Below are 244829 nucleotides of genomic sequence, written 5' to 3'. Positions count from 1 at the left end.
AGGTGTGGTTTAACAGGCATGCCTTAATGCAAATGGGTAAGTAATCAAAGCCAGCAGAATACACCAGTCGGCAGAAACGGAGTGACACAAGACAGAAAACCACAAAAACAGGTTCTCTGAAAGCCACTTGATTTTCCTTGCAGCAGGTTCTTGCATGAGGAAAACGGTAGCTGCAGTTCAAGTCCATAAGAAGCTGAGAGCAGCCAAAGGGGCCCATCCTGTTCTCTCAGTGGCCAGCCAGATGCCCCACTGGGAAGTGAGCCAAACAGCACTCTCCTGACTGGTGCTCCCTAGTGAACTGTACTCAGCACCACACCGTCCCCAACAGTGGAGGCAGAACATACCCATTGCCACTAGTAGTCACATCCTCCACGGATCTGTCTAATCCCCTTTTAAAGTAGCCCAAGTTGGTGGCCATCATTGCATCTTGTGGAGAATTCCACACTTTTCACTATGCACTTTGTGAATAAGTACCTGCTTTCATCTGTCCTCTCACACCTCACCGGATGACCCCATTGGGTTCTAGTGTTACGAGAGAGGCCTATCCACTCTCTCCACACCATGCATAATCTTATACACCTCTATCATGATTCCCACTCCAGCCTTACTCGCCTTTTTTCTAAACTAAGAAGCCCCAAATGTTGTAATTGTTTCTCACAGGGAGTTGCTACATCCTCCCATTGATCATTTTGGCTGCCTGAACCTTTTACCAGCTTCACAATATCCTTTTTGCAGCAAGGTGGCCAGAGCTGCACACAATATTCCAAGTATAGCATCCCCTTAGATTTGCATAACGGCATTGTGATGTTGGCACTATTATTTTCAAACCCTTTCCTAATAATCCCCAACATGGAATTCACTTTTTTCACAGCTGCTGGACACTGAGTCAAAATCCTGTTTTTCCTTGCGGAACTCATATTCTGGGTCACACTTTGTGACTCAAATTTGAGTGTGCTGAGAAGAGGATTTCTGCAAACTCAGAACTTGGGAGATTAATTTTTTGGAACAGGAAGTTTACTACATGCAGAATGAAACAACTTGGAAGAGTTATTTGTGACCAGTAAACAGTCAAACCACTCCTTGTCCATTATTATGCTAGCTTTCAACTCTAAGCATTCTTTGCAAGGATTTCCCTCTTTGGAGAAGCAGCAGTCAGATAATAAGCAAGCTTCCAAGTTCCCCAGAGCTCTTCTACAGCCTGAATGTTAAGCAGAATATGAGAACTTCAGCCAGAGGTGTGAAAAAAATGTTCCTAGGTATGGCAAAATCATCCCTGTCTGCTCTTTGAAAGAGAGAGAATGGAGATGTCATACAGTACAATCCTTACTTTCAGGTACCAGTCTTCCTACACTCACAGCCTTAATTAAGTTTAGGCTCTAACAAATGGCGAAGAGATTTCAGGTTGTGCCAAGAGCCACAGGACAGAGAAATATAAAAGCCGGTCGTTATTCTCAGGGGTGGCTCCATGTCAGTGGGGCAGTGGGATCTGCTCTGGGTTTCAGTACAAGCTTCCCACTGACGTGTAGCCACCAGCTACCGCTGGTTACTCTTATTAGCACTAGAGACAGATCCCCATCCAAACACACAGGCCCCCTGGGTGATGCAGGGAGCACAATGAAGTACAGCTCCTATATGAGCAACGCTAGGAATTAAGTTTGAGCTGGGGCACTTTTTTCTTAATTCTCCTCTCTGCCTCAACAGAGACCTGAAAGGTCTGAATAGCACTAGGGGCAGAATTTATTTTATTTATTAAATTTCTATTGTGCCCTTTCCTTAAAAAGGGAGCCCAGAGCGGCAATAACTGGAGGCATCTGTATTTTCAAAGAAGAGTCAGAGCATCTATTCTTTCTTCTAGTAGCCTTCAGGGCTATCTGAGATTGCTTTGCACCCAGCAGAGTTTAGCCCAACTAAGTCTGCCTGATGCATCTCCTTCACCCATCTTTTACAACTGTAAACTGAGACTTTTTTATGATCTTCAGGAACATTTTCTCCATCGCCCCCTCCCTTAGGTTTTTTTTTTTGCTTAATATTCTCTTTGCTAAGTGGCCCCAATGAGAGTTTGTTCACACCATGCAACAGCACTTTGAAGTGCTCTTCACTTTTTAAACCAATGTAGCCACACACCGTTCTAGTCCACTGGGAACTAGGTATCATTGCAATGTAAACAGAGTACCAGGCAGTGCAACAAGATGATTTTGCAACTAAACACTCAAAGCTGCAGGGCAGCCAGAATGATACAGCATTAGATAATTTAAACCTGAGTCTCTTTCAATGCACAACAAAAACAGTCACAGGATTCTGAAGGGCCTAAAGTGACCCACTGAAAATATAAAGCTGAATGCCCTGGGTTGGACTAACCAAGGGTCTCTATGCATGCGTTTCCATACATAAAATTTCAAGAAAGGGTGCCTGCTGGAAAGGCTGAGATTCTTTTCCTTCGAGTGGGAGAAGTTTATGCAGACAGGACCATGAAGGCCAACAAGTCACAATCTCCTTCCATGGTAACATCAGGTCGCCATCAGAATTGGCTGACTAGTGTCAACTGCGCCACTTTCTAGTCCTCCCCCTTTAAGTCAAACACAAACCAAGGGAGCCATAAACATTTGGGTGGCTGGTATACGTTTGCCAAAAAAGGGAGAGTGGAGTGTGGTTTTCAAAACACTCAATTCTAATGCAAAGTTCAACCCATGGGCTTGACGGTTGCCAGCCTGACTGCTCATCAACACGACAAGGTTAATTGCCCCCAGTACACAGCAGGGCATCAGGAACCCACCCAGCACAAAAGTCAAGCCTGCAAGCGTACCTACAGATCTACTTGGGCCTCTTTGAGACTCCCCTGAACCAGGTTAAGAGTCAGGGCATGCCAAAGGAGGTTCTCTCAGGTTGCTTCTGACACCTCCGCCCCAATGCAGAGTGAGGATGGTGGCATTCTTGGGGCAGTGGGGACCCTTCTGCCAGTGTCTTGGCAAACACACGAGCTCATCACCCCACTTTCTGGAGCTGGCCCTGGCTTGTACACCCCTCCGTGCAAAGCCTCACATGCCACACCCTTGTGCACACATGCTAGCTTCCACACTCCGCTGCAGATGTGGGAAACCTTTGGACCTCCAGATGTGGCCAAACTACAGCTCCCATCGCCCCTAGCCATTGGCCATGCTTACTGCAGGGGCTGGTGGGAATTGTACTTCAGCCACATCTGGAGGGCCAAAGGTTCCCCACACCTGATCTGCTGCGTGGCCCTAAGAATACAGCCTGCGTGCAGCATAAACGGCCAAGAGCAGAATTCTGCTCCTGTGCATTTCAGTGGGGTTTGCACAAGAGGAGGAAAATTTATCAATGTGATCACGTTCTACAGCTTCTGCTTTTTCACCTCTAAGCTTGCACCTTCTTCTAAAAACAGGTATTTAAATAAAGACTTTATTCCGTTATACATTGCCTTAATAATAGTAATAATAAAAAGCTATTGTGTTGATACATTACCAGTATTTTGCTTCTTTTAAAATGCCTAAATTCAACAAGGTAATTGAAGATACTTTGGCTGAAAATAAATGATTCCCCCCCCCTTTTCCTTTTTCTCTTAAGAAAAAAACGTACGGCTCAATCATCTAAGTAGGAAATTCTATGCAGTCAAGATAGAGACTCTTTTAAAATGAAGCACAGGCCCACGGGTCAGGCTGTCTCTCTGTCAAGGTTACGTAGGGACTACTATATTCTTGGCCAGCAAAATGAGGAGCGCAAGGTCTGCATTTCCACTGGCATGCCTCAATGCCTCACCAGCTTCCTGGGGCGTAAAGCCAGCCCCCACAATCTGATCAACGTCTGCAGCAGGAAAAACAGGGGGCCAGGGGGCTGTCACAACTGGGAAGGTCTCAGGCAGAGGCAGTGACAGCTCAGCCGATTCATTGGGTAGCCTTGGTGCATCTGCATCTGAGATGTCCGCTGTTCCAGTCTCTTCTGGGAAAGAAATAGAGCTCAAAGATGCATCTTGGCCTGTTATGGGGCTGGACTGGACAAGAGGATTGCCCTGATCCAAAGCTTCGCCACGTAGAACTTGGCCAGAGGATAAATGCAGAGGCAGAATTTCAGAGCGTTCACCACAGTGAAGCTGAGTGGGAGCTGCCGACTGGCTCAGGGAGAGGCAGCTGCTCAAAGTGGAAGAATCTTGAATCATTAGAGCCCCCTGCTCGGATGTCGCTGCTAATCTATGTGCCTCCTGCACTTCAATGGTCGTGGTCCCGGCCTCAAACAGCGTCATCCCCACACTTTCAGGAAAGGAGAGTTCCACATCCTGGCTGTCGAGATGTGTACATTCGTGTTCCACTTGAAAGGTCTCCTGATGTGCAGTTTGCTCTTCAGGGACAGCCGCTGGCTGGTTGACGTCTTCCTGCCAAGATACATTTAAGTCCCCTTTACAACTGACCGCCAGAAGCTGATGAAGCTCTTTTAAGGCAGAGGAGAGAGAGACACAGGGATCTTCTGTCTGGTCTGTTAACTGGCCACCAGAAAGGGGAGCAGAAATGCCCAGTGATTCAAAAGATGTACTTCTGGGCTCCGTCAAATCACTGGCAGAAGGAGAGCCAATACGCTTGGACCATTCCACCTCCATCATGGAGCAGTCTGAGTCTACAGCAGCCAGCCCAAGGCTTTGTTGATTTGAAGGGTCGATGGCAGCCTCCTCAGCAACTCCCATGTCAGGGTGCTTGCATGGCACACAGTCTGGCCTCCTTCCCTCCCCTTCTGAGGCTCTTGTTCCCCCAGAGAGGAAGTCATCACGGCTCTGCTCTCCATCTGCAAGAGATGGGGAAACTGCCATTGTACAGAGATGCTCCTGGTCATTTGGCTCCTTCTGTTCATCCAGAAGGACCTGTTCATTTCCAGATTTTTCGCATGCCATGAAATCTAAATGAAGCTCATGCATTTGTTCCCGTTCCAGCTGCTCTGAAGGGAAAGGTACATCCAGATCTTTTGTCCATCTACAAGCACAGGACAGGCCACTTCCTCCCACTACTTCGACAGGAGGAGGCAAGCCAAGGGTATAATCTTTAGCACTAGACTTCTGCAGACTGCTACAAGCAACTGGCTCTTCAAAGGTGTTCTGCGAACTAATAACTGGACTAGGACAGGATCCCGTTCGAGTTGCTTCAGCTGGAGAAGCATCGAAATTGGCAGTAGCAGCGTGATTTGGTGGGGACGGAGACGGCTCTTTGCTTTCTAAAGTTTTGGGGCATTCAAGAAGAGATTCCATGGGCTTTACCACTCTACGATTAAGAGTCTCAGCCTGACTGCCCTCAAGGGAGCAAGCTGAAGGCACAGAGACCGAGCGATCAAGTGATCGGCTTGTAAGGTCACTGGCCTCCGGACCGATCTCTGTAAAACGGACTGGACATTTCATTCCATCAGAAGTTGGTAACGATGACATTTCTAGTGAGGTAGTTTCTTTGTCACTATTCTCTGTACATGAGAGAGGAGAAAGACAGAGAAAGAGAAATGCTGTGAAATCCTGGATACATTCAAGGAGCATGTAAAATGTTTTGGGGGGTATACCCTATTCGCTGGACTTGATTTGGCTGATGTAAAGACTTAGGGTACCAGAGAGCAAGGCTCCTGTTTTTCACTGGCACACAAAGTCTAGTAACATCGAGGAGGGGGGGGCAAGGCAGCCCTCGTTCCTCCACTGGCACAAACGGCACGGGGGACCAGTTGGCTTCTCCCCACCAAGCAGCCCTCCCACCCAGTACAAAAGAACTGGCACCTGGATAGGCCTGATCTTCCTCTTCCCTCTTTGTCCCACCCCCAGCCCCACCCACCCCTCTTTTGGTAGGTAGCTGCCTTGAGAACTCTGGTGCATAAATGTGGTAAAAAAAGGTTGAGGGCTAAAACAAAGCTATCGGTTTCGCTTCTTTTTCTCCATTCCTTGTGAAATGCAAGATATAAAACAATACCTTAGTCCAGTGGTTCCAAAACGTTTCCCCCCACAAACCAACCAAAAATTGCTGGGGGTCTTGGCAGACCCCTTAATGGTTTTTCTGCCTGTTGTAGCACTTGCAATGAGCTCGCAGGCCGCTAGTGGGTCTACAGACCAGTTTGGGAACCTCCTGCTATAGCTAATATTTTAAGAATAGGCTATACGTATCTAAATGGGATATCTTCCCAGAAGGCAAAAGACAAAGGACTGAGTTGTCAAGCCGCTCGGCCATGTTTTAAAGATATCTGTTTCAGCAACTTGAAATGGTCTTTAAAAAGACTTGTGTAAAAGTAGCTTAACTGCTCAGCACCGGGCAACCGGTTAGCTCAAACCAAACCTTGCTAGTATGTTATGGCATCCTCACATGCATAATCTCAGCTCGTGAAGGTGCAAACCCTGCAGAACACAGCAGAGGCCAAATCTGGGTTTCTGCTCTCCGGTTAGTCAGCTTTGTGAGATTATAAACCCACAACAAGGAGTTAAAAGTTTGCTACGTATGCCATTAATAAGAAAAGGAGTGAAACTGCATTTTAGACTTGGATTATTCAGCAAACCAAGAGTGTTGAACAAGCAGCCAACCCAGAGGCCCACCTTGCATCTACTTGCCTGAGGAAACCCCAGGCAGACAAGACAAGACAACACTTGCAATCTGACTTCCTTCCCCCAGTTACTGCTCTGGGGTGAACATCCGACACAGAGGCAAGTCTAACCAGCGGTGCATTAACCCTCAGGGAGGGCTGTTGAGTGTCCAGCTCCAAGCACCAAACTGTTGTCCAGATTCCCTGAACTGAGCACGTCCACACAAATGCCCCCCTGCAGTTCGTTGTGCTCTCTTCTTCTGCAGATGTTTGACAAGGTATGCGCCTGCTTCACACTGATCCAGTGAGATGCCAGAGTAGGAAGGTGCTCCCTTAAATCCCCACCAACCCCCTTCAAGGAGACCAGAGGAAGAGCTCGGAGAATACCTGGTCTGTGGCCCACTCCAGCGGCAGCAAACCCCATACAACATGCATCAAGGCTTCTGGCGCTCTGTTTGGATTAGGAGACAAACACACCAAACTCGTGTTAGCACACACAGCACATGCGCACAGCTCCGGACTTGCAACCTCTTGCAGGTCAGAATCATCGCCCCCTTCCCCACCTCTGCCCCCACGGCGTGCAACTCAACACCTCCTCATGGCTGGGATTTCCTCCGTGAGTGGCTCTTGGCTATCTTAGTCTCACTCTGGGCACTGAAGGACTTTTGAAGCGTATCAGGAAGCTGCCGCTTGCTCTCTAGTCGAGGTCCGGCTTGTTCAGGCCCAATGCTCAAAGGCCGACGGGCACCGGTGAGGCTCCTGACTTCTATTCTCAACTAGCACTGAGTTCCACTGCTTTCTCTGCCTGCCCCCCCTGTGCTTTTTTTTTTTAAAAAAATCTTCATTCTGCCTCTTTCCTCCAGTTTGTCAAAACAGAATCATGGCCAACTCTCAATGAGACAACAGAGCACTTTGGCTTGAAGAGCTCAGACTTCAAGGCTCTCAGCTGCGCTACACAAACAAAGCAAAGCATTTGAACTGGGATGGCAGATGACGACGGGGCTGGGAGCGTACAGCCATCCTTGTCCGTGTGTCCCTAGTTCCACATCCAGGAAGCGCTGGCATGCCAGCCTGATACTAGACGCTCCTGGCACTTGTAAAAGGGCCCCAAGCGGACGCCAGCTACTAGCTAGCTGGCTTGGCCAAAGGTGGCTGCCTTGTCTCTTCTGTGCAGCTCTCTGGCCTGAGTCCTGTCTTCCTCGCTGCCTCCTTGCCATCCGGACCTTGCTGCTCTTTGAGAAAGAAGCTCTCCAGCTGCCCATTGAATGCAAGCTGCGTAAGACCTTGGGGAGAGCTCTGGCTGTTAGAAGAGGACACACGAGGGGCCCCTTCGGCGGAGAGGGTCTCCTGAACTCAGGCAGCGCTCTCTTCGCCTTGTCCGTTCTTCCAGGAGTCTGACTCCGCCATCTTGGGAAAATCCAACTGCCGCTAACATTTCCGAAGGGGAGGAGGTTGATGAAAGAGTCAATCAACGTTCTTCATTTTAACCGGCTAAGACAGCAAAGTTATTTGATGCCACATTTATTTCATTATTCAGTATGCATATGCACTGTTCTGCACGGCACCTGACCACCAATTGGAGCATGTCTAGTGTGGCTTTGGCCAACGGGGTGGGGTAGGACGTGGCTTCCAACAACTTCCAGCAGCAGCGGCCAGGACAGCACAGTGGGTAGAAAGGTGGCCTGAGACCCAGTGAGCGGCCTTGGGAAAGTCACAGTTTTTCAGCCTAGCCTACCTCACAGGGTTGTTGTACAGCTAAATAAACCACCACACCTTGGTAGGAGAAATTGCTCCTGAAAAAAAGGGGGGGTTCTGCAACTTTTAATTGATTAATTGGTTAACCTAATAAAGTTTTTAACTGATAAATCAAGAGCCAACAGCAGGCACCGTCTTAAAATGCCATCTCTAAGTGGGGCGCCTCTACTCTAGGCATGTTCATAAGCCAGGTTTTGCCAACCTGGTGCCCTCCAGATGCTTTGGACTAACACTGCCATCATTCCCAGCCAGCACAAAACGCCAACGAGTTCTGCAAAGGCCGGCTTAAGCAGTAGTGAAAATTGGGAGCCTCCTGTTGACGGGGGAGGAACTCCCAGCACTCCACCACGGGCATCTCCTCCCGGTCCCTGCCTCTTCCCTTTCAATACCTGATTCGTCGACAGACTTCTGTATGGCTTCTGCCAGCTCCTGGTCTGCAATCTCTTCGGGCCTCACGTCCTCCCGCCCAGCCCCATAAGCCAGCCTCGCACACTCGGGAAGCTCCCCCTCCGGCAGGAAGGTCGTCTGAGAGCCAGTGGTGCCAATCACCAGGACATTCTTCTTGAGATCTATAGAACACTGGGGAAGGGAGGGAGGAGCACAGAGATCCGTTCGCACATACTGGGGGAGCCTCGATTCCCATTGTCTGTGGGCAAAGTCCCACATCAGTCTGCTGGTATAACAGCTTCAAAGGTGCCTCAAAAATAACACAGGGCAGAAGTTGGTGGGCAAAGGCCACCACCTCAATTTGGTAGCCATTGGCCACTTCAGAGCAAGCCTCACCTGGTGCCTCTTCAACATATCCAGTCCTAGAAGCATATCCATGGGCTGCTCCTCCAGGATGGAGAACGAACAAGGCAGGAAATCCCCTTCAATCTGAACCTGAGCTAAAGCGGATGAGAGAACAAATGGCAGCCTCGGCCTCATCTCTGGCCCTGGAGGCAGGGAGCACACCTTCAAGGGTGCGGCCACGTACCCAGGTGGACTCTGCCAATGATCTTCTGGGTCCCCACGCCTTTCGCGATGCCTGCCCACCGCCGGTCCACCAGCCGCATGATGTTGCACCTCTCTGCGCACGCTTGGCTCATAATGGTCATCTGCGCACCTGACAGATACAGCAGCCATCATTTGAGAACATAAAAGACTTCTGCGCAGGGAAGAAAAGGGGGTCTGGCCCTTTCCTCTTTTCACACTTGACTCGGGAAAACATTGCGCCACAGGAAATTAGTGTTAAGCACACACAGTGAAGGCAAGGGGTTCTAGCCAACTAAATCCTGCTCAGAGTAGGACTAGCAAGAGCAGTAACTGCAGCTTTCATCCAGTCTTCAGGTTGTTGGGTAAAAAGAACCCAAATCTCTCCATTTCACAGGTCTCGTGGGAGTGAAACACATCTGACCACTGGCCCACCCAGCCGCCGGTATTGTTGTTGGCTCTTGATGCCCTGGACAGCTGCTGCCAGCCACACGGCTGTCCTCTTTAACTGCAGGTGCCAAAGCCTGAACCAGGGAACCTTCTGCAGGCCAACCAGGTGTTCTGCCTAATGCTCTGTGGTCCCTTCCTGTAAGAAGCTGCCTTTACATCAGCTCAACACTACCCAGCTCAGTGCGCCGCTTGCTCTGACCTGAGATGCTTTTAACCCACTCTGTGCCAGCCTGGTGCCCTCCAGATGTGTTGGACTACAAGTTGTATCAGCCGCTGTGGGCCCCTCCCAAAGGCACATGGCTGAGCAACATGCCACATGTCCAAGATCACCCTTTAGGGTTATGCAAGAAAAAAGAGGGAGCAGCAGGGGAAGGGGAGACCTTTAGCCCAGCAACCCTGGGGAAATGTACCTGAGTCAACAAAGGCTTTCACCGGGTGGCCGTTGACCTTGCAGTTGATATAAAGCATCACCACTTGCCCAAAGCTCTCGGGGGCCTCCTCCATAGCGATCGTCATGTTCTCTTCAATGTTTTGCTGCCTGGATCCAATATCAAAAGAAGACTGAAACACCAGCTTTCTCCAGCAAGAAGCCCTTCCCAGTTGGGGAAGGCTTGCCATGTGTTCTGTGCTGGAGCGAGAGGCAAGAGTATCACAAACAGCGGGATGAGCGGCCCACGTGGACTGACCCAGTACAACACGGACACGGCCTTGTGCAGGTGCCCAGTGATTGGCTGAGACAGTTTACAGTTCAGCTGAGGTATGTATGTGTATACGTGTGTGTGTGTGTGTGAGAGAGAGAGAGAGAGAGAGAGAGAGAGAGAGAGAGAGAGAGAGAGAGAGAGAGGCTTCACAGATGCGGCCTGAGAACCTCTCCCTCTGCCCTTGCCAGAAAGTAGGTATGGGTTTGAGGGACCCCATCCCCACATAGTCAGACAAATGATCTCACGTTTTTAGGCCATGAGGTGGCACGACAAAGTGGACCTCAAATGCACGCTGTCCACAGCTTACTCTTGTGTTCTCCACTCACCTCTCCAACGCATTTAGACTTTTTGAAGACACTAACTGCAGAACCGGGCCACCTCTCCCATTCTTCCCACCTACTCACACGCACACGCACCCACTTAAAGGCCAGCCCATCTTCGTGTAGGTTTGGCGGCGACCTTACCAGAGAAGGCTCAACACCAGGAAGCAGCAAAGCTGCCCTCATTTGCTCCAGGTTCAGGCCAGACTAGCAAATATGCACCCCCATCTCACTTCAAGGCCTTTTCCTCTTTGGGCTTATTTATTTATTTAGTCCATTTATATACTGCTTATATTTAAATAAAACTCTAAGCAGTGTACAACAAATCCAAACATCTTAAAACAACTACAAAAAACAATAAAATACAGTTAACTGAACAAAACAAAACATCCTCTTTAGCATCAACATAATACAAACATTGCATATCAAACTAAGTACAAGAAATACAAGAAAAAATCATAACAGACATAACAGACTAAACAGAGGAACAGCTTACTACCTTATGTCCTCCTCGATCTTGGCCTGAGCCTCAAGATCAAAAGGGTCGGCAGAGAACAGACGGATCCTTTCCTGCTCTCGGCGGGCTCGATCCTGCTGCTGCTCTACAAGCACCCGAGTAAACTTCTCTAAAGTAAGAAAACACAGTTGCAATAGTCGCCGTGAGCATTCATGTAGTGCCTCTTGACAGCTCAAAGTGATTTGCATGCATTATCCTGACATTGTCCAGCTCCGGTTTCCATTCACAGCTTACCCCCAAAACTCCTAGTCTGCCTGGAACGATTCAAAAACCAGAAAGCCACAGTGCTCCCTCCTAGGCCGAGCGCAACTACTGAATTAAAGTACACGTCCTGCCTGCCTGCGTTGCAGCCTCCGGACCCAGGTGTGCCTTCCAGCGAGTCACACTGGAGAATCCTAAGGTGGCTTCTTCTCCACCACAGGCCCCTCGCCAAAGGAAATACTCACCAAGATCTCCACTGAGCAGAGCCTCTGCCAGGGGTGGGTTACGCTCCTTCAGTAGGGAGAGCTCGTGTGGGTTGGCCATCAACATGTCCCGCAAGAGCGCCGGGTTATCCAAGCCCTGAGGGGAGGAGGGGAGGTCGGGAGGAGATGGGCGTGGGTGCTGTGCGGGCTGCTGTGGTGGTGGCAGCGGCGGCAACTGGGGAGTCTGGGCAGAAGTCCCAGGTACCGTGATGCTGCTGAAGTCTATCCTGGGCAAACCTGGGGGGAAGTTAACATAGCGGTCATCACCACCATTGTGATTTTATCCTGTGGAAAACCCTCTGACTCACAGCTGTGCCAAGCCTCCAGTCTCCACTTTGCATAACCAATTCAGATCAGCAAGTTATTCTTATACCCAGCTCACTGGATCACTTTTGGGATCCAACCTCTTCCACCTTCAAAGCACAAGAACTACTTGTCAATTCTGCCAGCGCTGGGCAGGGACAATGGGAAACTGGGGCTAGAAAAATCCCAAGCGCCAGGCTCTTGGATGGCTACTAAGAATGGAAGTCTCCCCTGTGCACTGCCAGCTCTCAGGAGTTTGAACCCTCCCTCCCCCTGCCCAGGGCTCAGCAGAGGAAAACAAGACTAGCCCTGAAGTCAAACAACAGAACCACTGGTCTACCAAGAGAAGGTGGCCTGATACTCGCAGACTGTGCTATTGTCTGCCGCTTGCAGAAGTTCTGTGGGCGACTCCCTTGCTGACACTGGCTGCTCCCGGTCCAAGCACACCAGCAGGATCAGCATCAAAGGGAAGATCAAGTGAAGAGACATAGCAATGGTAGCTCCAGACTCTGGGAGAAGAGTCCTCTGCTATGAGGCACGTTCCACTTCGCTTCCAGGTGACTTACAACTATACTGGGAAAGCTGGTGCCCAGGAGTGTCCTTACAGCCTCAGCATGTGCAGAGCCATACAAGGAAACAACAATCAAACATGGGACATTAGGAACGGCTTTGGCCAAAAGGGAGATGGGGCACCAGATGATTCCCAAAGCAGCAGCTGAGCCAGGGGAGGGAGGGGCGGAACAGCTCATCCTACAGTTCACTCCCTGCAGTCTGAAATTTAGCCAGAAACCTTTTACTCTTAACAATTGTTCAAGATGCCAAAGTTAAATGCTCAGAGGATCAATACACTTTTACACTCAGCGTGACCTTGGTCCTGTGGTCAACACGGACAACGGAGATGCCTCAGGATGGGACGCGTGAGGCTAAGAGGGAGCATTTCTCACCGGGAAACGGGACCGGAGGCTGGACGTCCGCATTCTCCACTTGCTGCAGTATCACCACGTCTCCGTCTTTCAAGCCGTAAGAAGCCAATGACCGGTCGTTGTCAGTCAAGGGCCGCTCTGCATAGACAATCTGGAGGACAAGGGGGGCTGGTTAAAAACACACATTTGTCCAGAAAGGAGTGGAACAAGAGAAATACCAAATAAGCCCAGCCACAGGGGAATGACAGGGGAATCCTGCCCAGACACATATAGGAAGGAAGATACTCCCCCACCCCACCCCGGGGACCTGCAAGCACCTGCTCAGGGCGGGTTTTAAAGGAGGCAGGCTCAGATTGCCTCAAGCACTTTTTTTGTTAGACAGGATGGTTCTTATTCAAGAAGCAATGAAGACTGAGGGCTTGCAGAGAAGGCTGGTTCAATGCAACATAACACCTGGCTTTGAAAAAGCTTTCCTTGGGCAATCAGACTCAAAATTACAGATAATGTTCCTCTTTATCTTACCTTCTCTCAAGCCAAAAATAAGTCATACAACTCTGAAATGATCATTGTTTTCTTTCATTAAGGGCGGCTAAGGGACAACACAGAGGGCCACCAGAAGGCCTTATGACAGCCGTGCATCTAAGCACTTGCCTGGCAGCCAGAGGTGGCCTTTTCATGTCAGCCAACCATTCGCTATTTGGAAACGGGTGCTCTCCCCAAAAGCCAATTTGCACAACTGGCTTTACTAGTGAAAGTTGCCGAGACCGGCAGAAAGAGTATACCTTCCAAAGGTGCCAACCATGAATTAATTTTACTGAAATGTAATATTCAACCCATTTTCCAAATGTGCAAATTAACGGAGGCCAGGCACTGTCTCCTGCTCCAGTGGGTTTTGCTTTCCAACTTGCCCTCCTAACAAGGAGGCCAACCCAGCCCTACAGCAACACAGCAATCGTACCACACCCAACAGCTTGCAGAGGAGGACAATTGGGGGCTCTTCTCTGGACCGATTCAGGATATGCAGGACACGTTTCCTACATAAGCCAGCCTGGCTCTCAGCGGAGAGCTCTTTGGCTTCCAGGAAGCCACTTCTCTGCCCACTCCCAGGACACCATTAAGATTTGGCAGAAGTCAAACACACACACGTACACTCACTTGCTTGCCCTAAGATCTGGTGCGTCATTAAGGTGTAAGATGGGAATACAAAAGCAGCTCTTCCAGATCCACCCACACATCTGAGCAATCTCGTCCAACTGGCACAGAGGATTGTAAGCAAGCCGGTTCCATCAGCATCAGAGCCCACTTCTGCTGAGGGAGAAGCCAGGAAATCCAGCAGGAAAGGCTGCTAGGAGGTCCCACCATTTCCGGCCACCTGGCCACTTCCCTGGGAGGTGACCAGTCAGCTGGCCATCTCAATGTTTCACCAGGGGAACTTCTCCTGTCGTCCCCTTCTATGTCACCCCACAAGCCATCAGCTCTGGCTTCCATCCATCACTCCTCCCACCCCATAAGGCGCACACCGAAGAGGACTTTCCACGGCTGACCACCCCCACCCCATAAACAGAAGTGGGACGGAACTAGGCCAGACACAGGGGAAGAGAGCCCAGTGAGCCAAGGCAGGGCAAGCACGGCGTCCGGGGGCTTTGTGCACCTGGAGCGTCCGGACGCCAGCCCGGCACCCACATTTTCCGATGGCACTGCCAGCGCAGCACCTTAAGGAAACAACAGCAAGCCAAGGGGTGGGGGCTCCCTCCTGAGAAAGGAGGAGCTGGGAGTCCACCTCTGAGCTGCTGACGCCTGCAGAAGGCCTCTTCCCATGATGTTTACTGTTCCCATGAAGGAGAAGGGAAAGAATTCACAGCTTCCCACAATCTTAAAATAGATGGTCATGATACTCTGGCGCAAGAGATGGGGAAGGACCTCATGCTGCCACCCGGAGAGGAGCTGGGCATTCGTCTCTCAGGGCCAAGTTGTTGCCTCATTCAGGAAGCTCCTGCTCACTGCGACGGGCTTCAATACAAAGATGAGGGTCCTTTCCCCTCAGGGAGGCCTCCCCCGCTTCCCTTGGGGCTGGCTGTATCCAACAAAGTCCTACTTAGAGAAGGCCCCCTAGGATGTGGGAATCTGCCTTGGACTGAACCAGGCCATTGGTCCTTCTAGCTCAGTATTACCTACACTGACTGGCAGTGGCTCTCCAGGGCTTCAGGCAGGGGGTCTCTCCCAGCCCCTCCCCATTGCGGATTGAACCTGGGACCTTCTGCATGCCAAACAGGGCCTCCAGCACTTGAGTTATGGTCCTTCCCCAACCTAGGTTGGTCATGTCCATTGATTTCAATAGGTCTACTGCAAGTAGGGCTGACGTTGGAAACAATCAACACAGGTCCAACAGGTGAGCGTTGCGATTTGCATATGTCCTCCCCCCCACACACACACCTGAGAATAATGAAGGTTCCCCCCTATGGGTGCTGCTTGCAAGATCTACTCAACACTGAAACATACACATATGTGCGCACTTGCAGTGTACCAGCCCAGGCCCCCGTCCAGCGCAGGATGCCCCAGGAGAGCTTGGCAGGGCCTCTCCCCTCCCAGCCTCCCTTTAAGAAACAGTAGACTGTGGAGCACACATACAGATACATAGGTACTACCCCGCCGCCTTTATTGCTCCCTGGGCTAGACCATCACTTGCCTTTACTGCCCCTGGCTACCTCCACCACTACTCTGCCTTCCTTTAATGCAGGGATGGGGGAACCTGGGGACGTTGGCTGGCTTTCAACTCCCACCATAGACCTTGACAACTGGCCATGCCAGCTGGACAGCTTAGAGTCGGGAGTCCAGCAATGTCTGGAAGGGCTTCAAGCTGGGCAAGGCTGCTCTAATGCAACTGGGAGACGTCTGCCCAGCGCTGGCTGGACATTGAAATCAATGGGATTAAACAACCTTGGCCCATTAGTTACAATGGGTTGCATCCAATGGTGTTCTGTTTGGAGAAGAAGTTAATGAACCTAAAGTACTCGTGTGCCCACTGTCTTCAATAGTTCTACTCTGAGTAAGACTAACACTGGATACAACCCAGTAGAGCCTACTCCCAAGTGCGGCTGGCTCACACTGGATGGATGCCGCCCCTTCAGCTGTCTCCAACATTGGCCCTACTCAGAGCGGACCCACTAGAAAGAATGGACCTTATTCAGTACTGTAGCAACAAATTCAGAAGTGCAGGGTCCCTTCATGATAGTCAAGCCACGCCCTCTCATTCACTTGCTGTCTGTCCTCATCTCCTTAGCCCTCCCCCTCCAGCACCTTCTCCCAGAACAACAGATGTCCTAGGAGCCAGTCAGCACGCAAGGGTAAGGGTGTGTTACCTTCTGAGAAGAGTCGCCTCCTTTCACTTTGATTGGCTCCAATCAGCAGGAAAGGACAAAGAACTGTAAGAAGACTGTTCTCAGTGGCTAACACGCATCCCTTGCATCCTGATTGGCTCACAGGACGCCAGAAACACAAGAGACCCTGTTCCCAAGAAAGTAAGGGGTCCAAGACCCCCCTGAGACCTTGGACCACTACACCCCTGGCACCTTATTTAGCCGTGCCCATCCATTTCAGCGAGTCTGCTGTGCGCAGGGCTGACAACCCTCGGTGGCCCAGGGCCAATCACGCAGCCTGTGCCCAGTGGTAGCCCCTACTCAGGAGCAGAGCCGCTGACATTAACGGGCAAGCCCTCAATGAGGAAGAGGGGGGCCCCAAGGGATGCAGCCCCTCTCTCTCTACCCCACTTATTATGGGCTAGCACAAAGCGCGCCCTCGCCCCCCCCCCCGCGTAGACGCGCACGCGCCGACCTGGCTCTCGGCGGCGGGGATGCCGGACTCGAGCTCGCAGAGGGCGCGGAAGTTCTGGAGCTCGAAGTCGGCGTCCACCTGGAGCGAGAAAGTGAGCTCGGTGCGGTCGCGCCGCAGGCAGAACACCGTCAGCAGCATCGCCCCGGCACGGGAAGGGACCGCGGAGCCGGACGGAGCGCCGCTCGACCGCCCGCCCTCGCCTCAGCGCTGCCTGCCGGAAAGCGCCGCCGCTTTACGGCACGCCCTCCGCCCCTCCCAGTCGCGAAAGAACGGGAACGTGGGTGCCCTACGCCGAAAACACGGCCACGCCCTCGCCGCCAACCCCGCCTCCTCCCGTCTGGGGGCGCCATAGAGATAAGAGCGGAAAGAAGAAGAGCAGGAGAGGGTGTGAGGCTGTTCACGGGACCATTGCAACTACCGGGTCGCTCCTCCTTCGGCGAAGGCTCTTGCCTTTTTTTCGCTAAGTTCGCTATAGAAAGTTAGAAGGGGGCTTTGCATGGGGGCGGCGATGGGTGGGCTCCTATACACAGCCAGCCTATGGGGGGCACCACAGGTATGGATTTCGGGCCACCCCAGACATCGTGCTGGCTTGTCCCTACATGTTCTGAAGCACGCCTTGAGATGTCTGCCCAGGGGGCTGCAGCCCAAGCTCACCAAGCTATTTGCCGTGCCTGTTCCATCAGGAAACATACACAAAGTTTTAAAAAAGTCCGTGCAAGGTGAAGCCACTTTATTTCAGAAAATAAAATTCAAGTACAGCAATCTTGTTAGGAGCCCAGAAACAATCACACTGGCAGCCAAAATGTTTGGGAAATGTCCATCACGGGACTGGCACATGCATTCCATAGAGTTCAGTGAAGGGCTGCTCACTCTTCCTCATTGAGGCATCTCGCTTCCCCCCCCCCCCCCGATCCCGGTCCCTTCATCCCGAGGACTTCAGTCACTCTGTTCTGTTGACTCTACGGCATCAGCGCCCGCTCCTCTCGGGGCCAATGCCTCAGAAGAGGCTTCCTGCTCCCTCGCGCCAGGAGAGGCTCAGTCCGATTTCTCCTTCTCTTTCATGTGCAGGAATACGATGCTGAAGAGGAAGAGGCCGACCATCATGGAGAAGGCGCTGGCATAGTACGGATAAGCTGAGGGGATGAAGCGCTCATACTGCGTGTGCTGGAGGGGGCGCACAGACACCTGGCAGAGAGGAGGGAATGCAAAGCGTGAGACTTCAGAGGAGCCCAGCGGCCATTCTGCACGGAGCCACACGCGGCCGGAAGGGGAATAGTTCTGTCCCCCACCTCACAGGCGCAAGCAACACGCACACTTTTTATTTATAAAATTGAGTCCATCATCATCTGAACAGCCACAGGTTCCCCACTCTGTTGTGGAGCATCTTACCTAATCTGGTGTACCTGAAGGTGTTTATAAAGGATAGTAAAGTAAAAATTTTTAAAACCCTCTTTTTAACCCTGGAATGTCTTAATTTAAAAAAAGGAGCATGGTTTTGTATCTTAGAGATTCTACTGATGCAATTCTAACAGGCTTCTGTATTTTTACTAATAGCTGGTTCAAGAGGTAAAGGACCAAGATATATAAAACACCCAAGGGGTTGCAAAAGTGGGTCTCCTCTTTCCAACAGGCACATGGTCTGAAGCCTCACAACTCTCCTGTCCAAATACTCTTCTGACCTGCGTAGAGGAGTACAGGTGTGTGTAGCCCAGCCGATTGTAATCCACTTTGAACTGGAAGACTCCATAGACGTCGGGCAGTTTGAACTGGACACTGTACTTGCCTCCTAGGAGCCAAACACATTTCAGGTTTTAGAGGGATTTAAGGCAAATGTGCAAGAAAAGTGAAGTTTGCTAGAGGGGTTGTTTCCCTCTGTCTGTTTTGACAAATGATGCTCAAAGCCAGAGTCTTTACAGGTTTGCAAACAGCCACTCGCATGAAGGAAAGAAATGACTCTTCTTAAATAGGAACAAAGATAGGCTGTTTTCCTTTCTAGATCACAGATGGGCCACGGGGGGGGGGGGGAACAGATGCAAGTCTAACATTGACAAGGGGCTAGTAGCTGGTGAACCTATTTACAAGGCTGAGATGGTGTAAACAGAAAGGTGAAGCAGCTCACCATTCCTCTTGAGGAAAGTCCTCACAAACGGGTCAATGCGGACAAATTCAAGCTGAATATCGTCACCGTCGAAGGGGACCCACTTCCCATCAGAGAGCTTTTCAATTACGATGCTGTACTCCTGTAACAGAGAGAGCCCTTGCCCGGTTGAAAGCACAGGTGCAGATTGGGAAGACAACTATAAGCTCTGTTGGTAAAGGACATGTTAAAATCTCACCACTAGGTCAGTGACGGTGTAGGCACTAGGCGGCGTTGTCTCACCCACACGGTGGTGAGACACCTCTCCCACACGCAGGACGCCCTCCTCCTTGAACACCCAACGGGACAAGGCCATGGCCAGCTCGTAGTTCCCAGTCTGGGAGTACCTGGGTCACACGAGAAGCAGACAGGGTGAGGAGCCAGGGAATGTTTCCTTTGCTCAAGGGACACTGAACAGCCACAGAAACTCAGAGAAAATCCAGCATATCTGCACTGCTGATCAAGCATGGCCTGTATCCGCCTTCCCCAACCTGGTGCCCTCCAGAGGTTTTGGACCGCAACTCTGCATCAGATTAGGGAAAGCTGGCCTACGCCATGCACTCAGTGAAGAATCCTCCTCTTAGGAGTCTGCCACCTGCTGGGAGGCTCTGTCTGCCTGGGACACGGGAGAGAGGCTTGTTCATGGTCACACTGAACCTCCCTGCCTTGGGAAGCTCCACTGACCCCTCCCGAATGGGTTTTTTGCACATAAAAGGCCTTCTTAATTCCAGCGGCGCTTAATGTTCTGGCTGACGATGCTTCCATGCTCTCAAGCTGCATGGACTTTTTCTCTGCTGTTTATTAATTTGTAAGAAGCTGTTAACTATTTCTAACAGTGTTTCAGTTATTTGAAGCATTACGTTCACTGTACTGAGCTCGCCTGCCTTGAATGTCTCTTCTGAGACAAAGCGTGGAGTGAAGATTTCTTTGGTCCGGGCTGAGGAACATCTGTGGTCCTCCAGAGGCAGGTGTGCTGCAACTCCCATGATTATCCCTGACCATTGGCTATGGTGGCTGTGGGAACTGGGAGTCCAACAACATCTGGAGGGCCACAGATGTTCCTCAGCCCTGGCCTCCATCAATGGCAACCAACTGGGCCAGAGGAGCTCCAAAGGGTTCCACTCCTCTCCATCCCCAGAACACTGGTCTTGTTTGGAACACCAGACGGGCTGAAACCCATCTACCTCTGGGAGCCAGGTGTTGTTTTCTGCACAGCAGAGTTGAAGAAGGCATCACTGAAGAAATCCAGGGAGCCGCTGAAGACAACGCGGGCGTTGTTCCGGGCCTGGAGACCAGCAATCAGGAGAGTGTTCTTCCCAACGGCATGAGGGTACTAAGGGGACAGGGCTGCTGTCAGTAAGAGACTGTGTGTGCGCGCTCATGCGTCACTTTTCTGAGATATCAATCATCACATTAGTTATTGTTTTTTTAGTTTTAAAGTAACAGATTAAGAACAAACTGCCTGCTCTTTCTGTGTTCCCAATATGTAAAATCAGAATAAATCACCTGCTTCACAACAGCTACTGTGTATGATGGTAAGAACTATGAAACGTGAAACCTGGGCTGAGGAAGTCAGGAGTGGAGGGAAAGACTCTGGCGTTAAGCAATCCTATTTGGGCCCAGTACTGCTTCTCCGCCAAGCCAAGGCAGCCCTAAATCAAAGGGGAGGCAGCTAGAGCCCAGCGTCAAGGTCCTTGCCTTCAGTTTTAAAAAAAGCAAGGTGCTCCCACATACCTGTGTAATGGGTTTGTCAGGAAAGAACGAATAAGAGGTTGAGGAGCCAGTCAGGATATCCAGAACCAGAGAGTTGTCTGGATCTGCCACCATCCTGCAGAGAAAATTTATCGTGAAGGGAAGCAGCAGGGAGATGTCCCGCAGCAGAGCAGAAGTGGCAAGCAGAAGTCTTCTTCTCAGTGTAAGATGCCCATGGGGCCCTATTTAATGAGATATGTCTGGAGAGCACTTGGTGCCAAGACCCAGCATCGACTTAAAGGAGCCCATTCTCTTTATGCTAAGAACTCAAAAATGAACGACTCATTTCCCAAACCAAGAAAAGATGAAAGAATCGAAGAACAGAAGAACAACCCTGAAGCTGGATCAGGTTAGTCCAGCATCCTGTTCTCACAGGGGCCAGCCCATTATGGGCAGCTCGCAAGCAAGACCTAAAAGCAATGGCATTCTCCTCTCTTGTGGTTTCCAGCAACTGGTATTCTGAAGCATAATGTCTCCACCAGTGCAGGAAGAGCATAGCCATCAGGATTAGTAGCTACTGATTGCCTTTTGCTCCATGAAAGGAAACTGTCAGCTGGAAGAACACCATTGGGCAAACCCACTGCCGTGTTGCAGAAGACTCACCCAACGCCCCGGAAGAGGATGGGGTTCAGTGGCCTCTTCCCCACAATAGTCGGGGCCTTCAGGAGATTCTCCGCATCCGCCACAATGAGGGTGTGCTGCAAGAGGGTGCAAAGAGAGAGCTGTTAATCCATTCAGGGGCAGCATACTCTGCAGGCAGTTTCAGTGAACCCTTTCTCACGAAACAGCCTGGCTAGTCCTTTGCCTTCAGGAGCAGCAACAGCAATCCACTGTGCCTGGCCATACCTAGTGGGGCAGCTGAGTCCCTCCATCTGTTTTTCTGCCCTCCCACTTTCTGTTCAATGCACAAACGGCTGTACTTGGACAATCATGTCTCAGCCTAATAAGCCAAGTGCAGTCCTTCACATGACCCACAATTAAGCCAAAAAGTCTCCATATAACTAGCCTCCCATTTAATCTGAGTTGGACACCCACAGTTACTAACTCTGGAACAATCCAGAATATTAAACCATGTCTTGAAGTTGATTTAGGATCCTGGCTTATTCTGAAGCCAGTAACCATAGTTTCCTGGTTCAGATGAAACGGGAAACTGTGGTTAACTGCAAGTGCCCGTATGTCATTCAGGCACATTGCAAAAGGAGGAGAGAAGAAGCTGCAGTCTCAGCCTGCTAAGCTGCGATATGATAGTCAGAACACAGCCAATGGCTGTTGCTTCTAGTTCCTACTGCCATCTTTCTTTATTAGAGCTGTTAGCCAATTATTCAAGTTAGTTTTGATCAATTGAATAACTGCATATGTCCTTTTTTTTAAATACGCATAGAGAGATCGTAGCAAGTACCATCTTACAAGCAGTTTTCCCTCCTGTGTGATGGTGAAGGGACAATTGCTTTTATAAGATGCTGGCTGCCACTTGCAAGTTCTGTAAGAGGTTAGAGTTAATGTAGGCAACTTTTTAAAAAAACAAAACAAATGTCCTGCCTAACTAAAATTAGGGATGATGCCATTTTAGTTGATTAGAAGGGGTTTTTTTTAGTAGATTGATCTGACTTCATGATGCTACTGCACCCATGTGCACAGAGGCAGTTTGATAAGGAAATAAAGCAACCAGGATTGCGGCACAGGCAGCCTTGTGAGGTGCAGAGGGATGGACAGAGTAACAGCTGCGAGGCTGGCCAGCCTGCATCAAATATTTGCGTCCTGCCAATTACCTGGCCAAGATCAGAAACATCATAGTTATGATGGTCAATGACAGCCGTCTTCTCCTCATCAAATTCTATCCCACATTCACTTCCCAGCTCTCGGAGGGGGTCACCTAAGAATTGAAAAAAGAGGGAAAAGGGCAACAGTTTATAATTAAAGACTAGGTGGCCTGGCATCTAACTAAATTTCTACCAACAAGATACTACACGCTCTCTCTATGCAAGGAAATAATCCATGCATAGCAGTGGTGGCTGGTAAGGTGGAAGGCAGGAAGATCAACAGTAGGTGGAGCCAGAGCCAATGACAGGCAGAGCTGCTCCCTGACTGGTTGTAAGAAAGAAGGCGGGCAAAAGGGGTCTGACTAAGGTTGGTGGAACAGGCCCCTGGTCGACCTAATGGACTAGCCTCCATGGATGATACCGAAGGGGGGGAAATCCACACAGAGCCCACTTCTGAAGGTGCAAATGTTTACTGTACTCAACTAAATGCCACAGCTTCCAAACAGGTGTAGGAGCAGGAAGATAAATATTCATGTCACCTTCAAAGATAACAATAGACAGTGATATACACACTTCTGTTCACCTTTTGAGATAATCTCTATGTAGGGAGCATACATGGAGGAACAATAGAGAAGTTAAGCACTCTTGTTGTTTTTTAAATCTATGCTTAAGCCTAGCTCAGGTGGAAGCTGGAACAACCTGGCCAGCCTTTGCCAACTTGGGGCATCTGGAGGGCACCAAGTAGGTAAAAGTTCCCCAACTGCATAGCCAACAGTTAACACATTTACAGTTTACAGCATTCGCACTTCAAGATGGTTAAAAAGAGCACTTTGTCTTGTAGCTCCCATTTAATTTGTGTTAGTACCCAGAATCCCAGGACTGCAGTAGCTAAAGGAAGTCTAAGCAGACGTGGTTCAGCTCAATGACAAAACAAAACTTTGTAATAAAAATTAGCAATTTCCTGCCCATGGTAGGGGCAGAATTAAATTCTCTTTCAAGCCAAAGACCCCCCGGTTAATAAAGTCTGTTTTACTGACCAATATCTGAGCTGGCGGCCACAAGGACGCTTCCACCCCCATCGATGAAAGCAGCGATAGTTTCCACATTGATGTTGCCTCCAAAATCTGAAAGAAAGCACCAAGGATGCTTAAACATACTAATGCAAAAGCAAGATCTACAAGAGAAGTTTGCAGAAGGCCTGTATCTGCAGTGCACACAGTGGTAGGTGAAACGATAGGACCTCAAGGTTTATTTATTTCCAATACCCCCAAAAAACTGACATATCTTTTTAAAAGAGCAATCTTTAGCCAAAAGAAACACATCCTCCCCCCCCCCCACAAGCTTGTCCTGGTGTGTCTCATGTTAAGAACACTTTCTACTCAACAGGCCAGACACATGTAGAGTTGTACTGTGCTTCCCGGTTTAAGAAACCAGAGCAAAAAACAAAGAATGACCCACAATTACTACATATACAGTAAGCATTGAGCAGTTCAAGGGAGCAAGTCCCAATTCACACAGTGGACATGACTTCGGAGTAAACAGGCACAAGGTACCACTGCATGTCTCTACATAGCTTTATTTCTGCAATGGTCATAACTAACCTTCTACAGATGGAGAAAATATGATCAGGTTGTCATACAGGAACTCTCCATATTTAATGAGAGACAAGCCAGGGTCATCAGCAGTCCTGAAGGTGAGATCAAAGCCCCTATCTATATTTGGGGGGAGGGGGGAGAGAGAGAAGCAGCAGCTCATTATAGTCACAAGCACATAGATAATACATGGAAAGTAAATCAGCTCAAGAGATACCTTGTTCACGCCGCCTGCTCACTGACAACTTGCACAATTTAACCTGATGACAGTCGGAGAATGCTAACTGGGGAAAAACACAAGTTCTGTTCCAGCTGATATCCTCCTCCCCAGTAAAAATCAACATCAAGAGCAGAGGATAAATATTCCTTGTGTGCGTTAAATGGGTGTCGGTGGAAGACCTCATGGGGGGCTGCTAGTCCACAATATTGAGCTATATGGATAAATAGCCTGACTCAGTAGAAGTCAGATTTGTATGAACCTCCTTCTTCTCCCATCTCAAGTGCTTTGTATATCAGCTGCTCTACACCAAAGCAGGCCATCGGTCCATCTAAGGTCCTGTGGTCTCAGTCTTTTGCCTAGTAATGGCTTTGAATGAAAAAAGTTTTAAATATGATCAGCTGAAGCTGCCACATAATGAATTTGACCCATCTAGCTGGGTACTGTCCACAGTACAGTATGGTCAGATGCACTGTCTCTGAATACCAGTTGCTGGGAATCATGAAAGGGACAGTTCTGTTGTGCTCAGGTCCTGCTTGTGGGCATCTGGTTGACCACAGATTGCTGGTCTAGATATGCATCTGGTCTGCCCCAGCAGGGCTCTAATTAAGTTCTTATGACACCACGTTTTGCACCAGGAGCAGGCTGCCTTCAACCTTGTGAGGTTTGCCTCCATTTAACTATCCAATGTGTGCTTTAAATTTACAAACCTAAGTGCAGAGACTTACGATAACTTCCATAGATCTCTAATGCACAACTAGTCATTTCAATGACCCTGTGTAGGCACGGTTGCTTTGCCAGATCTGACCACAGTCCACAGAGTTCAGCATTCTTTGGATGAAATTCAGGACTCTAAGGTAGTGAAATGGCTAAGAGACTGAACAGCAAGTCACAGAGTCCCAAGGTCCCATTTTGCCTCTGCTATGAACTTATTAGCTGGCCTTAAAGTTGCCGTTCTCTCTTCTTATTATTTACTTATTACATTTACACCCCGCCTTTCTTTTCATGATAGAAACCCAAGGCAGCTTACATATGGTTCCCAGGCGGTCTCCCATACAGGCACTGACCAGACCTGACCCTGCTTAGCTTCAGCAGGGAGCTGGCCTCATGTGCCTTCAAAACATAGCTTGGGACCAATCTTCCATTCACCTTGTCTGCAATATCAGCCTAATACTGGCCTAATGTTCAGGGTAGTTCAGATTATTTTTAAAAGGCATGTCTGAACCACTTAATATGCAAAAATATCTTCTGTGCTTCTTAGGTGAGCTGGAGAACTCTTCTGATGTTCTTACCTGGGGAAGCCAAGGATTGAATCTGCATGCAAATCACGTGCTCTGCCACTGAGCCCGACCAGCACCACCTTACACACACACCCCATCCACACATGCCTTCTACTGCAGACCCTCACGGGAACCTCAGGCGGGGGTAGGGGGGAAGAAGAATGCCACCTTCCCAGCCTCTCTGTCTTTGCACCTGGGACTCTCCCCACTCTACTCCCCTCATCTGCTTCTCACCCGATTCAATGTCTTTGCCTGGCTGGGATGTGCCCTTGAACTTTGCCCATAATGCCCCTGGCTTGCCTGGACAAAGACGGGGTTGTGAGCGTGTGCAAAGTGACAAATCGAACACAGAGAAAAATCCACCTTCCTTGCTGCGCCCACATTTGCATGCGACCCCCGGAAGGCTGCTCAGAAGACAACGCGGGCCCTCGGGCTGAAAGAGGCTCCCCACCCCCTGCCCTGAAGCTGCCCGCCCCCGCCAGCCCTTCCCTCCTCGTCCCTGGCCCAGACCTGCCAGGCTGCGCATGAAGAGCGAGTGGGTGTCCTTCAGGTTCATATTCTCCAGCAGCACCAGCGTCCGAGAACCGCCTCCCTCCGCCGCCGCGTCCCGGGCCAGGCCCAGAAGGGCCGCCGCCACCAGCAAAGCCGCCACCCTCCACCGGGACACCGGGACAGAGCCACACGCAGCCGCCATCTCCCTTCTCCTCTCGCAGAACGACTCGGAAGTGAACCTCAACGTAGCCACCAATCAGCGAGCGCCGTTCTCCTCGAGACGGCAGCCACGAAGCCTCTGCCCAGCCAACCAGGAGCAGGCGCCGCGACGATGTGCGTGCGCGTGGAAGAGGCACTCTCTTCCGCTGCCAGCCAATCAGAGACAGACAACTCTTGACACTTCTGATTTTTCTCTACAGGGCGCCGTAACCTTTCCTACCAGTCGCCACTCGCTCTGACGGCAGCCAATCGCTGCTCCGCTTTTTTCTCCCGACTGCCCAATCCGCGCAAGCGCCGCTAATGCGACCCAGAGCAGTGATTGTTACTATGGCAACGGAAGTGCCTAGGCCTCCGACGCTTTTAAAAGTATGGAATTAGAGACGTCTCCTCCACCTCCCATTTCCCAAACTAAACACAAATGACGACTAAAATAACTTATTTTGGATAACAAATATATTTTGCAGGACATCTATCTATAAACATATTTAAAAATAAGTTATGTATTTTCACCGTTCATATATATTATTTGTCTATATGCATGCTCACATAACATTTTTTTAAAGATCTATTTCAAAATAATCTCACAGCAGCAGGTACTTAAAACCCTCATAAGGAAACAATAAACCAGCAGTATTAGTGGAAATAAAGAGGATGTTGATTTAAGGGAAACACCTACTGCAAGAAATACATCATCTTGAGGACGTTTAAAAAACAACTACATCCCAGTGTAGTTTGCATCATATTTCATTTCTTCCCAAGCTCAAATTTAAAAATACATTTTTTTAAAAAGAAAACATTCATAACAGGAAAAATAATCTGAGGAAACAACACTCTAATTGAAGCCTCAAAGCCTCTTTTGGAGTTTTATCAGCAAAAGATGCCCCATTGCAGGTACTACAACAGGAACCGAAGAAGCTGCCTTAAACAGAATTGAGACTGTTGGTCCATCTAGCTCAGTGTTGTCTACACTGACTGGCAGCAACTTGCCAGGGCTTTGGGCCGGGGTTTCTCCTAACTCTACCTAGAAATGCCATTGGTGATTGAGCCTGGGGCCTTCTGCATACAATGCAGGCGCACTACTGCTGAGCTACGGCCTTCCACTAGTGGGATTGGGACAGACAGTGAAGTCCCAGGCACATCTACTCAGACGTAAGCCCCACTGAATTCAATGGGGCTTATGGGCTGATAAATGTGTATAGGACTGGAGCCTTAGGTATCAACTGCTGAAGAGAAATCTATCCCTGAATGACTATAACAAGGAAAAGGGGTTGGTTGGCCAGAGGTGTCAACACAATGGGCCCTTTGGCTAGAAAAGTGCTGTTCACATTGATATTCTACTGGGGGAGGGGGGGTTGGACCCATGTCATGGAGGCTAATCCCTACCCTATCAGTACGAGAAAGCTAGCCAAAGTGAGAAAGTGCAACATAGCTTGGACACCACAAAAAAAGTTAGCACAAGTCTATGTGACAGCAGGAAAACTAAACAAAGAATTCTTAGCCCAATTCCTGCTGCACAGCCAGAGATTTAGTGGTACCATGCAGCCATGATGACTGCCGGCGACTTCGCTCTTCCCTCCAAGCATCCTCTGCCATGCAGTCTTGCTCCTCATAACAGTGGTTGATCCGGCCTGCAGCCAGGGAGCAGAACAGCCCACCTTGGATCCCAGAGTAATGATCCAACAGGGCTTCCATACTGGGAAACTCCACATTCAAATGCTTTGAGAAGAGGAAAAAAGAAAAGACATAATAGACTGAAAGCTGTATGTTGCCTGCAAACAACCCCCGTCATTGTCTGGGCTTCTGTGACGTCACAAAATGTCTCCACTCAGCAATTAGAACAGTCGCTCATGAAACAAGTCAGCACAGGAGCTACTGTGACGTAAGGCAAAGATTTATTTATTCTATATTGTTTTAAATTTTTAAATTGTGTTTTACATTGTTTTTTAAAATATGTATTTTAAATTGTATTTGTTTTAGTTATTGTAAACCGCCCAGAGAGCTTCGGCTATGGGGCGGTATACAAGTTAAATAAATAAATAAATTTAAAGAAAAAAAATCTCAGTTTGGGCTTAGAGGGAGGGGAAAGGGAACCTTACATAAGGCTTTAGGGGCAGCTCGGGGCTAAGTTGTTCTTATTGCTATTCTTGCTTATTTCAGCCACAAAAGGCCCCCCAGGCAGCTCACAAAAGTTGGTGGGAAGGGTGGCAGGGAATGTTTATTATTTTAAATATTTCAATTAATGTTTTAATATTTTAATATTAAATATTTTAATGTTTAATTTGGTTGAACTCTGCACAAGGACTTAGTTGATTGGCAGACAAAATGGAGGATACAAATTAATCTCGTTACACCTGGCTCCTAGGAACTTGCTTATCCCTGGAACCAAAGCAATAGACTATGATCTAATATATTGGTCACATTGTATGGCAGGAGTTTAAACACAAAGTACACGCCTGCAATTCTGAATTAGCCACGGCTAGCCTGGATGGACAGAGGGCTGTCTTACTGCTTCCCTCAAGTCTCACCTCAACAGAATACTTCCCAAGCTGGCTCCTGTAGATCTGGTAAGGAATGATTCCGCACCGTGTCCTCACGGTAAGACACCACTGATTGACGGACCCTGGCTCAGCCCAGAGGAGGAAGGCTCCAATCACATCATTCCTGAGCAGCGCCATCCCAGCATCCCTGAAAACCAAAAGAGAGGACAGAATGGAGGACCTCGAAGAAGGAAGGCAGCCCCACTCTGGAAGTAGAAGGCCACAATCCTATGCACACTTACCATGGAGTAAGCTCCACTGAATACAGTGGGACTTCTTTCTGAGTGAGCATGATTAGGTTTGCACCACAAGTGCGGATAATGTTTGATTAGCTTCCTTGTGTAATTCAGCAACAACCAGTATTGATGACTGTTAGCTATTATGGCTGTGTTGTCTCTCCACTCTTGGAGGCAGCATGCCTCTAAATACCACTTGCTGGAAATCACAAGTGGAGAGGCTGCTCTCGCACTGCTTGCGGGCTCCCACTGGGCATCTGTTGGCCACTGTGAGAACAGGATGCTGGACTGGATCTGGGCCACTGGCCTGATCCAGCAAGGCTTTTCTCAGGTTCTTATCCATTTGGCATCAGTGATTATGAAACTGAAAAGGGAAATCCTAGCATTCTTGTTATCAAGCAGATGTGTTGTAAAGTCTACTTCAGTCTCCCAATCCACAGCCCACCGTTGGCTGAGCTCTCCTTCCCTGGGACACACAAGAGGAGACCTCTCCTCACCTGTCAATGCCTGCAAAGGACCATACGTTCTCCATCAAACTGCTGTCATTGTCCGGCAAGTAAACCAGGCTGCCTCTGCTGCCTTTGCTATCACAGCTGGTGTGAACTGAAGCCAAGGAGAAAACAGGGGAATGTTATACCAAAGAGGCTACTTAAATGGCCAGCCACCCAAATGAAGCCTCGAATGAAGGAGAATACCAAAGAGGTGCAAGTAATCCCCTGAAAAACAGAGCACTGTCCCCAGAGAACTCCAAATACCTAAAGGGACACACGTGGAAGTAAAGGTAAGCCCTTTACACCACTAAAAGTAACACGGATTACAAGGCAGCAAAGGATTTTTGTAACAGCAGGAGGCTGGTGTTTCCATCTCATCTTCCTTTTGTGAGCTCTCCATAGGAGGCTGGGCTAGATGGGTCTTTGACCTGATCCAATGGGGCAATACTCATCATGGAAGTCTGTTCATAGCCATCAGCAACAGCCGCTACAAAAAAAGAAGACACTGCCTTGTACAGTCTCTGTCTGACACTGAGGGCAGGCAGGAAGGGAAGGTGCCATTGCCTTCATGCCCTCCCTTGTGGGCCTCTGTTTGGCCACGGTGAGAAGCAAGATGCTAGACTAGATGAGCTTTTTTTGGTCTGATCTAGCAGGGCTCTTCTCCCTTTAATATTTTGGAAGCAATGCCCCAATCAAAAGGATTTTTCTTAAAAGCTTTTTTACTTTCAGGTACCGAGTGGCCTTCGTAGGCAGAGCTACAACAGAGGGAAGTGCATCCTGCCAGTTGCAAAACAGCAGTTGCCTATATGGGTTTGGGGCAACACTCTTACCTCAAGGCGGCTGGCATGTCCACAACCCCCTCAGCTGCCCCCCAATGCCTGCTTCTCAGCGGTGCGACAGCTTTGCTCAGCACCTCTGCTTGTGACAGCAACTGGTTGTGCAACCACTTCCTTCAGCATTCTCTGTCTCTCTCTCACGCATACCCCTCTCTGTCCACCAATGCCTTCTGCCTTCCCCAAGTACTCACACATTTCCTGGGCACATTGCTGCAACTGAGCCTCAAAGGTGCAGCCCCGATAGGCTCCGGAGCGAAGGATCTTGCTGCGGATGGCTTTCTTGCGCACCAGAATTGGGGAGCAGTATGGATTCCCAGGGCGAGAGCTAGCCAGGCTGCTCCTTTCCTCCAAATCCAGCCTCTCTCTCTAAGGACACAAGTTGAAACAGGCACTTAGCAGGAGAAGCAGAGAGGCTCAGCACAGAAGCTCTGGAGCTGGAGATCAGTTTTGTGGAAGGCCCTTGCTGGATGACTTGGTGCTGCTCCCCAACACAGGCCACCTTTGGGAAATTCAGCAGGAGTCTCTCTTCCTGGTTCTCTGGACGGGACAGACAGCCACCTCTGGGGTTCGGAAGGTAGTTCTATCCTGACCCAGGCACTGATGTTATACCAAGTCAGACCACTGGCCATCTAGGTCCACGTTGTCCACACTGACCAGAAGTGGCTCTCCGGGGTTTCACAAGGAGAGTTCCCCAGCCCTGCCTGGAGATGCTGCCGGGGACCAAACCTGGGACCTTCTGCCTGCAAAGCAGGGGCTCTGCCCTGAGCCACAGCTTTTGCCTCAAGGGACGAGTCAACATCTGGGTCCAACTAGCTCCATATTGTGGACAGTAACTGGCAGCGACTCTCCAACGTTGCAGGTAGGGACATTCACAGCCCTGTGGGACATACTGCTGGGGGCTGGATCTAGGATCTGCTGCCGGCTACACAGGGGCTCTGCCCCTGAGCTACAGCTTGTCCTGACCAGCCTGATGCCCGAAAATTTAGGGCCTGCGTCAATTGGCATCCAATGATTGTTTACGTATATTGTACTATGTGCATTGAATTACTTTTCCCATTAACTATTGGCATCTTCTTCTGCCTCCTTCCTGCCCATCATGGCCCAGAAGAGGCGGCCATGTGCAAAGATCCACAGGCACATTGTAGTTTTTTGTGTAGACTCTAATTATAAGTCATGCTAAGAGCCAACCTTGGCAGGAAAGCATGATATAAATATAATGAAATGGGGAGGATCAGGGGACCAGCTTCCTCTGCAAGGTGCAGTTTGGCTCACTTGCCCAAGTTATGCAAAGGGGAGGCTCGGAGAAAAACTCGCTTACCACACTGAGGGAGGGGCCGAAGTCAGCAGGACATGGAAGCCTCCTGAATGACACCAGCGCGTTGACATTTTGGGAAACCTCCTCTGGATTCAGGGACTCCCAGGTTGCCTGGTTATCCAGAGAGGCTCCAAGCGTTCTTCCAGGCTCCTGCTGAGTGGAGCCGCTGGGGGGCCAGTCTTGGTCCTCGGGGTGCGTCAGGAGGTAGCAGAGCTGGAAGGAGCGGCAGAGCAGGAAGTGCAGCATCTGGACCTGGAGAGCAGGAAAGGCAGAAAGCACATGAACCACCCACTCCCGGGTCCCCCTCTGTTGTCCTGGGAAGCCGAGGGCCGGTGCATAACTCAGGCAAGAGCTGAAAACATCCTCCCTCTTGAGTGACAGATCCCTGTCAGGAGACAGGCAGACACTCAGCATCTTCCCCCACTGGGCAGCAGAATTAGGTCCCTCCAAGTCTTCAGTGTGGCCGGCGGTGCTTGCTACGTGGGGACAAGAGACAGGACCTTCTTGGTGGTAGCGCCCCTGATTCAGGAAGTCTCTTCCTCTAGTGGGTTAGACAAATTCATGGAGAAGGAGAAGGTGATCAACAGCTGCTAGCCCCGATGACCATGTTCTACCTCCCCTGTCAGAGGCAGAAAGCTCTGAATGCCAGTTGCTGGGAATTACAAGTTGCTGTTGTGCTCAGGTCCTGCTTGTGTGTGGGCTTCCCTTTGGGGGCATCCAGAACAGGATGCTGGGCTGGATGAGCCCATTGACCTGGTCAAGTAGGACTCTTCTTCTTACCTTTTTTGTCCTTAGGATGTCTTTCTGATGTTTTGGGACAGGCGTGTGGAACCTCAGACATGGGGGCCAAATGCAGCCCTCCAGGCTTCTCTACCTGGCCCTCAGGACTCCCCACAGGCCACGCCCCCTCTCTCTGGGCCAAACCTCTCACTGGCCTGTACTTTGCACCCTGACTGGTTTTGCCTGCCTGAAATGTGTCTTTGAACGCTGAGAACGCCTCTTGCTTAGCTGGCTGAAGAGTCAAAAGGGACGTGTGTAGAAAGGTAAAATTTACATTCATTGCCCTGCTTGCTTTTGCCTCTGTTCCCCCCACCCCCCGGCATGTGGCCCCTGGAAGGTTGCCCAGAAGGAAATGTGGCCCTTGGGATGAAAAGATTCCAAGAGCGCAAATGGGGCAGCTTGACCCTGTTACTTTTCCCACAGAGAGGCCAGCTGAGAAAGAGCCGCGGGGAAGCGGCTCCTCCTGCCACCCCCCCCACAGCCCCATCCCTCACCCTCCTACCTCGCTGGGCTGGCTGCCCACAAACAAGTGGCAGAAGAGGCTGCTGCGGGGGCTGCGGGGGTTGCGGGCCACAAAGGCAAACTGGCAGTCGGTGGGCCTCCAAGTGCTGCACAGGACGCGCTTCAGGGCATGGGCCATGAGGAGAGCCTGAGGGTGAGGCAGACATGGCAATGACAGCGGGCCAAGGGCACCCTAGTCCCTCGGCTACCAACAGCTGAGCTGCCTCATCCAAGTACAGCAGGCACCCCCAGCCTGTCCCAGGACTCGAGACACAGTTGTTCTCACATTATCCTCACAGCAGCCCAGAAAGGTAGGCCACCTGGAATACAAAGAGAGGCACATGCCCTGCCCCGGGATTCGCCTCCAGTTAATTCCTCTTTGCTCTAGGGGGCCATCTTTGATAAAGCCCCGGACAACTTTCCATTCTTGTGTGCGACAAGGATTAGTGTCCCCCCCCACCTACCTCCCCCTCCGCGCTGTACATCTTCAGACCCTGCAGGCAAAACTTGAGGACGACAGATCGCCGTCTAGGACAGTCCTGTGTCCAGAGAAGGGTGGAGAAGAAAGACGGAAAGTGGGACAAAGATGACACACCAACAGCATTCACCCTGTGCTGAAGGGGGTCCTCCAAGTGAGGTGCACAAGGATCCAGAGCCGGGAGAAGACCCTTTTTGCCCTCCAGAATGCTGCGGCTTCATAGGGTGCACATCCCTGAGGCTCAGTGCTGGAGCTGCTTTTGGTACCAGAGCCCCCCCCCAAAGAGACAGATAAACATGTCTCTGGGCATGTGCAAAGGACCCATGTGGCCACAGAAAGTCCAAGAGCTTACCTTCAGGTGCTGAAGCTGCTGATGGATCACCTGAACTTGCTGCTGAAGTTCCATGTCTTTAACGATAAAGGAGCCCACATACTGTTGGCAAGGGAAGGAAGAGGTGAGCATGACAGACGACACCCCAGGAGAACACTCTTCTCAAAATCCACATTAATGCCAACTAGGCATACAGACTGGCATACAGCTGGTATAGCACAGTGGGGAGGAGAGCCTGGCTGGGAGTCCAGAGCCTGTGAGTTCAAATCCCCGCTCGTGTCTCCTGGGCGTCAAGGGCCAGCTAAAGATCACCCCACAGGGAGTGGCTCAGGGGTTATGTGCCCTGCCAGCTGTGCTGCTGTGGGCAAGCGGCATAGTCCCAAGGAGCCCAGTTGTGGACAAGGAAGGGGTTGGCTTGTGCAGCTGTGGCAAACTGAGCAGGCCCTGGCCAGCTGGGGAGGACTAGCCTCAGAGGGAGGCAATGGGAAACCCCCTCTGAATACTGCTTACCATGAACACCCTAATTCATAGGGTAGCCATAAGTCAGGATCGACTTGAAGGCAGGCCAATTCCATTTTTTCCCCATTTTTCAGGGCCAAGGCACCCCCCCCCAGCATCTGGCAAACTCTTTCCTCAAACTGCAACATCAGGTTTTGGCTAAACACTGTCCAACCCTCTATAGGATGAAGACAGAACTGTCTCTTTTAAAAAACTGGAACCTGGGAGGTTGCTTTCTACAGAGTCTGCTTCACTCATGATTGTCTGCACACTGACTGGCAGCGGCACTCGAGGCTCCGGGCAGAGGGTGTTTCCAGCACTCCCTGGAGATGCCTGGAAGTGCATCGAGGCCCTTCTGCACGCAAACCAAGGACTCTGCCCCTGAGCTAGAGGCCTGGTTGGTTTTTGCCATATACTGGATCATTTTTGGTATTTCTCACACGGTACCTTGATTGTTAGCAGGAAGGAGACATGTAAGCCTTAAACAAATAAGAATGTCACATAAATCTCTTCCTCTTCCTGTGCATACGGTAGTGACAGGTGGTCAGTCCCAGCTCAGCAGCTGCTGATTTGGGGAGATGCTTCGTCTTGAATCCTTTGCAAGGCCTCCAGGGAAGCAGCTTCAGGAGGAAAGTGGCTCCTGCCCAGGCTCCATCGGCACAGCTGCCGCCTGCAAAGCCGGGCAAGGCTCCCTCCACGCCAGAGGCTTTAGGGAAGGCCCAGCAGCAGCGGTGGAGGCAGCGCAGTCCTGCTGAGCTTCCAGCTCTTTGGCGGGGATGGGGCCGAAGCGGCCAAGAGCTGGACCAGCCCCTGCCCGCCCAGGAGCAGCTGCCCAAGCAGCCCACCGCGCTCACCTGGGCCAGCTTGGCGATGACCCTGCCGCTGCCGGCGCCTCGCTGCTGCTGCTGCTGCGGGTGCAAAGCGGCCGGCTCCGTCCCCCTCTCGTTCGCGGCGTGCTGCTTCCTCATGGCGCCTCCTGCTGCTGCTGCTGCTGGGGGGTCGGTGGGTGGCAGAGAAGCACGGAGGAAGAGAGGCAGATGAGCAACCAGCGCTTGGGTCTGCTTCTCCCTGAACAGGTGCCGAGACTAGTGATGGCAGATTGGGGGTGGGAGGGAGCAGCCGGGCGGGAGGCAGATGGGGCGGCAGGGATGGGGAAAGGGCCAGCCCGCCTGGCCCGGCCCCCCAGCTCTCGTCCCTCGCTATTCCACACTCACAAGGGCCGGGAGCAGCAGCCAAATCTGCCCCGGAAGCCTCTGGGAAATGGCGGGGGGGCAGGACTGGGGTCTCCCCACCCCACTGGGAGGCGCTCCTCGGTTGGCCCTGCGGCCCCTCGAGAACGAGGCCGCTGGAGGGCCAGGGGCCGCCCGCTGGAGGCGCTCTGCACGTGCCCAGAAGCCCCCTCCTTCCGCACACGCGCCAGGGCGCTCCATCCTGCCGCAGCAGCAGGAGGAAGAGGAGGAAGCAGCTGAAGAAGTCAGAGGGAGCCCCCTCCCCCCGCGCATCCTTCACCTGGTACCCGCAGAGGCGATGCTTCTCCGCCGCGCCGAGCCGCTCCACTCTCAGCAGCATCTTCCCGGCGTCACGCCCGTCTCCCGCACAGCCGCGCCCCCCCCGGGGCTCCCATGCGTGCGCCGCCGCCGCAACAGACCCCAAAATCCCGGCCGGCCAATCCGCTGCCAGGAAGGCTAGGCCACGCCTCCCGGCTGCGGAGATCGGGGGTGGAGGTCGTGGAGCTCGCAGCGCCCCGTCCCCAGCGCCCTGCCTGCTGCGCGAAGCCGCGACGGCCCCGCCGCGCTGCCCCCGGTCCTTCCCGCGCTTGGGCTCAGGTCTGGCCGGCCACGGTGAGGAGAGGAGGCCCCTTTGGCTGGCCCAGCTGCTGCAGGGCGCTTCTTAGGCGGTTATGTTTTAAGGCAGCCCATTCGGGCAGCAGGATGGTGCACGCACTCCTGTGGAGCTATAGCCAGAGGATATATGCTCCCCCGCGCCCCTTCAGAGGCAAATACATAGCCCAGGAGGGGTAACCCGGCCTTCCAAGGCCAGCCCAGTCCATCTAGCTGGAAGGAACGTCTCCTTGTCTGAAACCCTGGACAGCTGCTGCCAGTCAGTGCAGACAACACTGTGCCAGGTGGACCAATGGTCTGAGTCAGAACAAGGCTTCCTATGTTGCTATGGTGACAAAGGGATGCTCAGCACCAGCTGCTCCCCCCCTCTGCTGGGGTAACATCTAGTTCTCAGTCCCAGGAGGCCTCATTCTGAGCACTGAAAAATCAAAGTCCTCCCTTGCCATGAATCTACATAGGCAGAGAGATGATTTTAACCTGACACACACCAGGGAAAAAACCCAAGAAGTGAGGGACACTAAGGCAGAATTATTTCTGCAGACACAGAGGCCAATTTAGTCAGAAAGAGGCTGGAATGGAGCCACCTTGCCGGAAAGAATTAAGGGACCAGGTTTGGGCCAAGGGAAAAGGGACAGATGGTTCTTGGGTGCAAAAAGAAAAGAGGGGGAGGCAGAAGAGGAGCAGGAAGTGGGGGACGTGGAAAGGAGGAGCTGGGGATGAACATCTCCAGCAGCTCACCTAGTGAAGGTCAAGATTACACAGCAAGACGCTGTGGATGCTGCAAGCCAGCCTGGAAAGATGTGGGCAGTGAGTGGCGGCTGGTGCCAAGTGCGGCTGGCCGGGAGGGAGACCCACAGCAAGGGAAGCTGACAGCTGAGGCCACCTCCTAGCGGCTTGGGGGAAACGGGGTCATTTGCCCTGATGGAGCGCCCTCCACGGTCAGAGGCAGTGTGCCTTTGAATGCCAGTTGCTGGGAATCACAGGGGGGGGGAGTGTTCCTGTTGCCCACAGGTCCTTCTCCTGAGCTTCCCCCATGGGGGCAGCTGGTTGGCCACTGTGAGAACAGAATACTGGACTAGAAGGGCCCACTTTGGCCTGGTCCCGGCGTAGAACTATTCGTATGAAGCTCCTCAGATTTGTTTGTAGCTGAAAAGGAATGCCTTCTGGAGAAGTAAGCCTCTCTCACCATAATCCTTGTCTTAAAGCAAGGATGGGGAGCCTCTGGCCCTGCGTATGTTGATGGGCCCAAGCTCCCATCAGCTCCAGCTAGGATAGTGAATGGTCTGGGATGAGATGTGAGTTGGAGTCCAACATCCAGATGACTTACAGTGAGGCTTGGAATGGCGGCCCTGTTGGGCTGGTGACCAGTAGGCATTACTGTCTCTAGTAGTTTTCCATGAAGCCTGCAAGTGTAAAGACGTAACTGTGGTTAAGGGGGAGTTATGTCTATGCTCTGTCTGGGAACGGACTGCCAGGGTCGTTGCTATGGTAGCCATCTGATAGTGACTGGGAAAGTTCTAACAGAGTCTATGTGTTGTGCTCTTCTGAATTATGCCTCTGAGCTGAGAGGCTGTGTTTTGTGTTTATCTATGGAGAGAGATGTACCAGAAGGGGGGTGACTGAAGAATCTCTACATGTATTTACTCTTAAGCCTCTGGCCTTAATGTCTTTCAATAAAAAGACTCTTAACATGCTCTGAAGAAGTTTCTTGCTCAACTTAACTCCAACGTAATGTATGCTGTTTCACACAACAACGCACACAAGCCAACAGTGGTAGCAGAGGATGGTTACGCTCCACAGTGCATTACACCGGAGTAAGTTGCTGGTCTGAACGGCAGACGGAGTTCCAGAGAGGGCAGCTTGATTGACTGAACCAGACGGAGGTGAGCAACATGGCTGTAAACCTGTCTGGGGGAGGCTTGCCGATGGAACGACTTAATGAGAAGAATTTTGCCAGCTGGAAGCCGAGGATGAGGGCTTTGCTGATAACAGAGGATTTATGGGACGTGATTGAGGAAAAAACCCCGGCGGTACCGACCGCGGCCTGGAAGCGTCGAGACCAGAGGGCGCAGGCGTTTATAATCTTGGCTCTATCGGATTCTCTACTTATGTGTGTGAGAGATGAGCCGTCGGCTAAACAGATCTGGGACACGTTGCAGGAATTGTCCCAGGAATGGCAGCGGAGGCAGGAGGCGCAGAGAGCCCAGCCGGTGGAAGCTGTCAGAAGCAAGGAGGAGAAATATGCCGAACCGGAGCAGGCTGCCGAAAGCAGACAGGAAAACAAGCGGGAGCAGCAGCGGCTGAAGTCTTGTTTTGCCTGTGGGGCCCGTGGGCATCTCCGTAAAGATTGTGCAATCAAGCGAAACTCCAGGGACGGAGGCTTGAAGCAGGGAAGTGTGAACTTTGTTTGTAAACAGAAGTCTAAAGACTTGGAACAAATTAACTTTATTGTCGACAGCGGGGCAAGCCATATATTAATCAAAGACAGGAGTCTGTTTTACACGTCTACAGATGAGCAGGACTTTGTTTTACTTGCTGATGGATCACAGAAATCCGTAAAAGCACGTGGTCTGGTGAAATTTGACAAGCTTGGCATTATGACAGACTGTTTGTTTGTTCCGGGATTGGCTCATAATATTTTATCTGTGAGAAAACTGGTGAGTTGTCAATTTTCAGTCTGGTTTGATAAAGGAAAATGTTGGGTGCAAAGAGGAGAAAATGTTGTCTGTCAGGGTTTCATGACACAAGGGCAGTTTAAAATGACCGTGGGTGTGAAGTGTGCTGATGCCTTGAGTTTAATGGGGCGGAAAGGGAATGACCGCCAGAGCTGTAAGAAGACAGCTGTTAAAAGCACACAGCCACAGTATTCATGTAATGCAGTCAGGCTGATGCCTGAAAGAGTGCATCGCAGCCGAGTTTACAAGCCACAGGGTAAGAGACGTGGCAAACGTGCACCTAGAGCACAAGAGAATGCATATTTCAAAGTTTGGTGTCCAGAAACACAGCAGTTAATTCTGAGCAGAAGCATTAAAGTCTCAGAAAAGCCTTGGGATCAAAGGGAGACAGTCCTTCTTACAGGAACAAATGACACACAAACACGAACACAATTTAAGCCAGATGTTAACGTTAAAGTGGAAGGTACACAAATACCTCTCAGAGATGCTTTGAATGAGCTCATTTCTGGAAAACGCAGATCAAAGAAACGAAAAGCTGAGGAAATGGAAGCTCCTGCGCAGGTTGTGCCAAGCACAAGCACAAATGGGGGGGCAGAGAGAGCCGAGGCTCTGGTTCCTTTAAGACGCTCCACGAGAGCGAATTTAGGCAAACCGCCTGACAGATTTACTGTGGGATTAATAACAAGTCCTGGAATGAATAAAGTTGTAGACATGGATCCTGAGACACTTTATTTGACGTGTTGAACCAAAGTTTGAGTGAATAAAGTTTTAAACTGTACTGAGATGTAAGTTTGAACTGTACTGAACTGAAAATGCAATGTACTGAAATGTATTGCAAGAGGTATTGTAGAAGTGTATGACTGTATGACTATGTATTATGGAGATGTATTTCATGTGTATTTTGCAGTCTTAATGGAAAAAAGGGGGGCTGTTGGGCTGGTGACAGCAGGCATTACTGTCTCTAGTAGTTTTCCATGAAGCCTGCAAGTGTAAAGACGTAACTGTGGTTAAGGGGGAGTTATGTCTATGCTCTGTCTGGGAACGGACTGCCAGGGTCGTTGCTATGGTAGCCATCTGATAGCGACTGGGAAAGTTCTAACAGAGTCTATGTGTTGTGCTCTTCTGAACTATGCCTCTGAGCTGAGAGGCTGTGTTTTGTGTTTATCTATGGAGAGAGATGTACCAGAAGGGGGGTGACTGAAGAATCTCTACATGTATTTACTCTTAAGCCTCTGGCCTTAATGTCTTTCAATAAAAAGACTCTTAACATGCTCTGAAGAAGTTTCTTGCTCAACTTAACTCCAACGTAATGTATGCTGTTTCACACAACAACGCACACAAGCCAACAGGCCCCTGGACCCTTTTGTGTCCCTGGTACCTTGGCTTGCTTGTGGCCTGCATCTGTCTATGGGATGTGCTTAATCGAGGCAGAGTTAGCAGAGCTTCTGCTGCCCAGAAGACAAGGCTGGTAAATGGCCAGAGGTTCTGAACAACAACAGAAAGGCAAAGAACTTGGGATGCGGCTCAAGGGAACCCAACCTCCAAAGGAGAATGCCCTTGTTGGAAGAGGAGGGGGGAGATGAACACAGAGTACATCCAGCCAAACATCTGGAGCACCTTGGATGGACAGCGCACCATCCTCTGCCTCACCTACTTCAAAACAACTCCAGGAGCAGCTCGCTGGGGGATAGGGGGGGTCATCTCTCCAGCATCCCACTCTACCCTGACAGCCGGCCTAGCAGCATCTCAAATGAATGGGATATATTGACTGATATTTCCTCTCTGGTCTGAAGCTGTTGTCTGCATCAGTTTTGTATTGGCAAAATCCTTGATAGCTGCAGATGTTTGTGTACTTTTAAACTATATTCCTGTAACATGGGGATTAAGGGTGAGATAAAAAAACTGCATGATTTCCAAGAGACTTAGAGCAGATCCACACCAAACATTTAAAGCACATGATGTCTCCCAAAGAATTCTGGGAACTGTGGTTTCCCCTCCACAAATTCCCAGCACCCCTCACAAGCTTCATTTTTACATGTTCAAATCCAGTATTAAGAATGAATCCCAGCCGTGCTTCCAACCCACAGAAGCAAGGGGCATGAGGGAATGTGGCGGGCGAGAAGTGAAGCCTGGCATTTCTGACATGGGAGGGGCCCTGCTGCCACCTCATCATTTGGTGATCCAGCAGTTGCCTGAATCGTCATCAACGCTGTCCCCTCATTCACAACTCTGGGCCAACCACGTGGGCACCTGGGAGTTGTAGCTGCGTGGCAGAGAGCCTGCCTTGCATGCAGAAGGCCCCACAGTCAATCCCCAGTAGCATCTCCGGGTAGGGCTGAGAGAGATGCTGCAGAGTTGCTGCCAGTCAGTGTAGACAACAGAGCTAGGTGCCTCAACGGCCTGGCTCAGTACAGGAACAGCTTCCTAGGGTCCTATGAACTTTGTGGATCTGAGGAAGTGGATGTCCCAGTAAACAGGAGTGATGCAACTGGGTGCCATCGACCACCCAGAAAGCAGAGGAGCCCAACGGCAGAGTCTGAATGATTCTCATGTCCTCTGTCAGTGGCTGCTTCTCAGCACTGTGGCCTGGGCCACAAATAGGAAGTTCGTGAGTTGCAACCCCACCGTGGCTCTTGAAAGGTATGCAGCTGCACTGCCTGCCTGCCTGCCCGCCCGCCCTCCCTCTGGTGAACACAGTGTGATCTTGCCACCCTCCGGAGACTGCCCAGGCCGCTGTTGCACCCTCACAGGCGAAGGTGCTGGGATGGCTCAGATCCTCCTTGCTCATTCCGGCACCAGGCCTCACACCTTCAGGGTGTCAGCAAAAGACTTGCACCCAAGACAGGCATCAAGAGTCTAGTTTTTATTTTAGCAAACAGCATGTTCCTCATTTAATGGCTCTACACATTAACAATCAGATCATTCTTTGACATTTTCTTTCTTTAAAAAAGGGGAGGGGGACAAGTGACAAAATCTCCGGTTCATTTCTTTTCTTTAAAGAACAAGTTTCAAAAGTTGAATTCAAGAAGACCTTTAAAGTAAGCTTGGTTTTCAGGAGGCCAGAAAGACACTGTGGGGGAAAACTAAGCTAAAAAAATCCCAAACAAAACACATCGAGGCAACGAAGAAGGCATCTGAGGGGACCTCACCTGCTCCCTCCCCCACAATAACCTGGCATCCACCCTTTTCTGAGAAGACCTGCCTGCCCAGGGGACACCCCAGAAGGATAGAAAAGAAGGAGCCTCATTCAGAAAGCCGTTCCCAATGTCCCAGGGATCCGTTTCCACTTTCCAAAAATAGAAGAATCGTCTTTGCAACCTGTTTCAAAAGCCAAAAATGCCAAGCCAAGATAACCCTGTACAGATTAACTTCTTCTTTTTTAAGGAACAGTCCTATGTTACTGATGATTAGTTTTAGAGGGAAAAGAGTCAGGGAGAAAGACAGGGAGGGGGTGAGAAGGCACAGGGAACAGAACCTAGATCTAACGGAAAACGCTTGGCTTGTTAAGTTACACTTTGATTTTCTGGTTTTCCCCAATGCTTGAGAAGGAGGGGAAAGGAGGGGGAGGAGCCATGTTTAAGCATCAGAGCTACGCTATGAATTTGTGTGGTACTTTTAAAACAAGCACGTGGGATTCCCAGAGGCCCCTGGCCGCCCCCCAGCCGCCCCCCAGCCCACCGCCTGGGAGGGGGATGTTACTTTTTGGCTCTCAGGGACTTCCGCACGGTGGGCTTGCTCTTCTTGGCAGAGAGCTTCAGGTCCTTCCTTGCGCTCCTGGCTGAGGAGGGCTTCTTGGGGGCAGGGCTGTTGCCAGAGAGGTTCTTGACGGCCACGCGGGGGAGGGCCACTGGCTTGGATTTCTTGGCAGGGGCTCTGACCTTGGGAGGGGGCTTCGCATTTCCACGGTGTGCCACGGGGGCCTTGCGGGGCTTGGGCTTGGCCTCCCGCCGCTTCACCAGCGGAGGTGCCCTGTTCCGGGCCTTCGGTGGGGGCCGCTGCTGCACCCTGCCAAAGGAAGCACACAGACCTCAGGACAGGTGCTGCTGAGCCTGGCGCCCCCAGCTACCCTCAGGAGGCGGAGGGGGCTGCTGCCGCTGCCGCTGCTGTGGGGAAGACCCTCTGGCCCGCTCCCATCGATACCTTTTCTTTGGAGGTGGTGCTTCCTCTTCAGACTCCTCCTCCTCGGATTCCTCCTCCTCTTCCTCAGACTCCTCTTCCTCAGACTCCTCTTCCTCAGACTCCTCTTCCTCTTTCTGTTTCTCTGGGAACAGGACTCCGGGGCTGTGGGGGTGGGGTGGGGTGAATGTGTTTAAGTAAGTAAGTAAGTAAGTAAACTTTTATTTCTGAGTCGCCTATTTAACAAGAAAGAACCCCTCAGCCTCTGGGGTGGGGAAGAGAAGAGGGGCTCAATGGCAGCAGATCCCTGGCCTGGTAGGGTCAGAGTGTTCCCCGCTCCCCTAGAGGTCCGGGGCCCCCTGCTCCCAAGCGTTCAGAGCACTCCACACACTCACGCCAAGCCAGGCAGCGCCTTGCCATCGAGGGGGGGAGGGGGCTGCATACAGAAGAGGGGGGCTGCTCCTCCTCACCTGGGATAATAGGGGAAGCAGAGCTGGAAGGTGCCACTGAACCCCTTCCCAGAAATCTGCTCCATCCAGCCATACTTCTCACACTTCTGCAGGGTCCTCTTCAGCAGATGGACTTGGAGGGGGGAGAGAAAGGGGGCATCGTCATCAGGAGGGCTGGAGGGAAGAAGGGTTGGCTCTCCCCATTCAAGGGCACTGACGGCTCAAATCTCCCCCCCCCAACAGTCTCTTTTGCAAGCCTGTTTCTTGAGATTCTGACAAGCGCCCGCCTGGGGGTTGGGGGTTTCCAAGTCACCTCAGTGCTCACAGAACAAGGCGGTGGTGGCAGGGGTGAGGTTCTAGAGGGCAGGGCAGGCCAAACACTCCCAGGACTGGACCTCTGAGCACTCCAGTTCCTTCACCCCCCCAAGCTTCCTGAGAAGCTCATGGTCTCTTCCTCCTCCCCCACCCCTCCTGGGCACCCTGCTCCAGGGCTGAACTGCTGCAATATCATCTGGACGGTTCCCAAATCTACCTTCCAACAGTTCATGTTAAATGCCTCCCCCAACTCATCCCCTTTTCTGCCTTGGCCCGAACTTGCACCTGCTACCCTCTCCCTCCTCTCTAGACAAATAGGGAAACAATCTCTTTCAGCAAAGCAACTGGCTGGGGGCGGCGGAGTGGCATGGTGCCCTCTCTCTCTCTCTCTGACACTCTCAGTCTTCTTCCGAGTGTCGAGGGGGGGGCTGCTTCAAGAATTGCTCCCCTCCTAAAATGGCAGTGCAGAGTGAACGATCCTGCTTTGTTATTTAAGGAAAAAACCATCCAAGCACAGGCTGTGATCTAAGCAGCCCATGGACCTCTTGTGGCGGATGGAACAGGCCTCATTTAAATGATATCTAGAAGGGAACCCATGTGGATAATTGGGAGGTTTGGCTTCCATGAAGCCCTTAGTTCTTGCCCAGGCTTGGCCTCCTTTTCAAGAGCAGGATTTCTCTTGCACACACACAGAGGCCTGCACACAGTTTTTCTCAGCAGGGCCACTGCAAATATCACCATCAGCCTATTTTAAAATCAAAGAACTGGGAGGTGTAACCTGAGCTACAAGGACAACGTAATCATGGGGGGGGGGGAGAGAGTTGTGCAGGCATCTCCCTTGCTGCCTCTCTGCTTCTGCAGGGCAATCCCTGTCCTAGTTGCTCTTCCAAGCCACAACCTGAACCAGCTTTACCCCCAAGCCCTCCTCCCTGGAGGTCCACGGCCATGCAGTAGTCGAAAGAGGGGCAGAGGCCACGGCCTGGCAGGCCATGCCAAAGGGCTGCTTTGCTCTGCGCCAGAGATGGAGAACCTCTGACCCGTGGGCTTAATCCGGCCCACCAGACTTCTCCATTTAGCCCCCACACCTACCTGCGCTACACCCAGAGCCACATAGGGTGTCAGGTGCAGGGGGCCAGTAAAGGCAGGCCTTGGCTGAAAGGGGCTCTCTTGTGCCGTGGCACACAAGCGCTTCCCAACCAACACATCCTACCCTGGAAACTGGAGTTTGTCCCTGGGTGCTTCTCCAAGACGTATTTCTTCAGAGCAGTGGTGGAGCAGGTTTTGGGCTCGTTCATGGCCGCAATGGCGGAAAGGATGGCATCTTCCATCAGACTCCCACCCAGCAGGGGCTTTTCCCCAGATTTTTTCAGCTTTTAAGAAAACAAAAACAAAAACAAACAGGAAGTCAACAGGAGGAGGAGGAAGGAGGTCCCTCCAAGCGAGGCTTGGCCCCACCCTGCCCCCAAAGTCCTTCCCTCTCCTCAGCAGGCCAAAGGAAGGAGGAGGATATGGGGCAGCAAAGAAAGCTTGGCTCCCCACCTGGAATGTCCCAGAAGCTCCTTTGCCTGTGATCTGCTCCAGCTGGCCCTTTTCCACCGCTCTCTGCAGAGCGTTCTTCAGCAGCTGGGGTCTACAGGAGGGAAGCAATGAGGTTAAGACCAAGCGTGGATGGATCAACCTGCAGAGGAAGCAGGCCGAGGAGACACAGCGCCAGCCTCCCAGCTGCAGGAAGGAGAGAGCCTTATGCCCCTCACAGCCTGCCAAGAACACGGATGAAGATCTCAACGGAGGGATATCTATGGAAACAGCCTCTCTCCAAAAGAAGAGCGAGGCATCTTGCCTGGGCGTCTGGCTGATGCAGAGCTCTGGATGGCTCTTTGTTTAGAAAATCCTGCTCCATCTTGGGAAGGAAAAATGGGCCGGCTTGTCCAGAATCTACAGGTGAGCAGACCCTGAAGCTGAGCACAGACCCCCTGAGGATAACCTCTAGATCTAGACCACAAGTGGTCTCTAACTGGTCCCTGAAGTTTTTAAGTGCAGGTGCTGGGGGTTGAACCTGGGACTTACTGCAGGCAGAGCACCTGCCCTGCCACCGAGTTTATGGTCCCTTCCCTGAGTTTCAAAGCAGCTGTGGGGAATCTTTGGCCCTCTGGGTGTTCCTGAACTACATTTTCCACCAGCTCCAGCAAGCATGCCCAATGGCCAAGGATGATGGGAGTTGCAGTTCAGCAACATCTGGAGAGCCAAAGGTCCCCCACACCTGCTTTAAGGAAAGCTCACTTTTGCGTTTTTAAAGCCTGTTCCTCTATTCTGGCTGCAATGACAGGCCACTCTGCACATGCTCAGAAACAAACCCCAACGTACCAGTTCATATGAGTTATACCCAATGCTGCTCCTACTCCAAGTAGACCCACTGAAAATAATAGGCATGACTAACTTTGATCTGTTGATTTCAGTGTCTACTCTGAGTAGGACTTAGCTGGATACAAGCCATACCTCAGAGAGGGAGCCATTCTTTGGTGCGGATGCCGTCCCCTGGGCCAGGGCTGCCGATCAGTGGCAGAGCACCTGCTTGGCACGCAGGAGGTCCCACGGTCAATCTCGAATGGCATCTCCAGGCAGGGCTGGGAGAGAACCCTGCCTGAAATCCTGGAGAGCCACTGCCAGTCAGTGTGGGCGATACTGAGCTTGATGGGTCTGCCTCAGTCTAAGGGCTCCTGGCTGTGAGCAGGCTGGGCAGCCCTGCTCTTCCATCTTCTCCCCGTACCTGACATCCACCTTCAGCTTTGGGTAATACTGAGAGACGTATTTCTTGATCAGGCTGTAGGAAGCCTCTTTTGGCTCACAGAGGCGGGTGAAGGCCAGCGGGAGGATGTCTTCCAGCTTCAGCTGCTGCTCTGGGCCGGATGCCGACGAACTCCTCTGCAGAAGAGAGTGCAGAAGCGCTGGCTGAGAGACCCTCCACCTCCTGGGGCATTCCTCCAGGCAGGTGGAGGGAGGAGAGATGCGGCGAGGGGGTGTCTGGGAACAAACCTTTGCCAGAGTGAATATTTGTTTATCCCAATACATTTCTATCCCGGTTTCCTATACATTCTTCTCAAAGTGGCTGTAAATGCTAATAGCCACACCCACACCAAACATATAAAGTTTACGCTCCCACTCCCAAGAATCCTGGGAACTGTAGTCCCCCCCCCGAGCCACTATTCCCAGCACCCTTAGCAAACTGCAGTTTCACGGCTCTCCTTGTAAGGTCCTTCAGAGAATGGGACCGTCATGAGCAGATCAGGCTGCCCTTCCTGCCCCTTCCTTGGCTCTCTTGACACCTCAGGGAAGTAAAGTTTTATGGCTTCTTGGCATGGGCACATCGAAGTAAGAAGAGACCACAACAGGTTTACGAAATAAGATCCAAATAAAGGCACTGGTCTGTTTGCTTCGAACTGCCGCATCCTCAGGCTGATCTGATAGCAGCTGCCCAGGGTTGTCCCAGACAGGGTGGGGTGGGGAGAGAGGGGCCTTTCCTTCATCCCGCTGCCAGAGAGCCTTTCAACTGGAGCTACCGTGGAGGATTTGAACTTGGGACACAAAGTATGAGTTTTGCTACCTGAGCCCTACGTCTCTCCAAGCCCATCAGCCTTACCTTCCGATCCCTGGATTTGGAGGCCGTTTTCCCTGAGTTTGGAGCCACCACAAAGCTCCCAGAAGCTCCTTTTCCTTTCACCTAGCGCAGAGAAAGGGGGGAAAGGCACTTCAGGCCTTGGGGAAATGTTCCTAAAAGGAAAGGCAGTGCACAGAAAGAGCACCCCTGCTCTCCTCAGGCACCTGCCTCTCCCAAAGTGGTTGTGATGGTACACTTCATGCCTTGCATCCCTGTCCCGAGTCCTTGCGACTGGGTGGGCTCCAGAGAAATAAAAAAACGCTCCGCGCTGCAACTGGCAACGCCTCCTGAAATGCCCACAGCCGGTTTCGAACCGACAGGCGCCATCTGCCTCTCTTCACTTGGCCTGCAAGCTGCTGTCTGCAACCAGCTTCCAGGTGAAGCCATCTCCTGCCAATCTTATGGCCCGGAGCCCTCATCCTGCTACCGCTCTGCTCACCTGCCGAATGACTCCTCGCTCCAGCTCCCTCTTGAGAGCCTGCTTGAGGAGGTAGCCTCTCCTCTCCAGCTCCAGCGAAGGGTACTTGTTGATGATGTACTTCCGGATGGCGACGACCGATGCCCCGCCTTTCTGATAGCACGCCTAGAAGAGAACCCGCCCATTACCAGACTCCCAGTACACCTGCCTCTGAATATCAGTCGCTGGGCATCCCAAGTGCAGAGAGGGCTGCTGCTCTCGTGCTGAGGGCCTGCTGGTGGGCTTCTGCCTGGCCACTGTGAGAACAGGAGGCTGGACTAGAGGGGCCTAAGCAGCATCTTTCCAGGGTTTCAGATGGGGTTTTCACAGCCCTGCCTGGAGATACTGGAGGCTGAACCTGGCTCCTGCATGTCAAACATGTGCTCTTACCACAAACCTATGGCCCTTCCCTAAAAATAAAAAGATTCCAGTCTTGATGGTTCTGAAGAAAAAGGCCAATTTAAATGGGAAGCTGCCATATGTGGAGTCAGCTCAGCATCATCTACGGAGACACACAGTGGCTCTCCAGGGTTTCAGGCCCAGGAATTTAGAATCCTAGAATCATAGAGCGAGAAGGGGCCTATAAGGCCATCCAGTCCAACCCCCTGCTCAGCGCAGGAATCCAAATTAAAGCATCCCAACAGGTAGCTGTCCAGCTGCCTCTTGAAGGCCTCCAGTGTTGGAGAGCCCACTACCTCTCTAGGTAATTGGTTCCATTGTTGTACCGCTCTAACAGGAAGTTTTTCCTGATGTTCAGTTGAAATCTGGCTTCCTGCAACTTGAGCTCATTATTCCGTGTCCTGCACTCTGGGACGATCGAGAAGAGATCCCGGCCTTCCTCTGTGTGACAACCTTTCACGTACCTGAAGAGTGCTTTCATATCTCCCCTCAGTCTTCTCTTCTCCAGGCTAAACATGCCTAGTTCTTTCAGTCTCTCCTCATAGGACTTTGTTTCCAGTCCCCTGATTATTTCCCAGCCTTACTTGCAGAACCCTGGCTACTTATGACATGAGAGGTTGTAATGGCAGCAGTTGGCAATGGTAGAATGCAAGAATGAAGGGTCAGGATGAGTCCCCACTCTTCGTGACTCAAACTGGGATGTTCCACATGCTGCCTTCCTGAAGAGTGTGTGTATCAGTGTGGCACAGCCCATTGTGCTTCTGACAGTGTCCCAAATAAAGCCCTCTACAAAGAGTTTCTAAGGCTGCGTACACCATACATTTCAAGCACCTGACTTCCCTCAAAGAATCCTGGGAACTGTAGTCCCCCCCCAACAGAGCTACAATTCCTAGCATCCTTAACAAATTACAGTTCCCAGACTACAAACTTCTTTCGGGGAAATAATATGCTTTAAATGTATAGGGTGTACACAGCCTGTCTGAAGGACCTTCATTTAGGACATGAACAGACCCAATGGACAGGCGTCCAGGCGATAACCTGGCCCAAAGGCTGACTACTGATGGACTGCGGCCTTTTAGCTGAAGCATTTTTGCTGGTGTCAATTGACAGAACTAGCTGCATAACTGGGACTCTACTCCTGGGAAGTCAGAGAAAAAAGGCAAAGACAGGGACACACTGGGGGAGGGAGGGAGGGAGGGAGGAAAGCAGCAAACCACACACACACACTGCTTACCTTGATTGCCTCAATCAAAATGGCATCCATCTTGGGACGGGAGGAAGCGGCCATGTGTGTTTGCTTCTGTGCTCTGGCTAGCTGGCTGGCTGACAGGGTCGCCCAGGCAGGAATGGTCTTCTTGACTTTCTTCTCCTTTTCTTTAACGTGATCCTTCTCACTTTACGAAAAAGGGAAAAGGGAGAGATGCAGAACTCCAGCAGGAACCACAGAAGGCCAAAGACGTTCTGTGTGACTCAGGGGAGCTCTCAGGAGACTGGATTTCAGACAGATGGAACCAGGACACCAGAGGCTGCCTTACACAGAGCCACTCAGTTGCTCCACTCAACCCATTATTAATGTCACTCTTCTCCATCCTGTGGGTGGCAACTTGTGCTCAGTTGGCACCAAGGAGTGGTCCCTCCAGATGTTGCTGGACTGCAACTCCCATCATCACCCCTCATCTCCGTAACACTAGCACTTGTGGACATCCAATGAAGCTGAATGGTGGATGATTCAAGACACAGAAGAGGGTACTTCTTCACCCATTGCAGAGTTAAACTATGGAATTTGCTCCCACAAGTTCTTGCAATAGCCACCAATTTGTAATGTCCTTAAAAGAGGCAAATTCATGGCTATGCTCTCCCTCCGCTGTTGAAGGAAGTATGCCTCTGAGTGCCAGTTGCTGGAAACCGCAGAACAGTGCTCTTGCACTCAGGTCCTGGTTGGGGGCTTCCCTTTGGGGGCATCTGGCTGGCCACTGGGAGAACAGGAGGCTGGACTAGATGGCCCACGACATCAGGGCTCTTCTCACGTCCTTCTGCTATCCCTGGCCACTGGCCACGTTGGCTGGGGCTGATGGGAGCCGGAGGCCGATAGCTTTTGGAGAGCCACAGGTTAGCCAGCCCCAATCCAGAGCAACGCAAGTCCCTACTCATTCTCACCAAAGCACCTTTCACATCTGCCCCTGAGCACACCCACCCACCCCTCGCCCTGGACCTTACTCCTTCTTGGCTTCCTCGGCAGGCTTTGCGCCTCCCTTCTCCTCAGCTTCAGGCTCCTTTGGCGGATCTGCCTCGCTGGACGTGGCTGGCGGAGTCTCATTTTCTTGCTCCTCTACGGTGGAAGCGGATTCCTCTGAACTGACATCAGGATCTGAGAGGGAAGGGGGATGAAAAAGAAGGAGGCAGCCGCATGCAAGTTGCAGGAAAAGAAGAAAACACCCCGTTGCGGGGAAGAGTTTTGCACAAGAAGGGAGGGAGAGCAGGGGGAGATCTGCACAAGCAGCCTGGAAGACTCCTGCCCCAAGAAATGCCGCTCTGGTGATGTCGACATCCAGCCCAATGGACCACAAACCAGTGAGAAGACCTCCCCCCGATAGCCAGGGAAAGGGTGTCTGTACCTGGCTTGGCCTCCTCACTTTCAGCAGGCTTGCTTTTGGGAGGAGTTTCCCGAGAGGAAGAGTTCACAGCCCGGCGGATGGGCATGGTGCCGTCCTCAACTGTCTGGAAGGGAAACGGGGGAGAGAGCATCACAAGAAGCGGCTGGAGGGTGGGAAGGGCATGGGAGGGAGGGAGGGTGGGGAGAGAAGAGGCTCTCGAGGGGCCTCAAAGCCACGGAACCAGAGGAGACACCCGCAAAGCAGCCGCCATCATCCCACCGCATATATGTATTTCTTTTAACACCAGCCCATCTGAAGCAACTGTGCTCAGGCTCATTAGAGGAGGCTGCTGGCTCCGACTTCCTGCTTCCATTGAATTGTGCAGAGACACAGGATATATATACATTTTATATATATATATATATATATATATATATATATATATATATATATATATATATATATATATATATATATAGACTGCTGCTGTTAAGAAGGGGGGGAGCAAAGGGTCCCAGCAAGGGAGGGGAGGGGGTGTTGGACAGAGCCCCAGCTGAGATTCCTAGAAGCAGGATGGGGGTGAGGGAGGGACAGTAGAGCAGCCCTTGCGAAAGGCCAGTCCAAGGGCAAGCGTGGGGAAGGGCCAGCCCCTACCTCACTCAACTTGTCCAGGGGGGCTCCCGTTAAGAGTGGAAGCGCATTACGGTGGTGTGCGGGATCAGCTCCAGACAGATCGGTCGCCATTTAAATTAATGTCTAGCCCCAACGTGAGGGTAACCCTTTGGAGCCCCAGGTTTTAACCTCAAGGGGGGAGAGGACTTCCTAACAGAGACAACCTGAAGTGCAGAAAAGATTTGGTGGGAAGAAGGTTAACAAAAAACAAAACAAAACAAACGTCAGCTACATCCCTACCATTCTATGGAGTTAAAACAAAAGAAAAACACAAATTAACTAGTTACAGAGGTGGGGGGCCAGTGAAAGCCCATTTTGGTGGTCCAATGGAAAAGCTGAAAGCGCCTGACAGGTGCCCCCCCAGGCCAGAAGAGGACAATGCAAGGGAATGGGACCCCCCTCCACCAGCTGTCGTCCGAGACCCCTCACCCAGCACCCTACTGCCCAAGGATGGAAATGGGGGCCCAGGCAGAGCAACCCGTGCCCCCTGCAGAATGCCACCGGCTGGCATGTTGTGGAAGGGCAGCTACCTGAAGGCCCTCCGGACCATGGACAAACCCTTCCCCAATCCCCAAAACTTATTCTACGCAGAATGTTTAAAACATCTTCCATGTGAACTTGCAATGTTCACCCCTTGAGGCTTGAGGAGCCCAGAGTCTTGAGTGATCCCTAAATATGCCAATGGCCTACAGCAGGGTTTCCATTTTTACTGCAAAGCGCTTGTCCTCGTCTTCATCAAGCCATTTTAAGTGTCATGAACCTGCCATACCTTACCTTTCTTTGCTTCAGGTGGCTGAGGGCTCTCTTTGAAAACAAGCCCATCTGCCCGCCTGGCTTGACTCTCCCCCCCCTCCCAAAAAAAGAACACCTTCACAAAAAAGCAGTGGTAGAACCAGACAAGCTTTGCTCAGTTTCAGGGTGGGCAAGGAAAAAAACTGTTTGGAGTTTCAGCCATGCGCCCCCAAATCTCATTTCTTAAAGCAGATGAAATACGACACTCAGGGAGCCTAAGGTAAGATGCCTCCCCCCTGGCTAGCAGAGCCCCCTCTCCACCTGTAATAAAGCTGAAAACAGGGAATCCTCATTTTTCAGAATTATGACTTTTGGGGTAGGGTTAGGAGAGCAGCTCCCACAATTTGTAGTGTGGATGTGTGTGCAATGAGGGCAAGGCCCACAAGAGAATAAAAAGCAGCCAGGCTAAATGCAGGAAATGAAAAGCACAGATGTTCTAGGCCCACAACAGGGCAAAATCCCTACATTCTTTCTGGCCTCAGGCACCGATGGATGGAGGCTCAGGGTAATTTTACATCCCCTCAGGAGGGAGGTGAGGCAGCCTTTATGGAGCGATTGTGTTCCCAACAGAAGAAAGACAAACGGCCTTTCTGAAGAGGGTTCTAGCCAGGTGCTACTCAAGGCAAACGTAGGAAGACTATTTCAAATTTACTTCCCAACAGACATGGCGTCCTGCTGACTTTTCTAGATGCTTATTTCTGCCAGCAGAGAACAGAAAGGGATCTGGGAGGCTGAGGTGCTCCTTTGGCTCAGAGACTTTAGATGGGAGCTCAGGAGCACAGAGTCCCTTTGCTGGTATCATCAATGTGTGTGGATTTGCAAACCATACCTTCCCTCTTCCAAAAGCCGCCTTGGGTTTCTATCATGAAAAGAAATGTAATAAACAAATAAAAGAGTCAAGACCCAGAAAACTTTTTATTTAAAAATATTGTTGTTGTTGCCTCAGATAGGAATAACTGTGAATTACTATACCAAAGGTGCTCAACTGCTTAGGTGATTATGCAGTACTGCACTAAGATACGTTTTTATCAAATTTTGGACCATCTGTTTTAAAAATATGGGATGTAGACTTGAATCTGAGTCTGTATACACACCATACATTTGAAACACATTTTCCTCCCCAATGAATCCTGGAAACTGTAGCTTGTTAAAGGTACTGGGAACTGTAGCTCTGTGAGGGGTAAACTACAGTTCCCAATATTCTTTTGTGTGTATGGGGGAGGGAACAATGTGCTTTAAATGTCTGGTGTGTATACGTCCTTTCCTTAAACTGATGTTTTAAAAAATAAAGAAAAGCCAATGGAGCAGCTGGACGGAACTCAATTCTTGGTACACAACCATCTTTTCCTTCCCCCTGGCACGTGGAAACATACACCGCATTCTGCTTCGGGGTGAGACTCAAAATCTTGCACACTTTATTTTAAACCTTCTTTTATCCAAGTGGAAGTCTGCCCCTTAGCCTGCCTACTTTCCTAACCGGAAGTGAACATTTACATAAAATGTTCTGTAGCCTTTTGCATAAGTTGATGATACTACTGAGGCTCTGCTCTTGCTAATGCACCCATACACTATTTTTTTTAAAAAAGGAATGCTGCCCCTACAGAGAGCGTGCATAGAATCATAGAATAGTAGAGTTGGAAGGGGCCTATAGGCCCATCAAGTCCAACCCCCTGCTCAATGCAGGAATCCATGTTTGAATCTTGTCATGTAAGGCAATCCTGCAAGATACATTGTGCTGACTATCAACTGTGATGTTTTGCTGATATCTCCACAAAGCAGATTTGAAATCACAGAAGTTACTAACAAAGTTTCCCTGGGAGATTAAAACCTCTGCCACACATACACCCTCCCCACAAAGCAAGTGATATATACTATCCTTGGGGGAAAAATGGACCCCTGCTACTTGCAGTCTGAAAGCACTTTGTTCTGCTGACAGCAAGCCCACTCAGAAGCAAGCTCCACTGGGTTCAACTAGCATGCACAGTCAAGTGAAGTATGCAAGGACTCCAGCACTACACAGCTTTCTTAATCTGTCAAATTGTGGAACAGGCTAAATACATTGTGGTGTTGTAGTCAAGAGTCAGCTTATGATCAGGAAGACCCAGGTTCAAATCCCCACTCAGCCACTTGGGAAAACTATAGCCAGTTACATAACTCTCTTTCTAACCAACCTCACAGAGCTGTTGTGAGGATAACACTGGTGGTGGCGGTGGTGGTAAGAGACCAAGTGTAAGGGCCCTGAGCTCCTTGAAGGATAAAAACGCAATAAAAATAAATGGTAAAACTTGGATCTGCTCTTTCTGATATTGAACATCAGGCCCCTCTGACATCTTCCATGGCAAAGAGAAACCTGCACGGAGTAATTTAAGCACAGAAGTGAGTCAGCCTGCTCTTCAAATAAAGTTATACTTATGAATTCTTGCTGCACCATGAAGGCAATGGGTTATTTCATTAATGCATTTTTGGGCAGCAAAATGTTTGGAAAACAGCTATGAAAAACCAGTAATGAAAAGAATGCCATGAGCCCCAGTCTCCAAACTCAGTACTGGTGGTGGTGTGTGTTCTTCCTTGCCGATTGTCTCAGAGACGACTACCCTAAAGCAGCAATACACGGAGCACATGGACAGGATCATCATCTAGATGAGTTTCAAGCCACAAGCAAAAAAACTAGTATCATACAGAACATCCCAAAGACCCAAATCATCACCACGTTTGGCTAGAAGCTTTTACATGGAAAGATACGTGGAATATTTATAATGCAAAAGCTTCCAATCAAAACCAAGTGGCAAAGCAGCCATTGTTTCGGGAGCCTTTCACAGCAACAATAATAATGCAACCCAGCCTTTCCCCAACCTGGTGCCCTCCAAAAGTTTTGGGTTGGAGCTGGGGCTGATGGGAGTCGCAGTTTAAACCACCTGGAGGACACTAGGCTGAATTATGCCCTTGTCTTCCTTGCAACAAATGACAGCGTATATTTACAGGGTTAGCCAATGTGGTGCTTTCCAGATACTGCTGCACTCCCTGCTCCCGTTAGCCCCCGCCAGCCTGGCCAGCGATGCTGGGAGGTGCAGCCCAACCGCTGGAGCCCCACCAGCCTTCTTACTTACAGTCAGCTTGCCAGGTCCCTCCTCCTCAGTCTCAGCTTTACCCTTGCAGGGGAGAGGGGCAAACCCAGGATGAGTTGGCGGCTCCATCTGTCATGGTCTCTAGCTCCACCTACTGTTGGCCTCACTACCAGTCCCAACGGGCACCACTGTGGGCTGCCCTGGGATTATAAGCATCTCTGGTTAGGGAAGACCCACCTCTTTCTATAATGTGCTACAAGCACTGATTGGACTAAGGCTGCAGGTGCACCATGCATTTAATGCACATTTTGTTCCCTGGGAACTAAGATTGTATCCCATGCTCGCCCTACTCAGAGAAGACCCAATGCAGTTAATGGGCATGACTAACTAGGGCTTACTTGGATTTAATCCTGTCATTTGTTAAGTGTGCTGGGAATTGTATCTCTCTGTGTGTGCGTGTAAACTACGATTGCCAGGATGGGGGGGATCGTGGGGGGGGTCTCAAACGTGGTGCCTTGTAAGTGAATGGCATGGAGGGAGCAGCCCGCGATTTCTCAGCCGAGGAGGCTCATCTTCTGCATCCAGCTTGGAAGTCACTGGTCGGCCTTCGCTTTTCCTGTTGTTTCTGTCCGCAGGAGGGGGGGAGGTGTGTGTGTGAGAGAGAGAAGGGGTGGGGGCCGCTGCAAGGGTAGAGACACGCCCCCCTCGCCTGCCTTCCCTCTTTTACCCACCGGGGTGCAAGGAGCCCGAGGGTGCAGGGACTGTCGCGACGACAACGGCACTACCGCCTGCGGCGCATGGGAAGGCGCCCGGGCCCAGGCCGGAGGCTTGGCTTGGCCGGACGACGCAGCCCTCAAGGCCCCTCCGGGGAGGCGGGAGCAGCTGGGGCTCCCCCGTATTTGCATGCGATTAACATACGCAACTTTACTATGCAAACAGCCACACGCGACGTTATGTAAATCAGCGCACAGGCCCGTCGTCGTACCTCCCCCTCGCATGACCTTTGACCCCTCCTCCTCGCCGTGGCCCCGCCCGTCCGTCACTCACCGGCTCAGGGCCTCCTCTCCCCACCCACCTCTCGGAGCGCGAGACACAAAGTAGCGGCGGGCGGCGACGGGCCCCCCAACAGCGGCGGCGGCAACAGCACCGGCGGCGGCAGCGACGACGACGGCGGAACCGGAGGGAAAGCTGGGGCTCGGCGGAGGGCAGGAAAAGGCGGGTCTTGCACCGGCGGAGCACCAATGGCCAGCCGCGGGCGCCTTTCGAACGCGCGGCGGCGGCCAACCGGTGCCCCGGACGCGCGCATGCGCCAAGTAGCCTTGTGTTTTCTTCCCCCTCCCTCCGCAAAAATAAATAAATAAACCACACACCTCAGCTTCGAACAAAAACAAAAGCAGCGGCGGTGCTTGCGCATGCGCACCTAGTTGCAGGGGGAAGGGCCTGTTGTAGCAAGCCTCGTTGGGCGGGAAAGAAAAGATCGTGAGGCGATTTGTGGGGCGAGGGCGCGAGCGCTGTGGGATTTTACCTCAGGCGACGGGTGCCTCTCCCCCCCTCCCTCAGCTGGCCACGCCCCCTTCCCTTGCCCGAGAAGTGGGGAAGGTGGCGCCCCAGAAGGACTTTTTGTACATGATCAGGAGCCGCACACACGAGTGACGTAGCTCAAGGGCTGAACTAAACGAAGCTCGATGTTCAGAGGTGCCGACCAGGCTACCCCCTCAGAGCAGTGTGAAGCCGATGACAATAAAAAATGACAATAAAACAATACAACGATGCCAATAACACAGCCACCCCCCTTCATGGAGTTCCTGTGTACATCCTCAGAAGACATGTTTTACCTCTCCCACACGGAGCAAGGCCATAATAATAAATAATAATTCATTCAATGTATTCATAAAGCACCCAGGAACAGAGAAAGCAAGGTTTTTGGGGGGGGAAAGGTGACTCTCTGTACATGCTCAGGAGATAAAGGCAAGACAAAGATGCTGCGACGAGGGGGCCCCCCTTCCCCTCAAAAACAAACAAACACGGGCCTCTTGAACCCATAATGATAAGATAAACCTTACTCACCAAAACAGGATCTCTAAAGATTCTGGGAGATAAGAGTTTAAATGGTGCAGGAACTTCAGGCAAAAGGGGGGGAAAGGAGGCAGGCTCGTTTTTTACTTGATACTTAAAGGGCCTAGACCTGTTATTGGCAAGCAGGGAGGAGGAAAAAAGGTTCTGGGGCTGAAGTTTTGAGGCTTCCTGTAAGCCTCAAAGAGACACCTGCCACACCAGGCACAGGATTGTGCAATAAATAGTAAAAAACCAAACGAGCACACTTAAAAATAGTCCATGTACTTCAACCTCCATCATGTGGTTCTTGTTTTATATTAGTAAAAGCAAACCCATGAATTAATGCCTCTTACTCAACCACCCTTACAACAGCCCTGTAAAGCAGACCACTGTCAGCACCATCACAGGCTACGAGAGAATGGTTCTCACTATTCCTTCCCCTGCCCAGAAATAGAGAGCAGGACACAGTCTTGGTCCTGCAAAAGTTATACAAAGGAATAACACCCACCCCAATGTCCCTGAACATATGCAGAGTTTTTAAAGAAACATACTAAGCCAGTAGAGTGCCTCTTGCCAACGTGAGGCAGACAAGTCACAACTGCACCTGCGACAGGCCTGACTGATGTGATGGGGTGAGAAAGCCTTGGATGAAAGTCTCAAAAGGTTACGTATTATTTTTACATCAAGATGACAGCAGGCACTAAAAATATAAACCGTCCTCCTTTGGGGATGAGATCAAAACCCCACCAAAACCACCTTTTTGTTTCCTTCCCACGGTGGCCAACCAGAGGCCTAGACCCATTGAAATCAATGCCCGTCAACTTCAATGAGTCTGTTCTGTGTTGGCCTAGCATTGGATACAATCCAAACAGGACACAAAGGCAGCCGTCCTCCCTCCTTAGGTGAGATCATCGAGGCCTCCACCACCACAGACGCCACCGCCACTGGACAAGGCAGAATACTCAGCATCAGGTAGTAAGGTACACTGCATCTGAACATGGAGGCTGTATTTGTGGCTCAGCTTCTGGTGGAGCCATCTAAGAACACAGGAACTACTGTGCTGGGCCAGACCAGCACCTTGTCTCTGGGACTGGGGTCAGCCAGTTATAACACAGGAAACCCAGAAGCAGGGGGTGATAGAGAAGATACCTGAATATGCAAATAGCACCATCTTGCAAAGCAGGAAGCCAGTTCGCCACCGCGTTTGCAACAGAGATGACTGCGCCTTAACTCCCACCACACACCGACATTTAGTATCGTTCTTTTAACATTTCTAGCCTACTAGCTCTGCTCCCAAAGACGCAACATGGGTTTCAAAAACCACCTAACAGGCCATTGAATTCTACTCTAGTCTGCTTACTGACCCATCAATGACCATTAAAAGCAAACCCTTCCGCACCCAAATGAGTCAAACTTAGCAATGACCTCTTCCTTATGTTGTTTTACTTGCCGTGCGTTGGCCTCCTTTTTAGAGTTTGGCCAGCTTTGTCACTGTTAACATTTTTATGACTTGTTTTTTTACTTTTCAATGCTTGTAAGCCACACTCAAGCACTCTTCACAGTGCAAGGGCAAAATGCACACGTTACAATGTTAGTAAGGACATGAGACCTGCTGGATCAGTCCGAAGATCCATTCCAGCCTCCTGTTCCCACCGCAGCCAACCAGATGCCCCAAAGGGAAGCCCGCCAACAGGACCTGAGTGCAAGAGCAACTCTTCCCACTTGGGATTCCCAGCAACTGATATTCAGACGCATGCTGTCACTGACTTTGGAGGCAGAACATAGTCATTGTGGCTAGTAGCCATTGCTAACCGCCGCCTCCTCCTTGAATTTGTCTAATCCTCTTTTAAAGCCATCCAAGTCGGTGGCCACCGCCACATCTTGAGGGAGCAAAAAGTACCAGTTCCAGTTTTCTGGATTCTGCTATTACAAGGCAAAAAAACTCTCTCTATCCACTTTCTTCACCACATGCCTAATTTTATACACCTCCTTAATTTCCCTCATACGTCATTTTTCTAAACAAAATAGCCCAAAATGTAGCTTTCCTTCCTAGGCGAGTTGGTCCAGCCACCCTGATCCTTTTGGCTGTCCATTTCTGCATCTTCTGCAGAATAGATAAATAAATCTGCATTAAAAAGGCTCCCCCAAAAATACAAAATCTCCAACTTCTGCTCAAGATGGCACCTGTCACTGTCACCCTTGCTTCAGCCAAGGCAGGAAATGTAAACACACATCATGGGAAAAGCCTAGCCAGATATCCTGCGAACATGGAGAAGTATCCAGTGCTAATAATACTCAAGAGTATACCCATTTAAATTAATGAGCACAACCAAATTAGGTCTAAATGAGTTCAATGTGTCTGGTCTAAGTAAACTTATGACAACCTGTGATTTTGTTAGCCAAAAAGGAATGCCCAACTTTTCTCATTACTACTTCTCCATAGTGCTAGTTTTGCTAAAACTCTGCAAACGCTTTGGATCATTCCCCCTTCCGTACATGTAGAAATGCCGTCTGACTCCTTCATAAAATCTGTGGCCCTCCCAAAGTTGCTGAACTGCACCTCCTATCATCCTGACCTTTGGAGAATGCTGGCTGGGCCTGCTGGGGGTTGGGAGTTCACATCATCGGGCAAGCCAAAAGGTTTCTCATCGCGGTTCAGTGCACAAGATCAGCTCTGCCTGTTTCCAGCAAGATTTGTAAAGGAAGCAGCTTCTGCTTTCATCTTCATAGTAATGAAGGCACCTTCTGTTTTAACTTTTAAATGCCTGCTGAAAACCGCCAAGCTTATGCAGGTAAATTAAGAGTATGTCTTTTTGCAAGTTGACCTTTTGTTTCCTTTGTATTTTTAATGTTTTTATTGTATGGTTGTTGCTTTTCTTAACTTGTAAACCTCTTTGAAGTGTTTTAACGAAATAGCGGTATACAAATGTATTTATAAATAAATTATAAAAATGAAGAGTTAGTCCAGAATGCTAGGCACAGTGGGATTTCTTTGGGGGCGGGGGATAAGGCCCAGATGTTCATGATGGTCCTGTTGACTTCCGTGCCATTGGGTCAAACAAGTTTCTTGCAGAACCATTAAAAAAAGGAAACCCAGGAACCTTACTGACCCCAAAGCCCCCTCCCCAGGTCATTTTTGCTAAGCCAAACCTCAGAAATGCAGGCTTTAGCCAGCCAGTGTTGGTAGCATTTGGCCTGCAATTCTATATACTCTGTTCAGTTCCCTCTCTCAATTCTTGTTTCCTCCAGACCAGCTTTCCTTTGGCCTGAAAACGCTTAAAACAAAATGGTGGGAGGTATGTTAAGTCACTGCCATGTCAACTAAGTCAACTCTGTCAACTTCTAAAACACCCCTAAATGAACAGCTGTAAGTGTTTGAACGTAGCTGTGGCTTACTTAAATCCTATCACAGCAAGAACCGCAGGCACCATTTCTAGCTTCTCGTTTATACATGAATAGCCACATGCCTGTAATACTCTTTTGCATGCGAGGAAGCTGCCTTGGCCAGTCAAGCCAGGGTCCTGAAGCAAGCCTGACCATGTGGGAAACCAACCGCTTTAGCTGCACTGACACCACTGAGGGCCTTGCAAGTCTTGAACCAGAAATGCAATTGCTTCGGAAACATGAAGTTCTAAATATGGAACATGGGAATCTGCCTTATGCTACAGAAAAGGCCCTTGCTCTACCTAGCTCAGTATTGCCTAGCCTACCCTACACTGACTGGCAGTCGCTCTGGGGTTTCAGAGAGAGGGTGTTGCTCAATCCTACCTGGAGATGCTGCCAGGGAATAAAGCTGGGGCCCTTTGTACACAACGCAGGTGCTCTGCTGTTGAGCTGCATCTCTTCCCCAGGTGCAGAGTCAACTTTGGGATCGACTGAACAGCACAGGAGTGTACTTAACATCACAGACTATCAAATGACATCGTTTTGGGGTCCAGATTGCTTGATCAGTCCTGGGAGTCTTTCACTGGAAGCAGGCAGACAAGGCTTACCGCTTATGAAGCAGAACCCCCTCCTCCCCAAAAACACGCACGTTAGTTTCAACTAAGGCTTATTTCTGTACGCAGGCCTTGCCTTGTGCATCTATGGAATGGGTTTAGAACTAGGGCGTAGTAGCTCCTCGGACATACAGCCATAGATTTCTAGTAAAATGAAATTTTGCCTGTAATATCCAAGCAACATGCTTACAAGCGAATTGTTTCCAAATCTACTGATGGGGAAAATGAATGCCACATAATATACAGAATTACAAGCAAAGGCTAACTGTTCACAGTCATGCTGGGTCTGAGTGGAGCATCTCTTCCAACAAAAAGGAACATTTATCTCAGTTCACTTTGTATACAATTTCCTGAGCCATGCTCCCCAACTCTTAGCCAGTGGGCACAATTCTGTAGTCTTGGAATGCAGCACAGAACAGCAGTCCGTAACAGAGTACCTTTGCAGTTGGAATGTAAAAAAACCCCCTCAACCAAAGATGTGTATGAAATAATACTACTGAGATTATCATGGCTTCAAAGCTCTAGCAAGATCAGAAACTACATATAACTCTCAGGATAATTACCTTGTCATACTTAGTAATTAATACTTCTCTAAAAAAATCAGTACACTGCTGAACTGACTTAAATAAATATTTTGCAATGATTGTTGCAAGCTTTTAGCTGGATATTATTCCAATTGCTGATGTAGCTTCCTAACAGGGATATTTCAACCCAAGAAAGTAACTAAGTTCTGCACAGCCTGAGAGACAGCACTCTATTCCAGACGCTGTTGTTGCTCTGGAGTCTCCTCTGGGCTATGCTGACCAGGAGCTCCCTTGAATAGTAACAGGTTAAACAATTATGCCTTTCAGAGTAAGAGTGTCTAGTTCCTCTTACCTCCATTGACTTTACCATGAGAACACCTGCCAATGTCAGGCAGTACATGGTTGCCAGATTTACTGGAACAGTAAGTGTGGGAGTGAGGCAGGCACCTGTTCGCTCTCTAACAACGCTGTGAATATTAAAGGGAGCTTGATGATGTTACCGGTGAAAACATTCCTTTTCAGTTACTACTAGTTTCAACAACAATCAATTTGAATTATACTCATTGTCCATATGAAAGATCTAGTAATGTTTCTTTATGCTGCTGCAATAGGATTTTCATCCTATGGAAAGGCAGGCACCCTTGGCATGGTGACTACACCTTGCATGAAGGTGGGGCCAGAAACATTCAACATTCTTGCACCAAATGGTTTAAAAGACAAACAGGGAAAAACATATATATAATGAGAGAAGACCCTCTGTAGTCACCCAACACAGAATTCTCCTGAAACCCATTCCCCTCAGCCAGACTTGCTTTGAGGCATGTTCTGGGTAAGCCTGCCCTTGCAGACGAGGAGGGAATTGCCCTGATCACCCTCTCCAGCCCAATCTATGCTAAGGCACAGTTCCAGTTCTCAGTGATCGCATGCAAACACAGCAACCCCTTAACAAGCTAAGTAAAACGAGTGTTATTTTGCCATTTTTGCTTGGAATCACAGCGTACAACCATCCAGTCTTCAATGAAGCCATTGCAAAATGCATCCTGATGGGTAGATCATTAAGAGCAGATGAGCCATCCCAGTGAGAGCCAGCAGGTGGTTATCCCTGGGAGCTGAGAGAGATGGCGCACCACCTCACGCAGAACTGTCTCCATATGGCAGTGCTTCATGGAGGTGTCTTGGGATGCGCAGACAACAGCACCCTCCCCACAACTGGGTAAAACTCTTGCGTACAGATTCTGGTGCTATGAACCATTGACTGCGTACATACATTACTGTCACCTCTGAAGAGGAAAATAAAAAAGCAAGGCACAGAGTGGCGGTACTCCCGGGGGAGGCGTAAGAGAATTAACAAGCCACTGAAAAGGACAATGCTCGCAAATAACCTGCATGCATAGTGACCCCTCTTTAAGCACACCTTAGCAGACTACTGACAGGATGGAAAGAGCAGTGAAATGCACCACTGCCTGCTTATATACAGGAAATTCAACTGCAACAGAATCTTCCTCAGAGTGTCCGACCTCCTCTTTATTTACCTCTGTAACTCTACCCCCTCACCCCCTCTAGACAGATACATTTGGGACGCACAAGCTGAACAGAGAGGTCAGATCTGGAACTTTAATCTCCCTCTCTCCAAGGGAGGCAGCCCACTGCTTGAGGGGCCGGGCACATTCAAGTTGCCGTCAAAAGAGAAGCCACTTTTCTGTGCTTTTTAAACTTGCAAGGTTTGTCTTTATTTTGTTCTTTATATTTTGAAAGTGAAAAGAAATAGTATCGAGTCAATTTCTTTTTTTAAATATTTGTTCTATGTATTTACAAGCCTTAAAGTTGCTCTAAAGGTTCTGAAAGTATCACTAGTACTTTTTCTTTTTCTTCCAGGATAGCACTGTTTGCTTTGAACGAGTCATTTCCCAAGCAGTCTGGTCCACAGCCATTTTCTCAAACGCGGTTCCTTCGGTTACACTTTGTTGCTTTGTGGTGGTGTTTGAATTTTGGAAGCAAGCTGAGAGGCAGGCAGAAAAATCTGGTGGACTTCTCCTAAAAGTTCATCTCCCTCATCTAGGTCATTCCCAACTCCTTTTAAAATTTAATACACAGCTATCGTACTTTGAAACAAAACTGAGGTGATCTGAAAGGTAGGGAAATTTATTTCTCTGCTTTTTTTGTCTATTATACAATTTGTTACAGAAACTGCAAATTTAAAAATTACACTGCCATTTGCAGTTCTTAAAATAATAAATTAAGTTCTCACTTTTTTGTCAAAACAGATTTGTTTCTTTCTAAAGTAGGAGTCCTTGTTTAAAAAGGAAAAACATTAAAACAAAATATTTTCTATAAATAGCTGTATTTTGGTTTAGTGCTCCTGCCCTCAGGTTTGAAGTGGACTTGAATTTTCCAAGTACTTTTTGTCCTCCATGATCGCCTTTGCGTTTATATTTATTTTTTCCTCTCCCACTCGTGCACATGTGGGGTAAGGGGGGGTTTCTGCGCGAGAATTGGCCTTGCTGCACTGTGATTGGCGAAGACGTGAAACTTTTTTTAAAAAAAATAGTTATTTTTTTAAGGTTTTTTTTAGGGCTTTTTTTTGTAATCAGTTTTAATTATCCTCTGACTCTTCTTCGGCTTCTCGTAGCCACGTAAAGAATGCCGTGACTGATTTTAATGCTACGCCTTTCCCGTTCTGTTCTGCTGGGTCTTTGCTGCCTTCCCACTTGTAGAAGGCATCCTCTGATATCACCTCCTCATCGTACAGGCAATCAAAAAACATCCGTAACAAATCTGCAGGGGAGAGGAAAGGAAGCGATGAACAACCCTTAGACAGCATTTCACCACCGGGAGTCAAAGCAGAAAGAGGCACGACCAAAGAGTTCTGCTGAAAATGGGAATTGCAGCATGCAAAACCTCAACCGCACTCCTTCACTTAAATTTCATAAAAGTTACTCAGGTTGACCTTTCAGTGCTTCCCCATCAGGGGAGTCAACAAAGCACAAGTATCATTGCCACCTACGGCCGAGAGAGCTCTCTGGAGGCTCTTCCAGGTGAGACAGCGGCTGTCTAGGGGCTACATTCAGCAGCCCACTTTTACTCAGAGAAGACCTAAGTTAGTCATCATACCGAGCAGAACCAAAGTGCTGCCAACAAAGGAATCCTGTTCTGAATTGGCTTTTGGGTACACATATGGCCGCCATAATGCCCTGTACAGCTCCAAGGCATCTTCTGCCCCATTTCCCACAAGTCCAATTCAAGAGGCCAAACACTTAAGACAACCCAGACCCACAGAACATGCAAGACACTTACTAGGAGGCTGATCAAGTTTTACTATTGATGCTTGTAGTGCGTAAAGTGCTTGTAGTTCCTTCTCTGTGTCCGAGTCTAGGTACTTAACTAAGATCGGCACTCTCTGCTTGATAACAGCAGTGTCCACTCGCAAGCTAGAACTGTCCGCTATTAAAGAGAAGAAACTCAAGATTAGTATTTGGTTAAAGGCTAGGCAAGCAAGAGGAAAGCAGGCAAGTTTTGTCTATACCTTGTCTGCATGTAGACAAAAGATCAATTTAGGAAGAAAATGGTAGCAGAAGAAATGGAACACTCTTTAAAGTATGGGCTTCTTATGCAATTGAAAAGGCGTATTTCAGCAGCTCATCTTACAGAAATTAGAAAGAGCTTTGAGAGAAAGATAGTCCTCTCTTCCTGCTCCCCTGCAATTTTCAGCATGAAAAAAAATAGGAGCAGGAATACATATCTAAATGCTCCTGGATCTAAAAAATGTAGGCTTGACCCTCACTGGGCTGCACCTCTTTAGACTGCTGGAGTGGGGCTCTCATCATGGAATGCTCCCTCATTCCCCCCCCCGCAGTATCTCTGCATACAGAAAGCTAGCAATGCAGAATGAAAGCAAAGCTAGAACCCTTCTCCTTGACATGGTAGTTTTCTATATGCAGGGAATTTACATTTGATGGAGGAGCCCTGAAGACTTTGAAGGGGCACAGGCCAAACCCAAGCCTAAGATGTAATCCTTACAGAGAGGTTCATGTGTATTAGAAGTTCTCTTCTCTCCTTGCAGCTTTATTCAGCTTCTGAAATGGCCACAAGCATGTTGTTTACCCAACTAAATAAATCTCCATTCAGCTACACAGTGATGCCAGCTTCACCAAGAGATTTCATTCACAGAAAGTGGAAAGCAAGAAAGGCAACACTCTCACCACTATAGCCCCTCCCCCCTCCCCAAAACCCATGCAACCATAGGCTGAAATCCCACGGTCTCTCTGCACTCCCATCAAAACCAAGAACTGCTATTAGAAAAATCAGCACGATGTTTTCCACCAAAACAAATCAGGATATATAGAACGACTGGTAAAAATGGTTAGATGGCAGGAGATTTCCCCCTCCTCCACCCATAATACGATTCAAAATGAGATGGACTGGACCCAAAGAAAAATAGATCTCTGGGATGGAAGGAAGTTCTTCCTCCACTAATGTGGCCTGTTCCAACTGCTCTATATCTGTGCCATTGTTATTTGGGAACCATTCACATTCAGGAGACAGATTTCATCCACAGGGAAAGCTTGAAAAGAGACCGTAGGAAGGAATTCAAATCCACGTAAAAAACCTAGAGCAGTTACACAAATGCTTCATGCCTAAAAATCTTGAATGCATGTTACTCACCTATAATAGCGGCTTTACAAACTGCTGTCATTAAAGCTCTAAGGAATGTAGGTGAACTCATCTGGCTTTCGTCTAGATTTGCCTGAAATCAAGAGCATTTGCAGGAAGTCAAAGGCACACTGACTGCACAACTGCACCTTAGTCGAAGAGCTCACTCATTAAACTGCTTCCCACCAGGATCAGCTCTCTCAAAGAGCTGCCAGGAGCAGGAGAAGTTGTTCATGCTCGTGACCTCTAGATTGGATTACTGTAATGCACTCTACGTGGGGCTGCTCTTGAAGACGGTTCGGAAGCTGCAGCTAGTGCAAAACGCAGCAGCCAGATTACTGACGAGGACCAATCGGTCCTCACATATTACACCTGTTCTGGCCCGTTTGCACTGGCTGCCGATTTGTTTCCGGGCCAGATTCAAGGTGCTGGTATTCACCTATAAAGCCTTACATGGTGTGGGCCCGCAATACCTGATGGAACGCCTCTCCCACTATGAACCTACCCGTACACTTTGTTCAACATCTAAGGCCCTCCTCCGAGTACCGAGTCATCAAGAAGCTCGGAGGGTAATGACAAGATCCAGGGCCTTTTCTGTGGTGGCCCCCGAATTGTGGAACAGTCTCCCCGAGGAGCTACGCCTGGCGCCTACGTTGTTATCCTTTCGGCGCCAGGCTAAAACCTTTCTATTCTCCCAGACATTTTAATACATTTTAATATACTTTTATGTATTTTAATGCTCTAATGTCTTAGTTATCTTAAATATTATTTAGTGCATTTGTATTTTATATCTAGTGATTTTTGCTGACTTATTGTATTATTGTATGTTGTACACCGCCCAGGGAGCCACTGGCTATGGGCGGTTTATAAAAGAAATTAAATAAAAATAAAATAAATAAATAAATAATATATAACCCCCTGCTTTCCACTGCACTGTTTATGCAACAGGAGTGGAGTCTGCTATTGGAGAGTCACACAAAAAAGGTATTCTGGGACGGCACTCGGTGCAATGGATCAAAACACTCACTCTGCAGCTGTAAAAGCAAGGATTTCTCTCTCTAGCCCTACAACTCATCCTCTCCCCACCCTCCAGGCCATGCTCAAGCTCGCAAACAGCTTATGCTCAAGTTAGCAAAATGTTGTCCTGGTGACAAGAGGCAATCCCCAGGGGCTAAACCAGACTCTGTTGAAAGCAGACAACGTGAGGGTCAGGAGAGCAACGCGGAGAGAGGTGACTGTGGTGAAAACACACCCAGCGCTGCGATTCTGGAAGAATGGAGAGCCATGTAAGAGCCCACTCCTAACAGATGCTCTTCCAAGGCCGCAGTTCACAGTAACGGGGAGGTTGCAGGAACTGTGACACATGGGATGAATAAATGTGTTGACTTATAGTGCACTGGCAAAAGTTGGCATGGACTTTATACCTCTACCCAATCAAAAATCTGCTCGTCGTTCGCCTTGTCCTCAATAATGAGTTTTTCCAACTGTTTGTTCAAATCTTCAGCAGAGTGTTCTTTCTTTGAAAGTGCTTCTGAGGAACTGGAGCTATCCGTCTCTGTGAAGTCCAACTTCTGAAGCGTTACAAGGAAAGAAGCAATGGCTTAATCCTTTTTTTTACTTAAATGAGACTCTGAGAAATTCCAACATGACATGAAAGGAATGAGTCCCCCCCCCCCCAAAGAACACCATGAAGGGGAGATTGGTCCAAATACACAGCCCTGCTCTGGCCCCCAACTCACCTGTTCCATGAGAAAGGTGTGGACATCCTCCTCTTCAGGTAAGAAGTCTTTCCAACTGAGGCCAGCCTCCCTCCATAAGGCTGCCACTTTCTTATGGCTCTAGAACACAAAAGTAATTTGGAATGTCAAAGGGAGACCCGAACAAGCTGCAGCAGTGATGCTTGAAGCAACCTCTGATCCCATCGTGATAGTTCTTTGGAGGAAAAAAAAAATTCTGGCTGGGTGCGAATTATTACAGCCAATGAATGCAACATTTTCACAGGATGGCTCGATACAACAATGCCATGGAATCAATCGATGGGATTGAGCACAATCCGTGGGGCTGAAAAAGTGTCACCCTCTCTTAAGTCAAGGGTCTTTGGTCCAAACCTGCTTGCTGAAGGCCGAGAAAACACATTTTGGAGACTCGCTCAGGTTCAAACATTAACCGGGAACGCATCTGAATTCCAAGCTCCTTCAGAACAGGCTGCCCTGTGGGGTTCCTGTTCGGGGTCAACCCAGGCAGACTTCAAAAGTGCTTGGGGCAAAACATTAATGCAACTCACTGACCTGGAGGTCCTGGGCACAGAAGGCAGGCTTCCGGACCTTTCCCATTATACCACAGATACCTTTTACACATGCGCAAGCTCGCACATGCTTCACGCACGCACGCACACACAGAAAAAGAGAGATAGATCTGCAAATGGCCTGCCACACTTACCATTTGTTTGCATAGAAGGTGCAAGATTTCGGAAAGCAAGACGCCAGCTCTTCCCCCAGGAAGTAAGGGTTTGCTAAATTCTCTGCAACAGGAGAGAAACAAGTGTAAACTTTGCTACCTCCCAGGCAACTGGCACATTTGTGGAGGACCACCATGGAAGTGGTGAGGCCCTGGACTTCGCTAAGCACCACCTGAATCTTCTGCCACATAAAAAAAACTTGCTACCAGGGCTGCAGAGAGTAAAAGGCAGGTGAGGTTTGGGAGCTGCCCTCCTCTTCCCAGTTCAGTCCTTAAGGCAGGGGTGGGGAGCCTCCGGCCTGCCAGCCATTCAATCCGATCCACCCAGCTCCTCCTGGCCAACTATGCTTACCTGCTCCTCACCTGAGATCATACGTTATGTCAGGTGTGGGGCCAGTACTAGCATGGCTCCAAAGGAACAATTGGGCTGTTAAAATGAACTCCATGCATCCCTTTGCTACAGCAAGGCACATTCTGCTCCCCGTGCCCAACAGCTGGGCTGGGGGCACGCACCTTGCTCCAGGTCAACAAAGGGGTTTGCACTGAAACCCCTTCTAAGATGGAGAGGAAAGAACTCAGTTTCAGGAGATTAAACGCTAATCCTTTCATGATTCTGGAGTGCGCTTCTGGGGAAGCTCATCCCCTGAAGTCTTTGTGATTGAAAGATGGTGAACCACGCCCACCTCTCATATTTGGACTGCAAGGGGTTGGGCGGATCTAGATCTGGCCCATGGCAGAAAAAGGTTCCCCATCCCTGGCCTAATGGCAGGAACATTAAGACAGCTTGCAAGGAAGAGCAGGCCTGCCACAGACCCCTGCAGCAGACTGTGGCTCTCTTGAATCATCGACTGAAGGAGTTCCAACAGCAGCTAGTACAAGCATCACCCCACAGCTGATGGAGAAAGAGTGCTGCTTACGTAAGAAGTTCTCTCATAGAGATTCCTCCTTCTTTCAATATGGGTGTCACCAATTCAGCCAGGTATAACCAGATGTGAGGGATATCAATAGCCATATCGTCTGCCATCTCCAAGGTATCTGCAAATCTAAGGAAGAAAGCAAGTCGTTCAAAGCGCATCCCATCTGGGAGACGGTTGGGCACTGTCTGTATTCAGCCCAAATGTTAAGAGTCTGTTATTAGCACCCATGAAAGAAAGAAAAAATACCCAGAGATCTTGCGTCTTTCCCTGGCAGACTACCAACCCCTTGAAGAAGTCCTGCTTGCTTAGTGTCTCCGACTGCACCAGCTGATATAGCAACTGGCCCATGTGGTCTCTGGTGATCTGACTCCTCTCAAGGGTGGATTCCACTCCCACTTGCACAAACACAGGCAGCATCCCCGGAACGCTCAACTCCTCCACGCACTGCATCGCTTCCTGTTCAGACAACACAAAGAGGAGGAGTGTACCAGTGTTGGGTTGTCTGTTGTCTGTGCATACAGCGCTAGGGCAAAGAGACAGATTTTCCGTGCAAAACCTCCCCAGCTAACCTCCAGCAAGCTGCACTTAGGAAAGGCCTTTCTTGCTCTCTGTGCTGATACCGCAAGATCTGGTATATCTGCCACAAAGCCAGACCTCAGAGAAGGTGGAGTTCAAACACTTCGACCCCAGAGGGAAAATGGCAACACTCATCTGCACAATGGGCGGCAGCTCTCCTTACCTTATAATCGTTAATGTGCAAAAATTCATCAATGATAGATTTGCACTTTCTCTCTATTTCTTCTTCTGACAACGCAGGCTTTTCTTGGGCAGGGGATGTGGAAATTTCAGACTTGGCTGTTAAGACAGTTGAAAGGGGGAGGGCAGAGACAGAAACAGACAGGAGTCATAGAAGCTTTCTCCATTGCATTGGGGTATGAATGATCACCTGAGTCTCCCCCAAGCCAGAAAGGCTTTCTTGCCTACACAATTCCACTTTTGTTGTGCCCTGCCATCATTTGTAAGCCCAACAAGCAGCTAGGCACACTTGAATGCTGGGGTGCTCTATTCCAAGGAGAACATCCTACGCTGGAACACCAGCGTTTTGCCTCACAAGAGGCAACTCAGATGAATGGGGGTGAAATGATGCACAGGAGCTACGAGCTCCAAAGGGCACAAACCAGCGCCAAACAAGCCACCCATAAAATGTTTCTGCGCAGCCAGCAGCAAGGGCGCCCCAGAGCTCACAAGCCCTGGCTTGGAGGGGGGGAAAAGCTCACCTGTTTCCTTGGCTTTGTTCCTCTCTGCCTCAGTGCTGGTTCGGTCAGCTTCCAGGCCCCCTGTTAACTGCTTGACGGCCTCCAGCATCTCCCTCCGCTGATCCTCCTGTGCTTGGTTGTCCAAGAGCTGCTCTTTGCTGCTGCTGACCCGCAAGAAGATGTTTGGACGGGAAGCCGAAGAGGGGAGCAGCTTGTCGTTCTTCTCCCGGCCTGTGCTGCCCCGACTGCGGGAGGAAAGACACTTCACAGCAATATTTCTCACTCTCTCACATCCCCCGCTCAGCTCTATGCCAATTAGCATGAGCATGTGTACACACACACTGCTGAGTTTCCAAGTGACAGAAAACACAGGTACCAAGTGCTACAAACAGAAAGAGCTTTATCAGAAAGGCAATTAGCTCCTTGCTCTTAACACTACACAATTACATCACATGGATGGTCCCCAAGCGCTTGAGCTGGTAACTCATACGTATACGCAGGCACTGAGGATCCACAAATTTAGCTTAATCAGTCGGGAAGGTTAAGACCACTCATTGAGCACCTCCTGTGAGGCAATTAATTAAAAAAAAAACACACACACATGCAAATGGGGGAAGCAGCAGCAGTGGGCTGCCCAAGATTTACCTAGTTAAGGCCCTGCGAGAGTCCAACTCTGTGGATGTGGCTGAGGCAGACACGGACGATACGGGAGGCTGCAGTGCAGAGAATCGGTTCAAACTAGTGGCACTTGGTCGTAAGGAATCTGCAAGAGGATGTTGGGGAGAGTGACAGCTGTCTCAAGAGTTCCAGGAAATGCACCTGTCAGAGCCCAAAAATGCTACGTAACCGTGGTGAGCAGATGCCATTCTGGCAGGTGGGAATCTTTCATCCTTCAGAACAGACAAAGTTTATATTGAGCCTGAGTTTTGGAGACATGGTCAGAGCTACAAAAGCCCTTAATGGCCTGGGTGTCTCAAGGATCACCTCCTTCTCTTTGCTCTGAGATCTTATCCCAGGCACCACTACTGAATGAAGGCTTTCCAGTAGCGGTGCCAGAGTTGTTATGCACTCCTGAGACAGTTTCACCAAGCCCTGACACTGCGCTATTTCAAGCTCCAAACAATTGGCTAGCTGGATTCTGCATTCTTAGATCTTGATCTGTTCCTGGCTGTAGTGTGGTCTGTTGTAGACCACTGTGGCTTTTTTCTCCTTCTAAGAAGCAGCTTGTATTTTTATTTTCTTGCTGCTGTTGTGTATTTTGCATTTATTCACCACTTTTTAGTGTTTTTATTTTTTAAATTTATAAACAAATTTGAATTATCCGTGATAAATAGAAAGTAAGATAGAAGTAATTTTAAAAAATGTAAAAACACAAACTCTTGGGAGTCTGCCATGAGAGACATAAAGCCAGGAAGAGTGCCAACAAGTGCACTTAAATCAAGCAAGACTGCAAGAGTGCCGCATGTACTCCACAATCCCAAGCAAGTACAGAACGTGGCGTTAAGTGCAGAATCCAGCTGTGCAGGAATCTCAAAAATAAAAAAGCGAGGGCATGGGCAACATCTGGCGGTATCTCAGAAGACAGAAGGAAGGATGAATCAAATTTTCAGTTTGGGGGGTGCTTTAAGTGCCTTCCCGGTTTCACTGCAGAAGCAGAAATGTATGCAAGAAAAAAAAATACATTCAAATCTACCCAGATCACAGAATCCCATCCAACCCTGGTTTGATCCATAATCTGAATTCCTCTGGTGGAAGACGCTGACTTTTTTTTCCTTTTAAAGAGCATGGAACTTGCATGGGAAGTAACCCAAGACTACGAATTCCACAAAAGGAGAGGTGACCCAGGAGACACCCTCCCGGAGTGGCAGCAGCCAGAACTTCACACTTACCAATCTCGCTGGCCTTGGCTCCACCACTGCTGCCTTTCCCCCAGCTGCCCAACTGGGCTTTAGGCACAAGCTGGATCTTCTCATCTATGGTGGACTGCAAGACACACAGGAGCACAAATCGTGGGAGAACCTGGTGACTGAAGCCACTCTTTCCTTCGCACAGAAGAGCGCCCCCCACCCCAATTTTGCCACCCTCGCTCTCTCAGCTCCCAGTGCCAAACCCCCAGAGTCACTGAGGGACAAGTAGGCCTCCTTGGAGGGTGAGGGAGTCGGAGAAACTAAGATGCAAAATAAAGTATGTAGAGTAGCTTTCCCCAAGCTGGTGCCCTCCAGCTGTTTGGACTACAACTCCCATCAGCCCCAGCCGTCTTGGTCTTATGATGCTGGAGCTGATGGGAGTTGTAGTGCAAAGCATTGGGGAAGGATGATGGTGCAGAAGGTGAAGCACATGGCAGGGGACAAACCAACTCAAATGAAGGAAGCATTTTGCTCTCGGACAAGCTGCCAGCCACTCACATACCTTGGTGATTTTAAGGAACTTGGTGGGGTCCAGCACACGACTATTTTTTGCCCCCTGCACCGTGTTCCAGCCGCCCTCCTCCACCCTCTGGACACCTGCAAAATAAAGAACAAGTCATCTTTTATCATCTGTGATACGACAGCTAAAACGTTCTGGAAGTTTTTAGGTGTGAACCTAAGCCTGACAGCCTTTCGTTACTGAGGCTGCTGTGTTGTGTCCCCCCCCCTCTACCTTGGGGTGACTTTCAATGTGCATTTCTGCCCTTCAGCAGCTATTCTTTCGAAAAATGCATTTGCGCAACATCACCTCCTGCCTATTTTGTGCAGTGATCCACATATCCATAGATGTTATCATGTACAAAAAGACCCGAGTGGCGCACACGGCTGGAGGTGGCTCCCTGCTACACCTGCCGGTGCTCAACAAGGTGCGCTGAGGCACACAGAGAGAAACAGGCCTCCAACCTGGAAAGCGCACTCTAGAACCCAGACACAGCAGGCGAGGCTCCCCAGACCCTCCAGGAACAATGGGCCCCACAGATGCTGCTTCCCCTCGCACCCTTTGCTCAGGGGACTCACCGGGCCGTCTCTTCTCTTTGGTCATCAGTTGCTGGACTTTCCGCTGCTCCTCCTGCTCCTCGATTTTTGCTTCTTTATGAATCTGCTCTATCGTCTTGGGGCCTTGGTCTGCCCTCCGTGAGACCCAATTACACTGCAGAGGACAAGGAAGGATGAGGCAGCCCCCCTTCTCTTCCAGCCCCACAGGCACTGTGGAGTAACCATGGCCAGGCAGAGGAAATGGGCACAAGCCAAGTACAAGACAGGAACCCATAAATACAGGAGGGAGCCGGCAACTACACGGCCCTTTTAAAAAGCAAGAGCCGCTTTCAAGGCAAGACTAAGAGCCAGAGTCAGGCCCACCCTTCTCTTGCCACCACTTTACTTTGCCTCCCTCACCAGACACGTACCTGCCTAAGATCTATGACATCTTGAAGCATGAACCGGATTCTAGAAGAGGTTTTTCTCTCTTTTACTATCTTCTCCATTTGATTGAAATACTGGTCCATGCGAGGCTGAAGGAAACACAGAGGCTCTCACCATCTTTCAGAGGAAGCTGCCTTACGGCGGGGTGGGGTGACCCCTTTCCAGCCTCTCCTGGGGAGCCTTTCAGGGGCCACGTGCCAGTGGGGCCAGAGCCAAAGGCAGCTGGAGCAGCAAGTCTGACTCTGATCTTCACGTAGTCGGCTCATTCTAGCTGTGCCAAAGTCAGCAGTTCCCCCCCACAGACACACACACCTCCATCAACACAGTTTAAGGACAAATCCATCATCAAGGAGGGTATGAAGCACGGCCAGTAAGGGGTGTGGGCTTGGAGAGTCCCAAGGGCTGGATCAGAATGCCTGGAGAGCTGCCGTCAGCCCCTGCACTTGAGGTTTCCCAGCCCGGCCTTATCATAGACTGACCATCTAGCTCAGCTTTGTCTATTCTGAGTAGTAAACAGCTCTCCAGGGTTTCACAGAAGAGTTTCATGGTAGCTCAACTGAGAGTTGTCTGGGATTGAGCCCGGGAGTTTCTGCATGGAAAGCAGGCACACGGCCCTCCCTAAAAGGCAACCCCTTTCAGTCAGAACGGAATGGCAGGCCAAATGCCCACTAGCCAGTATCCTGCTATCTACAGTGACCAGCCAGGTGATTCTTGCTCATAAGCAGGACGTGAATGCAGCGTCACTGCTGGTCACTAGCCATTTTTTCAGGGGTACACTGCCGCTAAATATGGAGGCTCCATTTAGTGATCATGGCTAGTAGCCGCACACTTTCTCACAGGTGTACAGACCAAGGACACAGCTTCCCATCTTCAGTGGATTGGTGCAGATCAGCCGAGGAGGGGAGACTACTGCCCCTCTCTACTCCTCAAACCGCCCCTCTGATGACCATGGGAGGAATTACTTGCATCCCCATAAGGGCAATGGGCTCCTCCCGCCCAGGTGCTGTGTCTATTTTCATTTTTTACTTTGCTGCTGCCCAAATCAATGAGTCCTTCAGGAACCAGAAACATTGGCTGGGGGGCTGAATCTGAATCCAGAATGAGGGGTTAGCAACCTGTGGTCTAAAATAAAAAAGGCCCAAACATTTGGGACCAGGAGGCTCTAAACCTCCCTCTGATCATTCTGATGCCCTTTCCTTAACTCTGTCCTGGACTACAAATCCTTTTTTGAGATAGGGCAACCAGAATGGAATGTGGCCGCACCCTAGAATTATATACAAGACATTCCCATTGTAAGTTTTATTTCCAGCTGCTTTCCCTAATAACACCCCCCCCCGCTGCCCCCCAGCGTGGGATTTTTCACTGCCACTGCGCATCATGCCGATGTCTTCACTGGGGTTTCTGCCATGATGCCCCCCTCTTTCCCAGATCTCTTTGCTGACTAATCACAGGTGGTTCTGATACGGCTGGGGCTGATACAGGAGGTCAAACTCAATGATTTACTTTCAGAACACTCGCACTCCTTTCACAACAAAATTAATTGGGTGCTCGCTCTTCATCAACGACATAGGGGGCAAAGCAACACACACTTCCACAAAACAAGCCTGTTTTATGGGGGAAAGCCTGGAGGCAACTTAGCAGCCCACAGAAAAGTCTGCAGCAAAAAGCTTCAGTGTAGGTGCCAGGTTCTCTAACCTTGGCTTTCTCAAAGTCCAAGTCTTTTCCGATGGTGGTCAGCAGGCGGCACAGGCACTCCAAGGACTCCTCGTCATGGTTCTTCAAGAGCTTCACCACGCAGTCGTGCATGATGGCCTCCGTCAACATCTTCAGCTTGAAGAGCTCCCCAATGAACTTGATGTTCCCGATTGACCGCCGCCGGGCCTTGTCCTTGGCCTCCTCCAGCTCATCGTGAAGCCGGGTCCTCTCCTCCGGCTGGAATGCAAAGAAGGGAATGTGAGGGAGGATGGGCCCGAGGAAGCCTCCACAACCACCCCCTCTCCACCCAGCGGCACCAGCACCAAACACCCCCGGGGCCTCTCCACATCCCATGGCCGTGGCCTCAGCTCCCAGAACTCTCCACTCCCAGGAGCAGGCACGGAGAGGCCGCTCAGACAGGAGCTCTCCTGGAAACTCACCGTGGTGGCGGCTTCCAGTTCTTTCTGTTTCTTCTCAAAGACGTCATCGTCAGCTTTGTCCTTCTCAAATTCCTTCTGGCAACGGTTCAGGAGCAGCTTCCGGAAGTTGACAGTGCTTCCGGGCTTATCTGCCATGGGCACTTTCAGCTGCGTACGACACGAGCCAAAAAGCACAAGGGGGAGGAAGGTGAACACAACACATACAGAACAGGGCGCTCTTATCACTCAACTGTAATCTGCATTTGCACCATTTTCAACCTCCCTCAACAAAACCCCTTTTCACCCTGGCCTCAAAATCTGCTCCTGGCGAAAAGGCAGCAGGTGACAAGCTGGTCTATTGCCAGTCACTCAGATTCTTTTGCAAGGGACAGACGAGACATTCAAACTCATTGCATTATTTTTTTCTAGCTCTCTCTGAACAGTGTCCTTTTTCAGTAAATTGTTTTGTATTCTTAAGATTCTGGAATTACGACTCACCTGCTGATTTGAACAGTGCAAAGGGCCCCACGAACCACACAGCTGTCATTTACCAGTTCCCTTGAGACCAATAACTCTGTGCAAGAGGACTTCAGTCCTACCCACTTGGCCCTCATCTTTCATGGACCAACTGCAGGAGTACTGGAGAGACCTGGATTCTAATCCCACACCACCCGGCTACTGGACAGCTGCGGGACAAGGTACTCTTTTGACCTTAACTCCTCAGTCTGTAAAATGGGGCAACAATCAGCTGTCTCACAGGCTTGTTGCGAGGGAAAACAGAGTTTGCGAAGCATGATGGGCCTTAACTATCAAGTGCTGGGTAAGTGAACACATCAAGCTTTCTGATCAGCTTTCTGATCTGATCAATGATCAGAAGAATATGTCTCAATTAAGACAAAGTATTTCCCACAATTTTTTTCATGTCTTTAGGCTTCCAACACCCAAGTTTTATTTTACTATACAAGAATTCCCCTTCTCAATTTTATTTACTACTCATTTTAGGGGATAAGTAGAGCTGCTTCTGAAATAATTTCAATGGCTACCCGTTGTTCCATTTTTCACTCAATTCTGTTGCCTCTGCCCTTAATCTTCGTGCTTTGGGACCTAGCCTGAATGCATCTGGATCCAAGATTCAAGTGGTTATATATGTGTGCAAGATTAGCAAAGAGTCCTTCAGAATCCTACTGCTACGGTTTGATGCCTACAACAACATTAAACATTGCATTCAAGGACAGAAATGCTCCTAGGCAATTTGACTTTACTTCCCCCCCCCCAATATTACTTCTTCAAATTCTACCCTGGTCTTTCTTCCAGCCAAGAGATCGTGACACCTGCTTAATTTCAGCAAAGCTGCAGGTGCTTCCAGACCACTCACTGCACCTTAGGCCGATTTGGGTACATAATTCTTTATACAGCATTGTCAAGGGTTCGTGCAAAACTGCTGCCAACAACCACCAGGTAATACACAGGGAAGACCAAAAGCTGCCTTAGACCAGAACAGACTCTCTGTCTAATCTAGCACAGCACTGCCTACTCTAACTGGCAAGCACCTCTCCTGGATCTCAGGTAGAGCAGATCAAACTTGGGATGTGCTACATGCAAAACAGAAGCTCCACCATGAGGAGCTACCGCAAGCCTTACCGTGACAAGACATCTGCACATGTTTGCATAGGCCACAGAGAAGCTGGGTTCATCAATGGCTTTCTCAAACACCAGATCAATGACACCTTTCAACCTCTCTTCCGTGTCCACAGTTAGATCGGTCACTTGCTTCATTAGCTGATTGAACATCTGTGGCGTCAACTTGTTTAAGATGCTTCGAACCTTGCGGAACAGCTCCTGCAGCGGAGGAGAAAAGCAAACGTAAGGCGCAAACCCCGAATGCACAAAGACTTGGAGAGCAAAATGGTGAAAGTGCATAAACAGACCAAGACGGCTTCTTTTGACTTGTGCTTTAGACTGCTGCAGACAAGTGGCCCGCTCTCAATCGTGCAGTATGTCCAAACCACCCAAGGCCAGCGTGGACAGCTCAAGCCATGTAAGTAGCCATTCCAGGATAGAAGGCAGGACAGGCAGGCAGGCAAAGTTCAGACATAGCAGTGTTGAAACAAGTGGACTCCAGAGCAGCAGAAGCTGGGAGACACCCCCTCCCCTCCCCTCCCCTGCACAGCAGCAGCAGCTCAGAACACAAACATATTCTTCAGAGGAAGCCTGTGCATACTCTGTGGAATCCCCACCTACTTTTCAAGTAACAACAGAAATCATCAAGTGAAGAACACAGAGAAAAAATGCTTGTCCAAGGAGGTAGTAGGTTGTCTGGTATCCTCCTGAGCCATGCAAATTATGCTTCAGCAAAGGGTGGGCTTTAAAAAGGCCAGAAGGGCCGGCATCTGGGCTGGCCAGCCAAGGGGCCTCTCTTCTGGCCTCACCTGGGTCTTGATGTTCTCGGGGTCCTCTGCTTGCGTCTCACGCTTTAGGCTTGGCCTCCAGGCATTCTCAGCTTTTTTCAGGTGGACGTCCTCTTTGACGCAAACCGTGATGATCTTCCTGGGCTCTCGCCTCTGGCCTGGCTGCGATCTCCGTGGTCCAACGTTCAACAGCTAAGACAAAAATTAGCCCCACCCCCAAATATTACATCCCCTCTAGCACTAAGAGGCTGCAACGACACATACTCCAGCAGTAAGCTAGGAACCCGGAAATATCGCCCGGTGAACACCAGTATCTACTTGGCATATATTTACCTCCAGAAACTCCCAAGACAGAACGATTCTGGCACATGGAGATTGCCAGCCCAAAGCAGCCTTTCTGCTGCCTGAGGCTAGGCCTTCAAGACCATAATTCATTCTGGCTACAATAGACAATTTCCATTTTTCAGGCTAGTGTATGTTTTATGGCACAAGAGCACCAGCTGTTTTTGAATGTCAGGGAAGAGGAGAAAAATAGAGGGCTTTCTATGGTTTTACTTCTGTAATTTGAAGGGGACCACCTTGCTCTCTGTTAAGTTGTGCATTTTTTTTGGAGGGGGTGTAGTTACATTTTAAAAATATTGTAGCCTGCCACTGATTTGTGTGTGTGTGAGCAAAAGAGCACCATAAAATTGCAGGAAAAGGGTTGTATCCAATGTCACAAGTAGACTCATTGAAATTAATGAACACGACAAACTGAGGTCCTTCAATTTCAATAGGTTTTCTCTGAGTAGGACTTAGTTGGATACAACCCCCCTCCTTCCCCCCCCCAAAAAAACAGCTGCCAGTGTGGTGTGCCATTCAGTCCCCTGGGAAAGAAGAGACACCAACATGTGAGTTCCACCCACAAAGGCCAGCCAACTTCAACCATTGTCCCTCCTGCCCACCAAGGGGAACCTCATACCTGAAGGAGGCAAGACTTGTTTATATTAGTCCATTTCATTGTACGCCACTGTCTCAAAGCCCCCAGGCGAGACAGTGGTGGACGCTAAACGAGGATGGAGGTCAAACAGCCTCTTTGCACCAAGGTTTACTGGGGAAGCAGAGTTTTAGGAGCGGCCTCTAAACTGCAGCCAAGTCCATCAAGGCTCTGGGCCCGTGGCAGGCCACACCCCTTTCATGGCCAAAGCCACATATGAGACAGTGCATAACATGGCAGGCCTGGAGAGAGCACTCCCCCTGCTGCCAGCAAGTGACCAGCCCAAATCCTGCCACATGGTGTAGACATCCAAGCTAATCATCAGCATTTGGCCCGAGGCACACTAGAACACCAGCCCAAGGCAATCCGAACACGGCTTGCGGAGACAGACTGGTGGAACAGAGCAGCAAGCCAGCAGCTGACCCTTCCTGAGGTTTGATCATTCGTACACGCTCTATACCAACACAAGACTTGCAACCTGACACCACCACTGTTTGCTTTGTCAAGAATCCAGCCCTTCACAAGCTACTCTTCCCCAACAGGGACAAGGCACTTAAAAAAGGCCATGAGGGGCTTCTCTGCATGCTTCTGCGGCAGCAGCACCTGCTGCTATTGTTCCTTTTGACAAAACGTGGGGGAAGCAGGAGGCGTTATGGGATGCCCTAACAGTCAGCAAGATGTGTATTAATTTGGGAACTTCGGACCTGTTTCGCGGAGCGCTTGCTGCTTAACGGCCTCTGCTGAAGGGCCCATGGTGCTGCCTCAGGAGCCAGGGCGATGCCACTTCTTGCCCAGACGCAGCAACCACGGCACTGCCTTGAGACCAGCAACTTATTTCTCACAGGCTGATGCAGATTCTCCTGAAGTTCAGGATGCTGAGCCAGATCGGGCCTGATGCAGACCCGAGACTTCCCGTCTCGCTCCCTTTACAGTCAACCAGTACCAAAGCATTTTCAGTGTTTTGCAGTCAGGACACAAAGGGCTTAAGAATCACCCTGCGATATTGTGGCAGCCTTCAGCCAGCACTCACCTACAGACACGACTGCGGTTAACAATTCAGTTCTATTTTTCGGGCACCTTCAGCAACAAAACCTCCCCTGCTACATATAGCAACTATATGAGCCACTTAAAAACCAATTCAATGGCAACCGCAACCCAAAGCTGCAGCGTTGGGATAAAATCAACGGCTACTTAACCTCCCAACAAAATGAGCCCTCTTTTTTGAGCTCTCTCACACGGGCACAGCAAACTTTCCGAGTGGACAGTCAGCCACCTCAAGACCCTTCCCACTAGAAAACTAACTAGCCCACTAGTTAAGCCTGGCTGTTTGTTCTGCAAAAAGGCCCTTCCTCCGGGCCCACCTGAAGTGGCTTTTACAGCACAGCACAGCACCTGGCTGTGGCAAGCACCCATTTCTCTGAATGTACACAGTGGCTTCTTTGCCTCATCTGAATCCTTTTGACGATGATGGTAATACTTGAGCTTGTTACCCTGTTCATTGTACCACCTGGTATCAAAGTTAGTGGAAAGCTGGGGGGGGGGGGGGAGCTGCCATTCGGCAGGGCAAAGATCGAACGTGGACTGGGTACTAAATGCTCCGAGCCAAAATGAAAACGAAAACAGGCCAACCACTGGGACTTACCTGCTCTCCCCCTCGGCACAGGACTGCACAGAGCAGCCCCAGGGCGGATCCAGCTCAGGCCAAAGTCCCAGCATGCCCTCTGCTGGTGACGTCCCACCCACCACTGAAGAGGCAGCCTAGAGAGGAGCACAAAGCAAGGCTGGTGCCATTTCCATTGAAGGTCTGCTTGCTTGCCCCTCTCTCAACGTGAGGGTGGGGTGAGGAGCTTTCACAAAAAGATGCTCCCCGTTAGGGAGGGAGGAGTGGGGGGGAGGTTGGCTTACCCCTATTGCCAGGTTCCTCAGCTGTGGGTGAGACGAGACCAATAAAGGGCATGCTGGGGGGCCACACCGAGCAAGAGGCTGGAGCCCAGGAGGGGGCTGCACTTTGCAGGCCTGGAAAAAGAAAGAGGGGAGGGGAGGGGGCTTTACCCACAGGCTGACCCAGGCAGACGCGCAACCTGACATTCCTAGGCAGGCCGTAACTGCAGCTGATGGGCGGTAGGATCATGCCTTTAGGAGAAAGGGCTGTCACCTTTGGCACAAAGGACAAGTTCAAGTCCACCAAAGCCAGTCTCGGGGTATCACATTTTAGACCCCCTCCAACTTGTTGATCTCCAATTTAAAGCCCCCAGCTGGATGGCTATTTCGCAAGCCATGAAGCAGACACTAATTGCAAAGCCCCTCCTCCGCTTGACTCCCTGTTATTCCAAGAAGAAGTCTCCCCCTCCTTGCCCAAAATCTTTCCTGCCCCCTCCCATTCTCATGCCACTATCATCCAGAGACTGAAGGAACTTCAGGAAGGCAAACTTCAGCAGGATACGGAGCTGGCCGAGACATGCTGCCTTAGAGACTTCCTTCGGTAAGAGCAGCTTGTATCGACATAACTGGGGAAGGGCCGCAGCTCAGTGGCGAGCATCTGCCTTGCATGCAGAAGGCCCCAAGTTCAATCTCCAGGTAGGGCAGGACAGCCTCCCTGCCTCAAATCCTGGAGAGCTGCTGCCAGTCAGTGTAGACAACACTGGGCTAGATGGACCAAGGGTCTGACTCAGAAGCAGGCAGCTCCCTTTGTCCCCAGCAGACGTGGACTGGTTCCTGGGAGACAAAAACGCCATTTCCTAGCCAAGTAGTGCCAAGGAAGCAAAGGAGGAGTTTTACAGATTACAGGAAGACACGAGAACCGAATAGCGTTTGGGAGAAAAACCGCAACGCAGAAAGGTGCCAACCAAGGGGGAAAAGGGAAGAAGAGGAAGTACAGACAGTGGAAGAGAAAATGGCAGACGATGGCAACTGTAACCACAGAAGAGCCCCAAACTGGGAGTAGGGTGGGCAGGAGGTGCTCCAGATTCCCATGCTTGTCTGAAGGGAAGCGCAGGCCGTTTCTAACACTGCAAGCTTAGAATAACTCACACTCCCAGGCGCTCCCCGCCCACCAGGGATCTGTCTTCCAAAGTCTGCAAACGCCGGTGTGAAATCTGGACCCCGTGCCAATACCCGAGGGTCCAAAGTTCGAAGAGGCAGTTTTGGCTGATTGATCTGTATTGGCAGAAAAGCAGAAAGTTAAGGTTAGCCACACGGCAACTGTTCAAGCAGACAGACGCACTTCTGTCGATGCTCCCAAGCAGGGTCAATAACTGCAATTAAAAACAAAACACACCGCCGATGGTCGACCCTGCCCACTAAGATCCATTTCCTTTATAAGAGCCTGACCTCTGAGAGGACACTAGCTAAGGCAGAGCAAATGGGAGGATGACGGGTCACTGTCATCAGGAACAAAAGCTGCTTTGTGTGTACTGGCAGTAAGAAGCTCAGGGAAAGGGAATCTCCCCTTCTATTTCGTCTGCTCCCTGAGGCTGAAAGGGCATTTGGTGAGGATGCACACGTATGGGCTTGCCCAATTTCCCGTCATCTTAATCAAGCCACACAGCAGCCTCCCGTCTTAAGCCTTATGTGGCCCATGACACAAAGCCACACAAAGTGCAGGCTCTTCTTTTAAAAGATGAGACTCAGCGTTCTCCTGACCTGCAGCAATCCCTGCCCCTCCCTTCATCTCCACAGCAGCCTCTCACCTTGTCAAGGACCACATCGCTGATGGGCGGCAGCCCCTCTGGCTTCTGGACGCAAGCAGGCATGAACTGGAAGTCGAGCAAGAAGTCCCGGTCGTACTGCTTCTTCCCTTCAGAGTCCAGGGGCTTCCACTGTTCTGTAACGACACAAGTGGCCTCAGGACATGGGCTCTCCATCATGCTGTTTTATTTTGCTGATGTCCTGCTAGTCTTAACATGGTTCCTATAAAAACATGCACCCTCCAACTGGAACTGCGGATAGTTCTGGGGTCTCTCCCCTTCACTGCACCCACCCACTCACCCACCCCCATTCTGGGGCAAAATCATGGCGCTGGAGAAGCTAGCAAGGAAAAGAGTGCGTGGTTGTGTGGGAAAGAGTGATGACCTTTGGCGAGGAAGGCCCAGGGACACATCTCCACTCAGCCACAGGAAGGGTGGGGGCAGGAGAGCCTCTCTTGAGCAGATTCCCAACTGAGGCTCTGTTTGGGCTCACAACCCACCCGTGGGGTTGCACAGGGAAGAAGAAAAGGATTTGATACCGGAGGGGAAGAAGGAGGACAGTGCAAAGGAGGATAAATACAAGACATTTCCCCACACAAACTACCCACGTTTCCATTTGTTGGGACAAAAGAACTTAAATTATGACAGCCCACGAGCACAGTCACAGATGCATCACCCTCCTAGCGCCATGTTCTGTGCAGACCATGCAACAACCCGCTCCCTGGATGCACCTTCAGGCTCAGAGAGCACAGGGCGCCCTCTGGTCACTTGCTTTGCCACACAGATGGGCAGAAATTCTGGGGTGGGGGGGGAGAGAGCGGACTCTATGTCCAGCAGACATTTGCTGAAGAATGTATACGTTTCAATCTTTCAAGGAGTCGATGTCAGGAATTAATCATCACTGAAGTGCTCTTTAAAGAGAGTAAACATCTGGAGCCACAAGTTCTACATATCAGAAACAAGAGCTCTGGCACCAAATAAAAAATTAAAGACCTGAAATGGAATCAAGAGGCGTAAGTGTAGCAACTGCTGCCAGCCTGGGCTCAGCCACCCACCCCACTGGAGAATTCGGCCTAGATTCAAAGGCAGAAACTGAAGTAGAAGAGGCAGCCAAGGACAAAGGCATACCCAGGGGCATTTTCCAGGTCCAAAAAGGATAACCTAATGATTCATTGCAGATACAGCCATTTCTCTCAACATACATATACCGGGAAGTCACAGCCATTTAATTTGCAGTTTGTGCATACACAAGAAATAAGACACATGTGCCAAATATATGAAGCAGCCTGGAGATCCAACGCAAAGCTGGCGCTGAGTCCTATACGCAGGTCTGGCAGGATGCCTCTGCTGGAAGCCTGTCCCTTTTAGGGACAACGTATCCTTGCTGGTTACACAGGAAGCTGCCCTATACTGAGTCAGGCCACTAGCCCACCTGGCTCACCACTGCCTACACTAACAGGCAAGAGGCTCTCCGGGGCTTCGGACAGGGAGTCTCGCCCAGCCCTACCTGGAGATGCTGCCATTGGGGATTACACCTGGGACCTTCTGCATGCCAAGCAGGTGCCCTACCAGTGAGCCAGGGCCCTTCCCCATCGGTTCCTCTCAATCCTTTGCTAGGAAGAATGCATATTTCCCCAAGGGGCAGCTCAGCAACAGCCCATGCCATGGCAAGGCCACCCTGGCCGAGAAAACCCCATTTCCTCGGCAGGGCTTACCTGCTTTATGCTGGCAGGCTGGGGCTTCGCTGGGACTCTCTGCGCAGCCTGAATTCCCATTGCCTCCTTCTCCCTCAGAAACACTCTCGGCGCCATTACGAATGGGCTCCCCTTCCTGCTCGCCGTTTTCTTCCACAGCTTTTGCTATTTTAGGGTCAGCGGGGCAGTCCCTCCTGGGACAAGGCTTCTGACTCATTGCCTCTTGTTCCGATTCAAGTATTTGGTCACCTCCAGGTTCCGTTTCTGCTTTAGGCTGAAAGCACAAGCAAGCCCAGGATTAACATCCCTTCCTCTGGCCAAGTACTCAACGAACAAAGCCGCACAACAGCCTCTATCTGAGGCCCGGATGGAGACTCCCAGGCCTGGGAGTCAAATGCGGCTCTCCAGGCCCGACACCTCCCCAACTCACACACACACTGGCTGGAATGGTCCTTCAGCAGCGGCAATACTCCTTGCTTGCCTAGATGGGGAGCAGTTGCAACCTCTGACTTCTGTGCAACTGTGCAAAGGGAACAAGTCACATCTGTTGCCCCGCCCATTTTCCTGCCTCTGGCCCACCCACCACTAGCTAGTGGCCCCTGGAAGGTCACCCATGAGGGAACATGGTCCTCAGGCTGGAAAAGGCTCCTGATCTAGGGAACCCCTAGCAAAATAAAATTTTATGGTATTAAAACCATGCAGGTCTCTGGTTTCTATCACTTCAGAATGATTTCCAAAGCAGCGGCAGCATCTATGCAGCTGACCCCATCAATACAGAGTCAGTTCTAATAAATTAAAAGCCCCATTAGAAAATCATACGCCAGCCTTCACCAACCCAGTGCCCTCCAGGATGTTCTGGACTGTATCAGGCTGGCAGGTGTTGTAATCCAAAACATCTGGAGGGCACCAGGTTGGTGAAGGCTGCTGTACACTTAATGTTCTCTACAAGGTGGAGGCGGCTTGAGGTGGCTGGATCTAAAAGAAGGCAAAGTTCTGGGCACCGCCTGACTAAGCGGGCTCACCTCGAAGGCCAGATAACCCACGGAACCCTTGCCACATGGATGACAACCAGTGGCTGCCTACCGCCGCTTGTGATTCTCTCCCTCTTCCCACCCCCCCTGCATTTCTTGTCCTTACCTCGGGCTCAGCCTCCACCCCCTCCTCGGTGGCCTGGCTCTGCTCTTTTGGTTTCTTCCACGTCTTTGGTGCAGTTACAGCTGTCTGGGCTACAAGACAAGTTCAGATGGGTTATTTGCCAAATTCAGAGAATGCCTGGAACAGAACAGCCTTGAGCACGGCTCTACTTTTCAGCAGGCTCTTTCCTTCTCACTACAGAGGGAGAAACAGCAACCTGTCGCAGCCTCATGAAAGCTGCTTTAAGACAAGAGGGAATGGATTGTATTTCACTGCTTCAGTTTCCATCTGCAACAAGGGAAGGAATTAAAAGACATTCTAGTGCTGCCACTGGGTTTCTGCCCCTCTTCAAAGGTTTTGACAACATACGCAAGGATTGGCTGACCCTCTGTTGCCTCTTCCTTGGTCCAAGACAACACACAGCAATTGGGAGAAATCAACATGGCCTATGCAAGTCCTCTTATGAGGCCTGTGATATCGGCTCAGGTGTTGCAAAAAAAACCTTTGCAGAATGAACTCACACTGAGAGCAAAGGATACAGCAACTGCAGCTTAAAAAAAACTCCTTGAAAAGTTAACTCAAGTGTGGTTGTGACCTGAAAGAGAAGAACCCCCCCCCCAGTATCTCTTTCTCTCACAGACACACCTATCAGAGTCAAAGCACAGTGAAACGGTGTAATTCTGTATCTCTAACACAAGAGGGCAAACATCCGTAGTGCATATGCTGAGAGGAGGCTTTGGCAACTCAGAAGTGCAAGTCCTTCTTTGCTCAATATTGTTTCTGTTGGCAACTAGAGCAAAAACAGGCCATGCTTCAAACACCTTGAAATGTGCTGAGAGGTTAGCAGCTTGTTAACAGTGCATTGGCTTGAAGGACCCAGTGGACCCAGAGAGTGGTGCTCAAGGTCTGGGTTCGAGAGCCTAGCCGAGGGTGATGCAAGGAAAGGAACAGAAGTGTGTGTGTGTGGGCACTGTGGGGTGTGACCCACAGGCAAGAGTGACGCAAGCTGGTCAAGGCGGCATCCCTCAAGAACCTAAGAGCAGCCCTGCAGGTGGATCAGACCCAAGTGGGCCCACACCCCACACAGGCCACCCCCGTGGCTCCCGGAAGCCCATGAGAGGAGGAGTGGACCTCTCTCGTGTGACTGGTATTCAGAGGGATGGTGCCTCTGAGAAGCAAAAGCCAGGGTGACCTGACTGGCCTCATCTTCCATGAATTAGTGTGTGTGGGGAGTGCATTTTAGCTGGCAAAAAAAAAATCAGTCATACCCAAGCCTCTTTCTGCACCAGTACAAATAACCCCCACACAAACCCATCCAGGAAGACCTAACCACAACTACAGTTGCTGGAACATGTGCAAAGCGTCTGCAGAAAAACATACAAAGGATCAGGGTAATGAATGACTTGTAGGTGTTATATGAAAATGTTAATGTTTTATATGCATTTTTTCTCTTTGGTATAATGTGTGTTTGTTTTTAAACGTAAGTGACTTGGAAACCTATTAGGAAACAAGCAACTAATAAGCTGAATCATCATCAACAACAATAATAGTAGAATGTCATTTCAACAGCCAGCTTCTAACCCACTTCTAACCACGAATGGCCAAACAAAGCCACGAAGCAAGTATAGCGCCTGTGGGCACACGCACGCTGGGTTGCCCACTGAATTGGAACAGGCTTAACTACCCTAACCCCAACTATCTCCCTGCTTCCAATCACAAAGTTTAGCCTTGACAAAGCAGGCGGCAGCAGCAGCAGGGAGAGGCCTTTGGGGCAGGCGTCTTCCTATGTCAGCAAAGAAAGGAGCGGAGGAAGAATCAAGCCCCCCGTGATGTGCCTTGGCTGTGAACGCACCTTCTCAAACCAACACACAACACACCCCAGGCTAACAGTTCAGCAGTTCAGAGGCAGCCTCAGTATAAGTCACTGCTATTAAAACGTTTCCAAGAGGCTTTTAATTACTGACAGCCATAAAGCCCAAACCAGTATCTCTTGGCTCCCTCCAGGCACCTCCAATTAACTGCAGAATTTGGGAATGAAGACGGCTGCACCACATCCAGGGGGCTGTACAGAAGACAAACAACACCCCTTAGAAATGCTAAGGATTAAGCAGTATATGTAAACTCCTTCAATAAACACATAAAAATAAAATAAAACCCATGCAAGGGAGGCAACACACGTGGGATTCTTCCACCAGAACAGGAACCAAAAATCCTGGGTCCTTCTGCAAACCAGCTAGCACTGCCCACCAATGATCAGGGGACAGGTAGGAAAGGACTGAAAGGAAGGTTTATGGATGAAACCTGAGGCTTCACTGGGGCAGAGCACTGTTGCCATCTTTTCATGATGCGATGGCAGAAGACTATGACATATAGACATGTCAGGGCTCAAGGGAACCCCCCCCCCCGGGGAGTGCAAGCCTGACCCATATGGACAGTCAGGGCTTCAGGCACAGGTCAAGGGCCTGGGCAAGAGGGAGGTGTGGGAAGGAGCGACACTCTCCCACCCCGAACTGCCTTCTCATATCTCTTCCATCAGTGGTGGCAGCAGCAGGAGAGAGGAAGCTGCCTCACAGAGTCAGACCCTTGGTCCATCTAGCTCTGTATTGTCTGCACTGACTGGCAGCAGTGGCTCTCCCGGGTTTCAAGCAGGAAATCCTTCCCAGCCCCACCTGGAGATCTGAATCAGGGGCCCTTCTGCATGCAAAGCAGGGGCTCTGCTGCTGAGCTCCTGTGACCCTTCCCAACGTTTCCAGCCCAAGTGGAGAGTACAGGGTCATCTGTAGGCAGACCAGAGAGCCCCCGAACAGGAGGGAGCATCTGTACTTGCCGAGGGGCCAGGAACTGCACCAACATCCTCATTTGATTGGGAACGGCAGTTGCAGCAACGGAGAGCCCAGAGCTATGTCCCAACGCTGTGAGCATCTCCTTCTGGCAAAGAGGCTCAACAGCCACACAAAGGCCAATACTCCCCTTGCAGCACAACAGCTGCTGGCTTTGCAAATCTCCACCTCAGCGCCTGCCTAGGAGGGGAACTGCACGCTCAAAGCAGAACACAGATGGGAGGAAAAGCTTCACAACCTTACTTGGATCAATGGATTGCTGGTTGGTTTGTTGTTTCTTTTTGGTAGGATGGAATCAATCAACTTTTATTTTAACGGGGACACTTTTCTACCGGCTAGCCCAACTTTCACAATATGATTTGTAAAGGAAATGCAGAAAGGAGGGTGTCCTCTCCAGGTATGCCACCCCTACAGACACAAACCCAGCCTGCTGGTTTCATCAAATAGTACCAGAGGTCCAACAAACACCGAACACCAGTCCTGTGGCAACGTATGGGGCCCTTGAGCACCTGCCAGGAGACCGTAAAGGAGAGCGAAAGGCAGCACCAGTGAGCAGCAGAGGAACTGCCAAAAAGCAGGTCACACACCAGAGTCAACATGTTGAAGGGAAGGAGTCGCCCCTGACGGTCCCTCGAGGCCAGCAATGCTAACGGCACTGCCTGAGCCCTGAGCCTCCAGGCAGTGCAAGGGAGGCTGGGGGCAAAACAGAAGGCACTTGGAGGAGGAGAGGGGAAGAGCCATTCTGCTGCTGGATGCGGACACTGACAGCTCTGGCAGGCTCTGCAGACGGTCTGCTCCAAAGCCAGCCGGCTCAGTGCTTTGCAATCAGCTCCCTTCAAAGTCTCCCGTCCCCCCTGCTGCTCCCACATTCCTCTCCACCCTCCTGACTCTGCACTCCAACCCTCCACACGCCTCTCTCTCTGAATCCAGCACAGGCATAGAAAGCCGCCCCCCACCCTTCCAGCCTGCCTTCTATGGAGCTGACACAGAGCCGGCACCACCTGTGACCTGCCTAGTCAGACGCAGCCCAGCAGCCACGTAGATGGGGCTCAGAAATCCCCCTGGGTCTGTGAAAATGGGGTGAGAGTAGGAGATGGGGGGTGTCATGTCCTCGGCAGGTCACCGTACACTCAGCGCAGCGCCCACCCACTTCTCCCCATCCCCACAAATCATACTGAAGAAGAGAGATTCTGGCTCACTGGCTGCTCCCAGATGCGGCTGGGAGGACGGCAGGCAGGCGCTTTGCGGCATGCCACGTTCTCTACAAAACACCAGTGTCGTTGGAGCCACTGGCTGCCTCCCGCAACGTTTGTTACGTAGGGAGGAAGCAGAGGTGAAGCTACTCATTCATGCCATTTGGCTTTAGTGAGTCCTGATTGGAGGACGGCCTCTGGATGCTGCAGGGGGAAGCTTTCTCTATCGTGGGGCTCACTGACCTTCCCAAGGTCCTTTCAACACCCAGGAAGGAGAACTGAGGGAGAATCCCAGCCCGCCCCCCAGCACAGCTTTCCACTTTGACAGTTTGGGCACAAAGGTGCCAGCCTTGACGGACAGGCATGGACAACATCTAGTTTGTCTCCAGTAAATGGTTCACACCAGCCTTTGTCTGCCTGGCACCCTCCAGATGCTGGTAGGGGCTAATGGGAGTCACTGTCCAAAATGCAGGAGGCACTGGGCTGGCAAAGGCTGACTTGAACAGGGGATGAGCGAACGCAGAGCTCCAATGAGCAAAGCCCTTCCGCCCACAGGCCGTGGGAGAGAGCACCACACATGAAGGCGAGTCTCTTCTGAAGGACAAGGGAACACAGAAGGCAGTGGCTTAAACTGGTGCGCAAGCTTTACGGAAACTCTCTCCTTCCCTCTATTTATCCACCAAGGAGATTAAACAGACACGTTCATGAAGTGCCCGAGTCTGAAACCCAAAGGCACCCCTGTGACCTGGGCTGGCCGCTTCCACTCAGAATCAGATTTGATGCCAAGACATGACACAGACATAACTTCTAGTCCAGATCTATTTGCTTCCCACTGCCTCACCTTCCCTAAATCCTCACAAGCCACCAACATCCCAGAATTTGTTTCTATATGTGGGAAGAGGTAAAAGAGAGAGATCTTTAGGACTGTGCAGCTACAGAAAACTAAAAAACGGGTGGGGGTGGGCGGAGGGAACCCACCTCAAACTGAAGAGGTGCCCTCTCTGATAAAACACGCAGTTAAAACGCCAGACATATTTCTCAAGAGACACACTGAAACTTTCAAGATGAAATGGAGAGTTGGCAGAGTTGTGGCAGCTGATGACCTGTACAGCCAACAACCCAACCCCCCCCCAAGCTGTCCAGGCTCCCAATTAGCCTATGAGGTTCAGCGTCTGCATGCTCTCTTTTAAGAGAACATCGCAACTCGCTGTGAATCCGCTCACCTGCTGCAGGGCCCTTCTTGGGATTCAAGCCCTGAGACTCCAGGGCGTCTTCCTCTGGCCGACTGTCCACCTCCACCTCTTCTTCCTCCGGCGTTTCTTCCATGTCTTCGCTAAGGGTAGTTCTTGCGGTCTCCTCTCCTTCTACATCCCCCTGAAGAGCAGGGAGGGCACCAGGTAGCGGAAGAGGAGGAGTGGTAGTGCTGGCAGCAGCAGCAGCAGCAAAAAGGGGAGGGCTGGGAGGCATTGGGGGCGGAGACGGGGGAGGAGACGGGATGGTGGGAAGAGTAACAACGGAAGCAGAAGATGGCACACTTTCCCCTTCGGCCAGTGGTGCTTCCGGGCTCTCCAGCTCCACAGCCAAGGGCACAACCACCTCCGGTTCATCTAGTTCTACGACGCTGTCAGTCGCATTTACCCTTTCACTAACTCCATTCAGTTCATTAATTAAAGTAGTACTAGCAGTCACTTGGAGATCGTTAGGGACTATTCTAGGGGGCTCCCTGCCTACATCAGCGGTGGCTTCTTCGGTCGGGAGGCAGGCGGGTACTTCCACGCAGGGCGCAGCGCTAGGAAGAGGGGGAGCCTCTTGCTTCAGTGAAGCGAGTTCGCATCCATCCTCTGAGTCTGCCACAAACATTGGCTTAGGAAGAAGAAGAGGGGTGGCAGCAGCAGATGCGGTGGCAGCAGCAGCAACGACTGCAACAGGGGAGGGCAAAGCCATGAGAGGAGGCTCTGAGGAGGTCTCCGAGGAGGCAGGGGTCTCCGCTGTCAGGCCCGTTTGATCTTTTCTCTCTCCACTAGGCTCTGGTCTGAGGGCAGGGGAAGGAGATTTTAATACTGGATCTGCTTTAGGCTTCTCTTCTGGGGAAAAGGAAAAAGGAAGAGTTAAAAAGACCACTAGCCTCATCAAATCAGACTGAGCTCGCATAAGCAATCAAGGGTTCCCTCTTACCAAGAGAACTTTTAGGGGGGAAACCTACAGAAATCCCCACTCATTTACCTGCCTCACCAAGTCCTTCATTCCCAACACTCCAGGTGACTACAGGAGAAAACAGGGACTAGGCAAGAAATGGGCCGCTGTTTTCTGTTGTGGGACAGACAGGGCCAAGCTTGCTTGCTACCTGTTCTGCTAAAGACACACCTCTTTCCCCTGGCCTCTGGCACCTGCATGTTTTCACTACCTACCCTGTTCTGTGATTGTAATTTGTTTTAAATACTGAATTTTAAATTGTTGTAACCCACCCTGGGGCCTGCCGGTGAAGGGCAGGCAATAATAGTAATAATAATCCTCTAGGATGCACACCTTAATGTGGTGAGGGGGTTTGAGAGTATCGAAGAAGGTGAGAGCAATCCATCATGAGTCTAGACTCCTAGCAGGGGCACCCAAGGTGGAATGGTCAAAGCTGAGACCTCAGACTAAGATGCATCCAAACTCAGAGGAAGGCACTGGTAAACCACCTCTGAATAGCTCTGACCACGAAACAGAGTATGAACAGAGTATCCAAAATGCAACACGAGATAGTGCTGGAAGATGAGACCCCCAGGTCAGATGGCACTCAGCGAGCTACTGGGGAAGAACAACGGACAAGTACGAGTAGAGCTGTGACTAATGACGCCACTGGGTCAAAGCCGAAAGGAAGCCCAGAGTCTGATGTGCACAGATGTGAAAGGAGAGTCTGGAGTTGTATGATGTACACAACAGGAACATGGAATGTGAGAAGCACGAACCAGGGAAAGTTAGAAATTGTCAAGAAAGAAATGGAACTCATCAACATCACAATACTTGGCGTGAGTGAATTAAAATGGTTGGGAATGGGACACTTTCAATCAGGCAACTACAAAATATTTTATGCAGGCAAAGAGAAATTAAGAAGAAACGGGGTTGCTTTAATAGTGCGAAGTGATGTAGCAAAAGCAATTATGTTTATTTTTCTTTGTAAGCCGCCTTGGGGGCCTTTGGCCAAAAGGTGGGACATAAATAAATTTATAATAATAATAATAATAATAATAATAAGGAACTATAATGCAGAGTCTGAGTGAGTGATATCCCTGAGATTAAACAGGAAACCTATTACTGTAACCTTCATCTAAGTCTACGCTCCAACGGCAAACACAGAAGAGGAGGAATTGGGGAGATTTTACACGGAAGTATAGGAAGAAATTGATCACACACCAAAATAAGATGTTCTGATAACCATGGGGGACTGGAAGAACTACAAATTGTGGGGAAATGGGGCTTAGGAGATAGAAATGAAGCAGGAGACTTATTGAATTCTGGAAGCCAATAATTTGTTTCTTGCAGACACATTTTTTTAGGCAAACAAAAAGACGACTGTACACACGGACATCACCAAATGGTCAATATAGTAATCAAATTGATTATATAATTGGTATCAGAAGATGGAGAAGTTCCATACTTTCTGTGAAAACAAGACCAGGAGCAGACTGTGGTACAGATCATGAACTGGTCATATTGAAAATCAGAGTAAAGCTAAAGAACAACAACAAAGCAATCATAATGCCAAAATACAATTTAAATAACATACCAGAAGAATATAAAGATCAAATAAGGAACAGATTTGAGGCTTTAAACTTAGTAGATAGAGAACCAGAAGAACTATGGACTGAAGTCAGAGACATCATCAGGGAAAAATGCAAAAAGACAATACTTCTATTTAAAAAGAGAGAAAGACCTCAATGGATAACTGAAGAAACTCTTCAAATGGTTAAAGAGAGAAGGAAAGCAAAAGCAAAAGGAGATAGAAACACAGTCAGAACCCTAAATGCAACAACACAGCGACTAGTACGTAGGGACAAAGAGAACTATTACAATAGTTACTGTATAGAAGTGGAAGAGGACAACAAAAAGGGAAGAACAAGAGCCCTATTCCAAAAGATTAGAGAAATGAAAGGGAAATTTAAACCACGAGTAGGGATGTTGAATAATCAACAGGGGAACACACTGACTGACCGAGATGAAATAAAAGGAAGTTGGAAGCAATACACTGAAGAACTCTATAAAAGAGATGCCAGGATGACAGATTCATTCATGGAGGAACCATATGATGCAGAACCAGAAATTTTAGAATGTGAGGTGAAAGCTGCTCTTAAAATACTTGGAAGAAACAAATCACCAGGAACAGATGGCATACCAATAGAGTTGCTACAAGCTACTGAGACTGAATCTGTCCAAATTTTGACAAAAAATTGTCAAGAAATATGGAAAATAAAACAATGGCCCACAGACTGGAAGCATTCAATATATATCTCAATTCCAAAGAAAGGGGATCCCAGCGAATGCAGTAATTATCGAACTATTGCCTTAATATCCCATGCAAGTAAAGTAATGCTCAAGATTCTGGGAGTCTATTTATTTAAACTATATGCAGAACATATCATAAGGAAAGCGGGATTGGACCAAGATGAAGGAGGTGTGAAAACTGGAGGGAGAAATATCAATAACTTAAGATATGCAGACAATACCATACTACTAGCAGAAACCAGTAATGATTTGAAACAAATGCTGATGAAAGTTAAAGAGGAAAGCACAAAAGCAAGACTACAGCTGAACGTCAAGAAGACTAAAGTAATGACAACAGATTTATGTAACTTTACAGTTGACAATGAGGACATTGAACTTGTCAAGGATTATCAACACCTCGGCACAGTCGTTAACCAAAATGGAGACAATAGTCAAGAAATCAGAAGAAGGCTAGGACTGGGGAGGGCAGCTATGAGAGAACTAGAAAAGGTCCTCAAATGCAAAGATATATCACTGAACACTAAAGTCAGGGTCATTCAGACCACGGTATTCCTGATCTCTGTGTATGGATGTGAAAGTTGGACAGTGAAAAAAGTGGACAAGAGAAAAATCAACTCATTTGAAATCGGGGGTGGGCGCAATCCACGAAACTCCTAATTGACTACTACAATTTAGCATCTAATGATCTTAAATTATTCACCCCAAGAGAGCTGACCAACTGGGTCCTTAATTTCGATGAGTCGCAAGATAGATCTCGATTAGTGAGTTCCCAGTTTTCGACCTGGTTCCCCCTTTTCAAAACAAATCACTCCGCCGCCACCTACTTCTCTACCTTTTGCTGTCCACAGAAACGCACAGCATTTACAGAAATAAGGTTTCAGACAATGCCCACAGTAGTCTTAGAGGGAAGGTATAAGGGAGTACCAAGAAATCAACGATTCTGCATCTGTGGGAACAAGCAGATCGAGGACCTTCCCCATTACATGCTCTATTGTCCTCTGTATAATTCCCGGAGACAAAAATTTCTAGACTCCTTCCTAAAACCTAGGGAGGGTTTACCCCAAGAATTTATACTTGTGGACCTATTGGCAGATAATTACAAGGAGGTGACCATTGCAGTTACAAACTTTGCCATGGCAGCGAAGCGAGTAAGAGCCCAAACCGTGAAAGACAACATCAACAAACCCTGAAAATCCATGCCTATTCCATAATAGAACAAAATGTGTTTTATTGTAAAATTGTATTATTGTGTTTTAAAATGTTTTGCAATGGCCAATGGCTAGAAGCAATAAAGATTTCTATTTCTTTCTAACTCATTTGAAATGTGGTGTTGGAGGAGAGCTTTGTGGATACCATGGACTGCGAAAAAGACAAATAATTGGGTGTTAGAACAAATTAAACCAGAACTGTCACTACAAGCTAAAATGATGAAACTGAGGTTAGCATACTTTGGACACATCATGAGAAGACCTGATTCACTGGAAAAGATAATAATGCTGGGAAAAGCAGAAGGAAGTAGAAAAAGAGGAAGGCCAAACAAGAGATGGATTGATTCCATGAAGGAAGCCACAGACCTGAACTTACAAGATCTGAACAGGGTGGATCACGACAGATGCTCTTGGAGGTCACTGATTCATAGGGTCGCCATAAGTCATAGTCGACTTGAAGGCACATAACAAATAATAATAGTAATAATAATAATAATCCAAGACCAAAAAGTGGGATGCAAAAATGGAAGTCTGATGTCAAGTCTGTAAAGGCAGGCTTGCCAAAGGCCACGTGCCTTGGCACGAAGAATCGCCTCCCCACAGGAGCGGGGACCTTTCTGAACTGCAACTAACCTACATCGTGTAGCATTAGCAGTGGGAAGGCAAATTCTAGGCGCTTTTGTCATTCTTTGCCAAGACTGCTCTGAAGATGCTTATTAATGAAATGGTTATGTATTTACAAGTTGGTCAAAGGACCATTTTTAAGCTCTAAAAGCTGTGTTAGAGCTCCCTCCCACCCCCATATTTACAATTTAATTATGCATCTGGCAGACCAGGGCATGAGGGATGGAGATGCAAGGCATCTCGGTGGGAATCTTGGGATGCAAGCCCGATTCAGCAGCCAAAGCAAAGAGCGGGCCACACATCCACACACTCCTGTTGGGGGATCAACTCAGCTTCCCCTTTGGACACTCTCAGTTTAGGCAGAAAAAGAGGCAGCATCCACACGAAGCATGAATCCTGCTCTTAGATATACTCAGGCTTAAATTGCAAAAAAGAAAAGTGTATTTTAAGAGCAATTACGGTCTCAACTTTTTCATAACTCATAACCATCAGAAACGGAGCCGCCTCTGAAAGACAAGCAGCAGCCTACCATGCGCCATTATTAATAACCATTATTCTTTATTAAATTAATAAACCAACTACCTGCCCTCTTCCCAACCAGACACATTTCCTACAGCCGTCTCTGCTTGGCAAACAGAGTCAGAAGCCCAGCAGTGATTCCACCCCAGCCCCTAAAATACGAGTATCAACTTCAGTGTCCTCTTCCTCAGCTGCCCCACAGAACCGCACACCAGCTGCCGCCACCACAGTCCACAACCAGAGATTCTCTCTGCAGAGGTGTCACGTATGGGCAGCAGCAGAAGAGAGATGCCGGGTTCTCACTAGCCCTCATATGGGAGCCCATGTTGAAGGACCTGCTGGTCCTCAGAAAGCAGGCCAGTGGGGTTAACCTGTGGATGACAACTGATGCTCCGGGGTGCTATGAAAGGGGCTTCCTCTTCACCTAACGGGCACTCAAAGGATTCACAGGCCATTTATGCCCCAGCTTAATCCTTCTGAGGCTCCCCTTCACCAAAAGGGTGCTTTCCAGATGTTTTTGACGACAAGTCCCACCAGCCTTCGATGGCTGTGCTGGCTGAGGCTGATCGGAGTTGTAGTCCAAAACATCTGGAAGGCACCAGATGGGCAGAGGCTGCACTGAGGCACGAGTGCTAGGTGGACCTGGCAGATTAAAAGGTTCTATCTGTGAGAGGTCACTTGCGATAGTGTTTGCCCTAGTCTGTCTTTGCCAAACTTGAGAAACTTTGTTCCCAAATCCAGAAGATTTGCTGGGGATAGCTGTCAGTAGTCCTCAATAGACTGCTTCTGAATGCCCAAAGCACTTCATTATCATCTCAGCAAGGTCAGTCGGTACCAAACTTGTAGAAGGGAACCTGAGGCTGAGAGGTGGCAGTTTGCAGAAGGCCATCTAGCAAGAGCCGAAAACCAAAAGCGATTCACCACTCGGCCTCTTCTCTGCCACAATTCACCAGTTCTCTGAGGCCCCTCGCAAACAACTGGAACAGGGAGAGAACGCGCCTCTCAACACAGTCGCAACAGCTCTATCAACCAACCTTGTTTCGGGTCGCTAGTCACAGTGATGGGGGTGCTGGCAGCAAGGTGAGCGCTCTCCACAGTCCCGTACACCACAGGGCTGTGCTCCGGGACCTGGCTGGACAGCTGCTGGGATTTGAAGTACAAAAAAGGGTGATAATGAGCGTGCGGACATAAAAACTAGCAACATGGAACACAAGCAAGCAAGGCAGAAAGGTAGTCGGATTGGCAAAAAAAATTAAAAATAAAAACCAAGAAAAAGAAACAAGATCCACAGTCAAAAGAAGCACATGGGGACGGAGGAAGGAGAAAAGCAGGAGGAGAAAGACAGTTACTATTCACAGTAGCGAGGAAGGGCAGCACAAGCACAGCTGTCAATATCAACATCGCCTCTCCATGTAACGAGACCTGACTCAAACGTTTGGAGGAACAACCAGAAATTAGTTCTTCCACCCACCCACCCACCCCAATAATTTAAACATTACAACTGAATCCGTTTCATCTGAAATCTGCCTAAAACACTTTGTTAGAAAACACAAGACCTGAACAACAGTAACCCCACCAAGCTAAAACTGTGACACATTGCGCAGAGACGAATGCAAGGACTAGATCTGCGAGTCCCGGTAGATCCTCCTGTCTAAAGGAACTGAGGCCCTTCCCCGTGGTCCCCCACCACTGGAAGTTAGGCCCAAGACTGAAACTCTCTGGAAAGAAGCCTTTTTTAAAATGACTACTGCATTTGCCTTGCAGCTGATAAGCAGGAGAGAGACAGAGAGGAGGAGGACAAATGCCACCGGAGCACAAAGGCTACACAAGGGGCCATAGCAGAGAGCCAGGCCATCTCCAGGCGGTTACCTGGGGAGGTGTGGGTGTAGACGAGGGCCTGACTGTGGGAGGCGTGGGGTTTCTGCTTCCTCCGCCAGACATAATTTCTTCTGTTATGTCTTTGCCCCCTTGGTTGGGGTCCCGGATGCGAATCTGGAAAGAATGGAACAAACACCTGCTCAGATCACAAAAAGGGGCCAACATGCTGTGCTTAAACTGGACTCAGGCCGACCTACACCGCTTGCTCGCAGGCACTTCGGGGCACAGTGGTGTATGATCACAAGAGGAGCTTCCTTTGCAAGGCTGCCCGTGCCGAGGTGTTGCCACAGCCTCCTGGAGGGTTGACCTCCCTGGTTTCCAGAGTCTCCCTTTCGACATGCAGGCCTCAGATCCTCACTGCTAGGGCCCTCTTACCGTTTTCTTCTCACGCTTGGCTGGTGGGAGCGGCTGCTGTTGCTGCGTAGGCACTATGATGGGTGCTGACTGATACACCGGCTGGCTTGGATAGAAAGGGGCTCCTGCAGTGGAAAAAAGAAGAACCATGAGGCTCGCTCCTTTGGCTGCCTGGCTGTGGCAGAACACGCACGAGCACGTCATGCTTTTGAGGCACTGGTGAGCGTGCCTTCCGTTTTCTTCCTCCAAAGGCAAGGGATCTGCAGGCTTTGGTCCGCTCCCTACTTAGGATGCCTTAAGGGGTTAGCGTGGAAGGATGGGGCCACCTCCTCCTCAAGTCTATTGCTTGAGCAAAAACCTTATATGGCCACCAGTGGGGATGAAGTGATTTGTGAACTACATCCCTGCCGAAGAAAACCACTTATTACCGTAGGCATTGGGGAACTCTCCAGGCCCCGGTCCTGGGTAAAATGGTCCAGGCCCCGGTGGCTGAACAGGATATTGTTGTGGAGGCCCAACATACGGAGGGCCGCTGTGACGATACTGTGGGAGAAATGGCACAAGAAGGTCAGAAAATGGCAATGCACTTTGTAAGCAAGAGAAGTAAAAGTGCCACCCTCTTAAGGGCACACTTAATGAAGCTGCCTGTCACCTGGGAAAGTGACAACTGCGTACAATAAGGCAGGCATGTGGGGGTCATCCTGTCTCCCCTCAAATGTCAGCTCCTGGCCTAGTGGAAAGCGCCAAACAGCTTGTGAGAGACACACTGCCCAGCTGGTCCCTTGCAATGTCTTGGAAGCCAGGACTAAGACTGCAATCAATATGGTTCTAGAGTACTCCCTGGCTATGCTCCCCACCCACACTCACCCCAGACAGAGCGGGGAGGGGAAAGAGGCAGCGGGGGAAGCCAAACCAAAGGGTTATTGTGAAGTTTTAAAATGGGGGAGAGAAGAACATTGTGGGTTGCATCCAACATTAGGCCTATGCAGAGTAGACCCACTGAAATTAAGACTTGGCTAACTTAGGTCCATGAATTTTAATGAGTCTACTTGAATAAAATCCCATCTAATGCCACTCTGAGCACCTCCAAGGAATGATGGAGGCTAAATCGCAATAAATAAATAAATTTCAAATGCCACAGGGGAAGGACCACTGTGGTCCCAGAAGGCCCTTGGCGCATATCTGGCTGGGAAAAGACTCCCACACCTGCCCTGCCTCTCCTGCCAACCAAGAATTAAAAACTCAGCTCCCGGAATATGGAGACAAGAAGAGAACCGGAACCAGGCATTATGTTGAGGGCTTGTTTGTACCAGCTGAGTCACAGGAGAGCTGGCTTTGGTTACAATTCACGGGCAGCTGCAAATACATCACCGTCATCTCAGTCAGTGGCCAAATTTAAAAAAACAGCACCACTCACGTGCCTTCCGCCACTCCCAGCCTTATTCTACCCAGCAACCCACCAAAGCTTTAGATGCTTACCTGTGGTATACAGTATTGGGGGCCCTGAGGCATTGGATACGGCATAGGAAGGTGGTTCACCATCATGATGTGTTGATTGGTCTGATAGACTGCTGTTGGCGTTTGTGCACCAGGACGGAGGGGAGGGCTGCTGTTCTGGATCGCTGCTCTAGGAGGCTGTATTTGAGGCCTCTGGAAAAACTTGGGGGGGGGGAGGGAAGGAAGGAGCCTGATATTTTAACCAACCATTTCCTAATGGAGCAGCCTGTCACAGCCGCAGGAGCAGCGACGATGCCTTTGCCCGAGAAGGGCTCACCATGCACCTGATCATCACAACTAGATGGCCCACTTTAATCAGGGTCTCCTGGCTTACACGCCCTGTTTCCCCAGAGCAACGGTTGGAGGTGCTGAAAGGTGAGCAATTCAGCTGAGGTTGTCTTTGCACCTAGAGAGTCTTGCTCTGGAAGCGAGAGGGCTGGGCAGGAAGGGACTTTTGAAAATAAATTTAAAATAAGATGGGTTTCAGCAGGCCACTTCGATAAAGGGGTTGCCAAGACAAACACCATTACTGCATTTACATTCAAAGCAGGGTACAGGCTCGGGCCAACCCCGCACTTACCTGTTGCTTGGTTTGTTGCCTGTTAGCCATTTTGTGCGGGCTTCAAACAGGTGGCAAACCCTTTTCAGTTTTAAAATCATGCCTCCCACCACACAAGGGCCGCCCAGAAAACGAGGGCTGTGTGGTGACCTCCCCAAGACACTCAAAGGCCCCCAACCTCAACATTCAATGTGCAAAATGGTGCATCAGGCACTAAAACATCCAATCGTGAATGACATGTGATCAAGAGGCAGTGAGGCCATGCAGAACCAGTAGTGAAAGTTACCTGGATGGGTCTGAATCCTCCCTTCAACAACGAAGCAAGGAAGCGGCAGGAAACAGAAAGAAAGCCAATGGGACAGCTGACAGGTCAGTAACAGGAGGGGGGCAGGGTCCAGCATGCAACCTAAGGGCCTCCTCCTGCCACTCTCATTCCTAGCCAGTTGCTAGGGTGAGTGTCGAGGACTCCTCCCTGGCACGGCTCACCATCATGCGACAGTTCCGTGCTTTCTAAGATTATGTTTCCACTGAGGAGCAACAGCATTAGGTTTGTTCAAAAATAGACAAGTCAATTAAACGTCATCAAAAAAAGAAAGAAAACAAACCTGAAAATGACTATGATGAAAAACTGTCTGGTATTCTAACTCATCTCTGTACCCTTCCTGAGGGGCCCCTTCTCTCCAGCAGAAGAAGCCCAATGGACCCTCCACTGGAATTCTGCTGCCGTTCTCCAATTTTCCATTAAGGGGAAACAAGTTCTAAGCTTAGTGGTTAAGCACCAACTCACAATCACAAACTATCTGCAGAAAAGTGAAGGACGCAACCTGCCTGAAGATACACAAGGAGCAGAAGAGAGGTTGATGGCCACAAACAAGAACAGCCTCTCTGGCTGGTGGTTCTTTATTTAGACCATCATTAAGCCATCCTCTTCCACCCAACTTCTGTACAGAAATGGGGACACAGAGCCGGCCACTGAAGCTTTCCATCCAGTTCTCTTAAGGAGTCTAAGCACAGCTGTTCAGTGCAGCGGGATCTGGGTTTCGGGTTTGGCCTCTGCCTCAACCTCAGTTCCCCCTCTTGGAAAAGCAGGCTTCCTAACACAGTGAGACTGAATAAGATACCAACTGTGAAGCCCTCCAGACATCTGAAACTGGTACTGATGGGATTCAAAGGACTGCAAGAGAAGATTCTGCAATGGTCTAGGCCACCCCTCAAAAGAACCAACTTATTTATCTGATGGCAAAACAGAGCGGTTGAAGACAAACTTTGACCTACTGGGACAGTTTTGGGGTGAGGAAGGAGAAAAGTGGTGCTTTGTTAGTTTTCCACTTTGTTTGCTATTTGGAGACCAGAACTGGCCCAGATGCCTCTTATGGACTCAACTAGCCAAAATGTCTTGATGATCTAGCAAACACATCTAATTGCCTGACCAGTGTCAAGAGCTGCAAAAAGATACCAACATGACTGGGAACAAGATTCCCACGACTCTTACCCGCCTTCCAAATCCCAATCCTAACATCACATGCAATAGCAACAGACAGGTGAACAAATTCAGAGTACTAGGCAAATACGGCACACTATGCAGGGTCCCGTTTCAGAGATAATTGTTGTTTCTTTCTCCATTTTATCATAGCCATCAAACTATTTGCAATACTGGAGCCAGTTCCAAATCCCATCTGAAGAGCAGATTACGCCACATCAGGAATGCAAAGGCCAAGGCCAACCCTATGCAGCTGGGCATCTTACCTTGCCCTCAGCCCCCAAGGATGTTGTGGTTGAGGAGCATCCCTCCGGATGGCCCACAGGTGTGGTCATCAGTGGCATGGGCTGGAGCAATATCTCAAAATAAACCGTATCCTCTAGCAGGAGACAGGGCCCATCTGGGAAGTCAGGAGTTGTCCTGCCCAGTAGTACAATAAGACATTCCCCCCCCCGCCCCTCAGACTTCCACCAGGGACTACCAAATGCTAGAGAAAAAAGCTGGCCACAAGCATTCTTGCTCGGCAGTCCCCAAAATGAAGGGGTTTAACAGAATTCCCTGCATCTGTCCAGCTAGAACCATAGAAAGTCAAGATCTTAATAGAAAAAAATAGATTCACCAATCTTACAGGAATCAAAGGCTGCTGAGAAAAAAATCTTTCCAGTCTATGGCAAACATCCTTGCTAGTAAGCAAAGTGTTTTCACATCTCCCTCCTTTTCTCAACAATATTCACTGTTCCTCCACAACAGGGGAGTTCACAGTTGTTTCCGAAGAGCTTCATGTTGTACATCTCTGTGCAAAACACTCATGCTAATTACATCTGGAGGATTTAAGAATGAAACTGGCTCAGAGAAACTATGGTGGATCTCGTCAAAGGCAGAGTGCAGGAGCAAGAAGGACCACAGAAAGAGTTAACAATTCTCTCCCAGAAGAAGAGGCCTCCACAGCTCCCTCCATCTTCAAAGAGCAGTTAACAAGTTCAATGAGCCTCATCAAGCATCATAGTGACTGGGCCACAGTAGTTTCCAGTTAATAGCAGAAGCACACAAGTCATGCTGACCTGAACATTTTATGACACAGTAATTGCAGGAAACAGCACTCAAGAATGCTCTGCATCGTACCAACAGAGCCAGGGATGGGAAGGAATCTTAAGTTAAAACATCACCTGGCCACCAGGAAAAATGAAAATGGAAATGGACTGCCTTCAAGTCGATCCCGACTTATGGCGACCCTGTGAATAGGGATTTCATGGTAAGCGGTATTCAGAGGGGGTTTCCCCTTGCCTCCCTCTGCGGCTAGTCCTCCCCAGCTGGCCAGGGCCTGCTCAGTTTGCCACAGCTGCACAAGCCAGCCCCTTCCTTGTCCGCAACTGGGGGGCCACTGGGCTCCTTGGGACTATGCCGCTTGCGCACGGCTGCACAGGTGGCAGGGCACGTCACCCCTGAGCCACTCGCTGTGGGGTAATCTTTAGCTGGCCCTTGACGCCCAGGAGACACGAGCGGGGATTGGAACTCACACGCTCTGGACTCCCAGCCAGGCTCTCCTCCCCACCAGGAAACCCTCCACTATTCTCTATCCGTCCCGCTGCCAGGGAAATGAAAACAGAACAACAGTATGCCACACAGGTTTAAAGCGTGCTACAACCCTTTCCAAAACCATATCTAAATATAACATTAAATGTAACTTGTGAAGCTCTCAAAACGGAAAACCAAAAACATAATTAAGAATCTAACCTCACCTCAGTCCTAGCAGAGTTGGGAGTTCCTAACACACCCACATTGCATGATATGCCCCTTGCTCTCTACGACACCAGCTCAGCAACCTGCACAGCCCCCAGCGTGTTACGATGGATCAGCTTCAGCCCCCCCCCTCAAACTACTACTGCTATGGACCCTTTAGCAATAACACCACACACGGAATGATGAGATCTGGGATCTTCAGCACATGGAAATGAGGCAGCCACGGCAGTCCCACTTCAACCAAACACTGCACCCCAACAAGCCACACACCCCTCCGACTCAGCAGGCTCAAGAGTAACTCAGACGTGGGACAAGGGAGGGGAGGGGGACGACTTCCCTGAAGACATACAGCTGCATGTGGAAGACCCCAGCCCCATGATGACCCCTTGGCGTGAACTGTTTTACAGGCTGTCTGTGGGTCTACCTTTACACCATCCCAGCACACTCTGAGCCCAGGTGAAACGAAAATGCTACTCCAGGCCATAAGTGCTGTGGAAGTATGGCAGACTCGTCTGCCCATTCAGAATGGCCAAGCTCAGATATTTAAAAAAATCTCCTAAATGCTGCCCTGGAGGTGGAATGAAAGGTGTGCAGGGCCAGCCCGACCAGATAAGGGCAGGGTAGGGGGGGTCCAAAACAGAGAACATGATTTCATTACTCGGTTTTTCATTCTTGGTTCCAAATTAGCTCTACCTGCGAAAGATGTTCAAGATTTTTTAAAAAGTTGGATTCCTGCACTGGGCAGGAGGTTGGACTCCATGGCCTTATAGGCCCCTTCCAACTCTATGATTCAAAGAAATCAAGCAGCCTTTCAACTGTAGCATACATATGAAGCATTCTATCATACGGAATATCATACGTTCGCTCTTGGAAGACAAAGTGCTTGAAAGTAACCAGATAACTAAACTGGGCACCCCCTCTCCAAATGGATCTAGTAAACATCAACGTTTCCAGACCCCCAGCAGTCAGAAACCTTTGTGGCAGCAGCAGAAGATGCCAGGGAGTGCCATTAGCGAGGTTGTTAATAAATGCACGAGAATTAATAGCCATTAGAAGCTGAAGCTGGACTGCGGCATGATTGCTAGGTGACTTTCTGACAGGGGTACGAGAGAGCAAGGCACAGAAGGCAGCCCAAGGACTTAGCAGAGAGCCTGCCGGCCAAGCCAACCTCCCGCATTCCCAACCAGTTAGCAGCAAAAGGGGATAACAAAGGGAGGGGGCAAGGAGGGTACTGTACCTGATGATGATGGGCAGGTCGAGGCCCCGCTGCAAACTGAGGAGAAGCGGGAGAAACAAAGACACAAAAAGGAAAGGCACAGAGAGTCAGAAACACCACAACAAAAGGCAAAAATGTCACGCTGTATGCAAAATAAACCCACAAGGGGAAAAACCCAACAACACACACAAAAACAGTCACAGTCAAAGCTTTGCTGCAGGACAAGACACGTGCCGAGACCCCAGAGGGTCACTCTGCTGCCCGGAGGGTGCACTGCTCAAGAAGCAGGAGCCGGGGAGGGGCAGGGGAAGCAGTGGCCAAAAGTGTTATGTTAGGCAACCAAAAGGAACCTTGATGCCAGCGGGGGGGGGGGGGGGAGGATCTGCCAGAAAACCCACCGCTAGGTTATTCCAAGAACAAAGCATGACAGGCTGGCCCTTTTTGATGCACATGGAAGTGGGGTGCGGGATGGAAGTCCCTCTCTGAAGCACGGCCACATCCTGAAAGGCAAACCATCAGCATCGGGGCTATGTTGGTATGTGTCAAGCGCTCTTCTCTTTGAGAGCCCTCTAAGTGCACCTGTAGAAACCTCTGAAAACTTCACTGGGAACTGCCTCCTCTGGGGGAAAATGAGCACCATGCTGTGGCATATTCAGAGCATGGGGTGGGGGGCTGCCATTCCCCTACCAGATCTCTCCCTATTCTCTCCCTGGTACATGCCAGAAAAGCCATACTCACTATAATAGTTTTCTGAACATTAACAGAAAATCTGCTACAAACAAGAAAGCAACGGAGGAGTCTGAAAATGAGTTTACAAAAAGGAACAGACAAGCTGCGTGTCAGCAAGCATCAAGGGATGTAGCAGTGCCTTCGGATCTATTGCCATTGCCTTCTGGAAGCATCCGGAGTGAACAGGCTCTCTCTGAGCACCCCTATGTAGTTACCGTCCTCGCAAAATAGCTCCTTAAGTACCCTACTTTCACTACCAAATAAAATATTCAGAAACAGAAACAGCAGACAGCCTCTCTTTCTAGCATACAGGCCTATAGAACAGACTGGAGCTGAATCCATGCAGAAAGAGCTTGTTCCTTTTCCATAAAAATGTACAACATAAAATGTCATTCCCCTTTCAGAACCTCCACATTCCATTTAAAACCTCTGACACGGTTGAACAAACCATTTCAGACCCCTTTTATCAAGCCTCTGCAATTCTACTGACCCTTCAACTGGTGAGAAAAGGGCAAATTAAGAGCAAAGGGAAGTTGGCTGCTAACTTCTCAGGCTTAATTTTGGCACAGAAATATGGGTTAAAATTTTCTCTGCCTCTCACTGAAAGGGGGGTGGGGGTAAATAGTTGATATGAGAAGGATAAAGCATTAATGTATACTTCTGGTGCAGCAGGCTATGGGATAAAAGGTTTAGGGTTATCTACCAAGAAAACCAGCATCAACAGCCCAAAGAACAACACGGCAGGACAAGTCGTGCCCACCTGTCCAAGAGCAAGAGTACCTGTCTCCTCACTGTTCCACAGGAAGTATGATTTCTAACAGCTCAGAAACAGGAGCCAGATGTTTGCCAACTTAATAAAATTAGAGAAATACTGACAGTCCAGTAAACAAAAGTTATATGAAAATAAATAAAATCTCAACATTAGTGAAAAAAGTACCCTAGTCTATTTTGCACTTGCCACCATTGGCTAATGGCTGCATAATTCCTGTTGACAGTATTCTCTCTTTTTATTAGGTAACTGTAAGCAACAGAACAAACTGTAGTCACTGCTAGCTGATCAAGAATCAGTTTCTTCCCCCTAGAGGCACAATTCCTGCCCACCAGATACTGCCCTTGCTCCCAATTCCTTCCATGCAATTAGGCAGGGGGCCCTTGTGCCACAGGTTGGAGCTAAACTGTGGGCACCCTTGCTTTGGAAATTTAAAACAGCCACTAGCTCTTCTGTTCTGCACTTCAGCAGTTTCACTATGCTGGCCAAGCTGATTTAAAATGGGGGGGGGGAGAGAACCCTGCTGGGAATTAGAATCAAAGGAAGGTGCAAATTGACTGAAAAGTTGTGAGTCTTCCCCAACTGGAATACCCTGTTATCAGAAGCCATGCCTGGGAACGAGGAGAAGCCACTTGGATCGCAAAGGAGGCTGCATCCGGGCCCAGCCTGTGCAACGGCCAATGGCCCCTGAATGCAGAAACAGAATGGAGTAAGCCCGGGGGGGGGGGGGGGCTGGGAAGCAGCAGCACTACAATCCCTTCGTCAGCAAGCGCAGAAACCAATCAAGGCCAGCCAACGGCCTGAGCAGGGACTCTTGTGCCTTGGCTGGCTTCCTCCCTTGTTTACCCTCCGCCAAGCCTCCCCTCAGCACCACGAAGGGCAGGGGGAGAAGAATAAACCAATGAAGCCAAACCCAGAACAAAACGCAAAGGAGCTGCTCCGAAGTTTGCATTCGTTTTGGACTTGCGAGGGGAGGAGGAGGAGGAAGGGGAAATGAAATGTTATGTGAGCAATTTTTAGTCATGGGGTGGTAATGATCACGAAACGCAACGGATGGCAAAATATTGCACGCAGGGTAAGATTTTAGAAAAAAATTGTTCATGACCACAGAAAAATGGCTGACGGCTTACAGACAGCTTTTGTCCTGACATTTCTGCAGTAATTGGGCAAAATCCCTGCCATTTTGAGAATACTCTGCCAATTTCCCTTCAGCAATGGATCCAATTAAATGCAAGTCCCAAACCAGGGCTGGAAAATCGTTCAGACCCCCAGAAAAAAAAGACTTAGCCGTGTTTTTGGCCACTGGGTTTTGTCTGTTTTGCTTTTGGCAGCCCTGCCTCGATTTCTCCCTGCCTCCACCCTGAATGGCCTGACCCTCCCAAACGGCCTTGGACCACTCTAGGCGGCAGGACCCCAAGATGCAGCGGCTTCCTTGCCAAAGCAGAGATTGGATCAGTGCTTTTCTGTAGATCAGTCAACAATGTGATTTTAAAAAAAAAACACTAAAAACCAAAAGGGTAACAGAACTGAAACGGTGCCGTGGGCACAACTGCCTGCAAGAGGGAGTACAGTTTGTTATATTGCTTACAATGCAGTATTTTATCCAGCCTCTTTCCGCCAAGGACCTGTAAACCGGGCTCTGTTCCAAAACCTTCCTCCGCTTCCAGTTGTCTGTGCAATGTATTGGCACTGCTCTGCTGGGCTGTCAAGAAAACTGGTTTAGAGATGCAGCTCTTGAGTCAAACTCGCCTCTCGTTCGCACCACGAACATTTACTCTCGCTCTGTTCGCATCCTAACAGGAAAGACCATGCCTAGCTAGTGTGCTGCTGGGGGAGGGGGTCCCTTCTGCTGCTCGACACCAGCTCATCATGGAGCAGAATGTTGGAGTAAAGAGGAAATGAGCTGGAGGTCCTTTTCTAGATTAAAAATCACAGAGCGCACAGCTGGAACCAGCACGCTATCTGGGCACACAACCAAATCTCTCCCCCACCCCCAACAAACCCTCTAAAGGAGGGAATTCCAAAAAGGGGAGAGGGTGTACATGCATCTATCACACAGCAGCTACCACCAGAATACACTCTTGAAAGGCACAGGTTTTATCACTCAAACTTAGGATGCAAGGTGGTGTGGATCAACACAACAGATTAAAGCAAGGTCCAGGCAGAGTGGACTCAAAACACAGCCTGCAGCCACTGCTGAGGGGTCAGGGCACGTCACAGGCCCTCTGGCAGCAGACCACCACCACTAGCAATGTCCAAAATGCAATGGCAGAAGTGTCCAGTAGTTGACATTTACAGGCTTCTGGAGAAGAGGTGGACAACTCAAATGGATTTGGCTCTCAATCTTTGTTCTATCTATCACTTTATCAAGTATTTCCCCCGCAGCGGATGAGCAGGGAACCCCGAGGGCTGCAACCCTAGGTCAACTGTGCTGTCTGGAAGGAGAGGAGAGTCCGTCAGCCGCCGCCTTCTCCGGTAAGCTACGTGCAAAGGGTTAGGAAGTGCAATGCAACAGCTTCGCTAGAAGGCTAGGCAGGGCATGTGCAGCGAGTGCGACACGCGAGCAAAGAAGGGCTCCCTTACCGGCGAGCGTGTCTGCGGCTGTGTGCTCATCGTCTGAGGGGCCTGCGGATAGACCAGTGTGGTTGGTGCTGCATTCTGTCCAGAGGGGTAAGGGGCCTGCCACAGAAGAAAGGAGAGGCGGTTAAGGCATCAGCAGAGCAATGGCAACCATTATGGAAAGTGGTTTCCCACCTTTCTCTCACCTTGCACCAACTGACATGTCGCTGATGCAAAAGGACTGACCCAGGAACTAACCTTGATTTCAGGTTCCTAACAATTCAGGGGATAGACAAGGTCTCACTTGAAAGCAAACAGAAAGGAAAAACGAAGGAGGAAAGGGACTTAATTACATTTGCCACAGTGGGTCAGAGCAAGCGTCTGTCCAGCCCAATGGTTCAGCTCCTGAACAATGCTTGGCCAGGAGGGGCACAGCAAATCACAGGGGAGATAACTGCCCTCTGTGGCTGCTTTGGCCTCAGCAGTGGCTGTAAGCTAAAGAATTCGCTTCGGAGCACAGACATATTTCAGCGGGGCCTTCCTGGCCTCAGAACATCCCATACTCCCACCCGGGGGGCTCATTTCCCTTGCTGTTACCTCCCTAGCATAACCTGTGCTGGCTGAGTGTGAGAGGAAGGTAGAGAGTCCCAGACACCCCGTCCTCACCCCCCCCCCCGGATGTCCTTATGCAGTTCATTTACACTCTCAGGGGCACCAGCATTTTGCCTAATTTATGCAAAGAAGAAAAGAAGCCGAACATTCAGCCGCATACAATATTCATCAGCAGTGTATTCAGACCAGAATAAACATTTCTGAATTTATGTCAGAACAATGCGCCCGTGGCTTGACACCTCTTTATAATGCAGGTGCCAGCTTGCACAACTGGCACCTACACACAGTTTCAGAAGATCTTCCAAACAAAAGAAGCAGCAACTCTATTGTTGTCCTTGCTTCTATTTGACCAGCAGCTAAATGTCCCTTCCTTCCCTCTATTTCTAACAGTCCAAGCCTCCTTGTAACATATTACAGCAAACAGCTCCATTCCCAGGGCACTTGGCTGCTCCGGGGTCCTGCAGGCGGAGGAGGAGGAGGAGACAAGGCCCCTTGAGGGCCATTCATCCCTGTAAAAGGCAGCAATGCAGGTAAACAGAAGCTTCCGTAAAAACCTCCTGCAACCATTTAGGGGTGGAGTGACACCACCTCCAAGTGCAGCTTACAAAGCAAACAGTGGCTTCTCTCAAGCCTGTGAGGCTTGGGCAGCTCATTGGTAGGAGGCCTGCCCATCAAATTAGGATTCCCAATTCCTACTGGAGGACCCATTAGCACAAGCATGTCAACACACAGCTCTTCAACTGAGGCAGCTCACTTATGCCTTCAACAGAGGGTTATGCACCCATGTGAGGACCAGCCACGAGAGCCCACCACAAGCTATCCGTCCTCTACAACTGGCACATACGTGCAGGCAAAATAAAAATGTCTTCCACCAAGCAGACTGGTTGAGGTGGCCAGAGGGATGCATTCTGCATTTCCTTCCTGGTGATGAAGAGATTTGGGGTTGTATCCAAAGAAGTCCTACTCAGAGTACAGCCACTGAAGTTAACAGACATGATTAGCTTAGGGAGGTGAACACTTAGTTAGATACAACCCTGGCCTTCCACTGCCGCTAGAACAGGAACCAGATCTGCCTCTCCTCTCCAAGCCTGCTCACTCGCCTGCTGGAATTCTGGCTTCCTTCTGGCTACCAGGCTAGTGCTTAAATACAAGGCTGGTACAAAGGCTGAACCAATTATGATTTTAGGTCAGCTGCTTGTGCTTGCCAGGGTCCACCCACACCTGGGCCATGGGTGTTCAAACAGCTGCACAACTGTAGACAGATTCATGCTGCACTTTCATCAGGGCTCTCCAATGCACCCACAGACACCTCCACCAGCCCTTGCTCCACTCTGCCCCTTCTTCAAGGTTCTCACTGAAACATGCGACACTTGCCTTTCTTCCATCCCAGCTGAACAGGATAATTATCTTGCCTGCTGATCTCTGCTTAGCAGAGAAAGATGATGTGCATGAGAATTTTAATCAGCTTCTTTGTCTGAAAAGTGGCAGATCGCAATTTGCCTGCCAGATGCAATTAGCGAGCAAGGGGTGTGTATCATTTCAAAAAAACGGAGAGAAGATATTGCCTTATGTATGTATGTATGTATGCAAGGAGTGCGTTTATGTGCAAGGAGGGGTCCCCCCCCAAGAGTCACTTATCACCAGATACATGTGGCCAGGCTACAAACACTCCAAACGTGGCACTAGGCCAGCTCATATCTAGTGCACAATTTCAAAATGGACAAGGCTAGATTTCAAAGTTATCTACTCAAAACTGTGGTACCGGGGACCTCAGAGTGCACAGCTAGTCCAAGGGATCAGCAGCAGAAATGAAGTGCCTGTGAGGCACGTGCAAAATGCAAATTAAAAAATTATCTGAGCGCAAATAGGAAGAGGACATTAAAATTGCCCTGCAAGGTCCTAGTGGAGTCGGGACAGCCTGACCTAAGGCAAGCTGCAACAGCAGTTCTACCACCATATCAATATATGATAATGATGATGATGAAGAAGAAGAAGAAGAAGAAGAAAAGGGGGTCCCCAGATGCAAGTCTGAGCCAAGGGTAAGCCCTAGATCTGAAAAGGTTGAAGACTGCTGCTAAAAAGGGTATGTGACAATAAATCATACTGCCTTCCCCTTATTATAGTCAATAGATTAACTTTCTGAGACCCTCCTGAGTTCAGTCCCTCCTCAGCCTTGGACAAAAGCCACATTTGCTGGAAACAGCATCAGACCCTGGAAGAGACTTAATCAAACCTGCTTCTCAATGAGCATCCTTTGAAAGAAAAGTTATTGCAGGGCACACACTGATACTCTGAAGCGGTTTGCTGATTAAAACATGCTAGAAAAACAATTACTACTGTTGGATCCAGCTGGGGAATGCAACATCCAAAGCAGGCATCCTCAAAAGCTTCGCGGGGGGGGGGGAGGCAGCACTCTTAAGGGGCAGCCACATCAGCCTGAAGCAGCAAAAGAGCATTTTTCAGGAGCTGTCCAGTTTTGTGACACTGGTGATGTCCAGATGTCTGAAGACTAAATCTATCTATTTTGTCAGGCAGAGTAAAAACAAAAAAGCCAACTGTGACAATGATGCAGCAACGTCACATAGGAAGCAAAATTCAGCTCTCAATCACTTGAGGCACACCTAACCTTCGCCAGCCTCAGTGCATCACATCCACTGCAATGACTAAAAAGGCAATCTCTTCTCCCATTCACTGTCTTTGTCTTCAGTACATTAGCAAATCCCAATTAGCAGCCACGTCCCTGAGCCCAATTATCTGGTCCAGAAGGCTGTATATATTAGGAAGTTTCAAAGTAAACTGGGGAGCCAATCAGGGCCTGGCCAGGGGGTGCGTGGGATGGGAATGGGGAGGGAGAAGCAGTCCTTCAAACAGACTCTCTTAACTGGCGATTATGGGACCTTGCACAAAACATTATCTTGCATGCAGCATAAGAGGTACAGAGGAAGCTGCCAAACAGCGTCAGATCCTGGTCCATCTAGCTCAGTACTGTCCACACTGACTGGAAGCAGTTCTCCAGGCTTTCTGGCAGGAGCTTTCCCTAGCCTTACCTGGAGGTACCGCTGGGGAATGAACCAGGGCCTTCTGCGTGCAAAACTGATGCTCTGCCCCTGAGCTCCAGCCCCTTCCCCAAAGGATCCCTTATCAAAGGATCCTCTCAGCACAGACCCTCCTCTCAACCCACTCTTGTCCTGCTAGCTGAAATAAGCAAACAACAAGGGAGGAATTATTTTTATCTGCATTTCAGAAGTACTTAGACCCGCTGTGCAACGATCTCTCTCCTCCTCTCCCCTCCCCGCCTGCCACCCTGTACTAACTGTGCCAGGAATAAACAGGCAAAAGGCACTCTCAGTCACGTCACTGGTTAGAAAATGCTGAGTCACACACGGCTCTTTCGCTTCCTGCACTGAAGAGCGGTGGAAATGTTTGCCTCGGCACTCTTAATTCTCCAGGTAAGGCTGCTGCTGCTGCTCTCACAACACTCTGCAAGCTCTGAGTGCCCACAGAAGCCGCCCGCTGGATAAATGCTGGATGCTTCCAAAGGCCCACGGGAAAAGACATTGCAAACCCTGCCAAACACCTTACGCTCTTTATGCTCTGAAACCAGTCGTGGCAAGGTTACACAACCCTTGCACAACTGACCCAGCACAGGGTAAGAATGTCTCAGCCTTGACCCTACAGATAAGGACAGGCCTGAAATCCCTGCGGGAGAAGGGTACCCCAGCTTAAGGCTGACTGGGTCAGGCCAGACATTTGATAAGCAGGCTGGACCCGTGCAAGGGATTGTCCGACTCATGCTTCATTCACATCTTGGGCAACTGAAGTCTGCTGCTAGCTGCATGCAACAGCGGCCCTGAGTATGTCTTGCTTTTCTTCGAAAACTAGCCATGGACCAGTACCATGCAAAATAACTGTGTTGAATTTCAAAAGGTCTTTGTAAAATTGTTCCTAAAACAGCTCGCTAGAAAAGCATCCCTAACCCATAAAAAGCTTCAGTCACTTCAAAGGTCCTTAAAGCTACATGTTTCTCATCCTGCTGTGTGAAGTCCCATCGAGTCTACAGCTGAAGAGCCCTCTTGCTACAGTGGCTATTTATAAAAAATGAAATATCATTCTTTAGTGCTCAAAATATACCTATCAATTCTAAAAGCCAAATTTAAACTAGCACCAATAAATGCTTTATTTAAGGTGCTCAAAACAGGGATTTTTCTGGAGGGGGAGGTGGGAAGAGAGTTGACCACATATCAAAACATCAACCTAACTGCAAGGTGCAATTCTGCAACTGCAACCCTGCCAAGACCTTTTCAAGATAGTTCCTCAGACATTCCTGATGACCAAGGGCAAAACGAAAGCAGACCTACACTTCCCCACAAGAGGGCTTGGTTGACATCTCTGCGCATTCACATCCACAGAGCTTCCTCCTAAATGCAGTGGGCTTTTGAGTCATATTATGAATTAAAGCAAGCCACTTTCTCTTCCCACTAGATTGCTGAATTGCTGCAAGCAGGCACAAAAATGAAAGCTTTGGGGCACCAGGGAGAAAGGGATAACAGTCGACATGGTTTCTTCTTAAGAGCCCACATTCAAGCTGACATCCCACATGGCTGATTTTCATGAGGGAACACACAGATGGCCGTGTATTAGATAATGCAGCATTTATATGTGATATGGATCCAAGACAACAGTGCTTGATAAACATAGGGCCTGTCATCAGGTAGTGGCGTGGAAGGCGAGGCGACATGAATTGTACGGGAACATCACCTGCTGGGGCAAGGAGGGAGCCACATCTCCACACAGAGGAGGCAACACTTGAGATTCCAGCTACGGAGCACTCTTGCAATCCCTTGCAGTTACCGAGACCAGATAAAGGCACCACCTAGAAGAACGCTCCCTGTAGAATTACTAAAGCTGTTCCCCCTACTCCTACACTTTACTCAGTCACATGAGGCAGGACTGGGGGACTGCACCAGACAGAGTAAGCCGCTTGGGGAAGGGAGCCTAGACCACAAAACTCGTCAGTCTGACTGAGACCACAGAACTTGTGAAATTCAACATTACTGAATTTCAGAAGGTGAATGCTGGATGCTTCGTCTGAATATAAAGCAAGTTTTAAACTACATTGTTGGGCGTTCCAAGAACAAACATCCTCTTCATAAAGCTTAGAAAAATCCTTCCAAGAAGTGCGTTAAAACATTCTTCTTCCAGAAAAGTATCATCTAGCTGGGGGATGTTTTGTTCCTTGCTGGTCAGCCCAGCCGCTGGCCTAAGATGCTCTAATCCAGGGGTGCATGGCTCAAGCCTCTCAAGAGGGACACACCTTTCCATCCCTAAGAACACAACAGGGCAGTAATGCTACGTTAACCACAAAAAAAGTTCCGTTACGGAGTTTAATTCAATGTGTTCTTTAAGGCATTCTCTGTTAACCCCCTCCCCCACAGCACCTTCTCTCTAGTCTCCCTGTGCACTGCCAGGACTCTCTCTGAACCTCTGCACCATTCACAGGCTGCGTCATGTGCTTCTGAGTCCAGGAAAACAGGAGGAGCCACACTGACACTGGGCGGCAAGCAGTCTCCTATCCCCACCCCTGCTGGTGGACTTTGGGCAGACCCCTGCAGTTCCCACAGGCTAGCATCCGCCCTGCCAGAGGTCTGCTCTAAGGTAAAATGATCTGGAAGGAAAAGTAAACTTTTGTTATTACCCTCCTTCCTCTAAAGGAAACATTTTGAACCTGAGCAAAGAGTGAGTGCCAAACCGAGAACAAGACAGTTTTCGACATAAAACCAGCCCTCCCTCCCATCCCCTGTAGAAGGCCTTTCCGACCTCTTCATGGGCAAAATCCTTTCAGCAACCCTGAATAAATGATCTAAAGGAGGAAACGGAATCCCTGCTGTTCAAGTGGCAACCCACAAGAGTTAGAGGGAGCCATCCAAAAGCAGTTGTACTCAGAGCAGACCCACTGAAGTTAATGGGCACGAAGGTTCATCTATTTCAACTGGTCTACTGTGAGTAGGACTTGGCTGGATACAGGCCAGAGAGTTTTGGGCAGCAGCCATGGGCCAACCAGTGCAATTCCTGCCAATGGCTAGGAACACAGGTGGGCCTTTAAGATGCTAAACAATCCTCAGGAGGCCTGGAGCCAAAGCCAAGACTCTCTCATTTTGCACATCTATACCTGCTCTGAATTTAAAAGTTGCCTTAGAATTTAAACCCTTTCCAAGACTGAGCAACAGCTGCGAAGTGAAAAGGACAAGAGAAGATGCCTCCCCGGCAAAGCACTGACTGCTCTCCTCCACACACCTCAGGCCTCCCATGGACCTTCAAGGCTACACAGAGTCATTCTGCCCTGAGCCGTCCACACCGGGCGGGAGAGAGGCCTCCCCTGCTGAGCCACGGCCCCACCCTAAAGCAAGACCTCCACCCGTCAGAAAACAAGAGCCAGGCTTTTCTGGCGGGGCATCACTTAACCTTTTTTGCCTCTTGTCACTCACCATCCCACATCCCAGAATCCTTTGCACCAGTTCCCTTGGATCTTCAAAAAGACTGCTGGCTCTTGGGTGGGGTGGAAAGCTTCTGTCCCTCCTCCCTCCTGGCTGCTGGAGCGAGAGTGAAAGAGAGCGACAGAGTAAGAGAGAAAGAAAGGGAGCGACAGAGAGAGGGGGGCGGGTGGGAGGGAGGGAGGAGGAAGACAGGGGAGGGGGGCTAATGGGAGAGGAGGGGCTGCATTCCCTCGGCTCACCTGGACACCAGAGACCTCCCCCCCTCCCCCCCCAATTGCACTGGGCTGAATGGACACAAACATTCCAGGGACGTTTCTACCCCTTTCTTCCCTCTAGCCCTGGGGACTTTTCTTTGGCAGAGCCTCTTGCTCTAGATAAAAGGGGGAGGGGGGAACCCGCTGATGGCCTGATGCAATTGGCGCAGCTTCAGCAACCAAAAGAAGGGCTGCGCAGGACGCTCTGCTTGTCTCAAGGCTGCAGGGGGAAAGGTCTGCACCCCCGAACCCCAGTGGCGGCCCTCCATCCTCAACGTCCCCTCTGCAGGGGTCAAGCAGCTCACTTGCCTGACCCCCTCCCCCAAGACGCTTCTCCCAGAATCGTATTCCGGCTCTGAACCAGGGGGCTGGTGGGGCAACGGAATGGATCCGTGCAGGCAACCCTTGTTACAGTACACCCTGCCAACCGCTACGTGCCTCAGCAAGACGGCCTGTCCAGGGAAAAATCAGTCCTCAGAGGCAGGTGGCAGATAAACATTCCTATAATCAACACACTACACTTGTGACAGCATCCCCAAATTGACAAGGCGTACCACTGACTTTGTATGTTCTTATGCCCTTTTTAAAAAACGTGAATTTCTTTAGTAAGTTTAGCACTGTGCCCTAGAAGAAACCAAACCTGACTGTAACAACTGAGGATACTGACAAAATATGGGTTACCACCACCGCCCCCCAAACTGCTTGGCAAGCAGCAATTGCCTTAGGCCATGAGCCGAAGAATGGTAGATCCCCTCCCTTGTTTTTGAAAAGTGGGGGAGAAAGATGAAGGCAGTATTCAAAATCATTTGGACCAATCAGAAATAATGCTACAACAAATGAACAAGAACGACCTTGCATGGCAAGGACACAATTGGCTTTTCTTTAGAATCCAACTGAGCTCAGGAGACTCGCAGACTGAGCTCCCTGCATGGCCAACAGCCACAGCCAGACCTGACTAACTGGACTGTTATTTACGTTCAGGTTAGAAATCAAGAGAAGGACGTTATATAATTTGAGATGCAAAATTCTAGAATGATCTCCATGGATGAACCTCTCTTGATTCAAGACACAGTTGATAAATTTATATTGCCTTTTTTTTTTTTGGCCTGGTGGCTAAGTTGGGGGATGGAGGTGGGAAAAGGTCACCCTGGAGTTGGGGGCTGTGGAGATGCAGCCAGGCCGTTCCTGGTGCCACAGCAGTAACTACAGTAGCCATGCCGTAGATTTCTCAGCAGGCTCTACCTGTTTTGGCTGGGCTCTTAACACACACAAGACTAAACAAAAGCCTTTTATTTCTTCCCCCCCCCCCAAAATCAATAAACCTGGCAGCGAGCTATACGCTAAACTAGTGGGGTGTCATGCCCATTGCCACATGATGCGCACGTCAACCCCACTGGACAAAGGGCAGCCACCAGAGTGACTCATGCACATATCAGTTCTCGAGTCCCCATTTTGCCTGTGTAAAACAAGCTCAACCTCTCCTCACCCCCAACCCCTCCTTTACTGAGGAACCAAAAAGGGCCCAGCATCGTGCTTGGGAGTCTGGAAGGTATTGTGGGAATTAAAGAGGCTAAACTCAAGCAGCTAAACGTGTTCCAAATGTGATCTCCATCTGTCTCGGAGCCACGACTTCTAGCCTCACACAGGCGTTTTCAGAAACCAAGAGAAGCCAAAGCCTCCCCATCCTCCGCATGCTTCTGAAAGCTTCTACACTCTGCCTCCACATTAAGTTCCCAAAGAGGACTGCGTGCTCAGCAAGTTCCCTGCCTCAGGCCTCCACCCATCTCCACGCTGCCTAGCCTTGGCCAGCGGTTTATCCACCCCTTTGCTAACTAGACAGACTCCGCTTCCTCTCCTTCACTTCTTCATTCCTTGTCTCTTGGAAGCAAGAGACAGCGATTGTTTAGCTTAAGCTATTCAGGACAAAATACCGTTTTCCATGGTCTACAATTTCTCATTTGTGTATATTATTATTGTTATCATTTCCCCCTCTTTTGTGTTTTATTGCATTTGCAATGAGTTCTGGTAGGAAAAGAAAAACTACCTGCCTGAAGGCATCCTATCAAAACCACCACCGCTTAGCAATTAAAAAAGAGGAAATTTTCACCTGGTAAAAGGGGTCGGAAATGCCCTAAAGGGGATCCCTCCGTCATTGCCATCCAGAGGAAGAGCGGTTCAAAGGAGAGCAGGTGGGCGTCAGCACTGCACTAAGCTAGCATCTTCCTTCCCCGCTGCTGCCCCATTAGCTCAGACCTGAGATCTCTGACCGAAGGATGGACAGGGACAGGGACGGCAGGCACCAGATCTTACCTGGGTGAGGCCAGGGGAGGATGCATGTCCTGGCGGCGTTGCAGCAAGGGCTGGGTGCCCCTTGCTTATTTCATGTGCAGCGTAAGGGGAGGGGGCAGGAGGGCCAGGCTGTCTTGCAACTTGTGTGACCTGTGAGGAGATGAACTGTTAGTAAAACCAAAGATTAGTAAAGCTCCCTCCATGGAAGGTCACATATACATTTTGGCTATAGCTCTGAGGAGGGGGAAACTTTCTGCTTTGCCTTTTTGCTAACAGTTGTACCACTGAAGTGTACAATTTATACCCTCCCTCTCTCTCTGATCCAACTGCAAAAGGGCAAACTTCTCCCCCAATCAGTTGCGCACTGCCTTTGAGAAACCCTTAGTGCTTTAGTCACTAAAATGGGCTTTGCTTTCATTGTAAAACTTCATTTATTCCCCAACGGGTTCCCATTCACGGGTCTAGAATCCTTGCCACATTCTCAGTCCATTTCAAGCATCTGACAGAAATAGGTGTCTGGGAATTTTTTTAATTCCTATGTTTCACTTTTCTGTCCCAAGACACACTCAAAGTGGCTTTCAAACAATCAACACAATAAAGCTGTATTGAAGGAGAACTGAAAATCACAGTAAAAACATCCATCACAAGACACGTGGCAGCCTTTCTAAGCTCGAAAGACTCAATCAATGGGCACAGAAGCCACTCAACAACTGGCAAAGGAGAAATGTTTTCGTTACCTAAAGACTGCAAGCAGGCCTAGTGAATTTCTCCTAAGAGGAGGTTCCAGGACGCTGTCTCTGCAGATGAAGAAACTCATCTCTTGACAGAGCACAGAGCTGGCACTGTAACAGGAGCTCTCCCCATCTGATCTTAACCCATGAACTAGGGAACACTGGGCACAAGGCTCTCCTCAAGAGATTCCCAGGCCAGGGCTGTGCAGGGCTTTGTTGCTCCAAACGGGTGGAATGACTCAACATCAAGACAATGTTTAGGACTTCAAATCACCAAGAAAAGAGAGCTAATTTTCAATCACCCAGTTCAACCAAGTTCCCCAATTTATATTTTATTGTTATTATGTTATTACTGATGAGACATGTTTATTATTAGAGCTGTTTAAAATTTATTAGACTCCAATAAACTTTTAGCATATTTAAAAGCATTGAAAAATGGAAATGGACTGCCACTAAAACAAAACCCTCCCACAACAACAACAGAAAGCTTTGGCAGCACACTAACAGAATTTGTAAATCGTGCATTTCCTGAACAAGGGCATGTATCACTCAATGTCTGTAAACGAGCCCTCACCGCCCTTGTGATCTTTTGGACTACAACTCCCATCAGCCCCACCTGGGGCTCATGGGAATTGCAATCCAAATCTTCCTGGGGGGCACCAGGTTGGCAAAGGTTACTATAAACAAATTAACACATGATGGTTTACAACTAAGTGAAGCTTTTGGACTACCTAGCAGTATACATGAAGGAAGACCTCCAATTATACAGTTGATAACTGTTTAGAAACAATTGGGGGGGGGAATGTAAATGTACTGTCTTCAAGTTCATTCCGACTTATGGCAACCCTCTGAATAGGGTTTTCATGAGGCTGAGAGGCAGTGACTGGCCCAAGGCCACCCAGTGAGCTTCATGGCTGTGTGGGGATTCGAACCCTGGTCTCCCAGGTCGTAGTCCAGCACCTTAACCACTACGCCACACTGGCTCTCGGGCGGGGGGGGAAGGACTGCAAAAATAATGGGTTTCTGTTTGTCTCTCTGTACACATGCAAAGATGCTAAGCAAGAGCACTTAAAGACAAAGGCCGCAATTCAGTGGAACGAGATGTACTGGACTGAGGACCAAAGGCCCAGGACTGCCCAGGAGTAAGGCTGGTAATTATGGGGCAAAAAAGTTTCTTTCCATGGTGTTTGGCTGCTACAGACAGTCATAAAGATTCATGAATTTGCTGTAATAATACATGACTTATTGAATCATAATACTTGGCCTGAGAAGTCAAAATATTTCCCCCCATTGGCCTTTCCTTTTACACAGAAAAACAGGCTTTAATTCAGAGTACATGAGAGAGGCTCATGGGCTCCATTTTAAGAGGGTTAGTGTAGAATTTAACCCTCAAGTCTTTAAGCCTCCAGAAGGAGGAAGGGCTGAGAAAAGAAAACGCACCTGGCCATAGACATCACCTGCAGGTCTAAGATCGGCACCAGATTCAGAAGCACACCAAACCTGTGAGAGCCTGTCTCTGAAGGGGGAGCACAACCCCATCAAGATAGGCCTATTCTCCATATCAAGATCAGTGGGCCACCTTGTCTGGGTTCAGTTTCTGCAAATGAACACTGAAAACTCATTCAAAACACTGCTATAAATTAAGGGTATACAGGCATACCCCGCTTCAACATACGCAATGGGACCGGAGCGTGTATGTAAAGTGAAAATGTACTTAAAGTGAAGCAATTATCTATGCATGTACTGCACCACAATCGCCACTAGATGGCAGCGGCGCCATGCCATTAAGTGTCCGTAATTGCGAAGCACGCGTACGTATGGAGCATGTACGTTACAGCGAGGCGACGTTAAGCGGGGTACGCCTGTACTTTTCATAGTAACATACAAGTGCAGCGGATAAGTTTTTTATGGTAAGAATTTGCAAATAATTAAATAAAGTAATGAAGTAATTATTGTGCTTGTCTTTGTGTAATACAGGAGTTCTGTCCATTGGAACATACTTGAAATTAATTTCAGAATAGAAGAGCAGATGCATCAAAGCATCAGGAGGCCAGAAGGAGGCATCATCTTGAATGTCACACTGCATTACTTAACGGATCTCCCTTTGATCTCTCCCTCTTTCAGCATTTTCTCTTAGGAAAAGACCCCGCCCACCCACCCAGCAACTTCTACTCAAAAGGGAAAGCAGATTTGATATGAATAATAATTAAAAAGGCAGAATAACTCTGCTGAGAGTTTTCCAAATGCCACTTTTATCCGTAAATTCCACACCATTTGCCAGGAAGAAACAAGCCTTTCCCCACTAGGGGAAGGCTGCAAATCTTTAAGTGGGATCTCAGACTTGCAGCTTTGCAGGGGCCAAGCCAAACTGGGCTCACTTTCCTGCTGCCCAGAGCCCTTTGTTATCTTCCAGCGTGGCTGCCTGTGGGAGGAATACGCAAACTGGGCCAAAGAAACAGTGTGCAGAGTCTGTCGCTCTTGAGTCCATCACAAAGTGGGAGAGATTTTCCACCTTAAGGTCGCTTCTGCATTATAATCTGAAGCCTCTTTCAACAGCCCTTTAAACGTTGAAAACATCTAATTTGGAAAATAAACAGCAGAGAGAGGAGGGGGAAGTACCAACATAGCCCCAAAAGGGAGACATCGCCTGTCTCACGGTTCTGCAGCCCAGCGAGAAACAGGCATGGCTAACAGCTGTATTTCCCCAGGTATCACAGGCGCATGGCCTGGAAATGGTCCCAGGAGCTTGGGGGGGGGGCTATGCTGACAATACATGGGGGGACAAGGAAAAAGACACACAAATCAGGAGTCCCTGATGGAGCTCCAGCTATCTAGGCCCTTTGGAGCCTATTTAGATTCTTTACATCATCCTGACTGTTTTCTCTGCACAGTCAAAGAACAACTGCATGGAACTGACTGGCCACTGATTCATAAGAGCCAAGAGCTTCTTTTGGGAAATAACACTGCACCGTATTGTACTTGAACTATGTTGTATACTGTTTTTGAGATTCCTTTACGTTGCAGCTGATTTCTGTGTTTCATATGGTACATCGATTTGAAGATTCCCCCTTTTTTCACTATTTATATTTGATTTCTATTCTGTAGATGGTTTTGATGTTCTGTATGTCGCTGGACTCCTATTTTGTACATACGCTTTGAAATTCTGATCTACTGTATTTGATTTTTATTTTCTGTACATTGCTTTGATATTTTTGAATCTAACGCCATTAAGAAATTTTCTAAATAAAAGCCGCTGCCCAGTTACTAGCAAGGCTGTCGCAATAGCTGAGGAGGTATACGAAAGCACAGATGTGCTCTTTGGGAAGAAACTGCAATGAGAAGGCGTTCTCTCTCTCTCTCCCTCTCTGCTTGCTCATCCCTCTTGCCTATTTCAGCTGAGTCAAGGTAGTCAATCAAAAACCAAGACAAGACAGGAGGCAGAAACTTTTTCCCAACAGACAAGCCAATTAATGCATCTGCTTCAGAGGCTGCCTCGCTCGATTCCTTTTGAAGAGGGTTGCTAAAAGGAACGTGCCCCAAGTGTGAGCACCTAACACGTGTGCCTCTTTGATCAGAAATTATACACCCTTGGCAGTTTTGAAGCAGGCCTAGAAGCCACCCAATCAGCATGCAGATTGACCCTTGCTAGCTTACAGCACAATGTTGCAGTTCAGCAGCAGATAAAGGTCTTCTCAGTTCTGCCTCCTCTTCATCCGCTGCCAGGTAGCGAGAGTGGCTTAGATCCAACAGACCACATTCTAGAGACTCGCTCCTTTGTTTAGCTAGAGGCTGGGATTCCTTTTGCTCAATTCTGCAGGGGAGTGCAAACTAGATGGCCGGAGTACTTCCTTTACCAGGAACCTTTTAAAGCAGGGAAAGGTGGGCGGGGTCAGATGGTGGCAATGGGCAGCCCTAAGTGCAAAGTGGGCAGGGCCAAAGCATATGCACACACATTCTTTCTTTCCCCTCTCCCTTTCTCCATGGGCGGCAGCAGCTGGGCTCAGCCACGCCCTCTCTTTCCAGCTCCTGAGCTTTTTTGCTACCAATCAGCTGAGCAGCAGAGGGGCAGATTATGGGGAAGTCATGTCAGTCATGTCTATTAATTTCCAACAGGTTTACTCTGACCAGGACTAGGGTTGGATGCAATCCATGTTCTCCAGAGACTCACCTCAAATGGAAACTCAATTTCTATCCTTCACAAAACCAATTAAAAACTATTATGAAAGCAAGTCCTAATGTTGGATTTTAAAATTACCCTGGCTGTCCCACTGATTCTGACTCTTGTTTTACATTCTGTTGTATTCTTAATCTGTAAACTCCCTTGAGCTTCTCAATAAAGCAGAATAACTAATAATTAAACATTATTTAAACATGTATTCCAAAGGATCAGATTAAAAAAAAAAGGTAAATTGTTCTGCCCACCAAGATTAAACCAAGCTTCATTAAGGGTGTCAGTGGAATACAGTCAACATTTTCTCACTATGCACATTTTGGTTATGGCTAAGAGACAATGCAGGGTAGATAAAATTGATTACTTTAAAAATCTTGGATTTAAAAAAACCCAATTAAAATAAGTTTGTTTTTTTAAAAATAACCTGGTTTAAAATCTAAATACAATACAAACATTGTATTATTTTGTGTAAAAACAACAACTCACCATTGTAGGAATATATCAGTCGGTAACTTTATTGCACAGTTTGGAAAAAGTGTCTTGACTTTTCAGGCTAAGCATTTAACCAATACATATACAAGTCATTGGTTACCTTTAGTATTATGGGCTTCCCACTGGACCCAGGGACTGACAAGCTGCCAGAGACGCAAGCAATCAGGGGATGTCATCCTGTATTTCGCCAGGATTATCCATGGCGCCTATATGGGTGATCATGTACGCCTAAATTATGCCCTCCACCTACCAGAGCTCTGCAGTCTGTTCAGTTCTCAAATTATGAATGTTTATCATTCTATCAACCACACAGCAGGAACACTTACTTTCCACCTCACAAGAAGAAAGAATCACAATTTTTCCCAGTAACAAGTACCCCTGCTCCTTGTTACAGCCCAAACCCATGCACATGTTCTCAGAAATATGTTCCATTTTGTTTAGTGGACGTAGATAGTATCTAACAAAGTTCAGTTCAGAATAGACCCATTGAAATTAATGAAGCAAACTGGTCATGCCCATTAATTTCAATGGGTCTACTCTGAGCAGGACTAGCACTGGACATAATCCTTGCTTTCAAAAAGGTGGATCGAAGGGACTGCAGCCTTAACCTTCAAGTTAGTGGTCATAGTATCCTTGTACACAGTCAAACAGAAATCTACCAAAGACTTTGGATTATTTACTTAATGATTTATATCTGTCTTTTTTTTCTTGGCAATTTAAATTGCCTTTCTTAAACCAATCCACCCTAAATCAATGGCCCATGAGAATGCAGTTCAGTTCACATCCACACCATACATTAAATCCACATTTAAAGTGCATGGCTTCCCCCAAAGAATCCTGGGAACTGTAGTTTACTCCTCACAGAGCTACAATTCCCAGGATTCTGTGGGGGAAGTCATGTGCTGTAAATGTGTGGCTGTGGATATGACCTTAGTAATGGAAAACAAATTGTGTTGGTGGCACTCAGGCTGCATTTGGCAATGGGCCTCACTGCCCTGACGCTCAGACATGGCTTTTTCTTGAAGGCAGCATTTTTCCTCGTAAGGCCTTGGCCACAGCCATACAGCAAAATGGATCAGCCTCCTGACCCACAACTCTAGTTTAAATGCAGAATGGCTGGAGAAGCTAATCCATCATAATATCTTTTCTGAAAGATTCACTTCACTGCCTGCTGCCCACACAGAAGCCATGCACAGAACTGCCCTTGGGTGTGAAATTCCTCAGTGGCCACCCATGACGGGCACATAATGGAGCTAAACACACCGAGAACCCCAAAGCCGCCATTTGAGGAACAGCCTTTAGCTGGGGTCCAGTGCTACACAACACTGAAATGTGGTAGTCTTTTCCGTTCCTGTCTGCAGTAAGAATCCATTCGTATTTTCATGAAACTACAGCTACTGTACTAAAGAAAGATTGCAGGAACTTTTGCAGTTCATACCGATGTGAGATGTGATTTCTTGATTGCAGCCGCACAGCAAACATGCTATCTGAATCAGGCCTCACTTGCCCAAGATATTGAGCGAAGAGGCCTAAATGAGGGCACTGGGCTCTATCCAGCGCTCCTCCTACTCAGAGCAGACTCACTGAAATTCATGGACATGACTAACTTAGGTCCAGCAATTTCAATGAGTTTACTCTGAGAAGGACTTAGCTGCACACAACCCATTGTTCCAAAGTCTTTAATTTCTTTTAAATTAAACAGGTGATTTTAAAACAGAGCTGATTTTCTTACACTGTCTTCTAAGTGAAGGAAATTATACACCCAGCCCCAGAAGTGCTATGGCGGGAGGTGGCTACACACTGCCACCCATCTATACAGCCACTTGAGACTCTAGGCCAGCCTTTCCCAACTAGTGGGCCACCAGATGTTGCTGGACTACAACTCCCATCAGCCTCAGCCAGCATTGCCAATGGTCAGGAAAGATGGGAATTGCGGTCCAACAACATCGGGTGGCCCACTAGTTGGGAAAGGCTGCTCTAGGAGCTCGTACAGGATGAAGCTACTTGATTAGCTGCAGAAGGGGAAAGTGGCATTACTTGAGGCAAACCAGAACTACACAGAAACCAAAGAACTGTGGCAAAAGTGCCTTCCTGCGGGTACTTACAGTGCTGTACACAGCTGAGACCGCCGGAGTGAAGATCCGATCCTCCAGGGGCTGCTGCAGAGGTCCCCGAGGGATTCTACAAAGTGGCAAATTAAGGAAAACGTGAAAGACCGAAGGAAAGCGTGTCTGGCAGGAAAGGAACAGGTAACATCTTCTGGTAAACTTTTGTTTCTCTGCCAGCACAGGCAAACACCAGGAACCACCACCACAAAAATGTGCTCACGTTCAACAGCCCAGCTGGAATAATTTCTACTGCAGACAACTAGCTTCCAAGAAGGTGTAACAAGGTACAGCAAGGCAGGTCAATAAACTTGACTAAATGAGCGATATGCGCTGAGAGTTGCAAGAGAGAGAAGCGAGACAACCACATTTTATTTTCAGTATAAAATGGCCACCCTCCTTCTCAGTCACCCAGGAAAACAGCTTGTCAGCACAAGGTCTTCTGATGGAGGCCTGGCCTGCGCCACCTCCGAGAGCGAGAGCGAGAGAGAGAATGCACTTCTGACTGCTGGCATTTTACGCTATTAATCCTTTTCCCCACTTAAAAGCAGTTCTGGGAACTAGAATTCACTTCTTAACAGGCTGACAATTTTGTAGCTTAAAGGAAAGCCACCGTCGATCGGCTGCTCCACGTCCACAATTAAAAGTGCTGCAATAATCTAGAATATCTGCCTTTTAAGCTTCAAATAAAAGTGTGGCAAAAAGGTTTTTCAATGCCACAGAAGGAAATTGAGAAGGGTTTTTTAAAAAACAAACAAACGGGATTCAACTATTAGAATCCTAGTGAATCCTCTGTAACAGGATTAGGCTCTCTCATAAACTACTGGTTTCGTTCTTAAAGCAACGTGGGCAATTGCTAACAGGCTCAGAGGATGAATTTCAACAGCTTATGAAGAACATATCATCACAATATAATTAGAGACGAATGCACAGAAGAGAAAAAGAAAAATGTGTTGTCCCAAAAATTGCCCAAGCTTAATTTTAGCTGCACCAGAGCCAGAGATCCTGAACAGTAAATACCAACTTGGAGATTCTCATTCCTTTGAAAAACACCAAAAGGAAGCTTCCTACCCAAATGCAAAAGGCCAAAACAGTCTCCAAAACAGTCCCTGTGCAGTTATGCTGCTTCTGCGCACATCCTAATTCTATCAAACCACAGCAAGCAGAACATACATAGGACATTTCAAGAGGCCTGGCTGCAGAAGCAGTTGACCTAACGCAACCAGAACGGGCATCCTTTGCACTCAGACAGCTGAAAGAGGAAGAGACAAAACTGATTTCTACATGTCATCCCTAGGAGAGAAAAAACCTGAAGAGAAGGAATTCTGTGGCACCTTGACAGCTAATGATTTATCACTGTGGCTTCCATCCACAAGAGCCTGGAGCTGAGGAGGTGAACAGATTGACACAGCAGAGAGAGAAAAAGACCACACCTACAACTCTTCTGGAAGCAGTTAACAGTGAGGAGTCCAGATTACGGGAGTGTAAAGAACACACCCTGAGGGATAATAGCATGAAGGCTTGGCAGACAATTGCTCTTCATAGTTGCCAATGAACTTTCATGCCACAGCAAACAAATCAGTCTTCAAGTGGAAATGCCACAGGACTCACTGCCTTTTGCTGCAAACTCTGTGGCGGTTCTCTCTCCCGCCCCAGTAGAGGGATTAAAACTCTTATCATTCAAAAACTATGAACATGCAACATCTTCACAAAAGAACCATCGCAATTCCAGCCTCAGCTGGGGCAAGGGGCCAGAATTTCCCTTTTGGCACCTCTGCACGCTGACTTGGACTAACAAAATACGTCCCTGAGACCTTGATGGTGTCAAGCCAAAATCTGCCCTGGCTTGTTTACACAGCTGCAGGCACCATCCCAGCATCACAGGGGAATCTGCAAAGCAAGTCAGAAGCCTCACCTAGCCAGCCAACAGAGCCCTTCCAAATTCTGCTCGGATGTGGGCCCTTTATCCGACGGCAGATCCCAGGAAAGTCGCAGGAAGACCCTGGCAGGGATGGCTGTTACCAACGCAGAGCATGGATGTGCCACACACCACGGAGGGAGGAGAGCAACGTGGCCATTTTCCAGCACAAAGCACCTCCCAGCTCAGCTGGAATAGCGGCTCCACCCCTTTCATGCCATCCATTTAGATGCCTGAAGCCGCCCAAGAATGAAGAGCGTGAACCCCACACTTTCCACATTTACAGACAAAGCAGAAGATGATCATCAAAGGGAAGCCGGCTGAACAAAGTAATGAAGCAGCCCTCCCCAACCTGCTGCCTTCCAGTGGTAAACTCACCTAACACACATTGCCTTGGGCAACAGTAAGGTCTGGAGAAATCCAGAGAGGAACAGAAGCCCGCCTCACTTCACAAGCGCTCCTTCGCCAGGGCGACCCCACACAACGGCTGGTCGGTTGAGAGGCGTCCCCTGTCAGCCACCGGCCCTTGTAAATGAGTCACTTCTGACTGAGCGACGGCTGCCTTCTGAACGTCAAGAAACGGTACGTGAGCCAACATAACAGGCACATGCCTTAAAAATAAGGAGGTCGCCATGTGACGCATCGCTTCGCAGAAAGGGGGCCACGGCGGAGCAGAGCACGTGTCCTCTGTATTTTGAAATACAGGCAACATGATCCTCACTTAAAGCATGCTGTTTATTACCAAGTCGAGAAACGGGCTAAACACAACAGCAACTTTCCCCTTCCACCAGGGGTTGCATACAGGCACACGCAAAGGAACCAGGACACCGGCCAGCTTCCCTCATCCTCCACTTCCTGGAGCAATGTCTAGGCTACAAACACTGGCTAGGCTCATAATTAAAGCCATTCCAACTATAAAGACAAAAAGGGGGTGCCTCCACTGAGCAATTCAGAATACATTTAGCAAGCTGCCAAAGAAAGAGGAACTCAGGTACCCACTTACAATGCAGCAGCTTGGGAGCAGCCCTTCTGTGGGGTCCAGGCCCAGCAGGCCTACAAGCATGGGGGGTCCCTTGTTGCCAGATGGTCACCCTTCATCTGACCAGGGGGCAAGGACTCCAGCTGCTACAACCACCCACCTGCCTGCGGGTCTTTAAAGCAGCACCACAGGATGTGTTGGAGCATCAGCAAAAAGAGAGCAAGCCAGAGGGAGGGGGTGAGCTACTTGTCTGGGAAGCGCTTGCCCCGTGCTTCTCCACTGGTTCTCTTTTCCCTTCCTTTTTTCTCCTCTGTTAAATTTAGAAAAGAAAAAGAAAACAAGCACAGACCAAGTCCACAACTCAGCACAGAGTGCACGCCTCAAGCCTTGCTACCTTCATCAGGATTTTAGATTTGAGGCCCAAGGTTTAAATTCTGGCAGCATCTTAACGATTTAAATGGGTGTACGCTGTTGCTGCACATTCCAACACACTTTAATCACCATGTATATCACACAGAAAGAGAGAGACCCTCAAAACCCAGTGGAATTAGAATGTACGGCCTTGCCCTTTCCAGAAAGGATGGGATGAGAGCCAGCGCGGTGTAGAGGTTGCGTGCCGGACTAGGAGCTGGAAGGCCAGGCTTCAAATTCCCACTCGGCTACATGAAGCTCACTGGGTGACCTTGGACCACTTGTCTCTTCGCCTCACCTACCTCACAGGGTTTTGTGAAGATAAAATCGGGAGGGGGGAAATCATGTATGCCACCTTGAGCTCCTTGAAGGAAAGGTGGGATGTAATGATAAATATAAATAAATAACTAAAGCAACAAGCCTGGCCCTTGTAATACAGAGGCATCAGGAGACCAAGACATAGATGAATTCACAAACAGTTATGATTAATTGCCAAAGTATTAGTCTTAGCAAGCTGCATCAGAAGTTCTGGATGTCGTACCAGCGTTGAAAGTATAGAAAATTCTTTCAAACTAACGTGAAATGCTCCAACCTAAAACAGTGACTGCAAAGCTGCGTCTGCACAACAGCGGTCAAATGCTTTGCAGGCTGGCTGCTGAACCGAAATGCTGATCCACAAGGAGTTGCAAACAGGTTTCTATCTGTACTGTTTAAATTAACCTGTGTGGATCTCACTGCCAGAGAACTACAATAGGCTCCTGAAGAGTCTTCTCAATTCATTTCACAGGGCATGTTAACATCTGAACCATCTCATGAGAGGAAAACAATGGACCATTTTAGCTACACATGCCCAAGGGTTAGCTGAAAAGGGCAGCTCATGCCTGACTCTGCTCTGCCCCAATCCGCTGAGCCCTGAATCAGTTGCACATTTTGATCCTGCCTCATTACTGGCTGGCAAGTGTCTGGGAGAGCAGGAATCAGAATCAGTAGGCACTCTTAAGAGACGCATGCACACATGGCTAGCGGGGCAGTCAGCTCCAACCTGCAGAGGGACAGGCAAACGCTGTGGGTCTTAAGCTACTTTTTCAAACAGCATCTTCCCTCCACCCATCAGATGTTACTTTTCAGATGGGACTAGGGAGCTGCTGCTTAAGGCAGGCACATGCATGTATAACAGGACTTGCCTTGCCAGGAATGTCACATGAATAAACTTTCAGTGGCTTAGAGTCACTCTGCTGAAGGGTCAGTAAGACTGTCACCCCACTTCTCAAATGTGGAATTGGGCACAAGAGCTTTCATTTCTATCCCAGGGAATTCAAAAAGGGGCAGCACTACACAGTAGGCAGGTGCTTTCCCTCAGAGCAATCATTCCTAGTCACTGAACACCTGGCTACCATAAAAGATGAAACCGCATTCTGGTTCTATTTATTAATTAGAAGCAAAAAAAAATCATTATGAAAGAGATGGATGGTGCCATCACTCTTGCCCTTGCATTCTTTGATACTTGCTACCTCACCAGAAATCTGTTGCTTGCAGACAAAGAAGGGGGGGGGAGTAGCAAAATGGCAAACTGCACACGCGGGAATTCAACGCACACAGAAATTGTGTTGATATTGATCAGAATGTCAGCTACAAAACCACCTTGGTTACACCATCCTAGGTGTGGATCTCTCTTGCTGCAAGAGGGCTCTTAAATAAACAGTACAAGGAGCAGACACATCAGAATGAGCTAGAAGATGCTGTCACTGCTTGTGGAGATGTTTGCCATTCAAGGAGAAGTTTGGCAGGTTGGTTCCTTTCTATTAAAAAGGTTCGGAGGAGTGTCACCCTCAGCTAACTACCCTGAGGCCCTGGGATGGGGTCAGCTTCTTTAAACTCACGAAAATAAAGATGAAGATTTTCCAGCCCACAACAAACATATTATGACAGTGAAGGCAAGTCACTTAAATCAGCACCATGGAGGGGTTCACCGCTGACCGCGGCAGGACCTGGTATATTCAAGATTATGGCAAAATCAGCCAAAGATCCATTTAGAAGCACTCTTTCCTTCTTCAGAAGCAAGCAGGAATGTGAATGGAACATACCCCTGACTTTTGCTACAACTGTGCAACATTCATTAACAATCAGAGGAGGGAGCAGGGAAGAGAAACTGTGAGTATTAACAAAAGCTCAGGGCCTGAAAGAACTCTTTGTTTCCCTGGTCAATGCCAGTCTTTTGACTGGCTGAGCACAGAGAGCAGAAAAGAGAGCGAGGGCGGAAGGGAAGGAGTCCAACAGGGCTGGCTCTTCAGGGGACATCTCCTCAGCTGCAAGGCAGGAAAGGGCTCTTGTACGAGCAACACACAGCCCTCCAAGCAGCCAGAAACACAGGCATTGTCCGTTCACAAGCACAGCCCAAAAGAGCCAACACATTTTGCTCTCGTTCCACTAAGAAATTTAAATTCCAGGAACAGAACACCCCATCCCATCCTGCAACAAGCCACCAAGTGCAAGGTAAGGAAAGCAGCTGACTAGAAATGTACCATCCTGACTAGTTAACCATTTCTTCACACCTGGAAAACATTTTCTTCTGACTCCTTCTGGAGTAACTGATTAAACATTCTCTGCCAAATACACAATGCAAGTGCCCAAGAGTTAAGCACCATTTAGAAGCTAACTGCAGCGTAAACACAGACTAAGTCTGACCATAAGACTGTAAACAACAAAACATTAAGAGTGTTAGGGGGCGTCTCCACATAAACATAATTCTTTCCAGCTAAAAGAAAAGGCCTCAAAATAGATGTCAAAAGGCAACACGGAAGCCCCAATTTCTTCTGATTCATGCCCAAGGGCACCATTTTAAAAACCAGGGCCCTGCAGTTATCTGACTGCATTCCAAACACTCAACTCACAGCCAGGAGATGCTTAACTCCACCCCATCCGACGTGAAAAGAGACCAAGGTTATGAATACACTGCAATTTCCCTTCATTCTCTCACCACTAATACTGTCAGTTAACAGCAACAAGGAAACTTAAAATAACAAGGCCCTCATTGTCCTGAGGAACATCCTATGCAAAGCCCGTTACCAATGGGAGCCACGGCTGAGCACTTGAAGCAGCAGTTTCTGTGTGCCACATTTGGCCACCATTCTGAACTACAGTTCAGTGACCCTCATGTTCTGCTCCTCCCCCCCTTTGCATACCTTTCACTCCCGTTTTTGATTATCTATGATATGTTGCTTTGTCCAAACTGTGCTTAATGTTAACTATGGTTTGTTTCAAGCAAGCCAACTTGAAATGGCAAAGCCCAGTGAAGCTTCTGAACGCCACCTCCAGGCTCCGCAGACAGGAGGAGGAGGAGACAGGAGCACATGGGCCTGAGGCTTGCTGCAGCTCATTCACATCACACTAAACTATGGTCCAACGCAACCTGCTGCCTCTCCAGGTATTGCTGAACTTCAACTCCTGTTGTCCCTGACCACAGGCACGCAGACTGGAGATCTCGGGACCTGGAGGACGGCAATACCTGAAGGGTAGCAGGCTGAGGATGGATGGTTTAGCATGACAGCCACATGCAGCCTTTGTGCCAGGTTTTCAAAGTTCATCAGTCCAGAATTATTGTTGTTTAGATTTCTTACCCACCCTTCCTCATGAGATTCCAAGGCTGGTGACAACAATTTAAAAATACAATATTAAAAACAGTCAAAACTAACTATAGCAAAGAGAACAGAGTGGGTCCTAAAGTAAGTATCTCAGTTATCAAAGGCCAAGGTAAAGAGTGGTACGTCTTCCGCATACGACAAAGCTCCACAATGAGGGCACCAGGCACACCTTGGTGGGGAGGGAATTCCACTGCTTAGAGGCTGCCACAAAGAATGACCTCTTGGGCTGTCAGAGTGATGGAACTACCACCCGCCCCCACGCTGGTCTTAACATCCAAAAAGAGTCTGCAGGGAAGGAGGTGGTCTTCAGATACAGTACTTGGGACGTAAACTGTTTAGGGCTTGGGCTTTATAAATACCAGTGTGTGCATCTTGAATTGGGCCCCGAAATGGTAATATCTGCCTATCACATAGTATGCACCTTGGCATTCTGAGCATAGCCAGAATCACAGCATGGAACAGCAATCTTGGGATCTGGCAATTTCAGGTATAATACGTGATCTTGGCTGATAAATGCCACATATTTATTTTATTTATATACAACATTTACATACATTTATATAAGCTGTTTACAAAAAAACATTAAAATAACCAATAAAACAGCTAAAAACAGGTAATTGAACACATAAATAAAACCAGTAAAACAGTTACTAACGAAAAAGGTTAAAACAGATCAACATCTATATGTCGGGAAAGGCTTTCCCAAACAGAAGAGTTTTAAGCAGGCACCGAAAGGAATACAGCAAAGGCACCCGCCTGATGTCAAAAGGCAGGGAGTTCCCAAGTGTAGTAGGTGCTGCCACACTAACGGAACAATTACTGACAAGTGCAAAACTGGTTTTATGTGGCACCTGTAACAGTGCCTGTTCCACAGAGCGAAGTGCTCAAATGGACACATTTGGGGTAAAGCGGTCCCGCAAGTAAACTGGTCCCAAGCTGTCAAGTGTTTTATATTAATGGCTTGCATCAAACTGTACTGGATATTATTTTGGAACACTTGGCCTCCTTTCAATCAACCCTTTTTAAAGAACCCACTTTCTCATTTGCAGGCTGTACTCAAGTCCTCCATGATGCTTTTGCTATATTCCTCGTCACAAAAGAAAATTAAATTCTAAAAAGCTTTTCTCATTTCTTACAGAAAAAAAGGGGGGGGACAAAAGAAAAAAACCCTGAAGACAAAGGGTGTTCCTCTGATAAGCAAGCCTAGTTCCCTAACCGTCTCATTGCTGATACTAACCTAACCCTAAGATTTAGATTACAGTTGAAACCTCTCTTTTCCCTCTTGTCTATTCTATAGGCACTTTTCCAAATCCTGAAGGGTGTGAGGATGGTCAAGGAACAGTCAGGAGGAAGCAAATCAGGACTGCTGCACAGGGTGTCACCTTGAGGGATGAGCACTCGCTTCCAAGACCAGTCCTAAGGCTCTATTGATGCAATAGCAAGAAGCATGGCTTTCTCCAGCACAGTCCCCAATTCTGTGGAACTCCCACCCAAAAGGGACTCGCCAGAGTCCAGCATCAGAGTCATTCAGAAAAAGGGAGGACTCATTCCAATAGGTTTCCAAGGGCATGTTATGATTTTGAAAATACTATGGGCAGTTTTATTAGTTTGCATTAACTTTTTTTTTTTAAGGATTTAAAATTACGCTTAGATTAGCAGCCTTGGATTTTTTTGAATGGATCCTTGGGCTAATTAGAAAGACGAGCAATTGTCTGAGATGCTTTTGGAAACAAACGTAGGCTCCAACTGTTTCAAAGAACGCAAAGGGCAACAGACACTCTTCCAGAACACCAGGGTGGGGAGAGAGAAACAACAGCAACAACAGGTAAGGCACGCAAACACTGAGTAAAACCATTAACAGTGAGCTGTGGTCAAAGGAGGTGCATGCTTGATCTTGAAAGAAAAAAATTTTCAAAATGAAAACACCAAGCCTATGCCAAGCTTCTCACTGAAATCTGTCTGTTGTGGCTCATGTCTTAAACTGGTTTAACACAAATAATTATCCAGGTATTTTGCAACTCCTCAGTATGACCATAAGGCACTGCAGGAGGACAAAAAAGTAACAACAATCCCTGTGTGGTTTCATCGCTCCAGTTACGGGTATCTAAGGTCCCTTATAAGCAGGGCTGTGGAGTCGGAAGCAATTTTGGGTGGAGTTGGAGTCGGTAGAAATGTACCAGCTCCGACTCCTTCATAAATGGCAAATGTATATTAACTAGTAATAACAAATTTACTGTAGTAAAATGGTAGCACAAGGCATTTCATCACCACCACGTGAATCCAGAGCTTGGAAAAGTTTCTTTTTTAAACTACAACTGCCATCAGCCCCAGTCTCTCTCTTTTTCTATGTCCTCATTTTTATAAGTGGACTATGTGCTCCTAAAGGTGAGAAGACTTTACCTATATTTTCATTCACAAGTCAAATCAAATCTACCCGCTTCACAACATTAAGGCAGAAAGATCCTAAACCTCAGAAGCTCCAAAGTGGAGAAACAAGGCCAAGCGCGCAGCTAATCCTAGAAGGAATGGGAGTGTAATGACTTGCTCCTGCAAGGGACTACCACACTCCCGACTGCAAAAACAAAATTAGACAGCCGAACTCGGATGACTGCCAAGTTCCAAGCCACGTTCATACAGCTTTCGTCTTCAAAGTATGCAGCACCTGAAGATGCACAGCTAGATTTCAAAGGGGGAAAAATGTGCGGCATCAAAGTAAATGGACACGGGTGCTGCATGTAGTGCAAGTGAAATTCAGAATTAAGGCACATCATCAGCTGAAGTTAAACCATGCAGAACCAGGTTCTTTCAGTCCCCAAACATTGTAGCAGTTCTCCCTCCTCTCTTTTAATGCATTTGTTCTTAAAGATCCAATTACACTATTGCACATGCAAGAAATTTCTTTACATGAACCTTCCACCCATTTACGCCACTACAAAGGGACCCAGACTCCTGATGACACACACAAGGAGGGTCCAAGTGAGCTAAGGGCAGGGGAGGGGGGGGGAGAGAGAAGGAACTACCGTAAGTGAAGGCATTTTCCAGTAAAGTATATCCCAGCTTCCCAAGTCACAATAAGGTAACATTCACCAACGTTGGAACATTAAAATACACTTTTAGGACTTACTACAAGAGCACAGTCATTAGAAAGTTTAGCATGCTCACTCATCATCCCCAGAGCCAACAAAGCAGGAGCCAACTAACCAGTGCGCAGAAAGGTGTTTCATTCCAGCCAAAAAGTGTGTTCAGAAAATCCAGGAGAAATTGGACAGAAACAACCCAGTATACACTTCAAATGTGTGAGACAGGCAAAAATCCCAACCGTAATCCTTGGCAACAAACTCAAACTAAGAAACATGTCCTAATTTAACTCCCACCAGCCACTCTTAAGGCAAGAACTAGCCTACATAGCCTTTTAAAGAAGTCTCTATGCATTGCAATTTAGCCAGAAATACCAGAGAACAGGTAAAACCACATCTATACCAGAGAAGGATCTGAGTAGCTCCGTGAATTAAAATAAGAATGATGATAATCGGCACTGTCCTCAGTCACAAGTTCAGTCAAGCAAGCCGACAGATTTGACATGCCAACCTCAACTAGCAGCAGATCAGCCACACGGAGCTGCAAAGAGAAGTAAAGGTCTATGTAAATATCTCACAGCTGTTACAGTTTGTCCCTACAATAAAGAGAAATTCTACTTTCGTTATGAACCGTCAGCTGACCTCGCTGACAAAGCAAAACCAGCACTTCTGGACACTGTCCACAGGCATCAATCCAGAGGATGAGGTTTTTTCTAATTCACCAAATATTCTGATATTCCCAGTGATGTCTCCTCCCTGGTTGTCTACAGAAACATCTTCACCTTCGCATACACAAAAATCCGTCCATGCAGAGGCTGACACACTGTTCCTAACTCACCTCATTTATACACCACATTTCAACTGATCCCTGCAGTATTTACCTCTTTAGACTCCTGATCCAGCAGCAAAGGTTAAACACACGTTATATAAGAATGCCCTCTTTCCTTATGGTGGCCATTTCGGTGGATGTATTTCATACAAATCTATCAACTCCACCATCCAACCGGAAACAGTTTCTACAGAGAGTACCTAAAGCAGCATTTTTATCAGAGCTCCACATTTGCCATCAAAGAACAAAATCGACAAGTTAAAGTCATAGTTTACATCAAATTCTAGCTTTCTTTCAACTCAATATATATTTAACAGACTTTTAACGCAACCCTATACACGTCTACTCCAAAGCAAATCCTACTAAATTCCATGGGACTGTGGCCTTAATCTTGGCATAAATGAACCGGGGGGGGGGGGGGACGACGACACATCATTTACAGTTACACCAAAGAGCTTTTTTTTTGCAACAACAACATGCCCTCTACAAATTAAAAAAAAGGTGGCCCTGAAAAAAGTACCTGTCAAAATAAACTTGTGCCACCTCCGAGTTAAAAAAGAACACCGCACCACAAACACGGAAGCACCGACCCTAACTCTGGGCAGGTGGACTCCCCTTCCCATCACTACCTGTTGTGAAGCTAGACAGAAAAGACCCTCCTCCCTACACACTCACTGCCTTTCCACAAAAGCAAAATGGGGGGGGGGAGTTATACACAACAACACTTCCCCCCCTCCAAGCCTTGCCCCTTCGGTCCTCTTTTGGAGGCAAAGCCATGCACAACTGGCCTTTCCTAGGCCCAGAGCCTTCCTTGCCTTGCAAAGCGAAAGAGAAAGTGTGGCACATAAATGACATCTTTTTTGGGGGGGGGGGTGTCTACATACATCCTTTCATGGGAAGGATCAGCCAAACACAGATGTGTGGGAGAGGACCCTCCCTTCAGACAGAGTAAGTGGGGTGTGAATGTGTGATGTCACCCCCCACTCCACGTATTTCATTCAGCTAGGAACTCAGGAACACAGCGCAAGTTCCTCCCTCTGGGGAGAGGTCTGGCCTCCCCCCTATATGAAGTTGCCACCCCACTCTTTCACAAGCACACACACGTGTCCCTCTCTGGTCCACCCATTCATGGGCACCCAAGCCTGGGTGAAAAGCCCCATCCTTCCCGCCCCCCCATACACACAGTTCTTCTCCAGGCTGCCTTTCAACCTCCCCCACCCCACACCAATCTCTCTAGGGGGGCCCTTTCTGTTCTCCACATTCATCCGTCTCCATGGGAAGCGGATAGGCCCCTATAGGCTCTGCTTGGGGGGACCCTTTTCTTTCTGTGCTCACCCACCTCCATGGGAGAAGATCCGACCTCCCCAGAAATGACATATCCATAGGTACACAAGGAAACACGCACATGCATATCCCCTTCCCCTCTGCAAATCCACATGTCCCATATGGGGGATGCATGCAGCTAGGAGAAATATGTGGATTTGTAGACGCATCTCTCCCCCCCCCCAAAAAAAGGCACAAATCGACGCGTTCCTCCTGGCGACACACATCCCCCTCTATTCTGGGGGGGAGGAAGGGCCGTGCAAGACACCCCCCGCCGCACCCTCCCCTCTTCTCGTGCGTGCCCGCGCGCGCTGATGGCGACGGAGCCCCCCTCTTCCCCTTCCTTGGGGGCCAAAGGATACTGCTGGGGCGGATGTGCCTGGAGAGCCCGGAGGCTGGCGGGGTGAGGAGGAGGAGGAGGAGGAGGAGGCGCCGCCGGCGCCGGCACTACGGCTGGTGTCGGCGGGGCAGGCGCAGGAGACGACGGAGAGGGCGGAGGGGGCGCCCCGGTTACTGCCCCTGCTGCTCCTGGAGCCGGAGCCGCCGGGGCAGGAGAGGGCTGCGGCTGTCCACCCGCTCCCACGCCGCCGCCACTGGGGGGCCCCGCCGCCGCCGCTCCTCCTGCTCCGCCCGCCGCTGCCGCCGCCACCGCCGCCGCCGCCGCCGCTCCGGGCTTGAGGGCCGCCTTCTGCGGTAAGCTCATGGCCAAGCGGAGCCACCACCAGGCCGGCGGCGGGGCGGCCGCAGGGGGCGGCGGCGAGCGGCGGGGTGGCGGAGGGGGCAGCCCGGCGGGCCAGCACCCCCGGCCGGTCTCCGTGACAACGCGGCCGGCCTGCTCCGCCTCCTCCTCCTCCGCCTCCTCCTCTCTGGTGTCGGCGGCGGCGGCTCCCGGCGGGCCGGCCCGCCGGCCGGCTCCTCTTGCGAGCGGGCGGGGGCCGCTCAGGCCGCGCCGCCGTTCATGAGGCGGCCGCCCCCGACGGGTCTCGGCGCCCTTGGGCCGGGCGAAGCGGCTCCCCGATGTCTGGCGGCAGTCGGGCGGGCGATGCCGGCGGATTCTCCTCACGGACGGAGCGGAGCATCCAACATGGCGCTGGCGGCCGCCTCCAGCAGTCCGGCAGGACGACGACGACGGCGGCGAAGGAGGGCGCTCGGACGCTCGGCTCTTCGGGAATGTCCGGAAGCGCTCCTCGGCGTCATCGGAGGAGGAGGGGGGCGCTCGTCTCCTTCGCAGCTCGGGTCTCCTCGGCAGCGGCGCCCGGGGAAGCCGCCTCGCCCACCCGCACCGAGCCGCTTCGGCTGTTCGGTAGGATTCGGAAACCCATCCTCCTTGCAGGCTGACGGGGGGGGGGGGTGTCGCAAACCTCCCAGTGGTGCCGTCAAGGGAGGACTTTGGGGACAAAAGTCCACACGCACACAAATACACAGGCTTACCACTAGGAATATAGGAAGCTGCCTCATATTAAGTCAGATCCTTGGTCCGTCTAGAATTGCCTACACTGACTGGCAGCAGCTCTGCAGGGTTTCAGAGGGTCTCCATGTCAGTGGAGCTATGGAATCCACTCCAGGTTTTAGTCCAAACTCTGAAAGTCCTTGAAAGCACCTTGGACAGCTCCTTGAAACTTTGGACTAAAACCTGGAGTGGATTCTATGGCCCCGCTGACATCGAGCCACCAGCGCCACTGTCTCCTAGCCCTAGCCAGAGATGCTGCCAGGGACTGAACCCAGAACCCTCCGCATGCAAAGCAGCTGCTCTGCCACAGAGTCATGCCCCCTTCCCCATCATTATGCTAATACCCCCATTAAGACACCTGCCCATCTTCCCATCAGATTTTGGAGCAGAGACCTGTCTTGTCACACTGCACCGACCCAAGCTACTGGCATCAAATAAACATCTGGGATTCTCTTAACTGGACCGTCTAAAACAGGGTTTCCCAAACTGATGAGCTGTCATCAACCCCAACACCAATTCTTAGGAGCGTAAATGAAATACAGTCAAGGAATATCAATACATAATCAACACTTATTAATCAACCATGCTTAGGAGTGATAAAATGGAAAAATAAAAAAATAAAAAAATAAAGTACTTCTGTATTGCGGAATCTTATGAAATACAAAGGTTCCACACTGGCAAAGGGAGGTATGCTCTGCACATGCCCTGTTGCCAATTAACATTGTCACACTATGCCTCGTGAATGTCTTTTGCAGCCCTAGGCCCTTTTCAATACCCAGGTCTGCGAGGCAAGGATTCGCTGCCCCCCATTACAAGCCCATCCAGATTACATGAGGAGTAGCCAGTCTTGGCTACTGCAATCTGTTAGCATCAGGGTGACTGACGGGCACATGGTGGGCAGCTTCTGCAATAATTACCAACAAGGAGCACAGATATACTTGTAAGTGGGAGAAACTTGCCTGTGTGGAGGGTTTCCTTGCTTGCCCTGACCTCTAGTGTTGGCTGCTGGAAATACAACGGGGGAGCCGCTGAAAGGACGCAAGACCTCCCGCCTGCAGTTTTTCCCCTTCTTTTTGCAGGCGTCTTTTCCAAATTTGTCACTGACACAGTAATAGTATTTTAGGGATGGATTTATGCTGGACCATCCACACATCACTTTGTTTTATTAGTTGTTCTGGCATGCTGTCCTGGTGCTCTTGCATTATTGCCATGTTGGAGGGGAGAAGTGTAGTCGTCCAGTGCATGGGGTGTGTGTGTCTTAGACCCCTTATGTTTTGGGGGGCTACATCCCAAGCAAGGTCCCTAGAATTCCAGTATCCTACGAACCAATCAGCACAAAAGGGCAGCGTGTGAGCCAGTGAGAAGAGTATTAACGAATGTCAGTTGCAAGGAAGTCTTTATTAGTTCCTAGTGAGAATTCTTTAACTGCAAAAGAGACAGTGAATCCTGAGGATAGCATACCATCTACATCATCAAGCATTTTGGTAGCAGCAGGAGTCAGACATGCAGGTGCTGAATTCAGCAATTCAATAATTATTTTTTACAGTGAGAAAGGACAGTCAAATGGTGACAGTAACAGAGAAGCAAAAAGCAGTATTCAAGCCTGGGCAGATTATACAACCTTCTAAAATTATAGAATAACCTCAGGAGAGGGCATGGCTGTGATTATTATAAAGGAACCCTGCCCTTCCCAATTTGCAGCTCACTACACTACTGTTGGAGGGACACTCTGCCGCCACAGAGCATAAGCAGGACAAAAAAAAATAAACTAGAACATTTGGGTTATAAACAGCTATAGTATTTCAGCAGGCAGCTCAGGGACTTGCACTGATTGGAAAGGAAGCGAAAGGTCTACCCTGAAACTCCTGAAGGTACAAAGAGTATTGTACGCAGATGCCATAATGAGCAGAAATCATCACAAATAATGCACAATCAGTAGGACACCTGGAGGGACCCTTATAGTTGCAGAGGCAATATTTACAACAGGAGATATAGCTCCTCACCCAAAGATCTGGGCTCCCTCTTCTCAAATACATGGCTACAACAACAAGGGATTGTATCCACGGGCAGGACTAATTTACCCCATCCATTACAATGAGTCTACTCTTAGAAAAACTAAGTTGGATAGAACCCAAGGCAAGCATCCTCTGCGTTCACACAGAGGCACTCTTCTTCCATCTCTTGATCCATTCAGCTTGGCAAGTTCTTAAAGTATGGCAAAGGAAAAACACCTTCATCCCACAATTGTCTTGCATGTGGGAACCTGCCTCACTTTTTGTGTTTGACGACTAGGAGCTACTGGAAGATTGAATTCCTGCTCCGAGTTCCCATCCATGTTCTTGACTACAGAGATATAAAACATTTCACCTTTATGGCTGGGTGTGGAAGAGCCTAAGCCTTTTCAAGGCATCAGGCAGTAAGGCCTTTCGGGGGACTGAAAAAAAGTCACCATCAAGCAGCTACAATTAACCAGCAAAGTTCCAACAAGCCACAGCTCTCTCAGGCTTTTTAGGGTGGGGGAAAGGGTTAATGCTGGTCTGTTTCCTTTGAAATTTCTGTCCCCTCCCTACATTGTTTGCTAAACTCCATTAACCTCAGCAAAGATAGTTGTGTTCATTTGCCCTCGCATGGGCCAATTTAATATGCCAATAACCACAAAACCCAAGAACGTAAGAGCCTGCTGGATCAGGCCAATGGCCCACCTAGTGCAACACCTTTTTGTCACCCTGGTCAATTGATGGCCTCTTCTTTGACTAACCAACCTCAAATATCCCCCCCCCCCCAAAAAATAACATGGCCTGCATCAAGGTTTGAAGACTTGGACTTTAAGCTGCCTTAGAATTGTGTTTTGCTTTTCTTAATTAACTACCATTACTTTGCTTTTGCTTTTATCTTTTAATTGCTGCAGGCTGCCTTGCCCTTCCAAGATAAGGACTAAGTTATAAATTCTTCATAGCTACAGAAGAGAAATCTTAGACCTAACGCTGTTTTAAAAGGTTACAATTCACCACATTAAAGTTAGGGCTGTTTCACAGAAGAGACAAACAGACTGGTTTCCAAAACTAAACTAGCAAAACACTAAAAACCACTGGATTGAAGTATCTCTTTTCTTATTCTAGTAAAAAGATTACGATTTTTAAATATGCTTGAGTGCTATTTAAACCATCTTCTCTTAACCTGGACATCTGGTTAGGAAAGGAGTCAAACGCCCAGCCTTTTAGGCAGTGCCATTTGCCACATTCAGAGTTGCTTTGGACACAAAAAAACAAGGCCAGTAGGCCACCGCTAGGCCGTGCTGGCAGTAGTGTGGTTGCCATGGCAATACTGCCCCGGAAAGCCTTTGAAGAGGCCTGGATGCCTGCCCCGGCCTCCTTCTCACTTCCCTCAAGCAAGTCTGTCTCAGAAATGCCAGAAGCCCCCAAGGGCTCAATTCCCAACTACTCTCCTCCACTCCGCGCTTGCCGACAAAAGTTTAAAACCTCTCCTGGAAAGGAAGCAAAGCAGGCCCCATCTATGGGTAGCAGCCACGACTCAGGAGTAGATCCACTGAAGTTACCAGACATGGCTAACGTAGGTCTATTCGTTTCAATGGGCCTCCTCCGAGTAAACATTGTATATGGTTTTATCATGCATTGATATACATCGTAAACAGCTTTGTGTTTTTTTAATGAATAGGGTCACTATAAGTCAGAATGGACTTGAAGGCAGGACATTTACATTTAGTGGTATATGTATTTATTTTTATAAAACATAAAAATTCAGTTGGATACAGCCTGTTTTGCTTTTCAACACCTACTGAAGACCTTTCTTTTTTCTCAACAAGCCACCTTCGTCCCAGTCTGCCTCTGCACTGGAACTGTTTTTAACTGCCTTTATAAGTGGAATTGTTTTCAAATGGTGGTATTGTTGCAGCCATTTTTATTTGCTTTATAATTGTATATTTCATTGTTGTAACCCGCCTTGACCTTACGGTAATGGGCAAGTAAGAAATGTAATAAAACTAGTAAAACAGACAGATATAAAAGGCTCGCAGGGTGGCATATAAATCATTAATAAAACGCCATAAACCAACAGCAGGCAAAGCTATTCATTGCCTGATGAAAAACATTAATACCCAAACTGTTTGTGCATCAAGCTGCTGTCCAATGCACCACTCCGGCAAACCTGTTTTTGGCACAGAAATAAATTATGGAAGGAGAGTGTGTCTTTAGATAAGCAGACCTGGGTTCAAGTCACTGTCCAGCTGCGGAAAGTGTGGCCGGCTGGCTGGCCGGCCTCCCTCAGCACTGACCTACCTGGGCAGATTGCTGTTGCAAGGATGAAGATTTCATGGATGAAGAATAGTGAAGAATTTCACTTATGCTGGAGAAGAAGAAAAAACAAGCAGGGCTTTAAAATGTGAAACTCGGTACTCTTTAGCTTGCTTTCCACCTGAACCAAGACAATTAAAAATTGGCTAAAATTATTACATAGGCAAAACAGACAGTGCTTTACGATAGTGCAGCTTTTAGGTTTTTGTTTTGTCATTGTAAATGGCTCCAAACTTTTTTTAAAAAGCGGTATAAATATTTTAACGAACAAATAATCAAGGTTATGGGGAGAGAAGGAAAGCAAAGGAACCTTGAAGGAACAGACCCCGATTTTTAAAACCCAATAAAAAAACTTTTATTTCAACATTACAGTAACCCCAAGATGCAGGGAGATGACAATAAGGACCAAACAGGCCAAACCTTATATTCTTCTGACCACCACCCCCCCTCCATATACAAATATCACATTTCTTCTAGACCTTCCCCTAAGTCTGAGATAAGGCAGGCCTTGCCTGGTGGAAAGAACACCTTTTCCAAACCGTTCCTTTTTCAGTGGCTTGTTGAGAAAGCCCCCTTAGGGTATCACAAGCCCCAAATATAGGGGGTTTGGGAGCCGGCTGGCATTCCTTCTTTCCACTTGGAGGGGGGTGCCCTACAAAGTCTCTCCCCTCCCTCCCTCCCTTATAAGCCTGAGCCCTCTTAAAAATTCAGCAGCACCATCTTGAAGTGATCAACACATGTTCTTCTTGGGTCCGATTACTCAAAGCAGATTGCATAGTTGGAACCAATTTGGCTCCATTCAGGAGGAACACGATAGCAAAATTAAAAAGGAGCAGGGGAGAAAGCAATCCCAAAATTGTAAGCACGGCTAACAGCTAGGAGATGTCTTCAGCAGTGGGCCTCTGCATTGACACACAAAGTGGGGCATTCTAAGCTCTGGGGTGCAACTCTGAGATGGTTTGCCTACTTCACTCTCGCTCTGGACAGGGTCCTAAACGACACATCGCAGCTTCAGTGCTGGTAGGGCACTGGAATAAAACAGCAACAAGGGGTCAGTGCTTGTCCCAAGCAACAGAAGAGGCCCCCTTCTGGCTCCCCAAATGTATTGGAAAAGATCTCCAGGAAGAGAGGAAATCAGAGAAAGCAGCCTAGAGTGACCAAGGGCACCACGTTAATAGCCAAAAGATGGCAAGAGGTTACCAGTTGCTGGAAATTGCAGGAGGGGAGAGTGCTGTTGCCCTCAGACCCAGCTTGTGGGCATCTGGCTGGCCACTGTGAGAACAGGATGCTGGACTAAGTGGGCCATTGGCCTGATCCAGCAGTCAGGCTCTTCTTACGTTCTCACACATTGTAATCAACACAATCTCTGCCCACACACCCAGATCTTTGTAACTGTGTGTTTGCAAGGTTCTCTTTTCAGTAAAACCAAGGCTAGGGTTCAACCCAGGAAGCACATGTTTTGCTGCTCCAACACTGTTAAGACACTGGAAGGATTCTCACCCATGTTGAGAGTCAGACATCTCCCAGACACACATAAAAACACACCATGTTCTTCAGCACTGCAGTGACAGTTCAGATGAAGTCCCCACTACAGATCTGCAAGGCCATCTCAAGACTGGGGAAAGAAAGCCTGAGGAACACCACTCAGCTCAAAGCCCGCCCTGCCCAGCATTCCAAAGTCCAGTGGCTATCCCCCGTGCACTCAGGCACTACTGGAGTCGTGGAGCCAAATGAAGAGAGATCTGCTTCCACAGAAGATGGAGAACTCTACAACCCCGAGTTTACTAGGCTGCATCTGAACAGATCCGTTTCATCCATCCCCTGTGCAGGAGGCAAAAGACACACAAGACCCTCCACCCCTCAACACAAGATGGCCATTTGCAAGAGAAGATAAAGAGAAATCACTAAACATGGCACAAATGCAGTCTTCCTGGTTCTTTGGAATGAAGGCTTCTCACTTCTAGCAGAGCCAGAGAGACTTGGATAGCACCTGTAACACCACAGCCCTACCCTTCTCTTTTTAATTCAAGGCATAAAAGCTTGCCTAGGAACAATGGCATAACAAATCTGCTGCCCCTTCTAAACAGGACCACATCAAATGAAGTTCAGCATACAAATGGTATCACAAGGGATCCCACACGGTGCTGCATAGAGGCTGGAAGAGGAAAAGAGCCAGCACTATTTCTTCAAGGAAGTTTGTTTTTGCAAGTGCAGGAGCATCACTGTCTGGTTCTGCCAACCAGAGTTTCTGATACTGAACCTGTATTTCAACACAATTAAAATGGCTTTGTCAATGGGCAGTCTTCATGCCTGGCAAGAGCTTCAAGCTCTAGGTTTGGTGTCTTTTTTTTTTACTCTTGGGGCTTGAGAGGCCACATAGGTGGAGTGCGCTGCTAAGGCAGTAATAGAGTTAGACGCCTGAAAGAGTTTGACAGCAGTTGAGCTAGGTTAGCAGCTTGCCCATTTAAAAACTTACTAACCCTTACTTAAGTTCTTAAGGCCACTAGAGCGAGAATGTCAGCAGCAGGTACGTGGGGCCTACCCAGCATTTTGCACTAGGGGCTATGCGTACCAAAATGTCTGGAAGCAATTGGTTGAAAATACTGTTGCATTCCCTGGTTGAGCAAAAACAGATGGTACTTCAAGGAGATCTTCAAGGACAGGTGGCACTGACATTGTCCACATTACACAAGGACATCCTTCAACAGAAGACGTCCAGCTAGCAGCAGCATTGACCCTCAAGTCTGAGATGGGTGTGGGGTTTTTTGCAGGACAGCTTGTCTTCCTAGCGCAAACGGTGGCAGGCATCACAAGATATCTCGGCACAGTGTGCAAAAGACAGCTTGGTAGTTATGGCATATTTATGTCACACGGGGAAATTTACCAAATTTAGCTTGGTAAGTGAAAGGTTGAGGTCCAAAGCCCGCAAGGCAGCATTTGTAGAGAATGCCGCCTGGTCCACACATAGAGTTAGGCAGAGTGATCCAGGATTCCAATGGGAAGAGAGGACAGTAGTGCCTGAAAGGAAAAGCTTAGAATTGTCAGGCCTCAGAATTTTTCTCTAGCAAAAGGAGGACTTGTGTATAACTAGGAGTTCCATGTGAATTACTCTCTGGTAGAACACCTTCCCTAAGAAGAGATGGGGGCCTTTTAGTTTACTGGGGGGGGGAAGAGGAAGGGAAGAGGAAGATGAGCCATGAGAGAGGTTACACCCTGCCTCTCCGATTTAAGCAGAATGTCCTTTGCCTATTGTTACACACACACAAAGTAATAAATATACCAATCTGTTCACTTTATATAAAAACTTGAGTACATTTTCCCTGAAATTTCCAGTGTTCTGCAGGATTAAAAAAATAATTTCCCCCAAAATATCATAAGTTTCATCACGTGTACGTGTGCCCACAGACATTTATGCATGTGCATATATATATATATATATATATATATATGCATGCACATGTGTATGTCTGTCTATGGAGAGGCTGGCGTTTGTTAGATGCGACCAAAACAGGTTCTCTTATTTATTTATTTTTTGGTGGTTCTCCCTTTTGGAAAAAAAAAATTATGACATAAGAGCTTTCAAGCCTGTGCTGGGTAAGAGCCCGTTTTCCCTGCATGTAGAAAAAGCACACACACATACAAAAATCAGTCAGTGCATTTGAAACACAGACAGGAGCATGACTCTGCACCCTCAGCAGGGTGAGATTCAAAGAAGACAGCCAACTCCGTCAGTTCAAGAGTCACAAAGGAGACTTCTTCACAGTGGGTCCAACTGGGTCGTGCTTTGAAGCGAGAACCCCCAGTGTGTGTGGGGGTAAGCCTTCCCAGCCAAGGCAGAACAATAAAAATGACTCCTCGATAGTCCCAGGATCACAGTTCGCCCCTGAAATGGAGGAAGGCTAAAGCAACCTTCTCTTGGTTTTGGGCTGCCCTCCAATTCCCCCAGGTCCTTTCCGCCTTGGTTTTCAGAAACATTCACCAGACTTCACACTTCCGCAGTGGATTCATAGGAGAGCCTGGTCGACACTGGAAGTGCTCAGAGAACTCCCTGGAATTGGAGAGGGTCCCAATGACCCGGAAGCGGGATGGGCTGTGAGAATCAGTGACCAGTCCTTCGTGCGAGCTCTCTGGGGTACGGACAGAACACCAGACCTGGGGAGGGGGGAAAACAGAGAGAGGGGGTGTAGCCAACAGAAAGCACCCTGTCAGTGCAAAGATTTGTTTGCTTGAGCAATGGGATTCCCTTGTGTGTGTCCCCAAATCTGCCCTAGGGGTTCCCCCAATCCTCCAGAGCAGATCTGGGGCTGAAGGAAAGGGGGAAGTTCCGCTGCACAAGAACAAATCCTTGCACTGGTGGGACAAGATAACTGAATACCACCTTATCAGAGGCAGCTGGTGGCCCCATGTCAGTGGGGCAGCGGAATCCGCTCCAGGTTTTAGTCTAAACTTACAAGGAGCTGCCCAAGGTGCCAATGCATCCCCATCACCCGCAGGTTTATGCAAATCAGGCACTCAATATGGATCAACTGGCAAGAGAGCTACCTGGGCAAATCCCACGAAGAAGAGCTGGTAATTGGTGAGGCCAAGCGTTGGCAAGGTCTTCTCAACTCCATTTTTTCTCAACCAGTTCTGATAGGCCTGAAAGACAACAAGGGCAAAGTGAGTCAAAAACAGTAACTGTACATCAGGAAAAGGTTCAGAAAAGGGCAACCAAAATCATCAAGCGGTTGGAGCAACTCCCCAAGGAAGAAAGGTTGCAGCATTTGGGGCTATTTGGTTTAGAGAAATGGCGAGAGGGTCAGAGGACATGATCGAGGTGTATAAGATTATGCACAGCATGGAGAAAATAGTATCTCATAAAACCTGAACCCAGCTGGGGTCATCCAATGAAGCTGGAAGATTCAGGAGACGCAAAAGGAAGGACTTCTCCACGCAGTGCATAGTGAAACTGTGAGATTTGTTCCTACAAGGAATAGTGACGGCCATCAGGTTAGATGGCTTTAAAAGAAGAATTAGACACGTTTATGGAGGAGGAGAAGGAGTCAGCTATCAATGGCACCGGCCACGATGGCTATGCTCTGCCTCCAAGGTCTGAGGGAGTATCCCGCTGAATACCAGTCACTAGGACATCTCATGCGGGGAGAGAGCAGCTGCTGCTGCTGCTGCGCTCAGGCCCCGCTTGCGGACTTTCTGGCTTGCCACGGTGAGAACAGGATGCTGGACCAGATGGGACACTGGCCTCATCTATCAGGGCTTTGTGCCTACTTATGACTCGCCCCTGGGATTACAGAAAGAGCCACGTTCACTTTAGGTAAACTTGGGGATAGGACTCTAAGTAGCTTTGGCCCATTCCCTCTATGGCTTGGGACTCACATAGCTGGGGGGGGAGGGAGGGGAGAGGAGGGGAAGCAACTGCTTCCCTTGGCAACATCCCACCCTTTCCCCTTCACCTGTCACCCTCTGCAGCTCCACAACAGCTGGTCAAGAGACAGATGCAGATCAAAGGGACCCTCACCCGGTAGGCAGCTTTGAGCCCCCCGTTGTCAGCAATGTTCTCCCCCAGCGTGTGCTTGCCGTTGATGGCTTCGCCATTGACTGTGTAGTTGCCATATTGTTCCACCATGCATTCGGTCTGCTGCTTAAAGGCCTCCACGGACGAATTCTTCCACCAGGGACGGAGGTTGCCATCTTTGTCATACTCCCGGCCTGCGCTGGGACAGAGGAAGCCGCTGTACACCCGGTCAAACGATAGGTCCATCTAGCTCAGTACTGTCCACACTGACCAGCAGCTGCTCTCCAGGGCTTCAGGCAGGGAGTCTCACCCAGCCCTGCCTGGAGATGCTGCCACTGAGGATGGCACCTGGGACCTTCTGCATGTAAGGCGGATGCTCTACTACTGTGCTATGGCCCTTCCCCCAAGGGGGGGCTACATCCTCATCGCTGACCATTGGCCATCCTGGCTGCTGGGAATTATCAGCACCGTGTGTGTTATCTCGGCTGATAAACTGCCAGGAAAACAACCCCCGCCCCACCGCCAAAAATATACAAGTCTCAACTTCACCCAGAACTTAAGTACTGTATAGGATATTTCGCAGAGTCCGCAAGGTGGCATATAGAAATAAGGGGGTGGGGAGAGAGAATCTCAGCAATACCAGCAGCAATAGCCAAACATCCTGTTAACCACACACCAGTGAATTGTAGGTTAATTGGTCCTGGCTGGGGTCTGGCTACATTCTGCATTCATTAAGTCTATATCTGAATTGTGTGCCCTTTCTCCACATCCCCCCACCCTCTGTCCACAGAAAGATTAATTCCGGAAGCTGAACAATAGTCGCTGAGACAAGCAGCCCTCACCTTGATCATCAAAGGCATGAGTCAATTCGTGGCCCACCACAACGCCAATCCCACCAAAGTTGAGTGCCCTGTTTTTTAAAAAAGTGAATAGTCAAAGATCTTTGCCAGCTGGGCACCACAGAGGGCATGGCCCCCGTCCATTGGCTCCAGGGGAACTGGAGCAAGCAATGCTGGTTCAGTGCTTGTATGAAGATACGGTTCATACAACAGAAGCTTCAGAATCAACTGTAGCTGGCCATCACTTGAGCTCCAATAACTCACTGGCCGAGGTGCTTTGACGTCACGGGACGTTCACCAACATTCCGCCACTTGCAATGGGGAGGGCTCAGTAATGGAATTTAGCAGAACCAAAACAGCAGCTGCAACCCAAGCTTGGTTTGGCAAGAGAAGAGACCTCACAGAGGGACTACGAAGGGGCTTGTGGCCCGCTAGAATCTGGTAAATTGATTTGCACAGAGGCCTGATGGGAAAAGTAACCTTACTTTACAGAAGCAAGAGGGGTTTGCACTCTAAAGATATTTTGGTCCTCATCTTTAAGACAGTGTACATTATTATTATTTCCAGGGTCTCTTGGCCCTACAGCTAAGACAGGACACACTAAAAAAAGGTATTAGTCATGCTTCCCATATCCCATCTCTCTCCAGGAGGCTCCCTTGAACCCCCAAATAGCAAGACTGAATTAGAAAGGGGGGTATTAACATCTCCTCCTTTGCTCAACACTGAGTGTCTGATGGTGGCAGAGAGAGAAAGAGAATCATGTGTACTTGGGGGAACTCCGGGTGTAGAAAGGAGCCTGCAGAATCCCAGCCGGGAAGACGATTTCATTCTTGGTGGGGGAGTAATAAGCGTTCACCGTCGGAGGTGTCATGTTCCACCTGTAAGAGAAGAAAGGAAGATCTGCTCTCAAGGAAAGGTGTTCCAAAGGTGGAGCAGGGCCAGGCCAGGCTCTCTTGGGCTTGAGCTGGCAACGCTACTTGGATGGCATGGGGACAACTTACTGGTCACGGTTTGAAGGCTTCCGGAGCTGCTCAGCTGCGACTCGGGCAGAGAAGTTGAAGAACTGCATGACATTCTCGTAGTAGAGGTCGGGCACGGCGTCGTACTGCCAAGAAGCAAAACTGATCACAACAGGGCGGGGGACGAGGCGAGACCAGGAGAGCCACACCCCCCGTCCCACCACCTGGCCTTAAGAGCTCCTGCAGCATCAGAAACTCACATCCTTGAACACTTTGTCCAGCTCTTTGGGGTCCATGATGAACTTCGGGTAGCCGATCATGTCATAGATGGCATCAGCCTTCTCTTTCGCAGATCTTCTTGTCTCTTCATCCATCCATTGAAGGTTCGCCAAGCTCTCTTCGAACGCCATCTTGATCTCCTTAATCATTTCCTCGGCCTAGTGGACAGAAGTGAGGTTAGGCAGAGGCCCTACAGGCCCACCTCTTTTGCAGGAAACAGGGGCCTGGCAAATGATCAGGCACGGGTGTGCAGGCAGAGTTTTTGCAGGACATGTTGGGACAGAAATTCACCACCTCAGCTACACAGAGCCCAGAAAGCAATTGATAATCCAGTGGAAAATGTTGTAGCATTTTTGGAACGGGTTGAGTCTAGCCACAGTCCAGGAGGGTTTGTACCTGGTTGCCAGTGAGGGAGGGCAGGGAGTTTCCTAGCACCTTATTTTTCTGTGGAAAAATTTCCATTTCATATCTTCAATATTTATTTTGTCAATTTATATATCGCTTAATCACAATCATCTCTAAATAGCATACAAGAATCGAGTTAACGCTATAAAATCAGAATTCAGTTAAAATGCCCAATGGAATAAAACCACACCTGATAGGTGGCAAAAATTCGGTGGGGTGGGGCGGGGCCATCTGACCTCAACTGGGAGGGAGTTCCATAAAACAGGACCCACCATATTCAACGCACACTGATCCGAACGCTGCATCTGAGCCACAGGGCACCACTGGGTAGTAACCATGGATTGATACTAACTGCAAATATGACATTAGACAAAGTTGGGCTGTTTCAGGTGGTTGGGGGGGGGAGGTTGCTAAACACAAGTGAAAATAACATGCCAAATTAGATCACAACCGAGGGCCTCACAAGTTTTCCCAATGCAAACTGAAAATTGTCTGATGCAAATTCACCCGATTTGCATGTGAACATTTTCCAGGGCAAAGTTTTACAGGAAACCCACAGCACTATCTGATTGCACAGAGACATCCTGCCAAAAGAAAGGGAGGGGGGAGAAGCAGCTGCTTCACATCTGGAATGATGCTGGGAGGAGGCTGCTCCTTCGAGACTCTGCTCTGTCGTTGATGGCGTTATGCCCGTTGCTCCAGGCTAGGCCAAACAGTCTTTGAGTGGACACAGGGAAACTGAGGGGAAAAGGCAGGGAGATAAGGCAAGTGTTTGAGCTGCACCCAACTCTCGCAGCCAGCAAAAATTTAAAACAAACAAAAAGATCATCCAGGTGCATTTTGGTCCCAAAGTGACGACCAACCATATATGTCTACCCGTTTCCCTGGACTGTCCTTTTAATTCTGTTTAGTACACCGTTCAGTTTCACCCTTGATTAATAGTTCTGTAGGTCGTTGGGTTGTGTGTGTTTTTTTAACTTGGTTTTTGGGAAATTTTATTGAATGTTATTGCCTGCACTTTTTACTTACTTATAAAAGGACTCCTGCACTGCCAGCCTTTTTATGATTGATATCATAAAATATCAGTATTAAAACATAAAACACCACTTAAGAAAAAACGAAAATGCAGACAATCATCGTTGGGCATAAGATGATGTTCACGGAGCCACCTGAGAGTCAGCAGAGGGGAGGAGGGTGCCTGCCAAATCTCCCTCGTGGAAAAGCGTTCCACAGCATGGGACTGCCGACGCTAAATGCCAGGCTTGTAGTTAAGGCCAGTTCAGCCCTCAGCATTGCTCATTGGTTATGTAACCTGCTTAGAGATTATTAGGTAGTGAAATTTAAAAATAATAATAAAGGGGTCTGTTAGGCAGGGGAAAGAGATGACAAAGGAAGGGACCTACTATGGCCTTGCTGTCTTCAGCGAAGGAGGCTTTGACGAACATGGCGGCAAGGGCAAAGCCCAGGTTGTTGTCCGTGTCACTGATGCAGTATTTCCAGCGGGGCAAGCAGGTCTGCGGGGGCAAGAGACATGCTCTCCGTAAGCACAGACCCATGCAACCCAGGTGCAAGGCTGCAGCTCAACGGCAGGGCCCCATCAGCACCACTGTTCCATCCCCTGCCTCTCCACCTCTCAGGAAGCAGGAGATGGGGATGGTCCCTCTCTGCTCAGGACCCTGGAGAGCAACTGCTGGTCAGGTGCACTCAACACTGGGCCAGGCAGACCCAGGTAGCTTCACGTCTCTCATCCTCTGACCTGCACAGCTGCCCAATTTGGGGGGTATTTGTTGGAGGGCAGCTGTGATAAGGAAAAGGATCCGCCTTGTAGCAAGCGAGACCACTGGCCTGTCTTGAGCAGACTGGCCTGCCCCACCTCAAAGGAGCGGCTCCCCATGGTTTTTCTGGCCCTGCTTTCGGAGACTGAACCTAGGGTCACCTGCAAGGCTCCCCACACCAGCGAGCTCTGGACCTCTCTGCGTCGTGCACACCCTTCCCCTCCTGCTCTCTCCTGAGTTCCCTACTCGCCTTCTTTGACCCGTACATGACCTCCATGAACTTCTCCTCTGCGTCTTGAAAGCGCTGGTCCAGAAAACCTGCTCCTTTTCTTACCAGATGCCAGATCATGTAATTGTGCAAGATGCTGGAACAGAAAAGGGGGGAGAATGAAGAAGAAAAAGGTGAAAGCTTCTCCACCCTCGCCTGGAACTAGACTGGCTAGCAGAGGGTGGGCAAGCACCAAGAAAAAGCTGCCCCCCCAATCTCAATTCCAAACTGCAAGAGAGTGAGAGAACAAGGACAGCAGCCAGATGCGGTCTGCAAAGGGCGCTTTGTCGCAGAGTTTGGCTCCTCAGGTGTCCAAGTGCCCAGCTCTCAACAAGGGGAGAGAAAGAAGCTTTGACGTGACCGGCCTGCCCTCAGCTGCAGTCGCACTCACCGCTTGTCAGTGTTGAGGATGAGGTAGGAGACTTGCTCAAGGTATTCTTTAGCATAGACCACTACCGGCTCCGACTCATTGATCTCCACCGGGTAGAAGACACCGTTGAGGAGGGGCATCCAGTCAACGGCAGGAGCCAGGTTCTTTGGGGGGGGGGCAGTGGGGAAAGAGAGGAAGATGACCAGAAAAGGATGAAAAAAATTAGCTCTTCTCTCACACAGACCGGGAGGGGGGGAGGGGGGAAGAGTGCCGCTAACAGAATGGGACACACAACTGGGAGGGTGGTGGGCGTGGGGGAGACCCCCCTCAAAAAAACCTCCAAATCATAGAGCTGTAGGGACACATCCTGAAGAATTGGGAAGACCCTGCCCCAACCCCTCCTATTAAAATAAAGATTCTTCTACTCCGTATGTACGCGCTCACTCCGCTCCCTTTGAATGATCTTCAACGGGGGGAAAACACACAGTAATTATAACAACGGCTTAGGTATTTTACATGGGTTCACATTTTACATTTCTCAAACTCCACTCCAAAAATGCCTTATTTTGTTCCCGGATATACTTCTCCACTGACAGGCAAGACTTCAACACGTTTGGAAATATAATTGTGCAGCAGTCATTGCCCTGTTTGCCAGAAAGGCTTATAACATTTTGCCACACAATGCCGCTGCACTGCGCAGTTCAAAAGACGTACCCCAGAATGCTGGGTACAATCTCCTGCGTCTGTCTCTCTTTCTCACACACAAATACACAGTCCAAGTCTCAGAGAAGTCAAGTTCCAAAACTCAAAAGATGCCACCTGTGTTTTATTTCTAACAGGCCGCATGCAACTATGTTTTACTCAGAGTAGACCCATTGAAATAATGGAACTAAATTAGTCATGTCCATAAACTGCAACAGGTCAGTTCTGAGTAGGACTATACCTCCGCTGTCGGAGGCAGTGTGTCTCTGAGAGCCAGTTGCTGGGAATCGCCAGTGGAGAGCGCTGTCCTGCACAAGGGCTTCCCTCGGGTCATCTATGAGGACAGGATGCGGGGCCGGGTGGGCCCGTTGGCCTGCTCCTGCTCCAGGGCTCCTCTGAGGTCCTGATAGGGTGCAACCCTGTGTTTAGGAGCTTCTCCATAACAATGTCCTCCGAGAGACAAACAAATAAAAGAGCACAACAAATCCCTAGAATGCATGCAACCCCCAAAAGGCAACAAAGGAGCAGCAAAACACCGCTCTAAAAGGTATCCAAATGCAGCACGCCGGATGGTTGGCCCTCGGCCCCCGAGTCGTTGCCTCACCTTAAGCTCCCCGGCGGGTATTTTGTGGTAGATCAGCTCCTCATCACGCCGCTTCTCCTGGGGGATGGTGATGTTGGCCAGAGTGGTCTCAAAGTCCAGGATCTCCTCCATCTGCCGCTGGGTACTGGCCTCATCCTGCCCTCCGAGGAGCATGCCCAGCTGGACCATGTAGTTCAGATACCCTGCAAGCACCTGGTTAGCCAGGCAGAAGGTGGAAAGACGAGCATTAAGTCGAGAGGAAGGGCGCTGTGGGGGATCAAGAGGGCAAAACAGCCAACCCCGGATGAGTAGCACACCAAATGAACTCCAGCAACACGAGACAGACCTTGCAACTTTTTTCTTGGGGGCTCCTCTGGAAATGAGCAAGGCTGCAGCTGGGTGACAGAGCTTCTGCTCTGCACACAGACGGTCTCAGTGTCAGTCCCTAGCAGCATCTCCAGGTAGGGCTGCGAACGTCCCCTGCTTGCAGCCCTGGAGAGCCACTGCCAGTCAGAGTATCCGGCACTGAGCTAGACAGACCAGCAGACTGACTCGGTACAAGGCAGCGCTTCCAATGTTCCTATGTGGCTTGCACTGCAAATGTGCAGCTTCAACCACATGCGAGTCACAAGGGCAGCTGTGAACAATTTGGGACTGGGACAACACACACGCAAGTTGTTTGATCTTGGAAGGACCGATTTACCTTAGGGGAAAAAAGCTAATACCTAAAGGATCACCTTTATGTACCCAGTTGATCACTGGGCTCTGTTAGAGAGGGCCTTATACCATCTTCTCAGGAGTTCCGTTCCACACAACATAGGAATCGGGCCTTTAGTGTGGTGGCACCTACTCTGTGGAATTCCCTCCCCTTAAATATTAGGCAGGGGCCGTCTCTGTTGTCCTTTCTGTGCACACTGAAGATCTTCCTCTTCCAGCAAGCCTTTTAAGTAGAGACCTTTATTCCCGGTATGCATCTTTATAAGAATTGCTTTCAAGATGTTTAAAATATTTTATTGTTGTTCATAGCCCAGAGCTCTTTTAGGAGGAAGGGCGAGATACACATTTAATAAATAATTAAATAAAGCTGCCCAGGCAAGGGAGGGAGGAGACCCACACGCACAGAGCCCAAGCATATCCCTCGATGACCTGCAGGCAAATGTGTGAATGGCCACCACTAACTCTACTAGAGCTGCTCTGTCGCCCGTGCCGTTAAGATCCTACCATCGCTCGTTGACCACTGCCAGTCACCTCTTGATGGGGTTCTCTCTGGAGTGGTGGAAGATGCATGTGTGAATTGTCACAGAGGTGGAGGAGGCGCCGGCTGCATTCTCAGAGCAGCAGGATCCCCATCTGAAGCTAGGACCGTAGGGAGGCCTGATACTCACCTTCTCATTCTGCGTTTTGTTGAGATAGTAATCTCTGGAAGGCAGCATCAGTCCTGTCTGGTCAACCTGGAGGGGAGAGACGGAACAGGAGTGAAGATGCTACGGAGGCACAGATGTGAGACCCATTTAAAACACAGGAAGCCGCCTTGAACCCAGCCAGAGCATCAGGGTCTAACTAGCTCACTGCTGTCTGCACTGGCAGGGGCTCTCCAGGGTTTCAGGCAGGGAGTCCTTTCCCAGCCCTACCGGGAGATGCTGCCAGGGACTGAACCGGGGACCTTCTGCACGCAAAGCAGATGCTCTGCCCCTGAGCTGTGGCCCTTCCCCCATCCACACGGCAGGACATCAAGCAAGGCATTGTGGGCTGGAGCAAAGGCCCATCCAGCCCAGAATCCTGCGTCCCACTGTGGCCAAAGAGATGCCCCCATGGGAAGGAAGCTGACTCCAGAGCTGCTAAACGTCAAGAGGTGGGCAACGTCAGGCACAGGGCCCAAATGGCCCTCCTGCAGCCTCTCTAACTGCCCATGGGACACTATCCAGGCCCCTCAACAGCTTGGCTCCATGCCCCTGAGTGCTTCTGCCTGGCTGCAACAAGGCCCATTTCTTGCTTGGGTGGAGGCTGGAGTGATGTGCATTTGTACAAAAACCTCAGACTTCTGCATGGCCAGAATGCAGCCTCCCTGTACAAGGTCCCACTCACTTTTTGCCTCGGCCCCACTGAGCACTGGCATGCGGCACCCAGGGGGTTGGCTGCAAGGGAATGTGGCCCTTCCTGGCTCTTGGCCGGCCCACCTGGATGACGTTGCTGTTGGAATTCTTGGAGTCGGCGTTGACGTAGATGGAGAAGAAAGGGGCAATGTGATGTTGGGCAGTCAGCTCGAGCAGGGTCTGGTTGAAGGTCTCCGCCTCCCTCTCCCAGGGTCTGCTGATATTCCAGCCACCAAGCTGAGGTACCGGGGATGGGGGGAGGGAGAGAAAAGAGGGAGAGGGGTTCCCCCAAATTGAGGCAAGAGGAATCAGCAGCTCAAAGACATCTCAGAAACAACAACAACCAACGCCAGTAAGTCAAAGCAGCCCAAGAGAAGGACGCGGACGGAAGACCGACCATCAGGGGGAACTTCAGTAGGAGGAGGACGTCCTTTTATTCATCAGTGAAAGAAAGAAAAAGCACTGCACTAATAATGCTTTTTCAATGGCGTTATGTTTAAAATATTCATCAGTAGATTTGTGAAACATATTAAGCTTTACAAACAAAAAAAGACGGCTTGGCCGGCTTTTGGGACGGGGTTCTCAGTTATGCAAGAAGCGCTTCTGGGCTAAGCTGACGATTCTCAAGGCTGGAGAGAGTCAAACCTAGGAGACCCTCATAGAAATCCTACCTTCGGCCACAGACTCAAATGGGGAACAGTGGCCAACTTCACAGTGGTTACCACTTCTGGCCGCTCTTGCAATTTTAAGTAAGCCAAAAGTGTGAGAAGAAGAGAACGCCTCCTTGCCTGCTCCTCACACCAGGCTGGCTCCTGGCCTCTTACCCTCTTGATTCGCTCCATCAGCGGGGCAGCCTGCAGCTCCTCGATCTTCGTCTCATTCATGCAGGACTGGTAGTAGCGCTGCACTTTACGTTCAGCCTCGCTTGACACTCTGGCTGTGGTGTTCTCTGAAGAGAGACATGCTACTGTCAGCAAGGCCATTTCGGCACCCTTGGCTGCATGCAATGCAGCACCCAGTCAGTTGGTCCCATCAGCGCAAGGGCCGGTGCTTATGCGGTGGAACTCCCCCCCTTCCTCCCCCCACAGCACACCCCCTAAATCTGTTCTGGGGTCCCTCAACCCTCCAAAGCAGATTTGGGAAGGGCACAGGGAAGGAGACGGGAGAAGGAAGTTCCACTGCACAAGGGCAAATGCTTGCAATGATGCAACACATGGACTGGATGTTGTCTCAATGTTCAGAGGACCACCCGCCCACCTTCCGCTAGTGAGCTTCTCCCGGCCCTCACACAAAGGGAGCAGGGGGCTCAGTGGAGCATAGATAAGAGGGAAACAAACAGTGCTCAGTCTCTCCCTCCAGGGAGCCTTCCTTCCTTTCTCCCGACATGAAATCCCAAAAGCTCAACACACACTCCCGGAAAGTGAAAACGATCCCATTTCCTGCTTCCACAGGAGCCAAGTGGAAACCCTCCAGGGGCTTTGGGGGCAGTCACCACCCAGGGCATCCTCCCCCTCCTCTGGGGACTCCACAGGAAGAGGCGGAAGGGGGAAACACTCCTGCCCAGGGCCCCAAGGTGGCCACAGCCCTGCTTCTGCCCACTCACCCAGAAGGTGCTTGAGGATCGCCTGGTTGTGCTCCCAGAGTTTGTTGAAGGTCCCCCAGCGGGAGTGTCCGTCAGGGATGGGGTTGGTCTTGATCCAGCCACCGCAGGCGTAGCTGAAGAAGTCCTCACAGGGGTCCACCGTCCGGTCCAGCGAGCTCAGGATGGAGCTGGTCACCAAGATGCACGATTCCGTCAGACACGGCTCTAGAGGGTCAGCGGGAAGGGTTGGTCAGGATCACAAAAGGAAGGCTGCGGGAAAGGACTACTGTACTCAGGCAGTCTGTTGTTGTTATTATTATTAATAATGTCATTTATGAATCGCTTCCCATGAGGCACCCTGAAGTGATTTACGAAATGCCATATATAAATCTGTGTGCTTGGGTGTCTATACACACACACATACATAAGTGTGTCTATATACATAGACACACACACAATTGAATGAATAAAAACAATTTAAAAAACAGCATATACATAAAATCAATCCAAATCCAAGACGGATACCACTGGGGATCAAGATCTGAGAAGGGTTTGTTGAAAAAGGAGCGTGTTTAGCAGGTGCTTGAAGAGGCAATTCAGAGCCTGCTCTTCAGTAAAAACCACCCCAGAAAGGGATATAAAAACAAAGCACGGGACTGTATCCAGTGCTAGTCCTACTCAGAGTAGACCCATTGATTTCAGTGGGTCTACTGTTTGAGTAGGGCTTAAGTGGAAACAGAAGACAAAAGTCAACTGTATAAAACAAGTCAGTCCAACCCCAACTAACAGGAATCAACTGAAGATCCTGAGGGGGTGCACTGCCGTCTTCACACCCTCAGCTGGGGAGATGCGGGGCCACAGAGCTGAGCAGCAGAGCCCCTGCTTTGCATGCAGAAGGTCCCGGGTTCAATCCCCAGCAGCCTCACCAGGGAAGCTGCTGCCTGTTGCTATAGAGAACAAAGAGCTGAACAGCAGGAAGCAGCTTCCTGGGTTCCTGCTTCAAGCCGGCCCTTTCCTCAGAGCCAGGAGGCCAGGATTCTTTAGGAGAAGGGCTGAAGCTCAGCGAGAGAGCATCTGCCTTGCATGCAGGAAGTCTCCCAGTACAGCTGGCAGAGGCCTCTGCCTGAGATCCTGCACGGCCTCTGCCATTCAGAGCAGGCCATGCTGAGCTAGACAGACAAATCGCTTGACCAGGTATAAGGCAATGTCTAACAGTAGCTCAGCCTAAAAAGAGGCAAGAAAACGGATGGCACAGGAGAGGCTATAACGGCCTCCCCCAAACCTGGCACCCTCCACATATTTTGGACCACAACTCTCATCAGCCCCAGTACCATGCAGCCATGCTACGGCCCAAAACGCCTGGAGGACGCCAGCTTGGGGAAGCCAGAAAGTGTTCCATGGACTCACTCGTTCGGTACTGGAGCAGCAGGGCGAGGATGCAGGCCAGGAGGCTGACCAAGAGGGCCGCTGTCAGAGCCAGGAGGCGCTTCTTGGCATGTGTCCGCTCGGTCCAGCAGCCCTTGCCAGCCCCTGGCCCCCGAAAATTCACCTGCAAGGGGAGGGGAGAGAGGAAGGATAAAGACATAGAGCAAGGAAAAGCCTGAAGTTCCCACTCAGCAAGAGAGCCCGGGGGGGGGGCAGTGAGGCTGTAGAAACGCACAAGGCAGGTTTACAAACCCAGTGCCTTGCTGAGCTGTCCCAAGCTCTACGAATGGATGTGAAAGTTCGACAGTGAAAAAAGGGGTAAGAGAAAAATCATCTCCTCTGAAATGTGGTGCTGGAGGAGAGCTTTGTGCATACCATGACTGCGAGAAAGACCAATAATAGGACAAATTAACCCAGAACTGTCACTAGAAGCTAAAATGATGAAACTGAGGTTAGCATACTTTGGACACATAATGAGAAGACAGGATTCACTAGGAAAGACAACAATGCTGGGAAAAACGGAAGGGAGTAGAAAAAGAGGAAGGCCAAACAAGAGATGGATTGATTTCATAAAGGAAGCCACAGACTTGAACTTACAAGATCTGAACAGGGTGGTTCATGACTGATGCTCTTGGAGGTCGCTGATTCATAGGGTTGCCATAAGTCGAAATCGACTTGAAGGCACATAACAACAGCTGAGCTCTGTGGCCAAGGCTGCACCCACCCCTCACATTTAGAGGACATTTCCCACCACCTACCCCAATAATCCCGGGAACTGTAACTTGCATCTCCAGGTTGGGCTGGGTAAAGATGTCTTTGTCTGAAACCTTGGGAGAGTTACTGCCAGTCAGTGCAGACAGTACTGAGCTAGATGGCCCAAGGGTCTGACTTGGCATAAGCAGCTTCCTATGAACAAACTGGAGGGCAGCAGGTTAGGGAAGGCTGCTTCAGAGGATCCAAACTGGAGGGGGGAAAGGGGCCCTGGTTATAACTCCCTGTGCCTATCGATGTTAGAAGACAAAGCAAATGGAAAGGCAGCCAGCAGCCCCGGCAGGCAGGAACAATTAGAGGAAGCAGATCCAGAAGGGCTGGAAGTAAGTCTCCCTCAGGACAGCTGCATTGCCAGAAACAAAGGAAGGAGAGTTTGGCTGCTCCCGGCTGGCCAGTTTGGGGACAGCTTTCAGTCGCCGGCCAGTCGAAACACAGGTCCTCAAAGCCTCCGGGCTGAGCTGACGAGTGCTTCAAGCCAGAAGCTAACTGTCAGGAGCCACACTGTCCCCAACCCACAGCACAAGTGCTCTTGTAGGAGTTTCGGCCTAGAGCCACAGGACGGGCCGCCAATGTGGCCCTTGACAAGTCACGAGTGGACAGTTAGTGGGGTGCATCAACAGTGCAACTCTATCTGCAAGACAGATGCACATGGCAGAGATTGTATCCGCTGGCCTACAAGATTCCAGAATGATTCCCTCCCTATCTTCTCAGGGGCAGCACAGACCTCCGAACCAACAGAGGGTGGACATGGGGCGGCGGCAGAGGAAAGATCTGTGGTTCGGGTTCCAAATCTTTAGTTTAGACGTCAGAGGTGACATGAGAGAAGTGTATAAACATGGCCTGGCATGGAGAAAGTGGATAGAGACCAGTGTTTCCCCCCCCCTCCCTCCCTCCCTCTCTCCTTCTCTCTCTCATAGCACTAGAAGCTGAATGTTGGAAGATTCAGGACAGACAGAAGAAAGGACTTCCTCACACAGCACATGGTTAAACTATGGAATTTGCTCCTACGAGAGGCAGAGATGGCCACCAACTTGGAGAGCTTTGAAAGAGGATTAGACAAATCCATGGAGGATGAGGCTTTCAGCGGGTACTAGCCAAGACAGCTACACTCTGCCTCCATGGCTGGAGACAGTTTGCTTCTGAATACCAGTTTCTGCAAATTGCAGACAGGGAGAGTGCTGCTGCGTCGAGGTCCTGCTTTCAGGGTTCCCCGTGGGTGGCCACTGTGGCAATAGGGTGCTGGACTAGATGGGCCACTGGCCAGATCCATCTTCAGGACACTTCTTACACTCTTACAATGACCATTGTCCTTGAGGCCAACAGACCATGATCCCAGAATAAACAATGCCTCCCCCACCCGAGCACATTCATTCGACCAGATAGCACGGTTTGGCTCATTCACTCGAGCCACCTAAAGTCACTCAGTTCTGAAGCACTGGTTCGGCAGGATGGTGGGAGTGGGGTGGGGTGGGAAGCACTAAGCTCAGCTCTTGGGCAGGAAAGTGTTGGGCTCTTCATTATTATTATTTTTAAAACCCCTTCATGGAAACAGTGGCACAAGACAGGCAGGGCTTGGGTATGAGATGTCTAGGAAGGCCATGCAAATGTGCCAACGGCCTTCAAGCACATCTTCGATGCCAACAATGCACCAGCATGACCTCACGTGTGGACTACCGCAATGCACTCTGCATGGGGCTTCCCTTGCGGCTGGTCCGGAGGCTGCAACTGGTGCAGAATGTCGCAGGCTGGAGGGGAGGGGTGCTCCTTATCAGGCACATGGCATGCCAGCGTTAAGAGATCTGCCCTGGCTGCTTATCAGCCACTGAGCCAGTTTTAATGTCCTGCTATGTACATATAAAGCCCTGAACAACTCTGGACCAGGTCACCTGAAAAACTGCCTTCCTTTCTGCTGCCCAGTAACAACAGTAAGGTCAGCAAATGTTTTGCCACAGCCCGTGGAGCATCGGCTGATGGTAACATGGAGGCAGGCTTTTTCACTGGTGGCACTAGTGCGGTGGAATGCCATTCCTGCTAAAATACGAGGGGCCCCATCCATTTTGGTGGTCCGCTGGCTTTTGACGACACACCTGCTTAGGCAAGCATTCCTCCAGACATGAACTTCCAGATCCAAATCTTTTAATTGCTCTTTTAACTGTTTTGATTGTTTTGCTTTTCAACGGGCTTGTTTTCTCATATATATTAAATATGGGTCTTTTTAATGTTTTGAGGGACTTGGCTTATTGTGAATTTTAATAAAATATGGATTTTATGCTTGTAAACCGCTTAGAAGTCATTCTGGCATGTAAGCCATATATTTATTTATTCATTAATAGGAAGAGGGCTCCTCAGTGGATTAGCATCATTCCTAAATCACAGTTTTTATCAGGCAAGAGCAAGCTTTCAAAAAACCCCTGGTTGCTGCCTAGGTGTCCCTCTGCCATTGGCTGGAGCTGCCATGACATCACAGAAGCGTCACAAGCATACTGGCTGCCTAAGGGAATGATCAGTCACAGAACTCCAAAGAGACAATGCAGCCAGTACAATGGACATGGACAGTTAGTTTGACAGCAGGGGAAAAGTAGAACTGACGAGTGGCCCATGGAGAGGGGCACCCAGGTGTTCGTTGGTAGGAAGGGCCAGGGTTGTTGGGGGGGGGGGGGGACAGGAATTAATTAACCCCCTTTGAGGTTTTTGTTCTTTTATGACAGGCAGAGGGGCAGCTGGAAAGGGAGGGCACCATCAGATGCAGCACAATCACCCTGCCTCTGCGTCAGCAGAACTGTGATCTACAGACTTTTGGCCATAGATGTAGTTAAAGTGGCTGGCTCTTGGGCTTCAAAGCGGCACTCACTTATCCTTCTAGTTTGGCTCCACCTGGATCCTGAGTTTATTCATGTTGCTTTTATCACGTCTGTCATTTTGGGTTTCCTTTCTTCCTTTAAAAAAAATTGTTTTCCATGATTGTTATGACTTTAACTGCCCTGGATTGGATAATTCACAAAATGTAAAGACAGGATGGATACACTATATAATAAAAAAGGATTTTGCAATCACCTTGGTAGCAGATTAGAAAGGAGCACAGAGGTCAATTCTAGTCTTGCAAACACCTGGAAAGGTTTCTGACTACCTACCAGCCTCTCCCCTTTTCCAAAAGGAGGTGTGATGGGTGTGGTGGGGGTTTTTGCACATTTGCTTGAAGAAGAACAAAGAGTTGAGTAATCCCCCCTTTTTCCATGGGGGGGTGTAAAGTTTTGGTTGCAAAAAGGGGGCTGGGCCAGAGCAAACGCACACGTTGGCAGCCAAGAGCAAGTTTTTCAAGCAAAAGCAAGTAGACAGTTTGGGGGGGGGGATGAGGCAGAATGCAGGGGGGGGAGAAAGAGGGAAGAAGCAGGCTATGATGGTGGGTGGATCAGGAGGAGGAGGACGACATCGCCAAGCCATCTTTATCCCGACTAATTTAATGCTATTTACCTTGGCATCAGTCCTCTGCTGTTTTATTGTTTTGTGTCACTCGGGCTGTTTATGTAACATCCTTATACATCCACACACGTGTCATTAAGACAGACCTCTGCTATCCTTTGGGAAAGGGCCACTGGCTCAATGGCGGGGGGGGCCCAGAGCCCAAGCGGGCAGGGCACCTGCCTTCCATGCCAAGCCCCCCCCATTCAGTCCCTGGCAGAATCTCCAGGCAGAGCTGTGAGGGAGCCCTTGCCTGAAACCCTGGGCGGCCACTGCCTGTCAGCGCTGGCAATACTGAGCTAGATGGACCAATGGTCTCACTCGGAATAAGGTGCTGCAAGTCCCTCCAGAGACCCTGAATATCGAACTTTGGGGACAGAAAAGCACAGGAAAAAATGTGTCCTCTTTCCTGCACGTGCCTTGCCAGGACTAAATGGGAAACGATTTGCAGCAAGGTGGGGCTTCTGTGGGTCTGGTGCCAACACCTGTGGGTGACCCACGCCCTCTTGGCAACAGGCTGGAAGGGTTTCCCCAGTTTAGCTGATGTGGATTCCTTGCCTCCACCCACCCCCATTAGCACACATTCCCAGCCATCCAGCTGGGTTGCAAGTCCTATCAAAAAGACTCCCTGCTTTCAGGAAAAAAGAAGATCCAGCTTTGGAAGAGGGAGGGAGGGAGGGAGGGAGGGGGTTCTGAAGATTTGTTAAAAAGACCCCACAGGTTTCTGCACTGCAGTTGTTCTCACTTTAAGAAATTGTAATACAGCTTAACAATTTTTTAAAAATCTACAATACAAACATTCAAAAAAATTTACCTAAAGAAGATAAAAACAGAGCTGTCTCTCACGAATAATACCAAGTGCTGTACAAAACAAATTAAGAAAACAGGAGAGTCAAGAGTCCAAGAAGGCTTGGGTACATATATTTATTATTTTTTAGATTTATATCCTGCCCTTCCTCCCAGTAGCAGACCAGAGCAGCATATAAAGGGGTGGTGGTGTTTAAAACACATTGCAGCCCTTCTCTGCCCCCCCAAAGGAACGGTCGATGGGAAACCTTCGGAAAGGGCCAGAGCTCAGTGGGAGAGCACCTGTTCTGCATGCAGAAGGCCCCTGGTTCAATCCGAGCAGCGTCTCCAGGCAGGCCTGGGAGGAAGCCTGTGGAGTTAGATGGAGGGAACCACATGAGGCCGGCCAAGCAAGCCTTTCCCCTGCCCAGTGTGGACTGTCCTGTCATGCCGTTCAGGTCCCTTTTGAATTGCATCTTGTGCTCATCCTACTCAGAGCAGACCCACTGAAGTTGGTGGACATGACCAGCTTAGGTTCATTAATTTCACTGGGCGAATTCTGAGGAGGCCTGAGCTGGAGGCGCCCCTGGGCTCCTGACCCTTCTCCTACCAGCTCCACCCATCTGCCAGGGCCTGCACGCAGCTGGCACACCTCCTGGCCCAGGTACCAAGATGCTGGGACGGTGGGCCAGGCCAGGCCGCTACCTCAGCTTAAGCATCTCCGCTTCTGCTTCCTGCCTGGCAAAAGCCCACACAGGCACACCGCCCAGCAATTCAAGGTGTTTGACGAATGCTATGTGGGGAGAAAGTGCGGCATGGCTCAAAGGTGGTGGCAGACTCCTCTGAAGGACCTTTCCTCCCCCCCCCCCCGGAACAGTTGATGGGAAGCCTTGGGGGAAGGGCCATAGCTCAGTAGGGCAGCCCCTGCTCTGCATACAGAAGGCCCAGGTTCAGTCCCCAGCAGCATCTCCAGGCAGGCCTGGGAGAGAAACCCTAGAGAGGCACTGCCAGTCAGTGTCGACAATAGTGAGCTGGAAGCACCAAGGTCTGACTTGTTATAAGTCCACTAAAGGTCACAAGAACATCAGAAGAGCCCTCCAGCGGCTGGATCAGGCCAAAGGGAGCCCATCTAGTTACAGAGGCCAACCAGATGCCCCAGCAGGAAGCCCACAAGCAGGACCTGAGCGCAACTCTCCTCTCCTGCAGTTCCCAGCAACGGCATTCAGAACATCCTGCCTCCAACAGTGGAGGCAGAGCACGGCTACAAGGACTCGTAGCCACCAATTGCCTCCTCCTCCTCTGTGAATTTGTCTAATCCTCTTTTAAAGCCATGCAAGCTGCTAGCCCTTACTGCCTCCTGTGGGAGGAAGCTCCACTCAGAACCTAAGAAGAGCCCTATAGCTGGGTCAGGCTCTCTTGTGCAGCCTTCTGTTCTCACTATGGCCAGCCAGATGCCCCGGCGAAGCTTTTTGCGTTCTGGCGATTCCAGTGGGGTTTAAGAAGGGCAGCGATGGAGCACAGGGTTTTTTTTAAAAAATCAGCAGGCAATTTAGGTTGAAATGTGGACTCCATTAGAGAATTAGAAATATGCTCAGGGGGACCTGCAAGAGCTGACAGTGACCATCGGGGACGTGGTGGGGTGTTGGGGCTCCAGAAGGAGAGACGGCAGTGCACAGAAAAGGAGGGATATAGGTGCGTGAGATGAGCCCGGCTGCAGCTGGATCAGGCCAAAGGGGGCCCATGTAGGCCACCATCCTGTCCTCGTAATGGCCAGCCAGATGCCCCAACAGGAAGCACCGACGTGCCAGCTTTTCCCTTGTTTCAACACCAACACTCAGATGCTTCAGATGAAAGCAGGACGTTCTGGAAGCACCAGGAGGGGATCAGAGCCCCAGGCGCTTCTACATTCCCCTTGCAAGCCAAGAACAACATTCCCAAGCAAGAAGAGCCCAGAAAGGGGGTGGAGAGTAACCAACCCACCTTTTGAAAAGAGACAGACAACAGACTTGGCACTGAATGTCAGGCCCTCAGGCCCAGGGGCAAGCACCTCAGAGGCAGGAAGCAGGTTGCGTTGGTGGCAGAAATTGGGGGGGCAGCCAGATGGCCCCCTCTGTGGTGCAAAGCCCCTCTTCCCATCAGTCCACACCACTCTCCCTTCTGCATGGCCCAGCTTCCCTGGAGGGCGCTCTTGAGCAAGGGGGAGGGGCCCCACAAGAGACCCTCTGCAGTTCTCTCCCTAACCTGGGTCTCATGGAGCCCAGCTTTCCATCACCAATGCCAGCAAGGAGAAACACATCCCTTCCTTCTGGAAAGAGAGAAAAGGGAACCCTGGAGGTGCAGGGGGGGACTTCCCCACCTCACTCACCCTCAGTCCTCCCAGCCTTGCTCACCGTTTGAAAGGGAAAGTCCCCCCCTTTCAGTCTCTCTCTCTCTCCCTCTTTAAAAAGAAGCTGCAAACAGTTATTCCCAAACACTATAACAAGACTGCATCTGTTCTAGGTCAGGGAGAGATGGATCATCAAGCACCAAATCACTGTCTTAACGCAAAGGAGCGGGTGAGAGCGGGCTACCTCAAGGCAGGCCCCAATGCAGATCTCTGGAGCTTGCCTGCCATGGCTGTGTTGCTCAGTGGCCAGCAGGCAGATCATTCACCCTACTAGTTTTGTGGCAAGTGCCCCCCCAAACACACACACACACACACACACAATTATCTCACGCTGCCTCTTTGCACACCCTGCTCTACATCCTTCCCACGATAAACATGCAACCCAGGAGATGTGACGATGACTTTCTGTGATCTTGCTTTGAATTAAAATTTGCCTCTGGAAGACCAGGTAGCGCCACAAGGAAGAATGCAGAGCTTAATGCTACAAACGATGAGGCAAAGGTGTTGCTGGACTCATCTCCCAGCTGCCAGCATGGCCAGTGGTGAAGGATGATCGGAGCATGTGAATTTGACAATAATAAAAAAAACGGAAGCCACCACAGTCGCATTAGGCAAGAACCCACAGTGTGGCTGCAACCCCTTGCCCCTCTTCTCAGGCCCCATCTTGCAAGGAGACCTTTGCTCAGTCCCATCTCTAAGAGCAAAGGTGCACGAGCACCCAGGGGAGCCTCCAGTAGGGGCAAAGGGGTGACTTCTAAGGAAGAGCCTCTCCTTGCTCATAACAGCCAGAGGGAGCAAACATACTCGAGGTTGCTTGAAGTAAGACCAGTCCCAACAGGGGACCCCCACCTGCTGCCCCACAGGGAAGAGGGGCACCCCCTTCTGAGCTCCACAGAAGGGCAGGGGAGGGGATCCTGCCCACTCTCCTCCCCCTTTTCAGGGCCAACCCTGCTCATTACAGAACACCAGGCCATCTGTCTGGTGCAAAACTCTTGCCCAAGACAGGCATCTAATGGGTGAAGCCAGGAAATTGCCAAGGGGTCTTCAGCTCCCCTCCCGGTCCAGATACACCTTGCCACCCCCCTCAACCCCCCCCCCAGCTCTTACCTGGATCCCATTGGGGTAGACTTCTCCCTCCATGGAGTCTACCAGGTCCTCCTCTTCCAGGGTGGCCCTCTTGTAGGTCGACATCTGAAAGGCCAAATGCAGAACAGATTCCCTGAGTGCTTCCATGCCACATGCCTCCTAGAGCTTGCCACTCCCCATGGGGCCACAAAGTGGTCAGCTCAGCCTCGAGGGGGCTAGGGCTCCGCTCTGTACAGCCCTGCGGTCATGCTGACAATAACTACGCTGGCCGTCCAAGCGCTACCAGATGAGCCTGCAGAGTCGGGACACCAGGGCTACCACCGCCAGGACCACTCCTCCCACTCAGGTCCCCACAGCCTCCTCCTCTTCCTCTGTGGAAGCCAGAGGGAGGGCATAAAGGGAGCAGATATCAGCCCCCCTGCCGTGGAGGGCACTTGTTCCACCAGGTTGCAAGTTCTCCCACGCCAGCAGAGTCCTAGTAGCTCCGTGATCTAAAGTTACTAAGCAATCATACACAAAGAACCGCCAAAGCCAGCCAAGCCAAGCCAACCGCCCACCCACCCCTCCTGCCCCAATGGAGCGAGTGCTGGGGGGGGGGAGAGGAAAGCTTATGCAACCGCTCCCTAGCCTGAAGCAAACTTTCCTTTTCAAACCACTGAAGATTCCCCCCTCCTTTTTTAATCCCCAGGGTACCAATGATTTTTCCTCCACCAGTACCACTGCAAACGTGAAGGCGACATTCACATTTCCAAACAGAAGGGACTGGCACGGCAGACGGAAAACAGGAAGCATGATAAGGACACCCGCCCAGGGTTTGCAAGGCCACATTCCTTGGCAGGACTGTCCCTCAGAAGGCCCGTCTCATCTTATCGCTTCTGGCTGTACTCTGCTCCACCCCAGACCCAGCCATCACCTGCCCACTCCCCTCCCTCTGCAAGCCTCTCTTTGCCAAAGTGAAAGGAATTTGCCAGCCAAGAGAATGCTTCTTCCAGAGACTGACGAATCGCCTGGCCTGTACAGAGCTACGTGGACGGCAAAGGCTTTCGTGGGAGCATAAGAAGCCTGCCTTACCCTGAAAGATGGGCCCACCGGTCCATGTAGCTGAGTATTGCCTACACTGACCAGCAGCAGCTGAGGCTGGTGACTACGGAGCCTACTGCTCTCCAAAATGGGCACTGAGATGAGGTCCCTGGGCACCTCATTTATGCCAGTCTGGAGTGCTCAGCAACAGGGCAAATTCATCCCCTCCTGGCCGGCATGGGATCCCCAGGGGTCTCTCCCCAAGAGTGTCTGAAGCCAAAAGGCCTCCGTCATGCCAAGTGGGAGCCACCTGAGGCTGCTTCCACTTCACACAAGAGCCTCTCCTGCCCCAGAAGAGCCATGCGCCTGGATCAGGCCAAAGGGCCCCCAGCTACTCCAGCATCCTCTTCTCCAGTGGCCAACCAGGTGCCTCTGACGGGAAGCCCGTAAGCAGGGCCTGAGCACAGCAGCAGCAGCAGCAACTCTCTCCACTTGCAATACCCAGCAGCTGGCATACAGAGGTTGTATGCAACTAAATGCTGCTCCTGAAATTAATGGACCTAAGTTAGTTATGTTCATTAACTTCAGTGGACCTGCTCTGATTAGGACTGGCATTGGCTACAACCCTGAAATCCTCCACTGCTCTCCTGTGGCGACAAATGTTGCTCAGCTCAGGTAGTCAGGGTGGCGGCGGCGGCGGCAGCAGCACAGGGAAACAGTGGCTGAACTGCATTTGCCCATAAAGGACGGCCACACCGCCATCTCTACTCCTTGGGCTCCAGGGAAAGCTCTATATAAACACAACAAGTGGGACTCTCCCGCCCCCCTTTCCAGGCGCGTCTTTCGGAGGCTGAGTCGCCGGCTCACATCCAAGGCGGCTTATCTGTCCCTTTCGGCTTCCTGCTCCGGGAATGGCATGAGCTGTGGGCTACTCGTCAGTCCTGCTCCCGAGATGCAAAGGAAACACACACACACACCCCTGGTTCCCACACATTTGCTTTTTCCTTCCAGCAACACAAATGCCAGAGAGCCAGTTGCAGAGACACAAACACCCTGCCACCATCTGGGACTGTGGCCAGAAGGGGCCAGGAACATGCACCAGGATTATCGGGAGGGTCATCGCCCAACTGCCCGTGCCAGAGGAGAAGGAGGACGGGCCCTCCCAACAGCTGAGATGGCTTTTAAAAAGGGGACAAGGCAGGTTCGGGGGAGGGGTGTAAAAGGTGCCTCCTGGTTCAGAGGTCAGCACACCTCTCAAAGCCAGCATTAGCAGGGGGGGGCACAAGAGAACCGAAGAGGAACACCAGGGAAGGTCCACTGCAGCATTCCCCGACCAGGCGCACCCCCCCCCCACCAATGATGCATGCTGGGCTACAACTCCCATCACCCCCTGGCCACTAGGAACACGAGGAAGCTGCCTTGTAGGAAAGACAAGCCAGCTCGATATACTGCCTGCTCTGGCAAGCGGCGGCAAGCAGCGGCTGGGCAGGGTCATTCCCAGCCCTACCTGAAAATGCCGTTGGAGAGTGAGCCTGGGACCTTCTGCATGCAGGGCATACGCCCCGACATTGAGCAATGGTCTTCCCCTTAGCAATAAAGTGAGAGCCTAGTCCTCGTGGCTCTGAAGAAAGGGCTGGTTTAAAAAGAAACACCGGAAGCCGCCTTAGACAGAGTCAAAACTTTGGCCCATTTAATGAAGGGTTGGTGACTCTACACCGACTGGCAGCAGCTCTCCAGGCAGGGCCTTCCCAGACCTACCTGGAGATGCCATGTGCTTATCCACTCATTTATCCATACTGCCTTTTTAACCACAGCACTGAAGGCTGTTCACTCTTTTAGAATAACGGCGCTCAGGACGGTCTTCCATGCAAAGCGTCAGCTCTGCCGCCGAGAGTCAGAGTCTGTCGCCTTCCTGCCTTGCTTGCACGCCCGCTCTGAGGCACCTGAAAAGGTGTTGGACTAGATCCCCCGCAGGGCCCTCCTGGTTAGTTCTCCCCTCCAAACCACAGAAGTGCAACCGCAAACCCAAGAGCAAGGCCTAAAGGGAACCAGGGCAGCCAAGCTGAGCCTGTTGGGAAGAGCCGCAGCTGAGGGGCAGAGCAGCTGCCTTGCATGCAGAAGGCCCCAGGCGCAGTCCCCAGCAGCAGCACCTCCAGGGAGGGCTGGGAAGATCCCCTGCCTGAAGCCCTGGAGAGCTGCCGGTCAGTGTAGCCAATGCCAAGGGTCTCATTCAGTGAGAAACAGCTCCTTATCTTCCTATGTCTCCCACCCCAAGTCCCCAAAATGGGAAGGGGCTACCGGCCAAAGCCAAGCAGCAGCAGCAGCTAGCTCCTGCAGAGGCAGCACCACACCAGGCACCCAGAGACACGCAAGACGCACCCACGCACACTCCCCCGTGCATCGCTGCCCTTCCTCTCCCGCTTGCCTCTTCCAGGCTCCACCCACTTGGCAGCATTATTTCTGGCAGCTCCCCTTACGGACTCTGCTGGGTTTCAAAACAAAGCCGCTTTCGAACTGGGAGGCCTGGATCCCTGCCGGCTGCTGACTCAGGGTGCAGCCGCAGCGCCAGCTGGCTGGCACAAGGAGGTTACCTGCTAAAGGCTCTCCCGGGGTGGTTGAGCGCAGGGTCAGTCGCCACAGATGGCGCTGGGCCTTGGGCACACGGCAGCCTTGCCCAGCCTGGGGCACTCCAGGTGTTGCCAAGACTCTAACTCCCATCAGCCCCAGCACGGCCAAGTGTCAAGGATGGCGAGGGGGGGGCACATCCCTGACCTGCAGGTCGCATCCTGAGGCTCAGGCACTGTCTCTGCGGAGGAAGAAGGCAGCCCAACAGCCGGATCATTTGGAAGCTGAGGGCACAGTCCAGCCTTGGGACTCTCCAGGTAGATCTGAAGCAGCCAGAGAGGAGAAGAGAGAGAAACTCGGCAAGACGTTGTTCGGGGACATTTAAAGCATTCTTATACCACTTTAAACAGTCCTGGATTCCCCAAAAGAATCCTGGGAACTGTATCTTGTTAAGGGTGCTGGGCACTATAGTTCTAACACTCTCAGCCCCCTTAATAAACTACAGTTCCCAGGATTCTTGGGGTGGGGGGAAGCCTACGACTGTTAAAGTGGTAGAAGAAGGTACCAGGTTGGCAAAAGTTGTCTTTATACCCTTTGCCAAAAAAAAAAATGGCCTGCCTTCAAGTCAATTCCAATGTATGGTGACTCCATGAATAGGGTTTTCATGGCAAGCAGTATTCAGAGGGGAGTCACCATTGCCTCCCTCTGAGGCTGAGAGGCAGTGACTGGCCCAAGGTCACCCAGGGAGCTTTGTGGCTGTGTGGGGATTCAAACCCTGGCCTCCCAGGTCGTACTCCGACACTCTAACCACTAGGCCACACTGGCTCTCTACCCTTTGCCAACATCACAAATATTGTTCCCTCTGTCTAACAGTCTCTCCCAGCCCTACCTGGAGATGCTGCCATTGGGGACCCAATCTAGGACCTTCTGCATGCAAAGCGGGTGCTCCGCCACAGAGCTATGGCCCTTCCCCAGGATACCTTTAGGGGTTTTTCCCCTTTGCCTGCCGATAAGGCCAAAGCAACATGCAGGTCACCCCGTCGCCAAGGAGCACTGCCACCATGTCTGCCCAGAGAACACCGGCTTCCACGCCAGCCTTGCAGAGCAGGACCCACAGCTGTGCTTGTTCTGGGCAACATCAAGCACCAGATGCCCCCAATGCTGATCAAAATGTGGATGCAGAACAGAACCGCCCAGAGCCTCCTCCTGGCACGAGAACTGATGGAATGCCACTCTCCCCCCCCCGACCCAGGACTCTCACCTGCATGGCAACATGCATTCAAGTCTCACATGGAGACACAGAGCAGCACCTGCCCGTCCTTCGCAACACGCTTCAGGCCTTCTGCAAAGGGAGCGCGGAGGAAGAGGGGAAGGTGCCGTCCCTTGTTGTACCTCAGCCAAAAGACATCAGAGAGAACGTAACAGTAGGACAGTAGCTTCACGATGATTATTTCCTTGCATCAATTAATAAGGAATAAAAAACCCTTTCCTGTTTTTGTTCCAGTTCTGCTGCATGCAGCGTGCACACGTGTGGAGGCACTGACCCACACAGCTTGGCTTCCTAAGCAAGAGGTGCCGAGGTTCACACTGGATTCAAAGCCACACTACCTAACCTGGAAGCCTCCGGTCCCAAATGTTTGGATTACTTGGGGACATTCTGCACCTCCACAGAGGTACTCTTGTCCTTGCTATTACTTCTGGCATCCCAGAGCTGAATTTCGGAATCCAAGGCATAATTTAGTACTGGGTCACAGTAAGCCCTGAGAGCCATGCCGGGTCCCTTTTGATAGCTGACACGTCCCAGACCCTCCACCCATCCTCAGAAACACTTCCCAAAGTGGGCTGATAAAGAGACGCTCCCCCCAACCCTATTTGGCTTCAATGACTCTTGAATGTTCTCCTCCTTGCTCCAACGAAACCTGCAAACCCTCTTCCTTTTTGCAAACCCTGTTTCTGAGCTTGAATAGGGGAGAACATTGCCCCCCCCAATTCCTGATCAGGTAGCAAGTCCTTCACAGTGCAAACAGCAACCAGGCATACAGCTTTGAAACAAATGCTACAAGCTTCTCCACGGGCCTAGAGGCTTCTCCAAGCTGTCTGATAGAGACTCCTGTCCCACCAACCCCTGCTCTGTTTAATCCTTCCTGCAGATGAAAGGTTTTGCTCCAGATTGTTGCACTGCTAGTAAGTACAAATATTTAATTTTTTTTTTAAAAAAAGGAAAACACCAACCACAGCCATTCCCAGCCTCAGTTAATTCTCTTTTCTACGCCTCTGCCAAATTCAAAGCCATCAAAACATCTCCAGGTACATAAAGCCTGAAAGCACAACGAATGCATTTCAGATATTGGATCTGAAAACACAAATTACAACTGGAATGAACACAGCCTGCCACCCAAAGCTCAGCAGGCAAGGAAGCTGAAGGCATCAGGCGAGGGAACAGGCACATGTGGAAACAAATGTCAACATCCAAAGGCTGAGAGCTGCACGCTGGAGCAAGCCACACGCTTTCCCAATCCTCTTGAGCTGAAAATAGACATTTTAAAAAGAATTCAGCACGGGTGCCAGCAGCAATGTCCTGAGATTCTCTTCCACTTAATCTTCATCATCAGGAAGAGTAACCACAGCTTTGCTTCTGGGCCTAAAAGTTGCTGCGCCATTTCAAATGCTGCTGGACTCCAATTCCCACCAGCTCCAGTGAGCATGGCCAGCAGTCAGGATGATGGGAGCTGTAGTCCACGAACATTTGCAGCTACCATCACCATGTTCCAGCACACTCTTCCCCAACCTGGTGGTCCCCAGAAGTTGTTGGACAAAGAGCCAGGGTGGTGTAGTGGTTAAAGTGTCAAGCTGGAACCTGGGAGAGACGACAGGTCAAATCCCCGCTCAGCCATGGAGCTCACTGGGTGCCCCTGGGCTGTCTCTCAGCCTAACCTATCTCACAGGGTTGTTGTCAGAATAAAATTGGGGGGGGAGAGAACCATGTTTGGATGCCACCTTGACCTCGTTGGAGGAACTGGTGCGATGTAAAAGCAATAATGACAATGAACAACAACTAAACTCCCATCAGCCCCCAGCCAGCATGGCCATATAATGCTGAGGGCTGATGGGAGTTGTAGTCCAAAAACATCTGCAGGACACTAGGTTGAAGAAGGCTGGCACAGAAGATCAACGCTTGATAAACCCAGTTTGGATTTTTGGATATCAACCTCAGAATGAAGAGGGGTAGCCCCCAAAAATGCCTGGCAATGGCACCCTTGGCCGGGGGTGGGGGCCTCTTATTGCTAATCCCAGATCTGTTCATCTGGTAGAAGAGTGGGGATGGGAAGCACTCTGCACATGCTTACAAAACACACACCATCCGCCATTGAGCCCTTCCTGGCATGCTGTTCTTACTACTTGAACCACTCTGAGCTCAACGTTGTTGGAAATGCAGGATACAAACAAATAAAAATAAAACCCCAAAGGAAAACCCGAAGACAAACCTAGAACTCCACCCCACTTCAGACCGTGCCACTCCTCTATTAATACCTCCTTAATCCAGGTGTCCGGATGTGCCATCCAGAACCCTTCAAACCATCAAACTCTGGGTGAGCGAGGCTGTGGTGGAAACATGCAGAGTTTTGCGCAGACACTCCTTGCACATGGAGAGGTGAACATTTCTTGCCTGGAAGATCCCTTGACATCTGGAGGAAGGGAGCAGATGGGGGTGTTGGGTTGCATGCTTAAAGCCAATCAGCACTACCGGCAGATCTTGTTACACGATAAACAAGCAAGGAATGTTGTCTGGGGGGAACCTTACAGGGAGAGAAACCAGCCACAAGAGGCAAATCTACCAAGGAGAGGCCTTCAGGGCACACCGCGACTGTTCTGGAGTCCAACAGCCCACATCAAACACACAAAAGGAAGTGAGCGGAACACGGTTGCACAGGGAAACGCCTAGTGCGCATCGAGCAGCAATGTGGGGGTGGGAAGTTTTTCCATCTCACAAAACACGTTAATCCATTCTTTTAAATTCTTTTTTTACAGTCAAATCTGTTAACTTAACAAACAGATAAAATCCTGGCCAGATTGTGCAGTCCCCTACTGTTGTAATTAACGTTGATTTCAAGTGACTACCTTAATAGCCATATCCACAAATACCATTTACTTACCTGCTCGTATTTATAAACCCGTCCCTCATCATCGTATTGCATATCTCATACATAAAGACACATACACCCTGAGTCAGGACCTTGGCCCATCTAGCTCAGTACTGTCTACACTGACCGGCAGTAGCTCTTCAGGGTTTCAGGCATTCCCTGTCCTGGAACTGTCTGAATGCAAAGCAGGTGCTCTGCCACTGAGCAACAGAACCACAGAATAGCAGAGGTCGAAGGGGCCTATAAGGCCATCAAGTCCAACCCCATGCTTAATACAAGAATCCAAATTAAAGCATACCCAACAGTTAGCTGTCCAGCTGCCTCTTGAATGCCTCCAGTGCTGGAGAGCCCATCACCTCCCTAGGTCATTGGTTCCACTGTTGTCCCACTCTAACAGTTAGGAAGTTTTTCCTGATCTTCAGCCGAAATCTGACTTCCTGTGAGCCCATTATTCTGTGTCCTGCACTCTGGGATGATCAAGAAGAGATCCCGGCCCTCCTCTGTGTGGCAACCTTTCAAGGACTTGAAGAGTGCTATCATATCTCTCCTCAGCCTTCTCTTCTCCAGGCTCAACATGCCCAGTTCTTTCAGTCTCTCCTCACAAGGCTTTGCTTCCAGTAGATCATCCTTGTTTGCCCTCCTCTGAACCCGTTCGTTTGTCTGCATCCTTCTTAAAGTGCAGTGTCCAGAACTGGACACAGTACTCAAGATGAGGCCTAACTAGTGCTGAATAGAGGGGAACTAACACTTCATGCGATTTGGAAACTATATTTCTGTTAATGCAGCCTAAAATAGCATTTGCCTTTTTTGCAGCCACATCACACTGTTGACTCATATTCAGCTTGTGATTAACAAGAGCTAAGGCTGGGGGAGAAATTCAATTCAGTTCACATTTAAAGGTGTCCTAATTCACATTTTCTGAAACAATACATCAACCAACACACAGCCCTTCTTTGGAATTTGCACTTCTCTGAATTTTGCAATGCAGTTCTTTACCCAAGGTCACCCAGTGAGCTTCAATGTGAGTTTCCCAGTGAGTGGGGATTTGTACCCTGGTCTCCCGGCTTATAGTCCAACACTGCAACTACTTCACCATATTAGTGAAAATGACACACAAAAATAAATTGTATTAGGGGAAATTGTTTTGAACATGTGTTTATTAAGTAAAATTGTATACAAAAATGTGTGTTAGAATTAGAAGAAATGCACTGATAATTTTTTATGAGGACTTTAAATTGCAAACTGAAGTGGAAATGTGGAACTTAAGATTGGAAACATGAGCAAGGGAGAGAGACAAATTGTCAGATTAGCCCAACCACACCTGCAGCCCTTCCTCCTTTCCAGGGAAGCTTCACAAATGCAGCCCTACTGCCACATTGCACCCCTGCTGTGGTGTACAAAAGCCAAGGAGAGACTCCTTCCTAGCACCAAGCAAGCAATACCAGAGCAGAGCTTGGAAAAGTTACTTTTTTAAACTACAACTTCTATCAGCCCAATCCAGTGGCCATGCAGGCTGGGGCTGATGGGAGCTGTAGTTCAAAAAAGTAACTTTTCCAAGCTCTGTACCGGAGCTCAGAAGAGGTGAGTCTTCCCCTTAGAAGACAGGCAACAAGCTGGGTGCGCCCAGGGATTCAAGACCAAGGCTCCAAAGTCATCCCGGGTAAACAGAAACCTATAAATGTTATGCTTGCCTCTTGGCGTTCAAAGTGTTCCCGAGCTCGGCACACAGGCCGGAATCACAGACTAGTAGAGCTGGAAAGGGCCTGCAAGGCCATCAAGTCCAATGCAGGAATCCAGCTTAAAGCATCCCCGACAGGTGGCTCTCCAGCTGCCTCCAGCATGCCTCCAGCGTTGGAGAGCCTGCCACCTCCCTAGATCACTGGCTCCACCGTTATACCGCTCCAAGTTAGGAAGTTTTTCCTGATGTTCGGATCAAACAGCAGAAGGGAAGGCGCTTCCCCCACAGCCTCAGGTCAATCAATTGCAGGAGGCTGAAGCTGCAAGCCAGCGGAGCGTGTGTTGATATGGCCAAAGAGCAGAAAGGGGAATGTGTGGTCACGTGCTTGCAAGCAACAGCAATCACTGGAGGAAGAATGAAGCCGTCGCCACCCCCTCCAGCCACGGAGGAGCGAAACCAGCTTCCACCACCCCCAGCCCATCAGGCGCTTCAAGTGGAGTTTACACAGCTGAAGCTGCCCTTCGCCCACACTTTCCCAGAAACAGGAAGGCAGACCAAAGGCCAAGCTGGGGAAGCCAGACTTCGGACAGGGAGATTTCATGGGGCTGCAAGGTCTGCCCAGGTGCTGATTTTCCTCCAAGACCCCCAGGGCAAGGGGAAGCGTCTTCACACCCAAGGAGTCCCCCCCAAAAGCCACTGTCAAGGGGCAAACGCTGCAGCACAAGGTCAGGCCAAGGGATATAAAGGTCATGCCACCCCCACCTCTCTCGCCCACCCGGGCCGCATCACCCCTCTGGGCACCACAGCTCCCCTGACCAAGAACAAAACAACCAGGACCTGCCAAGCACAGACCAAATGTCCCAATGCAGCCTCTGCACAGATGCTCTCACTCACCAGAAAGACCTCTTGCCCTCCAAACGGTGACATTTTCCTCGGGGACACAGTGGCCTGCATTCCTCCATATCTGCACAGGAACCTGAGCTTTTTCAGTGCTTTCTTGCCTGGTTACACACAGACAATTCTCACCCCTCTAAAAACAGACCAACCATTTACAACCAGCAGTCTGATTCCCAGTGTTGCTCAGAAATTCTAAGGAAAAAAACCAGTGCTGTGTTGAAAGGTTGAGTCCACCATGATGATTCAAAATGGCATCTGACTGCATCCAAACCCAGAGGAAACCCAGCTCCTTCAGCTCAGGAACCATCATGCAAACTTGGGTTATGATACCTGAAGAGGTGACCGGAATGCTGTTTGTGTGTTTCTTGGGAGACGCAGCAGGGCAATCAGCTAAAGCCAAAGGGAAAATGTCTGAATGCAGCAGCCTCGCCCAACTTGGTGCCCTCCTAATGTTTTAGACCATAGCCCCAGCACCATATAGCAGTGCTGGCAGAGATGGGAGGCATAGCCCAAATCAGGGACCCTGTCACCAACCACAGCTGGGATCCTTGGGAACTTTGCACCTTCACCAAAACAGGGACTTTGTTTAAAAAACAAAACCTGCTACTATTACCCAGGGCTCTTTTGGAAATACTGGAACTGGCTCAAAATGTAACAAAAAGCACAACAAGCACACTACACACTGTTGTAATCTGACGGCCAGCGCACACAAGACGATGCTTGAATGACCCTGGGATCCGTGTCCCCTTGTGACATAAACCCTCATGGAGAAGTCTGGCAGCATCCCCAAATCCAGTTCCAAAGTATTGCCAAGGAGTGCTGGGAAGGGCGACAAATCAAGCAGCCCACAACACAAACGCGTTTGGGAAAAAGAAGAGGTGCTTCTGTACAATGGGATTCTCTCTCACGCACACCTCTAATTCTCTTCTTACATTTGGAGGTCTCAAGGGTGTTCCCACAAACCTTCCAATAGCACAGTGGATTAACAACAAAAACACAGGAAGCTGGCTTGCACCAAGTCCACCAAGCTCAGTATTGTCTACACTGACTGGCAGGAGCTCTCTGAAGTTTCCCCCCAGCTCTCCCTGGGGATACCGAGAATTGAACCTGTCACCTCCTGCATGCAAAGGACCTGCTCTGCCACTGAGCTGCTGGTCCTCCCAAGCACCTGCACCACGCGGGCCACAACTTCCAAGAGGGCGGAAGTCAACGCTGTAAAACCCACTTCTTTGTTTACTTTAAAAGTTTTTAAAATAAAAACCACACACAGTATGTCGCTCCCTATTCCTAAGCCTTGGTGTGGGTAACAACCACCCAACGTAGGAGGGTTTACTGCCTTTTAGCAAGTCAGACCATTGGTCCATGTGGCTCAGTACTGTCTACACTGACTGCCAGCAGCTCTCCAGGGCTTCTCCCAGCCCTGCCTGAAGACGCTGCCGGGGACTGAACCCGGGGCCTTCTGCAGGCAACACAGGTGCTCTGCCACTCAGCTACTGGCCTTTCCCTAAAGCCGTGAAGTGAGCTGGCTGTGAAAGATAAGGGCAAAATAACATCTCCATCATGCCTTTGTTTGCACCTCCCCAGACAAGAGTTAAGTAGGCGTTAAAATGTTTTTTCTCCAGAAGCAATTAACCAGCAGGCTGGGCCTGGTTGTGTTCACTTCACAGCTCAGATTCTCAACCCTTCCCCTTCTTCTTCACCTCGGAAGACTCAGCAGGAGGAGAAGGAGGAGGAGGGTGGAAGAGTGGCGATAATGCTACATTCGCTGAAGCTGGCAGAAGCGCTGGTGCCTGCAGAGACACCACACACACTCCCACCACAAAGAAGCCCAAATACAAACATAACAGCTCCATCCAAGCAGGCAGAGAGCATAATAAAAGAGGAAACCCGGCCTGTTTGGTAGTTCAGTGATTTGGCAGAGGCCTCAGTCAGATATAGCAAGTTCAAACAAGCTTATCTGTTACTAACATCATCCTTTGCGAAGATAAATAAAATCCAGCTCTAAACACACTTTCTCCTTTCTACAAACCCATTCCAAATCTTTCCTCCCCACCCCACCCCAAACAAGGAAAACAGGAAATCCAACTAACCTCTTTTATCAGTCCAGCCAGTAAGAAGCAGGGGCAGGCAGGGAATTTGCAGGCACAGAAGACCTCAGGGGGCTTCTCTCTTGATCCTGCTCTACACCCACTCCCACCCAGACTCCAAGGCAGCTTGAAGGACCGAGACTCCCACACACAAACACACACACACACACACACTCTCACTCCATCAGAGCTCACACCCGGACAGAAACTGTGCAAAGAGGAGGAGGCAGCGGCGGCAACGCAGAGGCATTCCCCGGTCACTGAATCACTTCCCCTGACGGGGTTTCTCGATATTTGCTGGAAGAGTACAGCCCACCCAGTGCTGCAAGGCTTATTAATCTCTTCCTTTCTTGGCTGCCTGGCCCCCCACGCTCGCAGGCCATTTTCTGCAGAATACTTTGTGCAAAACAGCCTTTGCGCCAGGCGGAGAGGGCGGAGAAGGAGGCTGGCCAAAGGCACACATCAACCCAGGTGATTCATAACACTCCATCCCACGGAACCCCAAGCTGAAGGCACGTTTCGCAACTGCAGGTGGGTCTCCTGTTTGGGGAAGGATCATAGCTCAGCAGTGGAGCAGCTGCTTTGGGTACAGACGGGGACCCCGGCAGCATCTCCAGATACGTCAGGGACAGATTCCCTGCCTGAAACCCTGGAAAGAGCCACTGCCCAGCAGCTTCCAGACACATCAATGGAGCAAGTGAACTTGTACTCTACAGGAGGCAAATGCTGGCCTGGGAAGCTGCCAGCCTGCCTCTCAGCCTAGCCCCCCTCACAGGGCTGGTGGGAGGAGGTTTGTATTATATTGGTCACTGCGTACCTCCCCAAGGCACTGCAAAGATGTTAGACGGGGGGGGGGGGAGATATAAGATGGGGAACAATGTACACCATCTTCAGCTCCTTGGAGGAAAGGTGGGATATCAATGTAACACTCCCATGACAAAAAGCTGCCTTATAGCTGATCAGACCACTCGTCCCCTGAGCGTAATATAATCTATTCCGATTTAACTGAACATGGCCTCACCAGGGCAGGGGAAAGAGGAAATACAAATGCCCCTGCAAGCACGGAAGGAACAACTTGCACACCGAAGGGATACAGGAAGCCGCCTTGCACTGAGTCAGACTATTGGTCCATCCAGCTGAGCATTGTCTGCACTGACTGGCAGCAAGGGCTCTCCAAGGTTTCAGGCAGGGGATATTTCCCGGCCCTGCCTGGAGATGCTGCCAGGGAGGTTGGAAGGGAGACCTTCTGCCTGCAAAGGAGACGCTCTGCCAGTGAGCAATGGCCCTTCCCAGTCCTAAAGCTATGCGTCCCAAGAGCTGTCCCTTCCATCTCTGCCTGAACACACCCAACACATTTGCATGAATGCAGCCGCTTCACACTCAAATATGAAAACCCGCTGCCCAGCCGGAGCTGCCAGGAGCGCCTTCCTGGCCTCAAGCATCCCTGCCACCCGTTCTGATGAAAGCTCTGGAGGAGGAGCAGGGAGAACGCAAGGGCTCCCTCCCGACCCTCATCCCTCCCCACCACCTGGATCGGTGCCCCACAAGCCTGGCTCAGAGCGCAAGGCGCCTTGGCTCACGCAAAGTGCTTTTTGCCACCCGCTAGGCTCATTACACAGACTCACAGCCATGCACAGAGAGGCAGAGGCAAAGCCAACCCATCCCCTCCCTCCACACGCACTTAATCAGGTCCCAACCAGCCAGGCAACAAGATGCAGGCCTCTGGAGAAACAGCCAAGGCAAGCCTGGGCCGGCTGGGTGGCAAGGAGAGCCTCAGGTGGATGGAGTGAGAGACAATAAAGCGCTATGGTGCAGAGATGAGGAGTCTAGCGAAGCTCAAGCAGCCCGGCTCCTTGGCGACTTGTGGGCCACAGAGGGGGCTGCATCAATCCCACCTGTTTCTCCCCACCCCCTCCACCGATAACCACATCCCCACAGCAGCCTCCGCCAACCTGGTGCCTTCCAGATGCTTTGGAAGCTGGGGCTGATGGGAGTTGTAGTCCAAACCATAAGGAGGGCACCAGGTTAGGCATGGGTGGGATGGGGGAAGCTGGTGCCCTCCAGATGCTGCTGGAGCCCAACTCCCATCAGCCAATGGTCAGGGATGATGGGAGTTGTAGCCCAGGAACATCCGGAAGACCACAGGGGCTCCTCCACCCCCACCCCCCAGGATTGCCTTCTATGCACTCAGGCACACTTGCGAACAAAATGAGCAGCCAGGGCACAACACATTGCTGGCAGGACAGCAGTTGGAGAAGCAGGAAGAGGAAAGCGGGACAAGGCGCTACTAAATAGGGCTTGTGGATTTCATACAGGAGACAAGGAACCTCAAAATGTTCATGGAACAGAAAAAGCCGCCACCAAATGAAAGGGCCCGCGGTCTCCGTGCTAACTCACAAGCTAGGCACTTTCACAACAGACACAACAGGCACTCCTCCACTCCCTGTTCTGCCCATGTAATCTTAGATCCAAACTGTTTGCATTTTCCATTTGCCCAGGGCGGCAAACATAACAGCACAATTTAACAGCAACAAAAAGAAAAAGCATTCTAAAAGCAGTATGAAAACATCTAAACACACAGTTATGGTTTAGAAACCTCCTTCCATCCAGTGGTCTCCAGGATGCCTGGGCAGCCCCCTTCAGCCATCGAACGCCTGGGCAAAGAGGGACACTTTCAGCTTTCAAAATACAGAGTATGCAATAGCTTAAGAGTGGACGTGAAATGAAGCGAGTTAAAAAGAACGTTAAATGGCACAGGATAGGTTGGCAGCAAATGACGACGTAGTAAAAATAGTATACAGTACCAAAGTTGGGGAAACGAGCTATACATTTGCGGGAGGGGGGAAGAGATTACAGATAAGAAGGGATGTGCACGTGAGGGAAGATGATAAAGCAAGTTAGAGGCTTGAGATCAGTTCTTGTGATCAAGGTAGAGATAAAGTGGGACCCTCCACAAGAATGTTAGCAAGGAATCTTGAGTAAAGGCCTGTCAAAAGCCCAGATGCCAGCCTGTGAGATATACCCTCTTCACCAGAGGCAGCAGTGTCTCATCTGTAAACTGAAGGTTTACCCCTCACGGAGCTATAATTCACAGCACAACAAACAACCGTTCCCAGGACTCTGTTTTTGAGGAGGTTGTGTGCTTTAAACATATGGTGCATTTATAGCCGGAGGTGGGGGAGACAGTGTGTCATCTGAATGCCCCTGCAGCTGCCCCACTGCACAGCATTTGAGCATAACTGTTTTAAGGCTGCCTGGGAGGGAGGACTGAGAAAAAGACAAATAATTGGGTGTTAGAACAAATTAAACCAGAACTATAACTAGAAGCTAAAATGATGAAACTGAGGTTATCATACTTTGGACACATCGTGAGAAGACCTGATTCACTAGAAAAGACAATAATGCTGGGAAAAACAGCAGGGAGTAGAAAAAGAGGAAGGCCAAACAAGAGATGGATTGATTCCATCAAGGAAGCCACAGGCTTGAACTTACAAGATCTGAACAGGGTGGTTCATGACAGATGCTCCTGGAGGTCGCTGATTCATAGGATTACAGTAAGTCGTGATCGACTTGAAGGCAGATAACAACAACAACAGAAGGGAGGGGCAGCACACACTCCACATAGCTGGAAGGTACTTAAGGATTTCCCTACGGCTGCAGAGAGATGCTGCTCCTTAGCAAGGCCCTGATATTGCCAAATGTGGAAGACTGCAGTGAGGAAAGAATTGGCGGAGTAACTACCCCTCCCCACCCCTCAGGCTTGGGAAATCCATTGCGGAAACTGTCCTCTTTCTGGGCTTTCCAAGGGTTGGGAACAGCCTGTCCTTGCCTGCTTACACAGAGGAGGAACACAAGCCATTTGATCGCTAAACAGGGAGGGACGGCAGAACCCTCAAGCGCCTGTTATTTGTCAGCAGTTCAGCAGGCCTTGGTTGCTCGCCAGAGCCCTCCTGACAGCCAGATCCCTTCTCTTACTTTGGGGGAGGCTTCAACCGTGCAAGGGGCACTCTTTCTGCAGCAAAAGGATCCCCCCCCCAATGCAGGGCTATAGGGTTGTTGTCACCAACTACATTTTACTCAGAGTAGACCCAATATTCGCCAATTCGATTAACTGCAGTGTGTCTACTCTAAGCACGATATTGCTGGATACAGGACACAATCTCTAAGGAAACCCCACAAAGTTGCCAGTTGCTTGGAGCAACTAACATATAAACCTCTTTCTCCAGCAAAGGGAATTCCCTCACCTGCCCCCCCCCCCAAAAAAAGAGTGGCCAGGCCTTGCTCCTAGATTCCTGCTAGACATTCCACCACAGACACTCTGCCTTACAAGTCTTTAAAGCTGGCTTAAATCCAAGAGGGAGCAGAGCCAGAGGCTGGGATGTTTAATTTCCCCATGCCTAGAAGGCTGTTTCAAGTGTTACATCTAGACACCTCCTGCATGCACAGGGAGGACTTTGCACCTCAGCAGTGGCCCTGGCCCTCCCCGGCTCCTGTCTTTATGACACCCTCCAGAAGTTACAGTCTGACCCAGAAAGCCATCTCCTCCCACCCACTCACAGGAGTCTCCAACACCCCACAAAACAAGGGGTTGTACCCACTTTTAGTCCAACTACTCTAAACAGTAGACCGTTTTCAATTAATGGGTATGACTAACTTAAGAACAAAGGAAGTGGCCTTAGACTGAGTCAGACCATTGGTCCATCTAGCTCAGTATTGTCTACTCTGACTGGCAGTGCCTCTCCAGGATTTCAGACAGGGGACATTCCCAGCCCTACCTGGAGATGCTGCCAAGGACTAAACCTGGGACCTTCTGAATGCAAGGCAGGGGCTCTGCCACTGAAGGTACTTCTTAGGTCTATTAATGTCACTGAGTTTACTCCGATCAGGAATAGCTACTGCACAAACTGTGCAACTGCTGGGAACGGGGGCAGCGGCTCTTGAAGCTCAGAGAAGATGCCCACATTCTTGAAGGGCAAGGAGAGGCTGGCACAAGCCACTTACAGATGCCAACACACAGAAGCTGCAGAGGCCATCTTTGCAAACAGTGGCCCATTATCAACAATGCAAATGTGCCCAGATCCTGTGAATAGCTCATTATCCGAGGGAGAGAAATGTTACCCATTTTCTGCCTCTCCCCCCCTATCAACTTTATTTTGCTCCCTTTGTCATCCTTCCAAATGAAAGCCTCTGCAAACCCCGTAACTGCATTTTTCTAAGCTAAGCATGCACCTTGCCACTGTGAATACCTCGCAGCCTGTCTCCCTTGCACCGTTCCCTAAAGACAGGGTTTACACTGCAAGTGCAAATCCAGTTTGAATTCCGTTCTGCAGACACCTTCTGGCAAAGGACCTCGAAGCTCTGCGAGAAGGACCTGGGGTGTTCAGCCCCCTCTCCATTCCCTGAACTCCTTAGGAGCAAAAAAAATCACAACAGCAACACCAGTTTGAATAAGAGGTAGAGGCATACAGCTGTCTCTACCGTTAATCCTACTCAGAGTAGGCGCCTTGAAATTAATGGATGTTACTAACTTGGGTTTATTCATTTCAATGAGACTACTCTGAGCAGAACTCAATGGGCTGCAACCTCTTATCTTTCAGGGGGGAGGTCCTCAAAAGGTAAGCCACGTTTTCCTACCTTGGAAAAGGGTCAGTTCCCAGGGAACGGCAGAGAAACCCTAAAAGGCATTTTGTGCAGTTTGGGTGGCAAGCGCTGGATGGATGCTGTGCTAAGTGTGCTTGGAAGCAGCTGTGTAGGAGCAGCGTCAGAGGTCGGGGTTCCACCCGCCCACACTCCCCCCCCCCAGCACTACTGTCTTGTTGCTTCTTGGCACAATGCGCGCCTGCGTCAACCGACAGCGTCAGCAGCACTCAAGAGCTCGGGGCCTGGTGGTTTGCTGCTGCTGCTGCTCCTCCTCCTCCTCCTCCTCTCCCCACACGGCCCTCCCTGCTCCCCCCCACTTCTAAACTCATCCAACGTCATCCAGACAGATAACTCTCGGCAACACCAGCAGCTACAATGTACACACAGGGCCGGCCCCAAAGAGGCTGGACAACAACAAGGGCCATCTTGCGCCAGGCTCCCCTCCAGACTTCTGCCCGAGCAAAACAGCCTAGCCGGGAGCAAAGGTCACAAGGCAAGCAAGGAGGCAGAGGGATGATGGTCACCCTCAGGCACGTCTGGAAAGGCAGCTTTCTTTCTTTTACAACTGCCTTTGCTTCTCTCACTTTCCAATTTATTCCTCTCCCTTTTTTAAAAAGTTCTGTTCTTAAAATGTTGCAATGATAGGGGCGTACGCAGCCTTAGAATATTGTTGAGGCCTTCTTATTCCTGCCACTTGGGGTCTTCCTAGGTGAAGGTTAAAGAGATGAAACCATTCAGGGAATGTTGCGTATTTATGGAAACCTAACGCTAGAGATTCATTATTATATTCACATGATGAGAACTGTAGCCCAAAGCACCTGCAGTCCTCTGCAGGCATGTCTGTAACGCTCTGCACAAAGTTGTCAGAGACATATCAATGTATCACATCTATTTTAAAAAATGCAACACCATTAGTTTCTTCGCAAGAATTAATCCGATTTGTTTCAGGAACCAGGCTGAGGTTCAAATAATTTAGTGGCTACAAGTATTGTGTGTGTGTCCTAAGCAAAAAGTTAAATGCTTTAAAAATACTTTTACAAATGCAACATTGCAGCTTGGGGTTCCCAACATGGTGCCCATGGCCAACATGACATCGTCCCCAGCACTCCCCACCCCCACCACAAGTTCCCTGATCATCCCAAATTGTCAATTTTTGTTTACCAATTGAATTCTGTTTGGGGATGGGGGTGGGAAGTCTGTACTTTACCTGTTTAAGGGGGCATTTCTGAACATCACCAGTTTCTTCTTCTGTGAAATGGGTATTTTGCAGTGTGCATAACAGTCTTAGGTTTCCAAACATACCCCCAGGGTCCAAAACAGGTTGAGGATGCCTCTTTTCAGTATTCACACAAATATACATATGAAGGCCAACCTAACGCCAGAACTTCTGCCCTTCCTTTATACATAATTTACTTTGCAAGCAGGGCGGCCAGGGTCTGGTGCAAAGGGCAGGGCCAATGAGACCCAGCTCCCAACCACATTCATTTTCTCAGAGACCTAAATGTGCATCTAACCATATAAATTAGTACTGTATATGCCAAATTTATTCACTTTTTGGTCATAGTCCTATGCACCACTTCTTTTAAGTACCTCGCAACACCAGGAAACCCACAAGCAGGGGGTGAAGGCAGAAGACCTCCCTTGCTGCTGCTACCCCCCCCCGGAGCTGGCATTCAGAGGTAGACTGCCCCTGAACCCGTGGGCTCTATTTAAGCTACACCATCTAACGGCTCTTCTTGTTATTATGTGCCTCCAAGTCGACTACGACTTATGGCGACCCTATGAATCAGTGACCTCCAAGAGCATCTGTCATGAACCACCCTGTTCAGATCTTCAGGTCTGTGGCTTCCTTTATGGAATCAATCCATCTCTTGTTTGGCCTTCCTCTTTTTCTCCTTCCTTCTGGTTTTCCCAGCATTATTGTCTTTCCTAGTGAATCGTGTCTTCTCATTATGTGTCCAAAGTATGATAACCTCAGTTTCATCATTTTAGCTTCTAGTGACAGTTCTGGTTTAATTTGTTATAACACCCAATTATTTGTCTTTTTTGCAGTCCATGGTATCCGCAAAGCTCTTCTCCAACACCACATTTCAAATGCGTTGGTTTTTCTCTTATCAGCTTTTTTCACTGTCTAATAGCTCTTACTGGATCTCAACTAGCGGCTACTGCCCTGGCCCTGTGACAGTGAGTTCTACCAGGTTACGCAGTGAGAAAGGCAGACTCCCTTTGGTCCCATCTCCCTAAAGTAATAACGACCAAAACCACCTCAAGCCCTCTCTAGGTACTCTGTACGGTCGGCGCAGGACCTTCCAGCCACCAGCACCGGTGCCCACTGAGGACTAGCCGCATGGGTAGGCCTCTCGGACTGTGAAGCGACTGGTCTCCAACAGGGAAGTTCACCCCTCTCCCCCAGTAAGCAGGCCCAACCCGAAGGGCTAAGCCCGCACTTCGAGCAGCCTCAGGCTATTCTCAGGGAAAACGGTAAGGCGAGCCGCACTGAGGCAGCAAGAGATTCCCGAAGCCGCGGACGGGACGGGCGGAGGGAACTAAGCCGGCCTCGAACCGGGGAGGGGGACTTTCATGCGACCCCGAGCCCCCGCCAAAGACGGAGGCCCTCCCCGCGCGCACTGCCCCGCCCGGCATTCCCGGCCGCTGCGCCCCCCCGCCAAGGCTAGGGCGGGCAGGGAGAGGCTGCCCCGCGACAGGCGCGTCCGCAAGATTGGCAGGCGGAGCAGAGCAGAGCCCAGGCAGGCAGGCGGGCTGGGGGCCTCCAGGCGCCGGGCTGGGCTGCCTGCCCCCCTCCGGCTGCCTCGCCCCGGACGCTCTTCTCGCCGCGCCAAAACCGGAGGAGCGCCGGGGAGCCTCTGCGCCTTCTCCCGGGGCCCCTGTCCTTGCCGACTGGGGGGCTGACTCACCATGGCCGCCGCCGCCCGGCTCGTAGTCCGTCCCTTTCCTGCCTTCCCTCTGCCCGGCCCGGAGCAGCTGCGCGCAGAACGAGGCGAGCGCAAGTGAAGAGCGCAGCGGGTCGCCCCTGCCCAATGAGGGTCGGGCAGGAGGACGCACCTGGCCCCGCGCAGCCAATCCGCCCCTGGGAGGCGGAGTTTCCTCGGCTGGGCCTTAACCCTTTCCTCGTGCCCAGGTGCGCAAAGGAAAGAAGGCGCCCTCGCCCGTCTGCCCCGCCCCCAAAAACACCCAGGAGAGGATCGCCTTTGTAAGGGCGCAGAACCTCTGTGGGTCTCCCGACGTTGTTAGACTCCAACTCCCATCACCACCCCTTCAGCCCTACTGGCCAAGGCTGATGGGAACTGGAGTCCAGCAACATCTGGAGGGGCGAGGGATGCTCCAGGTCCCTGAGCCAGACCATCACTGGCCTTCAGCGCCCTTGGTAGTGCAAGGACGGGACGCCTGTGGCCTTGTCACCGGCACTGAACTTTACTCATGTTGGCTGGTACTGATGGGAGCTGGACTCCACCAACATCTGCAAGGCCACTGAGGTTCCCCGTCCCAGTTCTCCCCTTGAACCAGGGTGAAGTTGTCCAGGGCCTGGGGGGGCTGCCTTAGACCCCTTGCTTTTTTGGGAGGAGGGTCCCTGTGTCTCCAGCATCCTGAGAAGCCAGTTGGCATGAAAGGGGAGTGTGTTAGCCACTGAGAATAGTCTTCTAACATGCTTCCTTGTCCTTTGCTGCTGATTGGAGCCCATCAGAGGGAAAGGAGGTGAGTCAGCCACTGAGAAGACTCTTCTCAGTAGCAAACACTCTTCCCATTCATGCTTATTGGCTCCTAGGGACCTCTGCTGATGTGGGAGAAGGCATTAACAAGGCATCAACCCAAAAGCAAAAAAGGGGGAGGGGCATGGCTGCGACTATCATGAAGGGACCCTGCACTTCTGAACTACTGCCTTTAACTTGCTCCTCCTTTAAGTGCCCAGAATTGGGCCATGTTTTCCTTACAGGATTGTTGTTGCTGTGAGGACAGGGAGGGAAGGAAATCCTGAGCGCTTCTCCCATCCTGAGCCCTTTTGGAGCCACGATGCCTCTCATGACTTTGCCACAGTCAAAGCCTAGAGGATTAGCTTGGAAACGTTTGAAGAAACAAGTGTCATGGACGGTGTATTTTTGAAGATCTTCTCTTTCATTTGAATACATGTGTTGATTTTCAGTAATCTCTTTGGTGACTTTATTAAAAGGTAACGCGATGGAGGTGTCTAAAATTCTGCATGGTGTGGGGAAAGGGGGTGGGGATCCATTCCCCTCCCTCTCCCACATAATTCTAGAGCCCCGGTGGGGTCACCCAATGCAGCCGACCCGAGATTCTGGACAGTCACACGAGAGGTCTGCTCCCTGGTTCTGGAAACAGTGTCAAATGGCCACCACCTTGGATGAGACTAATTCACGGAGGAGAAGGAGACTAGTCTGCCTACCACCCACAATGGCTGTGTCCTCCATGGGTGGGGAGAGTGAGGCTGCACTCTGTGATCCAGCCTCCAGACCTCTGATCTGACAGGAACACCGGAACCTGCTTTCCACTGCCTTGGACCCACAGTCTATCTAGCTCATTAATGACTACACTGACTGGCAGCGTCTCTCCAGGATTTCAGACATGGGTCTCTCGCAGCTGTTTTTATGTTATTTTCCTAAGTATTCCTTTGGTATAACTTTTTCCTGTTAATAGTGATGTTGTTGCAAAACCCGTGCTAGTCATTTTACCTGCAGCGAGAAAACTTAACAGAAATAAAGGGAAGGGGAAATATTTTAGCAACTTAGAGTGCAATCCGATGCATGTCTACACAGAAGTAAGTCCCACTGAGTTAAATGGGGCTTATTCGCTGGTAAGTGAGTATAGGACTGCATCCTGGCTGGCTATTTTGATTTTGGAGTTGGCACAACATTGCCTTTAATTTATACAGAGAAAACTGAGACTCTCTCATGCTCATCCTCCCTTGCTTTGTGGTTACTGGTTTCTCTGGTAATCAGATCGGCACAGCTCAGATCTCTTTGTCATGTTTTGTGGGAAAAGTGAGCAGCCTCTTACAGAGAGCAGCTGGCTTGCGGCACCCCAAGCCGCTTTGTCAGTAGAATGGCCCTGCTAGAACTCTTGACTTCCTTCGTCCCCAGTTTCTTGGTTTGTGGATGCAAGAGCTTGGAAAAGTTACTTTTTAAAAACTACAACTCCCATCAGCACCAGACAGCATGGCCACTGGATTGGGCTGATGGGAGTTGTAGTTCAAAAAAAGTAACTTTTCCAAGCTGTGAGTTTGTTTCAATGTGTTGACAGGTAATTAAGTCCACACTGCTCCATTTACCCCCAGGAGTATCTCCTGTGCAAATCTAGTTGAAGCAAGAGGCTGTGCTTGGAAGCTTACACAGGCCCTCGAGTACATCACCCCTTCCTTTTGGTGGGGTGGGCCTGCATGGGACATATTCTTGGTAGACTATGCCTGCTAGGTTGGGTAAGAATTTTAATTCAGTTCGCATTTCAAGCAGAATTTATCAAATTCGCACTTTCTGAAACAATATCAGAACCGAAACACAGCTGTCCTTCGAAATTCACATTTATTAGGATTTTGGGATGCAGTTCGCCAGCTAAACAACATTTACAAAAATGCATATATTAGGCGACAGTGCATAAAAATGAATATATGAGTGAAAATAACATGCAAAAAGGCATCAAATGATGAGAAATAGCTTGCAAAAACGTGTTCTTTTGTCAAAACTGCCTACAAAAAAGTGTTTATTTGGAGAAATCACACTAATATGGTGGAGAATTTTAATGAGGATTTTTTTAAAAAAAAATGCAGATTGCTGCAGAAATACAGAGAACTGAATTTAACATTACAGAAGTGAGAACGTGAGAAGACTGGAATGGACAGATCTCTCCATCCCTCGTGCCCGCCCACCCCTGGCCTCCAGTTTGCAAGCCTCTCTAACGCCTTAAAAATAACTGTCAGCATTAAAATGGCTGACACAAGACATGCAAATGTATTAATGACTCAGTCGGCTTGCAAATGTAAATATGAATACTGCAATGGAATCAATAAGTGCTGACTGTGCTCCAGTGGAAGCAGAGAGGTCCCTCCTGCCCCTGTGCCCAGGGTGGGGCCTGGCTGGAATGTGAGGAAGTGCCAGGGAGGAAGGGAAGGGGCACTCTTTATCTTGTCTCAAGCCAGGGAAGGATTTGCAGATTTCCTGTACAACTCCACCAACCCTTTTGCCTGATTTTGACTTGGGTTTCTTCCTGTCCTACACAAGGGATTATTCTTCCCCCCAATGCTCCGTCAGTGGCGCATGAGAAGCAGCACTGATGCTCCCTCCAAAACGTGATGTTTGCTCACTCTCCCAGTTCCCTGAAGCCACGTGGGGCCAACCCACCACAAATTCTGGCCCTGGGGATGTGCGGAAGGTGGAGTCCATTGCTTTGCCTGAGCTCCTGCAGGGTGAGTGCAAAATAAGTTACCAAGGAGTTACCAAAGAATTTGCCTTTTTAAAAATGCTGTTCATACGCCCCTTGCTCCTCACCTCCCTCAGAGGACAGGCCCCTCAATGGCTATCGGTCATGCTCATAAGCAGTGACCGGATGGGACCACCAGGTTCAGAGGAAGCGCTGGGAGCAGGAGAGGCTGTTTCCTGTGGGCCTCCCAGAGGCATCTGGCCAGGTGCGACTGGCCACTGGCCACAGGACTAGATGGCCCTTTGGCACGATCCACCAGGGCTCTTCTTACGCTTTTAGGTGCCTGCTCTGCCTGGTCCTCCCCACCCCTTGCTCTGTAAAACACCAAACAAACTGGAGGCCAGCTTGTGCTGTTAATGATTTACTCTGCATTTCCTGGCTGAGTGAGTGTGAAGTGTCTGATTGCAGGAGATGAATCCATCCAGGCAACCTGTGCTGGAAAGACTCCCTGGCTGGAACTCTGGAGAGCTGCTGCCAGTCAGTGTAAACAAAATTAAGCAATATGGGCCAATGGTCTGACTCAGTATAAGGCAGCTTCCTATGTTTCTATTTAAAGCATCCCTTTATTCAGAACCATGAGGACTAGAGTGCTCTAGCATCTCCAGGTAGGGCTGAAAGAGAACTGTGTCTGAAACCCTGGAGAGCCTCTGCCAGCCAGTATAGTCAGCACTAAGCTAGGTGGGCCAATGGCCTGACTCTGTATAAGGCAGCTTCCAGAGTGAGAAGCCTCAAAGCCTGCAAGGGTTTTCATGCTGGGTGAAGGGATGGCTCATACCCTGGAGGGCAGAAACAAAATTCGAAGTGATCGTGGTAAGATGGAGCATTGGGCTGAAAACAACCAAATGAAATTTAACAGGGATAAGTGCAAAGTTCTACACCCAAGAAAAAGAAATCAAATGCACGGTTATAAGATGGGAGATACTTGGCTCAGCAATGCTACGTGAGAAAAGGATCTTGGGATTGTTGTTGATCACATGCTGAATATGAGCCAACAGTGTGATGTGGCTGCAAAAAAGGCAAATGTTATTTTAGGATACATTAACAGACGTATAGCTTCCAAATAGCATGAAGTCCTAGTTCCCCTCTATTCAGTAATGGTTAGGCCTCATCTTGAGTACTGCATCCATTCTGAACACCGCAGTTTAAGAAAGATGCAGACAAACTGGAATGGGTTTAGAGGAGGGCAACAAGGATGATCAGGGGACTGGAAACAAAGCACTGTGAGGAGTGACTGAAAGAACTGGTCCTGTTTAGCCTTGAGAAGAGAAGACTGAAGGCAGATATGATAGCACTCTTCAAGTACATGAAAGGTTGCCACACAGAGGAGGGCCAGGATCTCTTCTTGATCGTCCCAGAGTGCAGGACACGGAATAATGGGCTCAAGTTGCAGGAAGCCAGATTTCGGCTGAACATCAGGAAAAACTTCCTGTACGACAATGGAACCAATGACCTAGGGAAGTGGTGGGCTCTCCAACACTGGAGACATTCAAGAGGCAGCTGGACAGCCACCTGTCAGGCATGCTTTAAGCTGGACTCCTGCATTGAGCGGGAGGTTGGACTGAATGGCTTTATAGGCCCTTTCCAATTCTACTATTTTAAGATTCTGTTAACAGCACTGACCCCACAGGAACCACAAAACAGGCTCCAGTCTTTGTTGCAGCACTCTCTCTCTCCCCTTAATCAAAACCAGACCACCATCAAAAACAATGATGAATGCTGTTCCCCCCACCCCTCAGAACTAGAGAAGAAGGGCAATGTGAAGAACCACTGCAAAATGGGCTAGGGAGGAGAGATGAAAAGCCACAGAATTTAGCCATGGAAGATTAATCTGTCAATTCTGACACAAGTTTAAGAGTTGGTTGAAGTGCAAATGAAGCAATTTGTGTGTGTATCTGAAAGTCTCGATCACACAAGGGAGTTTGTCTAACTTCACTGATGTCAGAGTCCTTAGTAACTCTGAGAGCCTCTTCAAGGTTCTCATGGTGCAACTTTAAAACTGTCTGTACAGCTGACAGAACCAGCTTTGGAGCAGGAAGGAAGGGGGAGAGAGGGAGGATTTTATTTGTGCCAAGGTTCAGTTCCACAACACTTTCCATTTTTTTTAAAAAAGAGTCTGAACACAATCCTGGAACTTGTGAAGCAGTTAAAAAAAACAAGAGGGACTCTGAACATGTGCAGAGAACACCCAACTGAATAGCCGTAGCTCAGCCCTCAACACACAACTATGACCAGCATTGGGGGGCAGAGTGAAGGAGAATGGTAATTAATCCCCATGCACATGGCTCATGAAGTTAATTGACTTAATCGGTCAGTGTGGTATAGCAGCTACGAGTGTTGGGAGAGCAGGGTTGAAATCCCCACTCAGCCGTCAAGAAGATCACTGGGTGACCTCAGGCTGGATACAATCTCTCAGCCTACTTCACAGAGTTGTTGTGAGGATAAAATGGGAGAGGGGAGAGAACAGTGTACACTACCTTGAGCACCTTGGAGGAAAGGTGGGAGATCAATGTAATAATAATAATAGTAGCAGCTTACCAAGATTCAGTATTCCACGTAACTCATCCAGAAATCTTGGCACCCCAGGGCTCGTTGACTCTGATGGTGTCTTCAAAAGTGCAAATACAAGTCCTTAATCATCTAGGTAATCCTTATATCAAACCTAACACATCATTACTTAATAATTAACTTCCAAATTTGACCACACCCAATCAGAAAACAGAGGCAGGGCGCTTGCATCATTTACAAGCAACCCAATCACATTTTGGAGGATCCATAGTGTCCTGTCTCTGCATCCAATGAAGGATGTTGGTGGGGCATCCTGACAGCAGCTTCACTAGACTACCATCCTGGGAGAAGAGGCGCAGCTCAGTGGCAGAGCACCTGTTTGGCATGAAAAAGGGTCCAGGTTGGATCCCTGGCAGCATCTCCAGGTACGGCTGGCAAAGAGTCCTGCTGGACCCCCCTGGAAAGCCATTGCCAGTCAGTGTAGACAATACTGAGCTACTTGGCCCAGTGGTCTGCCTTGTGGAAAGGCAGCTTCTTACATTCCTAGTATACCTGCAACTCCCACGTGAGCAGCTGAAAATATTTGTAATGGTTTATTTGTATTTATCAGGGGTGCGTGGCAGGTCACTGCTGCAGCTGGCAGTTTATTAAAAGCAGGAAACAAAACTCTTGCCCTTTGGGGTTGAGACGTCCTTTGCAGGGTTTCGGCAGACCTCCAAATATGGAGGCTCCCTGAGCAAAGATCAGGGAGCGGGAGAGATAACGAGGGAGAAGTTAAAGGAAGAGGAAAAGAGAGATTTGCCAGAGAAGTCAATGTGTTCATTTGTGGCAGGGAGAAAAAAATATTTCACCCACAAAAGTTTCTGCCCCACTGTGTCTGTTGCAGCGTTCACCAACATGGTGCTCTCCAGCTGTGTTGGACGACATAAGCAGGGCCCTGCAGCAGGTGGCTCAGGCCAAAGGAAGCCCCTCTGGTCCAGGCTCCGATCCTCATAGGGGCCGAACAGATGCCCCCCTGGGAAGAGGCCCATGAGCAGGGCATGAGCAGAATGGCCCTCTCCCACTCTGTGGCAAGGCTGGCCAAAGACAGTTTGCTGATTGGCGGAAGGACAAGGAGGCACTCCCTTGCCCATTCCACTTAGAGAAGCTGACCTCAACACTGAGGGTGGGATAGCATCTCCCCCCCTGCACCTGAAGCAGCAGGTCAGTTTTGGGGGTCCAGGAGGGGCCACGTGGCAACAGCGGGGAATGTCTGAAGGGCTCAGGAAGAACAACTGGGGGCTGCTGCTCTTCCTGTCCCCCACCCCCAGCATCTAACACATGGGAAATTTGACTCACTCTGCCTAACAGTAAGGCTGGCTCTGCTCTGGGATCTGGAGAGCACAGGCCAGTCTTAGGCTGCAATGCACACCATACATTTAAAGCACATAAGCACCTTTAAAGCACAGGACTTCCCAGGATTCTTTGGGAGAAGCCATGTGCTTTAAATGTATGGTGTGCATGCAGCCTTAGTGTGCTGGGAATGGAGGAAAGACATTTTGGATGGGGTGGATAACTGGTGACCCTTCCAGATTCTGTGCTGTCATTTGCCCAGATGCCCCTGGGAGAGGCACATAAGCAGCAAGGACTAAGCAAACAGAGCCTGGATGTACGCAAATTCGACTGTGTGTATGTGTGTGTGACAGACAGAGAGAGAGTGAAAAAACCAGCTGTTCTGTCCTTCTTGAAGGCTAATGTTTAATCCACCAAGCTCATTTTCACAGCTGTGGGTCTGCCGGCTGGCATTTTATCCACTCCAGATTGGCAACTTTCAACAATAATTTCCTTGAAATCTGCAGGAGCTGTGTGTGCACGCATGTGCCTGAGGCCAAAGGAGCACGATTAGTCCTCACTTCCCAAGGACCTGCTCTAGCTCAATAGCATATGCGGATCCCTCCCATCCTTTTAAAATCTTCAGGAAATTAGCCCCTCCGCACCGCTGAAGTGTGGGGCCTCATTTGCATGTTGTTGTTGTTGTTGTGTGCCTTCAAGTCAATTTCAACTTATGGCGACCCTATGAATCAGTGACCTCCAGTAGCATCTGTCATGAACCACCCTGTTCAGATCTTGTACGTTCAGGTCTGTGGCTTCCTTTATGGAATCAATCCATCTCTTGTTTGGCCTTCCTCTTTTTCTACTCCCTTCTGTTTTTCCCAGCATTATTGTCTTTTCTACTGAATCATGTCTTCTCATGATGTGTCCAAAGTATGATAACCTCAGTTTCATCATTTTAGCTTCTAGTGACAGTTCTGGTTTAATTTGTTATAACACACAATTATTTGTCTTTTTTGCAGTCCATGGTATCAGCAAAGCTGTCCTCAAACACCACATTTCAAATGAGATTATTTTTCTCTTATCCGCTTTTTTCATTGTCCAACTTTCACATCCATACACAGAGATCGGGAATACCATGGTCTGAATGATTCTGACTTTAGTGTTCAGTGATACATCTTTGCATTTGAGGACCTTTTCTAGTTCTCTCAGAGCTGCCCTCTCCAGTCCTAGCCTTCTTTGGATTTCTTGATTATTATCTGCATTTTGGTTAATGACTGTGCCAAGGTATTGGTAGTCCTTAACAAGTTCAATGTCCTCTTTTGTCAACTTTAAAGTTACATAAATCTTCTCTTGTCATTACTTTAGTCTTCTTGACATTCAGCTGTAGTCCTGCTTTTGTGCTTTCCTCTTTAACTTTCATCAGCATTTGTGTCAAATCATTACTGGTTTCTGCTAGTAGTATGGTATCATCTGCATATCTTAAATTATTGATATTTCTCCCTCCAGTTTTCACACCTCCTTCATTTTGGTCCAATCCCGCTTTCCTTATGATATGTTCTGCATATAGATTAAACAAATAGGGTGATGAAATACACCCGTCTCACACCCTTTCCGATGGGGAACCAGTCGGTTTCTCCATATTCTGTCCTTATAGTCACCTCTTGTCCAGAGTTTGCCATATTATCTCTGGTGCCTCTTCCCTTTCTAAATCCAGCTTGCACACCTGGCATTTCTCACTCCATATACGGCAAGAGCCTTTGTTGTAGAATCTTGAGCATTACTTTAAGGCAATAGTTCGATAATTACTGCATTCCCTGGGATCCCCTCTCTTTGGAATTGGGATGTATATTGAATGCTTCCAGTCTGTGGGCCATTGTTTAGTTTTCCGTATTTGTTGACAAATTTTTCTCAAAATTTCGACAGATTCAGTCTCAGTAGCTTGTAGCAACTCTGTTGGTATGCCATCTGTTCCTGGTGATTTGTTTATTCCAAGTATTTTAAGAGCAGCGTTCACCTCACATACCCCCCCTTTTCCCTTGCAGGTACAGCAGCCGCACAAGTGCAGCCCTTTGAGAAGTGGCTGGCAATGCTAGACGGAGAGCATTCCTTTGCCAACACTGCAGCCTGCTGGCACTTTGATGGAACTGCAAGAGAGATCCAGAGCGATTAACAAAATGCTTTAAAACGCTGAAGGACAGCCATTGGCCATGCTTGCAGGGGCTGATGGGAGTTGTAGTTCGGCAACATCTGGAGGGCCAACAGTTCTCCAGCCTTGTGGTGCAGTGTCTGCTTTGCATGCAGAAGGTCCCTAGGTCAGTCCCTGGCAGCACCTCCAGTAGAGATGGAAGAACCCCCTGCCTGAAACCACCGAGAGCTGCTGCCAGTCAGTGTAGGCAATACTGAGCTAGATGGACCAATGGTTTGAATCAGTACAGTATAAGGCAGCTTCCTTTGTTCCTCGGAATCAGCAAATGTTGCTAATTATTATAATTCCCCCCCTGTGCCAGGCAGCTGTTCTGGGGGTTTCGCCGTGATACTAAAATGTCTTGAGCGGTCTAGCCGGCAGGGAGCAAACGATTCAATTTTATGGTGTCGTGTTCATCAGTTACTGAGTGGCAGTTTAAAAAAATTAATCTGTTCATTTCCCTTTTTTATTTACATTTGTTATATAAAATCATTTCTAATATATTCATGGCTAAGTGAATATGATTTAAGGTTTGATCCCTAATTCAGAATTTATGTCGGTGGATTCCTTTCATTATTATTTTATTAAAGGCAAGGATACCTTTGTTTTAAATACAGGTGATGTGGAATCCACTTTGGGGCACTCTCGGACCATGGCAGAGGCATGCGAAATGGATGGAGCGTCCACAGTTTGGGACACCCCAGCAGAGCTCTGATTTGACAACACCAGCACCAAGGTAACTCTTTGCCCTCCATTGAAGGAACTCCACGGAAGCCCAAATAATCCAGATTATGAGCAGCAAGTGGGCAACACAAGAGAGTTTTGCTGTGACTTTGGCAAAAGCTTCAACTTGGGGTGACAGAGCTCAGAGGGGGAGTTGTCGCACTCAGGTCCTGCTGGTGGGCTTCTGATTGGGGCATCTGGTTGGCCACTGTGAGAACAGGACATTGGACTAGATGGGCCACTGGCCTGACCCAGCAGGCTCTTCTGATGTTCTTATGGGGTGGGAGGGGGTGGTGCAGCGCCTGGGGGGGGGTCGCAGAGGCGAAGTGGCTACATGACGGGGGGGGAGAGAAAACCGGAAGCAACAGAGGTGAGGCGAAGAAACAGAGGAAGGGCCGTAGCTCAGTGGCAGCGCATCTCCTTGCAGGCACACGGCTGCGCGCCCGCCTGCAAACAACGTGCTTTGAAGTCTCGGTGCGGAGGCAGCATCGGCGGGCACGGCGGCGCCCTCTCCTCCCTCCGGCGGCGCCGAGGTGCCCTTTCGTGTCCGGCCGGCAGAGGGCAGCAGCGTCCCCGCCTGGCTCTTGGGGAGCTGCGGGCCGAGGAGGGGGGCAGAGCGGAGGGGCGAGCCGCTATTCTTTTTCCCACCCAGGAGGGAGGGATTGGGAGGGAGGGGGTGCCGGCGACTCTCCCTCCCTCCCTCTTTCTCCCCCTTTAAAAAGGCCCGCGGGGCGCTCTGGCCAAGCCTGCTGCAGGCAGTTGCTGCCGGCGCAGTGAAGGAGCCGGGCAGCGGCTGGCGGAGGAGGAAGAGGCGCGCTGCAGCAGGACAGGCGGGCGGGCAGGCACCGACTCCGGCCGGCAGCAGCGGCGGCAGCAGCCGAGGTGAGGCTCCCGGTCCGTCCGGGGAGCGGGACACCCACTCCTCTTCCCCTTCCTCTCTCGGACCCCTCTCGCTCTTTGCAAGCCACCGCCGGGAGCTGCTACGCGCGGACTTTTCTGTCTCGCCACCTTTTTAGCCGGCCTTCCCGGTGAGCCCCAGAGCCGCTTTTGTTGTGCCAACAACCCCTGCCCATGTGCAGAGGGCCTTTCGCAGAGCAGTCGCGTACACGCTCCTCCCAGGCGCCTGGGCAGGAGAGGGGCTTTGGGGAAGGGGCTTCCCAGCGAGTGGGACGCCCAGCCTTTGAAGCCCAGGGGAAGGGTGGGGGTGCCCGGGAGGGGTCCTGGGGGGCGGTGGTTGGCATTCAGCGCGGGTGCCAACAACCCCCTCTCCTTCCTCTTGCTGCCGGCTGGAGTGGAAGTTGCTTGAACTGATCGGAAAGAGGGAGGGCGCCAAGTGCTTGTGTGTGCGCGGGGGGGGGGCGCACAGCCCACTTCCCTGGCCAAAGGACGCGGTTGTCAGGGCGATCCAGAGCCCAGCACCGCTTCTCGCCCTGGAAAGCGACTTGCGCTCCAGGTGCCAGAGCAGAGACCGGCGCGCCCACGTGTGCAGGGAGCGGAGTCCCTCCCTCCTCCTCCTCCTCCTCCTGAGTCTGGCCTTTGCTCCCCTTGGCTGCAGCTCTCCCGAGGGTCCGGCAGAGATGGGCCCTTCCCCCGCCTCGCCTGCTGCCGGGGATTGGCCCTGGGCCCTTCTGCACGCCACGCAGGTGCGCTCGCCCTGCGCTAGGGAGCAACCCTTCAAGCCCCAGGAATGCAGGAAGCTGCCTTGGACTGAGTCAGAGCGGCGGGCCAGCTCGCTCAGTACCGGCGCCGCTGCCTGGTCGCAGATCTCCAGCGATTCAGGCAGGGACACCACTGAATGCGCAGGGAAAGGGGCCGCCCTGCCTCTGGGTTGCAGCCTTCACCCACCCCAAGGAGCAAACTCTCCGTGGGACGGGGAGCTTCCCGGATACTGACATGCTGCGTTTTGGCTCTAAAAAGCATCTTCCCCGGCCCCCGACCCGGCAGTTTACAACAATGGAAATGTTTTTACAAAGATACTTTGCTGTGGCAATTGCACAACCTCAATTTAAAACAAAAACAAAAACCCTGCTTGGAGCTCTATCAGATTACATATTAACACCGTCCAGCCTCCGCGGACAGGCTGAATCTGGCACCATACATTTAAAGCATATGACTGAGTCCCCCAAAGAATCGTGGGAGACTAGCTTGTTGAGAGTGCTGGGAATGGTAGCTTTGTGAGGGGTAAACTACAGTCCCCACAATTCACAGGGGGGAAGCCATGTGCTTGAAATGTGCTCTAAAGGAATGGTGTCTCACTAGAAGGTAAAGGAGATAAGGAATGTCAGAAACAGAAGAAATGCACACACACTAAAAGTAGCAATGCTGTATAAATGGATTAATATGGCAGGGTGTAAAATCAACTACCCCCCCCAAACAAAAGCCCAGGGTGTAACATCAGGGGTGAATCACTGGACAAATGAGGGATTCACAAAAGGGAAGCACATTCCTCAACATGCACAGAGGGCTTTCCCTCCCTTCAGTAATTACAGCCACAGCCCTCACACCCAGTACTCAGATGTAGCTTGTGGACAGGGCTGAATCCAAGGCCGGCCCTGTCCTTAGGCAGAGTAAGGCAGCTGCTGCAGGTGGCATATATGCCAGAGGTAGAACCAGCACCCGTTTCCCCTGCACAAGCCAGCTGCTGACCTCAGCTATGGCGGACAATGTTTATATTTTTGTTTATGTAGATAGCTTATATACGGCTTAAGTATAGCAGTCTCTAAGTAACGTACAAGGATTACAGTGCAATGAAAATAAAAATAGATTAAAGCAATAAAGTTGGAATTCAATTAAAATTGCCTGGTAGAATTTAAAAAAGTCTTCAGTAGGCACTGGAAATTCAACTGGGAGGGGGGCCTGTCTGACCTCAACCTGATGGGAGTTCCCTAAAATTGGGCCCACAATACTGAATGTGCACAGCTGCTGGTGGATCCGAGCCATGCACTGGAGCCATGGGAGGGGCACTAACAGTGACTCCCCCAAAGACATCAATGACCAGGTGGAGATATAAGGGATCAGGCGGCCCCTGAGGTATCCTGGCCCAAAGTTATTAGGGGCCTTGCAAATTAACACAAGGACCTTGAACCTGGCCAGGTAGTGCATGGGCAGCCAGTGTAAGCTTCTGAGCACCGGAGTTTTGTGCTGGCAGTGGTCTGTCCCCATCAACTGCAGCATTTTGCACCACCCATCATCTGTGCTGAAATAAGAATCTGCACCGTTGGTCAGATTCTGCATGTGGGATGGGGGGAGGGGGCACCCTCTTTGCCTCAGGTTGGCCCTGATTAGCCCACCATGTTAGAAAGTAGGGCTGCAATCCTAAGCGAACCACCAGCAAGCACAGCCAGGCTGTTTACTTCTGAGTAAACATATGTCGGGTTGCCCTGTAAAGGGCTGTTACTCAGCTCCAGGGATCAGTCGTATTGGGATCCCATCTGTGGAGCCAAATCCAGCAGAGAGGGGAGGGGTGAGGAAGAAAGGAGAGAGAGCAGGGGGAGGGCAGATTGGGGGCTGGGGGGGTGCATGAGCAGCCAATCAATGAATTGTAATTAAAATGCTAACGCAGAGATGTTGCTGATAGGGTAGCTTGTGGGCAGGAATGACCCAGACTGATCTCTGTCAGTCCTTTGCCTCCTCTTGCGTGTCCTACACGGGTGGGGTGAGGAGAGGGGGAGGTTCAGCCAGGCACCCTCCTCTGTACAATTTCTGCATCCCAAAAAGGGAGAGTGGACAGGTTCACAGAGGGCAGGTCTGTCTACAGCTTAATAGCCCCATGTTTAGAGGGAGTGTGCCTCTGAACAGCAGGTGCCAGGATGGAGAAGGGGCACGGGAACATGAACTCCTTTGTGCCCTGCTGGTGGGCATCCCAGGTGCATCTGCAGACAGGATGGTGTCTGACCCAGAAGGGCTTCTCGTAGTTTCTTTTATATCAATGGTTATTAGCCATGGATAGCTGTTACCTGTATTTAAACTTCCAGCTGCAAGAGCAGTCTACCTCTGAATGCAGAGAAGTAACAGCAGCAGAGGGACTCTACTGCCCTTATGCCATGCCTAGGGGGCTTCTCCTGTGGGAAAGAGGATGCTGGACCAGGCCATGATATAGGGCTTGTGCCTGAACCAGCTGCCAGGCCCTTGGGAATATTCCATAGCTCTTCTCATCTCTCATTTGGGGCTGTCAAAGGAGCTAGTCCAGTGGTTATAATATGAGACACAATGCTCCTTATTGCCTTGTCTATTCAGATAGGATGGCTCCTAAGCTCTTGACATACATTCTTTTGTCAATAACCATTATACCAAATCGCTAATTATTCTTATCATCTTCATCTATTGCAGATGGTAAGCCGGGAGGCTTGCCTGAGACTTGTACCAGGGGTCTCCCACCCTACCGCCTGTTTTCTTAACCGCATAGCACTATTTATTTTAAACATTATTTTGGAGAAGCCATATGCTGTCAGTGTGCTTTAACCTAAAAGGAAACACTGTCTTTCAGAAAGAATGATATCATGTATCTCTCTGTCCTTCCCATGATCATGAGCAACTTGCCAAATAATCATGAGTTTTCGCTGTCAATCTACGCCCTCCTGACAGGGCACAGCAGCCAGGTGAGTTCATTCAGAGTCCTTCTGGGTACCTGAGGGTGAGGCTGCCTCTCCTGGCTTTCCTGCTTCCTTCATGAGCTGTGCTGTGTACCTGGTACTGTTGTCACAAATGCCCGCAGAATGGGGGTTAGAGTTGGGCGGAGGGGAAATGCCCAAGCAAGAGGTGAGGCTCACGTCTTCCTTGGCGAACTGCCTGAACTCAGCACATTTAAAGGGCAGAAGCAACACCTGGGCAAGAATGGGGAAATTCTGGGCCACTAAATCCTCCTTTCCGGGGTTACCACCAAGGGACATGTTTGTGGTGAACTACTCAAGGAAGGGCTGCATCCCAGCAATGGAGAACCTGCCATGAGAGCCTTGGCATTTCCAGTTAAAGGACCTCCAGTCAGGGCACACCATGCATTTAAAGCACAATTATTTCCGCCCAAAGAATCCTTGCAACAGTCGTTTACCCCCTCACAGAGCTACAATCCCCAGCACCCTTGACAAACTATAGTTCCTAAGATTATTTTGGAGAAGCCATATGCTGTCAGTGTGCTTTAACCTAAGTTAGCCGTGCCCATTAACTTCAATGGGTCTGCTCCAAATAGGCCTAGGCCTAGATGCAGCCCATACATTCCAAGCTAAAATTACAGCTTAAAATACATGTTGACTTTAGTTGTCTGGGTAGGCTTGTCTAAACCGAAATGTTTTTAGCAGGTGCTGAAAAGGGGACAGAGAAGGCACCTACCCGATGACATTAGGCAGGCAGTTCCAAAGTGGAGGAGCTGCCACATTAGAAGATTGATTCATATGGCCATGCTGGCTGGGAGCTGTAATCCAAAACCTCTGGAGGGCACCAGCTTGGGAATGGCGTTGCTGTGGGGGTTGTTGTTTTTTTTGGAGGAGAGCTTCTGAGGGGCTGCTAGGGAACATGAGAGCCAGTGCAAGGAATAGCAATGGGCTCAGATGTGAGAGAGACACTGTTCCATGTCTCTGGCCCAGTCACTGTGGCACACATTCTGACCTGCTCCACAGGCTTGTTGTGAAGAAAATCAAATAATATTAGCCCACAGGGTGCCAAGCGCTAAGCTGCCTGGAGGAAGATAAGTTGGGATTTAAGGGTGAGAGGAATGAACTTTCCAGTCTGGTTCAGATATACTTTATTGGCTGAGAAAAAGGATTTTAGCTAAAGGAGAAAGGAAGGGAGAAAAGCAGTCCTAAGAATCTCCAAGGCAAAGCAGCAGCAGCAGCCGCATTTAGATGACGGGAGGCCATTCCGCCCATTTTACAGCCTCTCCTGAGGCAGCCAAGAAGAAACCGCGTTTAGGTGACGAAGGGGCCCTTCCGCCCATTTTACAGCCGCTGCTGAGGCAGCCAACAAAAGCAATTTTAAAATTGCCTGTGAAGCCAGGACTGAATGAGTGTCTGAGCTGTGTGTGTGCCAGTGTGTGCATTTACCTTAGAAGCAGGCTTTTACCCTGCATTTACATCACTGAGAGTTAAGACTTAGTAAAATAAGAAAAAGCTACTTTGTTTATAGAAATACATAGTAGATAGGAAGGGCATACCTAGTTTAACTAACTAACTAAGTTGGAGGTGCCATGCCCAGACGTGGGTCTTGCCCTCATGGCTCAGGAGAGAGAGCAAAGACAGAGATGTCGAAGAAGAAGACGAAGGAGGGAGGGGCAGGTCAGCTTCCCTGAGCATCTCAGTTTACAACGGGGGGAAGTTAGGTAGAGAAGAGCACAGGTGAAGGTAGGCCAGCCTAGCCAGCCGGAGGACCCTAAGTCCATCTTCCTTCTGGAATACACACAAAAGAACCCAAACAGGAGGTGCTCTTGCCCCACTCCCAACAGGTAAAGCTGGAGCAATAGTGTATCTATTAGAACAAGCTGCTTAAAAAAACCCCAGGAAATATAGTTTAAAAAATGTACAAAGGAAGAGATTTGACCTGAAAGTTTGCGTCCTGCATTTTAGTTCCAAATAAAAGTAGATTATTTTTATGTACTGTGGCTATCAAGACTTTATTTTTATTTATTTTTAAAAGTAGCACTGGTGCCAGAAGTCATTAGTCTCTCTGTGTGGTGTTTTTTTTTAATTGTTCAACTGGCAGTTGAGATTTTTCCTGCCCAGAGAACAATGCTGGGCCCTGAGCCTTCTAAAATATTTAACCTGCAGAGTGCAGGGGTGTGGGGCACCGGCTGCTGTTGCCAATATTAATAAGAAGAAGCCTTGTGCCATAATGAAGAGATTCCTCACCTCGTCTTCAGATCGTCACTTTTCTGCATGCATTAATTGACTGAAATACTTGCTAAAAAGCCTCTGGATTTGATGCGGGTGACATTTCATCGGTTGTTTTGTTTGGAATCCATCAAGGGAAAAGCAGGAGATACAATAAGAAGCAGCATGAGAACAGCCCTGCAAGTGTCAAGTCAGGCCAAAGGGTTCCCATCTAGTCCAGCATCCTGTTCTCACAGTGGGCAGCACAGGTGCCTCTTCTGGGGAACCCACAAGCGGGTCGTGAATCTCACAGCCCCCCCCCTCCTGCTGCTGCTGCTGCTGTTCTGTGGCAATTGATCTTCAGCGGCTGATGCTGCCTCTGATCATAGAGGGAGCCAATAAAGGGATTCTGCCATGACTGGAGATATGGGGAGCCATGTGATGCACAGAGCCGGCTGGGGTGTTCCAGGGACATTCCCAAAGCACTTGCAACTTCTGTTGGCGGCTTTCAACTACGCCACACAGGAAGATAGGAAGGGGCCTTATACAGACCGTTGGTCAATCTAGGTCAGTAGTGATAACGCTGACCAGCAGGAGCTGTCCAGCGTTTCAGACAGGGGGCTTTCCTGGCCCTTCCTGGAGTTGCTGTGAGGGACTGAATCTCGGACCTCCTGCAATGCAGGCGCTCTGCATGGGGCCCTTCCCCGAACTGTTCTGATCTGCACCATTTCCTTTATTTGCTTATCACACCTTGTTTTCTGAATTTTGTGCAAGACTTGAGCGGCACATTCCTGCAGCCTTGCTGCGGTGTGTGTGTGTAGTTGGGACAGCACAACCTCCCATCCTTGGCCTTCATGTGTGGAGGAGGCAGCAGGCGCTTGTCCATGCCACGTCTGCACCTGCTACACAATGGATTCATTGGGCACGGCCGGGGTGCTGCTGCCCAGTGTGCCAGGCTAGCCAAGGAAATCCGGCTCTTTCTCCCCCGCCGGCAGCCACCCAGTCGATTTGGCAGAGCTTCTTGCTGGCTGGGCCCCTGCCAACGCTCGGCACTTTTCTTAAGAACATTTGCTGGTATCACTTGCGCTCAGTAGGAGTAATCCCAGAGAATTAGCTATGGCAAGAGAGGCTTACCCTTAATGCTGCTGCGGAGAGGCAGTGCAGCATTTGGAGCCAGCTGTGGTGTTGTGGAGGGGGAAGGTGGCAACGGAGAGTCCTGAGGCCTGGAGATGCCCAAAGGCCCCTGCCATCCTAGGCCCTGTTTGCAGTGCACAGCAGCCCAACACTAAGTTGGTCCATGCAGTCAAGGCCACGTGTGGCAAAAGCAGAAGGCAGTGGAGGCACCAGGTGAGAAAACAGTTGTGAGCGACTCTTCTTGCTGAGATAAGCAACACACTCTGTGCTTCCTGACAGTTCTCAGAGATAACCTAAAAGATCATCTCACCCCTTGTACACCCCAGTGGTCACTGGGCTCTGTAGGAGAGGGTCTTATACCATCTTATCAGGAGGTCCGTTCCACACAATATAGGAATTGGGGCTTTAGTGTGGTGGCACCTACTCTGTGGAGTTCCTTCCAGTTAAATATTAGACAGGCACAGTCCTTTCAGTGCCTACTGAAGACCTTCCTCTTCCAATTAGCCTTTTAAGTGGAAATATTTCCTCATCTGCATCTATACTGGAATTCTTTTAAAGATGCTTTATCTTATCTTTAAGATGCTTTTATCACTTGTGTTTTTGCCACCCTGGGCTCCCGGGATATAAATTTAATAAGTGATTATAATAAATAACCTACCTCTTCTCAAATTAAAGGTCTCTGCTCCCTCCTTTTTTTTACGACGGATGCAATGTTTAATGAATAATTGATTGATTGATTAATTAGCTTTAACAGGCTGGAAATATTTACTCTTCATAAGAACATAAGAAGAGCCTGGCTGCTAGATCTGGCCAGAGGGGGGCATTTAGTCCACTCTCCTGTTTCCCACAGTGGACAACCAGATGCCCCAATGGGAAGCCCCAAAGCTGGACCTGAGTGCAACAGCAACTCTCCCTTCCTGCCGTTTCCAGCCACTGGAATTCAGAAGCATCCTGCGTCAGACTACGGTGGCAGAGCATAGCCAGCATGGCTAGTAGCCATCGATAGCCTTCTCCTCCATGAATTTGTCTAATCCACTTTTAAAGCCATCCAAGTTGGTGGCTATCCCTGCCTCTTGTGGGAGTGAATTCCATAGTTTATGCGTTGCATGAGGAAGTGCTTCCTTTTGTCTGTCCTGAACCTTCCAACATTCCGTTTCACTGAATGTCCGAGAGAAACGTTAAAACACAACTTGTGAAATCTCGAGAGGTTTGAGGAAGGGGATGTGTGGAATAGGGATGGGGGAAGAAATTTGATTTGGCTCACATTTAATGGTGATCTTACTTAATCTGCACTTTTTGAGTTCATAGGCAGACCACACACAGCCATTCTTTGAAATCTGCACATCTCTAAATTCTGCAGTGCAGTTTGCCAGCCAAGCATTGTGTGCAAAAATCCATGTACCTAAAGTGTACATAAAAATGCATGTATTAGCAGAAATAACATACAGAAATCTGCTACTTCAGGAAGCATTGCTTTGCAAAAATGTGTATATTAGGCAAAATCGCCTATTAGGAGAAATTCACTGAGAACTTTTTGCTGAGAAATTTCATGAGAACTTTTTTTAAAAAAAAACCATTGCAACTGATTGGAAATGTGGAGAACTGAACTTAAGATTAGAACAATAGAAACCAAAATGGATAGATTTGCCCATTCCTAGCAAAGAGGCATCTCTGGAACTCAGGAGACTGGGGGGGGGTGTCCAGTGCCTGCCATTGCTCCGTATCCATCTCTCTCCAACCCACCCCCGATGAGTAACATGAGGCATTGCAGGTATATTGTTTGACAATGGTTGTTCCTAGAACATTCCAGATACTTTCCCAGTATGAAGGTTCCCACGATGAACCACAAATAACTTGACAGACTTGCTGTTTTCCTCTTGCCCTTCTGCAGTGACAAAAGGTTCCCCCGGTGCAGTCCTTTTGTGCACAGACGCTACCCAGTCTGCACCCCCAGCTGAAGACGTTGTCGTCACTATGAGAGCACTCCTCTTCACCTTATTGATCAAAGCTTCTCTCTCCTCTTTGGTCCCAGGTAAGTCAGTTTGCACAGAAGCCGCTTCGTGAACTAGCGAGCTCTGCAAACTGAGCTCTAAGGCCCAAAGCACGTATGGGCATGGGCGGACCCAGGAGAAAGCTGTACAGAGCTCACAATGCCAAATTGCTGTTCCCATTACCAGATGCAACAGCTGCAATTCTCCAAGCAGTTTGGGAGTCTTCCTAAAGAGCCTCAAAAATGCTTGCTCCCTGCCTGCCTGCAAGCTGTGTCTCCTCCCACAGCGAATGATGTAAAGGAATGTTCATAAACACCCTTACTAGTGAGGAGGAAGGTGTCAGCAGTAAAATTCTGGCCTGTAGCTAATATCTGAAAATAGTATGTTGGAAGAGGCCCTAAAAGTATTTGTGAATGGAATGGTATAACCACAATTATAAGAATGCTGTTTTAAATAGCCCACACGTCAGCATGACTGTTATTTGTGCACAGTAATTTCATTATGTGTGGTTAGCTCACCACTTCATCCAGACAGATTAGGTAAGCGATAAGGAGAAAGTGGATAGAGAAAAGTTTTTCTTCCTCATGACACTAAAGCTCGTGGACATGCAAGGAAGCTGAATGTTGGAAGATTCAGGGCAGACAAAACAGCACATAGTAAACTATGGAACTGGCTCCCATAAACAGCAGTGATGGCTGTCAATCTGGATGGCTTTAAAAAGGACTAGACAGATTCATGGAGGATACTGCTATCCATGGCTACTAGCCATGATGATTATGTTATACCTCCACTGTCGGAGGCAGTATGCTTTGGAATATCAATTGCTGGGAATCACAAGTGGGGGCAGTTGCTGTTGCACTTGTGGGCTTCCCTTTGGAGGCATCTGTTTGGCCACTGTGAGAATAAGATGCTGGCCAGATGGGCCGTCTTTGGCCTGATCCAGCAGGCTCTTCTTAGGTTCTTTCTGTGACAAATTGTATGAAAAAATCATTTCTGGACCACCGAGGAAGACCCACAGGGTTGAAATATGTTTGGTCTTAGGCATGATTTATCGTTTGTCACATTAATTTGTTGATCAGGCATTCATTTTGATAGATTATTATATTTCATTATTGTATTAAAACATTTATATTCATTGTCTTATGTCATTTGAACATACTTTATCCATTGTGGCATTAATGTCTGTACATTCATCTCTTTACAATTTATTATCATAATCATGACCATTATTTATTACCTGCCCTTCACTCAAAGGTCCCATGGTGGGTTACAATAATTTTAAAAGACGTTAAAAATAATTTATAGAACAATCTAAAACTTTTAGTAGCAGAAGGTCCGCCCCCCAGTTTTTATTCCTACCCAACTTATTTTTCATAACTTCTATGAAGGATGTGAAAGGGCAATAACACAGACTGTGGTTGCGTGACCAATCCATTAGCAACACTGTGGAGTAGAGCTCTGGAAGCCAAGCGAGTGTATTGTGTTACTGAGTGAGTGATCCACCTTGGATTCTCACACATATCAGGGAGGCAAGCCATGAGGTGGGCAAGGCTGTGTACATGCCATGGAGGGGATGGCAAGGGTCCCTTGGCCTCTTCCCTCCCCCAAAAAACTGTCTCCTCTTCTGTTGTCCCAATTGCAGAGAGGGAGAAGGACCCCCAGTTTTGGAGACAGCAGGCCCAGGACACGCTGAAGAGGGCTCTGAGCTTGCAGGAGCTCAACACCAACGTGGCCAAGAATGTCATCCTTTTCCTTGGAGATGGTGAGATTTTTTTGGGGGGGGGGAGTCTGAGATAAGGAAGGGGAGATCTATCCAGAGGCAACAGAGGAGCTGCTTTTTGCTGCTAAATATTACAAAACAGAGGAGAGCAACAGGACTTGGGTTTGTCCCCAAGAGGTATGCCTTGCAGGAACCCGACATTTCCCCACAGTTGGAGGCAGTATGCCCCCTCTGAAGGCAAGTTGCTGGGAATCGCAAGTGGGGAGAGCGCTGCAGCCCTCGGGTCCTGCCTGTGAGCTTCCCAAGAGGCATCTGGATGGCCACTGTGAGAACATTATGTTGCACAAGACGAACCTTTGCCCTGATCCAGCCGCACAGCTGTCCTGATGACATAATTCTGCCTTTTCCAACGTGCGTTAATTGCCAACCCATGAGTCTGCCTTAAACCTTCCTGCAATTCTCTGGAATATTTCCTGAGCTTATGCTCGCTCGCTTGTCTCCCTGCTGCTCTTTCCCACCCAGCTATGGAGCTGGATGCTGAGCAAGAGCAGTGTTGGGGAGAAGTGTTCATCGCCAGTGGTCGGCTTTTCACCACCGCCCTGCTTTCACGCGTGAGCTGCCAGTGGCTGGATGTCTTCCCTAGGACTCACCACAAAGAGGATGAGAGAAAGATGGGTCTCTGGAGTTAGGAGGGCAGATGCTCTGAACAAGAACCCTGGGAAGAACGGTTTAAATCACATTTAAAGCACCCTTAAGGAATTCCCCAGGATTCGCTGGGGAAGCCACGTGCCTCAAATGTATAGTGGTGTGTACACAGCCGGCAGCTCTTTCCTCAACACCAGAAGAGCTGAATGGTTGGCTTTGCTTAAGATGAAACAGGAAGGATCCGGTTTCTTTCCTGAGGTCATTTCCCAAAGTAATACTTCTGGCCCGAAAGTAAATTGCAGGAATTAAACGGGTTGAGAAAACCTTGTCCTAAAGCATCAGGCTAAGCAGTCTATGGCCAAGTAAAGAAATGACGTGCTTTTTGCAGCTCAAACATGTAATCTCAGCCCTGCCTGAGTGTTGACCGTGGCACAGAACATTATTATGGGGTGTGTGGAAGTTGTGGATCGGTGTAGCCTACACTGTGGGGCAGGTCAAGCTGTCGTGCAGATTATAAGTCATCTTGGGCAAGGGCTTTGTTTCAGGTTCTGGAGAGCACCTGACACAACAGAAAAAAATTAATTAGAAATTAATCAGTGGCAGATCACAGGTTTTTTCATGCTGATGTTCCCATGCTCAGACCCCAATATTGCCAGTGAAAAGAGGCAGGGTGGCTGGACAGACCTCTACATTAAGTTTTGGAGAGCTGCTACCATAGCTGAATGCTAAATCATCTGCTTTGCAAGTAGAAGGCTCCAGGTTCAAGCCCAGACATCTCTAGGGTAGGGCTGGGAATCTCCCCTGCTGGAAACCCTTGGGAGTAGCCAACACTGACCTAGATGGACCAAGGGTTTTACTCTGCACAAGGCAGCTTCCTGTTCAAATCAACTGAAATCATGAGGGCTGGAAACTTGCTTTAATTTGAAGGGAAGGCTTATGGCTCAGTGGCAGAGCATCTGCTTTGCTTACAGAAAGCCCTCGCTTCAATCCCCAGCAGCATCTCTAGGTAGGGCTGGGAATGTCCCTTGCGTGAAACCCTGGAGAGCTGCTTCCAGACAGTATGAACAATCCTTACCTTCCTAGGTTACCGTCAGAGCAGGCAATGCCAGGAGAGGCGTGCCTGTACTCTGACTCAGTAGAAGGCTGTAAACACACTAGTCACAGAGCAAAGCATTTCCATTAGCCACACCTGGAGGGGGAACAGGTTGATCTGCCAATCAGTTCTTTGAAGCTGAATAAAACAAAAAATGCTCTCAAGCTGCTCCCACCCGATTTTACGGTAAAAAAGGGGTGGGGTTGGACCAGCGTCGTGTGTGCCCCCGTTTTCAGACGAGAGAGGTGAAGACACACTGGAACCGGCTGAACAGGGAGTGTGGGTCTCCGCCCTACGTCAGCGTCCTTGGCTGCTGTCTCTGTCCCTTTTGCTCCCAGATTGCTGCCACCAGCTGCTGGGACTTTGCCCTGCAGACGGCTCACAGTTGTCGCAAGATGCTTGCCGAGCAGGGATGGGTGAAGCTGCCAATTTTCATTTCTCTCAGTTTCTCACTTTCCAGTCTTTAGTTCAGTTCTCTACATTTCCACCATCAGTTTGCCTTTTTAGCAACAACGAAAATCTTCCTGAAAATTCATCAGCATTTTGGTGCGAATTTCTCCTTACAATAAGTAACAATTTTCCTTAATGTACACATTTTTTTGCAAAGCAATTTCCTCTAATACAATACACTTTTGTATGTTATTTTCAAAAATATACGCTTTGATGTGCACACACACATTTTTGTGCATACAACTTAGCTGGAAAAAGCAAAATTCAGAGAAGCGTGAATTTTGAAACATGGCTGCTGTTGTTTTGCAAAGCGCAATTTAGGGAGGTTCACCTTTAAATGCAAATTGAATTGAATTTCTCTCCCACCCTTACTTACAAATGGTTCTCTTTTTTGTAGCTTGGTATATATTGCCGCAGAGTGCAGAAAATACTAGTCTGTTGGTTGAAAGAATAAAGAAACTTAAGGTTTATTATTACTACTGGGAAATAATACATGTGGCCACTGTAGAGCCATGAAGCTTGCCATCACAGGCACCGTCTCTGACTAGAAAGGAAGAGGGAGGAAGTAAAGCCTGAGGAAAATAAGGAATCAAAGAAGAAATCAGTGAGGGAAGAATAGGTTGCTTTTCTGTCTATCAGGTTACTTGTTACAAGCATTGGTATACTCCCAACACTCTTCACTGCAGGCATGGGGGTCTCCACAGTGACTGCGGCACGCATCCTCAAGGGACAGCTGAGGAACAACAATGGGGAAGAAACTGTCCTGGAAATGGACCGGTTTCCATTCGTGGCTTTGTCCAAGGTAAGGACTCCGCCCACCGACCCCCATCCTCTGCTTTTGCTGTGTGTCAGGAAGGGTGTGGAGGGGCTGCTTCTCTTCCTGGGGTGGGATAAGCAGAGGGGCTGCCAGTAACCAGTGATACATAATTCTTAAGAAACCAAAACATTTGACACCTCACCCTTCAATTCCAACCATCTTCCTTGGAGACTTGCAGGTAAGAGATTAACACACATTGAATCTCTGCGTAGGCACTTGCTGCCAACTCCTCGGTTTCTGACGTTCAGTGCCGACAATGTTTAAGTTGCCAAAACGGCACCATCCAGAGCCAAGAGGGAGGCTTTAGCAAACTCAGGAGAACCCCAAGCTTTCCAGGAGAACAAAACATCTTCAAGGAGAAATACCCAAAATAGTGGATGGGGAAGACCTTCAGAACATCCCAGTGAAGACTGAATGTCCTCAGTGGCTATGAAATGCTGTCTGACTGCTGCAGGGTAAACTTATGTACTCCACAGGGGCATAGGAAACCGTCTTATACCGAGTCAGACCATTGGTCCCTTTGCCTCAGTATTTCCTGCACTGGCTGGTAGAGGCTCTCCAGGGTTTCAGGCAGGGAGTCTTTGCCTGGCTCTACCTGGAGATGCTGCCGGGGATTGAACCTGGGACCGTCTGCATGCAAAGCACATGCATCTCTATTGAATGCTGTAGGCGCCATATCTTTAAAGCACATGGCTTCCCCCCAAAGAATTCTGGGAGGTGTAGTTTGTTATGATTGCTGGGAATTGTAGCACAATGAGGGGTAAACTGTAGTTCCCAAGATTCTTTGGGGTGAAGCAAGGTGCTTTTAATGTATGGGGTGCGTGTACCAGGTAGGCTGAGGCTGACCTAAATGGCCGAGCAGGTTCATGTGAGGGAAAGCAGTCCTTTCTGAGAGATTCTGTTGCCAAGCAAACTGCTGCCTGGTATGCTGTAAACAAACCTAGTGCCCTCTGCAGGCTGGCAAGCTTGTACCCATGGCAGATTCATGTGGCAAGAACATACAGTGTAATAGGGCAGCTTCCCCCACCCCACCCCGAAACACATTTCACACAAGAAGGCTCAGCATGGAAACCAGGCAAGTCCTGGACAGCTGTTCTTCTGGATGGTATCTGGAAGCCATTTCCAGCTCTTTAAATGCCAAGCTGCAATAAAGTAAAGCTAGCAAATTCCTCTTGGCTCCAGCTTGGAATCTTACAAGTGGACACTCCAGCTGTTTACCAGCCAGACTGCCAGTAAAATCACTTTCTGTTTCAACTTACCTTTTCGTGGACGAATTCACACATTAGAAAGACCACTACCTCTGCCATGATAACTGGCCACGAATTCTTTCCCTTTTAAAGCAGAACAAAACCCAGAAGCAATTGCAGCATTGTGCACCTGCCTGCATTGGTGCTGTGCCAGCCTCCCCTTATGCGCTCAAGGTGATTTCTCAAGTAATTTGTGGAAGGGGCAGGAAAATAATCACTGCCATTCAGTGCAGGCAGCACTGAGCTAGATGAACCAAGATGCTGATTCCGTGTAAGGCAGCTTCCTCTGTTAAGCTATTAGTGCCAACAGCTGAACAGAGATACCCAATTTGCAATTCTAAACACACTTATTAGGGAGCAAGCCCCACTGAACACAGCGGGACTGACTTCTGAGTAACGTGCACAGGATGGCCTTGCGTTTTGTTTTTAACAGCCACCTGCCAGGGGCCGTCCACACTGCCTGCAGCAATGAGCCCCATAAGTAAGGTGTGGGTTACATAAGAAAACATTATGTTTGCATAGAACCAGAGTCAATATGTTTTCCTGGACAAACTGTGTTCCAGTGTTGTGAGACTGGATTGCATTCTTCTGCCTACATTCACCAATTGCTGCTTAATTTTTTAATCGTGATCAGTTCATCTTTTTTTGTTCCTGGTTTTTGCAAGCTTAAAAAGACCCAACTGCCTACACCTTCCTTCATAAGAAAGATGCCCTGTCCAGCTAACCATTTTTGTTATTCCTTGCCTGCTGAGGGCCAGGGTGGGGGAGTCAAAACTTTATATCAGTGCTGGGCAACCTCTTATTCTGTCAAGGGCTGCATTCACTTTGGAGGTAGCTTGTCAGGGGCCACCTGAAGACTGCGTGGGGCTGAAGTTAGTGATGGGCAGGGCCACAGTAAAAACCAGGTGGCACCACGGCTTCTCTCTCTCTCTCTCTGCCACACCTTTTCACTCTCTCCCCCTCCTCACTTAGTAGGGCTGTCTGAGGAGGGACACAGAGTGTTCTTGCCAGAAAGGTCTGGTTCAATTGCTTTCAGAGGAATTTTGATATTAGGCTGGCTGAGGGTTGCAAAAAATTAGCCCAAGAGCCACAAGCCTCCTTCAGGTGCTTTATACCATGAACATAATTTCCTCCACAGCCTATAGAGCTTGTCTAGAAGACCCCAAAATCAGCAGATTGGAAGTCTGGTATAGCAGGCTAGTCCAGTTTTATGTGCCAGGATTTTGCCACCGCAGACTGGGTTGTTTTAATTCCCCAAGTATTTTTAATTTGTGCTGGGACATTTTTAACTGGGCTGGCACTGGTGTAAGGATTAAAGAAACAAACATTGGATCCCATACTATTAAACAGTTTTTGTTCCTTTTTTAAAAAACAACAACTGCCTTTCTCCTAATAAGTTGGTCCTTGCCCTGTGCTGTGGAACTGTGGTCTTGCTGCTTATTGACATAAGCTCCAGGAGAGAGAATCACAGGGCTTTACTGCCGTGCAAGGAGGGGCCTGGCTGGCTGCTGGTGGTCAGTCAGGTCCCAGCAGCAGGGCTGAGCAAACGCTTCAGCCTTACACCCTCTAGTTCAGAGATTAAGACTGCAAGCACACAGCCGGCTTATAATACAGTGAGGTCGCTAGCATTTCAAACCACATTTGCATGCCATTATCTGCCTCGGCATGGTTCAATGTGTAGTGGTTGCTCACTGTAGGTCCACACGAGTGGGCTGAGATGTGGCAAGAATGTCTGTATCCAATGAGCAGTTCTCAGCTGAGATCAAAGCTGGTTTGGGTCAGGGGAAATGCACCAAAACGCAGCATTTAACAAGAAACTACAGCTAGATGTGGATTGTGGCTACTGTCGCATGTACACAGCTTTCCAAACCAGCAATGGAAGCTCACTAGATGCAGAGTAAAAGGGACTGTGTGTGTATAGCCTAGCTCACAACAGGGTGGGTGGGAGGGAGGTGAATGCTCCATAGCAAGTGTCCATTCTACTTGTCCAAACTCATTTTTTGCAAGAATAGCTTATTCCACTACTAGCTGGGGATCTTCTGCCTTCCCTTCCTGCAGCTCTGCTTTAAGCATCTCCTGTATTTGTCTCTGGCCATTTCCCTTTTTCACTGCAGGTTCCAAAGCACTGTGACTCTTGCTGATCTGATCTTGCTCAATCAAAGCGGAGCACTTTGAAGCAAAGCTGAGCTCTTTGGCAAGCTTTGTGGCTTGCCTGTACATTACAGGTAGCTTCTAGAGCAGCATTTCTCAACCAGGTGCCCTCTAGATGCTTTGGATTACAACTCCCATTAGCCTTGGGCAGCACAGCCACATGATGCTGGGGCTGATGGGAGCAGAGCTGGGCTGAAGTGTTGCAGAGATAGCACATATCTAATGTCTTGCAAGAAGACCTTGTAAGATTTGGTCTGAGCCATCTGAATTTGGGGCTTTTTAATTTAGCAGAAAGACAACCGAAGAGGACATGACAGAGGGAAGGGCCGTAGCTCAGTGGCAGAGCCCCTGCTTTGCATGCAGAAGGTCCCTGGTGCAATCCCCAGCAGCACCCCCAGGTAGGTCTAGGAAAGACCCCTGTCTGAAACCCTGGAGAGCCACTGCCAATCCGTGTAGACAGTACTGAGCTAGATGGATCAAAATATCTGACTCGGCAGAAGGCAGGTTCCTAGGTTATAGATGTAAAAAATGCAGGGTGTGGAAGAAGTGGAGAGATTTCCGTTTCAGATATAGGGTATAGAGAGAGAGGGAGAGAGAATCCGGGCTTACCAAATGAAATGGACGGTCAACGGATTCAGGATGGGCAAAAGAAAATGTGTTGTCTTCTAATGTTTTATTAGCATCATATTGGCAGAAGATGCAGCCACTGATTCTGACAGCTTTAAAAGGGGATTAGAAAAAAATAATAATCAAAGTGAGGACCACCAACGGCTGTTTAGCATGATGAGTAAGTGCAGCCTCCAGGGTCAGAGGCAGTCAACCTGTGAGTGCCATATGCAAGGTTGGGGGAGCTTGCGTGCTACACAGGAACATGTATCCATTGTGAGAAATAGGATGTTTGACTATGGCTGTGCAGAATCCTGGGAACTGTAGTTTACCCCTCACAGAGCTGCAATTCCCAGCTCCCCTTAACAAACTACAGTTCCCAGGATTGGTTGGGGGAGTAAGCCATGTGCTTTCAATGTGCTTTAAAGTTACGGTGTGTAGTAGGCAGCCTACTGTGGCCCTTGGGTCTGATCCAGAAGATCTCTTAGGTGGCTGCTCCTGTTCACTGCTGATTCTTTAGTTTGCTCCTTTCCCAACAAGCTCAGACTTTACGAACTGACAAATGCTTCCAGTTACAGTTTGGCTGTAATTTAACACTGGGCGCTGTGTGCCATAATTCATGTTTTGGGTTTTAAAAACACGTTGAGAATTGCATTTCCCCCTTGTCTCCACATTAGTTACGGGCGACCTCAAGACGAAGTGGAGGAATGTAAACACTCTCTTTTTGGATTGCTAGAGGTTGCTGCCAGTCCTGGGGGAAGCGGGTCCTGCCCTGATACCCACGTCACAACCCAGGACAGAAGGGCCGTAGCTCAAGTGGTAGTGACAGTTGCTTTGCATGCAGAAGGTTCCCGGTTCAATCCCTGGCAGCAGCTCCAGGCAGGGCTAGGAAAGACTTCTCTGCCAGAAACCCTAGAGAGCCCCTGCCAGTCAGTGTAGACAGACCAGCCTTCACCCACGTGGTGCCCCACAGTGTTCCAGACAACAACTCCCATCTGCGCCAACACCATATGGCAATGCAGCCGAGGCTGACGGAAGCTGGAGTCCAAATGATCCGGAGGGCACCAGGTTGGCAAAGGTTTTCCTTTCTCCCCTGAATTCCCCTGTAGTCTGGAGTGCACAGACTCCCACCTCCAGGAGAGAAGAGGACTTCCCATTGGTGTGAGAAGAGACCGCCAGGCATCTCATAGTGCCCCACAGACGGCTGGGGCCGATGGGAGTTGTACTCCAAAAACATTTCTTTAAAAAAACCCTTATCAAAATTTGTCAGTGCTGTAGTGCTAATTTCTCCCAATAAACACATTTTGTATGAAGGTTTGACAAATATACAATTTTTTGTGAGCAGTTTCCCATAATATAATGCATTTTTGTAACTTATTTTCACTGATATGCGCATGTAAATTCACATTTTACCCTGACATATGCATTTGTGTATACCTTGCTTGGCTGGAAATCTGCACTGCATAATTTGGAAACGTGCAAATTTGGACGGATGGCTGTGTTTCAGTTAACATATTGTTCTGGAAAGTATGAGTCAGGTTAAGTTTGCCTTTAAACATCAAACTGAACCAAATTTCTCCCTCATGCCTTCTTGCCTCTTTGTCATTCCTTCCCTCAGACGTACAATACCAACGCCCAGGTCCCAGATAGCGCTGGCACAGCCACAGCTTACCTTTGCGGGGTGAAGGCCAATGAGGGGACCGTGGGGGTCAGTGCGGCTGTGACGAGGTCCCAGTGCAACACCACGACAGGCAACCAGGTGACGTCCATCCTCAGGTGGGCAAAGGAAGCAGGTGAGTGGAGGGGTTCAGAGTCAGGGTGTGCAGTGGCTTGTTCCAATGAACAACCTCCTGCGGGGGAAAATTAATTCAAAAAAATACCTTACTTTTTGGAAGCAGCGTCTGTTAAGCATATATTTGTGTGCATCTGCCCTTTGGATGCAAATGTGAGAGTTAATTGCACTTCTCTAGGTGGCTCAGCCATAGAGCCCCTACTTTACATGCAGAAGGTCCTGGGGAGGTCCTTGACAGCTTTCTCTCAACAGGGAGAAAGCATCTTTGTTGTCATTTTGATTACAAGGAAGTGGGTTTTGCTTTCACTGTTGTGTGAAGATAGGTGGGATTCTTCACACCAAAGCAAGCCTGACCAGGGCAGAATTCTGGTGGCTGGAAATTCAGAGAAGGGCTCACTGAGAAAAGCAAGTACCAAAACTCCTTCACCAGGCTTACTCTTTGCAAAGTTTCCTCTTAAAACTTCACTTACTAAGAGATCATAGAAATCTTTAAGCCTGGACAAAGAAAGGATATTCTAAACATACTAACTGCATGGTCAACGTGGGTCAGGATGGAGTTGAACTTAGCACCGTTGTAATACTCAAATGAAAGTTACATTAAACAGCTGTTTGCTCTATGGTTTCCCTTGCACCTTGATCCAGAAACTGCAGTCAGTGCAGAATGCTGCAGCACAGTTACTGACAGGAGTCAGTCCCTGTCAGCATATAACACCTTTGCTCAGAGAACTGCACTGGCTGCCAATTTTGTTACTGAGCCAGATTCAAGGTGTTACTGTTTGGCATATAAGCCCTTCACAGCTTGGGACCAGTTTACTTGCGGGACCGCCTTACTAGCCCACTCGGCCACTTTGTTCTGCAGAACTGGCACCGTTCTGGGTGCCACACAGCACTCCTTCCACACGTGTGAGAAATTGTTCTTTCAGTGTGGCAGCAGCACCTACACCTGAGATGTCCAAAAATGGGAAGCGATTAATTGCATCGCTCAAGCCATCCTCTTTATCGTTGTTTAAAAGTTTTGCAGAAGTCAAAATCTGAGCTTCCTGTCATTTTTTTAAAAAAGTAAATGAACAGATAGAAAATACCATGAAAATGTGTTTTTTTAAAGCATTCTGTTGACACCAAAAATCACTCGCATTTTTGGAGGTGAGGTGAGACGAGGCGAATAAATCCATAGTTAAAAATGTCCAAAGGGGAGCCTATTTAATTGTTATCCTTTCACAAGCCTTGCTGAATTCAGAGGCCTCTGTGGTCATGCTGTGCTTTTCGGGCGGGGGGGGGAGAGGGTTGAATAAAATCAGATCAAAGCCTGACATTTCTAGGTGCCCACACTCGGGACATCTCTGCCCTTTTAAAAAAACACACAAGCAATGCCCAATATAGTGTCTCTTTCTTTGGATGAATTGAACCGGGAGTAAAATAAACCTTTGGATTTTCCCTTGAAGGAGCATGTGCCCCCAGCTCCAGTTACAAAGGACACTTGTGCTGGCTTCTCTCTATACATGGTCGCTTCCCCCCCCCCCCCGAGCTATGCAGACAGAAGTGGGGAAAGGAAGGAAGCAAGGAAAGCTGAAAGATGCTCAGGAAGAGAGACAGGGACACAGTTGTTTTTGATGGATGCTGAGGGACAGAGAAGAGGTATCAGCCAAATATGGCTCTCAGTAAGATGATTAACTTCGTAGAGTGGAACAACATTTAACTGGCTGGGTTGATAGATGGAATAATATGTTTGCAGCCTCACAATTTGACCCTGTTACGTGCCCAAGAGGCAAGACAGTCATTTAGCTGAGAAGGGAAAAGCTGGGGACATGGCGCCCAGAAGATTTCCACTTGGCTCTAAAGCGTCTCCCCAGACCCAAGTTGCTCTATCCATGGCGCAGGCTCTGTGACCCCTTAGCTGTGCCAGAGTTCACACTGCCAGCACCGAGTGTTGCCTCCCACTGCCACACACACACACCCTGATGGACCCCCATCTCTTTGCTTCCCTGGTCTCAGGCAAATCCGTGGGCGTCGTCACTACCACACGAGTGAACCACGCCACGCCGAGCGCAGCCTACGCGCATTCTGCTGACCGGGACTGGTACTCGGATAACGAGATGCCCCCTGAAGCCATCCAGCAGGGCTGCAAAGACATTGCCCATCAGCTGTTCGAAAACATCCCAGACATAGAGGTAAGCGGGGGGTGCGTAGGCCAGCCAAGAACAGCTGCAGGGCAATTTTAGTATATGATGAGGGGAGGAACGACTGAGGCCGGGCAAGGCAGCATTTAAAAAACACAAAACAAACGCGAGAATTGAATGAAATCACAGGATATTTTGGGTCAAGTTCAATCTGTTATCCATCTGTCCATCACTACTTTATCCTAAATCAGATAATTCAGGTGTGGGGAACCTCAGGCTCAAGGGACCAAGTGAAGCACTCCAGGCTTCAGTATCTCGGAACTCCCCACAGACCATACCCCCCACTGGTCTTGCTTCACACCCCAAATGTTTCTGCTAGGCCTGAATGCGTGTCCTGATCATGCCTCCTGCTTGCCTGGGTGAAGGATAGAGAGGAGTGTGGCCTAGGAATCATGTCCTAGAAGGGTCCCTATGGCCAGATAAAGTGGCCTGGAGGGCCATATTTGGCCTGTAGGCTGCAGTCCCTCCCCACCGGGTATTATGAGTAAGTTTCATTAAACTCAGGGAGGCTTCCTTCTGAGCAGAAAGGAGTAAGACTGCACTTTTAGGGGCCCAGGCCATTTAGTTTCAACAGCAAAACCAAGACATTAGTTTTCCCAGGAGGAGCTTGTTTCACGACGTAGTTGTTTTGTAATGGCATTATGTCAGTTACGTGGAACGTATTCTTGTTTTATTTGTTTTAGCTGGTGTGGCTCGTCAAGGGAGACACACAGATGGGTCTGTCGCTTGGTGGCAGCTCAAAGAAGGCCACTGTGTTTGCCTTCCTTCTCTCAAGAAGCTGTCTTGGCTCTCTAGCAAAGTGCAGCAAACAAAGCCTGCCTGCCTTTCTAGTTCTCTTGAGCTCTCCATGGGAGGGAGGGGGGCTGGCTCCTCTGTGTGGGCAGTTGCAGTGTTTCCCACCCAATGAATGGGGGCACTACTCTCTTGTGCCTTCCCCTGAGCCTATGGACTTTAGCTGTGTCCCCCAAGCTAGGGATGTGAAACAAAATTGGATTTTGTTTGCATTTTAATGAGAAACTACCTAATCCACACTTCTCAAACCAACACGCGAACCAGAAAATATAGACTGTAGCTCAGTAGCAAGGCACTGCTTGGCATGCAGAAGGTCCCAGGTTCAGCCCCTATTGGCATCTCCAGGTAGGGATGGAAGAGACTCCCTGTCTGGAACCCCGGAGAGCCACTGCCAGTCAGTGCAAACAGTCATGAGCTAGATGGATCAATGGTCTGATTCAGTAAGAGGCACCTTCCAGTGTTCCTTTCCTTTGAAATTCACACATCTCCAAATTTTGCCATGTAGTTTTCCAACCAAACAATGTTTGCAAAAATGCACATGTTTAGGGAAAATAAAATGCTAAAATGCATTATATTAGCGAAAACTGCTTGCAAAAATATGTGTGTATTAGTCAAAACTGTGTTCCAGAATGTGTTTATTAGGAGAAATTCATACTAAAATGCTGGCAAATTTTCATGAGGATTTAAAAAAAAAAACAACCTGCAAATTGCTGTTGAAATGAATATAAGACTGGAAGAATTATAAGACTGAAGATAAGATGGGAAGAATTAGAAACCCAGCAAACTGGAACTGGCAGACTCATCCCTACCCTCAGTTCCAGTCAGGTCTTTCTTGGGGGGGGGGGCTGGAGCTACTCCCTGCTGCGTTCTTCTTTGCAACCCTCCACGGTTCATAAAAAGCAAAACAAATGCATAACATAAAATTGCAGGAGGACTAGTATAGCAATAATAATATTCTTTTTTTTGAAGGAAACACACTAAATTAGAGGCTGAGAGATTAATTACCATCTAATAGCTTAGATGATTCTCTTGGGAGAAAAACAGCCCCCTCCTCTCTAGCAATGGGTTAAGAAAACTGCTAGTCGTTTAAAGATCTTATCTATCTATGGGGCCTGCCAGCCTGGCCTTTTATTCTGCAACATGTTCTGGACACAAGAATGGTGCCTTTATTTTTGCTTTTGTTAATTCTGTGATGCTTCCCCAGTGCTACTACATTATTGGTGTCTGGAGGGGCAATAGCGTGACAAAAGTGGGGCAAAAAGAAACCAGAACATTTATAGTTACAGGATTTCCACAAGAGGTTACAGGATGTGCACTGACTGAAAAGGGAGGAGTGTGGCCGCTCCAAGACTTTTGCAGGCACAAAGAGTATGGAAAGCAAGATTCTGTGTGACTGCTCCAACAGCGTCATGAGCACAAATAATCATGAATGTGCAATAAAAAGGATGCCTGGAGGGGCCCTTTGAACGAAGTGGAATCACACATCAAAAGGACTCCAACACCATTCACAGAAAGGTCTCTTGTTTCTTGCAAACTTGGCTCCCTTTTCTTCTTTTCTCTTACCATCTTTGGGCCTCGCACTGCAGTTTTGTCTTCAGCCTTGAGAGTTAATCTAAGAAGAAGTTTACTTCCTGCGATTTACAATGTTTCCTGAGTTATGTGTGAAGAATCCTGCACAAGCCATCCCTATGCCCTTGATCCCGGCACTCATTTAAAACAGCATCGCGGCTGTGCTTGTTTCATTCCTTTTATTGAAAAATAAAATTTCTAGCCCAGATGGCTGAACAGAGTGAAGAAAAGTAGGCTAATAAACAGCCCTGCTTTTTCAAACGTTTTCATCTGGAGTAGGAGTGGAAGAGAAATTAGGGATTGTACCCATTGCTGGTCCTATGCAGAGTAGACCTAATGAAGTTAATAGCCATTACTTCTTTAGGATCTTTAATTTCAGTTAGTCTACTCTGAGTAAGCCTAACATTGGATAACCCTGTTGGTTGAAATGTGCACTTCCCAAAAATGCAGCCATCCTTCAAAATTCAGACTTCTCCAAATTTTGTGATGCAGCCCTCCAGCCAAATAATGTCTACACAAAGGGTTATATTAAGGAAAAGTGTGCATTAAAATGCATATATTAGTGAAAATTATGTACAAAAATGTGTTATATTACAGAATATTGCTTGCAAACATTAGGCAAAATTTCATGGACAAAATACATGCATTGAAATTTGCATTAAGATAACCATAAAATTTCATGAGGACTTAAAAAACCCCTCAAAGTGATATGGAGAATTGAAGATTGGAAAAATGAGGATCTGAAAACGACAGATTTGGCCAGCCCTGAGCTGGAATGACATGCAGGCTCTTGGATGGCCTAAGAGAGTAGGAGGATGTTAGACCTAGCAACATATGCCAGAGCTTTTTTTTTTGCATTTTCTGAGCATGCTGATGTAAATAAGGTGATCAGCTCAAAGAAAGTGGCTCACACCAAATCCTTGTGGTAAAGTTGTAAGAATCAGCTGCTCTGAGGGAAGGAGGAGATGGTGCTCGGATTCCTGAGAAAGTACCCCAAGAACTCTTCTTTAGCCAGGCCTTTCCTCTCCTGTAGCCTGAGGCCCTGCGCTGCAGCTCTGAGGGCAGCTTCCTATTCTGAATCATGGCTGTGTGTCCCCTTGAGCTTTTCCACAGTACCTGTTTTTGTCCTCAGCCTCAAGACCAAGAGAGGAGGGGGAGAGACAGCGCATCACAGCCTCTTCCAGTTAACTTCCTGCACCTGCCACTCAGGAAATAAACCTTTTATGAGAGCCGTTAGGGCAGATGGTATGTATTGTAATTCAGGCGCAGTTTCTCAGGATCCAATGGGCAGTCTCCTCCACTCTGCCCATTTCCTAAAAAATGGAGGAAACTGGGAGGAGAGAGGTCCTGAGGGCCACAGAGCATCTTTGCAGATGCCTTCCGGGTTCAGGGTGAAGAGAGGCATGACAAATAGAGAGCGATGTGTGTTGATCTTTTATCTGGGCCATTGTAATAGAATGCAACGTCACTGCAGGGCATCTGATGCCAGCTGGCTTTAGTTTCCAAAAAGTACAATCAATGCTTATTGTCTAGCAGCGTGACAGAGGAGGCAGCTCCCCCTGCTGGTGGACTGCTGCTAACAGCGTCTTGAATGGACACACCTCCGTCTTACGGGCCAACTTCACACAGGACATGTTTGCAAGGAGCAACAGATGGCACCGGATGATGGCGGCTTGCAACTGGGTACCCTTTTTGTGCTTCATGTCTGGTCTGCAAACCTGCTCAGTATGCTCACTATTCCTCATTACATTTTGGGTGTTTTTTGTTTTAATTGCTTGGCTCCACTTTGAATGTAAATGAAGAGAGAAAGAAGGGAAGAAAGAGCGAGCCCCGATGGAGCAGATTCATGACCCATCTAGTCCAGAATCTTATCCTCACAGTGGCCGACCACAGAGCACAGCAGCAGCTCTCCTGCTCTTGGAATTCCTAGCAACGGGTACAGGGAGGCATACTGTCTCTGTCAGTGGAGGTAAAACTTTCTAGCCCCTGGCAGCCTTCTCCTCCATGAAGGTATCTAATCTTCTTTTACAGCCATCCAAGCTGGTGGCCAGCACTAACTTTTTTTGGAAGCAAATTCCACAGTTTAACTATGAGCTGCATGAACTACTTTCCTTTGTCTGTCCTGAATCTTCCAACTTTCAGCTTCCTTGGATGTCCACAAATTCTAGTGTTAAAAGAGAAGGAGAAAAACTTTCCTCTGTCTGCTTTCTCCACACCATGCATAACCCTATCTGCTTCTGTCTTGCACACCCTTGCTCACCTTTGGTCTAAATGTAAAAGCCTCCAAAGGAAGAAAGGAAGGAAGAAAGAAAGAAAGAAAAAAAGAAAGAAAGAAAGAAAGAAAGAAAGAAAGAAAGAAAGAAAGAAAGAAAGAAAGAAAGAAAGAATCAAACATACTTTCAAACTTTGGGAGAAGCCTTAAGACCTTGCGGGAGGGAGCCACACTTCATTGAGCATCTCTTACATTTCAAGGGAAGCCTTTGGTCCCATTGGCAACTTCTCTATACAAATATCAGCTTCAGAGACATGCTGGGATTGTGGCAGGGGAGAAAGAGTTTTTGTTCCCAATGGCCCATTCCTTCGTGTTCCAGGGGCTGCTCAGTTTTCCCATCTGCTGTAGTTTACATAACAAAAGGCATGCAGCACCCTCTAGTTTGGCGCTGACTTTCCTTGACTTCTCAGTCTTTAACAGCAGTCCATACACAATCAGGATATTCCTAGCCCGTAAATCTGACGGTGTAGCATTTTTTCAGATGAAGAAACATGAACTTTTGCATGCTCTTCAGAGGACATAATGAATGCAGAATGAAATATATAGCATAGGGCACAGAATTTCCATCTGGAGCAAGAGAGAGGCAAGGGCCTCTGTTTCAATTCATTGCTGGTTGCTTGCCATGCCATTCATTTTCCTGCTTGAAGAGGAGTTTTGGAGTGCACAGACCAAGAGGCCAGTTATTAGAGGCTTCTAACCATCAGCAAGCAAGCAAAGGCTCCTGGAACACTCAGACCAGTTTCCAGTAACATGAAGACTGAGCCAGAGATCCCAGGATCGCAGTTAGCTTCCATTTCCAAGTTTTGAAGCCTTGCCACAGAATTAGATTTCTCTTCTGATGAAACCGCTCTCTCCCCCATACAGGTTATGGAAGCCCTGGGTTCAGGGAGGCGGTGGAGACACAGCAGCAAAGTGTTAGAGTGAACTGTAGATGCTGCAATGTAGATTGGGGGGGGGACAGCTGAAGAGATGGGATGGGGGCCGGATGCCAGTCAGACCCTACCACAGGTCCCACAGAATGCCCCCTCCCCACCACAAGGGTCTGGCTAAGCTGTGCATGACCTTGCATTCCAGCTGCCTATGGGTGCCAGGAGTGCTGCTGAGTGTCCTCCAAACAGCGCCTGGCACAGCAGTGGCCGATGGTGCCAAGGGAAGATGGTTGGTTGGTTGGAGCAGCCGTGGCACTGCAAACAGCCTGCCACAATGGCCCCAGCCACTCCGTGGTTTGAGAGACGAAGGTCAGTCTCTGGCCTCCTTTCACTGTTCATGTCACCTGATGGAATCAGGCACCACATTTTTGTGGTTCAAATAAATAGGTCTCTCTCTCTCTATTTCCAATAAACCCAAAACAAAAAATCTGTTATTTAAGCTGCTTAATATGTCAATTTTTTATAATTTTAACTTTGTTCCTGGATAATTACATGTTGGTCTAGCCAATTCTGGTGGTATGTAATTAAATCCCCCCCCCCCGCCGCCACCCAGCACTGCCACATTATGATTCACCTTCTAAGACCTGAAATCCGAGGCGGAGTTTGGAGCACCAGCAGAAAGTAATTGTGGTCAAATAAATATGCTTTCCATCAAAGAGAGTCTCAGATGCTGGCCCAGCTGAATTAAGCTCCTCTTAGCCTGGGCAAAGAGCCTGCAGAGAGGACAGACCATGCAAGAGATGTCAGGGGCATCTCTTCAGCAAAGTTCACTTCACCTCAGGCTGGCTAAAGCTGTTTTGCACAGTGAATGCTTTATTGTCTGTAGCCCATCTCTGCTCATAAGAACTTTACAAAGAGCGCTGAAGCTGGATGAGGCCAAAGGCCCATCTAAGTCCAGCACTTTGTTCTTACAGCAGCCAACCAGATGGGAAGCCCATAAGCCAGACCTGGACGCAACAGCCCTCCCCTTACTTGCAATTCTCAGGAACTGGTGCAGAGGCAATGCACTTCTGACAGTAGAGGGCGAACGCAAGAAGAGCCATGCTGGATCAGACCAAAAGGGACTCATCTAGTCTAGCATCTTGTGCTCACAAGGGCCAGCCAGATGCTCCCATGGGAAGCCCACAAGCAGGACCTGAGGGGAAAAGCAACTCTCCCCACTTGTGAATTCCAGCAACTGGCAATTCAAGGGGGTTGCTGCAGCTGAACCATTCTCTCTGCCACACGTGAAGCACCATCCATCAGTTGCTTCTGGCATTTTGTAACAACTTGACCATTTTTTGACTGGGCTTTCCCTGACCCGTAAGACTGGACCTTGACTTACGTGTATTGAATCCCTCTGAATTTCTGTTTACTTGCTTTTATATTGCTTTGTAGGGTTTTAGGTTGTATTTTGTTTTAATGGATGATATTTTTATGTTGCACATGGCATTACACCTCTTAAGAGTTTTTAAAATATTAAGAGTCTTAGAAATACTTTTTAAATAAACAAACCAACCAACAAACCTGGAGGTTCCCCATTTTGCTGTTATGACTAATAGACACTGACAAGTCCACATATGGGAGTTTATGAAGCATGTTGTATAAACTTGCTAGACTTTTCCTTCCCTTTATAAATATGTTCCATGTGCAGCACTTACCCTCTCAGTTCACGTTTTATATTAACATTCCCTCGACTTCCACCCCCTTTGACTCTGTCTGGATTGCTACAAAAAGGAAACTGAACGGAGTGAGAAAGTCTCCTGCAAAACCTTGTCACGGGAATCATGCTTGGCCCTATAGTGTTTATCTGGGGCTTTTAACCACATTTGTTGCAGCTGTCTCCATGTCCCACAGAACTAGAGCGGAGTGACTCTCACTGCAGCTTTGCATTTAAAGCCAAAAGTGGCATTATACAGAACATTAGTCTCTGCTCGGGGGGGGGTTGGTTTACGTTAGAACAAACTGTTTCAAATCCTGTCCTGGTGGTTTCCGGCCTCTATCATAGGAGCCAATGTTCTGCTATAGCGGCTGTGTACACACCATACATTTAAAGCACAATCAGTGCACATTCAAAGCACATGGCTTCCCCCAAATAATACTGGGAACTGTAGTTTGTTAAGGGTACTGGGAACTATAGTGAGGGGTAAACTACAGTTCCCAGGATTCTTTGAGGGAAGTCATGTGCTTTAAATGTTTGGTGTGTATGCAACCAGCGTCAGAAGTGGACTGGACAAACACACAGGACCTGAGCAGAGTGCCTTAAGACTTGTTTGTTCATCTGGCCCAGGATTATCAACTCTGACTGGCAACAGGCTTTGTACAATCTGAGGCAGAAAAGGGTCGTTCTCATCAGAATCTGTCTTCCATTCCAACAGTAGTTTGTTTAGCACAGAGTGATGATGACTGAACATAGCCCAGAAGAGGTAGTGGTTATTTAGGTTGCATTCCATATTATTACGGCAGGGTGGGATATAAATACTCTTAAAAATAGTGGGGGGAAGTCTATGGCTTACCTGCCTGCCCACAGCCCTCACAGCTCTGAAAATACCCAGCGGTCTTAACACTGGCAGCACCCTGAGTGTGTGCCAAGTGCAGACAGGCTCCTTTCCTCCGTCTCCTGCTCAGGTGATTATGGGGGGAGGCCGGAAGTACATGTTCCCCAAGAACACCAGCGATGTGGAGTATCCAAACGAGGAGAAGTACCGGGGGACCCGGCTGGACGGCAGGAATCTCATTGACGTCTGGAGGAAGAAGAAGCCGGAAGATAAGGTACGGCGGTTCCGAACCGGGCAGTGAGCGGCTTCGTGTGCTTAGGAGGGGGACAGCTCAGGGCGAGGCCACGTGGCTTGCATCATGTTGCCAGATGATGACCTAAATAAGGTTCAGCCTCCGATATTTCCATTTAAAAAGTGTCGCTGCTAGGAGGGGCGTCTAGGGTGAAGTCTTGAGGGGCTGCTGTGGATCATCTGCCATGAGGCAGCTCTTAATATATATTAATCCTTGTGTAGGAACATAGGAAGCCATCTAAGGCTGCATGCAGATCATACATTTAAAGCATATGACTTTCCCCAAAGAATCCTGGGAATTGTAGTTTACCCCTCCCACAGCTACAGTTCCCGACACCCTTAACAGACTACAGCTTTCAGGGTCCTTGGTGGGGACCGATGTGCTTTTGGTGTATGGTGAGTACAAATCTAGCTCAATATCGGCTACACTGACTGGCAGCATCTCTCCAAGGCTGTCAGAAGGGATTTTCTTTCCCTGCCCTGACTGGAGATGCTGCTGGGGATTGAACCCGGGACCTTCTGCCTGCAAAGCAGGTGCTCTGCCATTGAGCTATGGCCAGTGGAGACTGGTGGCTCTGATGTCACTGGAGCAGTGAATTCCCTTTCAGCACCTTGGAGAGCTCCTCAAAAGTTCAGGCTAAAACCCGGAGCAGATTCCACTGCCCCACTGACATGGAGCCGCTGGCCGCCACTGGTCCATCCTCCTGGGTCTCTATGGCCTCTTTGCTTCTCACACTTCTCTGGAGGGGCAAAAACAAACCCAGTGGGGGTGATGAGAGGGATCCAGTCCATACGACCCTTTGGAAATGCCGCATTAGCACTCTAGCACAGGAGAAAGCGATGCCAGTTTAGTATGCCATCACCAGAGCCACTTGCTGCTTGACAGCACAGTGAGCTCTCCCTGTCTTTCTTCCCCAGAACGCCTTTTATGTGTGGAACCAGACAGAACTGATGAAACTTGATCTCAACAAAGTGGACTTTTTACTGGGTGAGTTGACGGTGGAAGATGTGCGAGTCTTGGAAGTGAGTATTTTGTGTGTTTTCTTGGGGAAACTGGGCTTCTTAAAGGTTCCTTTGGACGTTGCACCTAACACACTGCCCTGGCCTCCCGACAATTCAGAGACCTTCTGGAACTTTCCTCTGTGTACGAATACATGCTAAGCCAGGAAACCAATGAGCCTTGCTCTGTGGGTGCTCCCAGAGAGATGGGGTAGAAGCATGGCTAGGTAGAAATAGATGAGTGGAAAGGATGTTGTAAGCTCTGGAAAATAAATGGGGGAGCTGAAGGCGATGGCTGATATAGTACCACTCAGCCCTTCGAGGATCATTGCCACACACTCACCCAAGACATTTTGCTGATTGAGGCAAAGGACAAGATGGTTCCATGTACATAAGTCGGCTGGGATGTCAGTTGAATCTTCACTTCAGCACCAGTGATGGTTTCGGACGTCAAGGAATTCTGTCAAAAATGGAAAAGGAAGTAGAAACTTCTGCAGTTTGCTTGTTCATCTGTGATCAGGAATGGAAATCAGTCAAGTTGCAGGAAGCCAGATTTCCACTGGAAATAGAGCCATACGACAATGGAACCAATGACCTAGAGAAGTAGTGGGCTCTCCGACACTGGAGGCATTCAAGAGGCAGCTGGACAGCCATCTGTTGAGAATGCTTTGATTTGGATTCCTGCATTGAGCAGGGGGCTGGACTTGATGGCCTTAGAGGCCCCTTCCAACTCCACTATTCTATGATTCTAAGTGAATATGATTGATATTTTTTCACATAGTCACTGCTGCTGCTTTTAAGTCTGCAAACAGTGCATAATTAATGACTTTTTTACATTGTTTTGATATTTCCTTTACATTGAAATGAATGCAAGTTGCATAAGTTACTTATGTTAAATAGCAGACAGTGAGGTGAATAATGTAATATTTGGCAAAAACCAAACTGCAGCAGAATGGAAACAGTGCTGATTTTGACGAATCAGGTTGGAAAATTGAATTTGTTGCCTTTTTACAACACTAGTGATGGTGCAGCATCCAACACCATACCTAAGGGAAGCAGGCTAGCTTTGGGGGCACAGAGCAGGCCGCAGGGCAACAGTTCTATCCCCCTCCCTTTAGTATTTGCTGCCTAAGGCAGCCACCAGACTCTGCGTAATGGTAGAGCCAGTTCTGACTAGGTGGATGCATGTCTTTCAAGAGCTGTGGAGAAATGCAAATGTGTAATATATATCCACACATTCTTGAAGTGAGATCAGTGACTTGAATGGAGCAGGAATGTCAACTAGGCTGTAGTAACTCAGATCTCTGGTTTTCCTCCACAGGCCTCTTTGAGCCAGTCGACATGGTGTACGAACTGAACAGAAACAACGAAACAGATCCTTCCCTGACAAAAATGGTGGAGGTGGCCCTCAAAATCCTCCAGAGGAACCCTCTTGGGTTCTTCCTTCTAGTAGAAGGTGAGAGGAGGAGGAGGGGGAGGAGGGGTGTGTGTAGAAAAAAAGACTGCGTGTAGGAGGGATGACTGCTCCTTTGTGCCGATTCTGAGGCCAGCTGTTGTCAAACATATTGGACCAATGCAGCAGTTAGGGAAGAAGGACAGTGCAACTCTGGATCTGCCCTAGCTAAAAATAATGGCTACACACACAATCAAAACTCTACAGGAGTAAAGAAACTTGATGGCCTGGTTCATGCATACCCTACGCCATGATTTGTTTTAAGTCATGGTGTGTTTAATAAACTAGGAGTCGTCCCACAGATGATCAAACAAACCATGATTTGTTTCTCCCAAAGTGTGGTTTGTTTTTCCAGCTGCTCTTGCCTCATGCCTTTGTGGCTCAGTGCACATCTGGGAAGGGGTGGCCAAGCAAACCACGATTAAGGAAAAGTGATGGGTTTGCACAGAATGCAAAGCCTTAGTTGAAACAAACCATGGCTTCAGGTTGTGGCTTGTTGGCAGTAAACAATCCATGTGAAACTGGTTCAGAACTGGATTGCTGCTGAATTTCTATCATTTTGGTTCCTGATGTTTTCTTTCCTGTTTTATATTGCTGGTTGTATGGGTTGTTTTGTACCGGTTTGTATATTTCAATATATTGTTATGTAGTGCCCTGGGAACCTTCAGGCTGAAGGGCAAAATACAAATTCAATTTAATAACAATTATTCCTTTCCCAGGAGGCAGAATTGACCATGGACACCACGAAGGAAAAGCAAAGCAGGCGCTGCATGAGGCAGTGGAGATGGATCGGGCCATTGGCCTGGCTGATACCATGACCTCTTCAATGGATACCCTGACAGTGGTCACTGCTGACCACTCCCATGTATTCACTTTTGGAGGCTATACGCCCCGTGGCAATTCAATTTTTGGTAAGTTGAAACACAGACAAGCTGACACACAACACAGCTAGGGAGGTTAAATAGGCACTATGGTCTGTTTTGAAGGGCTACGTTGGAACCAGGTGGGCTCAAGACTTAGTGGGAAGCTTCCTGAACCAAGAGGGGTTGGGCCGGTCCCTACTGTGAGACAAATTGAAGCAGCTGCCTCAGACGGCAGATGATATGGGGTGGTGCCTTCATGTGCCTTGCAACCGCACACCTCTCCAAGCTAGTCTCCTGCCCACTGCGCAGTGGAGGAGGCAATGGGAGAGAAAGTAGATTCAATTTGCATTTAAAGGTAAACTTACCTAATTTGCACTTTCCAAAACAGTACGAGAACTAAAATACAGCCATCCTTCAAAATTCACATTTCTCCAGATTTTGCAATGCAGATCTCCAGACAAGTACAAAACTGCATATAGTGGGGTAAAGTGTACATAAAAATGTATATGTTAGTGAAAAAAACACACACAAAAACACATTATATTAGGAGAAACTTCTCTGTGAAAATGTGTCTATTAGGCAAAATAGCAAACAAAGGTGTGTATATTAGGAGAAATTCGCACTAATATGTTAATGAATTTTCATGAGGGTTTAGTTTTTAATTTTTTGCAAGCTGATATGGAAGCATAGAGAAGTTAACTTGTGATTTGAAAAATGAGAAGTACCTGACATTGACACGTTTGCCCATCCCTGGTGGAGGATGTTGGAGCATGATTCAGCTACCAATCTGGCCAGCTTCTGTACCTGGAACCAAGGGCGAGGGAGGGCACTAACCATCTTGACCTTTGCCTCAGGAGCCAAGATGTCCTGGGTTGGCCCTGAGCCGGGCTCTTAAAAGCGCTGAGCTCCAGATGCATCTCAAATTCCCTTTTGTTTTATCTCCACCTGTTGTCAACCACCCTCATCCTTGATGAGCACAGACTGAAGTGTATGTGTGGGACAGGTGTGTGTGTGTGTGTGTGTGTGTATGTGGGTTTGTCTACATATTCATATTCTGTGTAAAGATAATTGCAGCTACAGCCCTGTGGGTTCTCTGTAGTATCCTCCATGCTAATTTTCAAAGTAACATTTGCGGTTAACGTTTATAGTGTTTTGGAATATTTCCCAGAGCAGGGTTACAAAACTCCAGTGGGCAGACTGGCTATTTTGTATTTTTTTTTACAACTTTATGGGCACTTTAGATTCATTCCTCTGTCCTGCAACAGAGCATGCCACTGGAGGTAACTGTTGGGGAAAGGGCCGTCGCTCTGGGGTTAGAGCGCCTGCTTTGCATGCAGACGGTCGAGGTTCAATCGCTGGCAGCGTCTTCAGGAATGGCTGGGAAATGCTGCCTGCCTGAATCTCTGGAGAGGCACTGCCAGCCAGTGTAGACAGAGCTGAGCTAGAGGAAGCAAGGGCATGGCCTGGCATAAGAAGCTTCCTCTGTTCCTAGGAGAGCCTGAGGGGAGTAAAAACTGGCAGGACTTTGTTTTATCATCAATATCTCAGGAATTTCTTCCCAACCCTTCTCTCTTGAAATGCAGATGAAATTGTTATGTGGCTACAGTCTCTCATCACCTTTAAAAAAAGAAATGAGGAAGGTGCTCCTGTTAGGAGCTTCTTGGATGGTCCAGATGAATCCCTCCCTATTTATTTTAAGTATTCATATTTCCCCTATCTAATTAGTCAGCAGAGAGATGCAGCTGCAAAAAAGGCGAATGCAATTTTAGCCTGATTTAAGAGAACCATGCTTTCCAAGTCATGAGAAGTACTAGTTCCACTTTATTCTGCAGTACTCAGATCTCATCTGGAGTACTGTGTTTGGTTCAGGAGCTGCACTTTAAGAAGGATGTAGACAAACTGGAACACAGAGTTGTTATAACTGGAAATGGACTGCCTTCAAGTCGATCCCGACTTATGGCTACCCTATGAATAGGGTTTAAGGGTTTAATAAGTGGTATTCAGAGAGGGTTTACCACTGCCTCCCTCTGAGGCTAGTCCTCCCCAGCTGGCTAGGGCCTGCTCAGGTGGCCACAGCTGCACAAGCCAGCCCCTTCCTTGTCTGCAACTGCCAACTGGGGGGCAACTGGGCTCCTTGGGACTATGCCACTTGTCCCCAGCTGCACAGGTGGCAGGGCACGTCACCCCTGAGCCACTCACTGTGGGGTGATCTTTAGCTGGCCCTTGACACCCAGGAGATACGAGTGGGGATTTGAACTCACAGACTCTGGACTCCCAGCCAGGCTCTCCTCCCCACTGTCCCTTTTTATAACTACACATATTTATATAATCATTGTGTGAGCATGTAGTGGTCTTGTCTTGTGGTTAATTCATGCTTTTCCCTTGTCTTAGGATTGGCCCCAATGCAGAGTGACATGGATAAGAAACCTTTCACCTCCATCCTCTATGGAAATGGACCTGGGTACAGAGTGGTAGAAGGAGAAAGAGAAAATGTGTCCACTGTGAATTTCAGTGAGTCCCAGACCAATGGAAGACACACCCCTGCCCCCTGTCTACATCCCCCCTCCCCACAACTCCACTTCCTCCTCTGTTGCTTTCCTTGTGCCTGTGCTCAGGGGACCAGACTAGACATAATGTTAAATGGGTGTTGGCGTTTAATGTGCAGATTAAAAAACCACACACACACAAATAGCAGTCATTGCAAGGCAGGAGGGAGGGAGGGAGGGAGAGTCCTGACAATAACTATCAGGATCGCTGAAGGTGGCGAGGAGCCTATGCAGATATATCATTTCGTTACCTATATTTAAAAATAAAATAAAATCGATTTTATCTGTGGTTTAGGTATGATGGTGTTATGTATCTTTATTTCTAACTGGTTTATGGATTTTTTTTATAGCTGTGTTGTTATTCTGATTATATTTGTACACCGCATGGAGAGCTCTTTGATCAAGTGGGTTATAAATCTTGTAGAAGAACAAATGAAGTGGAACAAAATAGGCCACCCCATCTTCTTGGTGCCATAATGCACTCTGAGAGCGTTAACTCCAGTCATAGGAAGCTGTCTTATGCCCAGTCAGACCAAGATTGCCTACACTGGCTGGCAGCGGCTGGCTGGGGATACAGGCGGAAGAGACTCTCCCAGCCCTACCTGGAGATGCTGCCAGGGATTGAATTTGGGACCACCTGCTGCAAGGCAGATGCTGTACCACTTTGTTACAGCTTCTCACTCTGTTCTCTCTCTCTCTCTCTCTGTGCAGCTGATGCAAACTACCAGGCGCAATCCGCTGTTCCCTTGCGCATGGAAACACATGGAGGTGAAGATGTGGCCATCTTTGCCAAGGGCCCCATGGCTCACCTGCTTCACGGCGTCCACGAGCAAAACTACATCCCGCACGTCATGGCCTACGCCTCCTGCATTGGTGAAAACAAAGATCATTGCCACTCCGGTGCCCCTCGGAGCCTGTCGGGACCCCTCCTAACCGTGACCTCAACACTTTTCTCTGCCCTCCTGCTCAGGCTGTTATTCTAAAGGCTTGTCTTCAAACAGATCAGTTCCTCTTTCTGTTGAGAGCCAGACTGTGTGACAACACTGAGTGTTCCACCCACTCCGAGACTCCCCACATCAAGCCTGCCTCAGCGGGATTTCAAGGTTCAGTGATGGAGTGACCCCTGCCCGGCCCGCAGGTACCTTTTGGCTCAGTTAAAGGGGCAGCCCACCAACCAACTGATGAGAGTTTCTGTTCCAGGCCCAAAGGTCTCCAGGGGGAACAGTGGGTCATCAGGGTGGTACATCTCTAGTCGCTTTGGTTATTCCAGGACCAATGCCAATCTGAGCAGCTGGACATCCTGAGATGTTTTCTCCTGCAACTTCCTTGATGAAGATAAGGAAATTATTGGCTCCCACTGGCTGGGAGGGGGAAGCCTGGCTTGATATTTTTCTTTGCTGAAGTTTCCCTCTTGCCGCACAAGAACTTTTCTGCTCGTTTTCTTAAACTCTTCGTAGGCACTTTTGAAAGTCAGGCCATCCAAAAGATAAATGTGTTGGTGCCTAATGACTGTCCTCTCATGTCGTCTGCCTGCCAGCCCACTTTCCCTTACTGTTCCCCTTTTGCTGATCTATATTGTGAATAATGGGACCTCTCATCCAAACAGCCAGCTTAAAACGGGCGGCATAATTTAGGTCCAAAGAAATGGAGGGTTTTTTTCCTCCCCAAACATGCCTCCAAGCTTTGTTATCTCAGGTTGGTGTTTTCAAAGGATGCTCCTGGGAGGCTATCATGCAGCCCTTCCATCAGGCTGTATAGCAGAAGGACAGAGAGAGAGAGAGAGAGAGAGACGCGACTGTAAAAAGGTTGTCCTTCGGCTCAGCTGAGAGACAAGCAATTTTTGTCTCCTCCTCTTCTTGAACTCTTTACATTCCAGCTGGTCGATATAAGGACTCTGTAACTAAGAACTAGTGCCTGAGCATGTGTTTTTCCTCCTCCTTCCCAACCCCTTTTCCTCTTTTGCTGTGTCTTTTAGATTGTAGGCCTTAGGGTAGCAACAGTCTTATTAGTGATGTCTGTAGGTTGCTCTAGGAACTTTTTTGTGTGTGGCTGAATGGGGGTTGTGTAAAATAGTTTAAATAAACAAATAAATGCACAACCCAGCAAAGCCTACAGGTGCACACAGACATACATAAGCAGAAGAGCTGCTGCTCTCTAGAAGTGTGTACTCACTGCATTTTTTTGTCATGTGTACTTAACCCCCAGCAAAGTCGTCCTTGGGCAGAGGGCATGGGACCAGTTTTGTGCAGCCATTGATATCACAAGAATAGATCTGAAACATGTAAAATTGTAAGCTTAAATGGGAATAATTGAACATTTGATTGTACGTTTAAAGATATGAACTTTGATTTTTTTTTAAAGGCAGACAACTTTCTGGTAGGATTAGGCACAGAGTCACTCTTCACATTCTTCTGTTCAATGGTGTGTCTGTATGCACCCTAGTCCTACTGACAGTAGTCCTACTGAAGTTAATTGGCATGACTAACTTAAGCCCAGAGAGCCAGTGTGGTGTAGTGGTTAAGGTGTTGGACTGGGAGACCAGGGTTCGAATCCCCACACAGCCATGAAGCTCACTGGGTGACCTTGGGCCAGTCGCTGCCTCTCAGCCTCAGAGGAAGGCAATGGTGAATCCCCTCTGAATACCGCTTACCATGAAAACCCTATTCGTAGGGTCACCCATAAGTCGGAATCGACTTGAAGGCAGTCCATTTCATTTTTTCCAACTTAAGCCCATTAATTTCAATGGGTCTGCTCTGAGTAGGGCTGAGTTGAATACAACCCTATGTTAGCCATGCATGCAATCTGTCCTGATCTTTTTCAGGTCTGAGGAACATCTGTGGCCCTCCAGATGTTGTTAGACACTAACTCCCATCAGCCAGCACAGCCAACGGTCAGGGATGATGGAGTCCTGCCACAGCTGGAGGGAGCCACAGATGTTCCTCATCCATGGTCTACTTGAAAGGGTTTGCTCCATGATGACAAAACTAGAAAGTTGCTTGTCCACATATCTTATTTGTCCTTGGGGAAATTAAATAGTTGCTTGAACTGCAAAGCCGGGACGCCTGGAGGCTGTCTAAGCCAGCAACTTGCACAAACCCCAAGGTCTTCAAAGTCCCTTTCAAATGATCTCCCATCTTCCTATGAAGTGCCACACGCAGATGCCAGGCACAAATAAAGACCTACCATACCGCCCTGCAGCTAACTGAGGAGCAAACTACCAGTCCATGGGGGCTAAGAAGATAAAAAGAGTGCTGAAGTGGCCAAGCAGATGCCTCTTCTGGGGAACCAGTAAGCAGGACCTGAGCACAGCAGCGGCTCTCCCCTCGTACAGTTTCCAACATGAAGAAGCATGCTGCCTCCGACTTCGTAACAGTCACTCCTGCAGAGCAAAGCCTTGAGGGAAGACAGACTGAGCGTTTCTGTCATCAGAAGGTTTTGGCCCCCTTTCACCTGCAGACATAAGGGAGATCCAAGCTTGTCTGTTGTCTGCCTGTGGATTAAGAGTTTGTTGCCAAGCAAAGGATTTGTTGACTGATTTGCAAAGATGCTGGGGACAGAACATGTTGCTTAAAGAAAAAACACCATGTTGAGTATTTTAAAAAATCAGTGTTCCTAAGTTGATTGATTTTATTGTCTGTTGGCATTTTTTTAACATAGAAAAAAGGTTTTAAAAATAAAATAAAATTGAACAGCTGGAGAACTCACTGTTTTGAAGAAAACAGGGACATCCTGCAGGATTGCAGAACCACAGACTTGACTTTGGGAATAGCTGCTCAGAAGGTGATTGAGAGAGTTTTTGTAATGCTGTGGATCTCAGGCCTGTGCTTTCTGCAGAAAAGGATTCTCAGGCTGAAAAGTTGCATCTGAAATATACAAAGCTGGTTCGCTTAAAAAGAGAATCTCTCTGTTCTAGGTCACTTCATCCAGAGCTCATCCTTCAGGCTTAAGCACTTTGATTTTTAATTAGGAGACAGGGAGGAAATGTACCAGGAAATTGCTGAAGGGTATTCAGATGTCCCTCTGTCTCTTCAACCACCCACACCCCTCCCAAAGATTAGTGGCTTCAGACACTTTGCCTGCTCGCCATGTGAGTCTGTTAATTTCCTGCCAGTCAATAAAATCAATCAGGCCCATCAGCTGAGTGACTTGGGGGCAGGGGGGGGAAGCACACATGCCTAATGGCAGATCACAGAGTCTGCTGCTCAAATCAATCTCCTCCTTTGGCTGAAGAGTCTGATTGGCTGGGATGAGGCCTCTGTGGAGCTCTTAATGGTAGAGACAGTGTGTGCATCCAGGCATGCATGCAGGCTGTAGCAATGTGCATCAAACATTTGACAGGTAATACTCGGGACTTTCAATTAGAAGTTGGAGGTCCACAGGCTAAGCCCCCGAGGGTGACTATCATGCCTCCGGTCATGGGCTCGAATCTGGGGGACCAGAACATAGAGAGCACATACTTTGCATTTGGGAAGGGCACTTCAACACAGCAATTGATTGCAGATTCAGTTATGGTCATGCATGCAATGGAGAGTGAGGCCAGAGAAAAGCCTCCAAGGTATTCAAAAGTCCTTGCAGTCTCTCTCCTGCTTAGTCTTCGGGCAGATCCACAGAATACATTGGAAGCACATAACTTCCTCTAAAGAATTCTCAACATCCTTGATAAACTACAGTTCCCAGGATTCTTTGGGGGGAAGTCATGTGCTTTAAACAGTGCATTGAATGTGCTTTAAAGATATGGTGTGAAGCTGAAATGAGACAACACAGCTGAGGCCCTGATGATGTCTGCGCAGAGCGCTAGTGCACTAAACAGGACATCTTCCTTGGCACTATGCTGAGGTGGCCGTGATAAGCTTTCAGAGTCTGTAGTCCAGGGCTGGGGAATCTCAGGCCCGGGCCCAGGATGCAGCCCCTCCAGGCCTCTCTGGCTGGCCCTTGAACTCTCCCAGGCTACACCCCTTGCTGGCCCAGCTTTGCACCATCCTTGAGTGTGTTTGCCTGGCTGGGATGTGCCCTTGAACTCTGATCATGCCCCTTGCTTGCCGGGATGGGGGACAGAGAGGGGTGTGCGCGTGCAGAAACCAGCCAAGGATAAAAAAGTAAAAAATGTTGCCCTGTCCCCTTGTGCCTGTGCCCCCCCTGCCAGAGACATGTGGCCCCCTATAAGCTGCCCAGAAGGGGATGCAGCTCTATGGCTTCAGAAAAAAGGCTCCCCATGTCACGCTGTAGACGCTGGCAATGCCAAGAGAGCTGGCACTTCTGTAGGGTCTCCGTGCAGCTGAGGTCCCTACTATGGCACGCTGAGACAATGGGGAGGGTGTGAGGCAGCAGGCGAAGCAGGGGACGTCCCCAGCAAGCACGTATCCTTCCCCTTCTGTGTTCGCTCATTTAGGGCCCCAGCCACAGGGAATATTGCCTGGGCTGGACAGCAGCCTCTTGCTGCCAGCCCCCGGTGGAAAGTTGACTGGCTCAGGATGGAACAAGGGCTGTGCTGATTCAGCAGCAACATCCCAGTGCCAGTATCCTGAACAGGAACGGTCTTGGTAACCATCCCAGCTGAAGTGATCCAGGCTGTGCTGCACGGCCAACCACACGTATCCCTAGTTGCTTCTTTGGTAAAGATTACACTAAAAATGAACCCAAACATAAAAAAAATCTCTCACTGAAAAGGTTTAAGAGACACTTTCCCAAACATTTAATGAGCAACGTGCAGCCACTAAATTTATTTTTAAAAACCTTTTAAAACAATCCCCCCACCCCTGCTGCAAATTATCATTAGGAACCTGCCTTTATTATACAGTTTCAGACATCTGCTAAAAACTTTTTTTAAAAGTTTCAGCAAGCCTATCAGGACATATAACTTGGTTATGGATACTTTTTAAAAAATCTGCTGACTATATTTGTATATTATGGATAATTATTTTACTGTTTTATGAACACCAGTTATGGATTTTTTTTAATTAAGTGTTTTATAAAAATTCTTAAATAAATGAATAAAGTGCATTTGTCTTATGACTCCAAGGCCCTTATGATGTGTATTGTCATGGTTTGGTGGGGAAACACCATAATGAGCATCCCCGCAGCTGCATCAGGCCAGTGGCCCAACTAATCTAGGATCCTGTTCTCACAGTGCCAACCACGAGCAGGGCCTGAGCACAAGCGCACTCTCCCCTCCTGCAGCAACTGACATTCAGAAACATGCTGCCTCCAACTGCGGCTGTAGCTCAGTGGGAGAGCGCTTGCTTTGCAGGCAGAAGGTCCCCGGTTCAATCCCTATTGGCAC

At 49.3% G+C, this 244829-nt stretch overlaps 7 protein-coding genes across 47 annotated transcripts; 1 reads left to right on the top strand and 6 right to left on the bottom strand.

The window, feature by feature from the left end:
- Window positions 1-3401: 3401 nt before the first annotated feature.
- DDI2 (DNA damage inducible 1 homolog 2) lies at window positions 3402-17053 on the bottom strand. 2 transcript variants are annotated; one of them, XM_061602141.1, is made up of 10 exons: window positions 16780-17053; window positions 12970-13099; window positions 11705-11959; window positions 11241-11367; window positions 10131-10258; window positions 9275-9403; window positions 9082-9185; window positions 8688-8877; window positions 6931-6994; window positions 5364-5451 (listed from the first exon to the last, which is right to left on the bottom strand). In XM_061602141.1, the coding sequence occupies exons 1-9, from the start codon at window positions 16915-16917 to the stop codon at window positions 6978-6980; spliced, it is 1218 nt and encodes a 405-aa protein (XP_061458125.1). In that variant the 5' UTR covers window positions 16918-17053; the 3' UTR covers window positions 5364-5451; window positions 6931-6977. The 2 variants fall into 2 exon arrangements, with proteins under 2 accessions (XP_061458124.1, XP_061458125.1); XM_061602140.1 differs by lacking the exon at window positions 6931-6994 and having other exon boundaries at window positions 3402-5451.
- A 424-nt stretch (window positions 17054-17477) lies between these two features.
- DDOST (dolichyl-diphosphooligosaccharide--protein glycosyltransferase non-catalytic subunit) lies at window positions 17478-26354 on the bottom strand. The gene is made up of 11 exons (XM_061602142.1): window positions 26028-26354; window positions 24030-24140; window positions 23466-23552; window positions 22438-22541; window positions 21272-21366; window positions 20651-20744; window positions 20101-20249; window positions 19116-19263; window positions 18899-19019; window positions 18459-18565; window positions 17478-17964 (listed from the first exon to the last, which is right to left on the bottom strand). Exons 1-11 carry the CDS (start codon window positions 26209-26211, stop codon window positions 17815-17817), a joined length of 1350 nt encoding a protein of 449 aa, XP_061458126.1. The 5' UTR covers window positions 26212-26354; the 3' UTR covers window positions 17478-17814.
- A 320-nt stretch (window positions 26355-26674) lies between these two features.
- On the bottom strand, window positions 26675-36059 carry SH2D5 (SH2 domain containing 5). Of its 6 annotated transcripts, none has more exons than XM_061601646.1 (10): window positions 35741-36021; window positions 35086-35222; window positions 33755-33835; window positions 33389-33463; window positions 32926-33072; window positions 31647-31895; window positions 30520-30694; window positions 29499-29604; window positions 28754-28913; window positions 26675-27944 (listed from the first exon to the last, which is right to left on the bottom strand). In XM_061601646.1, the coding sequence occupies exons 2-10, from the start codon at window positions 35197-35199 to the stop codon at window positions 27723-27725; spliced, it is 1329 nt and encodes a 442-aa protein (XP_061457630.1). In that variant the 5' UTR covers window positions 35200-35222; window positions 35741-36021; the 3' UTR covers window positions 26675-27722. The 6 variants fall into 6 exon arrangements, with proteins under 6 accessions (XP_061457630.1, XP_061457629.1, XP_061457631.1 ...); XM_061601645.1 differs by having other exon boundaries at window positions 35086-35219; XM_061601647.1 differs by having other exon boundaries at window positions 35086-35216.
- A 5536-nt stretch (window positions 36060-41595) lies between these two features.
- Window positions 41596-57417, bottom strand: HP1BP3 (heterochromatin protein 1 binding protein 3). Of its 7 annotated transcripts, none has more exons than XM_061600881.1 (13): window positions 56309-56396; window positions 51387-51568; window positions 50754-50856; window positions 50356-50506; window positions 49373-49532; window positions 47722-47865; window positions 47265-47345; window positions 46395-46549; window positions 45167-45257; window positions 44838-44997; window positions 43334-43445; window positions 42888-43028; window positions 41596-42752 (listed from the first exon to the last, which is right to left on the bottom strand). In XM_061600881.1, the coding sequence occupies exons 2-13, from the start codon at window positions 51474-51476 to the stop codon at window positions 42443-42445; spliced, it is 1698 nt and encodes a 565-aa protein (XP_061456865.1). In that variant the 5' UTR covers window positions 51477-51568; window positions 56309-56396; the 3' UTR covers window positions 41596-42442. The 7 variants fall into 7 exon arrangements, with proteins under 7 accessions (XP_061456865.1, XP_061456866.1, XP_061456868.1 ...); XM_061600882.1 differs by having other exon boundaries at window positions 56337-56361; XM_061600884.1 differs by lacking the exon at window positions 56309-56396 and adding an exon at window positions 55993-56017.
- A 6126-nt stretch (window positions 57418-63543) lies between these two features.
- On the bottom strand, window positions 63544-140142 carry EIF4G3 (eukaryotic translation initiation factor 4 gamma 3). Of its 20 annotated transcripts, none has more exons than XM_061600795.1 (37): window positions 139858-140142; window positions 127318-127393; window positions 119840-119983; window positions 117267-117371; window positions 110194-110289; window positions 109199-109312; window positions 106134-106169; window positions 101100-101279; window positions 100049-100163; window positions 99642-99745; window positions 99258-99380; window positions 98423-98531; window positions 91776-92636; window positions 86523-86611; window positions 85407-85659; window positions 83695-83828; window positions 83036-83161; window positions 81911-82021; window positions 79051-79221; window positions 78263-78460; window positions 76643-76789; window positions 76203-76439; window positions 74492-74596; window positions 74103-74235; window positions 73528-73622; window positions 73008-73101; window positions 71764-71881; window positions 71140-71363; window positions 70602-70717; window positions 70146-70318; window positions 69863-69988; window positions 68928-69009; window positions 68228-68326; window positions 67913-68059; window positions 66501-66582; window positions 65133-65279; window positions 63544-64613 (listed from the first exon to the last, which is right to left on the bottom strand). In XM_061600795.1, exons 4-37 carry the CDS (start codon window positions 117267-117269, stop codon window positions 64432-64434), a joined length of 5130 nt encoding a protein of 1709 aa, XP_061456779.1. In that variant the 5' UTR covers window positions 117270-117371; window positions 119840-119983; window positions 127318-127393; window positions 139858-140142; the 3' UTR covers window positions 63544-64431. The 20 variants fall into 20 exon arrangements, with proteins under 20 accessions (XP_061456779.1, XP_061456781.1, XP_061456764.1 ...); XM_061600797.1 differs by having other exon boundaries at window positions 119840-119968; XM_061600780.1 differs by lacking the exon at window positions 139858-140142 and having other exon boundaries at window positions 98423-98528.
- Window positions 140143-148526: 8384 nt separating this feature from the next.
- On the bottom strand, window positions 148527-191563 carry ECE1 (endothelin converting enzyme 1). Of its 7 annotated transcripts, none has more exons than XM_061600804.1 (18): window positions 191480-191563; window positions 170557-170640; window positions 162030-162171; window positions 160644-160847; window positions 159865-159989; window positions 159125-159277; window positions 158333-158398; window positions 156969-157160; window positions 155684-155826; window positions 155275-155389; window positions 154653-154763; window positions 152826-153002; window positions 152608-152711; window positions 152374-152484; window positions 151610-151677; window positions 150771-150961; window positions 149798-149893; window positions 148527-149407 (listed from the first exon to the last, which is right to left on the bottom strand). In XM_061600804.1, the coding sequence occupies exons 1-18, from the start codon at window positions 191480-191482 to the stop codon at window positions 149231-149233; spliced, it is 2262 nt and encodes a 753-aa protein (XP_061456788.1). In that variant the 5' UTR covers window positions 191483-191563; the 3' UTR covers window positions 148527-149230. The 7 variants fall into 7 exon arrangements, with proteins under 7 accessions (XP_061456788.1, XP_061456792.1, XP_061456789.1 ...); XM_061600808.1 differs by lacking the exon at window positions 191480-191563 and adding an exon at window positions 188559-188578; XM_061600805.1 differs by lacking the exon at window positions 191480-191563 and adding an exon at window positions 182928-183235.
- A 10857-nt stretch (window positions 191564-202420) lies between these two features.
- ALPL (alkaline phosphatase, biomineralization associated) lies at window positions 202421-244507 on the top strand. 4 transcript variants are annotated; one of them, XM_061601199.1, is made up of 13 exons: window positions 202421-202620; window positions 206225-206336; window positions 211561-211701; window positions 213303-213422; window positions 216255-216370; window positions 222008-222182; window positions 224174-224349; window positions 232528-232671; window positions 233607-233676; window positions 235009-235143; window positions 235860-236051; window positions 238395-238514; window positions 239261-244507. In XM_061601199.1, exons 3-13 carry the CDS (start codon window positions 211644-211646, stop codon window positions 239530-239532), a joined length of 1578 nt encoding a protein of 525 aa, XP_061457183.1. In that variant the 5' UTR covers window positions 202421-202620; window positions 206225-206336; window positions 211561-211643; the 3' UTR covers window positions 239533-244507. The 4 variants fall into 4 exon arrangements, with proteins under 4 accessions (XP_061457183.1, XP_061457182.1, XP_061457184.1 ...); XM_061601200.1 differs by lacking the exon at window positions 202421-202620 and adding an exon at window positions 202657-202766; XM_061601198.1 differs by lacking the exon at window positions 206225-206336 and having other exon boundaries at window positions 202422-202620.
- The last annotated feature ends 322 nt before the right edge of the window (window positions 244508-244829 follow it).

Source organism: Rhineura floridana, chromosome 18 (assembly GCF_030035675.1).
Source record: "Rhineura floridana isolate rRhiFlo1 chromosome 18, rRhiFlo1.hap2, whole genome shotgun sequence".
Classification (NCBI taxonomy): Eukaryota; Metazoa; Chordata; class Lepidosauria; order Squamata; family Rhineuridae; genus Rhineura; species Rhineura floridana.
The sequence above is the reverse complement of the archived record's forward strand: the minus strand, read 5'-3'. Positions and strand labels throughout refer to the sequence as shown.

What these genes read in the sequence shown, in the direction of transcription:
- DDI2 (XM_061602140.1), bottom strand. Translation starts at nt 16,917, where the DNA reads ATGCTGCTGACGGTGTTCTGCCTGCGGCGCGACCGCACCGAGCTCACT. An exon ending in ATATGTTGAAGAGGCACCAG is followed by an intron (nt 8,878 to 9,081) that starts GTGAGGCTTGCT and finishes TCCCTTCCCCAG; the next exon opens with TGTTCTATAGATCTCAAGAA. An exon ending in GAAGTCTGTCGACGAATCAG is followed by an intron (nt 5,452 to 8,687) that starts GTATTGAAAGGG and finishes TCTCATGTACAG; the next exon opens with AGAATAGTGACAAAGAAACT.
- DDOST (XM_061602142.1), bottom strand. Translation starts at nt 26,211, where the DNA reads ATGGCGGCTGCGTGTGGCTCTGTCCCGGTGTCCCGGTGGAGGGTGGCG. An exon ending in ATTTTCTCCATCTGTAGAAG is followed by an intron (nt 23,553 to 24,029) that starts GTTAGTTATGAC and finishes GCTTTCTTTCAG; the next exon opens with ATTTTGGAGGCAACATCAAT. An exon ending in ACAACACCTGGCTCCCAGAG is followed by an intron (nt 19,264 to 20,100) that starts GTAGATGGGTTT and finishes CGTGTGACCCAG; the next exon opens with GTACTCCCAGACTGGGAACT.
- SH2D5 (XM_061601646.1), bottom strand. Translation starts at nt 35,199, where the DNA reads ATGAGGAAGCAGCACGCCGCGAACGAGAGGGGGACGGAGCCGGCCGCT. An exon ending in TGTACAGCGCGGAGGGGGAG is followed by an intron (nt 33,073 to 33,388) that starts GTAGGTGGGGGG and finishes CCTCACCCTCAG; the next exon opens with GCTCTCCTCATGGCCCATGC. An exon ending in TTGGGAAGTATTCTGTTGAG is followed by an intron (nt 27,945 to 28,753) that starts GTGAGACTTGAG and finishes CTCTTCTCAAAG; the next exon opens with CATTTGAATGTGGAGTTTCC.
- HP1BP3 (XM_061600881.1), bottom strand. Translation starts at nt 51,476, where the DNA reads ATGGCGACCGATCTGTCTGGAGCTGATCCCGCACACCACCGTAATGCG. An exon ending in AAGTGAGGAGGCCAAGCCAG is followed by an intron (nt 50,507 to 50,753) that starts GTACAGACACCC and finishes CTTCCCTCTCAG; the next exon opens with ATCCTGATGTCAGTTCAGAG. An exon ending in TGCTTCCCCTATTATCCCAG is followed by an intron (nt 43,029 to 43,333) that starts GTGAGGAGGAGC and finishes CCACCCCCACAG; the next exon opens with CCCCGGAGTCCTGTTCCCAG.
- EIF4G3 (XM_061600795.1), bottom strand. An exon ending in TGTGCAGATGTCTTGTCACG is followed by an intron (nt 76,790 to 78,262) that starts GTAAGGCTTGCG and finishes TGTCGTACGCAG; the next exon opens with CTGAAAGTGCCCATGGCAGA. An exon ending in AGCCAAGGCCAGCGAGATTG is followed by an intron (nt 71,882 to 73,007) that starts GTAAGTGTGAAG and finishes ATCCTCTTGCAG; the next exon opens with ATTCCTTACGACCAAGTGCC.
- ECE1 (XM_061600802.1), bottom strand. Translation starts at nt 170,682, where the DNA reads ATGGAAGCACTCAGGGAATCTGTTCTGCATTTGGCCTTTCAGATGTCG. An exon ending in TGGACAAAGTGTTCAAGGAT is followed by an intron (nt 152,712 to 152,825) that starts GTGAGTTTCTGA and finishes GCTTCTTGGCAG; the next exon opens with TACGACGCCGTGCCCGACCT. An exon ending in TACACCCGGAGTTCCCCCAA is followed by an intron (nt 151,678 to 152,373) that starts GTACACATGATT and finishes TTTAAAAAACAG; the next exon opens with GGCACTCAACTTTGGTGGGA.
- ALPL (XM_061601199.1), top strand. Translation starts at nt 211,644, where the DNA reads ATGAGAGCACTCCTCTTCACCTTATTGATCAAAGCTTCTCTCTCCTCT. An exon ending in CAAAGTGGACTTTTTACTGG is followed by an intron (nt 233,677 to 235,008) that starts GTGAGTTGACGG and finishes TTTCCTCCACAG; the next exon opens with GCCTCTTTGAGCCAGTCGAC. An exon ending in GTTCTTCCTTCTAGTAGAAG is followed by an intron (nt 235,144 to 235,859) that starts GTGAGAGGAGGA and finishes TTCCTTTCCCAG; the next exon opens with GAGGCAGAATTGACCATGGA.